Source organism: Mytilus edulis, chromosome 8 (genome assembly GCF_963676685.1).
Source record: "Mytilus edulis chromosome 8, xbMytEdul2.2, whole genome shotgun sequence".
In the NCBI taxonomy this organism is placed as follows: Eukaryota; Metazoa; Mollusca; class Bivalvia; order Mytilida; family Mytilidae; genus Mytilus; species Mytilus edulis.
Genome location: NC_092351.1, coordinates 7,635,724 through 7,924,081, shown reverse-complemented (window position 1 = coordinate 7,924,081; position 288,358 = coordinate 7,635,724). Strand labels below are relative to the sequence as shown.

The 288,358-nt window shown below is 32.5% G+C and overlaps 5 protein-coding genes across 6 annotated transcripts; 3 read left to right on the top strand and 2 right to left on the bottom strand.

Moving 5' to 3' along the window:
• The first annotated feature begins 20,179 nt into the window (after positions 1-20,179).
• LOC139486877 (C-type lectin 1-like) lies at positions 20,180-24,914 on the top strand. Its single transcript, XM_071271938.1, has 4 exons — positions 20,180-20,368; positions 20,722-20,819; positions 21,895-22,008; positions 24,060-24,914. Exons 1-4 carry the CDS (start codon positions 20,184-20,186, stop codon positions 24,380-24,382), a joined length of 720 nt encoding a protein of 239 aa, XP_071128039.1. The 5' UTR covers positions 20,180-20,183; the 3' UTR covers positions 24,383-24,914.
• A 20,693-nt stretch (positions 24,915-45,607) lies between these two features.
• LOC139486714 (trace amine-associated receptor 8b-like) lies at positions 45,608-46,984 on the top strand. The gene has a single exon (XM_071271637.1). The coding sequence runs from the start codon at positions 45,608-45,610 to the stop codon at positions 46,982-46,984; it is 1,377 nt and encodes a 458-aa protein (XP_071127738.1).
• Positions 46,985-72,809: 25,825 nt separating this feature from the next.
• On the bottom strand, positions 72,810-240,024 carry LOC139486720 (uncharacterized). The gene is made up of 77 exons (XM_071271644.1): positions 239,896-240,024; positions 239,409-239,513; positions 235,284-235,394; positions 232,350-232,527; positions 230,693-230,862; positions 227,859-227,981; positions 227,074-227,210; positions 225,069-225,341; positions 224,540-224,651; positions 221,499-221,621; positions 220,347-220,435; positions 219,224-219,409; positions 218,190-218,316; positions 213,179-213,304; positions 211,695-211,777; positions 208,335-208,571; positions 206,824-207,004; positions 204,495-204,638; positions 202,548-202,759; positions 198,709-198,841; positions 198,088-198,321; positions 197,654-197,848; positions 197,066-197,197; positions 192,846-193,056; positions 192,097-192,129; positions 188,124-188,318; positions 186,869-187,083; positions 185,942-186,177; positions 183,949-184,123; positions 182,485-182,603; positions 175,207-175,292; positions 173,060-173,183; positions 171,760-171,880; positions 170,993-171,112; positions 166,724-166,779; positions 164,554-164,653; positions 164,222-164,303; positions 162,610-162,733; positions 160,495-160,585; positions 157,071-157,223; positions 153,528-153,592; positions 151,907-152,112; positions 151,141-151,205; positions 125,114-125,393; positions 122,605-122,718; positions 120,989-121,149; positions 120,497-120,559; positions 119,224-119,992; positions 118,592-118,698; positions 117,255-117,378; positions 116,087-116,284; positions 115,319-115,484; positions 114,748-114,919; positions 114,110-114,256; positions 113,670-113,759; positions 111,608-111,717; positions 110,883-110,967; positions 110,017-110,163; positions 109,047-109,226; positions 108,006-108,214; positions 106,911-107,061; positions 106,389-106,506; positions 101,781-101,982; positions 101,047-101,113; positions 100,330-100,491; positions 99,779-99,871; positions 94,588-94,767; positions 93,347-93,418; positions 92,207-92,317; positions 91,692-91,934; positions 80,901-81,015; positions 80,494-80,627; positions 79,749-79,826; positions 79,276-79,458; positions 77,073-77,173; positions 76,408-76,778; positions 72,810-73,931 (listed from the first exon to the last, which is right to left on the bottom strand). Exons 1-77 carry the CDS (start codon positions 239,965-239,967, stop codon positions 73,783-73,785), a joined length of 11,712 nt encoding a protein of 3,903 aa, XP_071127745.1. The 5' UTR covers positions 239,968-240,024; the 3' UTR covers positions 72,810-73,782.
• On the top strand, positions 128,584-147,017 carry LOC139486721 (uncharacterized). Of its 2 annotated transcripts, XM_071271646.1 has the most exons (6): positions 128,584-128,705; positions 132,460-133,094; positions 134,455-134,679; positions 134,734-134,766; positions 137,150-137,216; positions 146,179-147,017. In XM_071271646.1, exons 2-6 carry the CDS (start codon positions 132,462-132,464, stop codon positions 147,000-147,002), a joined length of 1,782 nt encoding a protein of 593 aa, XP_071127747.1. In that variant the 5' UTR covers positions 128,584-128,705; positions 132,460-132,461; the 3' UTR covers positions 147,003-147,017. The 2 variants fall into 2 exon arrangements, with proteins under 2 accessions (XP_071127747.1, XP_071127746.1); XM_071271645.1 differs by having other exon boundaries at positions 134,455-134,766.
• Positions 240,025-261,368: 21,344 nt separating the features above from the next.
• Positions 261,369-285,858, bottom strand: LOC139484716 (vacuolar ATPase assembly integral membrane protein vma21-like). Its single transcript, XM_071268602.1, has 3 exons — positions 285,704-285,858; positions 281,787-281,902; positions 261,369-263,215 (listed from the first exon to the last, which is right to left on the bottom strand). Exons 1-3 carry the CDS (start codon positions 285,724-285,726, stop codon positions 263,070-263,072), a joined length of 285 nt encoding a protein of 94 aa, XP_071124703.1. The 5' UTR covers positions 285,727-285,858; the 3' UTR covers positions 261,369-263,069.
• Between the last annotated feature and the right edge of the window lie 2,500 nt (positions 285,859-288,358).

Sequence of the window (288,358 nt, the reverse complement as noted above, 5' to 3'; positions counted from 1 at the left end):
TACTTCATTTACCCAGGTTATTATAAGAAACAATCGAATGTTCTGAAAAGTTATTAAGGAAAATGAGGTGAAAATGAGAACAAGCAGACAATTTAAAATATCATAAATAGAACAATGAATTGAAAAAAATAGTAATGACAGACAATAAATAGTGCACAACATTTCACAACAATCTTAATTATCTAACAAGACAAACCAAAACATAAACAATGAAAACATATGCTACAGAGAGTATGTTAGAGATCATGCTTTAAGTGGCACCCATGGTGTGGCCTATAACATGAAAACTTATGCTACAGAGAGTATGTTAGAGATCATGCTTTAAGTGGCACCCATGGTGTGGCCTATAACATGAAAACTTATGCTACAGAGAGTATGTTAGAGATCATGCTTTAAGTGGCACCCATGGTGTGGCCTATAACATGAAAACTTATGCTACAGAGAGTATGTTAGAGATCATGCTTTAAGTGGCACCCATGGTGTGGCCTATAACATGAAAACTTATGCTACAGAGAGTATGTTAGAGATCATGCTTTAAGTGGCACCCATGGTGTGGCCTATAACATGAAAACTTATGCTACAGAGAGTATGTTAGAGATCATGCTTTAAGTGGCACCCATGGTGTTGCCTATAACATGGAAACATTTGTCATGTTAAAAAAAGATAATCAAGGATTAAGTCTACTTACCAATAAACATATCAATGGTCATATGTTATAAGGAATGCATTTCAATAAAGTAAATATTCAGCCTCAAACAGTTACACACTTAGTTCAATGACATGTGACGTTTATTTCACCTGTTTTAACTAGCAATGTGTTTGGTCAACCATGTTAGTCTTCTTGTACAACAACACATTGGTCAGATTTGTTTTTCCAGCAATCTAATTCACCGATAACTTAGATGTTTTATAGAACTTGATATGAATATTTCTCGAAAATCCCATTTTAATTTTTTGGATTCACCATTGTTGGTTTCCATGATCTGTTTTTGAATAGTTATCTTATAAACCATGCATACAAAACATTGGACAGATGCAAAATTTGATTACCATAAGGCATCTCATGGACATTGATAGGTCGGTTCCCTCTGTAAAATATGCCTTTGGAAAATACAAATTGTCAAGCTTGTCAATAATGGTCGGGTACCAGTCGAGGACATTAGACATTATTGCATGCATTTTTTATTGTGATTTTTGTAAAATGGATGTTGTGAGATTAGTTTTTGTGATTTCAGTAAAATCTGCCTATTATATAAGAATGCAAGTTTTTATTACTACAATACTCGACTGGACACATTATTCACATTAATAAAACCTCACAAAAATTTCTGAACTAACAGCATGTACTTTGTGAAATTTATAAGAATTAGTGGTCAGTTGATATCTGAAGATTGATATAATTATTTGGAAGGGTCTACTGAAAATCGTGCATATCTTGTATAGTCCAAGACTCATCAGTTACGCTTGAATAAAAAAAAATGTTTAATAGGCCCAAAAAAGTACGAAGTTGAAGAGCATTTAGGACCAAAAATTCCTAAACGTTTTGCCAAATACAGCTTAGGTAATCTTTTCCTGAGGTTGAAAAACCTTAGTATTTCAAAAATTTTGGTAACAGTTAATTTATTATTATGAACATATCAATGATATCTCAAGTCAACACAGAAGTGCTGACTACTGGGCTGGTGATACCCTCGGGGATTGAGCTTTTGAATTTGACATTTAATTAGGGACTCTCCGTTTTGAATTTTCCACGGAGTTCAGTATTTTTGTAATGTTACTCATTCTCCACAAATAAGCAAACAATAAGTAAACAAGATGTTTTAAGCAATGCTTAATGTCAACTTTCAATATTTACATTGTGGTTGTTTAAAATAAACGCAAGTAAGCATAATATCAAAAATTGACATGATTGTTTAATCACTTGACAAAGAACAATGCATGGGCTTGATGATGTGTATCAGCTTTCGTGTGCAATCATTTTCATGCATTTCTATAGATTTAATAAAATAAAAAACAAAATGAAAAAGCAGTCATGTCAGTTTGGCAAAACTTTGTCAAAATAAGCTCAAAAACTGCATCCAAGTAAATAATTTAACCTTATTGAATCCGTATCACTGTGACCTTTAATTCAACCACTAACCTATAAATGGTTTACAGGATCTGCTTACCTTTCCGGAGCACCTGTGATCATATGGGGTTCGTGTTGCTTTGTCTATGTTTTGTCTTCTGTACTATTATTTGTCTGTTTGACTTTTTATTTTAAGCCATGGCGTTGTCAGTTTATTTTCTATCTATGAGTTTGACATCTGGCATCTTTCGTCCCTCTTTTACGCATGAACAGGGCGTTAGCATGCTGCTACTAACAATAAAATAAATAATTGACTAAAATAATGTCAACATTGTGAGTGAAACCAGGGTGAACCATTTGGTCGCAGAGTGATTCGATCTACAAAATATCCTTCTTATACAGGTAAAAACAATGATTGCCACTTTTCCCACTCATAGTATAAAATCAAACAGATCTGAAAGCACGTCCTCGCTATCTCTTTATCTTTTATCGGGTTATATGATCCATCGGCAGTCTACCGAGGCTAATCAGTATAGATCTCGTCTCAAATACATACGTAATGCTGATAATAATATCCAGTCCATGCTTTGTTTATTGTATGTCTTTTATGTTTTGTTTTTTTGGATATACGTTTACGCATCTTATAATTTAAACATGAAAACTCTTATCAAATCGATCAACATCGATTTGACAGCTATGAACATCGATTTGACAGCTATGAACATCGATTTTACAGCTATGAACATCGTTTTGACAGCTAATGCCCTTCCCTTTCAATATAAGTTTTCAAGAAGAATTTGGCAACTTGTAGACTTTAAAAAATCATGATGTAATTTGGTCAATCTCTCACAAAACCCAAACCATGACGAGTTTCATAGATATTTAGTTATTTGTAAACGTGGTGAATTTTTCTCGGACTATTTAAAAGCAATGATTATTGTTTTAATTAAAGCAAAAACTGAAAAAGAAAAAGATCATTAAATTTTAAATATGTAAAAACAAGAACTCGTTTACAAATTGTCGTTTACAAACGTTACATGTTACATAATATCCAGCCGTACTGTTAATAAAAAAAACCACAGCCTGTATTGAGAAAAATACCGTTGAAAAAGTTTCCGGACACGTTCTGCTCATCTTTTCTTGTACAAAATATCAAAATTACAGACAGGGCAGGTCGGATTTTCATCAATTTATTGTCAATCTGTTGTTAAATAGGAGAATTTCATGCCATAAAATCTAAATGAGTACATGATATGCCCTGCTTTAAAAATCGAAAAGAAAAATGTCCTTCCTTCTTGTTATTACATGAGACTAAATATCGATAAATTTCACTGTTTAATACAAAAAGGATTTCAAAGTTAAAAAAATTGTGAAATAAGTGAGTCCCCCTAGTTAATTATTTTTTCATTATGTACCTTTTTTTTATCTTGTAATTTTTATAGATATCGAATATCTGGAGACTTATCTTTTTTTTTTAGTGTATTCTTTTTTTCTTTTTCCTCTTGTATATATGTATTTATGTACTCCATGTATCATATAAAGCATTGCATATTGAATTATTGTGTTTTCTGTCTCTGTACTTTTGTTAATTGAGTTTAGAGGATAAAGTATATAAGACGACCAATGCCGATTTAACATGATTTTCTCTTTGTTATTATGGCATATCAGATAAACGCGTGATATGTATTTCACCATTAATTGCAGATGCTAATTATAACGGATGTTTCAAATTGTTCAGAATATACATTGTACTCTATACATTAGAACTGATCTTTAAGAACGAATTGATTATTTTCCATTTCATAAACTTGATATTATAGTTTCAATAGAAATTCTAATCTCAGAATGTATAACAATATCTTGTTTCTGGATTTCAGAGATTTTATTTGAACATTAACACACAGATACATTTGAAACATAAAGTCACATTTAATAGCATTACATACAAATGACAAAGTAAACATGTCGTATCGATGATATAGATAAAGCATATAGAGATAACAAAAACATAAATCTGCATTATTTTGAAATGTCTATATCTCCAAGAATATCAAAATAATCTTCAAAATCCAAGTCATCTTTAAAAAAAAATCATGTTTTTTTGAAAATTCGAAGAATCGCGATTACCACATACCATATGTGTTTAAACTGATCAGTGGGTGGTTGTTTAATGCTTAATATGATAGACACTTATCTTCCTTCTACATCTGTAGGTGTAAGTATCAGTCTCATTGGTTCATAATTGAAATAACATGTTTTATCCAAGGCAGATTATAACCGTTAATAGAATAATGCTAGGTTACTTATGCCGGATAACAACTTATCACGTCCAGTTACAAGTTTACACCGATATGAAGTAATCCTTGTTTTAATACATGTAGATACATTTAATTGGGTTAATGTCTTGTCTTCATATACGAAAAACCTCATCCAAGACACCAGGCTAATTTTCCTTTTTAAAGGGACAATAGCTAAGATATATATAAAAATATATGATTTTTAGTGATAAAATAAAAAAAAATCGCAACCAGTTTGATTCAATTTTTTCTTAAAAAAGTTCGATCTCCTTGAATCAGTTTGATGTGACTTCAATTTAAGCCCTTAGCTAGCGACGGATTATGTATAAATTAGGCATTTACAGTTATTAAAAGTAAAAAATGTCGACATTGAAGGGTAAACCATTTGATTGACTGATGCAATCCACAAATACTCATTCTTATGATAAACATATATTTTTAACCTACAATTTGAAATCAAACAGACCTATTGCACGAGGTCGCTATCTATTCATATCTATATTTATGTTTTTATCATATTATCTGACCGTCGGCAGTCTTCGGAGGTCATCTTGAAAGCGCATAATTTCGTTATGGGATGATTTATCCTAATAAATTATTTTCAAACTAACACTTACCGTTATCATAATAATATAAATTTTCGTTAAAAATGAAGAATTCTCTAAATATACTGTCGAAATTAACACAAAGAAAACTTACTTTTTAAAAATAAATCAGATATGCACAGCAACTACTGTTCTTTCCTAGATTTACATATTTCAGTTTTACACGGGAAACTCCGCACAAAATTTTTCAACAAAAACGATGATTCTTCGTTCCCCATGGTCATTATTAATAACTTGTCGTCAGCATTAATGAATGTTATACGATGCAAACCACTATGGCTTCAAGAACTTATCAGTCTCGTGGTCAAATCGTTACAAGAACCAGTCATTTCATTTGAAACTGTTCGGGTTGTTTCCAGCAATTACAGAAATATGAAAGTAAACATCAATATAACGGTCATACAAATTTTATGCTCAAAGCAGAAGAAGCATGAAATGAGGCATCCTTTATTTAACATGTCTAATAAAGTTGTTTGTACTAGGCCAATGACGTAAAAGCTATAACATAAGGGCAACTATATGTATTGTATATGACGATTGACCATTTTGAAGATTGATTCGATAATATCATCAATAAGAGAGTGCAAAAGTGATTTTTCCGAATTGATGAATATCTTGAGTCGGCATTAAGTATGAGGCCAACATACTTATCTAGTATTATTGTACCCGTATCGGAAATCAGCATGTGTGGTAACTCTGGATAGATAATTTTAACATAACCAGTACAAGCACCACAAATCAGAGATATAGTTATACAGGGTTGAATGTTTATCGACATCAATTCAAATCCTTAATACGATTTTTCTCTATGAAGAAGTGAAAGATCACACAATTACTGCATCACAGAACTTTTTAGCAATGAATTACACAACTTTCTTCTAACTTTTTGTTTACAAATGCATGCATTCGTAATATATTACAGACTTATGCGGCTCTTTCGTACATATTATACTAGTACTCCTGCTATCATTGATGCAAGTTTTATTTTGTATATCAGGCAAACTAACAAAGCAGTCAAAACCATTTTTTGTACAGGTAATGACATTATTGCTCTGTATTAATATTGACAACAAATGACAACCAATGTATAATGACATAATAAAAATCAACGAATACAGTAGATTTCAGCTAACAGAAAGTAAAACAAAGGAGTAAGTCCGGTAAGGAACGATTTTGGCCTCAAATTCAAAGTTCATCTGAGGAAAGATGTTAGACACTTTTTAAACACGTAAGTGTCTATTTTTGTTCATTCAATATGTATATGTAAAAGATTTTAACTGATTTACTCATTAAAAACGCCCCGATTCTAGCTTAAATATGAAAAATCTATCAAATATGCCAAACATTGTCACTTTTCAGATGGTTTTTGTCAAAAATGAAAGTGGCCGCATCCGTGTTCATCCTCGACCTTTATACATGTTATGTATAATCATCATATTCAACTTACATTTTAATATTAAGAATGAACACGAATGCGGCCACTTCAATTTAAGACGGAAACCGTCTAAAATATAACTAAAATGCTAAAATTGTGAAGATTTCAGTAATTTATCATGACTTAATGATGCTAGTACCTGATATTTGTGCATTGTATTGTCAGATACAGCCTATATTTATTTAGCAGAAGCAATCTACTGTCCAATGAATAAATAAAAGTATACGTTTTAACAATTTTGTTAAACCGCTATAACTTTGGCCCAAAAGGGGTCTTACTGAAACTACTCCTTTAGTATAGATCAAAGAATTTGTCGGGAATTAGTCTGTTAGACAACGACACATTTGAATTCTTGTATTGGCAGAAATTACAAATAAATTAAGGCAACAGTATTTAACCGGGTTTCAAATCTCGAAGATCAGTTAAGAACAAACAAACCAAGGTAACTAACAAACACCAAGAGATTGCATGAACACCAAGTTAAGGGAGACGGTTTAAAATTTATATTTCTATACCTTCAGAAACAATGGTTTAAGTTCAGTCATTGGTAAATTCTAGAGAGAAAATTCATTCTTATTTTAATAAATAGACGAACTGCAGAGATCTGAATTCATGCTCGCTAAGTTTTTGATTCATTTACTATATCTAATGACATGTTCCATTCACTTTATTACTGGAAAATATAGTTTTATAAAAAACGCAAAAGTAGAAAGTTGTAAAATTTTCAGTTGGTATTTAAGGTAGCACAATACAAAGATTTCCAAGTTTTAAAATGCTGCAACTTTCTTAATAATGCTTCAAAATTTATAAAAGTGGTAGTTTTGGATAGCTAACAGATTACTCTTTCAAAATAATGCAATGCTAGTAGTATACAACAATGATGTAACCAATTATAATGTTAACTGCGTCTAAAATATTTTTTACCAAATTTCCACTTTCAAATGAAATTAGCTTCTGCATAGGTAACCCTAGAGGGTTGATTTTATTATATGTTATTCCTATGGCCATTATCTACAAAAAGATGTCTCAGATTTCAGATAGAATGTACAGAACAAATTTTACACCTAATTAAACATTATCTTCTTTTATGTGGTTAGGATGTTGACTCTAATTAGAGATTTATGAGAGAATGGAATAACATAGAGACAATCTGAGACACCCGTTTGAAGCCCAGGATGTGTTGATTAAGATTTCGTTAAAATTTTCTGCATAGGTGAAAAGATGAAAGAGCTAAAATCATTCAAGTGAACTTACCCAGATTTTGCCACTAATTACATAATAATTGATTACATAATAATCGCATAATAAAAATATTGTATTCATTTAAAAGATTAATCTTTTATCTATCTATATATACCTCTTTTATTATTTTCTATGCATTCATAAAAAAGTTACAGCATTTCAAAGGTTGGTGATTGGAAGTAAAAAAATCTTTGTATTGTGCTACCTTAATACATACAAGGAAAATATATTAATAATTGAGAATGCTTTTAAGTTTTGAACTTGCAGGATATATTGATCGATAAATATTGAGAGTTCAATTGAGCGATTGCAATATACAAATGACGTATAAAGAAAGAATGAAGATGATTTTGATTCAGTTGATATAAAGTATCAGGATGACTTGTTTAGTCGTCTATTTATGGTTAATTGAACTAGCATTCGTGTCAGGTAAGACTTTGTAATTTTGTCATTGTATGGACTCTAGACGAGTCCATGTTATGTTTTAGCAATGCTATTTCTTATATTTTCAAAAAATTGTCGGAATACACCGTAGATAAATTAGTTTTTAATAGCCTATGCGGGGAATAAAAGACAAGGTTTACAAATAACACGTTTAATTTCATTAAACATGTCATTTTTCGAAAGAGAAATGCCGAAATACATTTCATACCTTCGCCAGAAAAAATATTGTTTATTTTGACAAACAATTTTTCTCAATGAAATATGTTGATTTCAATTAATCCCAACTAAAGTAGTCAATAAATAAAGTGAAAATATGTCCGATCCCCCTTTTGTTTTTACATCAAAAGTCAAAATGATTGTTTAAAGGTCCAATTCGTCTACCTCATACACTCTTGATAGGAAATATTGTCACTTAATTGAAAGTTGGATAATCTATTGAGTGGTTTATAGATAACAAATATATCAGCATATTGTCGTCCTTTGAGGTGCATGTTTTGAATAGGAGCATACACTTAAATGTGGTCAATTCATGATACTTACCCTACTTTTATCTTTTCCTATTTAAACCACTTGCATTATACTGTTAATTATTTTGTGGTACAAGATTGCAGTAATAAAAAATATAGACAGTAAGCAAACATGTTTAACGCCGCCACATTCTAAGTATGCATGTCCCGAATCCTTTAATTTGTTGTTTGTCTATTGTTGCAGATTATCAAATTTGTTTTTCGTCTATTGTTCTGGAATCAAATCAAACCTATAGTTTTTCTATTTGGAATTCTTTACATATGTGATTTCGTGGTCTTTTTATAGCTTATTATATGATGTGAATTTTGTACATTGTTGAATCCGTACAATGAAATATAGTTGTTAGATAATATGTCATTTGGTCTCTGATTGAGGATTGTCTGATTGGCAATCATACCAAATCGTCTTGTTATCATAGGATATCGTTTGAAATATCAGATCTGCATAAGATGTATTCTACTGATAAATTTGTACGTATAAAATTATAGCTAACACCCAAATTGAAAGCTAAATGGTTTTTGACATTCTAAAACTTTTTCAATATAGTCATTGATAACTTTAACAATACACAATTCAATGCATGAAATGTGAATTTCGAAATGCCCTCGGCCCTCTTTTACCTGGATTGTAGTATATTTATTCAAATGATTATTTAACTATCTTAGAATGGCCGTTAAAGTGGTTTGAAAAGTAAACAACAAAATATCAAACTACATAGGAAATTCAAAAAGAAAGTCATTTATAAATTGACAAAATCAAAATCCTAAACACATCAAACGAATGGAAAACAACATTCATATTCATAATATGGTGCAGGCAGTATAACTTATTTTAATGCTTTGTAATTACGAGGTTATCGAATACCAATGAATATTGTCAATAATGTATGCGATACAAAAATTAAATTCCAAAAAGTTATGTGAAATAAGACGCTGATATCATATTCAATGAAGGATAATCTCCAAAATGGTACAGTAAGGATAGGAATGACAACCCATCCACAATCTGTATTTGTCTGTCCGTAGTATTGAACATATAATTCACTGAATGTCGTTTGTTGCTTTAATAAAAACTTGTTTTTCTCCCATATATCTTGTCTTTAATATTTACTTAGATGCTTGGTCTGTATGCCATTTTGTGCTTCTTTGTAACATGCTTGTATGTTGTTTTTTTGTTTGTTTGATTTTTAAATGATTATAATTATAGCACAATGGTGACTGCTGTATAATGGAAATTTTTACCTATATATGAAAGTTGTTATCCATTCGTTTTATTGGGTTTGAGATTTTGATTTTTTCATTTGATTAGGGACTTTTTTATTTGAATTTTCCGCGGAGTTCAGTATTTTTGTGATTTTACTTTTTGTTGTACGAATCCGTCTGCTATGCTATTCGACGACATGATTAGTAGTTGACGTTACGGCAGTTAACAAGTCTCGTAAATGTCTATTCAAATTCTATTGACAGGGCTTTGTCACTGCATGTTGATGTGGTCATGGATGGTCTAATCCCGTCTATCTGTACCACTGTTGTAAGGACAGTAAGAGGAGTTTGAGAGGTGAAATTGTCAAGCAACATCACGTTTACGTATTCTGCCTGCAATATTCTTATTACTTGATAACATTTTCTTTCTTCGATGAATTATTGTAATTCAAGGTAAAAAAATCAAAGACCACGATTCTGACAAGAAAGTTCAAGTGAATTAGTTTCATTAAAATATTAAAAATGATTTGATTTGTCTTAATATCTGCATGCAATGTTGAGATATCTTTCAATATATGTTTGATTGATCTTGATGAACTTTTAAAATCTCTAAAAGTAATTTTCACTCTATTAAGATGATAAGAGGATCACAGTAAGCGTCATTGGACAAGAACTCGACCTTATGTTTATCTTGATGACTTAAAGAATATCTAATTTTAAGCCTGATATTTTTATGAGTTTATTTGTTTTGAAGACAATGGTAAGTTGAGAGAATGATGATTAGTGTATACACATTTTTGTGCTAATAACATTATATTCATATTTACCAATTAAACCCATGCCCAATTTAAAAGATTTGAGCCAAGTTAAAATTGTTTTTTTAAACCTAATACTTTCGACAACATGGGATACAAAATGGATAAAGGAAAAAAAATTGACATTAACAATGACAATTAACCAATCATCTGACAACTTTTCACTAAGATAGATAAGAGCTCTAAGAAACGATAACGACATTTTGTATAAGAAAACGTTAATTCTTGATAAATATGGATATAAAATTGCACTTCTCACTTAAGTATTATTAATAATAGCAAAGGTAAAAAATCATGGAAGACGGATCACGCTAACAAATTCTTGATACTGTCATGACAAAATAAAACTTCCACAATACAAAACACAGAAAGTCGTTTTACCAGCTGTCCCTAAATGATCATTTATTGGAGACTAAAATCTAATTATTTTTAGATATGACCAGTTAAGTTATAATGTAACCTTATTTGTAATACCTCGATAAAGAAGGGTCTGTCGAGAATAAAGTTGGCTAACAAATTTCGACATAAGACAAAGGCAGGGTCATTTTTTTATTGAAAGCTTGGCAGATCTTTAACCTTCCATCAGGTCCGAGACCATAAATGATGGCATCCTGTCTTTCTATCTGACAGGTTTTCATGTGTCAATATTTGTGTTTCTATGACTTTATCTAGTTCTTTTACTTATTTATGAACTCTGATTCTACAGAAAAGAAGATTATCTTAGACAATGTGTGCACAATTTGTTGTATAAATGACCCTTGTCTAACGCCTTGTTTGGATGAAGTCAGAAGTGGGGAGCTTGGTACATCAAATTTGAAGTTCATAATAAAGACCTCAGTAAATTTGTATCAAAAGTCCTTTACAATGACTATTGTACCTGTTCCATTTCACATAATATTTTTCTTTTCTTCTGTAGGATAGCAAGTGGTTTGAATATAAGCCTGTTGAGACTAAAATTGCATGCAAGTTTTTCGCTAAAAAGTCAAAAATCTTTTTATCAGACCATACTGTCTGCAAGAAAAGTTAATTGCAAGAGTCTTTTTGTGCTCAGATTTTTTGTATCATATCACATGAGTATGTAAATGACAAAAAAGACACAAATTTTTATTTCTTATAGCCTCAATACGCATTTTGTAATGTAAATTTGTGGCACGGCCTAAATTGACCCTAAATTTTTTCCAGTCTTACTTGGCCTAAGACCCTTTTAAACTAATATGATAATATGTTATTTGTAACTTTTCTTTCCATTTAAAGTACATTCAATACATATGTAAGGATTATTTATAACCAAAAAGCTTCACAAATTTAAAATTGCTGGAAAATATTACATCTTCATGTAAAGCCCCCTTTCATTGAAAAACCTCAATTTTTAGGCGCAGGCTCATATAAATTAGACTTTTGAATAATTATGCTAAGTCTGATAAATCAAATGAGTACTCTTTTGCTTTTAGTACATGATAAATTATATATTAAGGCATTTAAAAAGTATTTTTTGCAATATTTTAATTTTTAAAGCCCCAAATGTTTATAGTTTATATATCCTATTGTTATGAAACTTATTGTTATGTAAGCAGTGTTATAATTTAATAAGCTTTGGTCATACCAAGTTGTTTTAAGATTGGTCAACTATTTCTATCCTATTAGGTCCGAGACCACAATTGTCGTCCCTTGATTTTCGTTGTCCACGAATATAGTCCCTAGTGTTGACAGTGGGTTACTTGCCATTAATTTTATACCCCTTCCAAATTTTTTTCTCCATGTTTATTGCCTCAAATTGCAAGTAGGGGGCTGAAATTACACTGTAAAAAAATTTGGGCCCAGAATTTTAAAGGAAAGTAGTGATTTGGTCCAGCTGAAAAAAGGTTAAAACTTAGCACTTCGGAAGCTGTCAAAAGATTTCAAGACGCCCTAAACATAAAATTGTCCATATTTTGAGTTAGGACCAATGAAGTTTTCTATAATTTTTATTTAATTTGTCCCAAAAGTAGTACAACACACTGTAAAAATTTCACTGAGAAAGTGCAGGTGGGATTTTTTTAATTTTCATTTCTGTTCTAAAAGAAATGCACTACGAAATAATTGTGGTCTCGGAACATCATTACAGAACTGAACAAAGAAATAACACGACGGGTGCCGTATATGGTGCAGGAAATGCTTACCCTTCCGGAGCACCTGATTTCACTCCCGATTTTTAGTGGAGTTCGTGTTGTTTCTTATTTATTATTTATAACTGTTGATGTAAATGAGCCTTGGTTTTGTCTTTGTTTACTCCTTTGTTTTGATTGTTATTGTCTTTAAACGCAAAAGATTGCATAATAAATTCATCGAAACGTTGCTGATGACGATAAATCATGAAACACCTTCGAACGCACAATATTCATATCAAAAGAATTCAATTCATTCACTAGTACTGAGTTGATACCGCTGTGCTTCATTGCTGACATAATTTATAAACATTTGATTTGTCATTTCCTGTTGATAAATTTAAAAAATGTTAGAAAACTTACTTTCCAAATTCCTCAGAAAAAGTAGACTTTTGATAGAATAAGCTACTTGTTTATAACTCATTTCTACGTATTCAAATAGTATAGAATTGAATATATTTCCGAAGACGCAAAATCTAAAAAAAGTGCATAATAATGAACTTAAAAATTGAAATTCGAGATTGTATGTTAGTTACGAAAGCACGTAACTGTTTTTTTAACAACATGATGTGGTTGTCGTTGATGGCATGTGTTCGTTGGTGGTATGCAGTTTGCATGTTGTGTCGATTGTAATATTTTTTGTTTTTGCGGTTTTCTTAACTGTATTTCTTTAACGTAGTGTTTTTATTTCAGAGATATTATTTAACTTTGTCATAAAGCGAGAGTTTTGGCTAGCCGTTAAATAAAGGCAACAGTAGTATACCGCTGTTCAAACTCATAAATCCATGGACAAAAAACAAAATCGGGATAACAAACTAAAACTGAGGGAAACGCATAAATATAAGAGGAGAACAACGAAACAACACTACAATGTAACACACACAGAAACGGACCAAGCATCAGACAAAATCCCACGAGAATAACAAATATAACATCAAAACCAAATACAAGAATTTGGGATAGACAAGTACCGTGACACGTCTTATCGCAATGTCAATAAATTGTAACACACACAGAAACGAACTATAATAAAAGCAATGGCCATATTCCTGACTTGGTACAGGACATTTTTTAAAGGGAAAAAATGGTGGGTTGAACCTGGTTTTGTGGCATGCCAAACCTCGCACTTTAATGGCAATGTTAAATATAACATTGAAATGACAACATAATAATACAGGACTACAATACAAATTAATAGGAGAACGTATTAAATAAAGAAACACATGATTAATGAATAACAAAAAGCATCAGGTTTAAAATTCAATACGCCAAAAAACTTTGCACACCGGTATACTGCTGTTGCCTTTTAACCAGGTTCAATTAACCATTTTGTATTCTAATGTCCTGTACCATGTCAGGAATGAGACAGTTGTTTTGGTTTGTCACTTCAGTGTTCCTGTTGTTCGTGTGTGTTCCTCTTGGAGTGGATGTGTTTCTATTGGTTCTAGTTTGTAACTCAGATTTGTTTTCTCTCAATGGGTTTATGACCTTTGCACACCGGTATACTGCTGTTGCCTTTATTTATCACGGATCAATGTATGATTTATGTTTTGAATGATATCATATAGAAATTTCCTTCTTTTTGTACACAAATAAGGCCGTTAGTTTTCTCGTTTGAATTGTTACGGTGACGTAAAGTTATTAATTTCTGTGTCATTTGATCTCTTGTGGAGAGTTGTCTAATAGGCAATCATACTACATCTTTTTTTCCATATATTTAATCTCACATTTATCAAAAAAGCATGAATATACTAAACTTGCTAGAAAGTATCAGATATAATCAATAATTTTTAATCATGGTAAATAATATTGAATACTAGTTTGAATATTTTTATTTTATTTTTGTATACCAAAAACGATTTTTAATATACAAACGGATAAAACACAAAGAAGAAACAGCAAGGTTGCTAGCTGAACAATAATAAATGTCAGAACAATAGAAAACAAGTGATCCTGAATAATTAATGTTTTAAGTTTGATTACTGAAAAAAAAAGTTTTATATTCTCTATTGATCTGGTTGGGTAATCGCTGGGTACGTAACTTTCTCTATTTAACCTTTGGAAATGTGTGTCTTTAATAAAATATCACAAGTGTACGGCACAAAGATAATTAAAATACAATCAATTAACAAAATACTAACAAACAAAAAACAAACAAAAAATATGTTTGAATCCTGCAGAAGTATACTACCATCCTTGAGTAAAAAGTAAAAAATAGAATTATTGTAAGAATAGAAAATTGAATTGAAAGATGAAATACGTGTAGTTCACAAAAACTTGAAGTTGACAAATAGTGCCTTGGAAATTAAATCACAAAATAAAATGAATTTCTCATGTTAACAGTAATTAAAAGTAAATTATTTGAGTTACCGACACTTCACAGATCTATTGTTTTTGATATTCTCAAAATAGACAACTTTACGCAAATCAATGAATGTGTTTTATAGATGTTTTTGTGTTCTGTTAAATTGTTCCTTATAAAACTATTACACGATGATGACTGTTGTACCCATATTTTGACTATTTTATTTAATGTGTTTGTTTAGTTAACGCATCATTGTAAATATAACGGAATTTGATGAGACTGTCATCTAAGTGAGAGGGTTAGCGCTATAAAACCAGGTTTAACCCACCATTTTCTACATTTGAAAATGCCTGTACCAAGTCAGGAATATGACAGTTCTTGTCCATTCGTTTTTGATGTGTATTGTTATTTAATTTTGCCATGTGATTATGGACTTTCCGAATTGATTTTCCTCTGAGTTCAGTATTTTTGTGATTTTACTTTTGACATTAGTAACACATTAAAGTGTATTTGATATCAATATTTACATTTTTTAAGAACATAATGCTGTTCGATTGTAATATAATAGATTTATATAAATCTAATTTCAAATGTCAACTAACATACATGTTGATATTGAATGGAGCATTATTTCATTTCACAACTGAAATAAAACCCTACACATATCTAAACTAAGTAGTTGCTTTTTATTTAAAGGAGAGAATGTAGTAGAATATGTTTCTGAAGAGGAAATCCGTACACTTTCGCTGTTGTCTTAAATATAAAGAAATGATGATGATCCAATACAATACGCACTGACTACTTTCCCCATCAATTCTATAAAAATGATACTTTTTTGGTTTATACAGAATTTCCTGAAAATATGATTCTTTAACATTATCTTTTGACTGTAAAGCACAACTTACCTTCGAATATACTTGTGTTCATTGAATTGCTTTTTTAGTGCTTTCCATTAAGGTATTACAGATGTTTAACAATTTTGCATGCTTGTATATGTACGGATTGAAATAGGAGGAAGGAAACCATGAAATTAAAAAAAAAAAGAAAAGAAAACAATATTCAACATTTTGGACTAGAAATAGAATCATTTCCTTAGTTACGGACACTTCATAAATAATCTTTAGATATAAATATCTATAAAAAAATATTTTTTAGATACATTTCTAAACATAATACTATCAGATTATTACATGGCATTTTTCATATCGCATGTATTATCAGCCTTAGGTTCAATATCAGCCCAAGAGCCGCATGGCTCGATGGCTGATATTGACCGAGGATTGATAATACATGCGATATGAAAAATGACATGCTATGATCTTTTTATCATATGCTTCAACAATGGAGAAAAATAACAGATTCATATATTAATCCTTTTACGTGGTTTAAAAATAGAAGTTCAAAGATTGAAAAGTTCACGGACGTCGGACCCCAGATTTAGTACACTCGATATGAAATCTTTCTATCATATGCGTCAACAAAGAAAAAACATATTTTAAATTGGACGAATACACAAAAAAAAATAATTTCAACAATATACATAATGAACACTGTTTGGAAAAGTCAACTTTCTAAATTATGTTTGAAACTTTTAAAAATGCATTTATTTAATTTTTGTTTTTGTTTTTTTGTTTTTTATTATTTTACACAATATACTTTTCAGTATCCAAATAATTGTTTTGTACACTACTTTGTAATGTTTTTTCACTGAAAACGTAGCATTGAGGTGTATTTTCCGGAATTTGCAGAGTATCACCGGAATGCCATGCGATAACGTTACGGAAAGACATTTTCATATCACCCCGCTACGCACCAATTCGAAAAATATGGAATTTACGATTATTTAATGTTGTTATCATACAGTAAAAACCATATGTTATTAAGTCTAAATATATGATAATACAAAATATGATTTCATTTGAGCTTATAACCAATTAATTCTAAAATAAGGGTTTTCAATAAGATTTGTAAGACAAAAATGATACAACCTGTCTTTTCATGGCTATTATTGATCGACACTTAATAAACTGAAAAATATAAAACGAAACACCTCTTTTACACTTCTGCAATTATTTATTAAGCTCCGATTAAAAACGGAGGTAACGCAGATCCTTTTGCTTTCCAATTTTGGAGTTTTGAGAGTAACTGAGGGAAACAAATCCACAGAAGCATTGTAGACGCCCCACATTTCTCAAGAATATTTCTATTTTCAAACACTAGGTTCATTACGCATTACTGTGTCTGATCGCGGTTCTAAGGTTTACGTATGATGATTTCTTATACAGGTTAATTAATAAAAGCACGAATTTTGTAAAGTGTCATTTTCATTTTCTACATGATTTATAAAATATTATTTAGAATGTCCCTTCGATATATTAAAAAACAACTAAAAAAGTAAGGTTCAATTTCCCTCAGAGAAAGTTTACCGTAGCAAAATTGAGCGTTTCTACTTATTGATACATTATATGCTTTCAAAGATAGGGTTTGACGGTGTCTGGGGAAGGCCTTTCAAAGATAGGGTTTGACGGTGTCTGGTGAAGGCAATCAAAGATAGGGTTTGACGGTGTCTGGGGAAGGCTTATTGATACATTATATGCTTTCAAAGATAGGGTAAAGATAGGGTTTGACGGTGTCTGGTGAAGGCAATATCCACATTATATGCTTTCAAAGATAGGCGGTTTGACGGTGTCTGGTGAAGGCAATATCCACATTATATGCTTTCAAAGATAGGGTTTGACGGTGTCTGGTGAAGGCAATATCCACATTATATGCTTTCAAAGATAGGCGGTTTGACGGTGTCTGGTGAAGGCAATATCCACATTATATGCTTTCAAAGATAGGGTTTGACGGTGTCTGGTGAAGGCAATATCCACATTATATGCTTTCAAAGATAGGGTTTGACGGTGTCTGGTGAAGGCAATATCCACATTATATGCTTTCAAAGATAGGCGGTTTGACGGTGTCTGGTGAAGGCAATATCCACATTATATGCTTTCAAAGATAGGGTTTGACGGTGTCTGGTGAAGGCAATATCCACATTATATGCTTTCAAAGATAGGGTTTGACGGTGTCTGGTGAAGGCAATATCCACATTATATGCTTTCAAAGATAGGCGGTTTGACGGTGTCTGGTGAAGGCAATATCCACATTATATGCTTTCAAAGATAGGCGGTTTGACGGTGTCTGGTGAAGGCAATATCCACATTATTTGCTTTCAAAGATAGGCGGTTTGACGGTGTCTGGTGAAGGCAATATCCACATTGTATGCTTTCAAAGATAGGGTTTGACGGTTTCTGGGGAAGGCAATATCCAGATTATATGCTTTCAAAGATAGGGTTTGACGGTTTCTGGTGAACAAAGATAGGGTTTGACGGTTTCTGGTGAACAAAGATAGGGTTTGACGGTTTCTGGGGAAGGCAATCAAAGATAGGGTTTGACGGTTTCTGGGGAAGGCAATCAAAGATAGGGTTTGACGGTTTCTGGGGAAGGCAATCAAAGATAGGGTTTGACGGTTTCTGGGGAAGGCAATCAAAGATAGGGTTTGACGGTTTCTGGGGAAGGCAATCAAAGATAAGGTTTGACGGTTTCTGGGGAAGGCAATCAAAGATAGGGTTTGACGGTTTCTGGGGAAGGCAATATCCAGATAAGCGCTAAAGAATCCCATTCATCAACCAGACGATGTGTTATGATGGTATTATTGAATTTGAATAATGAAAAGAAAAGTACCACATAGAATTTCATCGTAGTGTTAACATCCACAAACGATGGTGTAGAGGTACACTTTTAATGCATGAATAGTTAATGAAATGATGCATTTAACTATTGTTGATAAAAAAAATAATGTTATCTAATACCACCAGGCTTAACTAAATAAAATTGAGAATGGAAATGGGGAATGTGTCAAAGAGACAACAACCCGACCAAATAAAAAACAACAGCAGAGGGTCACCAACAGGTCTTCAATGTAGCGAGAAATTCCCGCACCCGGAGGCGTCCTTTAGCTGGCCCCTAAACAAATATATACTAGTCCAGTGATAATGAACGCCATACTAATTTCCAAATTGTACACAAGAAACTAAAATTAAAATAATACAAGACTAACAAAGGCCAGAGGCTCCTGACTTGGGACAGGCGCAAAAATGCGGCGGGGTTAAACATGTTTGTGAGATCTCAACCCTCCCCCTATACCTCTAACCAATGTAGTAAAGTAAACGCATAACAATACGCACATTAAAATTCAGTTCAAGAGAAATCCGAGTCTGATGTCAGAAGATGTAACCAAAGAAAATAAACAAAATGACAATAATACATAAATAACAACAGACTCTTTTTTTTTTTGGACAAAACATGCATAAAACATGAGCCTAGGCTCCGTGTTTAAAACCGTACCTTGACCTATAATGGTTAACTTTTATAATTGTGACTAGGATGGAGAGTTGTCTCATTGGCACTCATACCACATCTTCCTATATCTATCTACTAACAATGTTATTCTTATCATTAGTCAGAACACTTGTAGATCCTTTTTATTTTGTAAGATTAAATACTAAAAATATAAGATATAAAAAGTCGATATGGTATGATAACCAATGATATTACTCTTCAAAAGAGACCAAATGATACAGACATTTAAGGAATGACTGTAATATTTTTTCTGTCTATAAAGAAACAACATAAAAAATTTGGTGCACACTGAATAACGCGCGTAGCGGGTTATTTAACAGTGTGCATCTCATTTTTTATGTTATTTCGAATAGACAGAAAAAATATTACAGTCATTTCTTATAATTTAATTCTAAATTCCATTTCAAACCGTAGAAAACCATGAAAAACGTTGATGACGTCACGGTCACATGACTAAATTATGTCTATGGGCTCATAACAAAATAACGTCAACCAATCAGAAGACGCGTTACATCCAAAATAAAATTATTTATAGATAGATATCATAAAATGTGGTATGAGTGCCAATGAGACATTTCTCCATCAAAGTCATAACCATCATAGGTCAAGGTACGGTAGTCTATTACTATGTAAGTTTAAACGTTTCTTTTATAAATTAATGTTTATGGCTTTTATAAATATTTTAACAGCTACGATGTATTGTGATAATTCAAGCTGGCAGCTGGAGGGAACACGTTGTTATAAAGTAATTCTACATCAAAGTTCAGGTGTTATATACCAGGAAGGCAAGGAATTGTGTCGAGATGAACATTTCAATTCAACTTTAGTGATGCCGAAGACAGCAGAAGAAAATACTGTCATAGAGCTATTTGAATCGATGTGAGTGAAACGTGTGTTCATAATACTTTATATAATGACAATTACCAGCGCCATGATAGTTATGCTTTTTTGATGTATATGTATTGATATATTTTCGTATAAAATATGACGAAATTGAGTATACAAATCGATCTTAAATTGAAGTAAATTAGATGGACTTCCAAACACCGTTTCGATGCCTAAAATTACTGAAGAGACATTAATTGTCGAAATCCAGATATGATGTGGTATACAATCTTTTCCGCAAGTTTATTGTTTTCTGTTATTTTTCTGGTATTAAATTAATAATGAAATTTCATTTTGTAACATCTTGTAATCCATCCATATATATATGTTTATCTATGTTTTGGTAGAGTTGGTTGGTTCTGGATAGGTTTGACAGACTATGATGGAAACAATAAATGGACATGGGAAGATGGTTCTTCAGCAACATTTACTGATTGGATAAATGGTAAATAAAGACTACAATATTTTACCGATGTTAAATGTATAACAGTCCTCAAATGGGAAATATATATATTTTGGTTTCAAATGAAGTGAAAGTTATTATTCTTGCAAGCACTATTAAGTAATAGTTGCACAATTTTAGACGTAAAGGGAGTTCCTATAGGACATTACATTGTCTACATTTACAGAAGAGCCTATAGCAAGTGATAAAATCTTATCTGTGGTGATTCTTTCGCTTTGTAAACAAAATCGTGATAAAATTCTCGATAAATCTTACTAAGCGCCAACTCTGAGATATTCATAATAATGGCTGTTATAATTTACTCCTACGTAAATCCACATGCATGTGCAAACGCTACGCCAATTTCGCTGTGTTCAAAATTGCAATTGAAAAAACAACGAACCCTTACCCTTATTCTGATGCATAAACAAAAAGAATTAATACATAAGAGCTAGGAAAAAAACCAAAATCAAACTAAAACAAAATTCTAATAATGCTTTTAGCGCGTTAACGTAATTTTAAAATATGACGTCATACACATGAAAACGATTAAGCTAAAGGATTTCCGTTACGTGAACCATCAAAACTCAGATCATATTGCATCAAAACGTAGTTTTGAGGTAGGTGTTGTTTTGTTTCCTATTCTTTTGCATTATTATTGCATTTACTGATTTCAGCAATTGTGGCTCCCTAGTTACGAAATGTCAAATGTCGATATGATGGTAGCTTTACTAGAAAAAATATGACTAACAATTGCATAAATGTGTAGGTTATGAATTCAAAGAATTATTTTTTTTGTTCTAGCAGTTATTTAAGAAACAATTCATGCACACTATATATTTATGGGACATTCTTAGCTTTAACAAACATGGGGTAAAAACGAGCAGACACACACATGGGCATACCCAACCTTGATTCAGTTTTCTAATAACTGTATTTGTCCTATTCCATAAATTCTCTCTTAACTAATATAAGTTTTTGGCCAAAATGAATCAAATGATTATTATTTTGTGTTTGAAAGCCAGATGGAATTAGGTAGACATGATTACACATGTAAAATTGTTTTTACCATCTCTAGGTAACCCAGACAATGCCTTAGAACAGTGTGTGACCTTGGCTTGGGGTGGATGGCATGACAATTACTGTACTGCATTAAGAGGTGTTATATGCCAACTTGATGCAGTATATCAAGGTAAAAGAAGATATATTTAGAATGTTTTATACCAGCTTCATAAATCAGGTTTGAAATTTACTTGAATTTTTTTCTATTATTTAAGGAAACAATAACATTGATCTCTATAAGGTTAATTGTAATAGTCATCTTTAAAAAGATACAAAGCAACATAGTATAATGAAAGAACTCAGCAACGAAATTAACTTTACATGCACACACGAACATTTTACATTTTGATGTGATATATGAACCATGAATAAATACAAAATACATTTCAAGGAATCTGATGATTTTTTTTAATCTCGTCTCTTACAGACTTATGCCGTTGAAAAGCTTTGTTGATATGCATTAACCAAAATCATGCTAGCTAATCAAATTGCGAGGTCCGATGCAAATTGTAAAGTATTTTGTTGTGCCATGGTAAAATTGTGTTTCTTGTCTTTCGTGCTTGCTGGTGACCTTTGGTTGAACATTTCGAAAAACTAAGATTTTCTGATCCCAGACACAGATTGATTACCTTAGCCGTATTTGGCACAACCTTTTTTTGGAATTTTGGGTCATCAATGCTCTTCAACGTTGTACTTGTTTGGCTTTATAATTATTTTAATCTGAGCGTCACTGATGAGTCGTATGTAGACGAAACGCGCGTCTGGCGTATTAAATTATAATCCTGGTACCTTTGATAACTATTTACACCACTAGGTTGATACCACTGCTGGTGGACGTTTCGTCCTCGAGGGTATCACCAGCCCAGTAGTCCGCACTTCGGTGATGACATGAATATAAATTATATGGTCATTTCTATAAATCTTCGATTACAACAGATTGATTACCTTAGCCGTATTTGGGACAACTTTTTTGGAATTTTTGGTCCTCAATGCTCTTCAACTTTGTACTTGCTTGACTTTATAACTATTTTGATTTGATTGTCTCTGATGAGTCTTGTGTAGACGAATGCGTGTCTGGTGTATTAAATTATAATTCTGATACCTTTGATAACTAAGTATATAGTTTTTTTTGTATGTCATTGTTGACGTATTTGCTTGTTGTTTGTAGTGTGTAATATTATGACACAATATTGGCTGCTTTTCCCATATATTTGACATGTTTAACTTATATTTAGCAAGTCAGGAATATGACAGTTGTTTTCCATAGTTCACTATCACCATTTGTTTGATGTGTTTGAGCTTTTGATTTTGACTTTTGATAAGATCAAAGTTTTCCTTGGAGTTCGTTTTTTGTGTTATTTATTTTTTGGTACAATATGCCGCAAAACAATACTTCGGAAGGCATTCTTATACTCTAAAAGTATGAAAAAAAATATGTAAGAAAATTATTATCAATTTCCTTGATAGTGCAGGAATGTCTTATATCTAAATGACTTCCCCATCAGTTATTTCTATAAGGAAGTGGTCTATTGAGTTACGAAATTTTATATAGTTTTGGCATTTTAAGTGAATTGTGTTTTGAACATCAGAAATTACAACAGTACGATGAAAGAGTTACTCAATTGTAATTACAAATCTAAATCAAGTTTTATCTTAATTTGCATAAATGTTTATTTACAGATTTAATCACACATTCACAATTATTATGAAAGGTTAATAACTAAAAGTTAAACGTTCAAATTTCAATAGCTTCACCATTCAATGGTATCGCAATATTTGAAGTAGCTATTACTACCATCCTTGGATCCAGTAATCCTATGTCATGTTAACGTATTTACTATAGAGTTACATATCAACTCTAGTTAGGTATATAACTTTGCTGCCGAACAGTTATTTTTATTTATAAATAATTACTTGCAAAATACTGAAAGAAAAACAAATATATATCACAGCAACAAACGATAGCCACTGTATCATTTTGGTCTTTTGTGGATAGTTGTCTCATTGGCAATCATACCACATCTTCTTTTTTATACATCTTCACAATTACTTAAATAACAATTAATTATAGCGTTTAGTTCACTATCACCCATGCTGTGATGTATTGATAATTTAAAACATTTTGTTTTACATAAAACGTTTTGGTTCAACTTTTTTTTAATATACGGTCATATTTTGCAGAAAGTACTACATCTATGACATCGAGCACCCAAACCACCAACATACAACAGAGTACATCAGACGAAGAAGCAGAACTTTCAACAAGCGAACCATGTTTATGTAACTGTGATTCACCAACAAGTGAACCTAACTCGACACATGCAAGCACTGTTGACACCAATACTCTTATTCTTAACAAATATTATTTATCATCCGCTGTCAGACGGAGAACCAGTGCTTCAGACCCTAGGAGGTCGTCATTTTATATTGGTTGTGTAGGAGTGGCAGTCCTTGTGATTACTATTTCTTTTGTTATACTTTTGGATTTTCTACCAAGAGGCTGATTGTCATTGACAAGCTAGTGAATTTAGCATTTAAAAAATGATTTAACGTTTTCCAAGTTAGTTTGATGAACACAGAATTTATGAAAATGTTTTACAATGTATTTTGAATGTAAAAGAGGGGCGAATGACACCATAGGGACAATCAAACGCATAGATCGAAAATAAACTGAGAAAGTCCTGGCTAGAAAAAGAAAAAGACAAACAGACAAAATAATAGTACACAGAAAACAACATAGAAAACTAAAGACTAAGGATCACTTACCCCACCAAAAACGAAATTTGTTGTAGTTGAGACATCTATATTACCATTCCGCCGAAGACAACGTCGTCGTCATTGGGTAAACAGTTGTTAAGTTTTTTGCTTCAGTTTGTTTGATGAGAACTACTTGTGATTGATAAATGATGTTTGTACTATCAAGACATATCAACTTGATGACTATTTTGAGGCACTTTCTCCTACTTTTTAAAAAAGAATTATCAACTGGGCTCTAGTTTCAAATTCATGTTCACCGGTTTAAAATAAAATAAACAATTTACAGGACAAGGGCTCGAGAATATGCAGTTTCGTTTCGTGTGTTTTATAGTCTAGACGCCTTCTTATTAATTATCGAGTTGACTTCATGTTATAGTAATAGTATCATATATCAGTTCATATTGTTTTGATGACTATTTCAAGTCCCTGTCCCTAGGTCATGGTCCAGTGCCTTTCAATTAATCTGCAGTTTTCACTGTCAAGTTTTCTGCTCAAGTCTGTTTGATAAGAACTACTTGTGTAAGATCAATGATATTTTCCATAAGGATGCATCATTATCAGTACATACCAGCTTGATGATGGTTTTAAGACCCGTTCCCGAGTTCATGGTCAAAAGGACTTTGATTTAGATAGCAATCTTCAGTTTTAAGTTTTCCGCCTTCGTCAGTTAGAAAGGAACTTCCAATATTATTTCAACGAAATGTTCAATGAAAAATGAAAACAACACGTTACTAGTATATAAAATTACATGCGTTCGAAGTGCTTTTCTGGATTTACCTTCATCAGGAACGTTTAAAGTCAAATATTTGAAAGCAAAGGATTTATTAGAACCGAAACAATTGAAGAGCTACAATAAAAAAAAATAACCTAATAAGATAGACAAATACATCTTAGGTCAAATATGCAGAGGTACCGACCTAGTGCTGCAAAAAATGAAAACAACGTGTTATATTAATTTTATGTGTCCGAAGCACTTTTCTGGATAAACCTTCATCAGGCGAACGCTCAAAGCCAAGTATTTGAAAGCCAAGGATACATAAAAACAGACACAATTGAATTGACCATTCCGACGCCTAGCCAACTAGTTCATCCCGAAATTGTATATGGTGGCACATTGTTAATGTACATTATCATCATCTATTCTTAAATACATTCTATTGTTCAAAAATAAAGGTTTGACTGGAGATCAGAAACAAAATCTTTTTCCTTTGCTTCTACATCCTGGCAGTAAAATAATTAAGTGTAAATGTTCGCAGTCGCGTATTTCAATTACGGACAGAATTACAATTCGAGTATTCAAGATTAGCTCCGCTACCAGATCAATGAATAGTTTTGACTTCACTGTTTCAGGCTTCTCATAGAATGTTAAGTCAAATTTATGTTGATAATTAAGAAGAAGGGACAAAGATGCACATGTTTCTGAGTGATCATCTTACTATATTTACATATACACCAACACTTTGAATAACTATTACTACCAATTATCTACAAACTTTTGTCAGAATGTAAGTATTCTGTGTTACACACCTCAATGATATACGATACATTCAAATACGCAAATAGCATATGATACCTTTGCATCGTGCTTTATAATTGTCGCGAGAAAGATCGGGAACATTTAATAACAAGTAAGAAAAATGACTGTGTAGGGAGACATTCATATGAAAATAGATTCTGATTAGAAAAAGAATAATTAAAGAGCCATAACTCTAGAGTGACTAACAATAAAAATTTACAAATAAAAAAATAAGCGTAGTTTCACTAATACCAACAAAAGTGTTAAATATATTAAATTGGTCCAAGCATACTAGATCTAGTGAAAGAGGGACGAAAGATACCAGAGGGACAGTCAAACTCATAAATCGAAAATAAACTGACAACGCCATGGTTAAAAATGAAAAGGACAAAGAGACAAACAATAGTACACGTGACACAACATAGAAAACTAAAGAATAAACAACACGAACCCCACCAAAAACTAGGGGTGATCGCAAGTGCTCCAGAAGGGTAAGCAGATCCTGCTCCACATGTGGCACCTGTCGTGTTTCTTATGTTATAGCAAATCCGGTAAATAGTCTAATTCGGTAGGTCAGATTCATAAAAGGGAAGGGGATTGTTGTTACGACGGAAGAAACATATCCGACATCATTTGTGAAACGGTTATTCCATAACGGTCAACCAACTCGTGATGGCGTCCGTAAAATTTACGAAGAGATAATTTCAACTTCACCATTTGGAACATTTGATTTAATAGCTTCCTTGTGAGCACCAACCCTCTATCGAGAAAATCATGATAGGAAAAGCAAGCACAGGAATATCGTATCAATTGGGAGATATATACACCTTATGCAGGTGCTGCTGGAATGTTGTTACTTAGAAATGGAAAGTTCACAATTGGAAAGCTGAAATCATCTCTTTTGTCGTAAAGTTTTGTTTTCAATCGACCCTCATTGTCAATTTCTAGATGTAAGTCAAGATATGAGGCCGACTTAACTGTATCTGTTGTATCTCTAGTTTAATGGGATAGATGCATTCGACATAGTCACCAAAGTTTGAATTATTTAGTGAAGAACATCATCTATATAGCGGAAAGTAGAGTTAAAGGATATTGCTAACTTCTTATCTTTCTTCCTAAGAAGTTCCTGTATGAAGTCAGCCTCATAATAATAAAGAAACAAGTCGGCAAAAAGAGGGGCACAATTCGTTCCCATTGGTATGCCGATAGCTTGTTGAAAAACACGTCCTCCGAACGTAACTAATATGTTGTCAATCAAGAAATCAAGCATCTTGATAATGTCGGTTTCAGAGAATTTTTTGTTTTAATCAGAGTGATCCTTTAGAAAGTAGGATTTAAACCTTCCTAAGACAAGATAGTTGTATCTTCGTTGGCCATTCTTTTTTATGAATCAAAGCAATACCAACTCTTTCAATTTAGTTTGGAATGTGGAATACTTGTATAAAGTGCAGAGAAGTCAAATGTTTTGATACTATTACAAGATGAAAGAGAGTTAGATTGTATGTACTCTATAAGAACTTTGTATTTTTTTAGAATCCACATCTAATTCACGCCACCTCTAGAATGGGCAGTTTCACAATAACTTTGAAGCCCGTCATTGATTGATGATAAAATAGATGTTAATAATTTAGAAAGAGTGAATAAATATTAAAGCCAAAAATATGCGATCTTTAATGACCTGACAACAGTATCGTAATTATATCCCTTCTTGATCAGTCTGGCGAATCGTACAAGTTGAGATTTATAAACACCATAAAATGGTGACCAGGGAACGTCACTATCTAAAAATGGATAATTACCGAAAGGAAAGGAAACATCATCTCTTTTATCATTATTGAGAGCCAATATATCATCCAAATATCTAAATGTATTGTTAAATTGTTGTATCAAATGTTGTTTTGATAATCTTTGCTGATTTTAGTCATAAATTGTAACTGATAACAACACAAAACCAGGTCCACAATAAGTGGTGCACAGTTAGTCGCCATTGAAATTCCAATAACTTGACGATATACAGAATCTCCAAAGGGAACAAAAATGTTATCAAGTAAAAATTCAAGCGCAGATATAGTATCAAATAGTTATTAAAGCATTTTCAATTGACATTGTTCTTTTGTTTGTTGCTACTAAAAAATAAGATAACTTGGCTATCTCATATGATAAGCAATTCCCAAATGTAAAATAACTGTTGATGTGAAAATTGATAATAAAGACAACACGTGTTTATTGTTTACAGTTTAAAGCTTAACTTTGGAGAAAGAAAACAACATTATTGTTCTCACTTATAATGATAATCTACCAGGTAAAATAAATGTTAATTATAACAATCAGAGTTATCTCTCTTTATACAAGAGCTGGACTTTTATGATGTACGCTTTAGATAATGACTATCATGTACGTTATAATGTACTGTATTTGATTAACACAATCAGAGAGAAGGCAGTTAGAAAGATTTGGTAGAAGGTATGAATAATCGTATTAATTTTTAAAATCGAAGAACGGGCCCTTTAATTTGAAAAAAAAAATGAATTTGAATTTCTTCTTTCCGAGCATGATATAACGTTGCATTAAAGATTAAAAATCTGCAAGAAATTAAAAGGCTTTCAACTAAAACATGTACCTGGTAGATGGTTGTTGTCTCTTTGGCACATTCCCCATTTCCATTCTCAATTTTAAAATCAAATATATTTATTCTTACAAATTACAGATTGAAAACTGTGAGGAGTTTACAACTGCAACAAAGATATTTAAATAGCATTAAAACATATGTACTTAATCTGTTGTGTTTGAAATGGGTGGTCCTTTTTTAGGTCCTTTTGTTCCAATTTTATATCAAATCAAGGGGGAAATGCCTTTTATAAAATAGGAAATATTTTGTAAAGAAAGTAAGGTGCTGATATCACCAAAACAAATAAAGAAAACAATATCTCTAGTTAAGTAAAAAATGTTTTAAACACACCTGGTAAACAATCAAATTTCTATCAAATGGTTAGGCGCAAAAACAGTTTACTGACTTTTTTCTCGCAGATAAGTGCGACCACTTCAGTGAGATTTTGATAAAATGAAAGCGAGTTCTGCAGTACGTAGCATACGTCTTCTTCTGAATCAATTTAAACGTATGATGACAGTTTAACTCTAGTTCTTACGAATATAATTTAAGTAAGTTTAATATGTTATAATGTATATATAACATGTTGAGATTGTCTGGTATCGGTTAAAAACGCCCTCTATACATGCATTTGTTTCCCCGTTATTCCAGAGTAATCTAGCTTTTGTGTTAATAAATTATGACTGACTCTATCAAAACTTCGTCAAAGTTCATAATAAGTTCATCTGTTTGCTTTCAGTTTTCCATATTTATAGTGGCATCTTCGATAAGTTCCAAAGGCCGAGTTTCACAGGATTTGATTTTTCGAAAGCCATGTTCATGGTGTTGTAGAGGATACAGGTGGTTACGGTTGTCTGCGCGTGTCATAATTGCGCTAACCACAACATGTTCCATAATTTCGCAACATATGTCTATAATTCTCTGGATTATATTTGGACCATTTCTTGAAAATGGGATTTTCGCTAGTGTCTATAATGATTTCTGGTATATAATGCATAGTTTTGTGATATTTCATGCGCTTACTATCTGAAGAGGCGTGGCATTAGTTAATCTGGTCCACATGTCTTTGACGAGTATAGATTTAGAAGTTTTTGGATGGTTATGTTTATGTTTTGCATGGTAGATAGATATAGGAAGATGTGGTGTGAGTGCCAATGAGACAACTCTCCATACAAATAACAATTTAAAAAGTAAACCATTATAGGTTAAAGTACGGCCTTCAACACGGAGCCTTAGCTCACACCGAACAACAGTACGCTATTTTTCTGTTGCATTTAATTATTGTTTTCAAATTCAATAGCAGTGATTATGTTAGGTTCTACAGAAAAACCTAATTGAATAAGCCTGTTGAGGGCATCGGATTTCTGTTTCGTGTCTGTTATATCAGTTTCACATTCAATTTTAAACTTAGTGATGTTATTCCACTTAGTTAGGTTTTTTTTCTTTTTATATTGGAAAAGGTTTTTTTCATCCGGATTTGGTGTAACAATTTCTTCAAAGTCCTGCCAATATGTTTTTGTACCTGAAATTTAATTTGATTATATTTGTTTCTAATGCTGTAATTTCAAGCTTTTTTGTCTTTATATAGGCTGTCTCTCGTTTTCATTTATTTTCATGCTTCATCTGTAATCCATGGGGTTTTAGTTTTTACAATTATTTTTTTGTGTGGAATATGATGACTGACTAATTCACTTATATTTGTTTTGAATTCTAGCAAAAGTTCATCAACAGTACTTGAATTAACCTTTTCCTGTGTAGTATGTTGTAGGTTGTTTACTACTTTTTTTTTAATTGTTTCCTAAATAAAATTGAGAAAGGAAATGGGGAATGTGTCAAAGCGACAACATCCCGACCATAGAGCAGACAACAGCCGAAGGCCACCAATTGGTCTTCAATGTAGCGAGAAACTCCAGCACCCGTAGGTGTCCTTCACCTGGCCCCTTAAAAAATATTTATACTAGTACAGTAATAATGGAAGTCATACTAAACTCCGAATTATACACAAGAAACTAAAATTAAAAATCATATAAGACTAACAAAGGCCAGATGCTCCTGACTTGGGACAGGCGCAAAATTGCGGCGGGGTTAAACGTGTTTATGAGATCTCAACCCTCCCCCTATACCTCTAGCCAATGTAGAAGAGTAAACGCATAACAATAGGCATATTAAAATTCAGTTCAAAAGAAGTCCGAGTCCGATGCCAGAAGATGTAACAAAAGAAAATAAATAAAATGACAATAATACACAAGTAACAACAGACTACTAGCAGTTAACTGACATGCCATCTCCAGACCTCAAATAAAAGAGGGACGAAAGATACCAAAGGGACAGTCAAACTCATAAATCTAAAACAAACTGACAACGCCATGGCTAAAAAGGGAAAAGACAAACAGAAAAACAATAGTACACATGACACAACATAGAAAACTAACGAATAAACAACACGAACCCCACCAAAAACTAGGGGTGATCTCAGGTGCTCCGGAAGGGTAAATAAACTGATTGAAAGATTATGTCTGCATCATATGAATATCAAGCACAATCCCTCCCGTTAGGGGTTTAGTATCATACTATCATAAAATATATGAGAAGAACATAACCTGTGTCATGCCAACACCTGTTTTTTTTTTAAATGTGTTTAGTTCCGATGCAAAGACCCTATAAGTGAATCAATATTAAAGCCAAAATATGCAATCTTTAATGACCTGACAACAATATCGTAACTATATCCCTTCTTAATAAGTCTGTTTAAAGGTTTTGTAAGCTTTTGAGATGAATACTGACATTTTTGTGCTTTGTAAAGAATATTTCCATAAAAGATTGGATGTGAAATACCTGAACGTATAAGATGGCTGATGTTGAGTTATATTTAAGAATTATTTCCTTATACCGATGATAAAATTTAGTAAATGTTTTTGCTAGTTTCTGATATCGAAAACCCTGGTGTAATAAGGGAAAGTCACCATTTAAAAATGAATAATTAACGATAGGAAATGAAAAATCACTAGTTTGCCTTGTTGTAGATCTGCACATTCCTTGGGTGTTTGTTTTCACTGTGTTATGTTGAATACCATAAAGACAATGTCATGATCTGAGATCCCCGGCATGATTTCGATTCGTTGAATCTGGTTCGGTTAATTTATAATCAAAATATATATTATAATCTCTTCTTTGTTTGATGTTTAATTAATTGTACAAAGCCGGTATCATCCAATGTATTTCCAAAACCATTATGTATATTTTGGATTTTGGTTTTAGTAATTTGTTTCTTCCAATCCCATCCTTGGAGATGCAAATCTCCTCCTATTGATGTTGTAGCATTTTGATTTGAGAAGCTTTCGGCTGATATGCCACTGTAGGCTTTGTTCATTGGATGTTTTTGGTTGCAGAAGGATGATATACAAAGTGATCTGCTACCCTTAATTTCAATTTTGGCCCATACCAATCAGAATAATCATCATGTGTCAGTTTTCAACCTCTTCGCTTATAAAGTCTTAATGAATTGCAATGATTACACCACCACCCTGCTGGAGTTTGTCTGTCTTTATGTATAGTACAGTGTGTACTCTTCGGGAAAGATTTCAATATTTTTGGTTTTGGTTGTTGAATAGAGGTAAGTTTATGTTCCAATACCAACATCCGGTTTAGTGCTTTCAATGATATTTTGAACAAGACGGTGTTTACTTTAAATAGATTGAAAATTGATCTTAACTAATTGTAGCGGTGTCTTGGTTTTATTTGTAAGTATTGGTGTAGACTGCTCAAACGGTTTAAATAGGTTTGTTGGCGTTTTCATGCCACATTCATCATTCAAGTAATGATATAGCTTTTCACATGGAATATATTAACTTTCACTATGTAAGTCGAATATACATGTGCTGTAGATTTTAACAAATTAAACAGTTCCAACTAATCATGTTATCTTTATGGAGATCATATGTATTACTATGTACATTATGACAGTCAATATGATACCACCACAGATCGCAGGTTTCACAAACGACACCTCTGTGTTCCCAAGTCACAACATCATCACATGTGCCTCATTTGTATCTTGTGTATTATCAGCTTGATAAAACTATATGTGTAAAGAAATAGAAAAAAAGTCATTATACGTATGTGTACAGTGGCGACAAAGAACACTGCTATATACATTCCGTACTGATAAACTCACTGTCATTTTGTCAAATACTCAATGAGCTGGGCGCACTTATCTGAGGGAAAATATTCTTTCTGATGTAATGTCAAATATCATTGTCCGATTAATGAACGAGACAAGCCCACTTTTAGTTATCTATTGCATGACAAATGTATAACGAATTCCAACAACACAGATTTGGCTAAGGCCATTCATAATTGGGGACGATAAACCTTGATGCTTCCAATATTTTTGAAATATTATCAAAAATTAACTACATCTAAATGATTCATTAATGGATTACATGTTAGTTTACTATTATAGTAGATAGTTTACTATTTAACTTTTACTAGTGATTGAACACATTGGTTTCAAAATCAATAAAGATAGCATTTCTGCTTGGCAATCAGGAAGATCTCTAGGAAATTTTGACAACAGATTATTGTTTGCAAGTCCTTAACGAAGGATTAATCTTTCTTATATACTATAGACTGTAAATAATTTTCAATCTAAAATATTTAGTGACATTTCTAATTTAATTATTTTCACACTTTATAATTGTACATAATATATACATGTTGTGTTTTGTCAATCTCCTATAGGAGGAAATAAGGTATCATGACGATGTTAATCATAAAATATTATCTATGTCGATTGATTGCAATATAATTTAAGAAAATTGTTCGTTTCATGGAGTACACAAACTATTCATTTTCTATTTTGGTATAATAACCGAATTCCAAAAATTCCAAAGGTTATGTTAAAGTTTTAGATCATTTCTATACGTTTAAATTATCATATTTCATTCTTAAAACGGCATTGCAACATTTGGAATAAAACAGTCAGATTTCGACCTGCTTTATAAATATTAATACATTAAGATATCCTTTCAAAGAAACATAAAAGGAATATAGACAATGCACATTAGCAAAAATAAAAGACAAAAATACAAAAGAGTTTTACAATAGAGCAATAACGGGACGTATATGTACTGAGCCACGTTTTATCATAGAAACACCAAAAAGCATATAGACAAAGGGCATTTGCACAAATGAAAGACAAATAATACGATAATTATCATAGAACAATAACACAATGAAGGGATTTACAAGTACCCATCCACGTCTAATGGATTTCAATAAAAACAGACTTAACAGTAAAAGTAATATGGCATTATGCATTATAGGACACAGACCAAATTTAATAATTTTCGATGCTAGTCAAACAATTTTAAATTAATCATAGTTAGACGTTAAAATTGAAATGTTATTTTAGTTTAATGCTGTTTTAAAATGGAGTGACTGAATTTTTTTTTTCTACAATAGACCATTCTTAAGTTTTTAAAAACTCTCATTTGCTTTAACAGTCCGCTTTAATTGATGGTGTTAACTTTTTTTTATATTTGTACATGGATTAGCATAGGCGAACAAGAACAGAAGTCATATATTTTGTGATATTCTGATGGTGTCGTTTAAAAGACAATAACAATCAAAACCAAGGAATAAACAAAGACTCATAAAACCAAAAGACATTTACACCAACAGTTACAAATAATTAATAAGAAACAACACGAACTCCACTAAAAACCGGGAGAGTAAGCATTTCCTGCACCGTATACGACAACCGTCGTGTTATTTCTTTGTTCAGTTCGGTAATGATGGAAGATTATTATGACTGAGGAAGAATATCAGATATGATTTCTGACATACTTTTGTCATAATGCCAAGCAGCTCATGATGGCGACCGTAAAATTTCTTGATTGATGACCTTAATTTGATTGATTCATAGCCCTGTCTTAGCAACTTTTGAGAAAGCGGTATTCCTCGTTCAACAAAATCAATGTACTTTGAGCTAGCTCTAGAGTAACGTATCAATTGAGACACATATACTTCATATGCTGGATGTTGCTACCCAGAAATGGAAAATGGTGACTATAGGAAAATAAAAATCATCGCGTTTGTCAGAATTTTGGTATTTAACCTACCATCAGTAGTCATTTCGAGAAAAAGGTATATGAAGCAGATTTATCTGTGTCGGTAGTATCTTTCATTCCAAGTTTACTTGGATATATTAGATGTAAGTGATCACTGAATCTGACATTTGCGGAAACTAGGTCTTTACCTAGGATTACACTGTAGACTTACGATTTCAGGTGACAAAAACAAGGGGTCATTTCAATATACAAAAAAAAAATTTAAAAAATACATATACAATAAAATTAACGGTACCAATTTTCTTGCACCAGATGCGCATTTCGACAATACCTGTCTCTTCAGTGGTGCTCGTGGCCAAAATATTTGAAATCCAAAGCTTATGTAAAAGATAAAGAGATATAATCCAAAAGGTCCAAAAAGTATAGCCCAATCTGTGAAAGAAATCAGGGCTTTGCATGAGGGAGATACATTCCTTAATTTATAATAATTTCTATCATTTTGTAACAGCAAATTTTAATAACACAAAAAATCTGTATTTTCATGCCAGTACCGAAGTACTGGCTACTGGGCTGGTGATACCCTCGGGGACTTATATAGCCAACAAAACCCATTTATATCTGGTGTCTGCTTAAAAAAATTTAAAGCAACACCTTAAACTTTTATGTGTCCGAAGCGCTTTTCTAGATTGACCATCAGAACCGCTCTAAGCCGAATATTTGAAAAAAGACTGAAAACGTTGAAGGTGTAGATAGTTGTATATACAAATATATCATCAGAAGAAGCTATAGACTTTCCCTGCGAAACAGGGTTCTTATTGATATTATGTAATGGTTAGTATACAAAAACCAGCAAAAATATTGTTCAGATGATACTCTAACAAAACTGTGCTTATGAAACTTTTAGGGAAATGCGATGAGCAAGTGACATAGCATAACTATTACACTCGCCACAGTGCAGTACATTTGAAATAGTAATGTTGGTGTCGTTTTTGTTATGCACGATTGCAACTTTGTATCCACAACTGTTGCTTTGCCGACTTACATAGATTGTGATCTTTTTAACAATTTCTTCACGCCTGCTACACTTTTGCATTTTTTATATATTACATTTCCATGAAAATTGTGCCAGTCTCGGAACAGGTGTTAATGCTCATGTTGATTAAATATAGATGATAAGGTTTAAACTATTTGAGTACACCTATAATTCGTACATTTCAACTGAGTAAGGCGAATAGTTTAAATTATATTTCCGACATAATTAAGTTCGTTAATAACTATTTTTTTTTATGTTGTTAGGTTTTTTTTCTTCGAAAATGTTTTTTTCTATTGGTACCAATAACGTAGACAAAATTTTTTGTCCCGAGTCTTCGTGAAAAATGAAAGATTTCGAAAATATACCGAACGGCAAGTGAAATGTCATGAAGAATAAATAGCTCAAAAACACCCGTCCTCAATGTCTTTAAAACAAAATAAAAGAGATATTTTATGTCTTATCATGAACATGCCAACATTTTTTTTCAGCAATTGTCCCAATCTAGCTTCTGCAACGACAATTCCGATATTTTTGTATGTCTCATGTTAAGTTTATTTTTAAAATAGTTTTATAAAAAAGAAGATGTGGTATGATTGCCAATGAGACAACCCTCCAATAGAGACCAAAATGACAAAGAAACAACTAGAGGTCACCTTTCGGCCTTCAATAATGATTAAAGCCCATACCGAATAGTCAGCTGTAAAAGGCCCCGAAATGACAAATGTAAAACAAAATTCAAGCGAGAAAAACTAACGGCCTTGTTCATGTAAAAAAATGAACGAAAAACAAATACTAGTATGTAACACAATAACAAACGACAACCACTGAATTACCGGCTCCTGACTTAGGACAGGCACATACATACAGAATGTGGCGGGTTAAACATGTTAGCGGAATCCCAACACTCCCCTAACATGAGAGAGTGATGAAACAGTACAACATAAAAACGAAATATAAAAATTAGTTCAAAAAGGCTTAACTCATCAGAAGGACACATTTAGAAATACATCAAACAAAAACACAGAGTGTACGAGGTACTTGTAAATCCAAGCAATAATTCATTCTATCATACTTTGTACAGTTAGAGCATTTTCAGCCTGGATAACACCGTATACAATTATTAATGTTTACACATTGATGCAAATATATTAGGAAAAAAAATCGTTGTTCAACTACAGAAAAACATCACTTTCGTTACATTGTTTTAAATCGACTGTTTATATTTACACTTTGAGAAGCCCAAGATTTAAATGTTACCTGTAAGAAAAATTGTAATCCTAATCGTAGGTGTATGACAGTTTCTGCAAATGTCTATTAAGAGACAGTACATCATCAATATACCGAAAGGTGAAATTAAAAGACTGGGCTAAATTTCTTTTCTCCTTTCTGTACAAGCCCTTGGATAAATTCTGCTTCAGAGGAATACAAAAACAAATCTGCAAGTAGATGAGCGCAATTGGTACCTATTGGGATTCTAATAGGCTGTTGGAAGACCAAACCTCCAAATTCAACAAATATGTTGTCAATTAAAAAGTCCAGCATGGCATTGATATCCTCTTAGGTGTATTAATTGCTTGACTCTGTATGATTTTTTACAAAGTAACTGAATTCCTGCCAAAAACTATATATATATTTAAACGTCTAGTGCCCTTCTTGTTAAAGAAACAAAAGGTGACGAGTTCTTTCAGTCGAGCTTTAAGTTTAGTATGTGGAATAGTGGTATAAAGAAACAAAGGTTTTAATGTTGGTACAATGTTTTAATGATTGAGATTGTAAATTCACCAATAACTCTTTTGAATTTTACAGTATCCACATCTGATTAACACTCCTTCTCGAATATGCCGTTTCGGAATATTTCTGAAGTCCTTTTTTAACTGCAGTGAGTATGGCAGTAATAACTTTAGAAAGGGGTTTAGTGGAACACTTGATAGAACCTACAATATAAAAGATTTACATATTTACAATTAGCTGGTTTCTCATTAACATCAGCTTGTAAATCAGTAGTCAGGAGATAGTTAGGATTGTTTAAATTCATGGAGGTTTCCAGTATTGTTGTCTCCTCAAAACTGTATGTGATTATGATATAGTCAGTTATAGATTTTGTTGCATGTATTTGGGGAGGCATAGACTTTTCCCGCAAAAAAATACACGTCAAAACAGGCCCATGACATTTTTCGTGGGAGTTGGTAATTACACGCCAAATATTGCCATGGCCTGAAACCATATACCGACATAAATTAAATTTTTATTTCTAAATGGTTTATTTGGGTTTGTAATACTAAAATAAATTATTTTAGTATTAGAATTACAGATTTGTTGGAAATATATATCTATTCATAATGTAATTTTGAGTTTAATGTACTTAACAATAATCGTTTTACACATATCGAGGCACATATATCTAATAAGTTTAAGGCATATTAGTGTGAATAAGTTGCTGCTTCTGTAGAAGGAAGTAAATTAAAGAATTGCATAAAAACTAGACCGTTAGCTTTCTCGTTTGGATTGTTTTACATTTATCATTCCGGGGACTTTAATTATTTACTATTTTACATGTGATATTTTTTTTTCTTTGCTGAAAACTGTTCGCTTAACTATATGTGTTTACTTCTATTGCATGTGGTTTCCGGTTGAGATTCGTCTCATTTGCAATTTAATCACATTTGTTTTTATATTAACAAATAATGACATCCAGGAAAATAGATCATCAGGGCTAATATCTCCTGACCAATTGAGAAATTTTTCCTTTTTAAATTTTACACTGGTTCAGCCTATGAATATCTGAATAGCTAAAAGAAAACACATAAAACTCTCCAAAAGGGAAAATGAACACATAGATTATTATTGTACTGAAAAGTATTATGTCAATCAAACAAAAGTGCCTTTGTACGCTTTCAATGTGGGATAGATCACATTAAAATAGAAATTTGAATGCATAAGCGAAAAGAATTCAGCGATATTTTCAAACATTGTAATAAAGCGGTAGCTTTGGCTAATTATTAAACCCTGTGCAACCTACCATTTGTTCTTATTAATAAAATGTACTGTTACAAGTCAGGAATATGGCAGTTGTTATCAAATAGTTCGTTTCTATGAATGTTGGCGTTTGTTTTTGTTGCACTTCAGTGTTCCTGTTGTTCCTTTTTCCTCTTTCAATTGATGTGTTTCCCTCGGTTTTAGTCTGCAACTTTAACACGGATGTGTTTTCTCTCTATCGATTTATGACTTTTGAACACGTGTATACTACTCATCCCTTTTTTTCGAGAAGAAATGGTGATGTATTTTATTACTTAAATGTTTTAAATGTCATAGATTAGCATTGTAAATATATGAAGATGTTTAAAAATATTAACATGAATGTAATTGTTACACCTCCAAATCAAAGTTCCAAAGCACCATTCTTTTTTTTGTTCTATAGAATATTTTGGAAACTTGAGGTGACATGTTTAATAAAGTTTGTTAACTTTTTTTGTTAACAACAAAAAAGGGGGTGAAAATTTTCTTTGTTTATTTCAGGTGAAGGTTATTCTCTTATATACGATGAAATGTTGTGTGAAATTTTTACTCTAGTACATGACAGGATAAAACTTTTGTAATGCCTTGCGTATTTCTTTACTTGGCGCATAAATTCTGCACATTTTTTTTTATAAATTGGGGCATACATTGCGAATGTATAACTTGTTATCCTGTAAATCGTATCATAAGTTTGATTGTGGTGAGACTCTAATATTTGATTAGTTTAATAGAACCCAATACTTAGAGTAAAACTTAGAGTAAAACAACTAAATTTCAAACTGTATCATGAGTTTTCATATCATATTTAGTTAACTTTATTGGAAAACATTGTGATTTTATTGAAATCCGACCATTCTGATTTGACAACCTAAAGCTATTCATTGTTTATATGCCTGTCGAGCATTTCTAATAAAATAATGAAAATGTAAGCTATGCCAGTTGATTGTAATATAATTTAAACAACATATATTTTACAAAAATAATAAAACAATAGTCTGTAGAATTAAAAACTTTTTAATATGATCTTAATTAACTATATATCCTAGCTTAACTGAAGTAAAATGAAAGAAACCATGCAATTATTAGTTTTAATCTGAAAAACAGTCCGATTTATCAATTACCATTGTTGAAAATTCATTAATTGATAGGTCAAATGTCAAATAAAAAGATTCAAAACATGTTTAACACATTGCATTTTGTGTGTATGTCCTTTTGGGTTGCTGTCTCGTTGATACACCATCTATATGTTCGAAGTACAAGATTTGGCAGTCAGAAATATTCAGATTCACCATCAAATTCTTGTTTTTGCTACAACAAGAAGCATTTAATATTTTCCTTTTGAGATTGAAAGGTCATTCAATCTTGGAAAACTTTCAATCAGAGACTTACTGCATTCATGTAAGTCATGTTATTTTATTTTAACGTTCTCGCCACCAAGTCGTCCCTCCGCCCATCCGTAATTCTGTAATCAAACAGTTGTCAAGACCATTATATAAAAGCTTCCGATATCAATCTTATATTTTGTTTTTGTACATATAGTTTTTTCTGTTGGTTACAGAGAAGGGCGATAATTTAGTATATTCTGCCTAAATTTTTTTGCGAAAGTCACGTTACAGTTTTAAACGTTACGTATATAGTATAATGAAATATTATTATATTATTATCTGTATGACAACTTTTGATGTACGCATTTAATACTTAAGCTATTAACATCCTTGATACAGTTATTCATTGAACAATAGTTCGGGCTTCCATTTTGAGTTTCTACTACCTAAAGTGGAGACGTGTAAACAAGTGAATGTAGTCAATGGGTCTTAGGGGTGGAATCTTCCTGGTGTTATGAAAAAAAATTGAACATGTGCGGATATAAAATATTTCGGTACGGGACGTTTGCGCTTTTTGACAGGACATTTGCGTTATAGAGTGATTTATCATGATAACAATGTTTAAAAAAATCATGTAAAACAAAAATTCATATACATATATCATTATTCTGCTATAAATAGAATCTATTGTTTTCCATTATGCGTGTGTCAAATGAACACGAAATAATTTTAAGCGCTTTTGTCAAATAAAAAAAAAACATATAAGAGGGAAATGGAAGTAAATCCTAATGACAAACATGACTCTTTATAAAGTAACAATGTACAGCAGCTGTTTAAAAACAAATATTGGTCTTCACATCTGAAATAATTTCAGGTGAACTATGAGGCATAATTCGTTGCAGTATTCATGCAACTGAATGTGCACAAGATGAATATAATTGTTTTCATTATGTGAACCCGATTAATATTTCTGATTTTTGCGAATTTTCTTTTAAAACGTTCAAAACATATGTGAACATCTTTCTATATGACGTTGGTAAATTTACAGTTACGTGTAATATATCATAGTCAAAAAATCGCAAAAATACTGAACTCCGAGGAAAATTCAAAACGAAAAGTCCCTAATCAAATGGCAAAATCAAATGATAAATCACATCAAACGAATGGACAACAATTGAATAGTTATTTAGTGTTGAAACTTCGTATTGGTGACAAATACACCCTTAAAATATTCTTGCGAAGGACGTGTGCGCAGTTTCACCTTAGTACGAAAGCACATTTGGGCTCCAAAGAATATGAGCATTTGAGCTTAAAACTAAGGTCGTGTATGGTAAAACGGAGAGTGAATACATTATGTTTTTGATAATTCTTATAATGGTATACAAACTATGACATATTCTGGAATGTATTCATTCTCCATTTTACCATACACGACTTTAACAGGAAAGTTTCTAAGAAGTTAAATGACAAGTAAAAATAAAGAATTATAATGTTAATTAATATCAATAGCCATGTTAATATGTATGTTGCAATAAAACATGTTTAAGCCATTCTTGAGTTACCATTCGTTTAGTCATGTAATGATAAGGACACAAAAGTACTCATCTATTTTATAATGTTGAAAATATGATAATTTTCTGTAGTATTTAATCAAAATTATGTTGTTTCGTTTGTAACGTGCATTTCCAGTGTTTAAACTTCAAGCAAGAAATAATTATTAACATATGTTTATTCAAAGTGGGTCTTTTAAAACAAATACACCACATCTCATTCTTTCTATATTTATATAAACTACATATAGAAAATATATTTGATGAAGAAGTTTTGCATTTTGTATTTTTAAAGCGTTTTCGTATTTTGCCTGCAAATAACCAGCTGCAAAACATGCAATCCTTACGCTTTCTTATACACATGCAGTGATTCTGTTAAATACTGACTTTATAAGTACATTATAATTCACCAACCTACCAATTACATACATACATACATACATACATATGTGCTAACCAACTTGAAATACGTTTTCTACACTTACAGACTTACAAACCAAATCTTTGTTTGTATCTATGGAATCTTTAGCAAAGATTTTTTAGTAATTTGTGGTTACGAAGTCCCATCATTTACTATTTACCGATAATAGATACGGGCATAGCAAACCAGTTGTGTAATATAAACTGCAAGATTGTGCCAAAGGAACATCACTATTCAAAAATATATGTAAGACATTGCGTCAATTGTCAGTTTGTCATTTCGTCTCATTACCATTGAATCGCATATATATATTTTTGTTTTCATAATAAGGGCAGAAACATAATCGTTATTTTTTTTAACAATTTTCTTTTTCAAATCTCATCAAATGCATTTTTGCATCTGCCTTTAGTTTGCAAGTGAGACAAGTGAACACAAATATATTTTTCTAAGGATATGCGAAAGTGAATCATTTAGACCCGCTACATACTTTTTTGCACCTGTCCTAAGTCATGAACCTGTTGTTCAGTGGTTGTCCTTTAGTGATGTTGTTCATAAATGTTTCTCGGGTTTTTTTTTACAGATTAAACAAGTGGTTGTACTGTTTGAATTTTCTTTATACTTGTCATTTGGGGCATAAATAGCTTGTCCTATAATGGTTTACTGTGAACAAATTGTGGCTTGGATGGAGAGTTGTCTCATTGGCACTCATACCGCATCTTCTAATTTCGATGTACCAGCTACAAAATATGTAATAGATATAGGAAGATGTGGTATGAGTGTCAATGAGAAAAATCTCCATCCAAGTAACAATTTATAAAAGTAAAACATTATAGGTCAAGGTACAGCCTTCAACCCGGAGCTTTGGCTCACACCTAACAGCAAGCTATAAAGGGCCCAAAAATTACTAGTGTAAACCAATTCGAACGGGAAAAACACATGTCTAATCTATATAAAAACGACTTTTTCTTATTCTATTACCACTATCTTGTCATAACACCATACTTTACCCAGTACAGTGTCGTCTCAGTCGTGAGTCATTAATGTTATCGTAGAAGTACAGATGGGTTTAGCCAGCTGACATTTTTATGTTTTAAACATCGACTAATTAGGTACAGATTGTATCTTTAATGATCTTCAAACGTTTCTATTATATAAACTGTTTGAAAATATCGACAGTGATATTTATGGAAACATTAGTTATATGTATACATTAAACGGCTTTAAATATTGATCTTCATGGTAAATGTCTATATATTCAAGAGGCTGAAAATGTCAATCATTACGTTTTGAAAAGTTCAGTGATGTCTTTTGGAATTCATTGGTTGTTAAATAGATATAAAAGTTAGGACTATTTCTGTAATAAACATACTTGTAAGTAAATTAAAACTTGTGCATCGTATACCTGAATGATAGGTAAGACAACTATATATATATATATATATATATATATGTATTGGTTTTAATTTCAACTCTATTGATATGGTTATAACTAAAAATTACCTGTTTACAAAACTTTGAATTTTTGAAATACTAGGTCTTTTCTACCTTAGGAATAGATTAACTTAGCTGTATTTGGCACACTTTTCGGAGTTTTTGGTCCTCAATGCTCTTTAATTTCTATTAGTCTTTTTATTATTTTTAATTCGAGCGAAACTGATGAGTCTTTAATAGACGAAACGCGCGTATACACAAAATTTCAATCCTGGTATCTATGATGAGTATATACCACTTTTGTTAATTTCGTTTGCCTGAATGTTAGTTCAATTTCAGGATTAATGATGTATTGCCATTGCCATTCCCCTATCTGAGACTATTTAAAAAAAATCAAATTTGTTTATCATTTTTTTGCTTATCTATTTGTTTTGTCATTTCTATTCAAAATTTTAGATATCAACATGATTTGACAATCATCTTGAACCGTAAAATATACCAACTTTTATGCTTTATGTTTGGACGCTAAAACCTACAAGGAAAATATTCGATAACTTTGCTGTTGGTCTTTAAGTCCTCGAATGACATTTCAGCTCAGTAGTCATTGTTTCGTTACTTACACAATGTATATACACATCTTCGTTGATAAATCTTGAAATGACTATGAAACCAAGGTTCCTACTTCCTCAGGAAAAGTTGACCAGTTACCTTACTTAAATATCGATGAGATGATTATGAATGACGTTTTTATTTATTTAATCATTTAATGAGCGTTTGATAGATGATAGACTTTATAATGCATACATATTGACTAATTTAAAAGTTGTTAAACTTTTTACAATATCATATTTATTTTGTATGTTTTTATGATTGATACCCTAATTTTTACAGATTTAGTATACATTTTTTAAGTTATAATGTCTATTTTTTTCAAGAGTAATCTTTTTGCAAATTTTCCGTTTCTTTATCACGACGAAAATTGACAAAATATCAGACGTGTGCATATTTTTTTCCTTTGACATTTGGTTTAAATTTGAGTATAGTTTTATTAGATAAATATAGCTTACTTTTAATATTCGTACTACCACCCCATTTGAAATACTTATTTAGTTAATTTTGTTCCTTTTATGATAATTCGGGTAAACACGAATTTTGTTTAGCGGGGAGTGATGTTGCGTGGTCAATCGCACAAAAGTATAGAAATTCTGAAGTTGAGATAAAAACCTGAAATAGTCAAAAAGATTTTCCTACACGATGCGCCGACGACTCCTCCACAATGTATTTATAATCGTTTACCGTCACAATCTCTTTACATTGATCCAAATTTCATCATACGGTGCCCCGACCCTAATCGTATTTTGTCAATTTCAGTTTGTGTTCCTTAACGTCAGATTTACGAACATTAATCTTAAGTTTTTAAACGATGAGCCGATGTCACCTATTTATGGTAATTTTAAGTGCTCGTGACAGTATCTATAAATTGATCCGAAATCAACGAAAAGTACCGCTCCTCTCCTTCAAATAGCATTATGTCAATTTGCTACCATACTATGATTATTGTAATCCATTTGTCTATTCCATACCTTATCCATCTTATTTAGTTCGGAGAGAAAAGCTTTATATTTTTATTCATAAATTCAGTTATTCATTTTGTTTTGAAATATTTGATTTCGTGTTTGTTTAAAACCACCCTCGTACCTTTTTTTTTAATAATTAAAATGTTGAAAGTTGAGAAATATCGTATTACACGTGTTATATAGTGGTGTAATCTTTTTCTCTAATGATTTTATTCCTTCCTTTTATAAAATTTGCAGAAAGTTGTGTTCAATGTATTTGACGTCATCTTTTACTAGTTGTTATATTCGGTATTATTATATCGTTGTGCGTAATTTTGTATCAACAAAAAGCAAAGTCGATTATTATTCATGTGCTTTGTAAATATTAAGACTGATCAATGCAATTTGCCTGTAATTTCTCATTTTAGTGCAATAAATTCTACACAATGATAAATACAACAGAAACAGAGGAGGAAGAAGAGGATATTTTATTTCCGTTATATTTAGTTGTTATATTCGGTATTATTATATCGTTGTGTGTATTTTTTGGCTTTGTCGGAAACCTATTGACAATTCTAGCCTACATACGTGACAAACAACTTCATTCTGTCTACAACGCGTTTTTACTAAATCTCGCGATAACTGACATTCTACTGAGTACCATTAGCATGCCGTTTTACGCCGTGTATACACTGGAAACGTATACATGGCCTTTTGGTTACCATTTCTGTAAAGGTTACATGACTATAGATTTTACCCTATGTCTAGAATCTGTATTAATGATGGTGGTTATCAGTATAGATCGATTACTGTTGCTAAAATTCGGACCTCATTATTCTTCGAAAGTCACAATGAAAAAGGCTTGTATACAGATCGGTGTCACATGGGTATTGGCATTCCTGTTATATGGACCGGCAATAATCGGATGGGATATTTGGACGGGAGAAAATACTGTTGAAGAAGAAGATTGTGACGTACAGTTTGCCTACGACAAAGCATTTACAACTGCAACAGCATTTATAGAATTTGGGATTCCGTTTTGTTGTATTGTCATAGTAAACGGTCTTATTTATAAAGAGATACGAAAGAGAAATAGTGTCGGTGTTAATCCAAGCAAGACGTCAAATCACAACAATAGCAAGCCTAAACGTGAAGTTAAAGCTGTCCGATTTTTAGCAGCATTGGTCGTAGTGTTCTTTGTCACATGGGTACCATATACTATTACCACGATCATCATAGCATTCTGTGAGGAATGTGTCAACGAAAATCTATATGAAATTTTTAACTGGGTTCTATGGTCCAAAGCAGCCATGAATCCTTTTCTGTACGCATACAATAGTACAAGATTTAGGAAAAACTTTTCAGAAATGATTCCATGTTTCAAATCATTCGGAGTCTCTAAAGTAAAAGAGGAACATTCGGTAACACCTAACACAGTTGCAGTAACGACTAACACAGATGATACAAAGCCAAACACATCTGCAGTAACGCCTAACATATCTGCAGTAATGCCTAACACATCTGCGATAACGCCTAACATATCTACAGTAACGCCTAACACATCTGCAGTAACGCCTGACACATCTGCAGTAATGCCTAACATATCTGCAGTAACGCCTAACACATCTGCAGTAATGCCTAACACATCTGCAGTAACGCCTAACATATCTACAGTAACGCCTCACGCATCTGCAGTAACGCCTAACACATCTGCAGTAACGCCTAACACATCTGTAGTAACGCCCAACACATCTGCAGCAACGACTCACAAAGTTGGAGTTAAGACTAACACAGTTGCATTAACGACTAACACATCTGATTAACGAATAACATAGTTGTTTAGAGCTTGTTTACTTTGTGGAATGCCGACAATGCACTGTACTGATTATTTAACAATAGATGTATAACAATCCCAATTTATTCATGCCCGTCGGACTGTCTTAACTTTAAATTTTGATTAAGTGTTTTACATGAATATTTGTGTAAAAAGAGTGATCTTTATATTATGGAGTAAAAACCGTTAAGGTTTCCAAAAAATATGATAATAATATAGGGTAGCAATGTACCACTTTGGCTTTTCAATTTTTCGCTCTACCCGTTCCTGGTGACTGTTAGAATCTTTGATAATGATTTCAACAAAAATCCTTTTATCATCGGTCTATATTTGATGAATTATCCCTGCTGTTACACGTGGTTTATGCCCATTAGTCTGTCATATGGCGCATCAGACTGTGCTTTGGCGCTTAAGTCTTTGTTTTGGCTCCTTAGTTTGTACTTTGGCGCATTAATTTGTGCTTTAGTCCATAAGTTTGAGATATTATAAGTAAGAAAGTGAGGTATGAAATAAAGGTTACAGTAGTATACCGATATTCGAAACTCATAAATCCATAGAAAATAACTAAGTAAACAATTATGGGTCTAGGCACGGCCTTTAACATGTGCAGGCCAAAAGTCTGCGCTTTGGTCAATTAGTATGTGTTGCCCATTAGTATATGCTTTGGCACTTGCTCCTTGATATAAGATTTCTCCGATTGTTTGATTTGTAAGGCTTGCTATTCCATTAATGTTAACCCAATATCTTCTGTTACGCATATATAAATGCTGGTTCCAAACTTCTGACTAATGCGACAATCATATATGTACCCGCGGGGTTAACCCACCTTATGTAGATGAATATATACCCTAATATATATAGTCCTTCGAATATAGCGTTTTTGATTTGTATTTCATAAGAGTTAAACCAAATGTATAAGAATATCAATGAAAATGTAAAATAAATACATGAGAATCTATAAAGTCAAAAACAACTTATTTATGGATAGAGAAGATAATTTATTAAGATTATATATTTCTTGATTTAATAGTTATTTATTTATATGTTTGTGTACTATTCTTGGTGTAAAGTAGAGATTGCACACAGCTTAAAAATGTTTACCAATTTAGTAGTTTATACCATATCATAGCTTCCGAATTACAATGGTATGAATGTCATCGCATACCTTAATTTTGCATAGGTAGTAGCCGAAATGAAGCAGCCCATGTCAGCATACAGGGCCCACAAGATATCAAATCCAAAACGGTAGTACTTGATAAACAGATTTATATACTATGTCATAAGAGCCCTTTTCCGTGTTTAGCGGGAATTATCATCCTGCAACCAGAATCAGAGCCTCGACTTGTGACCTAGACTGGTATGGATGTCTCGAGATGATAACCGGGACCGATATTTTTAATCCTGTTGTGACATTTGTATTAATTTTCATCGATATTTGAACTTTTATATTTTTTTTACATTGTTTATAGAATTGACAATGTAGCAAATTGTATTTGTTAACATCTATTAACCTGCCAATTGCATCGGTTTTTATCGAGAATTAATATACTTAATGTCATATGAATATCTTTTTGAAGAAATGTACGTTATTTACACATTAAAATTTATTTATTTTGTTTTATTTTATATGATCACCTTATCAATTTTGATCGACATTATCAAAATTTCATGTGTAGCTAATGGCCCAGCACGTTAAGGAAAAACTATTTCAACTTCATATATAAAATGGGCTAACCATAAGCTTGCTATTTAATGGTTATCGTTGGAGGCGATCAATCATACGTGTATCTGTTTTACGTTGACTGTTTTGTCATGAATCCGGTCGTGTTTTCTTGTTTTAATTGTTTCACATTTTGTCATGAATCCGGTCGTGTTTTCTTGTTTTAATTGTTTCACATTTTGTCATGAATCCGGTCGTGTTTTCTTGTTTTAATTGTTTCACATTTTGTCATGAATCCGGTCGTGTTTTCTTGTTTTAATTGTTTCACATTTTGTCATGAATCCGGTCGTGTTTTTTTGTTTTAATTGTTTCACATTTTGTCATGAATCCGGTCGTGTTTTCTTGTTTTAATTATTTCACATTTTGTCATGAATCCGGTCGTGTTTTCTTGTTTTAATTGTTTCACATTTTGTCATGAATCCGGTCGTGTTTTCTTGTTTTAATTGTTTCACATTTTGTCATGAATCCGGTCGTGTTTTCTTGTTTTAATTATTTCACATTTTGTCATGAATCCGGTCGTGTTTTCTTGTTTTAATTATTTCACATTTTGTCATGCCGAATGCATTTCATAGCTGACTATGTCATTGTGGCATAGGTTTAGACCCTCGGTTCACAAAAAAAAATACGAATTTAATTGATCGTGTAATTTGTGGCAATATTCAACTGGGACTCTTTTCACAAAAGAAACTTTTATGACAATAATTGATTGTAACTTAATGTATCTGAAATGTGCTTGACTTGTAAGTATATTTTGTTTGTAAAACATGTATAATTAATCGCTGCATACGATTAATTTGATCCGTAAGATTTTGTTGTGAAATGCAAGCTTGCTCAGTGTTGTAAGCTGTATGATCACTAATATTTGTTTACACCCACGTCATCTTACCTCTATCAGTTAGGAACGGCCGTTGTTGCTACTTTCTTAAGACAACAATGGGAATGATATTAAAGCCCGCCTTTCTGAAATATATATATTTTGTTAGCTTTTTTATGAAATAATGGAAATTTTTCTAGTTTAGATATAGTGTTTTAATGTGTCAAAAGTTTAAAAAGAAGAAAATGTGGTACGATTGCCAATGAGACAATAGTCAGCTATAAAAGGCGCCGAAAATATAAATGTAAAACAATCAAAACGAGTAATTTAACGGGGCCGATATTTTAAAGGCTATTATGGTATTTGTATTTATTTATTTACATTTTTTATGAAATAACGAAAAATTTTCTAGTTAAGATAAAGGCGCCGAAGTTACAAATGTAAAGCAATCAAAACGAGTAATTTAACGGGCCGATATTTTAATGACTACTATGGTATTTGTATTAATTTGTATCGATATTTGAACTTTTATTTTTTTACATTTTTTATGAAATAACGAAAAATTTTCTAGTTTAGATATAGTGTTTTTATGTGTCAAAAGTTTAAAAATAAGAAAATGTGGTACGATTGCCAATAAGACAATAGTCAGCTATAAAAGGCGCCGAAAATACAAATTTAAAACAATCAAAACGAGTTATTTAACGGCCTGGCTTATGTAAAAAATATTGACCGAAAGATAAATAGTCCACTTTCTATACCCTAATGCAAACGCCAAAATTAGTTTGTGCAAGGAGTAGGGCATTAAGGCCTAGTTTTGGCCTAAGAAAATAAAATGTCTGATAACCATTTCAAATTGGCACATAGTGTTTAGAAATGCATCGGGTCAAGAAATATAAATGAAAAACATAAAGATTTCTATCTGATGACGTCACAATTACGTCATAATATGTACTGTTTTCACAAAAACGATGAAAAAATACAGAATTTATGCAGTTTTCTATCTTCATTTCCAATGTGGAAGCATCCTCCGCAGCCAAGAAACAACAAAATAATTTAACAGGAGCTTTATTATAACTTTTGGCATAATCTCACCAAATATAAAGTTGTTTCTTGGGTGCGCACTTACTTATTCAATCTAAAATATACTTAAAATTTGATGAAAAACAAAGAAAATCACGAAATTAAACATAATATGCAAATTAAGTCATGATTTGTTGCCATGGTCACTTGTTCGATGTCAAATTTGTTTTGTATTTCTTAGTTCCTTATACCTTAGTCAAGTTTTCAGATATTTAAGAATATGTATGATAACTTTTAAATTTGCAGTAATGTGTGGGCCAAATAAGGGTCTTATTGCCCTTACTCCTTTATTAAATAAAGGCAACACTAGTATACCGCTGTTCAAACTCATAAATCCATGGACAAAAATCAAAATCGGGGTAACAAACTAAAACTGAGGGAAACGCATAAATATAAGAGGAGAACAACGACACAACACTACAATGTAACTAACACACACAGAAACGGACCAAGCATCAGACAAAATCCCACGAGAATAACAAATATAACATCAAAACCAAATACATGAATTTGGGATAGACAAGTACCGTGACACATCTTATCGCAATGTCAATTTACACTAAAAAATAAGAGAAAACAAACGACGCAACGTTAAATTGTAACACACACAGAAACGAACTGTAATATAACAATGGCCATATTCCTGACTTTGTACAGGACATTTTTAAAGGAAAAAATGGTGGGTTGAACCTGGTTTTGTGGCATGCAAAACCTCGCACTTTAATGGCAATGTTAAATATAACATAGAAATGACAACATAATATTACAGGACTACAATACAAATAAATAGGAAAACGTATTAGACAAAGAAACACATGATTGTGCATTTTCTCTGTTTACACATATCCTGATTTAATGCTGGTGGGTCCTTTTATGGTGCCGGTGATTTTTGGTAAAACGTTTATCGTATTAGAAATAAACGTTACATAATCAATAAAATTTATCAGATGATTGTATTCAAATCGATTTGTGACTTCTATTTTTACTACTGTGCATCCATTTGGCTGTTCAATAAGCTTTTTTAAATATTCGTTACTTATATTACATAATCGGGCAACAACTTTCGTCCAATATCAGATGAAAATATATTTAATTAGATTAGTTTTATCTAAGTCAGATATTAAATGCCTTTTAAATTGATGATTCTCAACATAAAATGCTAACAAAAAAAAGTTTCAAAGGGTGCTTAGGGTAAAGCTACATCTATAACGACAATAAATGTTTGATTCAGTTTATCAAGTTAAATATGAATAGAACATGATGTGAACAATTGCATGTCAAAGTATGACCTTCAACAAAGACCAAAAACTATAACAATTTGTCAAAAACTAGCTATAAAATAAGAACGATTAAAAAATAAAATTCTTAGGCCTGATTTGAAAAACATTTGAACGAAAACAAATATGACAGCTAGATATAAGCTAGCGACAACCACTGATTTTTTGGAAGGGCTCAACATGTTTGTTTGCGCTACCCAACCCCTTCCCAACCTCCACCTACGTTATCCCTCCCCCTTTCAATATCATTGTTCCAGAGGTGTAACAACACAGCACTTATCACAAAAAATAACATAAAGACAAATCATTGAACCAAGAGTACTCGCAGCTACTGAAAGCTAGTTCAAAGCTGCAGCATTTTAAACTAATATATAAACTATGTTCTCTTGGATTAAATTGTCATTCGGTACACATCAAACATCAAACTTTAAGTTGACATTTTAATTTTTGGTTTAACAGAACTTTGAAACTGTGCAGTTAATTTTGTGCTCACGGCATGCATTGTCATACATATTTTTACATCAGACATAATAAAGCCAAGTGGAAGATACTGTGTAGTATTTTACAGTTTAATTTATTTATCTTAATGGGATTGAAATTGCATGGAGGTATACATAGGATAAGAAGAAACATACAGTATGTTTGGGGTAAAGCCTTATAAACCTTTTGTGCATTAGATTCTGAAAGTTTTCCTGTTGCAGTAAGTGGTAAAATCCACAATAAAATCTCAATAACTTTATTGGAATGAACGAAGGTTTAAACTCATGTTTTGAAGAACTTTGATCCACTTTTTAGCCCATTTGGAGCCATGGGAGCTGTTGGTATAATATTGCTCCTATCTACTTTAAAATGCAAAAGCATAAATTCAACTGAAAAAAAATATAATACAAAATATTGATCTTTAAAAACATTTATAACAAAAAGACACTCAGTACAGATCTGAGAGTACTCGCAGTTACTGACAGCTAGTTCAAAGCAAATTACAGCAAATCAAAAGAATCATGCATCTCCCGTAAAAATGAGGATGTGCTATCCCGTTAGAAATAAGTTTTTTTACAGGTACAACTAAACTTCAAACCAAATCTTTATATCTAATGAAAAATTTAGTAAAGATTTTAAGTTACTTATGATAACGAAATCCCTGGCTTAATAACTTACCAGTAATACATAGATTATGTTCGTTTAAATCAAAAACGTCACAACAGACATGGGCATAGCGAACGAGCTGTAAAATAAATTAACAACGTAAGATGGTGCCAAAAGAACATCACCATCTAAAAATGGAAAGTTAACAATAGGGAACGAAAAAATGGTCCCTTTTGTCGTAAATTTTAGTGTGGAGTTTCTAGGAAAGGACAGTTATTACCGTTTAGATTTGATTTATTTTTTAAAGTAAGTTCCTTTGAGTAAATTTCAGCAGTATATTGAGAAAAGTCATTATTATTTAACGAAAACAAATCATCAAGATAACGGTAAGTATTAATGAATTTATCAATTAAATGCAATTTCGACGGGTCTTAGTGGAAATTACATACCTAAACAGTTCATATTTGTATTTATCTTTACTGAGTTTGGTCATACACTGTGGTCATTACAGTACTAAATCAAGTCTGCTATATATATAATATAAGGATACCTACAGCCTGTCGATAAACTTTGTTGCCGAAACGTTCATAAATATTATTGTGTTATAAAGGTTGATAGGATTTTTTTTTCTGAGACAAGTGCCTGTGATATAATAGCTTCCTTTTACAATTCTCGATTAACGAGTAAAATTTGTATATCTTCTAGGTTGGTGTCCCTATTAAGATTTTCATTAATTTTCCTATTCTGGTTATAAATTAAATTGTCGTTATAAACATGTATTATCACTTTAGGTTACCTTATATTTACATTGATAGATGAAGACCATAAAATCTATATGATATAGTAGGCAATGTTTGTGAAACATAGAGACAGTCACAGGTGTAAGAATTCGATACACCAGTAAAAAAATATTCAATCGAACAAGTTATGATCTATATATTTCTTTATCAGTAATGCTAGATTTATTACTTTTAATATTAAATAGCTTTTTCCTTCTTTTCTTCCTTAGTCTTATAATAAAATCAAAGTCTGCAAACTATAAGTAATACCTGCCGATCATCTGGTATATAAAGTATAACAATGACTATCTTTCCCTTTTGTACTAGATATAGCCTTCTCGTATAACAGTGGCATTAGCAAAGAAGATGTGCAATTTTCTTCCTAGAAAAACCCATTTGTTTTGTTGAAACAAGAACAGTTACACTTTCAGAAGAGGTTTTATTACAGTAATGGAATAGGAATGAACCAGAAACTTAAATTTCAAATTGCTATACAATATCAAAATACGAAACAAATATTTTCAAGAACAATTTTATACCCCAATATAAAATAGTCTCAATAAAGGTAGCTATCTCATGGTATTCAGTCTAATAACACAAAATGCATTATAATATATAGAATAAGAGAAATTTTTAAACGTAAGCTGATTTGTATTATTTGATTTTTTAGCTTTTAAATTTAAAAGTTCCTAAGTTTCTCTATGTAATAAGTAATAAAATTAAAACGACAGGTTGTATCCAAACCATGTGATGTTTGTCTTTGTTTGTGTGTCTGTTGTTCAGAGGTAATCAGGTGCTGGTGTGGTCTTTCGTATTGTTCAGTGTTATCTTTTTTGTAATTGAATGGTGTACATATTTTTAATTATAAGAACGAGTTCAGAGCAAAAACGATTTCTGTGTGAGAGAACTTCCACATTCACTGACGAACGATATGTGAATAGTGTGTGTGTACTTATCATTTTATACAATAAACCAATCTGATTAATACGTAACATGCTTACACTTTCATGGTCGATCAAAATACCAAACCGACATGATTAGACGGTCAAAATGTCGTTTTTATTTTATCACTTATATTAGATAGAGAAACTTGAGAACTCGTGACCGAACAATACTGATAATTTAACTCATACGCTACGCGCATTCGTGAATTAATGTGTTGTTTGGTCACTCGTTGAATATTTTTTTCTATTTGAATTCTTCGATAACTTATTCTATAAATAATATGGTACTTGTTTTTCCTTAAGGGGTTTGGCCTCGAGCATGCTTTGCAGATGTCAAAGAAATCAGGGTTTTACATTTGCACCGAATTTTTCCTTTCATTTGCGCCGATTCATTATTTTGTACAATAATAGATAGATAATAGTTGCATGTTATTTCTTTTAATGTGAATTCCTTTATGTTCGTGGATACCAATTTTCGTGGTTTGAGGAAAACTTTCATATTGATGAATATTTGATTTCGTGGTTTTTGCAAAGTTTACATTCATTCCTTTAGAAAATTTGTAATTCATTGAACATTTAAATTCGTGGTTCCACTGTATCCACGAAATGCACTAAAATTGGTATCCAACGAGTTTTAATGAATTCACAGTATCTCACTGTTCTTAAACCAACAGACTAAATTTTCCTCCACAAGTTTTTAAGCCAGATGAAAACGATAACATATATTTTTGTGATGTTACTGCTGATCAGACACGACTTGGTGTTTAAACTTTGTTTGTCACTAATGTTAGATTGGATAAATTGTAAACGCGGATCCTAAATCTGCATTCTGGGCAACTGAATAGTTATTAACTTGACAATTTTGAATTAACCTACTATCCATGCGTAAAAACATCCAAATTTCTTGAAAGCTTTTCATAATGTCATAAGTTTGCTCTTTAAACAAAACTCCGAATAAGATCGCTACATTATGCTTATCACTGAATTAATGAACACTATAAAATTGCACTTATATATAAGGCGGTCATCGTATTGATGGTTAATGTCTCATTTATTTAATGATTGATTTGAAAAAAAAGAAAAAATATATTTTGCAGTGTGACGTGTCACGAAATTTTGTTACCATTCTTTTTGTTGTTTTCAACCCCTGTTTTATGTGACATATCGAGACTAAATCAGTTCTGCTAAATACGGATCCGGTGATCGCTATTATCTATTATCATCAAAACGAGAAAAATACAGCAATAACATTTTTTATTTCATTCCCTGGACGGATTTCCAATAACGCCTTTCGAAGAAATATATTTCACCGCTTATTACGTTCATGCATATTTCATGAAATTTAAAAATATAAAAACTAGCTGTTTCATTTTTCGATTTCATATCCAGATCGACGAGTTACATATGTATGTTATATAGGTTGGTGTCTCAATGAAGATTTCCATTAATGTTCCAACCCGGGTTATATAATATAAATCGTCTTGATAGAAAAGTATATTCACTTTGATTTTCGATGTATTTGTTAGATTTATTGATGCATACCATAACATCGGTTTAATATAGTAGGCAATGTTTGTGAAATATGGAGATAGTCTCAGGTGCACCAAGTTGATACATCGATAAAAAAAAACTATTCGAGTTTTCTATTAATTACTTTGTCATTAATGGTAGATTTATTACTTTTAACATCAAACAGCTTTCTATAAATATTATCAATTCCTTAGTTTTCTAATAAAATCCCAGTGCTCAAACTATAATGAATACCTGCCGATCCTTGGGTACACATAGAATAACATTGAATACCTTTCTCTTTGGCATTAGTTTACCCCCACCCCCATCATTCTGTATGTGCATATCCAAACTCAGGGGTCTGTAATTCGGTGGTTGTCCTTTGTTACTATTACTATTATATTTGTTTTCCCTTCATTGTTTTGTACAAACATTAGGCTGTTAGTTTTCTCGTTTGAATTGCTTCACATTTTTCATTCCGGGGCCTTCTATAGATGACTATGCCTCATTGGCAATCATGCCACATCTTCTTTTTATTTTCTCATACACAGTAGTGTAAGCCATGCAGATATGAGATGATTATATCTCATGTAGATAAAAATTGATTTACAAAGAATAATTAATCTATTTTTTCTTTCATTCCTAGAATTTGTAGAACAGAAATTTGTTTGATGAAACAGGATATTTGCACGTTTGAAAATGTTTTATTGAAGTTATTAATTTAGAATAAAATATAAATTGCTTCAATTTCATGTTACCAAATTGGTTGAATTCCCGAAACCTGAACATTTTACAGATAAATGATAGCACTTGCTGAAAATCAGTTATGAGGTTAGTTATATTTTAAGTCGGCGTTTAGTTACATTATCACAAATTTAAACATGGGCTTTGGGGAGCTCATTAACCGACTTTCACAGTAAAATTCATAGTTCAGCATAAAATAACAATAAAATTTACAAATCAAGTTGATTTCTGGATCTACAATGTAACACATGTCTGTGTACTCGCTCCTTGGACCAGCAGTCACTTGTAATCCAAGAATTTATTAGCATAGCAACATTTGAAAACAATATTTAGACCAAGTTCCTTTAGACTACTGTACTCGTCGTTTTCTATTTATGGAGGAGAATGATATTCTTAAATGAAGGTTTTGTTTTTAATTCAACTTGTCATTGATAGCGTCCTTGCGTTGATTGGACAGACATTTAAAGGATATAGTTTTCAGTGATTACTGGAGGGGTAGTAATATTCTGTCACCAGATTTCCCTCTGCTTTTATATTTACAACTATCAACTATTGCTTTAAACCAAATTGTACAAGAGTCTGCAAACGATTGCATATGTTAAATAAAGGTGCTTTAACATCATCATTATCTATTCTATTCACAATCAATTATTTCAAACCAAAAGCAAACCCAAATTTAGGATCCTATTTTGTTAGGTGTGAAGTCAGCGGTCTAGAATTCACGCTTTCTTTTCTTTTCTTTTAAGAAAGCAGCCTGAGTTTTATTAAGTAAGAATCCCAAATCAGATTTCCACTAATGTTCCTATCTTGGTTAAAAAGTACATTGTCTTAAAATCCACCATTCAAATGCCTCGGAGTTCAGTATTTGTGTGATTTTACTTTTAAAAGAAATGTATAATCACTTTGACTTTCCCTTAATTATTTTTATTGATTCAGACCATTACATCTATATGAACGACCGTGGGAGACTTTATAGCCAGTCAAAGGTCATAAAAATCCCACCCACTCTTCATCCTCTATATTTGATATTGCAGACAATTTTTTAAATAAGGAGGTAGACACAGGTGCACTTTTCGATGCACCAGTTAAAAAAAACATCAATTATATGAGTTATGATCTATGTATTCCTTTGTCAGTAATGGTAGATTTATTACTTTTAATAACAAAACGCATTTTAAAAATATCACCTATTCCTTTGTCTTTTAATAATATCTCAGTCCTCAAACTATAAGTAATACCTGCCGATCCTCAGGTATATGAAATATAACAAAAATTGCATTTCCTTTTGTACAAGAGGCTACTCCCATATGAGTGGCGTTAGCAAAGACGATGTGTGATTTTTTCTTCTTAAAATAAAATTTTCTTTGTTAAAACAAGAACAATTACACCTTCAGGAAAGTTTTATCATGGTTATGGATTTGGAATGAATCAGAAACTTAAATATGAAATAGATGTATTTTATCAACTTGATAACTCGTGTACTCGCTCGGAAGGTCTAGTACACGCATTTCCGCTCAATTTGGTTTCGTAGAAATATCCTCTTCGTAATACTATTTAGAATTCATAAATACGTTTATCTTGAGACTTCTATTTGGTACTAGCATGAAAGTTTTATCTTTCAATATTACTTCCATGGCACTAGCATATAGTAATCCGTTCCTTCCGAGGAAATGTTTAAAAAAAAATAGAAAGTCAAACAGTTTTTCATCTGAAGTTGTTGACTAGATCATATTTTAGCATATTTACCTGACGATATCAGAATATAAGTATTAAGTCGGATCTTCAGGATGTTCAGGATGTTCAGGACTTAATTAAATCTGTATTTGGGTTATAAGATGATGCAAGCATACGAGTGTTATTGCGTCTTTAACTTTGAGAAGCAAATAATCTTCAACTTTAAGTACTTGATTAAAATATTGTGTAGAAACGTTAATTATGAGCTATGAAAGTCAAGTGGCTTGAGCTTTTTCTGCGGAAGTTTTAAAAAATTTCAAAGAAATATTTTTTACAGTGGGTTAGCTTTCATTAGTCTTCACTATCCTATAGATTAACAACTTTTGGTTATATTCATAATTTAAAATTTTCATTGAAAGTGGAGCACGAATGCATAGTTAATTAATTATATTGATGTGCCATTTGTATGCAAGAGTGACATTCCTTTAATTGTATTATGTGCCTATTCGAAAAAAAAATTATGCGAGTATATTCTCCCTTTAACAGGCTCATTATGTTATAATTGAGTATAGGTTTCTGATATAATTTTGAATAATTACAAAATGTATCAATTCAATATATTTCAGTTTTTGTTTTGGTGTATCAAAATTATTGATGTACGAATATAATTTCATAAATTTGAAACGTTTAAAATGATTATATACCAATATAAATTTAAAGAACCGTTCATCATTTTTGAAAAAGACTATAAATGAAAGTCGAATTATTTATCTCCCCTTAATGATAGATTGATTGGGAAATTAACCAGAGTTACCTGATATGAATCACAGAGAGGGACTAGCAAGCAATTTGTTATTGTAGCTTATTTAACGTTAAAACAATTTTCCACTTGAAACGAATGCTACTTTATACAAATAGACGGACTTTGTTAGCTTAATCTACAAATTTTATTAGACATTATGAATTTTTATTACAATAGATTGATATGCTACATATTTCTAGACAAGTACAAAATCAAAGTGCCCTGCGGTATATCCTACTGATTAGAGACATTTCTAACGGTATTTGTACACGGATCAACACTTTCATGGATTAATAATTCATTGCAAGCCGTAAACTTACCTTTGTTTGTTAATCAAAACTTCTATGTAAACGTTATTGGTCTGAGATGTACGTTTAAATTAATTGAATAACTCTTTATTTGACACTTAATTATTGTTTAAATTACAATTTAAAGAGAGACAACAGATACAACATCGACATTCAAACTCATTAGTCGGATATAAACTGACAACTTCGTGGCTACATCGACCTTCAAACTAATTAGTGGGATATAAACTGACAACTTCATGGCTACATCGACATTCAAACTCATTAGTCGGATATAAACTGACAACTTCATAGCTACATCTACATTCACACTCATTAGTCGGATATAAACTGACAACTTCATGGCTACATCGACATTCAAACTCATTAGTCGGATATAAACTGACAACTTCATGACTACATCAACATTCAAACTCATTAGTCGGATATAAACTGACAACTTCATGGCTACATCGACATTCAAACTCATTAGTCGGATATAAACTGACAACTGCATGGCTACATCGACATTCAAACTCATTTGTCGGATATAAACTGATAACCTCATGGCTACATCGACATTCAAACTCATTAGACGGATATAAACTGACAACTTCATGGCTACATTGACATTCAAACTCATTAGTCGGATATAAACTGACAACTTCATGGCTACATCGACATTCAAAGTCATTAGTCGGATATAAACTGACAAATTCATGGCTACATCGACATTCAAACTCATTAGTCGGATATAAACTGACAACTTCATGGCTACATTGGCATTCAAACTCATTAGTCGGATATAAACTTACAACTTCATGGCTACAAAATAAGGAAAACCCAAACAGACAGCGATAGTGCAAAAAAAATGAAATAAACAAAGACAGAACACTTCAGACTAAAAAAATATATCAAAGGTACCAGGATTATAATTTAATACGCCAGACGCGCGTTTCGTATAAATAAGACTCATCAGTGACGCTCATATCAAAGTAGTTACAAAGCCAAACAAGTACAAAATTGAAGAGTATTGAGGACTAAAACATTCCAAAAAGTTGTGTCAAATACGGCTAAGGTACTCTATTCCTTATATAAATAAGGTAAGCAACACGAACAAGCACAAGTACTTGGAAGTCCAATATTGTTGTTGAATAATTAATGGACAAGTTGTAATATAAAAAAATACCAACTGAACAGGAACAGTAATATATTTTGTCTACTTTGTTGGACTTTCAAATGCAAATATTTATGGTTATATTGGCATTTTTTCTAATTCGGTGCATGAACACGTACACAAACAATAAATGATATTATGATAGGTTATTTGTAGAAACGGCCATCGATAATTTAAATATCTAATTGACACAAAAAAGCAGGACTGATACATATATCCGAGGATCAAGTTATTTTTGTCGTACGTTTGTCTTTCGTTAATATGTTTATAAAAGGTGGTAACAAAAACACCGCACCCCAACTAAAATCTTAACTTTTGAATAGACGTTTAAGATTCACCCGAGTACTCGAGTACTCGCGAGTATCATGACTGAGTATCCGAGTATTAAATTTCAGATCTTTTGACATCCCTATTTCATATACATATATAAACATTGTATATCATTTTTTGTGCTTCTCTGTTAAATATTTGTATGTTTTTTTTTCTGCATTAAATTGTGACACGGTGGTGATTGTTGTATCCCTATTTGGACAATATTACCTAGTATGTCTGTTTTGTTCAAGCATCGTTATAAATATAATGGAATTTGAAGCGACTGTCCTACAAGTCAGAGGTTTATATTTAGCGCTATAAAACTAGGTTCAACCCACCATTTTCTACATTTGAAAATGCCTGTACCAAGTCAAAAGTATGACAGTTGTAGTCTTTTCGTTTGATATGTTTTATCATTTGATTTTGCCATTTGATAAGGGACTTTCCGCTTTAAATTTTCATTGGAGTTCAGTATTTTTGTGATTTTACTTTTTAACCTGTAGTTAACACTTCTGTGTTGACTTGAGGTATCTTTTATATGTTCATATATTATTAATTAACTGTTTACAAAACGTTTGAAATACTAAGGCTTTCTACCTCAGGAATAAATTACCTTAGCAGCTGTATTTTGGCAAAACGTATTGGAGTTTTTGTTCCGCAATGCTCTTCAACTTCGTTATTATTTGGCCTTTAAACATTATTTCATTCGAGCGTCACTAATGAGTCTTTTGTAGACGAAACGTGCGTCTGGTGGAAATATGAAATTAAAATTCTTGTATCAATGAGGAGGTTTTAGTTTTTTAATTAGTGATATTGAAAACACGAACATGAACATGAACAAATGATATTTGGCAACTTGTGACGTAGTCACGAAATAAAGTCACGATTAATTTGTCGATCTTAACCCTTGTCTTAAGGGAGATATTGAACTAAATCAGTTCTACTAAAAACGGACCCAGTGACCTCTATTATTTTCTTATCATTACAACGGAAATGTTTGCAGCAATAACATTTTATTCAGAAACGTAATTCGAAGTGAAATGTTCCTTTTTTAACGCCCATTCTATATTCGATGTATGAGTTTGACTGTCCCTCTGGTATCTTTCATCCCTCTTTTTTTATACATATTTCGATAATTTTATCTGGCTTTATTTTTTTACTACAAAAACTACTTATTTCAATTCTCGATACACCAGTAAAATATGTATATCTGATATGTTTCATTTAAGATTTTCATTAATTTTCCTATCCTGGTTATAAATTAAAATGTCTCGATAGACATATATATATTCACTTTGCCTTTCCCTGTATCTAGATTTTATTAATTCATACCATATATGACATATAAATGACCGATCCTGCGCGGGCTTTATAGCCAGTGAAGGTAGTTAAAAACCCTAATCATCATCATCTTTATATTAAAGTAGGCAATTTATGAAATATGGAGGAAGACACAGGTGCATCATATAATTCACCAGTAACAAAAACATTCAGTTGTATGAGTTATGATCTATATATTCTTTTGTCAGTAATGGAAGACTTATTACTTTTAACATTAAACAGCTTTTTTATAAATATCATCCATTCTTAAAGTCTTATAGTAAAGTCTCAGTACTAAAACTATATGTGAAACCTGCCGGTCCTCAAGTATATTCTCAATTACTTCATACATTTAGACATAGAGTTGATCCTGCGAATTTTTGGATCAAGCTAATTCTACTCAAAGTGAGTATTGCAAAAGGATCAAATTGCTGAGGGTTCGGTATTTTTTTAAATTTTACTTTTCAGTAGTAAAAGGATGTCTACAAAATGGAACAACAATATCATGATTATTTCGCAATGGACAGTAAGTTGTACTTTGTACACATGGCGATATTCCATAGGTACTAGGTACACCATGTCGTCTAATTGTGCATATAAGTTTCGTTGCGAACTTGGTATTTTCTCCACCACATTTAGCTCTCCTTGAAATTTTCTTTGATCAAAGTTGTTTTAAAAGTTAATAATTAAGACCTTCTCAATCGAAAAGAGGTTTATAACTATAAGTTAATCATCGTGTGAGTGTTTAACGTAAACACAGCTGATAAATTCACAAACATTGAGAGATTCATCTAAGATGACAAAATTATATTAAAGACACTGAATCGATTACAAAACTAAATTGTATTAAAATAACTATTATCGGCTTCCCCGCTAAACAATAATTTGAAATTTGTTTATACCGCACTTGGAGGGATATTAAATAACGGAAATTAATAGCACTATCAGCATTGACATTTCACTATGCTAAGATTTTTTTAAGATGAGTGTTGTATATTTGTACTGATATTTGACTGCACAGTATGACTTTAGTCTCAAATTATAATACTTAAAGTTAGTTGTTCAAAGGCCATAATGTTAGCAGTAAGAACGTTTGTACTTCAACAAAAGCTTAGATCTTTTTAAAGAAGCTTTTTATTTTTAACTTTTTAACTTGTTAACTAAACAATTCAGCATTTCAATTTTTTATTATATTGCTTATTGTTCTATTTAGAAGGTAAATACTTGTGTCGATAGATAGTTTGAATAGATCATAGTCATAATATAGGACTTTTCAATAACATGGACCGTCTGATCCCCCCTTGAGTTTTGACATTCCGGATGAAAATTCATAGAAAATTCATGTTTAAACGGTTTTTTCAAGAAGAAAGACTTTACACAGCTTTACACACAACCACTTAATCGCGACCAACAAATGCCGTTAACAACAGATATATTTCTCGTCTACTTATCTAAAAACATATTGTAACTTTCTAACTTGATTGATCGGAATGAAGGCTTTACGCTTGCTTGACTTTTTCATCTGAATCCGGAAAATCTCGAAAATTGTGGCATTCTGATTCGTCTTGGTTACCGGTAAATACAGCGTTCACATTCTTGCAGTTATTATTGGCGCATCCGTCTAATTTAGTCAGCGGAATTCGAGTAGTAGCGTCTGCATTTTTGAGTTTTACACCTGGTCGATGTTTTATTTCGAAATTATAACAACCAAAGACTTCAATCCATCTTGCTACCTGTTCATCAGGGTCTTAAAATTGTAATGACATCTCAATGCGCTGTTATCCGTCCAAAAAGTAAATAGAAACACATTAACTGGACTGAGCCAAAAAGTTTAGCAACAAAAATATGAAATTTTATTTTATTTCAAAATCATAGCAACAAAAATATGAAATTTAATTTATTACAAAATCATAAGAACATATTATTTTAATAATAATAAAAAAAAATTATGACATGTCAGAAGCAACATGAATGTTTAACACTCATATTCATTAGGATATTTTTTTGTAGAAATGAGTACAGTGTTATTTATAATCAATTTCTCGGCCATGCTCTCGGTGCATCAATAAGGATTGGCAGGCACACCAGTAGCTGCCCTTAGTCAATGCACTACTCCTGTCACCGGAAAAAACTTGTCACGTGTTGACGTAAAGCAAAGGCAGCGCTCCTCATTTGACGATGGTTGTTTTGGTCTACGACATATCGACCTATCCTGTGTTGTTGAAATTTGTTCAGAGGCGGATCCAGGGGGTGGTCATCTGGTGCCGGTGACCACCCCCTCGGTTTGCAAAAATGGTGCACCATGTACCAAAAAATGGTGCACCTTGAACATTTTGAAAAATAAATTCGTCGATCAAATCAATTTGTCTATCGGAATCACCAGTCATAAAGTTGTCATTACTTACCTTAAGGCTAAATACATGTACCTTGACAGGTATGTTTATACAATGAACATGTAATTAACAATCGCTAATTACTTGGTCGATTTCTTTGATGTTAAGGTGTAAAAATGAGGAGACAGTCCTCAATCTTAGATGTTTTAGCAGGTAATTTATACTTTTTTTTACATTACGTTTACCTAAATTTTTAAAGTTTGTATAATAACTTTTCTCGACCAATAATATTTTTTTACTGTGATGCCAAAATTCAAAAATAATTTTAAAGTTTTAAAGTCACATAAATATTCTATATTGAATGAATACCCCCGTTCCATCATCTGTTTGTCTAAAAGTTTCGTTCATTCCAATTTTTTAGTAACTTATACCCTCTTTCCTTCAGGAAACGCCACAAATCAGTCCCCTCTGAAGTACCAACGACTTGTAATGGGCCTAGCATTGATACGAATAAAAGTGATCAGATTAAAGAAACAACCCCCGACTTACATATAAGTACAAACGACATTGGTTTTGTAAAACAATCAACACGTAAATTAACAAACGAAGAGAAATTTCATTTGATAAGAAATCATTTCCAACCTGGAATAAACTATAACTTTCCTATAGAAAAATATGCAGGAAAAAACAGACTGTTTCAGCTGAGTTGGCTAAATCGCTTTGATGGGCTAGTGTACTCGCCTTCACAAGAAGGAGCTTACTGCATATACTGTGCTCTGTTTGGGGTTGATAGTTTGGGAACATTATCATGCCAACCAGTAACAGATATGGCACATGCAAGTACAAGACTTGACGATCATTTCGACCGTGATGAGAAATCATGTAAAAAAAGTCATACTAAAGCTAGAGCAAAAGCTCAACTTTTCTTGACAACATTGAGCAAAGGACTACTGATATTCAAACATTTATTGATAAAGCAATGAATGAACGTATAAAAGCAAACAGAACTGTTTTGAAATCTATATGCAAGTGTGTTTTGCTTTGTGGCAAACAGAATCTCCCTATAAGGGGCCATAAAAAAATTGAATTTTAATTTAAGATTTCAAAAGGTGACCACCCCCTAATAAATTCCTGGATCCGCCCCTGTTGTTGATATCTGTTTGTAAGTCTCTTACCTGTTGACTTATGCACATTTTTCTTACCAATGCTGTGTTTCTGAACGTTAATGCAAAAAATAATTAAATTTCGTTTTAAAACTAAAAAGGTACAGAAGGTAAAACATCAATTAAACGTGCAAAGCTGAAATGGCGCGAAATCAATCACTAGGAAAAAAGTACGACTGCTTCAAAATACAGGTAAAACTAATGATTATATCAATGATGTTTAATAAAAAAAATCCAGACAACAAAAATAAATTTGAAATAAAAAGTGTTGCTAAACTTTTCTAGCTCGTATATAAGAGGAACACAACGAAACAACAAAAACACAAAAGCGTTTAACTGATTTTTATAGTCTATTCTTATGGTTAACTGTAACATCACTGTCCCATGTAAATCAGGTTTGGTCGCCAGCTAACATGTTTAACCCCGCTGCATTCTGAATGTGCCTGTCTAAAGTCATGAGCTTCTTATTCAGTGAGTGTTCGTTATTGCTGTTTATCATATTTGTTTTTCGTTTATTGTTTTGTACATGCATCAGCTAGTTAACTTACATGTTTTGCATTGCTATGTCGAGCCTTTTATATCTTATGGGGTAACTTTGTTGCAGGCCGTACGATGACCTATACATATAATTTGAGTACAAGAGGTAAATATGAAAATGATAACAAACTAAGGTTTGTGTTGCTAAGACTCATAATGTATGATGACTTTTAATTTGGAAAAAAGTTGTAACGAAATCATCAAGCATTTTATTTTGTGACCTTCATTCCTGGATGAATTATATGACTATGACAATGAAGAGTAATGAAATTGAATTACCAATAGCAGTGTTTAAGGCTTAAGATATGATGATATAAATGTTCATCTACGTCAGCTATCCTTATCACAGGATATTGTGTATATTCTAATTCCCCAAATAAAAGAATGGATTTTTCTTGCGGAAATTAGTTATTTGGCAAACAACTGATTTGTATTTCAAATCTCTGTTGTCCCGATTTAACCTGATATGGAATAGTTAATGAAACCTGGTTTGGAGTTTTTCACATTTGGCGAAACATGGTCTTGATATATAATATTCCAAGATCATTTATTAGTAAACTAAAGGGATCATAAAAACAAATGCTTTTTTTCTTATTCTTGAATTTTCAATGTGTAGGTTTGATAACATTCCTTGTAGATTAACATGTAACAATCTAGTAATCCAAAAACTGTGTAAATGTTCACTACAAAGATTTGCAAATGAGTACATAAATCCATAAGTAAAATACATAAGAATGAATCAAAGTCCTTGTAAGCACTGAAGGGTAAAGATTGCTTTAATTTATCAGTGGGAAGTAAAATTAAATATTGCATTGAATAAAGTATTGGTTGTAGTTGATTCAAATACAATGCAGGATATTGACACGTGTAACTTCATTTTGTGACTGGAGAGATTGAGCATATATTACATTGATAAATTTCTGGAAATGTTCATTGATAGGATGTATAGAATGTTATGATCAATGCACTATTTTTTTGTGTATCAAGAAGGTAGTCAAATTTATCAAATAAATAACATGTTGGTGAATGCTCAAATATCCCCCAACCTTTCAGTGGTTTAAACATGTTTGTGAATGCTCAAATATCCTCTTACCTTTCAGTGGTTTTAACAGGCTTGTAAATGCTCAAATCTACCCTCACCTGTGACAGTTGTTTTAATATGTTTGTGAATGCCCAAAGCATGCATATAAATTTATAAAGGGAGTAAACTCAAAAACGACCAAAAAATTACCACCAAATCTCGAACTTGATCTAAGTTTTGTGGTAATGAGGTTTTGTTTAAGTTTCATAATTTCACAATATTTGGTTGAGGCAAACTAAAGTTACAGAATCATGAGAATGGAAACCAATTTCTGGACGTACATATAGACGGACTGATGAACATATAGATAAAAAGGGTAAAACTTAACGCCCCTTTCTCTATGGCGGGGCATAAAAAGACAAAAATGAATGATAGATATGTAGCTGAATCCCTAAATGTTATCTGTATGTATTCTAATTTTTATGAATATTATGTTTAGTGAATAACTGGACTTAACAGATTTATTAGAAGAACGACTTGTAGGCAAATGTTCTCGAAACAACTGGGTAAGGATGAAAAAGGCTACAGTAGTATACTGCTGTTCGAAATTCATAACTCGATAGAAAAAAAAACCAAATCCAGGTTAGAACCCTGGCCATTTATATCAGGAGAGAGGGTCTACAAAATAAATTATGTGTATTGGTGTAACTTGAAGTATAGATTCAGTATATTTTGTTTCTTTCATCAATATTATAAGGCACAATTTTAAAGTAATGCCTGATGAATATCACAAACTTCCATATTATAATAAGTGAGTGTATCTAAGTAGACTTCATTTAGCAGAAAACAACATCCTGTTTCAATCCAAACATGTTTTTACTTGTGATTTCATTCCATTGTATTCCAACTCACTACCAAACTCTACATGAGCCTCCAACAGAGGGTGCAAAATCAGTCAAATCAACTATTTAAAATCAAACATAACAAATTATTGGTTGATGTGGTTGTATTGTACAATATTTCTGGTGGTTATAATTATTCTTTTATACTAGTAATATATTTGGGTAAAATGAGTTGTACAACTCATATTTTCAAAACTGATAACAAAGCACATATTAAGGTTATCTATTTATTGATCAACAGAAAAAATAGTTACACTACAAAGTGTGTTGTATGTATAATAATCAGAAAATTGCATTAAAAGTAAAAAAACAAACTTCATGGATATTATATGACACGTAAATATAAAAAAATCTTTGTTCATTTGAAAATTAAATTGAAATTAGTTAATTAATCCTAAATGCTAAATGCAGTCAACAATCAAAAGCATTAATTACAAGGATACATTGATATATGTTTTCATTAACATCCATAAAATAGCAACGACCCAGAAATAAGACTAGCTATAAGGCAAATATTTCTTTTTAAATGAAAAGCATGAAAAATAAGGTTTTCAAAAAGCATGATACACTATAAAAACCTGATTTTTCCATAAGGTAGTATTGATATATGATTGCCATTAAAGATTAGATTTACCGGTAATAAAATAACAATAAATTAACATAATATACCCTTGATGGTTTCGTGTCATCAACTTGAGAGAAAAAAAATTTGTTACTCGGTAAAGGAACATTCCTGAATCAAGTATTGTACATGATTGACCAGTTAAATTCAAAGAGACAAATCAGTTTAGTGAAGGCCTCCAATTTAGATGAAATAAAATCCCTTGGACTAACAACAACTGTATATAGGACTTGGTATAATAGTATTATTTTTTTATTATATTGCTACTATATAGATTAGACAAAAATAAAGATATAACTATTAATATCAAAGTGGTATTACCCTCTTATATAGTAAATACAATGTTATATAAATGTAACTAACTCCTTCTTTTCTATTTTACTTTCTTTAAATTTAAAACCAGTACCTAGCTTCATATATGATTCAGTTGCCCTATTATTTAACTCAAGGAAACATATTCATTGTAAGTAAATTCTAAATGTTTAAAATAGAACTTCAACTACTATATAAATAATAATAAACACATGCATTGTCATTTAAATATTATTATATCAAATAATATTAAGTGATACTTTATCTAACAGTTTTAAACATTTTTGACAATTTTTTATGGAAGATTGCAAGACTGTCATACAGTTAAGAGTTCAGATCCATCCCTTTCTTTTGGAGATTATTTCAGAAAATGATAGTTATTTAACATTTAACCCATAAGATATTGTCAAATGATGTTCTTGATATTTTTCAGAATACAATAAAATTTTGTACAATTTGTATAAATGAAAGTTTCATTTATATATCAAAGTACGATTAATAATCTACAACTATAACACACTTTAAGTTCGCAAATCAAAGATAAGATTTTTGTCAGTCCAATTATTATTAAGATAATGAGTCAACCGTTCCGTATGCAAAAATATTAATAAACATAATTAATTCTTACATGGCAAAATCAGATCTCAATTTCAATAGTGGTTGCTTCTCTTTTTGAAGATTGAAAAAGTAGCATGCATATAAAAACATATCTTATTAATTATGTTTAAGATCTCATATAGAACGTGTTACAATATACCAAAATGATACAAATAATATGAATTTAAGTAGGGAAATGTAAAATAGTAAATTATAATTTTTAGGGAAAATAATGTTTCTGTACTCACAATTGTTTATGTTATTTCTGATTCAGTGCTGATTCTATGTTGTTTTTTGTGGTTTACATTTTTTTCTCTCCATATAATCAGATAATAAGGTGCAATTTAAAATTATTCTTCTTGTAACCAACTAGACATATTTTTTTTAAGGATTACAATGAATAGCTATTTTATATCATAGCTCATTAGGGTTTTTCCTTTTTTTTTCATTTTATTTGACATACAGTGTAACCTGCCTAATTTGACAATTGAGTATTCCAACATTCTACTTTGACCGACACATTTTCATGGTCCCAAAATATGCCTATCCTTGCAGAAAATCAAAGAGCAGAATGCTCTGAGGGATACGATTGCCATAGTTTTCATTGACACATGTATAGCAGTACAGCCAACTTTTCATTAAGCAAATGCGTAAGATTTGGCCAAAATTGAAAAGATCAAAGAGGGGGGAAAATAGATCCAAGGATACTGCCGCAAAAAGCATGAACATGAGTAAATCTCACGCATTTTTGGCAGCCCTGGTACAGCTGGATAGTATTATTTTCAAAACTAATTCAACTGCACATACAAAATGTATAATAACCTGAATAGTCACTCAACTTTAAAAATAGCAAATCCCGGATACAAGTGTATGAGCAATGTACTTATTGTGTTTTATTTTTGTACTATAAATTCCAAGTTCACTTTCCACAGCAGTCACTGAGAGTGAGAGAAGGTATTTCACTTCGTATCTTATCACCGTTAATCCTAGGAGGAACCCCATTTCTAACTCTATAAATATTAATTTCCTTTGGGTCCGTGGGCATGACTCCTTTCCGTACACACTCCTCTGTTTAAATTGAGATCGTTCTTAATATAATACGTTTATCGACATCTAACGAGTTATTTTTTCTTGACGAGTCGTATTGTATTTCGATTTTGACGGAAAATACTTCAGGAAGGGAGACAACTCGAAACGATAATATGGAAGACTCCATTTCGGCTGAAGGGGTGTTATAGGTAAACACTACATTTATTTTAATTTGAATGATGCATATGATTTAAAATTATGCAACAACAATAACTCTCAATAGCAGACAGACATAGAAAGAATCCCATGAGTTTCAAATTAATCAATGAAGCAGGGAATCCAGAGCAACCACTCAATCTGATACCCCTTGAATCAAGAAAACTATACGCATGCGTATTAATACATAAACAAACCCGCGACTTGCAATTTGGAACAAGAACGTTTATTAAATGATATGATGATTGGTTCTCCATTTCTTTATTATAGTACAGTATCAAATATCAGTTTCATAACGGTAAAATATGGAAAACTCCACTTCAGTTCTTGTATGTCAGAAATAGGATTACCGGAATTCAGAGAACTCTCGCATTTATCAAAAGCAGGGAATTCCCTCTGACGTGTTTCTAAATTTATAAAAACACTAAATATAAATACTGCTTAATTCTGATTTTCCGTGTTGTTAAAAACACGCATATAGGTCAAGGGAAATATAAAACCTGAAGATTATGAGAAGAACATTACAGGAAAGTTGTTTATGTTCAATCCTTTTGCTTGTTTTTACCTTTTAAAGCAAGACAATCATAAGAATCTGAGATGTTGCTGAATGTTTAGAATAAAATGGCTGACGTGAGGGAATGCAGACCTGAGTCAATGGTAAAAGTATACAGATTGCTTGAAAGCAATCGTATCCCAAAAACTGAATATTTCAACACCCACCTTTATCACACATTTTTTTATGGTCTCTCAGTGTGTCAGATTACACAGGATACACTGTACATTGTTTGTGATTTGAAAATAATAAAAATTTTGATATTTGACTATGGTGCACTGTCAGCTTGCAGATGGTAAAACTTTTGTATCATTAAAATGTTAACCAAAAAAATCTCACTTTCCTCCTAAAACAGTATACATAAAATAGAAAATAATGTAAACAATAACAAAATACATGAAAAAATGTAAAAATATAGCAAAAAAACATGTATTATTTTAGTCATAATTATCAACAGAAAATATGAAACATGACACACATAACAGTGTTGATGAGCAAATAAAGTAAAAAATATTTGGGCCAGAACTGTGTTCCAAGGTGAATATAAAGTATATGAGGTCAAAAGAGATACTATGATAATGTTCACATAACAGTAATCATGACGTTACTTACAAGAAACTTTTATTATATTTACTCTTTATCTTAGAGAAGAACAGAAATATTAACTCATGTATTAGCAACTTCCTTGATTATTTGGTATCTAACTTTCACTTACTTTCACTGACATGCAAAATAATATATTTGATATTTTGACCTGAAGTTAATTAAGACACTCACTTTCAAGATTATGCAAAAATCATCACTTTCCATTAGTTTTGAATAAAAAAAATATTACACAAGTATAGATGCTGCAAAAGATATGTCATAAATTAAAAAAAACAAAAAACAAACATGTTCTTGAAAACTTGGAACCAAAAGGTCTCTTTGATTGTGTCAAAATACTGGTTCCATCTGGACAATGGTCAACCATCTATCAAATTGAAAGCTATACTTTTTTCTCCATATTTATTTTTTTTTAGTTTTGATGTTTTTTTTTTTTATTTCATGATTAAGAATCTTTCAAACTTTATGAAAAAAAAAACGAAAAAGCAATGTCATTCTGTAACCATATAAAAACAACTTAATGTATTGAACAAATGTATCTTTATCAGATTGAAGGAAATGTGGTTTCATTGTGTCTTCCATAATCAATGGGACACAATTACCTATCACATGTTTAAAATCTTCTATTTTGTACATAAATGTTTATTCAAATGTAAAAATCCTATAAAAATGTAACAAAACCTTTATCAACAATAATAATTCAATAAACAAATAAATTAAATATTAATATAATAACATAGAGAAGGTATGATACGGTTAGTTATTTGGTCCCTGAAAGTCAACTATCACATGTCTTTTAATATGCCATATATCACATGACATTTAATTGGTCACATATCACATGACATTTAATCTGTCACATATCACATGACATTTAATCTGTCACATATCACATGACATTTAATCTGTCACATATCACATGACATTTATCTGTCACATATCACATGACATTGAATTTGTTACAGATCACATGACATTTAATTTATAACATATCACATGACATTTAATCTGTCACATATCACATGAATTTAATCTATCACATTTCACATCACATATAATCAGTCAAATATCAAAAGACATTTAATCTGTCACATATCAATAACAATATATTCATCTTGTTTAACAGTTGATCTTCAGCATTAAAACTACAATAGATAATAAACTACAAGATTGACTAGTCTAGTATAAGCATTGGTTCAGTTAATCAATGAAGACTGTTCTTTTGTCTTGTGACTTCCTTCAAGAGAGTGTTGAAAGTCTAGTGTAAGTTAGGGTAAAGTTAATCACTGAATACAACAAGTTTGACTGTTCTTTTGTCTTGTGACTTCCTCAAAGAAAGTGCTCATAGTCTAGTGTAAGTTAGGGTAAAGTTAATCACTGAATGCTACAAGCTTGACTGGTGGTTTTTCTTTGTGACTTCCTCCGAGAGAGTGTTGAAGTGCCGCTTTTACTGCTGGTTGCAGTACTACTAGTACTTGAGACAGGACGTGAGGTTGATGGACTGGGTATACTAATTGATGTATCTGCAAATTAAAGAAAAGAATTTGTGATCATTGATTAAAAAGAGTTTTAAAACGTTGTAGAAACATTAAATACTGTAACTAGTAACCCTGTGTTTTGACTTTCTAGTGTATTTAAATATTTTCTGTTTTTACTTTCTTCTATACTTCATATTTTTTCTTATATTTCTACTTGCAAAAGTAGTATAAATTAATCAATCACTTAAATTATATCATTAACAGTAAAACACGTATTTATAACTAACCATGCCAGCCTGAGAGCAACACACCTTAGCCCTATTAACAAGAACATAAGTCATACTGATTCAAATGATGTTTACGATTGTATTAATACTGTAAGGATAAAATATCGTTGAAATTGCACTATTATCTACTAGTTTTTGGATAAAAACGGAGACCAAGAACTTATCTAAAGAAGGTTTTCTATAAGGGTAATGCATTTCAGAGATAAAATTCATGCAAAAATGGTCCATGTTTCAGCAATATAATAAGGCATTTTACGCTAGCTTCTGACCACATTTGTAATGCTTAGAAAACTTAACACTTGCTCAATTTAAGGAATAACAGTACTGTAGTGGAAGAGTTGCCACCGTCGATTAGCGATTAGACAGTCTCAAATGCAGTTTTACAGCGACGTGGAGACATTAAAACAGATATTTGTGACTGTCAAATCCAAATTGACAGTAGCAACTCTTCAACTACAATATTTTTATTCTGATTCTAATGCATTACAAAAAGAATTAATATGTTAGAGCTTGCATAAATTTAAAATAAATTAAAATTCTGTGAAACTTCATGAATGATTTTAGCGCAAAGACGTCATGGCTAAAACTTACAAACTGAAGGTTATCATGTTACCTCTACGATTCAAATTCAAATAAAATCACATTAAAATGACAATTTTGAGGTAGGTGTTATTTATTTTCAATAATGTTGTAGTAATAGAACATTTGTTGATCCAATCAATTCAAAATGGTTTGTCCCTCCTTATTTGATACATAAACATTGCATTATAATTGTTTTTCTATAAATCCATAAATAATTTTCATTTCTTGGGGTTAAAGACTATGAGCTGATGGTGTTTTGAAACTGTTGACAGGAAAATACATTGAATGAGGAACACATTTCAAGACTCTTGACACAGAAAATATCACATATATTTAAAAATGTTCCGCAAGTTTGTTCACACTTTAGGACAACCATTTTCCCTACAACTTTTATTTACTTCCTTTCTGACCTACACATACATATCTAAAGCCAACACCATCTGCACTCTTAAATATATAGGCACATTTGTTAGTTACAATAAAGTCCTGATTAAATACTGTGTAAGCTTTGTTAAGTAGTAAATAGTACACTTCAAAGTGCATTTTTCTCATTTAATGGGTTAACTAGTACCAAAAAGCAAAATCACAAAACAAAACAGAAGCACATTATTTATTATAAGAGCAGTGAATATAAAAAAAATTCCAGAAAACTCTCAAATCGAGCATTTCCTCCAATCAGTGGGTCTTATTCAAACTTTTAATATCCAGTGATTTGATTGGCTTGATTTGATTTGATTTAGAGGAAATCTTACTAATGAGAATTTTTTCAGAAAATTCTAAACACATACAAAGATTACTGCAGAGAGCAGATATTGCTGCTTTGTTTTCTTGTCTTAGCATTTGCCAGTCCACCAGCTATTGTGCTAACAGTCTTCAAGGACATTTTCTTTTGACCATCCTCAGTATTTGATGTGGATGGTGAGTTTGGTTTACTTGGAAGGCTTGTGGACATTTCTGAGTTGCACAAAAATATAAAAAAAACTCAGTCTGTAGGACACTCCAGGGGTTGGAAATGTTTAATAAGAATCAGGTAGGCTAGCTAGTATTGAAACTTAATACATATTTTTTTCATCAGTTAATACTGAAATTTTGTGTTATTTTTGGGAAAGATTTATAGGGATATTTGCAATTGGTAAAACCTCATTGGTTTTATTTTGCTGCATGTTGAAATTGTTGAAATTACACATCTGGATATGAATTTAAACTGTTTATAGATTTTCTGAGTCTTTGATTACCATTATTTGACACCATCATACCTGTCTACTGTCACTATTTGTGCCCATGGAGGCTCCCAATTGGAAATTTTGAAAGAGCAATTTTGTCCACAATTTATAGCACAACTTTATAGAACTGTTCAAATATAAAGAAGCAAATAAACAAAATTAACATAAACTTAAAGATCCCTTTAAAGGTGTTGTACAACATGAGAGACATCTTGCATGTAAAACCACAATGGGTATTTTGAAATGTTGGTAGGCATATATGCACTTTACAATATTTCAATTTAGACTTGTTTATAATATGAAATGAACAAAATTGGGTGATGTACACTCAATACACAATGATTTGTTCATTTGCACAAACCCAAACTTGTTTTGCAAACAGTATACATATCAAGTCAAAAATAAATTACTAAATAATAAGACACAAACCTGCAATTTTGACAGTTTTGTCTGATTTCTTTTTACGTGGAGTCTGTCTTTCTTCATTCCTTTCCTCACTTTTTTTTGTATTATTTTCTTCCACTTTTTTCTCAACATTTGACTTTTCTTTCTTTAGCCCTGAATTCTTTATAACAAATGACTTTTCCTTCTGGACAAATGGGCCATCCTTACCACCTTGTTTCTCCAAGGACAAGAACCTGTAAGCTACTGATAAATCTTTAAGTAGTTTGTCTTCCTCAAATATCAGTACTCGAGACGTGCCATGTATACTTGCTGTACCAATCTGCAACTGAGTTATACCAGCTTTGTTTTGATGGTCAGGACATAGCCAGGAAATTTTACCACTCTGTAAATAGCACCTGAAAATATAAAACAGAACCCTGCTATAAACATTTACTAAAGGTTTTTTTATTCCCCAATAATTTTGTAAATTTGAACCGGTTTTCCAAATTATGTGCCTTCATGTGTTTTCCTATTCAAATAATTGGCCACTCTGTTATTTGATGGACTAAACAGTCTTTTTTGTTGTTTGTTTTACTTCTATGACATTTTTTTATTCACATCAGAGAGAAGTCAGGTATTATAATAGATATGGTCCTCTCTATGTTTGATAGTTTTTCTCAAAGCCCATTGCTAATTTAATTGCTATTTACCTATTTAGTGGACTGATGAACTGGTCTCTGTCCTCACTTTCTGATACCAGTTTATGTATCACTTTGTATGCATCACTGAAGTTCTTGGTATCAATACCTTCCTAGAAAAACAAAAATAATTACAAGACCAGTGACAGACTGTAATGACAATAGAGGCATCCTAATATACATCTTAAAATCTTGTTCATTTGTACCAGAGTTAATATTATGAATGCACATCAGGATGTAGATACTAGGGTAACATGATACATTCTTCACACTTCTGATTAATGTAAATTCAGGAATTATTGAGTGCATTTATTATGCTATTTTGACATTTTGGAATGCTATGCTATTTTATTTCTTGAGATATTGAGAAACATCTGTTTAAATCATATAAAAAAAATCAAAATGAGAGTATAAATTATTTCAATTATAACCCTGTTGCATTTTTGGCAATACATTTGTAATAAAAACATTGCAATAATCTTTGACTTTTCACTTATGTAGGTACTACTGGAAGAGGGTATAAATTATTTGTTTTTTATAAAATGTCATCTTTGTATGATTCATTTTTTCCTTTATCAGGTGTTCTTGATATCAAAAGTTGACCAAAAATTTGAAACTTTGAAAGCTAAATGGTTGTAATGTCTAAAGATTTATCTTTGCCACATAATGAAGTTTACATACTCTAAAGTCTACTTTTACTAATCTCACATGTTTTAAGTATAACATTTATCTCCAAGGCCTATTCAAAATGGATAAATAAGGTGACAGAGGTTCTGTATAATCCATCCCTTCCTATTTTATATAAATAAACTCATCATAGTTACTAGGATTAAAATTTTGTACGTCAGACAGACATGTTGTGTCTCATCAGAGGAGCTCCAATAAAAAAAAGTTAATAAGGCCAAATAAAGTATGATGTTGAAGGGTATATATATATTGTTCCCCAAAATTATAAAAGTTTTTGCCTAATACAGTGAGTTAAGGTAATTTATTCCCATGGTAGAAAATCCACAGTATATTGAAAAATTCTAAGTTTAGTCACAGTTGATTCACAATTATGACCATATCATTTTTACTGATAGATTAATATACTGTTTAACCTTCATTTAGGACATTTCATTTTGTTCCATCTTTGATAGGTAAGGGGAAGAAGTTTGTACCTTTCTGGTATAGTTTAAGAAGTTTATCTTCCTTTTATTGATAATTAATTCATTCCTTTCTGATTTAGTTTAAAAAGCTATCTCCCTTTTATTGATAATTAATTCATTCCTTTCTGATTTAGTTTAAGAAGTTTATCTTCCTTTTATTGATAATTAATTCATTCCTTTCTGATTTAGTTTAAAAAGCTATCTCCCTTTTATTGATAATTAATTCATTCCTTTCTGATTTAGTTTAAAAAGCTATCTCCCTTTTATTGATAATTAATTCATACCTTTCTGATTTAGTTTAAAAAGATATCTTCCTTTTATTGATAATTAACCCTTTCGCCGATGTGTCCCGGTTTACCGGGATTCACGCTTCAGACTGCTGACGATGAGTCCCGTTTTACCGGGATCGGAATACATCTTTTTTATTTTCCGCTCAAAACAGTGCAAACATGAGTTATCTTTCTTTGATGGATACCCGGATGAAAGTGTAATCATGGCCGTTCCGTTTGTTGAAAACCGTGTCAAAATCAGAGGAAATTTATGGAATTTACGAGAATTTGAAATGAGGGAACATTTTTGGGGAAAGAATATGGAAAAATTAAGCCAAACTAGTATACGTTTTTGACATAAAATGTCGTTTTAAGTACAAAACACTTGGAATGGACATCGTTCAGTGTGAGGAATTTGTACAGCCTCACAATTTTTTTCAAAATTTTGCCGTTTTGGGTTAAAAAATTACGATTTGGGGTCAGAGAGCAGAATTTTGAGAATTTCACTTCAATAATGCCGAAAAATTGAAAATTAGAATATTTTATGAGGAAAAAATTATCAAAACATAAAAAAAACTGTGAACAGAGTGTTAGTGAATGAAATGAATACACAAATAACTACAAACAAAGTTTTCATTGACATTTATTATGAAGATCTCCCACTTGAGTAAAAGTAGCCAGGGAAGCCATCGTCTCAGAGTAGCTTCTGTCTGGGCAGCAATCGGTGAAAGGGTTAATTCATACCTTTCTGATTTAGTTTAAAAAGCTATCTCCCTTTTATTGATAATTAATTTATACCTTTCTGATATAGTTTAAGAAGTTGTCTCCCTTTTTACTTGACAGACAGTTCAAGTTTATAGCACTCTGCTTTAACACAGCATATATCCTTGCCAGGAAGGGTGCAGCATCTTTTAAAGCCTTGTAGATTTCTTCTGATGTTCTATTGATTAAAGACAGAGGTTCTCCAACTACATGCCATCCCTACAGAAGATAACATTACAATTAAATTAAAGACAAAGGTTCTCAAACTACATGCCATCCCTACAGAAGATAACATTACAATTAAATTAACAAATAGGTACGGTTAAAAAGATAAATACTGCAAATATCCAAAACAAATTATTCATCCCAAACAAATACTTTTTTTAAATATCCTTAATTGAATGCACCAAACAATATCTACGATACCTAGTTGAATTTGGGCTTAGCCATGATCATAGAAAGTTAAATACAAATCATTGATTTACACCTTTTAGTTTTGGTTCACTCACCTGTTCATCTTCACACAGAACTCGTATACAGAAATCTTCTCCCTGCCAGTCATCTTCTAATTCTTCTAATGTTACAGCCTACAACAATAGGTCAAAAATATTATCTTCTAGTGTAGTGACATTTTTTATAGTAAATCTAGCATTAATCACACAGGTATTTGTTGTTCTATTATATATGGATAGAAGACTTCCCAATGGATAGAAACAAGTGCCTGCGACTTGTAAGTCTTATTTCAATAAATTTAAATAAGAACATATTTTTTATAAGAAGGTTTTGTGATATCACAAGCAGTTTATTTGTACACACCAAAAAATCTCACTCCAGCTGAACTCGATCAGAATGGTTAAAATTGTTGATATAGGTATTACAAAAACTTAAGAGATCAATTAACCATGAAAATAATGCTATGGTTAAGAAGAGACTTACTTTCTAATAATTACACATGTACATGACAGATGATTACTGGTCCCTTTTTGTAATTGTTTTTTGATTCTGGTTTTGTTATTGTTGCACATGTGTGATATAAAAGATATAACTTGTAAATGCAATAATCTATCAAGAAAATCATGAAAGGCAATGCAAGCTCTGGATAATCATGAATCAACTAGGAGATAAAGACTCCATATAATATACTTTACTAACTGTAGCCTCCATTCACTCATATCAACCATGATCAGATCTACACTTCAGAGCATTTTACGTGTACCATATTCGTAGAACTCCATGAGTATAAATACAACCTACCTTCATCTTATCTCTACTTTGTGACATTTTACTGGTCCTAGCCCTAAGAGAATGTGCAGTTGAGGGCCTCTCTCCATCAATCTGAGATTGCATGTCTCTTTCCCTCTCAGATATGGTTGTCCTCTTTACAGGAGCTGAAATTTACAGGACACTCAAAAAAAAAGTCTCAAATTCAGGTTTAAAGAGGCTAGGCACTTAAATAAGGCACATTCCAACTTACTGTGTGGGAACTTTGTGTCAATTCCCACCAATAATTCAACTTTATTTTGGAATCTTGTGGAGAGTTGTCCTATTGTCAAGCATACCACATAATCTAATCTTTATACAGTTAATATAAATCTACAAATAAAAGACAGGATTTTTCTTCAGCATTTCACGGCTTACATTACATGTATTACAATATTTACCTTTTTTAACAAAGTCAAACACCATAAGTTTTGGGAGCTCATTTTCTAAGTCGTCAGTTCTGGTTATTTTGGAAATATGTCTCATGAACTTTCTCTGTATCAGTTCTATCTCTTCCTGCAAAGATATTTTGTGATAGGCTGTTCAGAGATTATTGGGATTTATTTGTTATTGTGAGAAATGTGACAGGGTTGTATTATCGTAATAATTTAAATTCACATTTTGAAATATTTTATATGTATCAACCTGGATTTTTCTCAATATTGCAAAAATAAAATTGCATTTAAAATTAGTCTAAAAAATAAGATTTTAAAATGCATGCAATTATTTCTGAATTTTCAGTAATTAAATACAAACTTATTTAAACTATTTATGAATCATCAGATATCTAATGAATAGCCTTGTTGGCACCAACACCAATTTCAAGAGGTGTGGAGAAAAGTTAATTGAGTTATACTTGACTTAAGTGTCTTACTATCTCATAGTTTTGTATCAGTTCAGATGATTTTAAGCTTAACAAAATATTTTGATTCAAACTTTAACAATATACATTTAAATTGCTAAATTGTAAAATAGAAGTCATACTGACAATAATACAATACTACACATCTATTATGAGAAGAGTTATCTCAGATTCAGGTTCCGGTGAATGGACACATACATATTCAAATGCATAAAATGTTCAGAAATTAAATATAGTCAATTCATTAACTTTTGCACAATTGCAACAGAATAAACAAGAATGTGTCCATAGTACACGGATGCCCCACTCGCACTATCATTTTCTATGTTCAGTGGACCGTGAAATTGGGTAAAAACTTTAATTTGGAATAAAAATTAGAAATATCATATCATAGGGAACATGTGTACTAAGTTTCAAGTTGATGTAACTTTAACTTCATCAAAAACTACCTTGACCAAAAACTTTAACCTGAATTTCGCACTATCATTTTCTATGTTCAGTGGACCATTAAATTGGGGTCAAAACTATAATTTGGCATTAAAATTAGAAAGATCATATCATGGGGAACATGTGTACTAAGTTTGAAGTTGATTAGACTTCAACTTCATCAAAAACTACCTTGACCAAAAACTTTAACCTGAAGCGAACGGACGCACAGACCACAAAACATAATGCCCCTCTACTATCCTAGGTGTGGCATAATAATGCAAAAATAATCAAAGAGCAGAATGCTCTGAGGGATATGATTGCCATTGTTTCGTTGACACATGTATACATGTAGCTGGATAATATTATTTTTAAAACTATAAATTCAACTGCACATGTAAAATGTAATTTAGTATTACATAAGACGCATCAGTGACGCTCATATCAAAATATTTTTAAAGCCAAACAAGTACAAAGTTGAAGAGCATTGAGGATTCATAATTTCAGAAAGTTTGCCAAAATAGCCAATCCCGGATACAAGTGTATGACCAATGTACTTATTGTGTTATATTTTTGTACTATCAATTCCAAGTTTACTTTCCACATCAGTCACTGAGACTTAGAGTGAGAGAAGGTATCTTATCAACTATTTTCCCACATTAATTCTAGGAGGAACCCCATTCCTAACTCTTTAAATATGTAATTTCCTTTGGGTCAGTAGTCATGACTCCTTTCGACAGAACGAGTTAATTTTTCTCGAAGTGTTGTATCGTATTTTAGGATTCAGAATTGACGAAATTAACCCTCGGAAGGGGTCTCACTAATTAGCGACAAGAAACATCAAGAAGCAACAAGAAGAATAATTTTAGCAACAAGAAGTGACAAGAAGCTATTTAGCAACAAGAAAACATTTTTTTTTTTTATTAAATATTTAAAATAATATGCATTTAGTCTTTTTTAATATACGGGCAGAAATAAATTGATAATTTTTATAATTATATTGATAGATGACGAAATTAAACATTTGTAAGAGCAAAGGAAATGCACACGCTATAAAATGAAAAAAAAACAAAGATTTTTCACCTTTCCTTTGAAGGATTTATTGAAACAAAAACATGAAATATTATTTCCTTTCTAACTGTACAATTAATTCTTATTCATATTTCGCCTTCGGTCTCAAGTAATGAATTAGCTTTACTTCTCTATGAGGGGTGAAGCTTACATATAATATCTCTGTTTAAAGAAACAAACTATAATCACCTATAGCTGGCCAGTGACCTTGACCCTAGTATATAAGCACCTGTTCCATAATAACTTGTCATTATTTTTCTAGAGGGTTTGAAGTGAACACTTCACATAAGTTCTTTTTAGTTATTTTATTTTTATCTTAAATTTGGCAGAAAGTTATTAAAGTTACATTAACTTGTCTACGATGTACGACAAGTTCTAATGTTATTTTGTTATTTACAGATAATAATTCCTCAATTGTCTACGATGTATGACAATTGTTGATGGAAATGAATTTAAAAATTTCTTGTGTACGATGTATGACAAGTATTCATGGAAATTAATTAAATATTTTATTGTCTACGATGTATGACAATTTTATATTTTCATTAAGTTTTTGCATTAGTACGATGTACGGCACATGTGTTACTTAATTCATACTCCTGTTTGTTAAACAGGTAGATATTTAAAAGTATTTCTATTCTCCTGAAGGTCGTGAGTACTTTTCACAATTTACACGTGTTTTACCTGCACAGGTACACATTTTTGTATTACAATGGCTGAATTTGTTTATGCAAATGTATTGTTTTTGCAAGATGTTTAGAATGATGTTTACACTTACAAGGGTGATGGTTATGATTTTCATCACCTCTGGAATGTTTTAGAAATTAAAGATGATAAATTTATAGGAATACAAGAGGTATTTTGAATAAATCCTCTTCTTAAACAGTTATAAAACCTAGTAGTTTTATAATAGATCATAATGGCATGGCAATTGGAAATAATTGACAAAGCAACAGAACCTGTAAAAAGTAAGTTTTAAAATCTAGTGTTACTTGTATAACTTCAAAATCTACTTGATTTGTGATTGTTTCTAACGAAAGTGCTGTTGAGATTTAGATAGGCATGTATATTGATACATTTACTATTTATTATTAATGTATTAAAGAACCTGTATGAATCATGAGGTTTGAGACAGTTTCACTGCCTTCAACTCTAGCAGAGTTTGTAGAGAAACCTGCTGCTATATTTGAATTTTTGCCATTAGAGGCTTACTTTAATGAAGATTTAGTTCTAAATTTTGATCTTATCTACTGAAATGATATGGTGTATGTACCTCCTTTTGGAGTATGTGCCATGGCTGATGATAGTCCAGCTGGAGTTGAATTTGATACGTCTTTTGATCCTGATCCTGCATTAAGGTTTTCAGAAGCCTTTAAGGCTTCTTTTAGTGAGATTAATGGTCCATTATCTCTTCCTGTTTGTTGAACAGTTTAATCATGATTTTGATAAAATCAGGAATATATAAAGTTCATAGAGGAAATACTATCACACTGAGAACTGTGACAATCCTAGTGTGTCTAGGATAATTAAAAAATCGAAATGGCAATGCCTAGACAGGCCCACTCTGTGGTTTCAAAGATGCAGGAAACCCAGAGATACTTTATTAAGGGGTTGATCATCACCCCTATTGTTGAGTTGGCTATTTCTTGTTGTAAGAATGAGCCATTGGATCTTGATAATACAAGGATTTTATTGTAAAATTATATTTGTTTGTTTTACCATGGTTTTCTGGTTAAACCCATAGGAGATGCTCAGAAATATTTAGATGATAAAACTTATTTGTAATTCTGTTGTGATAGTTGCTTTATCACATTTCTAGTTATGATTGCAAAAAGCAAACTTAGTGTTTATACAAAGGTTCTAAAGCAAATTATAGTTTCCTTGGAAGAGGTTCCAGGTCTAGCAATTAATTTACTCCCAGCTGTTATGGGAAAGGCATTATCAGTTTTTTAACTGCAGAGGCTCTGTTGGTCAACAGGGCGACTATACTAGTAGGCAATTCCCTTCATTGAGAGGGAGAGGTTTCCAAAAAGGGAACAGAGAATCTCGAAGAGGTCACATTTCTCAACCAGTTGCTATATATACAGTAGATAACTTAAATATTATGATTTGGAAAATGTTACTAATGATCTATTGATATAAGATTTATTAAGAAATGGTTATAAAATTATTTTTAATGATGTACCACAAGGTTTATCCTTTTTGAATTAAATACATTTCACCTTTCATAAGGATGAATTAATTTCAGAAGTCCAAAAATTGATAGCTAAGAGAGCTATTTAAAAGGTTGATCGATCAATGGAAAATCAGTTTATTTCCTATATTTTCTTGGTTCCTAAGAAAGATTGGTCTTCAAGGCCTGTATCTATTTAAAAAATTAAAACAAACTTAGTTTGTGGCTTATCAGCATTTGGAGCAGGACCATTTATCTTTTGTTTAGATGTAATTCTTTAGGATAATTATCTATATATATCATATCAATGTCTTTTCCACATAAATCAGGAAATTGTGATATAAACATAAATGATACTTAAATATGCATCTGTGAGATCTATAGATAGCTAAGAGAGCTATTTAAAAGGTTGATCGATCAATGGAAAATCAGTTTATTTCCTATATTTTCTTGGTTCCTAAGAAAGATTGGTCTTCAAGGCCTGTATCTATTTAAAAAATTAAATATTTAAGTATCATTTATGTTTATATCACAATTTCCTGATTTATGTGGAAAAGACATTGATATGATATTTATGTTTTTTGTTTTGGATTGTTACAGTGTTTATTATCATCAATAGGTGAAATTTTTTAACAATTTAAAATCAGAAATTAAAAATTTGATTTATAGACCCATCCAATATATATATATATATATAGATAGAGCTAACATCTATAGATCTCACAGATGCATATTTAAGTATCATTTATGTTTATATCACAATTTCCTGATTTATGTGGAAAAGACATTGATATGATATTTATGTTTTTTGTTTTGGATTGGCTTCTGCATCAAGAGTTTTTACTAAGGTTTTAAAACCTGTCTATGTATTTATGAAATAATGTCACTTGAAGTATATACATGCTATAGTTTATACATTGATGATTCTTTTATTATGGATCGGAGTTTAGATGATTGTATTGTGAATACAGAAGAAGTGGTGCAAATGCTTGATAAGCTGTGCTTCAGAAAAATTTTGAGAAGTTGGTACTCATTCCTTGGAAGCACATTGTTTTCCTTTGTCTCATTATTGATACTGAGCTATTTAAGTTTTTTCTGACAGATGAGAAATGGTAAAATTATCTCCCTTGGGAAATTCTTCTTAAATAGAATTGTGTAACGGTATTATAGATGATTTTCATCATATATTGGTCTTGTGATGAATGCTTTTAATGCAGTATCTGTGGGAATGTTACATTGCAGAAACATGGCGAGAAATAATGTTGAAACACTGTATAGTTGTTACAGTGTTTATTATCATCAATAGGTGAAATTTTTTAACAATTTAAAATCAGAAATTAAAAATTTGATTTATAGACCCATCCAAATAAGTTTTTGGGTTGTACCAGATTCCTCTGACATAAGGATTTGGGATCCAAATTTGAAGAAAATGTTTCTGTTGGTAGACGGAGCTTCTTTAAGAGTATGCACTCATTTCATATAGATTTCATAGTATTGTTGGCTATAATATTCTTCTGGAGAAAAAGGTTTTAGTCACAGAGAGTTATACAATCAGAAGATACAATTTCAGTAACTTTTATTATGCAATAGGAGGTGTAACCTCTTTGTCACTTAACATGCTTACTACAAATATTTCATTATTTGGGCTTGGTGTTCAAGAAAGAACATTTTTATCACAGCTCTTTATATTCCTGGTAAGAAAATTTTTGATGCTTATCATATGTCTAAAAATTTTACAGATTCAAAAGGATGTCAATTGAAAGAAGATATATTTGTTTTGTTGTTATTACGTTTTCATTTTCAATCTGTAGATAATTACTTCGTTGTCTTTTGACCAACAAGCTCCTTTCAGAGATGTTTTTATTTTCATGATCAGAATTAAGACCTTATATTTTCCCATCTTTTTCATTGTTGGGGATATTTATAAAGAAAATTATTAGTGATAAAGTTCAGAAGGCTCTTTTGATTATCCTTTTTGGCTTGCTCAGAGTTGGTTTTCTTTGCTAAGACCAATTTTAATTTATATGCCAGTTAAACTGTTAAGCATAAAAATTAGTAACAATGTTACATACTGAAGATAATGTCTTTCCGTCAGGAAGAGACTTAATTTAACTGTATATTGTAAAAAATTAAAGTGAACCAACACCTGAAGGGTTGATTGTGCAGTAGGGTAAAAACGTGTGTATTATACTCAGAAATCACTTTAATATAAACAGGAGATTTCAGAATCATTTGTAAATTATATTTACACTTCATCTTGGAGACCATGCATCTATAATCAAGCATTATCAATATTTTTTTGAGAAATTTCATTCATTATTTGGTGTGTTCAATTAGAGAACCAATTCCTTATCACCATCTAAAAAGGATGTTATTGATTATTGAATTTTTTGTAAAACACAAGTTTTTCATATTCAGCATGTTTAATGTGAATTTTTCTTGGTCTATGTTGAAACAGACTTTATCCTTTAAGAAATAGATTTTACTGAATTTGTTTGTTTACTACATGTTTTTGTGGAAGGTTGCTTAAACCTGAATCTGCAATTGAAGAGTTAGATACTCTTTCACTTGGGAGATGAATTTAGCGCTATCTTTTTTAAGTTCTTAATATTCATTGGAGTATTTAACATTGAAGACTGTCTTTTATACTTGTGTCTTTATTTGCCTTGACTACATCTGCCTTGAAGTACTATCTTTATCAGCTGTAGATTTACATTCTATGTCTTTCATTCAGAGACATGGCACTTTATTTTTTCATATACATGAGTTTTTGAAAAATACTAGATCTGTTAGTTAGTTTACCTAATGAGGTGATCAAAGGTTTTGATAAACCAAAACTTTGTGTTGATTAAGACAATGATTTATCATGTTTTGTGTACAAAATAGGTGAGAGAATTCATCTAAGTCTTTTCGTAAAGTTTAGATAGTTAGAGAGAGTTCTAATTTTATCCGAGGTTTTAAGGTTAACTCATTTAGAGGAACCTCTTCATAAGTGCATTTAGCTTCAGGATGTTCTATTAAGGACATTATGGCAACAGTTTTGTCTGGACATATGGTAAAACTTTTTACAAGTTCTATAACAGGAAAGTAAATAATATCAGTACTAAAACACTTTTCTTCAGTTGTAGTTACTGGATGATCTTGTGATTTTTATCCTTTATTAAATATTGGCATTTATATAAAAATTGTTTTTAGTTTGTGTCTACACTTAAAACAAGCTAATTCATTACTTGAGACCGAAGGCGAAATATGAATAAGAATGTTCCTTCATCCAAGCATATCTTGGATGTGCAGGATGAAGGTCATTCTTAGAATATGAGCCTGAGGCTCGAAAGTAATTAATTCCCACCCTAGGGATTATCAGTCAGACCCACCCTTTTCCATTGGGTTTTATATTTGGTCGACACAAACTTGCTTTAAATTATGACAAGTTATTATGGAACAGGTGCTTATATACTAGGGTCAAGGTCACTGGCCAGCTATAGGTGATTATAGTTTGTTTCTTTAAACAGAGATATTATATGTAAGCTTCACCCCTCATAGAGAAGTAAAGCTAATTCATTACTTTCGAGCCTCAGGCTCATATTCTAAGAATGACCTTCATCCTGCACATCCAAGATATGCTTGGATGAAGGAACATTTTTCCTGAAAGGACCAACGTTAGCTGTGGCTTCACCCTAAGGTAATACATAATGTAGAACATCAAATGAGATCAACAAGGCGCATGTCCCTTGTTTTATTGCTACAATAACATCCAATTAACACCTTCAACTTTATACACAGGTCAGACATTCACATTTTAATTATGTTTTCCTCTTGTTTGATTTCAGTTCTTTATATTTCACAATTTGTGTATGTCAATTTTTCTGGACAATGATGCACACATAATGCATTTTGAAAGTTTTTTATATATTGTACAAGATAGTTTTAAAAACAAATTATAAGACTAATATATTATTGTTCTAAAACACAGGTAAAAGGAATATCATAATACAACAGGGTAAACGTAATACTTGGTGTTATACATAATAAAATATCATGTAAATAAATGTAGCAACTGAATTAGATCTATGTTTCATTTTTTTTCTATCAATATAAACTTTCTTGTCGTTAAAATTGTTTTCTTTTATATATTCTTTTAATATTTTTTTGGAATAAATAATAATAAATGTTTTCTTGTTGCTAAATAGTTTCTTGTCGCTTCTTGACGCTTCTTGTCGCTAATTAGTGTGACTGTCTTGGAAGGGACACAACTCGAAACGATAATATGGGAGACTCCATTTTGCCTGAAGGGGTGTTCTAGTTACAACTTTACGATGTAGACTACATTTATCTTAATTTAAATGATGCATATGATTTAAAATTATGCAACAACAATAACCCTCAATATCAGACATACATAGAAAAGATCACATGAGTTTTAAATTAATCAATTGAGTGGGGAATCCAGAGCAACCATTCAATCTAATATCCCTTCAAGTCAAGAAAACTATATGCATGCGCATAATTACATAAACAAACCCTGGAGCGAGTACATATATTAAATGTTAATTAAACGACCTAGATGGTTCTCTATTTCTTTATGGAAGTACAATATCAAATATCAGTTTCATAACGGTGACATATAAGAACAAGAGGCTGTCACAACGACAGCAAACCGGATTTATTAACATTTATTTGTATCCTGTCAATATCACAAGAACCATAACTGATGAACCGTGAAAGTGAAAATCATCAATATCAAATTTGACCTCCATTTTGTCATCAGTATCAACATATTAAAATTTGAAAAGCTTAGGTTGAATGGTTCATGAGTAAATGCACGGACACAACTGGAAAAGCCATGTTTCAATCTTTCAAGAACCATAACTCCTGAACGGTAATAGTCAAAATCGTCATTATTAAACTTGACCTCCATTTTGTCATCAGTAACAACATATTAAAAGTTGGGAAGCTTTGGTTGAACAGTTCATGCGTAAATGCACAGACACGACTGGAAATGCCATTATTCAATCTTTCAAGAACTATAACTCCTGAACGGTAAAAGTCAAAATCTTCATTATTGAACTTGACCTCCAATTTGTCATCAGTATCAACATATTAAAATTTGAAAAGCTTTGGTTGAACAGTTCATGAGTGAATGCACGGACACGACTGGAAAAGCCATTTTTCAATCTTTCAAGAACCATAACTCCTGAACGGTAAAAGTCAAAATCCTCATTGTTAAACTTGATCTCCATTTTGTCATCAGTAACAACATATCAAAATTTGGGAAGTTTTGGTTGAACAGTTCATGCTTAAATGCACGGACCATCTGGAAATGCCATTTTTCAATCTTTCAAGAACCATAACTCCTGAACGGTAAAAGTCAAAATCGTCATTATTGAACTTGACCTTCATTTTGTTGTTTGTAACAACATATTAAAATTTGAAAAGCTTTGGTGGAACAGTTCATGAGTAAATGCACGGACAACATTTGGTTGCCGCCCGCCGTACATCCCCAAATCAATAACCGACATTTTTGTCACAAAAATCCGGTTAAAAACTCCACTTCAGTTCATATATGGCAGAAATAGATTTATCGGAATTCAGAGAACTCTCACATTTTCACAAAACTTGAGAATTCCTTCTTACTTGTTTCTAAATTTATAACAAGAGGCTGTCACAACGACAGCAAACCGGATTTATTAACATTTATTTGTGTCCTGGCAATATCACAAGAACCATTACTGATGAATGGTGAAAGTGAAAATCGTCAATATCAAATTTGACCTCCATTTTGTCATCAGTATCAACATATTAAAATTTGAAAAGCTTAGATTGAATGGTTCATGAGTAAATGCAACAACCTGAATGGAAACGCCATTTTACGATCTTTCAAGAACCATAACTCCTGAACGGTAAAAGTCAAAATCGTCATTATTGAACTTGACCTCTATTTTGTCATCAGTAACAACATATTAAAATTTCAAAAGCTTTGGTTGAATGGTTCATGAGAAAATGCAAGGACACGACGGGAAAAACCATTTTTCAATCTTTCAAGAACCATAACTCCTGAACGGTAAAAGTCAAAATCGTCATTATTGAACTTGACCTCCATTTTGTCATCAGTAACAGCATATTAAAATTTCGGAAGCTTTGGTAGAACAGTTCATGCATAAATGCACGGACACGACTGGAAACTCCATTTTTCAATCTTTCAAGAACCATAACTCCTGAACGGTAAAAGTCAAATTCGTCATTATTGAACTTGACCTCCATTCTTTCATTAGTAACAACATATTAAAATTTGGGAAGCTTTGGTAGAACAGTTCATGCGTAAATGCATGGACAACTCCATTTTTCAATCTTTCAAGAACCATAACTCCTGAACGGTAAAAGTCAAAATCGCCATTATTGAACTTGACCTTCGTATAGTTGTCAGGAATAACATATTAAAATTTTAAAAGCTTTGGTTGAACGGTTCATGAGTTAATGCACGGACAACATTTGATTGCCGCCCAACCGCCCGCACACCCGACCGCCGTACATCCCCAAATCAATAACCGACATTTTTGTCACAAAAATCCGGTTAAAAAACACTAAATATAAATACTGCTTAATTCTGATTTTCTGTGTTGTTCTCTAGAATAATCTAGATTGATTTTAAAGAACATTTACTTGGAAAGAGAACTTGGTATCTCCTTGCTGCTTAAGGGTCTTTTCTAATTCTTCTTTCATTGTCTTCTCCTGCTTTTGTTGTACTTTAGCAAGCTTCTCTCTCATGTTTTTCTGTTTCTCTGTTTCTGGACGTTTGAGAAAAGTCTTTACATGTTCCAACACTCTGTCGTAACAACCAGGAGTTTCTCTCTGCATCTTAATAACAGTGGCTCCCTCTCCAAGCTTCTGTATCATTAAAGCAATCTAAAAACACAAAATCCATGTCAAAATAGTTGTTAATGAAGAACATGGTATTACTATTGAATTGAATTGAATTGAATTAAAATTAGTGAAAACTAACTTTTATGTGTATTTTTGGTGGGGCCTTGGTGGCAAAGTGGTCTAAGAAGAAACAACTGATTTTTAAGCTTTTCAAATCCTAGATTTAGACTTATTCATATTTCACTCTGAGTATTACTAAAAATTCTACAAAAATAGGTAGCATGTAAAAACAACTATCATAATCATTCACAAACCTCTGATGTTTTCCAATCTTTTCCTGTGCCTACCACACAAACAACCAAAGGTAAGTGTAGATTATAACCTCCAAACCTGGCTTCCATCATACAGGCTTCTGATTGCAGATACTAAAAGTATATAAACAATATTATATTACACTAAACATACACTGATACATCTATGATCTCATTCTGAACACATCTATGGTATTCATATAGGTAAATGCTCTTATTACATTGGTTGCAATAAATTACATTGATTTCCCAGTTAAATAAAAACCAATAATTTCACATGTGAAATAAACGTGGTTATTTCACTCTCTGACGTCATACAACAGTAGGCGTTGTCAAGACGTCGATAACGTCGGATCAAAACAAATTTTAAATGCGTAGGAAAAACATATAGTCCCAGACATTTGCTACATTAATTTCATAAAAAAAAAAGCCATTTGACAATGTAATAAAAAGTATAACTAATCGCCGTATTTGAATATCAAAAATAAGACAACTTGTGACCGAACGCCGCTATGGATTAAACTCGTGCTGCGCACTCGTTTAATCCATGCGTCGTTCGGTCACGCGTTGTCTTATTTTTTTATATTCAAATACGGCGATTAGTTATACTATAATTATTATGAACATATCTAATCATACAGGACCTTGATCAAGTTTCCAAAATCAACAAAGATCAACTTGATTACTGATCCATGAAACGAGATTGAGGTTAAGTGAACTCTGTCTGATGGACTAGTTGATTTTAAAAGGATGCTATATACCAACTATTGTTATCTTTTACTTATAATTAATAAATGAGTATTTCAGATGATTTTTTTTTTTCAGGTATCTTATTTTAAGTAGATGGTGAACCATGGAAAATGAGGTCAAGGAAAATGTACAAATGACAGTCAAATACAAGGTATAAAGTGTCTAGGTATTTCATCAACCTGACTGTAATGCTTTAAACAACTGGTTTATGCTGTGCTGTCGCCAGTTAGTAAATCTTGTGTCTCCCATTCAGACAATGACAATAAAACCACTAATTAAAATCATTTCATATCCTTTTGTTGTAATCTAATGTTTACCCCTTGAGCATTAAATATTAACATGTAGAAATGATGACAGCCATCTAATGAATTGTTACAGTGTTTGTATTCTTACCTCGTCAGAAACACAGACAACTAGAACTTTAGAATTCTGTAATCCAATCGTGATATCTTGGTAAATACCAAACTAAAATACAAAATTATACAATAAACTGATAAAATACCAAACTAAAATACAAAATTATACAAAAAAACTTGTAAAATAGCACAATTAACAAGAATGTGTCCATAGTACACAGATGCCCCACTCCTACTATCATTTTCTATGTTCAGTGGACCGTGAAATTGGGGTCAAAACTTTAATTTGGAATTAAAATTAGAAAGATCATATCATAGGGAACATGTGTACTAAGTTTCAAGTTAATGTAACTTTAACTTCACCAAAAACTACCTTGACCAAAAACTTTAACCTGAACTTTGCACTATCATTTTCTATGTTCAGTGGACCATGAAATTGGGGTCAAAACTATAATTTGGCATTAAAATTAGAAAGATCATATCATGGGGAACATGTGTATTAAGTTTCAAGTTGATTGGACTTCAGCTTCATCAAAAACTACCTCGACCAAAAACTTTAACCGGACGGACGGACGAATGGAGGCACAGACCAGAAAACATAATGCCCCTCTACTATCGTAGGTGGGGCATAAAAATCTTTTATAGGGACAGAATAAATCAATTGTACAAAATCTTAATTTTTTGTATCACTTTTGTTTTTCATAGGTATAAGAAGATGTGGTCTGAGTGCAAATGAGACAACTCTCCATCCAAGTCACAATTTGTAAAAGTTAACCATTTTCATATTGATTATTCCAAGCTAGCCTCTAACAATCATATATATTAAGGATTTTACACAATATGATTATGCAGAAATTCTAAGTGTACAAAATGAGTTTGTTTTCAAACTACTCAATCTGAACTTTGAACTCTGGCAACTGGATAACCAATTCTGTTCATGCTGATTTAACTAACTACATGTATTTCGTAAATATTATTTACACTGTATTAACTCATAAATGGTGTTTTTGAAGCCCATTATTAAAACTACCATACTCAAACTGAATTTTAAACTATGGCAACTCGATTACCCATTCTGTGGATGACAATTTAACTATAATATTAGTACATACATGTATTTTGAAAATACCTTTTACACTTATCTAATTAATGGATGTTTTGATGCCCATTTTACTGACTTACAGTTTGACAAGCGAGTACTATACAAGACTTCAAATATTTACAGAAACCTAAGTCCAGTAAACATTAAAATCAAAATGATCAAAACCCTCATTTTACCTTGCCCATCTGTTCGATATCCAACCAGCAAGGTAGACCAGCTTTCTCTATGTGTTTCTTTATAGCTCTGGGATCACCATATCCTAGAGATCCTTCTTTAGCCTGTGTAGTAACACTGCAAGCCTCATGAGAATTGGCCCAGCAGTAACTTATAAATATAGCTGGTTTGCTCATGGTATTCTGTAAGTATACATAATGTTTGAATAAAACACATGTAATTATTTAGGCAATTCTACTTATGAAAATATGCTCAAGCAATTCTGGAGTTTTCATTAACAGTTATCCCCCTAGTCATATATGAACATTAGAATGAAACCCTTAAGTAACGGTATTACTTTCAATATGATTTTATACTATATTAATTATGGGCTACACTAAGGTAAATCCACTGCCTGCCTGACAGATAGATGTACACCTTATAATACCTGATTATCAATCTATCTTATCATAGTAGTGTGCTTTTCGTGAAAGACATAACAGTTTACACCAGCAAACTGGAAGAAGATGAATTCTCAATAAATTTGTGTTAAACTTAATCTTCTAAATGTTGGATCAAACCCTAATTTTGTGATTAGTCACAGATGAAAGTCATTATTGCCATGTTAAGCATAATTTACATCTCAAAGCCTTGACATGCTTATGAAAAGCTGAGCAGAGTGATACAAGAAGACCATTACAGTTGTTCTATTGTCCTCTGTATCTATATAAACAAACTATCTTAAATCTGACTGTTAAAGTCTCATACCAATAAAAAAATATCCAAATATTTTCATAATGGAAATGGAGCTTTCTTCCCCCTTTCCAGAGTACATACTGTTTCATTATGTTTAAACAGAGCAGCAGTCTTTAGTTTTATTAAGACATGTAAATGACAAATATAAAACAGTTCAAATAAAAAAACTAAAGGCTATGTACAAAATAATGAATTAAATGTATTATATATTATGTATATATTAGAAGAAAAACTAAAGATACTGATATACACCAATAATTTAATTTTGGATGTAACACGTCTTCTGATTGGCTGACATTATTTTGTTATGAGCCCATAGACATAATTTAGTCATGTGACCGTGACGTCATCAACGTTTTTTCATGGTTTTCTACGGTTTAAAATGGAATTTAGAATTAAATTATAAGAAATGACTGTAATATTTTTTTTGTCTATTCGAAATAACATAAAAAATGTGGTGCACACTGTTAAATAACCCGCTTTGTGCGTTATTCAGTGTGCACCAAATTTTTTATGTTATTTCTTCATAGACAGAAAAAATATTACAGTCATTCCTTAATAAAAATCAGAGATACAAAGAATAAGTCTCAGTCCAGTTTAGAGAACTTTTTGTTCTATACAGTTGACTCTCGTTATCTCGAAGTTAGCCGGACCAGAGAAAAATTTCAAGATACACATAGTTCGACTCAAACGAAAACCGGAAGTTTGACAGAACAAGGGACACAACTCTTGCTTAGCTTGGTAAAGCCAAAATAAATCCGGGTGAATATTGGAAGGAGATCGATATTCTGGTATCAAATCGATGTACTTGTATGTCAAGGTCTTTCATTATTATAATAACATTATTTTTACTTTTTCAATTGTTTCCGTTACAACCTTTTTCTATGGCTCTTATCCGAGAGAGTAATTTCCAATCAATAGTTCCGTTATTCAGGTCGTTTATAGTTGACAAAATTGTTTATTCTTGGATACAAGAGACTTTAGAAAATTTATATTCCTCTTAATTTTGTTTTATCTCACTCTTTCTTTTCAAAAGAAAATACAACAAGATTAAAGACGCCGATCATCAACGGAAGTTATAATCCTTACTTTATACACACCCAAGCTCATTAGTGTAAATCATAATTTAATTTTCCCAGCATTAGGTTGGCCTTTTGTGTACCCAAGGCAGGTGAAGGAAGTCAAATTAGGAGCGCTGTGATTGGATGTAAGGGTACAATATATTTTTTATTTATCTATGAATAACTGCAGTGTGTATATTTACAACATAAATTTTGAAACCTATTGAAATATTTTCTAGAGAATTATTTGAAAAGACTTGCAAAATTTCATAAATTTGGTGCAAAATGACGGTGGGCATGGATAACATAAACAAGCTCCGTTGGAAGTTGGTCATGCTACTATTTGGCTTTAATTTTTAAAACACAATAATAAAGTACTAACACAACATATAACTGTTTTATCCAAGTTTTTATCTTAAAAAGTTGTAAATTTAGAAAATGTTAATATTGTCGCCTATGGCAGAATAAATAGTACCGTTTTCCCTTTACGGTTCAGTGAAGATTCAATAAATAAATCATATACAGTTTAGGTTAAGAAACGTACCGTATTCCGGTATGAAACTATACTATGTAGAACTGCTATTATGTATGTAATAAATACAACTAACTTTATAGATATACTTATTGAATATTTTTCCCTAAATATTCAATGACTAATTTAAGGGATACTTAATTGAAGCTGTAGATTGAGTAAATTGTTAACAGCAAAAGTGCAATAAAACTTTGATTAATTAAAAAAAAAAAAAAGTGTAAATCATAATTAATTGTTTTGTAAACATTTTAAATACTTTTTCATGAACATTAACAATGCATCACTAATTATTTATAAAAAAATTATAAAAGATAATCTTAGGTAAACATTCGTGGAAATAGCATGTCATAAATCAATACAGTGGTCGGTGACTGGAAATTTAATTACACGTGTATTGTCAGATTAACTCTTCCTGGGGCGTAGCTCCATATACGCTGTCACGCCATGGCGTGCACATCGCAGGGTCTAAAAAAAATAATTTACGCCGAAAAATAAAATAAAAATACAAACGACTAAAAAAATATTAAAATTAACTTAACCAATCAAAGTAGAAAACGATACAGTATAACTATTTTAAATAATAACGTCACAATACTATTTCCGTCTGTAAAATCAACCCTGACCGAAATCGTTTTAATTCATTTGCTATAATTTTCTTCTGGTACTCGACTTAAAAAACAGCGTATAAAACATGAACAGTTCAAAGCGTGACAAACCTAAAAGGGCAAACGTTTTACATTTTTTTCGAAATATTAAGGTGTCAATGCATTAAATATAAAACAAAATAGCCGTTCAAGACTTCATCAAGTTCCGCAGTACTAGTCCGTAACTGAAATGTTGCGTTCCGAGCAAAATGATGATAATGTTTGGAACGAGCAATACCAAACCACTCTAGATATAGCAGAGCTTTTTACTATAGATGAAAATGATCCTAGGTGGTGTGGAAGACAAACCTCGAGTGCTAACCATCCAGCCGAAACCCCTAAGGATTACTGGCGAATTTCTCTCTACTATCCGTTTCTGGGTCATATGATCACGGAACTTGATTATCGACTTCTGAATTCAGAAAACCGTTTTCATGTACAATATCTTCTTCCGTGGTCGAACAAATAACTTATGACCAATTGACCAATACTGTGTGTTCTCCTAACAATGCCCTTTGTTAGTGCTACAGCTGAAAGGTCGTTTAACGTACTGAAATGTTTGAAAATCGTACATCCGTTTCACAATGAGAAATGACAGATTATCGGCTCTGGGACTGTGATTTTGAGGTCAATTTAGACAAGGCCATGGATGTTTTTGTTGCAGCTAAAAATACGAAGGGCAGATTTTTAAAAAAAAATTCAGGATGTTTCTTAATAAAAAATGATCAAATACAGTCTTAACAATTTGCTAATCAAACCAATTTTAGGCCCTCAGAACGCACCATTTTGCGTCTAGCCCAAAAAACAAATCTTGGGGGGCAATCCCCCCAAAACCCCCCTGGTTGGCGTGCACTTCAAAGGGACCCAGCTATGCCCCAGTCTTCAATCCATTTAAATGCCGGAGGTCATGTTTTGACATACGTATACTAGTTCGAGATAAATAATGAATTTTTAATGCTTTTGTTAGCCGTGGGATCGTAAATTTAGTTCGATTCAAACAAAATTTCAACTCATCCAATTTCGACTCATCAGGAGTCGAATTACATACATTGATATGGAACAAATTTTGGGACCACGTGAAAACTTCGACTCATCCAAAATTTCGAGTCAACCGAGTTCGAGACAACGAGTGTTAACTGTATATTCTTTTACTGGTAAGGATCATTGTATAAATTTCAAGAGGACTAAAACACTAAAACAAAACTTGATATTTGGATATCAATGTCTACAAACAGAAACCAATAGATTCTGTGACCGCTATCATTTTATAAACTTGCTTTTCTTCTTTGAAAATTTATGATGATATCTATGACATGATAACCTTTTCAATATCCAGTATATGATTCTTGATGATATCTATCACATATTTACCTTTTCAATATCCAGTATATGATTCTTGATGATATCTATCACATATCTACCTTTTCAATATCCAGTATATGATTCTTGATGATATCTATCACATATTTACCTTTTCAATATCCAGTATATGATTCTTGATGATATCTATCACATATTTACCTTTTCAATATCCAGTATATGATTCTTGATGATATCTATCACATATTTACCTTTTCAATATCCAGTATATGATTCTTGATGATATCTATCACATATTTACCTTTTCAATATCCAGTATATGATTCTTGATGATATCTATCACATATCTACCTTTTCAATATCCAGTATATGATTCTTGATGATATCTATCACATATTTACCTTTTCAATATCCAGTATATGATTCTTGATGATATCTATCACATATTTACCTTTTCAATATCCAGTATATGATTCTTGATGATATCTATCACATATTTACCTTTTCAATATCCAGTATATGATTCTTGATGATATCTATCACATATCTACCTTTTCAATATCCAGTATATGATTCTTGATGATATCTATCACATATTTACCTTTTCAATATCCAGTATATGATTCTTGATGATATCTATCACATATTTACCTTTTCAATATCCAGTATATGATTCTTGATGATATCTATCACATATTTACCTTTTCAATATCCAGTATATGATTCTTGATGATATCTATCACATATTTACCTTTTCAATATCCAGTATATGATTCTTGATGATATCTATCACATATCTACCTTTTCAATATCCAGTATATGATTCTTGATGATATCTATGACAGGTTTACCTTTTCAATATCCAGTATATGATTCTTGATGATATCTATCACATATTTACCTTTTCAATATCCAGTAAATGATTCTTGATGATATCTATCAGATCTTCCATTTTTTTCTCATATCTTTTAACACTCTTGATCATTGCCATTCTCTACAAAACAATTAAATAAATTAAAAAAAACGTTTGTAGTCTGCTTTAACTCTTTTCAATGTATTACTTACTCAAAGAACTACTACTTACTGCATATAGATATAAGAAGATGTGGTATGAGTGCCAAGCGGACAACTCTCCATCCAAGTCAAAATGTTCAGACTGTTCATTATCATTAATTTTTACAAAACAAAAAAAGATATTGATTTGTTTTAAAAGGTACTGAACAGTGCTGGATTGGTAGGCTGTTTGTGCTGAGTCACTGTAATTCAAACATCAATCAATCTGACTTTCTATATACTGGATTATAGCCCTCTTATTGTTGATGTGTTTCCCTCAGTTTTAGCTTGTCACTCAGATTTGTTTTCTCTCAATTGATTTATGACTTTTGAACACCGGTATACTAATATTGCCGTAATTTAATACAAAGCATATCTCTATATTTTATTTGTACTCACTGGGTTTCCAATCTTGAATCCGACATCTGTTTGCTGCCACTCTTGTGATTCATCCATTACAGCTACAGCAAATGGTTTGTTTAACTGTTCTAAAGCATACAAGAACATCTGACGACATTTTTGATAACTTGTAAATCTTTCTGACATACAAACTACTACCACCTACAAAAGATAAAGCATAGTTATTTCTGTTATTAAAAGGCTTTTCTTTTTCATAAACTATTTTTTAAAAGTAATTCAATTTTATTTAAACACATGGAAAATTATTTTCATGCAGACTTGATAAATAGACAAAATACAAATACAATATTTAGTGTTATTTTGTTTGTTTTGTACATAAATGCTCTACATTATATATTCAAAATTGCTATTTACACTTGTTAGCAGATGACACAAATATGCATAGGTTAGTAAGAGTATTGTTGATATGCAATTAAAGTCCAAGATATTCTATCATTGAATTCATTTGCAGTTTTCATGACTTATTATTAAATAAAGGATCTGCAAGAAAAAAGAGGTACAAATGTAATGACTAAGGAACAAACAGAATAGTTATAAACCTTATACTTTGTTCGTTTTCATTGTTTGTGCTTTAAAAATGTGTAAGCAACAAATCTGATATCAGATATATGAAGACACTTTATCTATATTTTTTTAGGCAAGTACCATGATAATTTATTGTAGATTCTTATGAATGTGAGAGAATAAAGGATGTACCTTAGCATTCATGATAGCTACTGCAATCTCAAGTTCTGATGCGTTTTCCATATCTTCAGAGAACCAACTAAAATGAACAATAGCTGTATTAAATGGATTGCTGAAGATTTCATACTATACAATACAACCAACCAGTTACCATTTCTAAACAAAGAATGCTTCAAAGGTTTAAGGCATACAATAGAGATTTGATCCGATGGGTGATATTTTTATGAAAGTTTGCATACAAGCTATTTTTCACACAGTCAACTTAAACATGTCATAAAACAAACCCCCATGTGCTACTTTAAGAGACTAACAGGGTTGAAATTGTAGACATTTACTAGAAAGGAGTAGGTTCAGTAAGACCCCTTTTTGGCCCCAAAATATAGCAGTTTTACAAAAGTATGAAAATGTTTTGACAAAACAATGCACATATATCGGGTACTAGCATCATTAAGTCATGCTAAATAACTGAAATCTTCACAATTTGAGCATTTTAGTTAAATTTTAAACAGTTTCCGTAACAAGATGTCACAGGACCACACAAATGAACCTTCTTATTTTGTTTGTTTTTTTGTTCAATTTTATAAACTTTTTTCATTTATATAAAAAAAGAAGATGTGGTATGATTGGCAATGGGACAACTCTCCACAAGAGACCAAATGACACAGAAATTAACAACTGTATCACCTTCAACAATGAGCAAAGCCCATACGGCATAGTCAGCTATAAAAAGCCTCTAATTGTTTTACCAGTTAAATCCCACTTCTTTCAAGTCTTCATGTATTTTCCTGGGATCCACCATCTGTCCTTCTTTCTCTTTAGTAGGTATATCCTCAGGGTTGTATAGTATAACCACATCCTGGGCCATGTTTGTTCTGATCTCCTGTAGTGTACCAATACTCTCCTGTATCTGGACATCAAACTCTGTGTCTCTGTTGTCTGGCATGTTACCTAAAAAAAAAAATGTTTGGTTTACATATAATGCAGGAATGAAATACTTATTCAAAAGTTCCCCCCTTTTGATACTGTATGGAAATACTTGGTACACTGTAGGAATGGAATACTTACTCAAAAGTTCCCCTATGGACACTGTATGGAAATACTTGGTACACTGTAGGAATGGAATACTTACTCAAAAGTTCCCCTATGGACACTGTATGGAAATGTTTGGTCTACTGTAGGAATGGAATACTTACTCAAAAGTTCCCCTATGGACACTGTATGGAAATACTTGGTACACTGTAGGAATGAAATACTTACTCAAAAGTTCCCCTATGGATACTGTATGGAAATACTTGGTCTACTGTAGGAATGGAATACTTACTCAAAAGTTCCCCTATGGACACTGTATGGAAATACTTGGTACACTGTAGGAATGAAATACTTACTCAAAAGTTCCCCTATGGATACTGTATGGAAATACTTGGTCTACTGTAGGAATGGAATACTTACTCAAAAGTTCCCCTATGGATACTGTATGGAAATACTTGGTACACTGTAGGAATGGAATACTTACTCAAAAGTTCCCCTATGGACACTGTATGGAAATGTTTGGTCTACTGTAGGAATGGAATACTTACTCAAAAGTTCCCCTATGGACACTGTATGGAAATACTTGGTACACTGTAGGAATGAAATACTTACTCAAAAGTTCCCCTATGGATACTGTATGGAAATACTTGGTCTACTGTAGGAATGGAATACTTACTCAAAAGTTCCCCTATGGACACTGTATGGAAATACTTGGTACACTGTAGGAATGAAATACTTACTCAAAAGTTCCCCTATGGATACTGTATGGAAATACTTGGTCTACTGTAGGAATGGAATACTTACTCAAAAGTTCCCCTATGGATACTGTATGGAAATACTTGGTACACTGTAGGAATGAAATACTTACTCAAAAGTTCCCCTATGGATACTGTATGGAAATACTTGGTACACTGTAGGAATGGAATACTTACTCAAAAGTTCCCCTATGGATACTGTATGGAAATACTTGGTACACTGTAGGAATGAAATACTTACTCAAAAGTTCCCCTATGGATACTGTATGGAAATACTTGGTACACTGTAGGAATGAAATACTTACTCAAAAGTTCCCCCTATGGATACTGTATGGAAATACTTGGTACACTGTAGGAACGGAATACTTACTCAGAAGTTCTCCTATGGACACTGTATGGAAATACTTGGTACACTGTAGAAATGAAATACTTACTCAAAAGTTCCCCTATGGATACTGTATGGAAATACTTGGTCTACTGTAGGAATGGAATACTTACTCAAAAGTTCCCCTATGGACACTGTATGGAAATACTTGGTACACTGTAGGAATGAAATACTTACTCAAAAGTTCCCCTATGGATACTGTATGGAAATACTTGGTCTACTGTAGGAATGGAATACTTACTCAAAAGTTCCCCTATGGACACTGTATGGAAATACTTGGTACACTGTAGGAATGAAATACTTACTCAAAAGTTCCCCTATGGATACTGTATGGAAATACTTGGTCTACTGTAGGAATGGAATACTTACTCAAAAGTTCCCCTATGGATACTGTATGGAAATACTTGGTACACTGTAGGAATGAAATACTTACTCAAAAGTTCCCCTATGGATACTGTATGGAAATACTTGGTACACTGTAGGAATGGAATACTTACTCAAAAGTTCCCCTATGGATACTGTATGGAAATACTTGGTACACTGTAGGAATGAAATACTTACTCAAAAGTTCCCCTATGGATACTGTATGGAAATACTTGGTACACTGTAGGAATGAAATACTTACTCAAAAGTTCCCCTATGGATACTGTATGGAAATACTTGGTACACTGTAGGAATGGAATACTTACTCAAAAGTTCCCCTATGGATACTGTATGGAAATACTTGGTACACTGTAGGAATGAAATACTTACTCAAAAGTTCCCCTATGGATACTGTATGGAAATACTTGGTACACTGTAGGAATGAAATACTTACTCAAAAGTTCCCCTATGGATACTGTATGGAAATACTTGGTACACTGTAGAAAGAAATGAAATACTTACTCAAAAGTTCCCCTATGGATACTGTATGGAAATACTTGGTCTACTGTAGGAATGGAATACTTACTCAAAAGTTCCCCTATGGACACTGTATGGAAATACTTGGTACACTGTAGGAATGAAATACTTACTCAAAAGTTCCCCAATGGATTCTGTATGGAAATACTTGGTCTACTGTAGGAATGGAATACTTACTCAAAAGTTCCCCTATGGACACTGTATGGAAATACTTGGTACACTGTAGGAATGAAATACTTACTCAAAAGTTCCCCTATGGATACTGTATGGAAATACTTGGTCTACAGTAGGAATGGAATACTTACTCAAAAGTTCCCCTATGGATACTGTATGGAAATACTTGGTACACTGTAGGAATGAAATACTTACTCAAAAGTTCCCCTATGGATACTGTATGGAAATACTTGGTACACTGTAGGAATGAAATACTTACTCAAAAGTTCCCCTATGGATACTGTATGGAAATACTTGGTACACTGTAGGAATGAAATACTTACTCAAAAGTTCCCCTATGGATACTGTATGGAAATACTTGGTCTACTGTAGGAATGGAATACTTACTCAAAAGTTCCCCTATGGACACTGTATGGAAATACTTGGTACACTGTAGGAATGAAATACTTACTCAAAAGTTCCCCAATGGATTCTGTATGGAAATACTTGGTCTACTGTAGGAATGGAATACTTACTCAAAAGTTCCCCTATGGACACTGTATGGAAATACTTGGTACACTGTAGGAATGAAATACTTACTCAAAAGTTCCCCTATGGATACTGTATGGAAATACTTGGTCTACTGTAGGAATGGAATACTTACTCAAAAGTTCCCCTATGGATACTGTATGGAAATACTTGGTACACTGTAGGAATGAAATACTTACTCAAAAGTTCCCCTATGGATACTGTATGGAAATACTTGGTACACTGTAGGAATGAAATACTTACTCAAAAGTTCCCCTATGGATACTGTATGGAAATACTTGGTACACTGTAGGAATGAAATACTTACTCAAAAGTTCCCCTATGGATACTGTATGGAAATACTTGGTACACTGTAGGAATGAAATACTTACTCAAAAGTTCCCCTATGGATACTGTATGGAAATACTTGGTACACTGTAGGAATGAAATACTTACTCAAAAGTTCCCCTATGGATACTGTATGGAAATACTTGGTACACTGTAGGAATGAAATACTTACTCAAAAGTTCCCCTATGGATACTGTATGGAAATACTTGGTACACTGTAGGAACAACTTACTCAGAAGTTCTCCTATGGACACTGTATGGAAATACTTGGTACACTGTAGAAATGAAATACTTACTCAAAAGTTCCCCTATGGATACTGTATGGAAATACTTGGTCTACTGTAGGAATGGAATACTTACTCAAAAGTTCCCCTATGGACACTGTATGGAAATACTTGGTACACTGTAGGAATGAAATACTTACTCAAAAGTTCCCCTATGGATACTGTATGGAAATACTTGGTCTACTGTAGGAATGGAATACTTACTCAAAAGTTCCCCTATGGACACTGTATGGAAATACTTGGTACACTGTATGAATGAAATACTTACTCAAAAGTTCCCCTATGGATACTGTATGGAAATACTTGGTCTACTGTAGGAATGGAATACTTACTCAAAAGTTTCCCTATGGATACTGTATGGAAATACTTGGTACACTGTAGGAATGAAATACTTACTCAAAAGTTCCCCTATGGATACTGTATGGAAATACTTGGTACACTGTAGGAATGGAATACTTACTCAAAAGTTCCCCTATGGATACTGTATGGAAATACTTGGTACACTGTAGGAATGAAATACTTACTCAAAAGTTCCCCTATGGATACTGTATGGAAATACTTGGTACACTGTAGGAATGAAATACTTACTCAAAAGTTCCCCTATGGATACTGTATGGAAATACTTGGTACACTGTAGGAATGAAATACTTACTCAAAAGTTCCCCTATGGATACTGTATGGAAATACTTGGTACACTGTAGGAATGGAATACTTACTCAAAAGTTCCCCTATGGACACTGTATGGAAATGTTTGGTCTACTGTAGGAATGGAATACTTACTCAAAAGTTCCCCTATGGATACTGTATGGAAATACTTGGTACACTGTAGGAATGAAATACTTACTCAAAAGTTCCCCTATGGATACTGTATGGAAATACTTGGTACACTGTAGGAATGAAATACTTACTCAAAAGTTCCCCTATGGATACTGTATGGAAATACTTGGTACACTGTAGGAATGGAATACTTACTCAAAAGTTCCCCTATGGATACTGTATGGAAATACTTGGTACATTGTAGGAACGGAGCATTTACACTGTGTGCTCTACTGATTAACTCTGCTCTAAACAGGAAGGGATCTTTTGTCATCTGCAAATTTCAATGAATAATTTTACAGGGGCATAATTCAAGTGCCTTATGAATTTTACAATGTTTGAACTTGACATATTGTGAATTTCAACATAATTCTTATTGTTTATGCATACCTTTAATTATTGGCATTAAATGTTTTAAAGGGAGTTTTCCTTTTTTTTTTTTTTAATTTATTATGGTTTTTATTGGTTAAACTTTTATCATCTACACTAATGCTTTACTATTGTCTTCTATGAAACTGTTTCGTGGTCACTAGGTTTTTGGTTTGTTGTCTGATTGATATTTAAATATTAAAATCAAAATAGGCTGCATTTATATAATATGTAATGAAAAATTTTGAAATATGTCCAATATATATCATACCGATTAAGATGTAAGATTTGATGACATTTTTTACTTACTTCTTTTTCAACACAATCAGGACATGGTATATAAAAATCATAGTCCACACCAGTGAAGGAGTCCTTTATCAGTGTACTAATGGTCTCATGGATTAGGTCTAATATGTTCTTTGGTCTTGGTCCCTGTACTGTCACAATCATCTCATAATCACTAAAAAGAGAGGATTAAGAAAAAGTTTGCACCATATCTTCTTTTTGTACGAAAATATAACTAGTATATAATAAACTGAGACTCCTAGGAACCTGAATATTTCATCTGGTAAAAATAAACCATTATACAAATATTGTATTTTCACTATTTCTCGTTATTTTATTTTCAGCTAACAAATAATTGATTTTCAGATATACAACTTTTTAAGTGATGTCAAGTCAAAGAACAAATTTTTCTTCAGCCAAAGATCACAATACACATATGTACTACCTGATAAGATATTTTCATAGACTAAAATGTCTTAAAACAGTTTATGTCCTAAATATGCAGGAGCTAACTTCAATATACAGGTACATGATTCACGAAGTTCAGACCCTTTTGTGATAATAAGCATAAGTTTCCTAACATTGGTTGAGACAAACTATAAAAGTTAGAGAACGGAAACGACAGATTTAGCAATTTTAACAGTAAAAGTGACACCACTAATTTCAAACTTGATCTTTGTTTTGTGGTAAAAAGCAATGTGTATAAGATAAATAACATTTAGTTGAGGCAAAACTAAAACTAATTTTGGGAACATACTGACGCGACAGACAAGGGTAACACTTAATTCCCCCTTAAGCTATTGCGGGGCATTAAAATCAGTCAATGAAAAGCTTTTTTTTTTTTTGAAAACTTGCATCTATGAAATTGTATACCAGTAAAAGGTACTGTAAGATTAGAATTTTTTACGAATTTGAAGATTGAACAGAATTGGGAGATTAATAATGGCGATTTCAGGAAGAACTTTATACAGATTTATGAATCAGATATCGTATCAAATGAGTGTTCTTATTATTGCAATAGTCACTCAGTCGAATTATTAACACTAATAAAAACTTTACAATAATTTCTCAAATTACAGTTTTCCACAATTCATAACTAATCAACTAATTGAGTCCAACCTGATTTGTTTGACCAAAGCATAATGGTTGTTCTTCTTTAGAATGGATCCTTTCTTCCATAGGAACTCCAGTAACTTTGTATCTGTAAATCCCTGACTAAAAAGTCTAGCCTGAGCTCTATTGAAGAGTCCGGTCGGCAGGTATGTAAACTTGTACTGTATCTTACTCTCTCTTATTCCCTCCTCTTCCTCAATCTTAGGCCAGGGAAGCTTAAATTTTATAAAAAGATAGTTTATCATGTAATACACCTATCTCAAGCTGTGTTTTAAGAATGAGTTTGTCGATTGGTGTAAGCAAGGTTATAAGCTCTTCAACGGTTTCGGTACTTATACATCTTCAGATTTCAAATGTTTGGCTTTGAGCATTCCTGATGAAGGTAAATCCAGAAAAGTTTTTCGGACGCAAGAAATTAATAAACCTGTTGTTTTCATTATTTTATTAAACAATAGGTCCTTACTTCATGTGACGTCATAACATAAGCATTGAAACATAGGAAATTTACTGGAAAGTGCACTAATTCGAAAATCCTTAATAGTAAAAAATGGTTTATCCGGCTATCTGGTAGTAAAGAAATATTCCATAACTTATCTTCAAATTTAGCAATTTCTAGCTTTACTTAATTACAGGTTCATAACAGCAAAATCCAAAAGTTTGGTAAAATTTTTAAAATTCAACTTATCTAGTACAGTTAGCATGAAATAGAAATTGCTTCATAGTACAAGTTCCAAAATTGGAAAAAAAAACACTCTGTAATATCATTTCCACTGGAGTAAATATAACAGTAATACTTTTACAGTATTTGTTCCTAACAGAATAAAGAGTATAGATTATGTTTTCTCATAAGTAAAAGGGAACAATTATATGATGAAACAGTAAGTGATAGATACTTGTATGTTCTTGTTTCCTGTTTCAAAGTTTGAGGCAACAAAAACAATTCTATGTATGGAAAAGGACAAACATTCAAAGTTTCTTTAAATACTCAATATGATTATTATCAGACAATTATTTCCAATAGATTCAGGGAAGTGGAAGGGTACATACATCTTCAGGCTCCTCCTCTGGTAGAAGACATGGTACAACGTTCACAGCCTCTCCAGATTTTGGTAACGGGAAAGTCAGATCAAATCTCTCAGTTAACTTTAACATCCATTCATGTAGATTTGGGTCATAGTCCTTCCAAATCTCAGATATAAATTTATGGAAGAATCGACCTTTACTTTCCTGTTCAGAAATAAAGCACATGTTTTTATAGTAAACATCACATGACTAATGACATTAAATTACAAATCATAACATTAAATAACAAAGCATGACATTAAATTACAAATCATAATATTAAATAAGAAATCATGACATTAAATAATAAGTCATGACATTAAATAACAAATCATGACATCATATAACAAATCATAACATTAAATTAAAAATCATAACATTAAATAACAAATCATGACATTAAATTACAAATCATGACATTAAATAACAAAACATGACATAAAATAACAAATCATTACATCAAATGACAAATCATGCCATTAAATTTCAAAATCATGAACATTAAATTACAAATTATGACATCAACTGATATATGAATTGACCCTATACTCTCCTGTTCAGAATTACTGTATTGTTTGTTATAATAGACATATAAATTCATCCATGATAATTCCAATAAAATTACAAATTTCAGATATCTGGACACTTAACATCACTGATTAAAATTCTATTGCCTCAAAAAAAATTAATAATTTGCAATTTTCAACACTGATGTCTGTGGACATGCCTGATAACCTTATTACTCCATTCTTGTATTTCCGTCTGGACACAGATGACCTTGACCATGACATGTACAATCAACAGTGGGAAAATCCCTTATCAATTATTGACTATGTGAGCTCCATATGTCTCTTTTATATAATGTCATTAGAGTTGCTTTCTCATAGATGTATATCCCAAATTTATTTTGTTCAAATCAAGGTTTTCAGACAGCTAATGTTTGTGATCTCCTTACCTTAATATATTTCTCATTTACAGAGACAACCTTAGCCATGACATCTACAATCCACTGTGGGTTTATAACAACTCTGTCTCTAAGCACCTCTGTATCAAAGTACTGGACTGTTCCAAGGTCATCCAGAAACTGTACAGCAAGTCTGATCTGTAAAATAACACAAATAATTCATAGAAATAAGAAAATTTCAAACTTGGAAAACACTTGCTGTGTTCTATTGATACAAGAAAATCTAAAGTTTATTTCCCCCCTTAGCCACTATTAAGGTACTAAATGTCCACAATGCAAACAGAAATGCAAAACAAGTATCCTATTAGCCCTTTTTAATCATACAGCATATATATCTGTATCATACTACTACATTATCATAAATACCTGCTTTGAGATATTGGACATATTTAACTCATTCTACAACTTCATCAAAAACTCGACCAAAAACTTTAACCTGAAGCGGGACGAACAGACGAATGAACGGATGGTCAAACAGATAAATGAACGAACAGATGAACAAACAGACCCACATACCAGAAAACATAATGCCCCTCTACTATCGTAGGTGGGGCATAAAAAATGGAACAGCATCCAAATTAAAAGGGACTCAGTCTTTATATTTATTCTGTTATGCATGCCCTAAAAAACTGTATCAAATTTGTTCAAACAAAAGTTGAGATTCAATAAAATGTACAAAAATCCTTATTATTCATTCTTTTTCAATATTCCAAACATCAAGGAAAGAAATAGAAATAAAACGTACTGTCTTCAATCATATGATTAATATAGAAGTGAAAATTTGAATGAATATAAATAATAGATAATTTGTCTTAGATATACATGCAATGAAGTGTTTTCTAGCTTTAATTACTTACATCCTTGTCATCAAAGATACCATTGTCAATAGCATACTGCTTCAGTTTCCCCCATTCTAGAATGTTCTTTCCTCTCTTTCTTTCTCTATAAAGACATTAGAAAGCAGAATGATTAGAAAATGTAGTGAAAGTTTTTACTAGGAGATTTTATCAAACTAACAAACTAAGCTAGCACTTCTGCAATAAAAACAAGTTTTCAGAAGATATTAAAATTAGGTAAAAAGGTGTGCCAATTTTAACTAGAACTGCAAGTGATACCCCTGCTCTGCAAATTTTATTATCTCCCCTTTCTCATGTTGTACTTGGCTATATTCTCACATCCTCTAGAAGTATCAATATCATTTTAAAGTTTCATCAATATTTCCACAGTAGTTAAGGAGGAGTTTTACTCAATAGAGACTTTTATCATATATTGCATTATGGAAATAAGTTAGTTAAATTATCTCCCCTTATTTTTAAAACATGCAGGATCAGAGCTGCCAAGTCTCATGTAATTAGCGTGAGACTCAGTTAGCATGAGACTCACACATTTAATGATAAATTGGCAGCATTTTACTTTGCTCAATTGCTTTTCCACTGTGATCTTTACTATTCAGGCTAAATCTCACACATTAGCTTCCTCAAAAATTGGCAGTACTCTAGGATTAGGTTTTGTTCCATCATGCATATTCTCAGTCAATATTCTACAACTATATCTATATTGCATATATTGAACAATAACTTACACTAAGATACTTTCTTCAAAGTTAAGCCAGACTTTGGGAATCTTTAGTTTCATCTGGGAACAATGGGTCATAGTTACGTCTATCAAAGTTTCCTCTAATTCAGCAATGTTCTAAAAACAGAAAATATTTAATTAAAATCATTTACCCTTTCAATGCAATTTTTGTCTTTGATATTAATCAATACATTTGTACAATAAAACTACGGTAAGGCAAAATAATTATTGACTTGGTCTATAATTTCTAAAAAAATAAAATTAGGATTTAAGTTGAACTTACTTTGTCCCAAAAAAATTATTTGGGTTCTTATCTTAAATTATTTGGTTATATTTTTGATAAATCTTTCAATTGTCTAATAGAATTGAGAATGGAAATGGGGAATGAGTCAAATAGACAACCCGACCAAAGAGCAGAAAACAGACAAAGGCAACCAATGGGTCTTCAACACAGAGAGAAATTGTATCTATTATAACAAGTGCTTAAGTCAACACTTTAAGAAATTATATCTTTTATGACAAGTGCTTAAGTCATTTTGTTTATAGATCTCTGACAACTTTTAAATATAACAAGTGAAACTGCGAGCTACTGCTCACTGATGATACCCCCGCCGCAAGTGGATAATATTAATAGTGTAAAAATATGCAAGTGTTCGGTAAACAGGAAGTTGTCGAGTGATGAATCTGAAAACGCATCACACGGTATAGCTGACTTATAAAAATCCTGAAACCAAATGTCAGAAATCCTTGTATTGTAGTTCCTGAGAAAAATGTGACGAAAATTTTTAACTTGGTTATCATGTGTAAAATCATACAAGTGTTCGGTAAACAGGAAGTTGTCGAGTGATGAATCTGAAAACGCATCACACGGTATAGCTGACTTATATAAATCCTGAAACCAAATTTCAGAAATCCTTGTATTGTAGTTCCTGAGAAAAATGTGACGAAAATTTTCAACTTGGCTATCATGTGTAAAATCAGACAAGTGTTCGGTAAACAGGAAGTTGTCAAGTGATGAATCTGAAAACGCATCACACGGTATGGCTGACATATATAAATGTTGATACCAAATTACAGAAAGGGTGGATGTGTAGTTCCTGAGAAAAATGTGACGAAAGTTTCATGGGACGGACTGACTGACGGACAGACAGAGGTAAAACAGTATATGGCTGACATATATAAATGTTGATACCAAATTACAGAAAGAGTGGATGTGTAGTTCCTGAGAAAAATGTGAAGAAAGTTTCATGTGTGACTGTCATATAGATCATAAAATATTTCCATACACCAAATATAGTTGACCTATTGCATATAGTATTAGAATAAAATTCCAAAACTCAAAAAAATTAACTTTGACCGCTGAACCATGAAAATGAGGTCAAGGTCAGATGACACCTGCCAGCTAGACATGTACATCTCATAATCATTCCATACACCAAATATAGTAGACCTATTGTATACAGTATAAGAAAAACAGACCAAAACACAAAAACTAAACTATAACCACTAAACCATGAAAATGAAGTCAAGGTCAGATGACACCTGCCAGTTGGACATGTACACCTTACAGCCCTTCCACACATCGAATATACTAGACCTATTGCTTATAGTATCTGAGATATGGACTTGACCACCAAAACTTAACCTTGTTCACTGATCCATGAAATGAGGTCGAGGTCAAGTGAAAACTGTTTGATGGCCATGAGGACCTAGCAAGGTACGCACATACCAAATATAGTTATCATTTTACTTATAATAAGAGAAAATTTAACATTACAAAAAATCTTAAATTTTTTTTCAAGTAGTCATTGAACCTCGAAAATGAGGTCAAGGACATTTGACATGTGACTGACAGAAACTTTGAAACATGAGGCATATATATACAAAGTATAAAGCATCCAGGTCTTCCACCTTCTAAAACATGAAGATTTTAAGAAGTTAGCTAACGCCGCCTCCACCGCTGTCGTAGCCACCGCCAGATCGCTATCTCTATGTCGAGCTTTCTACAACAAAAGTCGCAGGCTTGACAATTAGTATAAAAAGAATTTCTTGAACTTATATAGACTTACAGTTCCAGCAGTTGAGCTGACATAACAGAATTTCTTTATCTGTGGATATTTCTTCATAAGTTCTTTCTCTGGGATGTCAGGCATTGGAATCTGAAATAAACAGAAAATTATTTTTGAGAAATTTAACAAATCTATCTCCTGCAACTTTACAACTTCATACTTCAGATAAGGAGGACCTTTTTTACTTACAAAAAGGAAATCAACTCTGAAAAATTATATTGATTCATAAATGATTAATCTTAAAACTTCATTTATCTTTCAAAATATAAAAATCACCACAAAATAATACCAAAATACATTCATTAATAAAAATGGACCAATAATTTTCTAACATTCTTAATCCTATTGTTTAGTGGTACTTGTTGGTTTATGACTCAGTCCAGCCAGAGAGTCAGCCAAAAATCTATTTCTACCTGAACAACATATCATAAATAAGTTACCTGATCCAACTGTGTTCCAACAATAACAACTGGTGCATTAGGACAATGACAGGCCACAGAACTGAGCCAGAAGTCTAATCCTGCATGTTCAAATCCCATTCTCATGTTCCATAGTAACATATACACAGCTTGCTTGGACAGGAAGAACTGCAATATATAAACAACAATTAAGAAATGTCACATGATATCAGTAATACAAAAAGCTTAAGTGATCTTCTCAAATTAAATACCTTCAATCCACAAAAAACTGGTACCCACAAAAATAAAGGAATCCACAGTATCCCTTTTTCATATTATTTTGTGGTATCAAACAATAGATCTTAAATTTTAATAAATTGATGTATTAATTAGTGTTGTGACTATTCTGGTGTTAGGTAGTTTTTGATAAAATGAAAATGTTCAAAGCTGAACTAATATCCAATTTTATATTCACAAAAGTAGCAAGAAAGGAAAGACCAACACAATCTTGAATAATTTTTTATCCTATCCTATGCATTGACAGTTCCTCTTTTTTGAAGAAGACCTAACCTGGTGTGTGTTGTAGTTGACTGTTTGTCCAGCAAAATCCTAACAGCTATATGTTATATCAAACATATCCTGAACTGGTACTACCCATGGCTTTATTTCTATCACCTTACCTGATGTGTGTTGTAGTAGACTGTTTGTCCAGCAAAATCCCAACAGCTATATGTTATATCAAACATATCCTGAACAGGTACCACCCATGGCTTTATTTCTATCCCATCTGTCAGTTTGGCATCCTGTGTTCCTTGTGTTTTCTTTGTAGGACTTTTCAAGGCTTGAAGCAACCTATAAGAAGATATATGATCACTTGCAAAAAAAAAAATATTATTCAAGATGACAAATGGATCTGACACATTTTTATATCTTATGAAAGTCTTGTACAAAATATACAAAATATGTACATGAAAGCTTTAAAATTCCAAAGTTTGTATTGAAACATTAGTTTCTAGGGAGATTCATTTTCTTTCAATTTTCATATAGACTAAGCAGATAAATCAAACCAAACAACAGGAAATGTTATTTTTTATCTTAAATCTTTTATCAAAAATCATTGGGATGAGGCAAAACAACATATATGTGATCCCTCTACAGTTTAAATGTCAAGTGACACAATAAATAACATCAAAGATTACAGATTTAAAATAACTTTTAACTAAAAGAGTCCTACTGAATCATTTGACTCACGTAGTTTTTCCTGCCTGACCAAGACCAATAAACATTAACTTAGTTCTATGGCACTCGGTAAATCCTCCCGCCATCTTCTTAAGGAAGGCTCTCACTGAGTCAAAACCTCTCCCAACAATATCTGGGGGTGGAGAATCGAGCATTGCACAACTGTTCAAATGTAAACCTGAAAACAAACAAAACAGTCTTTTGTGGTAACATTCATAGGGGAGCAAACTATCATTTGAAAAATAAGTTGTAATTTAGATAAACTTTTGTTTGAATAATATCAGAAGATAGGAGTTACATCTAGCATAACTTCCTAATGTAATCCTAAAAAGAAAACATACTACCAATAATTGAATAAATGACTTTTCTGTAAAAAAAAAATTTGGAAAGTAACAGAGCAGTTAATTTTCTAATATGGGTGGAAGTTACCACATTTTTGTATTGAATTGGAAAAAATATTTGGTCTCTGGTGGATAGTTGTCTAATGGCAATCATACCCTATCTTCTTATTTCTATATAAATTTCTGATTTGTTTTTAAATTATTATAAAGTGTTGTAGAAATATTTTTTTCTGGCTAGATATTCAATTGTCTCCCAGCCCTTTAAATTGTTGACTACTAATAGGTTAAAAGGGCATGCACTTAATGATATCTTGAATTTTTCTTTATATATTGTCATTAAATAATTACTACTTTCCTGTTGGCGCAGTATAATGGTTATACATTTTACAAAATAACTTGTATTAATAATCTCTTAAACATTTTGATTAATTAATCTTACTTCTAAGGTTAGGCAGTAGTCCAACATTTCCAGATACACTCTCTAAGAAAGGACAATGTTCTAAGTTTAGAGTTTGTAAGGTGAACAGTTCACTAGCAAAGTCAGGGATACAGTTGATTGCAGTATAAGACAGGTCCAAACTCTCTAATCCCTTCAGTTTGAATATCACCGGAGGGACTCCTCCATATTGAGAGTCACCTAAAGTAAAAGTAATAAAACATTAAAATTAAAAGCCAGGTTCTATATCTCAAGTGTTAAGCTATAAAAAAAATCAGGAAAAACAACTTTAAAAAGATGGATTGATGTCAAGTGCTTCTTTACCGTTCAGGCGAGTAGGTTATCAGAAATGCCAATTATTTAATCCTTGTTTCTAACTATTCAATGACTGGTCATTCAGCCAAGAGCTTATTTTTACAAATATGGCTCTCCATGTCACTATTATTACCTGTCACTATTATTACCAAGTATGTCTGTGATAGGGAAAACTGTCCAGTCAAAAACATAGCACAAACCATGATATTTCTGAGATCATATAAAACATTTTGCAGGTCTGGTTAAATGATAATATTCTTTCTATACATACCTTGGTTCATGTTTGTCATATTTGATTCTTTACATTGTACTGTTAAATTAAGCTGTTATTTTTCGTGTTGAATTATTCACACTGTTCTTGGCATTGCCTTTTAATTCATTGTCGAAGGCCGTACAGTAACTTGAAATTGCTTATATATCATTTATTTATGTATTTCTCTGTCCTGAGTGTTCTTGCATTTATTTTTACTATTCCTGTATTCATGTAATGTTGTCATATAAGTGGTATTTTCAACATTGCCATATAAGTGGGAGGTTTGGCATAAACAAAATTCGACCCACCATTTTTTTCTTAAAATGTCCAGTACCAAGTCAGTAATATGGCAATGTTTATCTAAAAGTCTGATTGTATGTATGTTGGCATTTTCTTTGTGGCAGTTCAGTGTTTCTGTTGTACCATTATTATCCTCTTATAGTTGATGGGTTTCACTCAGTTTTGGTTTGTGGCCCAGATTCTTTTTTGCTTAATTGATTTATGACTATTGATTAGTGGTATACTACTGTTGCCTTTATTTATATCTTAATAATTCAAACTATGGGGGATAGTGGTTTCAAGCTAGTACACAATAAACCTTACCTAATTTCTGGATTCCAATGCGTGGTATGGTAGTTAGAAACTCAAAATTGAGCTTAGCAACCTCCGTTGAATCTAAGATATTGTTGTTGTTATCATCAAACTTATCAAACAAGTCTTCCACTTCCTATCAGAAGAGTAATATTAATAAAACATTCTGTTTGGACCAATTGCTTTTTATATGCTTAAGATGTAAAAATTTGTTTTAAAATAAGATGAATTCTTCCAAAATAAAATATGCATCTCTACATATGTTATACCTATGCTTTTTGTTTGGACTTTGAGTGTTTAGAAGAGTTGTCAAAAGACAGACAGACAGAAGGACAAATTTAAAACTATAGGGCTCCTGCATCCTCAATGTGTGGCCTTAATTAGTGCCCTATTGTATTAATACCATAATAAACAATTCTTGATCTGTGTTGATGGCTGTTACGAAAGAAATATGTCTCGTTAATTTTGAAAATATTTTTTTCAACATGAATATGTGATATTTAAAATAGAAATAGGGATATTTATAGATTATCGTTGATCATCTGAACGAGATTGATTTTCTCGCTTGAGCTGGTACAGCGAAAGTGAGAAAAGCAATCGAGTTGAGATGACCAAAGATAATCTGTTTATCGCTATTTTACATATGACGACGTTGTCAATTTCATGTCAATTTCGTTAACGCCACGTGGTCTCCTTAGTTTCTAGCGATAATTTTTCCATCTCAAGCGAGAAGCATGATATGAAAATTATCACAAAAAGAGTTCAAAAGAAAAATGCACAAAATAGCGATAATACTAGATAATCCTTTTGTGTTTTGTTTTTGTTTTTTGTTTTTTGTTTTTTGTTTTACTTCTTTTTTTATTTTTAATTCTTTTTTCTTTTTCTTTATCTTTTCAATAGAAAATGTAAAATATTTCCAATAAAGATGTATTTATAATAATGACATTTATATTTATCTTATATGTATTATATTGTATGCATGTCATGCATATGTTGTAATTGTTGGAAATAAAAAAATAAAAAGTTAAAAAAAAAATAATAAACAATGCTGTAGATACCTGCTATAGAGTTGACAGAAAGGTAATTCTGATACATCTGACCCGTTTCATATTTTATTATCTATAAAATTTGTTTATGAAAAGCTCGACTGACATCGGCAAATTTACCATAACCAAAATGGTCACAATGAATTTGGATTTAATTTTAACATTTGTCTTAAGTTGCTGTCTCATTTAGGAATATTGAATTTCTCTTTTCTTTTGTAACATGTCCTAAAAGTAACTGACTTAAAGTACAGATTCTCCACATTAGATGTTTGAATGTAAGATAATTAAACTGAGCAGACTCACTTTTTCTGACAGATAGTTGATAATGTATGGATTTTCAGCATGCCAAGTTTCGTAAATAGATTTTGGCATCTGATCAAATTTTCCCTCAAAGGCTATCCAGGGGATTCCTAAAATAATAAAAATAAATAACTTCAGTAAAATCATAACATATCTATTCAAATGTAACATACAGATTCTACAATTGTATTGAAAGTTAAACCATATTTCTCTCCTGAAGATGTCAGTTTAATTTTCATATTATATATATCAATGGTGGATCCAGAAATTTTCATAAGAGGTGGCCCACTGAGTGCTTAAGAGGGGATCAGCTCCAGTCAAGCTTCAGTGATTCGCTATATAAACAACCAAATTTTACCCCCAAAAAGGGGGGGGGGGGGGGGCATGGGCCCCCTGAAAAACCCTCTGTATATTTAGAGTTACCCAATATTCAAAATATTTAAAATCTTACTAAGAGCAGAGAAATATCATAGGTATGAGAATCAGTGGTAAAATGTAGGTTTCTATACAGATTTTAAGATATGTGGCCAAATTCATCTTTCTTTTTTTATGAACTGCAAAAATTTCCTTTCTTTCTATAAAATGTTGTCAGCAATGGTTGCACCTCTATACACAAACAATTTTTTAAAGTTTACCTTTTGCACTTAAATGCTTCAACTTCTTTAAATGTTCAAGTTCGTCTGGTAATGTCAAAATTGGATTGCAATCTAAATTGAGTTCATTCAGTTCAGACAACTTTGCTATCTCTTTAGGAACTTCCTGAATCAGCAGACCTTTTAAACTTAGTGATGTCAAGGTTGTACTTGCTGGCCATTCAATATCCAGCTTTCTGATTGGACAATTGTGTAGATAAAATGTAGATAAAGCTGGAGCCCTCAGTATATCCTTTGGCATTTTCTTAACTCCAGGCAAACCACTTAGACACACTATTTCCAGATCATTGCACCGAGATATACCAGAGGGAAATTCTGGAGTTTGTATTAAATCAACATTCAGAATTGTCAGTACTTGTAAATTTTCAAAAATGTTGAACAAATTTGATGGTAAAGATTTCATTGGTGATCCGTTGACGATTAGAATATCCATCTTTTCTGAGTATGGTTCATAAAATTTGCTTTCTAGTGACATGTCTGGTATTCTAACAATGTTTCTATCCACTCGACTGTGACTGTGGGCCTTACAAGCTAAAAATGGAGGAAACCTGACAAATGTATGGTTGTTCTCAATCATTCCTTTCCCTAACAGCTCTATGGGAATGGGTTGTTTCTTGTCATCACAGAGGTCCTGTATTTTCTCTGACAGGTACGTGGGATTTTCTTGGTTTGAAAGTCCACCATACTGGGCAGAATATAAACTACAGAGGGAAGCATAGGGTTGTATCAACTGGAATAACAAGCTCTCAATCTGAAATAAAATGCATTCAGTTACATGTAGCCTTAAAAAAATAGTCATAAAGCAGTAATGGAATAATAACCTCTAAATCTCATGTTTACAATCCAAATTAACACTTTAAAAAAAAAGAAACTGTAGTGAAAGTTAGTTTAGAACTACAAAAAAAAAATATTATACAAACTTTTCTCAAATAGTTACTGTAAAAGCAGAAATTTTTTGTGGAGGATTTAATTTTGTTATTTCGTGGAAAGAATATATCAACGAAATTAAAACCGAAATTAAAACCTCCACAAAATTATACCTACATATAATACACTTACATTTACTGAAAACCATAACAAAATCTCATAAAGAGACAAAACCTTGAAATTTTAAACCAATGAAAAATAATGTTTCTTCAGTATCACAGAGTTACATGTATATTTCTAGAACAATTACATGATTAAATATTTAAATCATCTAATTGCTTAAGGTCAACAATATTTAACAATTTTACTATAAACATCCTAATCTTACCTGTTTCCTCTCTAGACTACCCAGTTTTCCAGTAAATATTTTTGTATAAGATGGTAACAGCAACTGAAATACAGATGAGAATACATAAATAGACTTCAAAATAACATTGTGGTAAAAGCATTTAAGAAAATAACAGTTAAATATGGAACCTGATGTACAGTGGTTGTTATTTGTTGATTTGGTTCATAAGTGTTTCTCATTTTTTTTTATATAGATTTAAGAACCTTGGTTTTCCAATTTAAATGGTTTAACACTAGTCACATTTGGAACCCTTTATAGCTTGCTGTTCCATGTGAGCTAAGGCTCTATGTTGAAGAACTACCTTGTGAGTCAATAAGGCTACATAAGTCAAGGCTTGATAAAGACAAGCAAAACTCTGGTCTACAGGGACACGTCCCTTTACTTACCTTGCGAGTCAATAAGGCTACATAGGTCCAGGCTTTATAAAGACAAGCATAACTCAGGTCTACAGGGACACACCCCTTTACCTACCTTGTGAGTCAATAAAGCTACATAGGTCCAGGCTTGATAAAGACAAGCATAACTCAGGTCTTCTGGTACAGGCTTGTTAACAGTAAAGCCAGGTAAATCCATCATGTGTAAACAAACTTCTCGTGGCTGTTTCAATGGGTAAGTCTTCTCTTCTTTACCATCTGTAATAATAACATATATCAATATATTTATCAATATATGAACCATTCCTATATAGAATAATACATGGCAAAATCCGTATCGCATGCTGTATCACAACGAGAAACCAATATCTGTCCCGAGGGCCGAAGGTCCCGAGGGCTGATATTGGTCGAGTGGTGATACAGCATGCGATACGGATTTTGCCATGTATTATTCTGTTTATCATATATTTTAATAGAATCAGATTCATGGGATATCCATTTTTTTTAAATCGTCTGAAATTATAAGCTAGCATTGGTGGATATCAGCTATTGTCTGCTCTATGCTTGGGTTGTTGTCTCTTTGACACATTCCCCATTACCATTCTCAATTCTATTATGAGGGAGGGTAAGAGGGGTCCTGTTCCTGAAATCCTGGGCTTAAAAATACGAAATCCCGAAATCCCGGGCTTAAAAACACGAAATCCCGAGGTCTCGAAATTCGAAAAAAGAATTCCCGGATCCCGAAAGGATCAATCCCCAAATCCCGAGCCTAAAAACACCCGATCCTGGAGTCCCGATAAAGGTCCTATCCCCTCTCTATTATGATTTTCCTTTAATTTTCCAGCTGACTTTTTTTTTTATATAGACATCCTTATTTGCTTAATATCCACATCGTAATGCCTCCTATAATCTTATTACATTCTCAATATATTTTAAAGACCATGGGTATTAATTTTTGGAAAAAATACCGATTTTAGTTGAAATGATAGGACACTTTTTTTGTTGTGAAAACTCATTTTTTTCCTATGCCAGGAAATACATCAACTGAACGTCATAGGTCAAACGTTGACGTCATTTGAATTGTGACGTCATGCTAGGTATGCGATACGGGTTTTGCTATGGGATACGGGTTTAGCCATGCGATATGGGGTATGCGATACAGGGTAGGTGATACAGACTGGAAAAAAGAACCTTTATTAGATATACAAAATTGCTGTATTTTGTACTAAACATATGATAAATATATATAATGAATGACATTTATCACAAATATGGATTATATGTGTTATGATCCTTAGTCAAATATTGCATGTCTGTGCACCTTCCAAATCTAAATTGCTACACTACACAGACTGACATACAGATTGAGACTGATATACACTGACATAAGAAATGCAGACTTTGGTTTGAAATTGTTTTACATTTGTCATTTTGGGGCCTTTTATAGCTGACTGTGTGATATTGGTCTCTTGTGAAGAGTTGTCTCCTTGGCAATTTTACCATATCATACCACATCAGAATTAACCATCATGTTGGTAAGTTTGTACACCAGTGTGAGTCTTGATGCTACTACTAGTATTCATTTTACAATGTTAGTGTTCAATAAATTGACTAGTAAAAATTAACAACTGGATAAGACATTTTGACATTTGAATGTTTATGAAAACTAAATTTCATTAAAATTCTGCCCTACAATATTTATTTTAAGTTTACCATTTATAGTGATGGCGTGTATGTTGATATCATCATAGGTCGACCTGACCTCAGGATATTTCTTTATCTTGGATGGGAAGACCATAGGCATCTTCTTCATATCTATATATCCATCTGTATAATAGAAGTCTTCATAAATATTTTCAATAAATTAAATACATACAAACTACCTTTCTATATCTCATTTTACATTTTTTTAACAAAAATCTGCAATAAAATTTACTCAAATTCATCACTATATATTCAAGAAATTAATAAACAAACTAGAGGCTCTCAAGAGCCTGTATCGCTCAGCTGACTCTATTTGGGTTTTTGAAATCATATAAAAAAAAATCAAATTTGACTACAAAAACACTTGGCCAGAACCTCATAAAGGGAAGGAACATTCATGCTATGTTTGGCTTCATTCATTTCAGTGGTTCTCTAGAAGAAGAATTTTGTATGCATTTCCAATAGGGTCCTATGTTAAACTAAGCCCCCCGCTGTCGTCCATCTTGGATGTTGGATTGTCGACAAAGTAACAACACTTGGTCAGCATCTCATAAGGAACATTCATGCTAAAAAATTGTTTGATTTCATACCATTCAGTGGTTCTCTAAAAGAAGTCATGTGTATGCATTTCCCATAGGGTTCTATGTTAAACTAAGTCCCCCCACTGGCGGCCATCTCGAATGTTGAATCGGCTACAAAGTAACAACACTTGGTCAGCATCTCATAAGGAACATTCATGCTATTTTTGATTTCATTCCATTCAGTGGTTCTCTAAAAGGAAGACATTTGTATGTATTTCCCTTAGGGTCTTATGTTGAACTAAGTCCCCCCCACTGGCAGCCATCTTGGATGATGGATCGGCTACAAAGTAACATCACTTGGTCAGCCCCTCATAAGAACATTCATGCTATGTTTGGTTTCATTCCATTCAGTGGTTCTCTAAAAGAAGTCATTTGTATACATTTCCCATAGGGTCCTATGTTAAAATAAGTCCCCCGCTGGCGGCCATCTTGGATGATGGATCGGCTACAAAGTAACATCACTTGGTCAGCACCTCATAAGAACATTCATGCTATGTTTGGTTTCATTCCATTCAGTGGTTCTCTAAAAGAAGTCATTTGTATGCATTTGCAATAGGGTGCAATCAACAGTTTTTTTCTATGACATCACATTTTGAGGGACCATGAATAAGTGACCCTTAGTGGTGGACTGATTAATAAAGATACTTGTATAAAACTAGATATCACTGGAATCAGAATGTTCTCTAGTTTATAATGAAATAAAAATAATGTGTACTTTTAATATATTAAAAATATTCCATCCAATGAACATGGGGAAAAAAAGGTCTAATTTGAACATAAAAAACTTGAAACCAGGTCATGTGCACACCCATGAAGATATGATCCATGCACATTTTACATAATCAAAACTGTATGAAATTTGTAGGTTTTTACCTGGCCTTTCAAAAAAATCTTGTTTCAGGGTACGGTTTCCTGCTCCGAAAAGAGCTACAATGGCTGCAAATAAGTTTTCAATTTTCACTGCCAAAAAAACAGGATGTTTACAGTGTTGTCTCCCCTCAAAACATGTAAAGTTAATATAATTTTTAAAATTATTTCAATCATTCAACCTGTTTTAATTGAAAGCTAATTAACTTATTTTTACAATCAAATACAAAAAAAATGATACTTTTTCACCAATTGAGTAAATAAACAGGGGTTTCCCTCCATGGTTATTTTTAGTCGGGGAATAACCCCTAGTTTTTTATACGAAACTGTTTATAGCACCCATAGGGTCCTATGATAAAATAAGTCCCCCACTGGTGGCCATCTTGGAGGATGGATAGGCTACAAAGTAACAACACTTGTTCAGCTCCTCATAAGGAACATTCATGCAAAGTTTTGTTTCATTCCATTCAGTGGTTCTCTAAAAGAAGTCATTTGTATGTATTTCCCTTAGGGTCCTATGTTAAACTAAGTCCCCTGCTGGCGGCCATCTTGGATGATGAATTGGCTACAAAGTTACAACACTTGGTCAGCACCTCATAAGGAACATTCATGCTGTAATTGGTTTCATTCCATTCAGTGGTTCTCTAAAAGAAGTCATTTGTATGCGTTTCCCATAGGGTCCTATGTTTAACTAAGTCCCCTGCTGGCGGCCATCTTGGATGATGGATTGGCTACAAAGTAACAACACTTGGTCAGCACCTCATAAGGAATATTCATGTTATGTTTGGTTTCATTCCATTCAGTGGTTCTCTAGAAGAAGTGCAAAATGTAAAATGTTAACGACGACGACAGACAACGACGGACACGGGACGCCAAGTGATGAGAAAAGCTCACTTGGCCCGGTGAGCTAAAAAGGAATATTTTTTAAGTCTTTTCAATTAAAATATACTTATATAATTTAGTTACATTAATTAATAATTACTGGTACATAATGCAAGAAATGATCTTTCCATTGAATAAATAAGGCACATAACAGTTTAGTTTCTTCACTGCAAAATGAAGTTAAATACCTTGGAAAAAGCAGAGTCTATGTACACTGATGTCACTGAACATTGTCTTGGCATTAGGATACTTGAGAGTAGTGCCATCTAGGTGAGAGGGAAGTAGGATGACAGACAACGGTAAGTTTGAGTCACGATATGTCAGCCATTTCAGTAGTTTTCTGGAATGTTTTGTTATGGTTTGTTCCTGAACAGTTGGACGTGTTATGGACTGATAACAAAAACTGAAACTAAATAAAGCAGTTTTCTTCCATTCAGGGTCTATCATCTCCAGGGCTCCACTACTACCCTGAAAAAGACAAAACAAAATTTTAATTAATATTTAATGAAATAAATCAAATGTCTATTTAATATGCACCAATCACATTCATTATGCCAACCAGGCATGTGTTCCAGGGGATTTGGTGAATAGGGGTGGTGGGGCTGGAGGGGGAGGTGGTTCCTGAGAGTAAAGAATTATTTTGACACAAAACATTGGCTGTGATTTAACCTTAATTTCAGTTTTACCCCTGTCATTTATAGGGGCTATAATAAATGTATATCTATAGTACAATTTAGTGGAAATAAATTACTGGTACACCAATATACCCACAATACACCTTATCGCTATTTGTCCGCCATTACTGGACATCACACAGTGTCCCGTAAAATTTTGACGTCATAATTCAAAATGTCTGACGCCACAATGGAAAAGTGATTGTTTTATGACGCCAATAGTTCAAGCGGAACAGATTCTCGGGTCAAGCGGAAATAGCGATAAGGTGTATATCCAAAAGTAATTAGCACATGGAATGTAAATTTGATCATATACTTAATGGCCTAATCATGTATAATGTTTCTGTAACATTGAAGAAAAGTTAATACTGAACATATTGAAATATATGGAAATATAGAATGGAAAGATGGGAAAAAGTCTTAATACAACTCATAATGGTAGGCAGTGTCCCAAATAAACTAATATGCAGACATTCTGCAAGATTCCAAAGAACTGGGTAAATAAATTTGTAACCATCTTTTTAACATTTTTCTGGAGAAATTAGGAATTGAATACTTTATTATTTCTCAGTATGTTTTCCCGAAGGACTATGCTTCAGGGTTGCTTGGAGCCTTTTAGAGAACTTATTTCATCAAAATCCAATTACAGTGAGTTGACTGTTAGTGTTGCTCTCCACCAATTGCAATTCATTCAAAATTTTGACCCAATTGCAATTTGTTTTATAAAATCAAATTGTTCAACTGGTCAGAAATTTGAACCAACTGCTGTAGAAAACCACAGACAAGTCATGAAAGTGCAAGATGATAAAATAAAACATACTTACAATCCTATAAGACTAACTCCACTTTAATGATGTTGTGACAAAATTAGTTTATCAGTTTGTATAGTTATATTATAGTCATTTCCATGCTGAAGGGGAACTGTTTATTTTGAATTGCTATTAAATTGTCCAAACTAAGCTTTCATATAGTTTTTCTTTCTAAAAGTATTCTATATTTATAAGAATCAGATATCATTTTAAATAAAACATCATATATTCAGTAAAATATGTGTGAAATAACAATATGCTATTGATAAGTTTTCAGGGGAGAGAATTTAAAATAGGCAAGGATTGTGCCTGATATTCATATGATGAAATCATAATCTTTCAATCAGTTTAATTGAAGTCTGGAGCTGGCATGTCAGTTAACTGCTAGTAGTCTGTTGTTATTTATGTATTATTGTCATTTTGTTTATTTTCTTTGGTTTACATCTTCTGACATCAGACTCGGACTTCTCTTGAATTGAATTTTAAATGTGCGTATTGTTATGCATTTACTTTTCTACATTGGCTAGAGGTATAGGGGGAGGGTTGAGATCTCATAAACATGTTTAACCCGCCGCATTTTTGCACCTGTCCCAAGTCAGGAGCCTCTGGCCTTTGTTAGTCTTGTATTTTTTTAATTTTAGTTTCTTGTGTACAATTCGGAAATTAGTATGGCGTTCATTATCACTGAACTAGTATATATTTGTTTAGGGGCCAGCTGAAGGACGCCTCCGGGTGCGGGAATGTCTCGCTACATTGAAGACCTGTTAATGACCTTCTGCTGTTGTTTTTTCTATGGTCGGGTTGTTGTCTCTTTGACACATTCCCCATTTCCATTCTCAATTTTATATTTATAAGAATCAGACATTATGTGAATTAAAACATTTCATATTCAGTAAAATATGTGTAAAATTGCAATATATGTTTGTAGGAAGTTTCCATGGGGGAGATAATAACTTTTCTTTCAAAAAGTCTTTATTCAAAAGAATAATATTTTAGGTTATCTCCCCTGAAAATTTATCAATAGCATATTGTTATTTCACACATATTTTACTGAATATATGATGTTTTATTTAAAATGATATCTGATTCTTATAAATATAGAATACTTTTAGAAAGAAAAACTATATGAAAGCTTAGTTTGGACAATTTTATAGCAATTCAAAATAAACAGTTCCTCTTCAGCATGGAAATGACTATAATATATCTATACAAACTGATAAACTAATTTTGTCACAACATCATTAAAGTGGAGTTAAAGTCTTATAGGATTGTAAGTATGTTTTATTTTATCACCTTGCACTTTCACATTTTGACCAGTTGAACAATTTGGTTTAATAAAACAAATTGCAATTGGGTCAAAATTTTGAATGAGTTGCAATTGGTGGAGAGCAACACTAACAGTCAACTCACTGTAAAAGAATTAACACAGAGTTTAAAGCCTAGAGCTTAAACATGAGCCTGTAAGAAAATGATATTTATTTCTAGTATTAACAATCTACAGTTCAATATATTTGAAATTGAAAATGTTCATTTAATAAAATATGTTGTATAAACATCAATATCAGAATATGTTTACATTTATTCAACAAAGAATATCAAAATGATTATATCACTATTTCAATTGGCTGAATTCACTTTTGGTTTTTCAAGTATATAAAATGGAAATGAAATATTTGATCTTACAATTTGAAGTAAATAAATTTATTTCAATGATAACAAGATCAAAATTCCTCCAGAAATTTTTATGTCGAAATTGCCTGAGATCATGTTTCAGTTGCTGCTTAGAAGCAACCATATTTTATTACTTGCTTTTTATATTAAATTCAGCTCTGTAACTAGGTATCATTAGTTTTTACATCAGCATTTGTATGGTTTGAAAAGGCATAAAAACTATTTGCCTTATAATTTTAAAGGTCATAATAACAATATTGTAAGTGCATGAGTTAGATCCAACCAAAGTGTCCTTTATTATTTTTTTCTTTATAAATTTGCACCTCTTTATTCCTTCTTAATTGTTACACCCCATTATTCTGTATTCTTTATATTTTGCCTATATATACTTTAATTCTTTAGTCCATTATTTTGAACTTTGGCTTATTTTTTTAAATTCCTTAAACCCCATGCAGACCCTCTTAAACAGTGTCTAAATTATCTCCAAATTTTGTTACTTTATATAGCACAGGGTATTTCCAGTTTGCTGATAATTGTTCTCCATTGAAAATTATGATGAACTTAAAAGGAAAGTAATTTGATTAAATCTTTCAAAAGGAAATATCTTTTGATAATTAAACAGAAAGGTAATATTTATAATGATAAATAATTAGTATTGTGAATTTACTAATATAGATACTCAGTCATTAAATGAAAATGAAAGTCACAGACAAGGAAATAAAAATTTGTATGGTCTAAAATCAATTCTGTGTTCAATAAATTTAATAAAAAAAAACAGTTTTTGACATACAGCCCTTGAGAGGTAAACCCCCACTCATTTTCATTATTTTGTGCTTATACTTTCCACTAACACTGAATTTAAAAAAAAAAATGAAATTTAGTGAATCTGTCAATAAGACATGTTGCTCAACCACACAAAATAAAATGACATCTAACCAATAGATAGATGTCTAAAACATTTAAGGAAAGAAGTGGGCAAAATATTTTATAATATGAAATGGAAAATTTATGAATAATATGGGATAATTTCATAAATTTGACTTCTTTTATAAAAAGGTTAAGATAATGAATATCAAAGAGAAGCCAACATTTTTTATACGACCGCAAAAATTTTATTTGGATCGTATAATGGTGTGATGTCATCATCATCTGTTTTTCACATTTGATCAGATTAAACAAAAAGTTCAGACAAATAATTATATGCACTATTACAGTTTAATATCAAATATCCCTATGGAGGTAAGACAGTGTATTAGGGAAAGCACTGATACTGACTTAGAAAATTTTACTCCGCAGGAAAAAATTTTGGAGAAAATTACTAGCAGTAAAAATATCAAATTCATATATAATAATCTTATTGTAAAATGTGCACATCCTCCAGTTGTAAAATTTTCAAAATGGGAGGATGAGCTGCATTCTAACATTGAAGACTGGATGAAATACTTTTGTATACTTCAGAAATGTTGTAGAGATACATATTTGTATAATTTCCAATATAAGTTTTTACATAGGACTATTCCTACAAATACATTTTTATATAAGATTAAAATCAAAGATACAAAGTTATGTTCTTTTTGTAGATGTGAAGATGAAACTATTGGACATTTATTTAATGATTGTCAAGTGACATCAAATTTTTTATATTTGTTTTGTGCTTGCCTGAAAAATTTCTATGTTAACATTGATTTTAACAAAAAAAACTTTTTTCTTGGTTTTGTAGAAGAAAGCTTATTTTTAAATTTTCTTGTAATTTTTGCCAAAAAATACATATATAAATGCAAGCTAGAAGAAAAGCTTCCAAATGCAATTGAATTAAAAAATAGACTGAGAAACTTTTATAACTTAGAGTTATATACAGCAAGAAAATACAACAAAGTTTTTGAACTTGAAAAACTTTGGGCCCCTATGCTAATTATTTATCCTGAATGGTAATCTAACAACCAAATTTATATCAATATATATATATCTTTTTGACCTATTTATGGAACAGAGCAAACAACATGTAATATATGCATAGCACATGTAAACCTTCTTTTTTTTCTTCTATTTTAAAATAATCTATAGATATTTCTATATGAAGAGATTGTGAAAAAAGAGAGAAAGAGAGAGTGAGAAAGAAGGAGAGAGAGAGAGAGTGAAAGAGAGAGAGAAAAAAATTAAAAAATTTCAAAAAATTTATATTTTAGTTTGTGTAAATCTTGATAAAACAATAGCCTTTTGTTGTTATATATTTGAAACCCTGTAACACCTTAGTCAGGTGGTGCTGTAAGGGTGATGTTAAATCCTGACTATTGAAAAAATAAATAAAAAATAAAAAAAAATCATCATCTGTGTCATCCGAAGACATATTTGGTTACTAGACAATAACTTTAGTTTACGTGAATGGATCTCTTTGAAATTCAATAAGAAGGTTCAAATACCACAAAAGAAAGGTTGGGATTGATTTTTGGGATGATGGTCCCACTGGTTTAGGATTTTTCTACTTTCAGGATAATAACTTGTGTATAAGTATTTCAATTGCTCTGAAATTGTACCACAATGTTTAATACCACAAGTTAAAGGTTGGGATTCTTTTTGGGGTCCATGGTGTCAACAGTTAAGAATAAAGGGCCCAAAAGGGGCCAAAAACAAGCATTTTTGTTGTTACTGGACAATAACTTGTGAGTAAGTGTATGGATCTCTCTGACATTGTACCAAAAAGTTCCAAATCACAAAAGGAAGGCTGGTATTGATTTTGGGCATTATTGTCCCATTCATGCAGGAATAAGGGGCCTTAAAAGGGCCAAAAACAAGCATTTTTCTAGTTTCCAGACAATAACTTGTTGAAGTTTACAGTCAATAACTTGTGTTTAAGTGTATAAATCTCTCTGAAATTATACCGCGAGCTTCCATACTACAAAGGGATGTCATTTTTTATTTTAATATTTTATGATGTATTTAAATGAGTAGTTATTGTAAAAAACTCCATTATAAATTTGAATTGAGATTAATTTTGGAATAAGGGAAAGGGGGAGGTGGAAAAAAAAGGGGGATGTAAATAAGAATTTATGGGGGGAGGGGGTACAATTTTTCTCATTCCAAATCTCAGAAATTAAAATAAAAATTTCTTCAAATATTTTTTTGATGGGATTAATATTCAACAGTATAGTGTATTGCTCAAAAACAAGTATTTTTTTTAAGTTCATTAGACCACATTCAGAAACCTATGCTGTGTCTATTTAATCACAATCCAAATTCAGAGCTGTATCAAGCTTGAATTTTGTGTCCATACTTGCCCCAACTGTTCAGGATTCGACCTTTGCAGTTGTATAAAGCTGCGCCCTACAGAGCATCTGGTTAACGTGTATGACCATTTAAAACTAATAACTCTGATGCCTTAATTAAACTTAGTCTTTATCAAAAACGTTTTTGCTTACCGGTTGAAATCATTTTTAAAAGCCTTACACACCCATAAGGCTTGTGTTTCCTTAATAGTTATCCCACAAGGACGCAGTGTGTCAGTGTAAGATCACCCCGATGGCCAGAGGCCAGAGGGTGATCTAACACTGACACACCAAGTCCGACTGGGATAACTATTTTACATCCCAGCTGTTTTAGATTAGACGAAAAACCATTTACAATTCATAAAATCTAGTTTAGAACGCCACACAACCGTAACAATATACTTTATATATTACTATATGATGTATACCCTTTTTGACCCCCAAACACGATGAGTAGATATCAAACAATGTCAACTCACCACACTTGCCAATCGGCCCACACTATATCGCCACTTTATAAAAATATTGTCCCACTGTTGTTTACCGACTTGCCCCACTTTGAAAAAGTGTAAAATCAAATTGAACAAGCAGTCTGAAAACTCACTAATTAAAGAAAAAGGTTAAAACCCCATTGAATAAATGTCTGACAACTTCCCCCACTTATAAAAAGATCTTGCTTCCTTTAAGTATGTCAAATTACAATTATTTTGTATCCAGTCGTCCTGGTGTAGTGGTATGTGTCGTGGCTTGATATGCTAAAGGTCTTGAGTTCGAATCCTAGCATGTACACTGGATTTTTTCTACGTTAATATTGATAGATAGTCTTTTCCGTATAATTAATTATAAGTTTTATAGTGGATTTGACATTCCCGCCAAAATGTTACAGAACAAAGAAAAGCATGCATAACAAAGAAACTCAAACTGGAGTGATCTGGTAGGGGTGATCCGGCTCAGATCACCCCTGTTAGAACAAAGGAGCTGGGGTGTAACTTCTGTTAAAAGTTTATTTCGTACCAGATTTTCACCTGAAGGGTTTGTGGTTTCATGTGGAGACACATTCACCTCAATCAGTTTAATTGTGTAAGTTAAGATTGTGATTGTTTTTTTTTCTATATAGATATGGACAGAGAAGATCGTCGTCGTTACTTTATAGTGGGATCTGTAATACTAGAGGTAGTCACTCCATTGTTCTGGAAGAGAATAGAAAATGATTATACAAGCTTCGGCTTAGCATCACTACAAGATTTCTTAAATAAACAATCCACAATTCACGTCCTGTTCCACCTACGACACAGAAACACTTGGTGCTGCAAGGACAAGACAAAATGTTCCAAGAATCGTTCCCTCCCACTCCAATATTGCCAATGGGATCTACTGTATACAGAAACTAATCCTGGCGTTAATCCACATGACTGCCATTGTAAGTTCTCTGCCAATCCTGTACAACTAGACAAACTAGATATCACCTTAGCCAGCCTGATTCTACTTAACTGCTGCAGCCTTACACCTGATGAAAAAGCTGCCATCAAAAAGTTACGACAATACAAGAATGACTACCTCAGTCACAATATCAAAGGGGCAATAACCAAAAGAGAGTACAGAACACTATGGGCTGACCTGACAAACTTTATCTTACAACTGGATCCCAGTAAGCAAGATGACATAACTAGGATAGAGGCCAGACCACTAGATGAAGCTTTATGTAGCAAATATTGTACAAGTCTTCTTGATCTCCATGAAAGACTTGATGAGGTATGTCATGTAATTCTCACATTCTGTTAAAACAGATTCTCTAATAAAAATTATCTAATGGGACCTGTTATCTCTCTGAAGGTTATTCTGAGGAACATTGTTTCGAAAGTTAAATCATTCAACCTTATCAAACCTCAAAAATAAATGTTGAAATTTACTCTTCAAATGCCACTAATGAGCATATATATACAGATGTAAACTAGGTCACTAGCCAGGAAATTCTAAGGGAAGGGGGAGGTTACATGGACTCACAGATACAATCATACTCAACTTTAACAGTTACAATTCAAACAGAACGTAGACTTTAACAGTGCATATTTGTTTTCAAGGGGTCTTCATACAAACCCCTTGAAACACCCTGGCTACTGGTGTGTATAGATAGAACTTCTGATTTTTTTTTATCAATATGATCAAATTAGCAAGGGAAACATTCAACCCATTATGGTGAGTTCTTTAAAGAAGGTGTATTGCATTGACAAACACAAAGTGATGCTAATTTTAAAGATTAGATACTTCTTCTTCATCAACATTCAGACAGAACTTTTCTATATAAATTCCTTATTAAGGTAAACTAGGAATGATACATTTTCTTTCTCCTTCAAACTGTCTTATACACGTAGGGAGAAATAGTGAAGGTCATGCTTTGTAAAAGAAAAAACAAAAACAAAAAAAATCTTGTCTAATTAAAAACAAGAGGTATTCTGCTAGCAAAGCTCACAAAACAATACTCCACCTTTTGTATTAACCCTCTTATACAAAGAAGTTAGCTTGACCTGGCAGGTAGACATTTCAATATTATTGTGTAACACGTCCACAGATGGTGGTCAATTTTCATAACAAAATATCATTTATGTCCTTCAATAAAGGCATTCAAATTTCTAGTAGAACATGGATTAGTACAAAGTTTGTGACAACTTTGACCTTGACCCTGCAGACAGACATCCCATCTGACCTTCAACACATTCTCTGCTAGGGGAACAATATTTAATATCGGTTATCACATTTAGACTTTGTTTATTTTTATAGCATAGTGATGTTAAGTTGAATTAAATTTGTGACCTTGAACTTGCACGAACAAACATTCTAACCTTTAAATTAGACTCACCCTCAAGTGATGTGCCACAACTAATACCAAGAATCATTTATATATCCCAAGGTAATCCAAAGTTTTGTATCTGTCACAACCAGCACAAACAGACCTATAGGAGTTATAGGAGTGATTCCAAGAAAGGGGTTTAGAGAGGGATAGGGATGGTATAAATAAGACTTACAATTGGTTTTAAGCGAGTGATTGTGTAAAGCTTTTTTCCATTCCTAATGTACATGCAATTATAAAACTATATTCTCAAAATATTTACAGATTTACTCTACAATCCAGACCATGAACAACTCAGTACAGGGTTCTCTCCAAAACATGAATACTACAGTTCAAAGTTCACTACAAAACATGGGTACAACAGTACAAAGTTCACAACAAAACATGGATAAAACAGCTCAAAGTTCACTACAAAACATGGAATCGTCCATGCAAGTGATTGGTAGCTCGGTACAAAGTTCATTACAGAACATGGGAACATCAATGCAGGTGATTGGTAGCTCGGTACAAAGTTCATTACAGAACATGGAAACATCCATGCAGGGTACACTGAGGAATATTGATACATCTCTACAGGTAAGCAGAGTATTATATAAGTTATCATTTCCCCCCTCATCTAATGATAATAACAGTTAATATAAAAACCTAACCAAAATTAAGCTTGTACATGTCAAAAGTAAGAATGGTTAAATAGATATAGGAAGATGTGGTACGAGTGCCAATGAGACAACTCTCCATCCAAAAAACAATTTATAAAAGTAAACCATTATAGGTCAATGTACTGCCTTGAACAGGGAGCCTTGGTTCACATCGAACAACAAGCTATAAAGGGCCCCAAAATTACAAGTGAAAAACCATTCAAACAGGAAAACCAACAGTCTAATCTATATAAAAAAACTAGAGGCTCTCAAGAGCCTGTGTCCCTCACCTTGGTCTATGTGCATATTAAACAATGGACACAGATAAATTCATGACAAATTGTGTTTTGGTGATGGTGATGTGTTTGTACATCTTACTTTACTGAACATTCTTGCTGCTTACAATTATCTCTGTCTATAATGAACATGGCCCAGTAGTTTCAGTGGAAAATGTTAGTGAAAATTTACAAATTTTATGAAAATGGTTAAAAATTGACTATAAATGACAAAAACTCCTTAGGGGGTCAATTGACCATTTCAGTCATGTTGACTTATTTGTAAATCTTACTTTGCTGTACATTATTGCTGTTTAAAGTTTATCTCTATCTATAATAATATTCAAGATAATAACCCAAAACAGTAAAATTTCCTTAAAATTACCAATTTAGGGGCAGCAACCCAACAATGGGTTGTCCGATTCATCTGAAAATTTCAGGGCAGATGGATTTTGACCTGATAAACAATTTTCCTGATGTCAGATTTGCTCTAAATGCTTTGGTTTTTGAGTTAAAAGCCAAAAATTGCATTTGACCCCTATGTTCTATTTTTAGCCATGGCGGCCATCTTGGTTGGATGGCTGGGTCACCAGCCCCTTTTTTTAAACTAGATACCCCAAAGATGATTGTGGCCATGTTTGGATTAATTTGGCCCAGTAGTTTCAGAGGAGAAGATTTTTGTAAAAGATTACTAAGATTTACGAAAAATGGTTAAAATTGACTATAAAGGGCAATAACTCCTAAAGGGGTCAACAGACCATTTCGGTCATGTTGACTTTTTTGTAAATCTAACTTTGTTGAACATTATTGCTGTTAAAAGTTTATCTCTATCTATAATAGTATTCAAGATAATAACCCAAAACAGTAAAATTTCCTTAAAATTACCAATTTAGGGGCAGCAACCCAACAACGGGTTGTCCGATTCATCTCAAAATTTCAGGGCAGATAGATCTTGACCTGATAAACAATTTTACCATGTCAGATTTGCTCTGAATGCTTTGGTTTTTGAGTTATAACCTAAAAACTGCATTTACCCCTATGTTCTATTTTTAACATGGCGACCATCTTGGTTGGATGGCGGGGTCATCGGACACATGTTTTGAAACTAGATACCCAAATGATGATTGTGGCCAAGTTTGGTTTAATTTGGCCCAGTAGTTTCAGAGGAGAAGATTTTTGTAAAAGTTAACGACGATGGACGACGCCTACGCCGGACGCCGGACGCAAAGTGATGGGAAAAGCTCACATGGCCCTTTGGGCAAAGTGAGCTGAAAAGGAAAATCAACAATAGGAAATGAAAAATATCTCTTTTGTTGTAAATTTTAGTATGGAGTTTCCCTTTAGAAATTGAAAAGTCTAAATCTAGAAAAGGGCAACTGCTGCTGTAAATGTTAGATTTAGTAAAAGTAAGTTCTTTTGGGTTAATTTCGGAAGAATATTAAGAGAATTCTGGATTATTTAACGAAAAAATATCATCCAGATAACGGTATTGTTGAATGTATCAACCAAATATAACTATGACTGGTCTTCACTGAGTTTGGTCCTATTAAAGAGGCCTAGTTAGTGTTCATAGGAATACCTACTATCTGACGATACACTTTAACACTGAAATGACATAAACATTACTGGACAAAATGTGTTAAGGCATTCAAATGATAAAACCTGAGAATTCAGAAAATCTGATCAAAATTCCAAAACATGACAAGCAGGCTTCCTTAAATAAGTTCTTCATTGGTAAAAATCCAATAATGATGTCAAATTTTCTTGCTTTCATACTGTGAAAAAAGGCGACCATGCCGATTGTATTCACATGGAAAGAACACATCAATTTGCAGATCATTCGAAAAGAAGGAATAAGTTTGACTGTGTATTGTTTGAAAATCATTTGAGAAACAGATTCTACAACCAAATCTTGTGTAATACAATTTTTATTCACTTTCGATAGTTAAATTTGAAAATGTAATGGTCTCTAGTGGATAAAAATTGTATCACACTTGATGCAGTGGTAGAATCTATACATATCAAACTATGCTTTATTGTTTACAGGAGTTATTGTTTTATGCCAGGAGAGGTATGGCATGCCAATGTTATGCAGAGAGGAGTGGTAATCAAGGTAAGTAACCTATATTTAGTTTATTAGGTCAGAGTATGCAGATATTGTCCTTTGATTTCGGTTGTCCACAAATATAGTCCCTAGTGTGGACAGTGTTACTTGTCATTTTTTTTTTTAACCCTTTCCAAATTTATTTCTCCATGTTTTATGGTAGAAATTCAGGATAGTTTAAGAAAATTATCAAAATTTTAAAAACTTTAGTCATATGAAACCTCAAATTAAAACTATGATGCATGTGGTTTTTTTTTTTTTATAACAAAATGGATAGTTTTCATGTGTACATATATTTTTTTTTTAAGAAAATTCTTTAATTTTTTTTTTAATTGCATGCTTCCAGGAAGCAATTTGTCGACATGTTTTCTGTATGCAATGTGACCTTAGTGTGACCCTTCTCGTAAAAATCCAGTGATCACAATACGCATGATTTTGTAACTGAAATAAACTATTGACTGATTGTACATGTAATACACGTGTTTAATATCCATGTTTCTTTGTTGATTGTTTACTGTAAGTGACAATTGTAAACTGCAGCTTCAAAACATGACAATAACTGAGACACCATATTTTCATATAATAACAGACAGATAGAGAAAAAATTGACGATTATGCAATATGTTTGTGTAAAAAATGATAAAATCATGCACAGAAGACTAAGTTTAAGTATATATGTTACAATAAATAGGTGAAATTAGGAATTACACGTAATTACTAAACATTTCAGTAAATACCTGTAATTACTAGCCAATTTAGTAATTACATGTATTTACTAGTTGTTTCAGTGATTACCGATATTCACTGATTTTTTTTGGTCATTTTTACAGCTATTTACTAACTTGATATATTTGTTTTCAAATTAAAGTTATAATTCGTCTTTTTGATCAGAGACATTCGAAAATGCAAAATTTGGTTAAATAATCTTCATAGTTCTTAAAATCTCGTAATTTCTTTGAATTAAAATCTCCATCGGGCATACTTTGCATATAAATATGCCCAATGACATAAGTTAAATTGCTTTTACGATTTCTGTGTTTCACTTTTTTATGAGTTTTTTAAAACCTCCAAACTAAAGCTTATATACTTGCAACAAAATTTTATCATCGTTTTTACCTGTATAAGAATCATCTTTTTGTGGATTGAATAAGACAACTAAATGGTTCATTCCTTTTGTTTTACTCTCAATGTTGTCATTCTGGTTTTTTTTTTGAGCCTGCGACTTTGGTCAGCAGCATTCACAAATATTCACTATTTGGTTAGTTCTTTAAACTTTGATAACTTTCCTAAATTATCCTTGATTTCTACCAAACTTGAACTGAAGCTTATTTATGAATTGATCATAAGATAGTTTTCAAGAAGTAAATTTTGTAAATGTAAAATCAAGTTTTCGTATTTTACTTATAAATGGACTTAGTTTTTATGCCAGCTAACATTACATTCACACTGTGGTTAAAGTTTTTAAAATTTTTATAACTTTCTCAAAATATCCTGTATTTATACCAAACTTGGACAGAAGCTTGTTTATGATCGTAAGATAATATCCGGAAGTAAAGTTTGTAAAAAAAAAATCCTCTTTCGTATATTCCTTATAAATGGACTTCGTTTCTTCCAGTCAACATTACATACAATCTGCGGTTTAAGTTTTTTTAAACATTTATTAGATTTCATAAACCATCATGGATTTTAACCATAGGACAGAAGCTTCTTTACAGTACTAGTCAAAAGATTGTATATGGAGGAAAAAATAAAAAAAATTTCCCCATCTTTGTTGAGCCTGCAACTAACAGCAAACGTAGGCGAGATACTGGGTTCCGTGAAACCCTCACAAATTCAAATATGAATACATCGGTAACTTATCTCCATTTAGGGGTTGAATTGAAGGTCACATGAATATGTATTCAGTGAGGTCCAATTATTCACTTACAAGTGCACAACTCATCAACCATGTTTCTCAGCTTATTTTAGTAAAATAGAACCAGATTGACTGCTAAAAAGTTAATTATAATTTCACTATATCATTTTCATTAATTATGATTTAACAAAAACAAAAAAATCATATTTAAATTTTTTTTATATCTCGAAAATAATGCTTCTATAACAAAAAGGTACATTTTAGGCTGATCACTTTATAAGAATATTCATTGATCTTCTATAGATAGTATTACCATAACTTTTGATCAGCTGACCATATTACAACATTGTTTAAACAGTTAGTAAATAGGTGTAAAAATTCATTTTAAAATTAGTAATTACTGGTAATAACTGGGCCGTTTCAGGAATTACTTGTATTTACTGAGTGCATCAGGAATTACATGTAATTCCTAAATTTAGTAATACATGTAATTCCTAATTTCACCTATTTACTGTATTACATATACATATACATGCATTGGTTCAAGAATTAGATAAACATTGTTTTTCACCAGTCACTCATTTCATATGACTTTAACCACAGAGTGAATGTTATGTTAGCTGGCAGAAAAACTAAGTTCATTTATAAGTAAAATAGGAATCTAGAGCCTGTGTCGCTCACCTTGGTCTATGTGAATATTAAACAAAAGGAAGCAAATGGATTCATGACAAAATTGTGTTTTGGTGATGGTGATGTGTTTGTAGATCTTACTTTACTAAACTTTCTTGCTGCTTACAATTATCTCTATCTATAATGAACTTGGCCCAGTAGTTTCAGTGGAAAATGTTAGTGAAAATTTACAAATTTTATGAAAATTATTAGAAATTGACTATAAAGGACAATAACTCCTTAGGGGGTCAATTGACCATTTTAGTCATGATGACTTATTTGTAAATCTTACTTTGCTGAACATTATTGCTGTTTACAGTTTATCTCTATCTATAATAATATTCAAGATAATAACCAAAAACAGCAAACTTTCCTTAAAATCACCAATTCAGGGGAAGCAACCCAACAACAGGTTGTCCGATTCATCTGGAAATTTCAGGGCAGATAGATCTTGACCTGATTAACAATTTTACCCATGTCAGATTTGCTCTAAATGCTTTGGTTTTTGAGTTATAAGCCAAAAACTGCATTTTACCCCTATGTTTTATTTTTAGCCATGGCGGCCATCTTGGTTGGACACATTTTTCAAACTACATACCCCAAAGATGATTGTGGCCAAGTTTGAATTAATTTAGCCGAGTAGTTTCAGAGGAGAAGATTTTTGTAAAAGATTACTAAGATTTACGAAAAATGGTTAAAAATTGACTATAAAGGGCAATAACTCCTAAAGGGGTCAAGTGACCATTTCGTTTATGTTGACTTATTTGTAAATCTTACTTTGCTGAACATTATTGCTGTTTACAGTTTATCTCTATCTAAAATAATATTCAAGATAATAACCAAAAACAGCAAAATTTCCTTAAAATTACCAATTCAGGGGCAGCAACCTAAAGAGGGGTTGTCCGATACATCTGAAAATTTGTGGGCAGATTCTTGACCTGATAAACAATTTTACTCTGTCAGATTTGCTCTAAATGCTTTGGTTTTTTGAGTTATAAGCCAAAAACTGCATTTTACCCTTATGTTCTATTTTTAGCCATGGCAGCCATCTTGGTTGGTTGGCGGAGTCACCCGACACATTTTTTAAACTAGATACCCCAATGATGATTGTGGCCAAGTTTGGTTAATTTTAGCTCAGTAGTTTCAGAGGAAAAGATTTTTGTAAACGTGAACAACAACGACGGACGCCAAGTGATGAGAAAAGCTCACTTGGCCCTATGGGCCAGGTGAGCTAAACTAGAGGCTCTAAAGAGCCTGTGTTGCTCACCTTAGTCTATGTGAATATTAAACAAAGGAAGCATGGGATTCATGACAAAATTGTGTTTTGGTGATGGTGATGTGTTTGTACATCTTACTTTACTAAACAGTCTTGCTGCTTTCAATTATCTCTATCTATAATGAACTTGACCCAGTAGTTTCAGTGGAAAATGTTAATAAAAATTTACAAATTTTATGAAAATTGTAAAAAATTTACTATAAAGGACAATAACTCCTTAGGGGGTCAATTGACCATTTCAGTTACATTGACTTATTTGTAAATCTTACTTTGCTGAACATTATTGCTGTTTACAGTTTATCTCTATCTAAAATAATATTCAAGATAATAACCAAAAACAGCAAAATTTCCTTAAAATTACCGATTCAGGGGCAGCAACCCAACAAGGGGTTGTCCGATTCATCTGAAAATTGTAGAGCAGATAGATCTTGACCTGATAAACAATTTTACCCAGTCAGATTTGCTCAAATGATTTGCTTTTTCAGTTATAAGCCAAAAACTGCATTTTACCCCTATGTTCTATTTTAAACTGTGGCCGCCATCTTGATTTGAAGGCCGGGTCACCAGACACATTTTTAAAACTAGATACCCCAAAGATGATTGTGGCCAAGTTTGGATTAGTTTGGCTCAGTAGTTTCAGAGGAGAAGATTTTTGTAAATGATAACCAAGATTTACGAAAAATGGTTAAAAATTGACTATAAAGGGCAATAACTCCTAAAGGGGTCAACTGACCATTTTAGTCAAGTTGACTTATTTGTAAATCTTACTTTGCTGAACATTTTGCTGTTTACAGTTTATCTCTATCTATAATAAAATTCAAGATAATAACCAAAAACAGCAAAATTTCCTTAAAATTACCAATTCAGGGGCAGCAACCCAACAACGGGTTGTCTGATTCATCTGAAAATTTCAGGGAAGATAGATCTTGATCTGATAAATAATTTTACTCAATGTCAGATTTGCTCTTAATGCGTTGGTTTTTAAGTTATAAGCCAAAAAATGCATTTTAACCCCTATGTTCTATTCTTTGCCGTGGCGGCCATCTTGATTTGATGGCTGAGTCACTGGACACATCTTTTAAACTAAAAACTCCAAAGATGATTGTGGCCAAGTTTGGATTAATTTGGCCGAGTAGTTTCAGAGGAGAAGATTTTTGTAAAAGATTACTAAGATTTACGAAAAATGGTTAAAAATTGACTATAAAGGGCAATAACTCCTAAAGGGGTCAAGTGACCATTTCGTTCATGTTGACTTATTTGTAAATCTTACTTTGCTGAACATTATTGCTGTTTACAGTTTATCTCTATCTAAAATAATATTCAAGATAATAACCAAAAACAGCAAAATTTCCTTAAAATTACCAATTCAGGGGCAGCAACCTAAAGAGGGGTTGTCCGATACATCTGAAAATTTGTGGGCAGATTCTTGACCTGATAAACAATTTTACTCTGTCAGATTTGCTCTAAATGCTTTGGTTTTTTGAGTTATAAGCCAAAAACTGCATTTTACCCTTATGTTCTATTTTTAGCCATGGCAGCCATCTTGGTTGGTTGGCGGAGTCACCCGACACATTTTTTAAACTAGATACCCCAATGATGATTGTGGCCAAGTTTGGTTAATTTTAGCTCAGTAGTTTCAGAGGAAAAGATTTTTGTAAACGTGAACAACAACGACGGACGCCAAGTGATGAGAAAAGCTCACTTGGCCCTATGGGCCAGGTGAGCTAAACTAGAGGCTCTAAAGAGCCCGTGTTGCTCACCTTAGTCTATGTGAATATTAAACAAAGGAAGCATGGGATTCATGACAAAATTGTGTTTTGGTGATGGTGATGTGTTTGTACATCTTACTTTACTAAACAGTCTTGCTGCTTTCAATTATCTCTATCTATAATGAACTTGACCCAGTAGTTTCAGTGGAAAATGTTAATAAAAATTTACAAATTTTATGAAAATTGTAAAAAATTTACTATAAAGGACAATAACTCCTTAGGGGGTCAATTGACCATTTCAGTTACATTGGCTTATTTGTAAATCTTACTTTGCTGAACATTATTGCTGTTTACAGTTTATCTCTATCTATAATAATATTCAAGATAATACCAAAAACAGCAAAATTTCCTTTAAATTACCGATTCAGGGGCAGCAACCCAACAAGGGGTTGTCCGATTCATCTGAAAATTGTAGAGCAGATAGATCTTGACCTGATAAACAATTTTACCCAGTCAGATTTGCTCAAATGATTTGCTTTTTCAGTTATAAGCCAAAAACTGCATTTTACCCCTATGTTCTATTTTAAACTGTGGCCGCCATCTTGATTTGAAGGCCGGGTCACCAGACACATTTTTAAAACTAGATACCCCAAAGATGATTGTGGCCAAGTTTGGATTAGTTTGGCTCAGTAGTTTCAGAGGAGAAGATTTTTGTAAATGATAACCAAGATTTACGAAAAATGGTTAAAAATTGACTATAAAGGGCAATAACTCCTAAAGGGGTCAACTGACCATTTCAGTCAAGTTGACTTATTTGTAAATCTTACTTTGCTGAACATTTTGCTGTTTACAGTTTATCTCTATCTATAATAAAATTCAAGATAATAACCAAAAACAGCAAAATTTCCTTAAAATTACCAATTCAGGGGCAGCAACCCAACAACGGGTTGTCTGATTCATCTGAAAATTTCAGGGAAGATAGATCTTGATCTGATAAATAATTTTACTCAATGTCAGATTTGCTCTTAATGCGTTGGTTTTTAAGTTATAAGCCAAAAAATGCATTTTAACCCCTATGTTCTATTCTTTGCCGTGGCGGCCATCTTGATTTGATGGCTGAGTCACCGGACACATCTTTTAAACTTAAAACTCCAAAGATGATTGTGGCCAAGTTTGGATTAATTTGGCCCAGTAGTTTCAGAGAAGAAGATTTTTGTAAAAGATAACTAAGATTTACGAAAAATGATTAAAAATTGACTATAAAGGGCAATAACTCCTAAAGGAGTCAACTGACCATTTTAGTCACGTTGACTTATTTGTAAATCTTACTTTGCTGAACATTATTGCTGTTTACAGTTTATCTCTATCTATAATAATATTCAAGAAAAAAACCAAAAACAGTAAAATTTCCTTAAAATTACCGATTCAGGGGCAGCAACCCAACAACAGGTTGTCCAAATCATCTGAAAACTTTAGAGCAGATAGCTCTTGACCTGATTTACCCTATGTCAGATTTGCTCAAATGCTTTTGTTTTTCAGTTATAAGCCAAAAACTGCATTTTTCCCTTATGTTCTATTTTTAGCTGTGGCGGCCATCTTGATTTGAAGGCCGGGTCACTGGACACATTTTTCAAACTAAATACCCCAAAGATGATTGTGGCCAAGTATGGATTAATTTGACCCAGTAGTTTCAGAGGAGAAGATTTTTGTAAATGATAACCAAGATTTACGAAAAATGGTTAAAAATTGACTATAAAGGGCAATAACTCCTAAAGGGGTCAACTGACCATTTCGGTCACGTTGACTTATTTGTAAATCTTACTTTGCTGAACATTACTGCTGTTTACAGTTTATCTCCATCTATAATAATATTCAAGATAATAACCAAAAACAGTAAAATTTCCTTAAAATTAGCAATTCAGGGGCATCAACCCAACAGCGGGTTGTCCGATTTATCTGAAAATTTCAGGGCAGATATATCTTTCACCTGATAAACAATTATACCCCATGTCAGATTTGCTCTAAATGCTTTGGTTTTTGAGTTATAAGCCAAAAACTGCATTTTACCCCTATGTTCTATTTTTAGCCATGGTGGCCATCTTGGTTGGTTTGCCAGGTCATTGGACAAATTTTTTAAACTAGATACCCCAATGATGATTGTGGCCAAGTTTGGATTAATTTGGCCTAGTAGTTTCAGAGGAGAAGATTTTTGTAAAAGATAATTAAGATTTACGAAAAATGGTTAAAAATTGACTATAAAGGGCAATAACTCCTAAAGGAGTCAACTGAACATTTTGGTCACGTTGACTTATTTGTAAATCTTACTTTGCTGAACATTATTGCTGTTTACAGTTTATCTCTATCTATAATAATATTCAAGATAATAACCAAAAACAGTAAAATTTCCTTAAAATTACCAATTCAGGGGCAGCAACCCAACAATGGATTGTCCTATTCATCTGAAAATTTCAGGGCAGATATATCTTGACCGGATTAACAATTTTACCCCCATGTCAGATTTGCTCGAAATGCTTTGGTTTTTGAGTTATAAGCCAAAAACTGCATTTTACCCCTATGTTCTATTTTTAGCCATGGCAGCCATCTTGGTTGGTTGGCCATGTCACCGGACACATTTTTTAAACTAAATACCCCAATGATGATTGTGGCCAAGTTTGGTTTTATTTGGCCCAGTAGTTTCAGAGGAGAAGATTTTTGTAAAAGTGAACAACGACGACGGACGCAGTGATGGGAAAAGCTCACTTGGCCCTTTGGGCCAGGTGAGCTAAAACGGATATTTGCTTGCAATAATTACATCTGGATACCATCTTCTGATAAAAAACAAGCTTTTGTTCTAGTTTTGTAGAAATCTAGGATAGTTTAAGAAAGTTATTTAAATTTTAAAAACTTTTAACCACAGAGTGAATGTAATGTTAACTGGCAGAAAAAAAAGTCCATTTATAAGTAAAATACAGATAAACAAAAGGTTTTTTCTTCAAACTTTATTCTGAATACTATCATATGATCATAACCAAACTTCTGTCCAAGTTTGGTAGAAATTCAGGATAGTTTTATTTTAAGAAAGTTATTAAAACTTAACTACAGAGTGAATATTTATGGACACTGCCGCACCTGCCACCACCGTCGATGAAATGTAGGATCGCTATGTCTCACCATTTTTTGGGGTACAAAGCACTTTTCTGGATTTATCTTCACCAGAAACAATTTAAATTAAGAATTAAAATTAAAATTTATATATACATGTAGATATATACATTTACTGTCATTTTATGGCTTCATAACACAATATAGTAAAACTTTGGATATCCTATAAAATTGTACTCTATTTTCTTCATTTATAATCTATTCTTTTTATGCATTACATTTCCCTTATTCAAGTCCTTAAATATCTAATACCACTTATGAATTTTACAACATAAGCAGTCTGTTATTTATTTTCTTCAGAAAAAAGACTTCCTTTCAAAAGAAAATACAAACGTGGACAGTCTATCTTCAAACTACATCACAAGATAGACCTGACATTAGAATTTGATATTTCCTGGAGAGGAGTATCAGATATAGTGATGATGGATGACGGTAGACTGGTGATATGTTTACCTAGGCAGAAGAGACTACTGATCTGTAATACAGATGGATCACAGGTAGACAGTATACATGTACAGGATATGCCAGGCCATGTTACAGCTGTCAACAACTCTACAGTAGCTGTTACACTGTGTTTAAGAAGGTCTATAGAGCTGTTTGACATCAACAATAGATTAAATCTTAAATCAATATCAGTACCTGAAATTTTGTGTTTGGATGATGTCGTTACAACTAAAAACAACAAGTTAGTTGCTAGTGGTGTCCGCAAACTATGGATCATAGATCTTAAGATAGGACAGGTGATACAGACAATTAAGACTATTTGTAATCCTGGTAGGTTGCATGGTTCTGGTGACAGAATATACTACTGTAATGCCAACTATGACAACAACAACAACACACTGTTCTGGTACAGTTATGCTGATAACAGAAATCACTACCTAACATTAACATCAACACCCTGGGATATGACTTCACTACAAGATGGCAGTCTATATGTGATGTGTGAAGATAAATCAGTACAACATGTGTCATCTGATGGTAAACAGTATAAAACTGTCACAGATCTACAACTATGTGACATTACAAAAAATATCAGTTATAATAAAAAACAAAGAAAACTTACTACGATTCAAATTTCATTAGGTAAGAAAGTAGTTGTTCTATTGTATAATGAGATTTAAACTATGTTTTGTTTCTTTATATTCTTTTGAGATTTCAAGTGAGTTGTATGATGTGTGCCTCCTTGACTAGGTTACATTTGAAAAACAGAGATAAATGATTATGAAATAAAAAGTTTTTAAGCCAATTTTTACTAAATAATTATAGAACAGAATGGGATTGACCCTATTACACATTGTGTACCTTACCTTTGTTACTAGATGTTGTGGTGCTGGGACATAGGTTCTGACAGTGTTACACATTGTATACCTTACCTTTGTAACTAGGTGTGGTGGTGCTGGGATATAGGTTCTGACAGTGTTACACATTGTATACCTTACCTTTGTAACTAGGTGTGGTGGTGCTGGGACATAGGTTCTGACTGTGTTACACATTGTATACCTTACCATTGTAACTAGGTGTGGTGGTGCTGGGACATAGGTTCTGACTGTGTTACACATTGTATACCTTACCATTGTATCTAGGTGTGGTGGTGCTGGGACATAGGTTCTGACAGTGTTACACATTGTATACCTTACCTTTGTTACTAGGTGTGGTGGTGCTTGGACATAGGTTCTGACTGTGTTACACATTGTATACCTTACCTTTGTAACTAGGTGTGGTGGTGCTGGGACATAGGTTCTGACTGTGTTACACATTGTATACCTTACCTTTGTTACTAAGTGTGGTGGTGCTGGGACATAGGTTCTGACTGTGTTACACATTGTATACCTTACCATTGTCACCAGGTGTGGTGGTGCTGGGACATAGGTTCTGACAGTGTTACACATTGTATACCTTACCTTTGTTACTAGGTGTGGTGGTGCTGGGACATAGGTTCTGACACTGTGTTACACATTGTATACCTTACCATTGTAACTAGGTGTGGTGGTGCTGGGATATAGGTTCTGACAGTGTTACACATTGTATACCTTACCATTGTAACTAGGCGTGATGGTGCTGGGACATAGGTTCTGACAGTGTTACACATTGTATACCTTACCTTTGTAACTAGGTGTGGTGGTGCTGGGACATAGGTTCTGACTGTGTTACACATTGTATACCTTACCATTGTAACTAAATGTGGTGGTGCTGGGACATAGGTTCTGACTGTGTTACACATCGTATATCTTACCTTTGTAACTAGGTGTGGTGGTGCTGGGACATAGGTTCTGACAGTGTTACACATTGTATACCTTACCTTTGTTACTAGGTGTGGTGGTGCTGGGACATAGGTTCTGACTGTGTTACACATTGTATATCTTACCATTGTAACTAGGTGTGGTGGTGCTGGGACATAGGTTCTGACAGTGTTACACATTGTATACCTTACCTTTGTAACTAGGTGTGGTGGTGCTGGGACATAGGTTCTGACAGTGTTACACATTGTATATCTTACCATTGTATCTAGGTGTGGTGGTGCTGGGACATAGGTTCTGACAGTGTTACACATTGTATATCTTACCTTTGTTACTAGATGTGGTTGTGCTGGGATCTAGGTTCTGACTGTGTTACACATTGTATACCTGACCTTTGTAACTAGGTGTGGTGGTGCTGGGACATAGGTTCTGACTGTGTTACACATTGTATATCTTACCATTGTAACTAGGTGTGGTGGTGCTGGGACATAGGTTCTGACAGTGTTACACATTGTATACCTTACCTTTGTTACTAGGTGTGGTGGTGCTGGGACATAGGTTCTGACTGTGTTACACATTGTACCCTTACCATTGTCACCAGGTGTGATGGTGCTGGGACATAGGTTCTGACTGTGTTACACATTGTATACCTTACCTTTGTAACTAGGTGTGGTGGTGCTGGGACATAGGTTCTGACTGTGTTACACATTGTATACCTTACCTTTGTTAATAAGTGTGGTGGTGCTGGGACATAGGTTCTGACAGTGTTACACATTGTATACCTTACCATTGTCACCAGGTGTGGTGGTGCTGGGACATAGGTTCTGACAGTGTTACACATTGTATATCTTACCATTGTAACTAGGTGTGGTGGTGCTGGGACATAGGTTCTGACTGTGTTACACATTGTATACCTTACCTTTGTAACTAGGTGTGGTGGTGCTGGGACATAGGTTCTGACTGTGTTACACATTGTATACCTTACCTTTGTAACTAGGTGTGGTGGTGCTGGGATATAGGTTCTGACTGTGTTACACATTGTATACCTTACCTTTGTAACTAGGTGTGGTGGTGCTGGGACATAGGTTCTGACTGTGTTACACATTGTATATCTTACCATTGTAACTAGGTGTGGTGGTGCTGGGACATAGGTTCTGACAGTGTTACACATTGTATACCATACCTTTGTAATTAGGTGTGGTGGTGCTGGGACATAGGTTCTGACAGTGTTACACATTGTATATCTTACCATTGTAACTAGGTGTGGTGGTGCTGGGACATAGGTTCTGACTGTGTTACACATTGTATACCTTACCTTGGTAACTAGGTGTGGTGGTGCTTGGACATAGGTTCTGACTGTGTTACACATTGTATACCTTACCATTGTAACTAGGTGTGGTGGTGCTGGGACATAGGTTCTGACAGTGTTACACATTGTATACCTTACCTTTGTAACTAGGTGTGGTGGTGCTGGGACATAGGTTCTGACAGTGTTACACATTGTATACCTTACCATTGTAACTAGGTGTGGTGGTGCTGGGACATAGGTTCTGACTGTGTTACACATTGTATATCTTACCATTGTAACTAGGTGTGGTGGTGCTGGGACATAGGTTCTGACAGTGTTACACATTGTATATCTTACCATTGTAACTAGGTGTGGTGGTGCTGGGACATAGGTTCTGACTGTGTTACACATTATATACCTTACCATTGTAACTAGGTGTGGTGGTGCTGGGACATAGGTTCTGACACTGTGTTACACATTGTATACCTTACCTTTGTAACTAGGTGTGGTGGTGCTGGGACATAGGTTCTGACACTGTGTTACACATTGTATACCTTACCTTTGTAACTAGGTGTGGTGGTGCTGGGACATAGGTTCTGACTGTGTTACACATTGTATACCTTACCTTTGTTACTAGGTGTGGTGGTGCTGGGACATGGGTTCTGACTGTGTTACACATTGTATACCTTACCTTTGTAACTAGGTGTGGTGGTGCTTAGACATAGGTTCTGACTGTGTTACACATTGTATACCTTACCTTTGTAACTAGGTGTGGTGGTGCTGGGACATAGGTTCTGACTGTGTTACACATGGTATACCTTACCTTTGTTACTAGGTGTGGTGGTGCTGGGATATAGGTTCTGACACTGTGTTACACATTGTATACTTTACCTTTGTAACTAGGCGTGATGGTGCTGGGACATAGGTTCTGACTGTGTTACACATTGTATATCTTACCTTTGTAACTAGGTGTGGTGGTGCTGGGACATAGGTTCTGACTGTGTTACACATTGTATACCTTACCTTTGTTACTAGGTGTGGTGGTGCTGGGACATGGGTTCTGACTGTGTTACACATTGTATACCTTACCTTTGTAACTAGGTGTGGTGGTGCTGGGACATAGGTTCTGACTGTGTTACACATTGTATACCTTACCTTTGTTACTAGGTGTGGTGGTGCTGGGATATAGGTTCTGACTGTGTTACACATTGTATACCTTACCTTTGTTACTAGTTGTGGTGGTGCTGGGACATAGGTTCTGACTGTGTTACACATTGTATACCTTACCTTTGTTACTAGGTGTGGTGGTGCTGGGACATAGGTTCTGACACTGTGTTACACATTGTATACCTTACCTTTGTTACTAGTTGTGGTGGTGCTGGGACATAGGTTCTGACAGTGTTACACATTGTATACCTTACCTTTGTAACTAGGTGTGGTGGTGCTGGGACATAGGTTCTGACTGTGTTACACATTGTATACCTTACCTTTGTAACTAGGTGTGATGGTGCTGGGACATAGGTTCTGACTGTGTAACACATTGTATACCTTGCCTTGGTAACTAGGTGTGGTGGTGCTGGGACATAGGTTCTGACTGTGTTACACATTGTATACCTTACCTTTGTAACTAGGTATGGTGGTGCTTGGACATAGGTTCTGACTATGTTACAGTGATACTTGGTGTGGTGGTGCTGGGACATAGGTTCTGACTGTGTTACACATGGTATACCTTACCTTTGTAACTAGGTGTGGTGGTGCTGGGACATAGGTTCTATGCAGCAGGGACATATTACTGGGGGCTGAAAACAGAACAGGTCATTATTAAGTTATGACAAAAACCAATTCTATTTCTATAAATGATTTAAAAGTGAATGCCAAATTTATTTTTTTTTAAAGTTCAGAATGTCTTTGAATAAAGAATATAATTTGTTCATTGTGAATTTCCTAATTTTTGTGAATACTTTTTAATTTCAATTTATACTGGAAAAAATATAATTTCTCCATTTTTTTCTTAAATGTTTTAACAGAACATCATGAATTTTTTTTTTGAGAATATTTTGTAATTTCAATTTTACTGGAAGTTATTTTTCAAAAATCTGGAATTTTCACTTAAGGTGGTACCTAACACTTTCACTTAAATTAATTTGGCTCGTTCAATTTTAATAAAATTTTGACAAAGTATTTACTGTGACCCTTTAACAAAAATATAAAAATTTCAAAAATTTTGAACCAACCGTTTTGTTTGAAAAATTAAACTGGTTATATAGCAGTTTGACAAACACACATTTTGATCGTTGAGAAGCTTAATATTCCCCTTACATCGCAACGTCATTACAACGTTTAGCTGACTTTACAGAGTGATCTCCCTGTAGTGTTAGGTACCACCTTAAACAACACCGGAATAATCTAAATTTATTTATATCGATGTCAAAAAAAATATGTTCTTTAAATTATCAATAACCTTCTCCTAAACATAGTGCCACACTACACAAAATCTTACATGAAAAAAGTTGTATTTTCATTTCCTCCTTGTTCCCTTTCCTCTCTATCTCTTCCCAATCTGCATCTTCTATCCCACAATCCATTGTTCCAACACAAATCTTCTCATTTCCTGTGTAAACTTTACCAGGTGAAGTGTACTCAAAACAGTATCCACCACCATCATAGATTTCAGATATCACAGCATCTGCAAACTGGTCTCCAGAACTATGAAAAATTATACAAATGTTCTGCTTAGATAATTGTATAAAATAAAAGAATATAATTGGAAAACTTCTTTATCTTTGACTGTTTACCTTTACCATGATAACAAAATGGTGCTGGATCAAAATGAAAATTAAATGAAAAAAAAATGTCAAAATAGGTGCAATTTAAGTCCCCATGTTATACATTGTGGTTGAGGATAATATCTATAGGAAGCAGTTCAACTTAGAAATGTTTATGTTTTTGTACATACTGTATTTATCAAAAGCTGACTTATGATGTGTAACACATGTAACTCAACATTACTCAACTATTTTAGTGTTTGTATAATTTATGTGTACATTTTATAATGAGTATAACATACTGCTGTGAGTACTCTCAGATCAGTTCTTAGTGTCTTTTTTGTTGTTAAGGATGAGGAATTGATATCTACCTTGCCACATCTGTTTGTGTTTGATGTTTGATGTTTTTCTTTGTATCTATTTAATGAGTTAATAGGTATAGGAAGATGTGGTGTGAGTGCCAATGAGACAACTCTCCATCCAATTAACAATTTATAAAAGTAAACCATTATAAGCCTTTTTCAACTGATTTTTATAGGTGATTTTATGTTTTGCTGTTACACCACAGTCCCAGGTTTAGGAGGGGGTTGAGCACTTACAAACATAGTTAACCCACCACTTTCTTCATATGCCTGTCCCAAGTCAGGAGCATGTAGTTTAGTGGTTCTTGTTGGTTATGTCTGTAATATTTGTTTTTATTTTTAAATTGTTTAGTTATAAATTAGACCATTAGCTTTCTCATTTGAATTGTTTAATTTTTTTCCATCTCAATTAATGCAATTGAATTTATGTTATTTTTTTTCATTTATAACCATTTGAGACCTCAAGTTGCAGTTATAAATAATATAATGTGGTATGATTGCATAATGAAACAACTATCCAACAGTTTCAGAATGATGAAAATGATAGAAACCATATTACCCAGTTTAGAACCTGTTACAAAATCCACTTCAATATCAACAATCATTAAGATAAATACAATCCACTTAAATGTACCTGGTAATAGCAAACAATTGTTAAGTCTAAAAGGCTGGGTTGCAATATTAGTGACTTATCAATTTAGAATGTTACAACATAGTTACAAATACATAAAAGTTCCAAGGAAGGTAAAATTGTGAGAAAAAAAATGTTTTTTTGAAATTTTATGCCTATACTTCCTATAACTGCTCATCATAAATCATCTTTATGACAGACGAATGAATTCCTGTCCTAGACATGCTAACTACTATGCCAAAAATTTTTGAACTAAAATTTCACTAGTTAATAATAGTATTTTGTGCTGGACAAATATTGGATGTAATTTTAGTATACACAATAAGACATATTGTTTACAGCTCTATACATCTACTACCTTACCTGTCAATATCCAGCTTCACAACAACTTTCATTCCTTTTTGTAGTTTTGGTGGATATAGGAAAGACTATAAAATAAATAATCAATATAATAGTAATTTGCACGTCAATATTTTTGTGTCTAATTGTACAATCTTGTTAAGCTCATAATGTTTTTATGATCATTTTATGATCAATGTGTATTAGATTTCTTGATAAGATTCACAGAATGAATTCACGTGTAAACGAATGAATTGGGGTCATGTGTGTTGTTTTAATTAGTTACCATGTAGTAGATTAAGAAATATGAGATCTGCAGACGATAATGCTAGAATCCAAACAGAAGCACATTTGAGAAATAAAATAAATTTTATTTTTTGCATTTGTATATTTAAAGAAAGTTTTTAATGAAAACGTAGATATTTGTAATTGGTTATATTCAAAAATCAATTTTTATATTAATTTTTATTAATCTTATTAATTAGTTTCCCGGGTTTTAATCACGTGGGTTAAGTGAAATTTTAGAGATTTTGGGAACTTGTGGCATACGCACGCTGACTGTTCAGATATCACTATTTTTTAGAGGTATATTTTGTCAGTAGGAAAGATTCTCATGTTAAGGTCAGTTTGATATTTTTATTATATGTTACTTAGTTACTTTATTGTATAGATGTTGTTTTATGTTACATTAATCTTGAAACTACATTTTTTAGAATTATATTGTTATGAAATGTATAAGAATTGCCGAGTAGAAAAGCCTTGAAATTTAGTTTCATTATTTTCTAGAATTCGTTCGTATGCTTTGTAAATCCATTATTTAATTTTTTTTTTTATCTTTCCCGAATTTGTTAAATATTATCTTCGTACTTTTCGTAAGCAGAAATTGAGTAATTAGATTTGTTAATTAAGTCTTTAACTTGTAATCAATTTTATTATCCATTTAACGGTAAAGATTATTTTCTTATCTTAATGTAATTTAAATAATGATCGGTGGTATTCCCTATTGTTAAATAATTATCTCAGGTCATTATTGTTTCTCACACACCTGTTGATAGTGATTAATGTAATCTGATTTTTCATGCGTTCAGCATGGGATATTGCTGAAGCCTTCTCTTATCTTTGGTATGTTAGGAATGCAATACGTCACGATAGTAATGACATGCAATAGATGCCGGCGCATCTTACGGATTGTAAACATCCAGTAAATTGTAAACAATGCATGTGCATTTGTTGATAACAGTAGTTGTGAAAGTTTAAGTATTACAGTTGTATTGTATTTTATTATGTTCTGTATATCTTTTGTAATCAGTTAGGTTTAGTTATTATATTAGTTGTTATTTGTTTAAACAGGTAACAGAGGAAGTTCTCTTTTTGAACCTGAATTGTACCATACGCTGAGGGTATGTTTTTGGTTGAAATATATCTTATATGAATAATGATTTGTCTTTTCACTTTATTTCTTTAATGATATTATTAATTTAAAATAACTGAATGATGGTTAATTATGTCATTTAAAATTAAAACAAACTCTTTGTTTCTTTTGTTTGTTTATATATTTTGTGTACTTCTATTATAGTAAAGTGATAGAATGCATTACACACTTTGTACTTTTAAATATTTTTTTTATAGTTTGTTACTTATTTAGTCTAGTAAAATTGTAGTTAACAAGAATGTGTCCAAAGTACAAGGATGCCCCACTCACATTATCATTTTCCATGTTCAATGGACCATGAAATTGGGTAAAAAATCTAATTTGGCCTTAAAAGTAAAAAGATCAACTAATAAGGAACATGTGTACTAAGTTTCAAGTTGATTGGAGTTCAACTTCATCAAAAACTACCTTGACCTAAAACTTTAACCTGAAACTCACACTTTTAATTTCTATGTTCAGTGGACCATGAAAATGGGGTCAAAAGTCTAATTTAGTTTAAAAATATGAAAGATCAAATTATAAGAAACATGTGTACTAAGTTTCAAGTTGATTGGACTTCAGCTTCATCAAAAACTACCATGACCAAAAACTTTAACCTGAAACTCACACTTTTAATTTCTATGTTCAGTGGACCATGAAATGGCGTTAAAAGTCTAATTTTGTTTTAAAATAAGAAAGATCATATCATAAGGAACATGTGTACTAAGTTTCAAGTTATTGGACTTCAGCTTCATCAAAAACTACCTTGACCAAAAACTTTAACCTGAAGTGGGACGAACGGACGGACGGACGGACGCACAGACGGACGGACGGACGGACGCACAGACGGACGGACGAACGGAGGCACAGACCAGAAAACATAATGCCCCTCTACTATCGTAGGTGGGGCATAAAAATAAATCAAATTATTTTTATGTTGACTAGGAAACATATTTGCTGTTAATTTTAAATCGATGATAATTTCACGCTAATTAATAGTTGTTAAGAAGAGGTATACGTTATGTTGATAATAATTGCTACATGTACTTTGATATTTTCATTTCATGTCAATTTATTTATGTATTTACTATTGTGTCTTTGTAGGACTTTACTTGCTATTACGATTAAAACCATGTCAACGTAAATAGTTTGTTTTTCTGCCATAAAGGATCTCACTTTCACATAACTATGTATATATAGAGTAAATATGTTTTTAGAAATAGATAAAATAAGGCACATTTTAATAAAACTGATATTTAAAATTCATCCCAATGAAATTGATATGTCCTGTAATTATGTTTTATTGCCCAACAGAAACCCATACAACCATATTTTTATACCCCAGTTAACAATTATTGATATCTCAGGGGTCACTAACTATGTAAAGAGTGGAAGCTATGAAATAGGTAACTTTTTCTAGCTTGATCATATATGATATAAGATCAAGAAATTAAGATGAAATATGTTACAAGTAAGCTGATTAATCATAGGTATCTGAAACTGATCAGATTCAGATATAATTAACAGATGCTATTTAAAGCAGTCATAAACGCATCAGATCCCTGTCAAATCTGTCTATCTTTCCATGAAATAGCATAACCTAAATAGATTCAGGTGTATTTTTTTTTACACTATATTTATATGTATATATTAAATTTAATAAGGCATTAAGGGTATATACTCCATTTGGAGGTGCTCCTACTTAAAGGAGGCTAATACACAGAAGAAGAAGTATATTTGATATTCAAAATAGTTCTATTTAAAAGGTATGGTACTGGTTTTCTCAGTCACATATCCCTATCACAAAAGGAAGATATTGGATAAGAATTTAAACAATCATATCTCTGAGAAAAAATTAACAACTAATGAATAACTAAATTGTCTATACATATTGAAATTGTTACATTTTAATGTTGTGGTTCTGTTGTGTTGTTGTTCTCCTCTTATATTTAATGAGTTTTCCTCAGTTTTAGTTTGTAACCCTGATTTTGTTTTTTGTCCATAGATTTATGAGTTTCTAACAGCAGTATATTACTGTTGCCTTTATTTACTGTAATATTATTTTCAAAAGTCAACCAGTATATTGCAAAATGTGAAGAAATGTTTTTTTTTTTATGTTTTATGAAATAGAACTAAAAGTTATTGTTAAAACTTACTGGACATTTTGGTCTTTTAATGATGTAATCCGGTTTTGTCTTGTCTAGATCAACCAAATCTAGGATATACCTTCCTCTCTTCAGTAGGTAGGAGTCAACCAAAATACAGTTCTTAAATACTTCAAGCTTATACCCATCTTGTTTTCCTGGACTCTGAAAAAAAATAGAACATAAATTTGGGGATCAATAAACTATTTTATAGATGATTATTCCGTGTGACCCATACAAAATATAATGTATCTTTTTAACAGAGAATATAATTTTTTGCTTTGTAATTTGCTTCTTTTAAGATAAAAACAAACTAGATTTGTAAATATGTTTTCCATTTTCACCTTTTACTTTGAATATGAATATTAATAAAAGTTGACGGCTTCATACTTTTTTTGGGGTATTTTGAACAGATATATCATGTTAAGGAGGGGTATTTGCGAAAATTACCAGTGGAGAGAATGTTAAATTTCACGAGCCGTAAGGCGAGGGAAATTCATTCTCAAGACTGGTATTTTTCGCAAATACCCCTCAATAACATGATATATCTGTTTAATTACACCGAATGTTAATGTACTAAAACACATTGATGATCGTGACGTTACAAGCGTCCAGTCGGATAGAGTATTTTTTGGCTAATTACACCTTATATAAAAAAGCAAGATTTTGATTGGTTGATAGCCAGTGTATTTTTCGCATATTCTAATATGTTTTCCTCATTTCAAACGAATTTGCCTGTTTTTCACCACTGCCGGTGAATTTGCCTCAAATACCATGGTATTTGCCATTTTAAGTATTCCTTTTTTACCCTCGCGAGCAGCTTCCCGCCAAAAGATTTCGGATATGACGTTACATAATGAAAGCGAGCTAACGCGTATTAGAACATGTATAATTCCAGCGGTTCTATGATAATATCCACTTATACCCTAAATTATGCATAAACATGTTTATGAATTGCAGCTTGATAGTATTTATCTGCACATGTACAGAGAGTTTCAATCCAAATCTATTCGGTGTAATTAAACAGATATATCATGTTATGGAGGGGTATTTGCGAAAAATACCAGTCTTGGGACAGAATTTCCCTCGCCTGGCGGCTCGGGAAATTTCACAGTCCCTTGACTGGTATTTTTCGCAAATACCCCTCCATAACATGATATATCTGTTCAAAATACCACGGCAGAGAGGGTAAAAAAGGCATATCCTTTTAGCAAATACCCCGGCGGCGTTAAAAATGAACGATATTTATTTGATAACAGTAAATTGGTGAAAAATACACTGGCTATTAACCAATCAAAACCCCGGATTCTTACATAAGGTGTAATTAATTAAAATTTATCATATTTTGTCCTATATTGAATATACTGTTGGCACTTCCTTGAGACAGATTTGTAAAAGTTTTTCCAAATTTATTTCTAAATCTCTTGTGATATTTGAATTTTATGTAAAATTGTACTGCTGTGGATTCATTAATATTCATTAGCTACCAATTTTCATGGATTATGTGGGTACAGGTTAATCACGAATTTAAATGTTAAACGAATTGTAAATTTTCCATTGCCTTGTATGTTGACTTTGTCAAAACCACGAAATTGAATATCCACAAAAGTCAGTTTTCCTCATCCAAGAAAATTGGTAACCACAAAAACAACTGAATCCACAGTATGCACTGCATTGTTATAATTTCCAATAACAAATACTGTTTAATCTTAAAACCTAAACAATATTGATTGATTGATGATTGATTGCTAAATATCAAGTGGCAATTATGTCATGCATATTCAGGATGAGAAACCATTAACAATAGTTACAATAGATTTGTTATGTAAGAAAGGCTGACTATGTCCATACCTGTCAACCTGTGACGATGAAAATGCAGTTCATGACCTGCATTGCAGAATCAAATCTCAGGTCATAACGCGTACGAACTTTTGCGAGCTGAATTTCAGTATTTATGGTACATTTTCTTATAATGTATATCAAAGATACCAAAACATCAATGCATGTTCACTTGGTTAAGTCATTTTAAATCTTATTTATTATTATTTCATTACACTTTTAAAGATTTTTATAAACTTGTGTATCACAGTCTTATGTCCTTTACTTTTTGTCATCATCTAAAATTTATTTTTCAATTGTAATTTTAAAATGAGACTACTAGCCTTTAAACATACCATGTACAGGTATTACATTCAACCCTCAATTGACAAGGAAATTAGACTATGATAAAATATAGTAATACAGTTAAATATAAAATTGAGAATGGAAATGGGGAATGTGTCAAAGAGACAACAACCCGCCCAAATAAAAAACAGTATAAATGTAAAAAATAATTTTCAACTTTTTTTTAAAAATTGTATAAAGGTATAAAAATAATGAAAAGTAATTTTTCAATATGTATTTGAATTTTATATTATTATGATTTAATCTTTTTCACCCATAAAACGTAAATATAAGGAATAATTTTGAATGGTGACAAATAAGGGGAAGTAACTCTTAGTTGAAATATCTTTGTAAAACAACAGGGCAATTTATTTACGACCTAAAGCTAAGGTAATTGGTGTTAATCAACAGTGTGTTTGACACCAAAGCTGTCAAGTGAAGCCATGCACTTAATGGGTCACTTAATTTGACAGTTTACATAGCTAGATGAACTGCATGTTCATGGAAGAATTACGAATTTGCCGGTATTTCAAAGGAATATTACTTATGAAAATCAATCTCAAGGCTAAGAAATACGGGTGAAATCGGGTCATTTTCGGAATTTCCGGGTTATTTCAATGACCCGGCGGGTGATCCGGGTGATCCCTCAGAATTGTGAAAATCTCGGGTCACACCCGCAGAATCCGGTCCAGTTGACAGGTATGTATGTCTGAAAATTAGTGACATATTAAACCACAATGTTTATTATTTGTACAAAAAGAGTAATACTTTGTGTAGGTCTGTTAAGAATCTTTTGTAATGTTGTCTATTATGTCCATTTATATTTTTGTTTAGATGATTTTTAATATAAGTTAAAATAAGGCATGGCTGGCAACCAATTACACTGACTGGATAACAGGACAAGCCACCATGATTATCAAATGTAAAGGTTTGATTGTATGCATCCCCTAGCTGACATTTATGATTTATACTGATGTGTGTTTAAAAAATGGAGACCAAAATGAGCAATCAAGACAGTAATTATTCAAACAAAATCAGGGAACCTCATTGCTATCTATTATAGATAGAGTAGCAGCAGTTAAATAAAACTTAAAACTAAATCAAGGCAAACGTCACTAAAGATGAATGGAGAACTTGGGGCTATAGAAGGGAAACAGTTTAAGGAAGGGAAAATAAAGATATGTTATTCTTCCAACAAAAGATTTTTTAATTCAAATTCAGTTTTGTGTATATTGCATTATTCCATTGTGTAAACTAGGTTAATAAAACTTACAGCGCCATCCCCTGATGTTGATCCTAAATCTTGAAATTTTGGCAAAGTTTCTACATCCCCTAAAGCAGTGTCTTTTATCAGTAATCCTAACCTAAAATGAAGAAATATATGGTTAATATAAAAGAAGATGATAGTTATGTCAATGAGACCACAAGTTAAAGACGCAAACAACTAAAGAAAACTTTTTAAACCAATTGTAAATGTTTTAAAATTTCAAATGACTATAAATATATACACATTCTGTAAAATTATCTCAAAATTTAATACAATCAAAGAAGATTTTTTTCACATGAAAACTAACAATAAAGAACATTAAAATTTACATGAAGCATCAGGTAGCAGCCCTAGTGTGTTGTCTGTCATCTATTACACATCAATGTTAACATATCTATAAACTTAACAATTACCTGTGTGTATAAGTACTACTAGTACTAGCCGTATCAGGCAGTAGGTGTAGTGTCTGTTATCTGTTACACATTATTGTTAACATCCTTATAATCTATACAATTACCTGTGTATATGTACTTCTGATAGTAGCAATATCAGGTACCAGGTGTAGTGTCTGTTATCTATTACACATCAATGTTAACATCTCTATAATCTATACAATTACCTGTGTATATGTACAACTGACATTAGCAGTATCAAGTACCAGGTGTAGTGTCTGTTATCTATTACACATCAATGTTAACATCTCTATAATCTATACAATTACCTGTGTATATGTACAACTGACATTAGCAGTATCAAGTACCAGGCGTAGTGTCTGTTATCTATTACACATCAATGTTAACATCTCTATAATCTATACAATTACCTGTGTATATGTACTTCTGATAGTAGCAATATCAGGTACCAGGTGTAGTGTCTGTTATCTATTACACATCAGTGTTAACATCTCTATAATCTATACAATTACCTGTGTATATGTACTTCTGATAGTAGCAATATCAGGTACCAGGTGTAGTGTCTGTTATCTATTACACATCAGTGTTAACATCTCTATAATCTATACAATTACCTGTGTATATGTACTACTGACACAAGCAGTAACAGGTGTAGTGTCTGTTATCTATTTCACATCAGTGTTAACATCTCTATAATCTATACAATTACCTGTGTATATGTACTTCTGATAGTAGCAATATCAGGTACCAGGTGTAGTGTCTATTAACTGTTACACATCAGTGTTAACATCTCTAAAATCTATACAATTACCTGTGTATATGTACTTCTGATAGTAGCAATATCAGGTACCAGGTGTAGTGTCTGTTATCTATTACACATCAGTGTTAACATCTCTATAATCTATACAATTACCTGTGTATATGTACTACTGACACTAGCAATATCAGGTACCAGGAGTAGTGTTTGTTATCTATTACACATCAGTGTTGACATCTCTATAATCTATACAATTACCTGTGTATATGTACTTCTGATAGTAGCAATATCAGGTACCAGGTGTAGTGTCTGTTATCTATTACACATCAGTGTTAACATCTCTATAATCTATACAATTACCTGTGTATATGTACTACTGGCACAAGCAGTAACAGGTGTAGTGTCTGTTATCTATTACACATCAGTGTTAACATCTCTATAATCTATACAATTACCTGTGTATATGTACTACTGGCACAAGCAGTAACAGGTGTAGTGTCTGTTATCTATTACACATCAGTGTTAACATCTCTATAATCTATACAATTACATGTGTATATGTACTACTGACACAAGCAGTAACAGGTGTAGTGTCTGTTATCTATTTCACATCGGTGTTAACATCTCTATAATCTATACAATTACCTGTGTATATGTACTTCTGACAATAGCAGTATCAAGTACCAGGTGTAGTGTCTGTTATCTATTACACATCAATGATAACATCTCTTTACTCTATACAATTACCTGTGTATATGTACTACTGACCCTAGCAGTATCAGGTACCAGGTGTAGTGTCTGTTAACTAATACACATTAATGTTAACATCTCTCTAATCTATACAATTACCTGTGTATATGTACTTCTGACACTAGCAGTATCAGGTAGCAGGTGTAGTGTCTGTTACCTATTACACATCAATGTTAACACCTCTATAATCTATACCATTACCTGTGTGTATAAGTACTACTAGAACTAGCAGCATCAAACAGCTGTAGTATTTGGTCTGTTGAGTATTCTTTAACCTGCTCTATAGCTATCCACTGAATAGTTACAGCATCTTCCTTTATGATAGCTGAAATATGTTATAAAACTATTTCTGATTTTTTTGTAGTTATCATTATAAGGTTTACATTGTTGGTATATTATGCATAACATTAAAAGATAACTTTTTAATATTAAATAGAAAATTTGTGGTTCAAAGAAATACCTTAGCATTCTTTTTTAATATAAAAAAATATATAGGAGTCACATCCATAGAGAACTTCTTTTATTCAAGCCACAAAATAGCAAAAATTGACAAAAATTATACTGCAAACTAAGGATATGCTATCAATATGAAATACAATACTGCTATCTTTCAAACAAGAATTACATTCTTTTCTCAATATTGTACAACTTCATTAATTGAAAGTCATAAAAAAAATCCAGAAGTATTTACATATACAGGACAATCAATTTGTAATAAACAAGAATGTGTCCAAAGTACACGGAAACCCCACTCGCACTATCATTTTCCATGTTCAATGGACCACGAAATTGGATAAAGAATATAATTAGACATTAAAATTATAAAGATAATATCATAGGGAACATGTGTACTAAGTTTCAAGTTGATTGGACTTCAACTTCATTAAAAACTACCTTGACCAAAAACTTTAACCTGAAACATGCACTTTCATTTTCTATGTTCAGTGGACCGTGAAATTGGGGTCAAAAGTTTAATTTGGTTTTAAAATTAGAAAGATCATATCATAAGGAATATGTGTACTAAGTTTCAAGTTGATTGGACTTCAACTTCATCAAAAACTACCTTGACCAAAAACTTTAACCTGAAGCGGGACAGACGGACGAACGAACAGACGGACGAACAGACTGACGAACAGACAGACCGATGAACGGATGCACAGACCAGAAAACATATTGCCCCTCTACTATTGTAGGTGGGGCATAAAAAATATATATGTTGGACTTTGACAGCTTTTTGTATCACCACTGTGTAATATTCATAGATTATTTTTGTTAAAGATGTATATATGATGAGTTTAACATAAAAGGTTTATTAACATGATTGATAGTGTTTAAGGAAATACTGGTGGTCAGTTCTAATTGGTAGAGGAAGCTTGATTGCCTGCAGAGAACCACCAACTTGTGGCAAGAAAACTGACAATCTCAGTTAACTAAGATTGATGTCATACACACCTGCCATAAGTTTAAACCCACAACCTCAGTGTTGACAGGCTATAGATACAGTAGATGAACTACATAGAGACCACTCTGCCACCAAACAAGAATGTGTCTATAGTACACAGATGCTTCACTTGCACTATCATTTTCTATGTTTAGTTGACCAAGAAATTGGGTCGCAACTCTAATTTGGCATTAAAATTAGTATGATTATATCATAGGGAACATGTGTACTAAGTTTCAAGTTGATGATACTTCAACCTAAACCTACCTTGACCAAAAACATTAACCTGAACAGTAGAACAGACAGACAGACGAACCAACGGAAGCACAAACTGAAAAACCTCATGCCCCTATGTGGGGCATAAAAACTTACATGTTTTAGTTAAAAACAATGTGTTAGCATCATTTGGTGAGATAGATCCTACTGGGCGTTTGACCAACGATTCTGGAGTGATCTGAAATGAGAAACAAGTATTGCAAACTACTGTTTCGGCATTAAGCCCCATGCAGCTATTAATTTTTCATTATTTTTTTATATTACAGAAATAAAGAAATAGATACCTTTGTAAAAGTTTGTAATTCTATACTTTGTATCCAATGAGAGCTTTTAAAAAGCTAGATGGTTTATAAAGTATCAGACCTTTAGGAAGGAAATTATAACTTTTTATCATATAATTAGATGAGACATCTAGAAGGGACATATACCTTATATCCAATGAGTACTTTAGTAGGATTGTGAAGAAGCATCCAGCCACATTGATTGGCTGTATAACCTTTCTTTGTCAGACTAACATTTCTTGCTGGGCTGTAAACATATCAGAGTATTAATTCTCATTCAACTCTATTTCAAACTATACAATAATACAAAATGACAACTATAATTCTATTGCAACACGGTTACATTTATTTTGATGGGATATAAATTTTAGGACAGTGATTCTCCTACTGATGGTTTTAAATACAGTATGCATGTGAAAGTGTGTGATTCATAGATATAAGAAGATGTGGTATGAGTTACAATGAGAGAACTCTCCATCCAAGTCACAATTTGTAAAACAAGAGTGCACACGTTGAAATGTCTCGCCTTCTACTAATCATTGATATTATGTTGATAGTCCTAAGTAAAAAGCTAACCTTTATAACAACTGTACCATAAACTTAACATTAACCAAGATAACTAAACAAAGACCAATGAACCTTGAAAATGAGGTCAAGGTCAGATGAACCATGCCAGGCAGACATGTACAGCTAACAATGCTTCTATACAACATATATAGTTGACCTATGACTTATAGTTTAAGAAAAATAGACCAAAACACAAAAACTTAACACTGTGCAATGAACCGTGAAAATGAGGTCACGGTCAAATAAAACCTGCGCGACTGACATAAAGATCATTAAATATTTCCATACACCAAATATAGTTAACCTATGGCATATAGTATTAGATAAAAAGACCAAAACTCAAAAACTTAACTTTGACCACTGAACCATGAAAATGAGGTCAAGGTCAGATGACACCTGCCAGTTGGACATGTACACCTTACAGTCCTTCCATACACTGAATATACTAGCCCTATTGCTTATAGTATCTGAGATATGGACTTGACCACCAAAACTTAACCTTGTTCACTGATCCATGAAATGAGGTCGAGGTCATGTGAAAACTGTCTGACAGACATGAGGACCTTGCAAGGTACGCACATATCAAATATAGTTATCCTATTACTTATAATAAGAGAGAAAACATTACAAAAAATTTGAACTTTTTTTTCAAGCGGTCACTGAACCATGAAAATGAGGTCAAGGACATTGGACATGTGACTGACGGAAACTTCGTAACATGAGGCATCTATATACAAAGTATGAAGCATCCAGGTCTTCCACCTTCTAAAATATAAAGCTTTTAAGAAGTTAGCTAACGCCGCCGCCGTAGCTGCCGCCGCCGCGGGATCACTATCCCTATGTCGAGCTTTCTGCAACAAAAGTTGCAGGCTCGACAATAAAAACCATAATTTCAAGTAGAGATTTTTATTCTTGAAATCTTAAATTTTATATTATCTTTAATAATCATATAAACAATAATATCATCATTCAAATATTCCTTCTTTCAACTGCTATAAGAATTTTTAAACTAAAATTTTGGATTATTTTTTTCATTTTCATTCAGTTTTCTTTATACTAGATTAAAACAAAAATCTATTCAATAGATAAACCTTAATAAACAACTTACAATAAAAATTACTTTTGTATTTTGTTTTATTCATTTCCTGTGCAAACTTACATAAACAAAAAAAGTGTCCTACAAAAACATGAACAATGAATTTGAATTTCTATTTTGGTGTTTTAACGCCACTTTTAAGCCCCGCATTAAGGCTTTTTGTGGCGGCCAGTTTTTATTGGTGGAGGAAGTCGGAGTGCCCTGAGAAAACCACAGACCTTCAATAGGAAAACTGACATGCCTGATGCCATCACCCTGTACTTCAGAGATTCTTATTTCTGTAAACTTTGATGTGAAGACATTGAACTTATTGGCAAAACTCGCCAACCAATAAAAGTTGCAATTTACTTAAGTGTTGTTGTCAATTAAAAGATATTTTATAAAGAGAGTGCAATAAAAAAAATTACCAATGAAATTGTATCAATCAAATTGATTTGACAGTATTACTGTAAGTTCAGAAATAATTGCGTGCATTTATTATTGTTATTTTGTCATTTAAGGGTAAAATGCGATTTTAATTTTTGTGATATTGAGAAAAATCCTGTTTAATGCATATAAAAAATTTCAAAATGTGAGTTTAAATTATTGCGTTTACAACACTGTAGCTTTTTTTGGCATTAATTTCTGAAATAACAATATATAAACAAAAATTACCTTATCCACAAATTTCCATATTTATAAGTTTTAAATGATGCAGGTTTAGGTGGTATCTGTAAAATATAAATACAAAATTAGAAATTACTATTTCAAATAAAAGGAGATAAAGAAATCACCCAAAGGTTTTACATTGATTCATTCATTCATTGGTGTTATTTGGTGGTGGTCAGTTTTTATTGTTAGAGGAAAAATAAAAACACAAAAATACTGAACTCCGAGGAAAATTCAACAAGAGGCTCTCCAGAGCCTGAATCGCTCACCTGAATTTTTTTGGTTTAATCTCATATCAATGATTATTTTGGCTTTTCAATTTATTTAAATGTTCTTTGAATCGTCCTATTTTCTTCAAAAGCAAAAAAAAAATAATTTTCTCCTATGTTCTATTTTAGCCATAGGAGCTATGTTTCTTGACATACAAGGAAATGAAATATAAAATTTATACTAGATACTCTGAAACTCTAAAACTCATTTAGCCTAAGTTTGGCTGAAATTGATACAGCAGTTTCAAAGGAGAAGATTTTTTAAAGTAAGTCAACATGATGAACAAATTGTGAAAAAAGTCTTTAAAGGGCAATAACTCCTTAAGTGGTCAATTGACAATTTTGGTCAAATTGACTTATTTGTAGATCTTACTTTGCTTAACATTTTTGCTATTAACAGTTTATCTGTATCTATAATAATATTCAAGATAATGACCAAAAACTGCAAAATTTCCTTAAAATTACCAATTAAGTGGCAGCAACCCAACAATGGTTTGTTTGATTCATCTGAAAATTTCAGGGCTGATAGATCTTGACCTAATGAACATTTTAACCCCATGTCAGATTTGCTCTAAATGCTTTCGTTTTTGAGATATAAGCCAAAAACTGCATTTGACCCCTATGTTCTATTTTAAGTAACGGCGGCCATGTTTTTTGACGGATCAAAAATCGAAGCACACACTTTGTGCAGGATAATCTAAGGAACAATCATGCTAAGTTTCATCCAAATCCATTTAGCAGTTTCAGAGGAGAAGATTTTTTAAAGTTAGCAAATATGATGAACAAATTGTGAAAAATTGTCATTAAGGACAATAACCCCTTAAGGGGTCAATTGACAATTTTGGTCATATTAACTTATTTGTAGATCTTACTTTGCTGATCATTTTTGCTGTTTACAGTTTATCTTTATCTATAATAATATTCAAGATAATGACCAAAAACTGCAAAATTTCCTTAAAATTACCAATTAAGTGGCAGCAACCCAACAATGGTTTGTTTGATTCATCTGAAAATTTCAGGGCTGATAGATCTTGACCTAATGAACATTTTAACCCCATGTCAGATTTGCTCTAAATGCTTTCGTTTTTGAGATATAAGCCAAAAACTGCATTTGACCCCTATGTTCTATTTTAAGTAACGGCGGCCATGTTTTTTGACGGATCAAAAATCGAAGCACACACTTTGTGCAGGATAATCTAAGGAACAATCATGCTAAGTTTCATCCAAATCCATTTAGCAGTTTCAGAGGAGAAGATTTTTTAAAGTTAGCAAATATGATGAACAAATTGTGAAAAATTGTCATTAAGGACAATAACCCCTTAAGGGGTCAATTGACAATTTTGGTCATATTAACTTATTTGTAGATCTTACTTTGCTGATCATTTTTGCTGTTTACAGTTTATCTTTATCTATAATAATATTCAAGATAATGACCAAAAACTGCAAAATTTCCTTAAAATTACCAATTAAGTGGCAGCAACCCAACAATGGTTTGTTTGATTCATCTGAAAATTTCAGGGCTGATAGATCTTGACCTAATGAACATTTTAACCCCATGTCAGATTTGCTCTAAATGCTTTCGTTTTTGAGATATAAGCCAAAAACTGCATTTGACCCCTATGTTCTATTTTAAGTAACGGCGGCCATGTTTTTTGACGGATCAAAAATCGAAGCACACACTTTGTGCAGGATAATCTAAGGAACAATCATGCTAAGTTTCATCCAAATCCATTTAGCAGTTTCAGAGGAGAAGATTTTTTAAAGTTAGCAAATATGATGAACAAATTGTGAAAAATTGTCATTAAGGACAATAACCCCTTAAGGGGTCAATTGACAATTTTGGTCATATTAACTTATTTGTAGATCTTACTTTGCTGATCATTTTTGCTGTTTACAGTTTATCTTTATCTATAATAATATTCAAGATAATGACCAAAAACTGCAAAATTTCCTTAAAATTACCAATTAAGTGGCAGCAACCCAACAATGGTTTGTTTGATTCATCTGAAAATTTCAGGGCTGATAGATCTTGACCTAATGAACATTTTAACCCCATGTCAGATTTGCTCTAAATGCTTTCGTTTTTGAGATATAAGCCAAAAACTGCATTTGACCCCTATGTTCTATTTTAAGTAACGGCGGCCATGTTTTTTGACGGATCAAAAATCGAAGCACACACTTTGTGCAGGATAATCTAAGGAACAATCATGCTAAGTTTCATCCAAATCCATTTAGCAGTTTCAGAGGAGAAGATTTTTTAAAGTTAGCAAATATGATGAACAAATTGTGAAAAATTGTCATTAAGGACAATAACCCCTTAAGGGGTCAATTGACAATTTTGGTCATATTAACTTATTTGTAGATCTTACTTTGCTGATCATTTTTGCTGTTTACAGTTTATCTTTATCTATAATAATATTCAAGATAATGACCAAAAACTGCAAAATTTCCTTAAAATTACCAATTAAGTGGCAGCAACCCAACAATGGTTTGTTTGATTCATCTGAAAATTTCAGGGCTGATAGATCTTGACCTAATGAACATTTTAACCCCATGTCAGATTTGCTCTAAATGCTTTCGTTTTTGAGATATAAGCCAAAAACTGCATTTGACCCCTATGTTCTATTTTAAGTAACGGCGGCCATGTTTTTTGACGGATCAAAAATCGAAGCACACACTTTGTGCAGGATAATCTAAGGAACAATCATGCTAAGTTTCATCCAAATCCATTTAGCAGTTTCAGAGGAGAAGATTTTTTAAAGTTAGCAAATATGATGAACAAATTGTGAAAAATTGTCATTAAGGACAATAACCCCTTAAGGGGTCAATTGACAATTTTGGTCATATTAACTTATTTGTAGATCTTACTTTGCTGATCATTTTTGCTGTTTACAGTTTATCTTTATCTATAATAATATTCAAGATAATGACCAAAAACTGCAAAATTTCCTTAAAATTACCAATTAAGTGGCAGCAACCCAACAATGGTTTGTTTGATTCATCTGAAAATTTCAGGGCTGATAGATCTTGACCTAATGAACATTTTTACCTCATGTCAGATTTGCTCTAAATGCTTTCGTTTTTGAGATATAAGCCAAAAACTGCATTTGACCCCTATGTTCTATTTTAAGTAACGGCGGCCATGTTTTTTGACGGATCAAAAATCGAAGCACACACTTTGTGCAGGATACTCTTAGGAACAATCATGCTAAGTTTCATTCAAATCCATTCAGTAGTTTCAGAGGAGAAGATGTTTGAAAAATTGTTAACGACGACGACGTCGACGACGACGTCGACGACGACGACGACGGACGCCAAGTGATGAGAAAAGCTCACATGGCCTTTTAGGCCAGGTGAGCTAAAAAGGAAAGTCCAAAATCAAATGGCAAAATCAAAAGTCCAAACACATCAAATGAATGGATAACAACTGTCATATTCCTGACTTGGTACAGGCATTTTCTAATGTAGAATCCAGAGTGCCCAGATAGAACCACCAAACTTCAGTAGGAAAACTGACACTTGTTAAAGCATTTGAAAACTATATATGTTTGTAGAAATTTAAAAGACACAAAAATACAAAGTTCTCAAATGAACAAAAACACTTACAGACTATTTATTACAAACATTGCCAAGGTGTAAGTAACATACACATTTTGTACAAAAAGCATAATATGTCCAATGATAGGAACAGTCAGTTGGTATTGGCTGTTTATGATTTTTTTTTTTGTAATGGAGTTTTTATCAATAACTTATCCTCACTCTTTCTTACTCTTTAAAGAAGCTCTTTGTATGTAACTTCTTATCATAAATCATCTGTAAACAAAGTATGAAGCATCAAGGTTTTCCACCTTCTATAATGTAAAACTTTTAAGAAGTTTGTTAATGATGCTGCTGCCAGATGGCTATCCCTATGTCAATGCGACAAAAAAAACCTGATATATGGCAGTTTAGACTCTATATTCCAACTAACCCTGTCCATGACAAAACAATCAGGTATTCTACTTACATCATCAGGATCAGGGGTCCATGGATCTTTCTCCAACAGTTTAACACATTCTCCAACAGAATGCAAACCAATCATTGGCCAGTATCCTCCTCTTGGGATATTGATTTTTATTTGTTTTACCTTAAAACAAGATGAGATGTATCATTATATTTCAAAAAAATTTTGATGATAATAAGAAATCAGTGACCTGATATTGCTTTTCTTTATTTTAATATTGACCCAAATTGACGATAGGAATCTGCTGACTAATGTAATAATTCTTAGAAATGATGTCTGATGATTGATTGTTGTTTGCTATATGGCCAGTGGCAAAATATTTGTTGCATGTTCAGAAAGAGAAATGATTAACTCTTCACTTGTCTGGGTTCGTAGGGCTGAAAGGGGAGATAGGGACTGCCACTGAAAAATTAGGGTATGATGGATAAGGACTGAAATTTTGCATTGCACCAGGATACATTTTAAAAACGACCATTTAAAGATTAGTTAAAAGGGTTATTTAATATGCTCATAGCTTTCCACTCTTTCTACAGTAGGCATCTGATTTAACATCTCTATTTGTGACAAGACTTGGCTGCTAATTCATACATATAGCACAGTCAAACAAACAAACCTCTTAAGTCAGGGTTTTACTCCCAGTTGGAAAAAATCCAAGGGGTAATCATATTTCTATAAAGCATTCCAACCTTGGAGTTTTATATAGATGTAATCAACTTTATGGTTGTTGGGTATGCAAATCTCTAGATCTTTCTTGTAGAAGACATTCATACCTCTTGATCATTCTTGTAGAAAACAAGCTGTTTAGAAACCACATCACAGAACATACTCATCACATCTCCTTTGGTACATTTTACTACATGGGAATTAGCAGCACCGGCTTCTATAAATATTCTGAAATATAATATGAGCTGGGTCAAATAAAACTTATACAAATGAAAATCAATAAATCTCTTATTTTGGGTTGAAAAATCTATATTCTAAGTCCTGTTGGATAATTTATTTGTTTTAAGAACCCTACAAAACAAGCAAAAAAATATCTTTCATGTTCCAAGATCAATCCAAGTTGTACAGGTTGTGGACAAAAGTCATAACATTTGATAATTTTCTCTATTTCAATTAATGTATATCACAAAAATTTGTGAATTTAGAAATTGTATATGTTTTGTTGAATGTTGAATCTAAATCCCTAACTTAAATTCTTATTTCATCAAAATTACAGCATACTTGTTAAATTTTTGGAATAAATTTTAATTTGAGCAAGTAATTCAAATACTTCAACCAATATGAAACTATTGAATAAACAATTTCTTAGATTAAATTTTCATGAAACTGTGATATTTTAGGGTTTATCTTTGATATCGAACTGTGTAATACTGACTAAAGACCAAGAACAAATTAACAGACTATTTCCTCTAGTGATAGAATTCACACATCTGAAGACAGTGCTCATACTGGGTTATGTGTCAGATCATAGGATATGTTTTAATAGTCTGAAAAAAATTCCTGATGTTGCTTTTATAGCTTAAACAATGTAAGGATCATGTTATTCACTTTTTGGCACCATGCTGTACATTATAATGGATTGTATTTTCAATAAATAAACAATTCTCCTGAAAATTCAACTTAACAATTTTCTGAAATGTCTTTTCAAACCTCATCAGTGAAGACAAGTCTCATAAACACATAGTCAGTGAAACCTGTCTTAACCGAATCTTGCATAAACCAAAAACCAGTCTAAACCAAATTTGTTCTCAAGTCCAGTCATATCAAATTTTATGTTTTGTGAATCTGATTTAACCAAACATCTGCCAAACCAAACAAAAATATAAGTTCTGAAGAGGTTCCATTTAGACATGCTTTACTGTAATAACATATCTTTGTAATTAATGGCAAAATAATGTGGTAAAAATAAATGTTAAGTTTTCTTTCATTGTTCAGGCTTAATGATAAAGTCAATGTGGACTAAAATTTTAAACTCTGAATAGGGATGGACCCAATACATAAACTTAGTTTTAATTGTCACTCTAAATAGATTGTGAATTTAATTGTCTGTTTAAAGAGATTCCTCACCCTCCATCATCAGCATGATAAGCAATAGACCATCTATTCCACCCAGGCATTCTGTTTACTGGATAAGCCTTTCCTGGGCAGATACCAATTCCTATGTTAGTCTTGTCACCACAGTCTATTATCTCTACAAACAATGGATACATAGAAATACACATTTAAAATAAAGACAAACATGGATACATATATAGAAATACACATTTAAAATAAAGACAAACAAAACTGTCAGTACTTATAAAACTAAGACATCTTTAGACAGAACAACAAGCATAAACTGTGAACTTAATATATTTTTCTATTTTTGCAAAACTGAGTTTGCCATATTTTTTTATCAAAATAACCAAAATTGTAACGTGTCAAATTTTTTTTTTATACTAGTAACTGAAAATCTATGAGAATTGGCTAAGTTGCTTTTAGTATTAATGAATCCACAGTTATATCACATCAATGTTAAATAATCAGCCGCTTTATCATATTGCAGTTAAATCATGGTTGCTTTTCTAGAAATTAAATAATAATAATAAATATAAATTCTTTATTTAAAGAGGGTAAACTCAGTTAGTTACAATAAACTAATCTTCCCTGAGGCCCTCACATACAAATTACAATACAATCAAAACAGATATTTACACATAGTAAATTTACACTCATGCAGTTCAATGTATTGTTATTAACATAAGATATAATGCTGTTTAAGATGTATACATGTAGTCAAAAAATCAAATGAAAATAAAAAATAAAAAATATACAAATACATTGTAGCAAACATTTCTTATCAGGGTTGTGTTAGGTACTTCTTGATACTTTGCTTAAACGTAAAAGTGTTTTGAGCTTTACGCATTGTGTGTGGTAGTCCATTCCATAATACTGATCCAGAATAAGCAAAGGATTTCTTAAATAGTTCAGCTTTTGGCTTAGGAACTATCAGATTACCTTGAGTGACACCTCTTAAGGAGTAAGGATTATTATCTAATTTCAGTTTAAACTTTTGAACTAGGTACATTGGTGCTTCCATACGCATACATTTATATATAGAAGTAAATATGTGTGGTATTTTATTCTATTGTCAACTGTCATCCACCCAAGTTTTTTAAATAAGGGGGCTGAGGGGGATAAAGGATCTGCATCTAGAATTAATCTTGCTGCCCTTTTTTGAAATTTTAAAATTCTTGTTATCCCTTCTTTTTTACATTCACCCCAAATAATACAGCAGTAGTCAATTAAGGGAAGAATATACCCATCGTAATATGTTTTCCTTGCATTTATATCTAAAAATTTCTTTATTTTAGAAAGAAGGTATATTCTGGATGATATATTAGCACAAACTTGGTCAATTTGATTTTTCCAGTTAAGTGTGTTGTCAATTTTAACACCTAATAATTTTTCACATGAAGAATTTTGTAATACTTTTGAATTTATTATCAAGTTTGGTTGACAGGTCTGAATTGATAGTTTCTGTTTTGTTCCAGTAACCAAACATTTTGTTTTATTTGCATTAATGAACATGTTGTTCATTTTACACCACTCTTCAACCCTGTATAAATCTTCTTGAACATCATCATGTATGTTTTCTATGTTTTTCCCAGATTTATGAAGAGTGGTGTCATCAGCATATAGGTCTGTTTCACAATTTTCAATGCATAATGGAAGGTATTTATAAATAGTACAAACATGTCAATGAAATAAACCTAGACTCAAACCTGAAACAGAGTGGAAGAAGATAATGCCCAAAATGGACCCCACACTTAATAGTCGGTAATACGATGATAACCTGGATATAAAATTGTTGAATGAAACAACAAAACTGGTAACCTGCTTTGAAAATTTTGCTGAAATTGACAATAAAAGTTACAGAAAATTAAGAAAAAGTTCATCGAACAATCCCATAATATCACTTCATCACTTTCAACACATGTACAATCTATCTGTGAAGTTTCAGGTATCTCAGTTGAAAACTGGGATTCAGTTTATTACTCAAAAATTGTATCATGTTTTGTAAGTTTTGCTAAAAATTAAAAAAGTTCCCAACTCTGGAAAAATGGAAAAAAATACTTAAAAACTTTTCAATTCCAGAAAAAACACAGCAAGGAAATCCCACACATGGAGGGCACGCTTCAGCTGTGCCTATTTAGACTGACATCTATACTTACTCAGACTGATTTTCTTCAAGTTTTCAGAGAAAGGCTTTGGACCAATAAATTGAGCCACTGGTACAGAATGTGAGGCAGAGTTGTAACTGTAAAATATAATGGTTTTTATTATTTATTAGTATTATTTTACAATCATAAGAAAAATAAGAATAAAGAATTTATCTTAACTTATGTCCTATAGGTGTTTTCATTTTTTTGGGTATTAGCTGTTTTTTTTTTTTGTTGCTGTTTCATTGACATATACTCTTCACTCCTATAAATCATGTTAACATTCTTCATTAGGTTTTAATCTGAATTACTGGTACATACAGCGATTGATATCTTCATGAAGTTTCAATCTAAAACCTAACACAGGAATGGCAGAGGATAAACCTAGACTTAAACCTGAAACAGAGTGGAAGAAGATAATGCCCAAAACTTAAACTTGATACAGGAATGGCAGAGGATATACCCAAAACTTAAACTTGATACAGGAATGGCAGAGGATATATCCCAAACTTAAACCTGATATAGGAATGACAGAGAATAAAGTCCAAACTTAAACCTGATACATGAATTGCAGAGGATAAAGTCCGAACTTAAACCAACTGTTAGCCCAAACTTAAACCTGATAAGGAATGGAAGAGGAAGGAAACATTAAACCCACCTAAAGCCCAAACTTAACCTGGTACAGGAATGGGAGAGGAAGGAAACATTAAACCCACCTAAAGCCCAAACTTAACCTGGTACAGGAATGGAAGAGGAAGGAAACATTAAACCCACCTAAAGCCCAAACTTAACCTGGTACAGGAATGGGAGAGGAAGGAAACATTAAACCCACCTAAAGCCCAAACTTAACCTGGTACAGGAATGGGAGAGGAAGGAAACATTAAACCCACCTAAAGCCCAAACTTTACCTGGTACAGGAATGGGAGAGGAAGGAAACATTAAACCCACCTAAAGCCCAAACTTAAACCTGGTACAGGAATGGGAGAGGAAGGAAACATTAAACCCACCTAAAGCCCAAACTTAACCTGGTACAGGAATGGGAGAGGAAGGAAACATTAAACCCACCTAAAGCCCAAACTTAAACCTGGTACAGGAATAGGAGAGGAAGGAAACATTAAACCCACATAAAGCCCAAACTTAACCTGGTACAGGAATGGAAGAGGAAGGAAACATTAAACCCACCTAAAGCCCAAACTTAACCTGGTACAGGAATGGGAGAGGAAGGAAACATTAAACCCACCTAAAGCCCAAACTTAACCTGGTACAGGAATGGGAGAGGAAGGAAACATTAAACCCACCTAAAGCCCAAACTTAACCTGGTACAGTAATGGAAGAGGAAGGAAACATTAAACCCACCTAAAGCCCAAACTTAACCTGGTACAGGAATGGGAGAGGAAGGAAACATTAAACCCACCTAAAGCCCAAACTTAACCTGGTACAGGAATGGGAGAGGAAGGAAACATTAAACCCACCTAAAGCCCAAACTTAACCTGGTACAGGAATGGGAGAGGAAGGAAACATTAAACCCACCTAAAGCCCAAACTTAACCTGGTACAGGAATGGAAGAGGAAGGAAACATTAAACCCACCTAAAGCCCAAACTTAACCTGGTACAGGAATGGGAGAGGAAGGAAACATTAAACCCACCTAAAGCCCAAACTTAACCTGGTACAGGAATGGGAGAGGAAGGAAACATTAAACCCACCTAAAGCCCAAACTTAACCTGGTACAGGAATGGGAGAGGAAGGAAACATTAAACCCACCTAAAGCCCAAACTTAAACCTGGTACAGGAATGGGAGAGGAAGGAAACATTAAACCCACCTAAAGCCCAAACTTAACCTGGTACAGGAATGGGAGAGGAAGGAAACATTAAACCCACCTAAAGCCCAAACTTAACCTGGTACAAATGGGAGAGGAAGGAAACATTAAACCCACCTAAAGCCCAAACTTAAACCTGGTACAGGAATGGGAGAGGAAGGAAACATTAAACCCACCTAAAGCCCAAACTTAACCTGGTACAGGAATGGAAGAGGAAGGAAACATTAAACCCACCTAAAGCCCAAACTTAACCTGGTACAGAAATGGGAGAGGAAGGAAACATTAAACCCACCTAAAGCCCAAACTTAACCTGGTACAGGAATGGGAGAGGAAGGAAACATTAAACCCACCTAAAGCCCAAACTTAACCTGGTACAGGAATGGGAGAGGAAGGAAACATAAAACCCACCTAAAGCCCAAACTTAAACCTGGTACAGGAATGGACGAGGAAGGAAACATTAAACCCACCTAAAGCCCAAACTTAACCTGGTACAGGAATGGGAGAGGAAGGAAACATTAAACCCACCTAAAGCCCAAACTTAACCTGGTACAGGAATGGGAGAGGAAGGAAACATTAAACCCACCTAAAGCCCAAACTTAACCTGGTACAGGAATGGGAGAGGAAGGAAACATTAAACCCACCTAAAGCCCAAACTTAACCTGGTACAGGAATGGGAGAGGAAGGAAACATTAAACCCACCTAAAGCCCAAACTTAACATGGTACAGGAATGGGAGAGGAAGGAAACATTAAACCCACCTAAAGCCCAAACTTAACCTGGTACAGGAATGGGAGAGGAAGGAAACATTAAACCCACCTAAAGCCCAAACTTAAACCTTGTACAGGAATGGGAGAGGAAGGAAACATTAAACCCACCTAAACCCAAACTTAACCTGGTACAGGAATGGGAGAGGAAGGAAACATTAAACCCACCTAAAGCCCAAACTTAACCTGGTACAGGAATGGGAGAGGAAGGAAACATTAAACCCACCTAAAGCCCAAACTTAAACCTGGTACAGGAATGGGAGAGGAAGGAAACATTAAACCCACCTAAAGCCCAAACTTAACCTGGTACAGGAATGGGAGAGGAAGGAAACATTAAACCCACCTAAAGCCCAAACTTAACCTGGTACAGGAATGGGAGAGGAAGGAAACATTAAACCCACCTAAAGCCCAAACTTAACCTGGTACAGGAATGGGAGAGGAAGGAAACATTAAACCCACCTAAAGCCCAAACTTAACCTGGTACAGGAATGGGAGAGGAAGGAAACATTAAACCCACCTAAAGCCCAAACTTAAACCTGGTACAGGAATGGGAGAGGAAGGAAACATTAAACCCACCTAAAGCCCAAACTTAACCTGGTACAGGAATGGGAGAGGAAGGAAACATTAAACCCACCTAAAGCCCAAACTTAACCTGGTACAGGAATGGGAGAGGAAGGAAACATTAAACCCACCTAAAGCCCAAACTTAACCTGGTACAGGAATGGGAGAGGAAGGAAACATTAAACCCACCTAAAGCCCAAACTTAAACCTGGTACAGGAATGGGAGAGGAAGGAAACATTAAACCCACCTAAAGCCCAAACTTAAACCTGGTACAGGAATGGGAGAGGAAGGAAACATTAAACCCACCTAAACCCAAACTTAACCTGGTACAGGAATGGGAGAGGAAGGAAACATTAAACCCACCTAAAGCCCAAACTTAACCTGGTACAGGAATGGGAGAGGAAGGAAACATTAAACCCACCTAAAGCCCAAACTTAAACCTGGTACAGGAATGGGAGAGGAAGGAAACATTAAACCCACCTAAAGCCCAAACTTAACCTGGTACAGGAATGGAAGAGGAAGGAAACATTAAACCCACCTAAAGCCCAAACTTAACCTGGTACAGGAATGGGAGAGGAAGGAAACATTAAACCCACCTAAAGCCCAAACTTAACCTGGTACAGGAATGGAAGAGGAAGGAAACATTAAACCCACCTAAAGCCCAAACTTAACCTGGTACAGGAATGGGAGAGGAAGGAAACATTAAACCCACCTAAAGCCCAAACTTAAACCTGGTACAGGAATGGGAGAGGAAGGAAACATTAAACCCACCTAAAGCCCAAACTTAACCTGGTACAGGAATGGAAGAGGAAGGAAACATTAAACCCACCTAAAGCCTAAACTTAACCTGGTACAGAAATGGGAGAGGAAGGAAACATTAAACCCACCTAAAGCCCAAACTTAACCTGGTACAGGAATGGGAGAGGAAGGAAACATTAAACCCACCTAAAGCCCAAACTTAACCTGGTACAGGAATGGGAGAGGAAGGAAACATAAAACCCACCTAAAGCCCAAACTTAAACCTGGTACAGGAATGGACGAGGAAGGAAACATTAAACCCACCTAAAGCCCAAACTTAACCTGGTACAGGAATGGGAGAGGAAGGAAACATTAAACCCACCTAAAGCCCAAACTTAACCTGGTACAGGAATGGGAGAGGAAGGAAACATTAAACCCACCTAAAGCCCAAACTTAACCTGGTACAGGAATGGGAGAGGAAGGAAACATTAAACCCACCTAAAGCCCAAACTTAACCTGGTACAGGAATGGGAGAGGAAGGAAACATTAAACCCACCTAAAGCCCAAACTTAACCTGGTACAGGAATGGGAGAGGAAGGAAACATTAAACCCACCTAAAGCCCAAACTTAAACCTGGTACAGGAATGGGAGAGGAAGGAAACATTAAACCCACCTAAAGCCCAAACTTAACCTGGTACAGGAATGGGAGAGGAAGGAAACATTAAACCCACCTAAAGCCCAAACTTAAACCTGGTACAGGAATGGGAGAGGAAGGAAACATTAAACCCACATAAAGCCCAAACTTAACCTGGTACAGGAATGGAAGAGGAAGGAAACATTAAACCCACCTAAAGCCCAAACTTAACCTGGTACAGGAATGAGAGAGGAAGGAAACATTAAACCCACCTAAAGCCCAAACTTAACCTGGTACAGGAATGGGAGAGGAAGGAAACATTAAACCCACCTAAAGCCCAAACTTAACCTGGTACAGGAATGGAAGAGGAAGGAAACATTAAACCCACCTAAAGCCCAAACTTAACCTGGTACAGGAATGGGAGAGGAAGGAAACATTAAACCCACCTAAAGCCCAAACTTAACCTGGTACAGGAATGGGAGAGGAAGGAAACATTAAACCCACCTAAAGCCCAAACTTAACCTGGTACAGGAATGGGAGAGGAAGGAAACATTAAACCCACCTAAAGCCCAAACTTAACCTGGTACAGGAATGGGAGAGGAAGGAAACATTAAACCCACCTAAAGCCCAAACTTAACCTGGTACAGGAATGGGAGAGGAAGGAAACATTAAACCCACCTAAAGCCCAAACTTAACCTGGTACAGGAATGGAAGAGGAAGGAAACATTAAACCCACCTAAAGCCCAAACTTAACCTGGTACAGGAATGGGAGAGGAAGGAAACATTAAACCCACCTAAAGCCCAAACTTAACCTGGTACAGGAATGGGAGAGGAAGGAAACATTAAACCCACCTAAAGCCCAAACTTAACCTGGTACAGGAATGGGAGAGGAAGGAAACATTAAACCCACCTAAAGCCCAAACTTAAACCTGGTACAGGAATGGGAGAGGAAGGCAACATTAAACCCACCTAAAGCCCAAACTTAACCTGGTACAGGAATGGGAGAGGAAGGAAACATTAAACCCACCTAAAGCCCAAACTTAACCTGGTACAAATGGGAGAGGAAGGAAACATTAAACCCACCTAAAGCCCAAACTTAAACCTGGTACAGGAATGGGAGAGGAAGGAAACATTAAACCCACCTAAAGCCCAAACTTAACCTGGTACAGGAATGGAAGAGGAAGGAAACATTAAACCCACCTAAAGCCCAAACTTAACCTGGTACAGGAATGGGAGAGGAAGGAAACATTAAACCCACCTAAAGCCCAAACTTAACCTGGTACAGGAATGGGAGAGGAAGGAAACATTAAACCCACCTAAAGCCCAAACTTAACCTGGTACAGGAATGGGAGAGGAAGGAAACATTAAACCCACCTAAAGCCCAAACTTAACCTGGTACAGGAATGGAAGAGGAAGGAAACATTAAACCCACCTAAAGCCCAAACTTAACCTGGTACAGGAATGGGAGAGGAAGGAAACATTAAACCCACCTAAAGCCCAAACTTAACCTGGTACAGGAATGGGAGAGGAAGGAAACATTAAACCCACCTAAAGCCCAAACTTAACCTGGTACAGGAATGGGAGAGGAAGGAAACATTAAACCCACCTAAAGCCCAAACTTAACCTGGTACAGGAATGGGAGAGGAAGGAAACATTAAACCCACCTAAAGCCCAAACTTAACCTGGTACAGGAATGGGAGAGGAAGGAAACATAAAACCCACCTAAAGCCCAAACTTAAACCTGGTACAGGAATGGACGAGGAAGGAAACATTAAACCCACCTAAAGCCCAAACTTAACCTGGTACAGGAATGGGAGAGGAAGGAAACATTAAACCCACCTAAAGCCCAAACTTAACCTGGTACAGGAATGGGAGAGGAAGGAAACATTAAACCCACCTAAAGCCCAAACTTAACCTGGTACAGGAATGGGAGAGGAAGGAAACATTAAACCCACCTAAAGCCCAAACTTAACCTGGTACAGGAATGGGAGAGGAAGGAAACATTAAACCCACCTAAAGCCCAAACTTAACCTGGTACAGGAATGGGAGAGGAAGGAAACATTAAACCCACCTAAAGCCCAAACTTAACATGGTACAGGAATGGGAGAGGAAGGAAACATTAAACCCACCTAAAGCCCAAACTTAACCTGGTACAGGAATGGGAGAGGAAGGAAACATTAAACCCACCTAAAGCCCAAACTTAAACCTGGTACAGGAATGGGAGAGGAAGGAAACATTAAACCCACCTAAACCCAAACTTAACCTGGTACAGGAATGGGAGAGGAAGGAAACATTAAACCCACCTAAAGCCCAAACTTAACCTGGTACAGGAATGGGAGAGGAAGGAAACATTAAACCCACCTAAAGCCCAAACTTAAACCTGGTACAGGAATGGGAGAGGAAGGAAACATTAAACCCACCTAAAGCCCAAACTTAACCTGGTACAGGAATGGAAGAGGAAGGAAACATTAAACCCACCTAAAGCCCAAACTTAACCTGGTACAGGAATGGGAGAGGAAGGAAACATTAAACCCACCTAAAGCCCAAACTTAACCTGGTACAGGAATGGCAGTTGATAAAGTCAAAACTTATACCAGATACAGAATTTTGAATAGACAGACATATACATCAAAACTAATCCCACACTAATCCCACACTATTTTGTAAGACATGTAGGAAAATAAATTGGAATCTTGTCTCTTCTATCATTGTCTAGAGTATAGTAAATATAATGTTTTGGGGCAGAAGCATTAAAGTCATTTACTGTGACCTTACCATAGTAATCCTGACTCATGACTAACACTCATCTCCCTACAAATACTGGCATGGTAGACAACTCTGGACTCTTGTATCCCAGAAATTTCCAGTTTGTCTTCTCCTGTCGTAATCAATTTCTACAAAATAAATTATATAAAGTGTTTATATCTTCAAAGAAAATAAACAAAAAATTTTCTTAGAGAAAAAAAAAAAATTTCAAGGTTCAAAAAGTATTTCCACTGAGACCATTGTCTTCCCTGCAACAGATGCTGTTAGTGTAAAAAGTGTAAAATTGTAGTGTTGATTGTAAATGTTAGACCATTTTTTAGCAAATACAAAATTCATAACAAGAATGTGTCCCCAGTACACAGATGCCCCACAAATACTATCATTTTCTATGTTCAGTGAAATTGGGGTAAAATCTCTAATTCGGCACTAAAATTAGAAACATCATATTATAGGGAACATGTGTACTAAGTTTCAAGTTGATTGGACTTCAACTTCATCAAAACCTTGACCAAAAACTTTAACCTGAAGCGGGACAGATTAACAAATGAACAGACGGACTAAGGGAAGGACAGACAATGGATGCACAGACCAGAAAACATAATGCCCCTCTACTATCATAGGTGGGGCATAAAAAACAAGAAAAGTACATGGATGCCCCACTACCATTATCATTTTCTATGTTCAGTGGACTGTGTTTTAGCATTAAATTCATAAGATCACACTAAGTTTTAAGTCGATAAAACATCAACTTCATCAGTAACTACCTTGACCAAAAACTCTAACCTGAGGGGGGACAGACGGACAAATGAACAATTGAATGAACGAACTAATGGACAGACAGATTGATAAACAGACTTATAGACCTGAAAACTATGGTAGGTGGGGTATAAAAATATAACATCATAAAAATGTGATCTTGACCTTGACCTTACAGGTAGTGAACATATATCTAAGAAAGGTTGCTATCCATACATAGTATTTGTTTTAGCATCAGACAACCAAAATGACTGGACTGACCAATAGATGTATAAAAAACAATATCCTCTCCTTCATTCTTCTTTATAGTGTGGGGTATAATAAATCATGAACTGAACTCAGTGGAATGATGAAGTACATAACATGAATGACAGAAGGAAACCTGATGAGCTCAGGTACTTATAATTCCTCTCTCATCTAGTGTGGGAATAACTATTAAAGACCAAACAAATTAATCCATTATGTCTAACATGGAGATCCATTAAGATCGGTTCAAATGAAAACTTGGGAATAATTTAGGTTTATCACAAGCACTTCAATGCTTTTTAACTGGAAATTGAAATGTTATAAAATTCATATTGGCAACTCACCAAAAAAGACTTTATGACATAGACATTCACAAATTTATGTCAATGTATAACCTTCAACAATGAGGTATAGAATTTGATATTTGAATGTTTGTTTCAAAATGATCTTAATAAGATTGATTATACTTACAAAGGGATCAGTGATACGTAGCTTCAGACTTTCTCCCACTGTACTTTTGTACTTGGCATCTGTAGCTTGTTTCATTAGAACTTTAATTCTATCTGATATCTTTTGCTCATCTGTATCAGTTGATAAAGTTGTAGCTTTCCCTGGGAAAATGCTGACACAAGAACCATCATCTATCCTAAATAAGAAAAATTCATTGAGGTATTACAAAAAGAAGAATGGTACCTCTTGACCGCCACCCCCGCCCCCCACCCCCCCCCTTTACTCCACTGAGTATTCACTAAATGATTAAACAGATAAGTTCCATACAAAAGTTTAAAATATGAATATAAACAATTAATTAAACTGTTCTATCATGTTTTCCTCAAGTTTTATGTAAACTATATGAAATGCCTTGTTGACACAAAATTGATCAGTGTTTTGTTGTACTCATTTATTTTCGTGAGTATCAATTTTTGTGGATAGAGAAAAAAAGACGTTTCGTGGTATACGTAAATTGGTGGATCTCTGATTACAACAAAAAATTAGATACGTAATTTGTGGATTTCTTTATGATTTAGGAGATCATATAACCTCCTTGGTTTGATCAATAATAAAACAAAACAAAAAAGAAGGAATTCATTGAAAAAGTTTTGAATTGTCAAAATCCTCGCTTGGTCATTGATAACTTCGATTATAATAATGGACAGAGACAACTAATTATTTGTTTGTTTTACAATTTATAAATTCTTGTCTGAATTCTATAAGGCATTCAAAACTTTATGATTGAAAGCTCATTTCCAATATAATAAACAGTGATATAAGTATAAGGTGTGAAAATAAATGTTCCTGTCATAAACAATATTACCTACGGGCAATATCCCTGTTCTTACATCCCAGCTCCTTTGTTCTAACAGGGGTGATCTGAGCCGGATCACCCATACCAGATCACCCCAGTTTAAGTTTCTTTGTTATGCATGCTTTCCTTTGTTCTGTAACATTTTGGCGGGAATGTCAAATCCAGTATAAAACTTATAATTAATTATACTGTGAAGACTATCTATCAAAATTCACATAGAAAAAATCCAGTGTATATGCTGGGATTCGAACTCAAGACCTTTATCATATCAAGCCACGACACATACCACTTCACCAGGATGACTGGATACGAACTATCAGAAATTTAACATACTTAAAGGAAGCAAGATATTTTTATAACTGGGGCGAGTTGGCAGACCTTTACTCAGTGGGGTTTAAACCCTTTTCGTTAAATAAATGAGTTGTCAGACTGATTGTTCAATTTGATTTTACACTTTTTTAAAGTTGGGTGAGTCGGTTACAAGAGTGGGGCGATTTTTTCATAAAGTGGCGATATAGTGTGGGCCGATTGGCCAGTGGGGCGAGTTGACATTGTTTGATATCTACTCATCGTGTTAGGGGGTCATAAAGGGTATACATCATATAGTAATATATAAAGTATATAATAATGGTTGTGTGGCATTCTAAACTAGATTTTATGAATTGTAAATGGTTTTTCGTTTAATCTAAAACAGCTGGGATGTAAAATAGTTATCCCATTCTGACTTGGTGTGTCAGTGTAAGATCACCCTCTGGCCTCCGGCCATCGGGATGATCTTACACTGACACACCGCGTCCTAATGGGATAACTCTTATACTAGAACTGCATAACATAACAAGAAATAAACATTTGACTCCATACACATTTCTCAGGATTATTCTTCGTTGAATTCTTAAATTCATGGTTGGCTGTGATCCATGAATCCCACGAAAATTGGTAAACCATGAATAAAACTGAATCCACAGTAATAAGCATTGCGTATAAGTTTCATAACATTTGGTTGAGATTAACTAAATTAAGAGAACGGAAAACAATTTTGGGATGTTCGGACAGATGGATGCACGTACAGACTGACAAGGGTAAAACTTATATAAGCTCTAAAAATTTGTATCATATAATTGTGTATTACAGAATTTTAATCTTTTAAAGACAACCTACTCTTTAAGAACAACTCCAAGACTGCCACCAGAAATATGCTGGTATTCAAGCTCATTAAAAGTTACAGGATCTAGTGGGATCTGTAAGAAGACATTGTTTGTTTCTTCTGGTGTTACTTTCTTCTGAACATTTTTATCCTCTGTTGTATCTGACGGTTTCACTTCAACTTTCTCTGTTTTCACTACTTTGGAATTTTTTTCTGTTATAGGCATTGGTCTCAAATAACTTCTTATGCTCTGCAATAGCAAACAAAATGTTGAGCAATTAAAATTTTCATTCCAAGTATCAAATAATTAATCATTTTCTAGTATATTAGAACAAAACAAAAATTTCAGTATTATGCACCGAAAAACTTAAGTTTAATCCAAATCAAACAAAAATTTGCAGTTGCTCAACAACAGATGTCTACCAGGGCAGTTCATTGCCAACATTTTTTCCTTTGAAACTCATTATCTTCTGACAGTTTATTCACAACAGTTGTCTACCCCTTGGCTGTTCACTTTACCTGTCAACTGACTCATATCCTGTAGGAATTTCATCCCATACTCAGCATTTTTCAAATACCTGTCGGGCTGTCAGTGAATTTGGAAAAAAGACTCTTTTTCAACCAAATTCTTGAACCCTTAGACTGATTTCATAAGTGATTTTTCTTTGAAATACCATCAAGTTTGTAATTCTTCCTAGAAAAAAAACCTGTCAAATTAAGTCACCCATTAAGTGCATGACTTCACTTGGCAGCTTTACTGGTCATAAATAATTTGTCTATTTCAAAATTGTTTGACAATAAATTTGAGTTAATTCCCCTTTAAATCCAAGGTTATTATTTGTAAAAAGATTCAATCTTTAACGAATTCAATGCAAAAACACATCTAGTATTTGTAGAATTTGTCACTTATTGTTTTTTTTTTATATATTTGAATTATATACCCATAAATCAGCAGCACATTCAATACATATTCCACAATCTACACATCCTGGAGATGACGTCTTACACAGACATTCTCTAAGATTATTTCCCATAATTCTGTTGTATTTACACTTCCTGCCCTGGTCACAACACTTGTTACACATAGTACAGATTGATTGGTTAGCCTTGCCAGGAATATGTTTCCAGGTGTGTTTACAACCCACTGATAAGTTTGCTACAAAACAAGAAATCAAAATTATTTGTGTTCTATAATTGCAACCAGAGAAATTCATTTCTCTCACTTCTACAAATTTAGAAATTATGGAGTCTGGCGCAGTACTTCTTTTAAAATCTCACACAAAATCCCATATATAATAAGGCACTTATCCTTTAAACAATTAAGATTTTTTTTCCATCATTATCTTAAAAACATACATAGGCAAATGTCGTCTTTTTTTTGCTGTGTTTTACAAACTATTATACGTTTTCTGAAAGCATTTCATATTTCACATGCAATTTCAAAGTGAAATTTATCATGCTAATATATGAGAAAGATTTGTACCTTGATAAAATATAAAATATAAGAATTTTGCACAGAGTTGAAATTCCTGTACTTATGGTTTTGAAAATTCTCAACGTAAACTTTAACTGACAAAGTACAAAACAAATTCTACAATTGTTTGTTCATACTTCATTACTACTGTAACAGCATTAAAAACTGGCATTTTCAATCCATAAGGTTGATTTTGGGTAGTATAATTAAAGAACTTTATAAGTGAGCTTGCTGAATTACCTTAGTCCCTAATAATTAATAATGGATATTTGTAAAAGTTTCTGTGTAGAAAAATTTATCCTTATATTCCAGATTTTATCTACCATCAAGATCAAGTTTTTACTGTGTGGAAACCATCATACAAATTTAAAGACAATTTGATTAGAAGTGAAGAAGATATCCATGCCACAAGAATTAATATGGAATGTTTTTACAAGTCCGCCTCCCCAAAAATGGTTCCATGTAAGACTTTTTGGATACTTAAAACTCATCTGTGGTATTAATTATTGGAAATTTTCATCCACATGTGAAGAGTATCTAACACTAAACATCCAAGCCCTACTGTTTCTTGTAGTTAGCTGCTTATTGGCAATCAGAACACATCTCCTTATATCTATACTGATTTAAAATGAAGGCACAACCTCCCAAAAAAGCGTGATCAGGACAATATATATTAATAAATTAATATACAACTGTGAATAGTAAAAATAATAATTCCTAACCTAGATCTGTAGGTGCCTCTCCAGTTTGAAGGTATATTATATTTTTTTGTTTCAGAACTTTTTCCAACAAGTCTGTGTACAAACAAAAGATGTTCCAAGTATATTCCCTGACATATGTCTCTGTAAGCTCATCAACTGGTCCAACCTTCATGTCTGGTAAGTAACACTTGGATTCTATTGTTATCACACTATTTTCTGGAAAAACAAAATGGCTTCACTGACAAATATATTACTACATATTGTAAAATCCTCAATATCAAATCATGAAATTCATTGGCATAGCAAATATATCAAGTTTTTTTTTATTTTGGGCAAAAAATGTAAAAAGTTAAAACTAATCTAATGTTTGATGTAAAGTGCAGTTAAGTCATACTGAAGTAAACTTGAATATGACTCATCAATGTATTTTCATCAGAGTAATATGGAAGGTGTTACTAGTGGAATGGGAACTGATGACCCTTCAAGAGTTCAAAACCAGCTTTTTGTGAGCTTCCTGTTGCTAACTCTTTAATTTTCTATGCTGCGTTTTGTTATTGTTTGTTTTGTGTTGAAATTTTGAGTGTTGGCCATAATGTGTTGTGTTTTCTGTTAGTATTGGACTTTTGATTGTTGTTCAAAATGTGTTATGTTTTTTGTCAGTATTGGAATTATCATTGTGATTACTACTCTGTATTTTTTCTCAATTGTTTAATATTAAGCGAGTTTATAAACAGGAACAATGCCGTGTCTAGGTCTAGTGTAAGAAATGTGTCAATTACAACCAACCCAAATAAATGAATATTGTAGTCCCTGGATTAATGGACCCAGGGACAAAACATATGGTGTCCCTGGATTAATGGACCCAGGGACAAAACATATGGTGTCCCTGGATTAATGGACCCAGGGACAAAACATATGATATGGTGTCCCTGGATTAATGGACCCAGGGACAAAACATATGGTGAACTAGTTTTATGTCTAGGGATCTAAACCATTTTGGAGAAATTTAACAGTTTATTAAATGAAGGGCAAAGAAGGTGGGTAGGTAGGAATGATTCCAAGGGTTTACCTTAAGTTACATGTAACATTGTAAAGGTGTTGCCATGGCAAACAAGAAAACTATGTATAGGATACTCTGTTAGTATTTGAGAGAGATAGATTGGCCAACAGATCAGTAACAAGACATGCTATATCCCCCCTGCAGACATATGTTAACATGATAAAAGCACCATGATTGCATAAGCAAGTCTGCCTAGTATGATGCAGACTATAAAGCCTGTTCCTAAATTATGTCAAATAATGAAATATTTCCAATTTTCAGTCTATCAACCATTGATGTAATTTGAGGATAGACCTCAATAACATCAAAATCAACTGTGGTTTTTTTTTCACAGAAATGTGCATTATTCAATAAAGATACAAAAAAACTCATTTTTGGCTTAAAATTTCTGACCTAGTGTCTACAATAATTTATAGGTCCTTCCGCAATCTATGGGAATTTTTCAAATCAAATTTGGTAAAAGTTTAAAATATGCTTTAAAAAATAACATTTAGAAACCTACATGTTGGTCATTATCAAGTACATGTGGGTCATTGTCAAGTACATGTGGGTCATTATCAAGTACATGTGGGTCATTATCAAGTACATGTGGGTCATTGTCAAGTACATGTGGGTCATTATCAAGTAAATCAAACTATGTCTTTCTCATACAATAGGGCATTATCATACTGAGTTTGATAAAGATACTCCTTATGGCTCAAGATTTTGTTCTTGTATGTAAATGTTGATATTCTACAGCCAAACTTGATGCTGTTCTTCTTATTGCAGCTGTGTGTTAAGAGATTTGATAACACAAACTTCCAATGCTGAGTATTTCAATAGAGAGCATTATGTCAACCAAAAAGTGTATACATGTGTGTAAGTAAACCTGTTTCATGTTGTGGATGTTTGAATTCCACAGGAACTGTTTTTTGTTTTTGTTTTGGTTTGAGTTGTGGCATGCATAAATAAAACAATGTAAATGTCAAATTAAAACAATGATTATCATAAAAATAATTAAATTATGTGCAGCCATTGCAAAAACAAATTAAAATAAACTGTTGACACAGAAATATGTCTTGCCTTCATGTAATTTTGATATTATTATGCAAATGTTGAAATTTAAATGTCAATACTTTAACAGATTCAATAAAACTATGCAGTACATTCAAAGTTAATGAACCATCTTCTAAAGGTGCCACTAAGAACCAAATCATCTTTGTTGAAGTCAGAAATACCAGTGAGTAAACAACTGCCTACCAAAACCATTGACTTATCATAAGGGTTTGTTTACTTTTAACTAACCTACTGTAGTAAATTCAGAAATTATTTCCTGCATTTATTATTGCGATTTTGTCATTTTAGACTTTAATGCGATTTCAATTTTTACGATTTTGAGAAAAACCCTTTTTAATTCATATAAAACATTAAAATTTTCAAAATGAGAGTTTAAATTATTGCGTTTACAACTCATATTTTTCGCAATAATAAAAACCTCACAATAATTTCTGAATTTACAGTAACTCAACATGTCACATCACAAAAGTTTCAAAATAAATGACTATGATATTTACAACTGCATATGAAATATTGTTGATGTTTCAATAGGGTTTCCCTGAAACTGACTTTAAACAATATCAGAACTGTAGAAATTAGGTTTGATGGTTTATCAGGTTTTTCATTTGACAGAGAAAAGCATGCAAAAGTCAAACTTTGGGACTTTGTCAAAATGAGACAATTAATTCAAACAATTAACAAAAAACTCAGAAAAAGAATTATATACCAGGTTAGAAAAAATGAATGTCATTTTCTTCCTTTCCATAAACAAATAACAACCATTAAATATAAATTTTTATAGTTAGTATATTGTATATGAAATTTCCTGCACCATTTTTGTAGGAAATTGAAAAATATATGCATTATCAGATTTTTTACATGCATTATCAAATCTGAAATTTCTTATGAACCATAAGTAATCTAGAAGGAAATCACACATAAAATAAGTTAGTTATAATTTTCGTATTGCTAGCTTGTCATTCTAAAAGAAGCTGTTTTTTTATACACATGTTACTCTTATATTATAAGATAGTCTTAATTGGTATGAACATTTAACCATAATTGTACAACAAATTGATAAATCATTTTCAAGTTTTGTACAACTCGCAAGTTGTGGTGTTTAAACAGTGGGGTCCTGAAAAATATGTGATATTAATAAAACATTAAGGGCAAAGGAAGGCATAAATTGTAACCCTCGAATACCTTATAAAATATGTCAGGAGCATATATCTACATCATCCTTTTCAGTTTTTGTAACTTAAATAATTCCATAGAAAAGCAGTTTAAATAGTCACAAGCATAGCAGCACAGGCCATTGTCTCTGTTGGCTTTTTTTAAGCCTGTAAACCTCAATGTAACACAAGGTACCAAAACCCAACTCATGTTTTTGAAAACTGACATTAAATCATGAACTTTTGATATATTTCTATTCCATGGTTGTCTATACAACTAAAACTTGTCATGTCATAAATCTGCATTAAATTATCAACAAGATGATGTATGACATGCTTATTTCTGTTGCAGGAATCATTGGTAGCAATTAGTCTTTAAAAGGGGGTGATCTGTAAATTATTTGCTTTGTCAAAGTGAAATTGTCATATTGTAGATAATTTAGTATAGCGACTAATGACATTCCAATTTTCAGTTGGATAGACAACACAGAATCAAAATGTAACACAATTTTACAACCAAGTGTTATTTCTCAATGATTTGAGTTAGGTGCCTTGCGCTATATCAATGTAAATAGGTAAGTCTTTATCAAAGACAAGTGCCTGTGACAAGCAGGTCTAAAAAAGACAAATTTTATTAGTGTAACAGTAATAAGTCTTCAGGTTTTTTCTATAACTGAAGCAAAAATACATATCGTATAATTTCAACTTTGAAAAGGTTTTATCTTACCAAATGAAGGTTGTAATTCATGATAAATCAGGTCTGAAATCAGTATTATATACATACATTCATATACATTAACAGGATATACAACATGTTATAAAAAATATTATTAAACAAGCAGGTATACTTTCAACTTTACTCTGGACATGTTAAGCATGATACATGTACTCATACTGCTTCTACTCAGAACTAATTGGACTCAATAAAAACATGACATTTGGGTTACCAGAATATATGGAGAGGTGCTGTTTGGGTAATCAACTATAATTTACTAGCCGTAACATTGCTATCTGCTGGATTTTAATAGGTCCTTAAAAGTTTTTTTTTTTAATTTCTTGCATTGAAATCTTAGTTGACCATTCTTTTTTTTTAACAATTGAACCATACTCTTGACAAGGGATCTTAAATGTACAATCTACTGGTTCTTTATCAGATTTTCATAGATTGACTTTTAATTTAAGTTACAACAGCTATATCATGTAAGTTATTGACCAATAATATTGCCTATTACTTCAAAACTTAAATCTTATCAGTAACCTCTTATTAATGTTAGCTAAATTCAAGAGTATTGAGGGCTTTCAAATATTCAGATTCATGAGACCAATCTCTGAACGCTTAACAATGAATCAAGATAAAGAATGGCAAGCGAAGTCAAGCTAAAAATAATTCAAAAATCTAAAATTGTGCAATAATCTGGAAAATATCAGCATTCCAACAAACAGAGCAAATCTTTTAAGTGAAAGCATAAAACCTACCCAACAATCCTTTATGGCTAGCAATAACAGTCTGTACACATCCTATCTGGAAAACAGCACCTTCTGGTGTTATCAGTAATGTACGACCATATTTGGTAGCAGACGACAGGACTGCAGCTAATGTATGATCAGATATTGAGTGGATGAAGCTAAATGTTTTCTGCATAGCAATGAAATTCTTTGTTCTTTCTCCTTCACCCCAGAATTCTCTCTGCAATTAAAAAACATTTTCATAGCATTGAAATCCTTGGTTATTTCTTTATCTCCTTTGAACTCTCTCTGAAATTAGAATACATTTTTTAGAAATGAAATTTTTTGTAACATATATTTCACCCTGGAACTCTCTACAAACAGTGTTTACATTTCAGTGAAATATCCTTGTGTTGTTCTCGCTAAAAAAAAATATGTATATATATATACATGTGTTGTTCGCTCTAGAAATATCCAGGTGTTGTTCTCTCTAGAATTATTCATGTGTTCTTCTCCCTTGAAATATCTAAATGGTGTTTTCTCTAGGAATATCCAACTGTTGTTCTCCCTAGAAATATTCAGCTCTAGAAATATCCAGGTGTTGTTCTCTCTAGAATTATTCATGTGTTCTTCTCCCTTGAAATATCTAGATGGTGTTCTCTCTATGAATATCCATGTGTTGTTCTCTCTAGAAATGTCCAGGTATGTTCTCTTTAAAAATATCCAAATGTTGTTCTCTCTAGAAATATCCAGGTGTTGTTCTCTTTAGAAATATCTATGTGTTGTTATCTTTAAAAATATCCATGTATTTTTCTCTCTAGAAATGTTCATGTGTTCTTCTCTCTAGAAATGTCCTTGTGTTCTTCTCTCTAGAAATATCTATGTGTTGTTCTCTCTAAAAATATCCATGTGTTGTTCTCTGTAAAAATATCCATGTGTTTTTCTCTCTAGAAATGTTCATGTGTTCTTCTCTCTAGAAATGTCCTTGTGTTCTTCTCTCTAGAAATATCTATGTGTTGTTCTCTCTAAAAATATCCATGTGTTGTTCTCTGTAAAAATATCCATGTGTTTTTCTCTCTAGAAATATCCATGCGTTCTTCTCTCTAGAAATTTCTATGTGTTGTTCTCTCTAAAAATATCCATGTGTTGTTCTCTGTAAAAATATCCATGTGTTTTTCTCTCTAGAAATATTCATGTGTTCTTCTCTCTAGAAATATCCATGTGTTCTTCTCTCTAGAAATATCCATGTGTTGTTTTCTCTAAAAATATCCATGTGTTCTTCTGTCTAAAAATATTCAGATATTGTTTTCTTTAGAAATATCCCAGTGTTGTTTTTCTTTTATATACCCAGGTGTTGATTCTCTTGGAAATTATACAGATGTTGATAAATTGCCAATGTTAAATTCTAAGTTACTAAGACCGTTCTATTTCACATGCAGGTTTGACCTTATATACAAAAACAGTTGAGTAGTTGCTATATAATTTTAATACATTTACCACACATTTATGATATCTATAACCAGAATATATCAAAGCTCTTTACATGCCTGCTGTAGACCATGCTTTTACTGCCTTACTAACAATTTACCACACATTTATGATATCTATAACCAGTATATATTCAAGCTCTTTACATGCCTGCTGTAGACCATGCCTTTACTGCCTTACTAACAATTTACCACACATTTATGATATCTATAACCAGTATATATTCAAGCTCTTTACATGCCTGGTGTAGACCATGCTTTTCCTGCCTTACTAACAATTTACCACACATTTATGATATCTATAACCAGTATATATCAAAGCTCTTTACATGCCTGCTGTAGACCATGCTTTTCCTGCCTTACTAACAATTTACCACACATTTATGATATCTATAACCAGTATATATTCAAGCTCTTTACATGCCTGCTGTAGACCATGCTTTTCCTGCCTTACTAACAATTTACCACACATTTATAATATCTATAACCAGTATATATTAAAGCTCTTTATATGCAATCTGAAGACAATGCTTTTACTGCCTTACTAACAATTTACCACACATTTATGATATCTATAACCAGTATATATTAAAGCTCTTTATATGCAAACTGAAGACCATGCTTTTACTGCAGTACTTACTAGCAATCTTGATATGTATTAGCTTACATAGATGTCTACCTTTCATCAACAAAAAAGGAACATTTTATAGAGGTAGAATTGACATAGTAGAAATTTTACATTATTTTGATTTTGCAGTTCTATCATGTTCGTTAAACCCAGAAATATAGGTCAAAACCCTTATCTGGCTTATGTTTATGCAGGTTCATGCCATAATGATATCATTATTAGATCATGTTCGTAAACTACATTAAATGTACACTCCAATCTGATAACAGAGATAAAAAAAATTACTAACAAAATAACAAATGGACAGAGGCGCACAATAGAGAACACAATGTCCCCTTTACTATGCAAGAAAGAGAATAATACAGTTAACTCTCGTTGTCTCGAACTCGGTTGACTCAAAATTTCGGATGAGTCGAAGTTTTCACGTGGTCCCGAACTTTATTCCATACAAAAGTATGTAATTCAACTCCTGATGAGTCGAAATTGGATGAGTCGAAATTTCGGTTCAGTCGAACTAAATTTACAGTCCCAAGGTTAACAAAAGCATTCAAAATTCATTTTTTATCTTGAACTAATACACATATGTCAAAACATGACCTCCGGGATTTAAATGGATTGAAGAGTTTATCTGACAATACACGTGTAATTAAATTTTCGGTCACTGACCACTGTATTGATTTATGACATGCAATTTCCATGAGTTTTTACCTAAGATTAACTTTTATAGAATTTTGATAAATAATTAGTGATACATTGTTAATGTTCATGAAAAAGTATTCAAAATGTTTACAAAACAATTAATTTGTGATTTACACTAATGAGCTTGGGTGTGTATAAAGTGAGGATTATGGATTCCGTTGATGATCACCTAAAAACTACTCAAACGACGTCTTTAATCTTGTTATATATTCTTTTGAAAAGAAAGAGTGAGATAAAACAAAATGAATAGAAATCAAAATTTTCTTAAATCTATTGTAACCGAGAATAAACAATTTTGTCAGCTATAACCGACCTGAATAACTAAACTATCGATTGGAAATTACTCTCTTGGAAAAGCCATGGGCTATTTTTTTAATTAAAAGAATTGAATAGGTAAAAATAATGTCATTATAATAATAAAAGACTGTGACATACAAATACATCGATCTGATACTAGAATATCGATCCCCTTGCCATATTCGCCTGGATTTATGTTAGCTTTACCAAGCTAAGCAAGAGTTGTGTCCCTTAGATTGTCGAACTTCCGGTGTCGTTTGAGTCGAACTACTTGTATCTCGAAATATTTCTCTGGTCCGGCTGACTTCGACATAACGAGAGTCGACTGTATTTTTGTTAACAATTTGTAATATATTGGAATTAAGTCTTTAAATATAGTGACGAAAAAGAAAGTATTGTCATTTTCACCTAAATTTCTAACTACTGAACAAATACGAGAAGGCTTTCCATAATATTTAGTTAGTAGACACCTAGGGTCAAGCAGTTGACATTGATAGCAATTAAACCATGCTTTGATCTAGCTTTCAAGATAAATGTCTTCTTACCAATAAACATCCAAGTCAAAATCTTCATGTAAAATAAAAAATTCAGATTACAGATACAATATTATGGTAGACTACTAGTTGGTATGCTAAAATATAAATATAAGGATTTAAATTGCACAATCAAACTACATAAACTTAAAGCACCCTTTTTCCGTCCACACTTTCTGAAGGTAGTAAAATATTATGTACCATATATATGCATCTTTCTAAGATACTGGTTGACAGAACCAGATTAGCTGCCCGCCTATAATTTCCAAAAAATTGTACTTACGTTTAAATAAGGTTTAATATTGCATATACCATAATTGATTTCTTGTTATGTAAGAAGCAATCACTTTTTGTAGTTCACCATCTAGTAAATTGTTTTCTATCATTTAATCTCAAAACTTAATTAATAACTGTTTAAAACAAGACACAATTGATAATTTTTTTTTTTTTAACTATCCTATATTGCTTTTTTTCATATTTCCCTGGAAATATAACTAAATTAATCTTGCATATGAATCTATGAGAACACATTCTGATATAAGTATCATTTTTTAACAATATTGTGTTTAATGTTTTTTTCTGTATAATTTCCCAATGAAATCTTACCAGAGGTATAGGTGCTGTAGATAGGTTATCTAGTGTTGTATACAAGAACTGTGTATCCTCTGGAACATGTCTCCACACAGGCACCTCAACCAAACCAAAGCAGTCTTGTAAAATCTCCATCAAAACAGAAATCTGTAAAACAGAAGAAAGAGCATCCATTTTTTTTTCAATTCTAAAATGTTTTCAATAAATATTTCAATTATTTTATGGTGTCAAATATTTCAATTAAAATTCTAAAATTTACTAAAAAAACCATATAATGTGAGGGTACCCAATTGCAAATTGCACCTATTTTGACATATTTTTTTTTATCCAGGCAAAAGTTTTCATTCTTTATTTATTTTTTAAGCGTATCCTTATATATAGGTCGACCAACTTGTTGACTTTTTATGAACATGGTGATGTTTCCATAGATTTAAATATTTCCAGTGATCATTGACACGACTCAACTGTTGATATATTACTGTTTTGAAGACGTAAATAATGTCAAATCATAAAAAGGCAAAATTGTTTAGCCTCTTAGAAAACATGTATGTATGTTTTCTGCTACTATTTCTGAAGTTTTTAAATATAAACAATTTATTATACCTTTCCTGCTTCGGCTGTGAAATGAGACATGACGGTTTCACTTGTCCAGACATGTGATGCCTCACTGATTGCTGTAGACAGGTTACCACATTTCACCATGTCAGACATCCTTTCTAACTTATCTAACATAGACTGCAGGTATTCAATGTCAGCCACTATTGTCCTTGAACCAAGCTGGAGCAATGCTAGTTTTCCCTATATAGAAACACAACATGTTAGCTAGGTAAATATAAGATTCTGATCAGTACGGATGGCAATACTGTTGGTTTGCTGTCTTACTGTCATCTGATTTTTGTCATATTTGTTTATTGTGGATACATTTAATTTCATAGAAGATATTTTTTTTTGAAAAAGGACATTGCATTTTTACATATATTTGATTAAAATTAATAGATTCAAAAAGGATTCAACTGATCATGCACTTCTTTGTTTACCTGTTCATGTAGTAACTTAGCAATCTGTAAGAACTCATGTCCTTCCATTTTCAATGTTTTTTCTTCAAACATTGTGAGTCCTGTTCCAAATTCTATCACCTTCTCTTTTTTCAATTCCATCATGATTGTTTGTATATGACCTTGACATTTCTTTGGGATGTTATATTTCACTTCCTGGTGTAGTTTGCGACAGTCCATAGTATCAGTAACTCTCTCCAGTACTTTATCCATACCCTGCAAACAAATAAAATCCTCAGTCAGGGGCATGATATAAACATGTTATTATTTTTAATTATCTATAATGGTAATCCTAATTTTTTAAATAAGCAGTAAAACTATAATAAATTTCAATTGCAGTATTGGCTTAACAAAGTTTTTTGAGAATTTATAAATGTATAACTGAACTAAGATACATACATTACATTTTTTATCACATAAAATTATACAAATACATCAAGTTTGAGGAATATGCAGATAAAAGGTTACCTTGAGATTTTTGTCAAAAATATTACTTCTTTAAGCTATTTTAAATAGCTCTGAAATAATGAGTAGTAACTCCTATATGAGGAGCATCTAGTTTGTACCTGTAAATTTGGTACTTTGTTTTATGGGTTGTCTTACCTTTCCCGTTGTCAGATCTAAGGACATGTACTGAATCCTACTGAAATTGTTTACCAAGCCTTCAACTTTCTCTTTTGCCTGGCACAGTGAAGCATATTTGTTCTGGTCAAGTAGATCCAAATCTTTGAAATTCCTTTTCAAATAAAATAAAAAAGCAATCACATTTTAAAGGATCTATTTGAATACATACACTCAAAATGCACTCATAAATTAATTTCAGAACTGTAAAAAAAAAAAATAATAATATTTGATTGATTGTTGCTTGGTTAACATCCAGTAGCAATTTCTTCATCATGTATGTTCAAGACGAGATCAAGTTTATAATTAATACAATAATGTTTAGTTAGGTTCTGCCATAAACCAAGGTGAAAAGGGGAATTTGGACTGCCCCTGGAAATAAGGATATGTTGGCTAGGGCAGAAACTTTCTTTTGCAACAGGCCACCCTACTGACCCCTAAGAGAGATGTCTATATATGGCTCAATATCTTTAATTGTTTTTACATAGGTGGTAATTGTTACGTTTTTTCCTGTAGCTCAGTCCATATTGTAAACTTGGATATGTATGATAGCTCGTTTCGAAGCTGTGACATTTTCACATATGTGGTTAAATTTTCGGGGTACGAAGTGAGATTACTTTTTCCGTAAATTAGCAAACCCTGAACATCCTTTTGCGATGCGGCTCCTTGTGGTAAAATATCCCCTTTTTAACACAATAAGTTCTTTGAAAATTTAATACCTTGAACACATTCAATAGCTCTATAGTTTTTACACATTTATTCTATGTTCCTCTACTTTCCTAATCACCACAAATAATTAAGTTCAGTCATTTGTTAAAAATAGAAACATGTCCAATATCACTACACAGAGATTTTTTCTTTACACATGACTTTTGAGTTCCTCATTTCGAGGCGCATTAGGGATGTTGTCCCATATTGCAATCCATAGTTCTGATTTTTCCAAATATTTTTATGTGATCTTCATCGGTATGACATTCTGAATAAATCTGTGTATTTTTGTCCATTTCTGAAAAAAAATAAAGTTGTTTCAGCACTATAAGGGTTGACATCAAAAGATCGATGTAGGATAAAAAACTTAAATCAAATAGTTTGGGGGTGGGGGTGGTCAACATTGCTGCAAGTTTTGTTTATCTAAAATCGATTTTACATATATCCCTATTGGTCAATCAATTTTTCCCAAATTAAGTTAAGAGGGGGGTGTGGGGGTCAGTGAAAAAACTATGTGAATTAAGTTTTTTTATCCTTCATTGAACTTTTGATGTCGTCCCTAAGGCAATGACACTTTTATTGCTATATTTATTTATTTTGAATACAAAGTGTAAGCATAATTAATTTCTTCCAGTATACCTTCACTAGTCAAAAGAAGGACAAAACACCTGAATGTAACCTTAATTACAACACATAGACCCTGTTAAAGCATTCAATAAAATTTTCTGGTGCCTAAAAGTGCATTTTGACAGAGAAATTATGCAAAAATGAAGATTTCATAAAAAAAACCACCAAAATACTTAATTATTCTAGCCAGTGGAAACCTTGTATTTTATACTGTAGAAACCACTATAAACTACTGTAAAAGTCATTTGAATCATATAATTAGAGTGCAATGAAGTGCAAATTTTCAAAACTTGTTCTTTCACATAATTCTATTTTAGAAAAAATGTTTTTTACATGTATTTCAGTGAAAATCTTTTATCAGTGAGATATCGGCATGAGGTTTTAAAGGAAACATTGTGGCATCACACGTAATATGGCGTCATTAACTAACGACATATCAAAATAATGCTAATTATAGTTTGCAGTGTTACATGAAGAACAGTTGCCGCAAGGTTTAACTTGAAATATGGAGTCGAAAAGATCAGTAACCAAGCATTTTCATTTAATGCCAAGACCATAGCAACAGTTTTCATATCAGTATATTTTTAAAATACCGACTGTAATTTGAATTGCATAAATACCATAAATAAACAGTTTAGAGCTTGCCAAATAAAACAAAATGCTTACCAGTTATTCAGGACTTTTTAAAACCTCTAGTTTGCCATCTCAGGTTAAAAAGTAATGATATGTCTGGAACTGAAATAAGACAAAAAAATTACTCAGGCTGTGTTATTATTTGGTTTAGATACATAAGTATTATTGAGAGAGCAAAAATCAAATTCTTGAAAGTTTTATCGCAAAGAAAGAAAAATGCTTCTCCCTTGTGGCTTATCAACCCTCATTTAAATCTTTTATATTAGCAGCAACGAGTGCTAGCTAACTAGCTTAATAGTTGAAAAGGTGCAGCAATATTGTTTTCAAAAGTTTTGTTTATCCTCCCCCTTTTTCACTGAGAAAAGACAATATCTTGTGATTTGCTAGTGTGCATTACAAATAATAATTCATGATTTCCTTAATACATGTACATGTTTGACTGTTTATTAACTGCATATGATATAGATCTACTGACCATGGGTCAAATTATTGGATAAAAGCACATGTGATGATGTATTTCACTTTACTCGTATGAAGTGTGTTATCTCCCTTGATTATCAGTTATTCATGTAAACCGGAGTGATAATTACATAACAAAGACTGTATTGTGTCATGTTTACTTACAGCTAAAACTATTATGTTAGTTCAAGCCTTTTTCAATTCATAAACAAATTCCTTTCGGATCTCTCGGGGGTGTAAACAAAGTTAGAATTGTGCCTAAAAAAAGTGTTCAGCCCCGTGCCAGTAATGCATTTTAAAAGTGAAAATTTCATTGAGTATTTGCTGGTATTTATCTATAATGGTTATCTAAAATCATCTGGGATATCTAGGTATAAATAAAAAAATACTTACCATCATTTTCACACTTTTTCTGTGTGTACAAGGTGAAATCATCCATAGATCACTCTGAAAACTTCTGATTAATCTTTTTGTAAATTGGCTCAATATCTTTAATTGTTTTTACATAGGCGGTAATTGTTACGTTTTTTCCTGTAGCTCAGTCCATATCGTAAACTTGGATATGTATGATAGCTCGTTACGAAGCTGTGACATTTTCACACATGTGGTTAAATTTTCGGGGTACGAAGTGAGATTACTTTTTCCGTAAATTAGCAAACCACGAACATCCTTTTGTGATGTGGCTCCTTGTGGTAAAATATCCCCTTTTTAACACAATAAGTTCTTTGAAAATTTAATACTTTGAACACATTCAATAGCTCCATAGTTTTTACACATTTATTCTATGTTCCTCTACTTTCCTAATCACCACAAATAATTAAGTTCAGTCATTTGTTAAAAATAGAAACATGTCCAATATCACTACACAGAGATTTTTTCTTTACACGTGACTTTTGAGTTCCTCATTTCGAGGAGCATTTCTTTTGCAACAGGCCACCCTACTGACCCCTAAGAGAGATGTCTATATATGAGGCATCATATAAGTCCAACTCTGACCATATGTGGCTGTTTATTTTTTCATCCTGCCAAACTGGTGAGGGTTTTACTCTTAGAACAGGAATGACCATACTTCTATACACAATTTACCCTTTGGGATACAGGGAAATGAGAGATATAAAACAACATATCATATTAAGTAGATGTTTCACTAATTTATAAGGACTTTCAAATTAAAGATCATTTTTGAATTAAGAATATAATTTACTTAACTAACACACAGACTAGACTTCAACAAATGAAGTCCAAAACATTAATAAACAGAATCGTTTGTGCCAATAGCTGGTCTGGCCCTTAGATTTATTTCCTACTTGAGCTATAAATAAAATGCAAACTTAAAAAGAACACATAACTTTAAAAGTGAACATTAGAATTTTATTGCAGTCAAAAATACCTACTTTTCATAATATTCAATAGATTTGGCCATCGTTTCTAATGTATTTTGGAACTTATCCCCTTTTAGCTGTTCCTCTATAAGTTGTAATTTCCCCTCTGTCTTGCCAACTTCCACAACAATAAATTCACAATCTTTAAAGTTAGGACATGGAACTTTGTCCTTCTTCTGACCTTCTTCCTTCTCAGACTTCTTCTTCTTTTTCTTGTCATATTGCTAAATTGATAGAAATTGTAAAACTATATACACTGAAAGCTAAATTAACTAAAAAGTACATACATACTGTTTCCCACAAACTATTTATATAACTTCCCCTATAAAAAGCCTAAAAATAAGATAAAGTTCAACTCTGATAAAGAATATGCTTAAAAGTTGACTAAAGATTCAAATAGGTACTGTATTTTGTGAAATTTACTGAAAAATAACTAAGTCCCCAATTTGAAAGTTAGGAGATACAGTTTAATCACAATAGAAAATAACTACTATAAATTATGAAATTGCGAGCATTTAATATTGCAATGTCAGAAAAATCTCCATATTGATATATGTATTAGACATCAGAATGCAAGTTTCACCTAGTCTAATTATTCGCATTAATAAAAACCTCGCATTAATTTCTAAATTTACAGTATCCACCAGATGGCGTGGATGTTATTTAGTCTAGAAATAGGAGGAACATTTCCTCAAAAAATTTGTAAGGGTTCCGCGGAACCCAGTGTCTCGCCTACTTTTGCTGTTAATCGTAGACTCAACAAAAATGAGGAAAAACATCAATAAAAATTTCCCTCTCAATACTGTCCTTTGATTGAAAGAAGCTTCCAAGTTTGGTAAAAATCAAGGATAGTTTATGAATCTAATAAATGTTTTATAACCTTTAACTGCAGACTGTATGTAATGTTAACTGGAAGAAAAACTAAGTCCATTTATAAGTAAGATACAGAAAAAGTGGAATTTATTTTTACAAAATTTAATTCTAATAATATATTATGATCAGAAACAAGCTTTTGTCCAAGTTTGGTAGAAATCCAGGATAGTTTAAGAACATTATAAAAATTTTAAAAACTTAAATCACAGAGTGAATGTTTTGTTTCTGGCAAAAAAACTAAGTCCATTTATAAGTAAAATACGGAGAAGTGGAAATTTATTTTTACAAAATTTTCTTCTTGATACTATCTTATTAAACAAGCTTCTGTCGAAGTTTGGTACAAATCAAGGATAGTTTATGAAAGTTATTAAAATTTTAAAAACTTTTACCACAGAGTGAATGTAATGTTTCCTCGCATGAAAAACTAAGTCCATTTATAAGTAAAATACGGAAAAAATGGAATTTTATTTTTACAACATTTACTTCTGGATACTTTCTTATGATCATAAACAAGCTTCTGTCCAAGTTTGGTAGAAATCCAGTATAGTTTAAGAAAGTTATTTAAATTTCAAAAACTTTAACCACAGAGTGAATATTTGTGTCCGCAGCCGACGACGGAATGTATGATCGCTTAGTCTCACTTTTTCGACTAAAGTCGAAGGCTCGACAAAAATACCTAAATAGCAGGTGCACAACTTCAATATTATTTCGATCATTCTGTAAAGCTTTAGAGATCTGAATTACAAACTGTGGGAAGTAGGTATCAATTTTCCTTGCCTTGCCGCCCATAACATTAACCTTATTGAGTACAATGGAGGTTTTCACCCTTATATTAATAACATCTGCCAACAAATTATTATGAAAAAATGGAAATACATCATTGTAAATAGAAAAGTTAGTTTTATAATATTAAAACTATGAATACCAAATTTTTCTTTTTAAATTGCATAGAAATTAATTTTAAACATTTCAGCCAAGGGAAATTTCTGCAGTTCAAGAGAATAAACATAACAGTTTTTAGATCCTTTATCCATAACTCTTATTTGTCTGAAAAAAAGAGCACACATTTTATATGTAGTTTGATACCTCTAAATTGGCTTTCTTCCTGTTTTCCTCTGTTTCTGCGTAAAAATTCAGAACTCTGAGTGTTACCTCTTTTGATATGTTACCATTTGTAAATACTGTAGGAAACAGTCCATCTGATCTCATTGTCATGGTGTACTGATGTGTCTGTAATTATAAAGTACACTAGAACACACCGGTGATATCGCGGGTCCGTGACTGAATTAAAGTATATAACTATGCGCAAGCATTATTTTAGTATTAGTATTGTCATCTGATAAAGTCATGCCGATTATAAGATACACAGTTTTCTCTGCTTTCAAATCTTTCTGTTTGAACCCGTCGAACTGGAACTTATCAATTATTGGTAATATTAATTATTTGGAAAACAAAAGGTCCTGGAATGTAGTTTTTTTTTAATCAACAACATTGTACTATATTAGTTATAAATAAAGTTGAATTCTTTGATTCGTTGTTTTACGTCATGCCCACTAACAAATTGAAAACTGTACCTATACGCCTTATTTTTAGTCCAGATTTTTAGTATTCGTATTGTTATCTTAGAAAGTCTTACTGATTAAAATACTACAATAGGTAACAATTCGACAATTTAGTAGTGTAAACCCTGTGATTATGACCTGTGTATATAGCATATTAATCCTGAATACACCGTTTGTTGGTGCGCCTGTCAGATGCGGAACGTACAGATAAGGTAATAGGTAACAGGTGAATATACTATTGGTATCGGTATCGGACTCGACCCGGAACATCTTAATTATTGGCAATATTAATTACGTGGAAAACAAAAGGGCCTGGAGTGGTGTAATTTTTAATCTACACCTTTGTACTATATTAGTTATATATAAAGTTGAATTCTTTGATTCATCGTTTTTACGTGATGACGGCTGACAAATTAGACCTCGTAATTTTAGTATTACAGATGTTTTATTCATTGTCATGGTGTACTGATGTGTCTGTAATTATAAAATACATGCTTTATTCATTGTCATGGTGTACTGATGTGTCTCTAATTATAAAATACATGTTTTATTCATTGTCATGGTGTTCTGGTGTGTCTGTAATAATAAAATACATGTTTTAGTCATTGTCATGGTGTACTGATGTGTCTGTAATTATAAAATACATGTTTTATTCATTGTCATGGTGTTCTGGTGTGTCTGTAATTATTAAATGTTTCATTGTCATTGTGTTCTGGTGTGTCTGATATCATAAAATACATGTTTTATTCATTGTCATGGTGTCCTGGTGTGTCTAATTATTAAATGTTTCATTGTCATGGTGTTCTGGTGTGTCTGTAATTATTAAATGTTTCATTGTCATGGTGTACTGATGTGTCTAATCATAAAATACATGTTTTATTCATTGTCATGGTGTACTGGTGTGTTTGTAATTATTAAATGTTTCATTGTCATGGTGTTCTGGTGTGTCTGTAATTATTAAATGTTTCATTGTCATGGTGTACTGATGTGTCTGTAATTATAAAATACATGTTTTAGTCATTGTCATGGTGTACTGGTGTGTTTGTAATTATAAAATACATGTTTTATTCATTGTCATGGTGTTCTGGTGTGTCTGCAGTTATTAAATGTTTCATTGTCATGGTGTACTGATATGTTTGTAATTATAAAATACATGTTTTATTCATTGTCATGGTGTACTGATGTGTCTGTAATCATAAAATATGTTTTATTCATTGTCATGGTGTTCTGGTATGTCTGTAATTATAAAATATGTTTCATTCTCATGGTGCACTGATGTGTCTGTAAATACAAAATATATGTTAAGTCATTGTCATGGTGTACTGATGTGTCTGTAACTATCAATATTTTTTATTCATTGTCATGGTGTATTGATGTGTCTGTGATTATAAATATGTTTTGTTCATTGTCATGGTATACTGATGCTTTTGTACTCATATACATGTAACTTCAGTTCTACTCATTGGCATATTGTACTTATGTGTTTAATTATATGTCAATTTAAAGCATTGTTCTGGTGTTTTGATGTGTCTGTTATCATATAATGTTATTTATAGTAAGCAGTTATAAGCGAATGGATAGTTTCCAACAATGAGGAAATCCATACTGTATACGTGGCTATAAAAGGCCTGGATATGAAAAATACATAATAATTTAAAAGAGTAAACTTAAGGCTTCATTAATTTACAACAAAATTATTAGCAAAAAACAAATATAACAATTTAGGTTTGATTAAATTAATAAAGAATGTACCTGGTAGTTTATATATAATTACTATATAATGATTTACATACTGTAAATAATATAATAAATAGTATAATTCAAAGGTTTTTCTATGCTAAACCTAAACCTACCAGTTTATCATTCACAAAGAACTTAATATTGACATCTTGTTGTGGTGATATTGAGCCATCTTCTTCAAACAGCAATTTCTCAGCTGATGAGACTTTTTCCACTTCACATTTGATCTTGTCTCCTTTCTTATACTTCCCTTCCTCACGGAAACTACTTTGTACCACTGATTCAGCAAACACACTAAAACAATTCAATATGCTGTATAAAATAACATTTCAATCAATTGAGCAACCAAATACTTACATATTACAGTCAAAAGTAAAACAATTCAGTTTGTCAGTGGAGATATCATAGAATGTTATTAAATTATGTTATCTCATTCCAGTACTGGAATAAGCTATGTATAATAATACTGGAACTTGACTCCATTAAAATCAGATTATTTAGCTATTGCATCTAACTAAATAAAAAGTTGTCAGCTGTAAACCCTGTAAGTTTTAGGAAGAATCTCATAAGAACACATTTAAAAGCATAACTGAATTATTAAATACCTTTCAAAATTTTTTTAATATATAATAATAGCATTCGCTTTATATTGTATAAACAAAATTTTCACAATGTTTTTTACATAAAGGAGTAGGTCCAGTAAGACCCCTTTTTGGCGCCAAAATATAGCAGTTTTACAAAATTGTTAAAATGTTAACTTTAAGTTAATTATTGGACAGTAGAATGCTTCTGATACATAAATATGGGCTGTTTTTGGCAATAGATTGCACATATATCGGGTACTAGCACCATTAAGTCATGCTAAATTACTGAAATCTTCACAATTCTAGCATTTTAGTTAAATTTTAGACAGTTTTCATGTAAAACGGAAGTGGCCGCATTTGTGTTCATCCTTAATATTGAAATGCAAGTTGTATTTTATGATAATACATAACATATATAAAGGTTGAGGATGAACACGGATGCGGCCACTTTCATTTTTGACAAAAACCATATGAAAAGTGACATTTTTCGGCATATTTGGTAGATTTTTCATATTTGAGCTTGAATCGGATCATTTTTAATGACTAAATCAGATAAAATCTTTCACATCAACAAATTGAATCAAATGAAATAGACACTTAAGTGTTTAAAAAATGGTCAAAATCTTTTGTCAGATGAACCTGAAATTTGAAGCCAAAATAGGTCCTTACCTGACCTACTCCTTTGAAGCAATATGTTTTTGTTTTTCACTGTTATGTAGTTTTTATATTCTTATCACATTTTTTTACCAAATTTACTTAGGGCTATTCCATTAAAACGTATGAGGGAAGGTAGTAAGGGCAGTTTGATTATTAAATGTAGGTTATGGGGTAATTTTTCAGTATACGTCTATTACCATTATGTAAAATTATCTAAAACATGGTTCTTGGTTGTAGGGATATTCTAAAAATCCCTTCTTGCTCTCCCACATACATTTTAATGGAATAGCCCTTACAGCATAAGTTCCAACAACCGATTACTTACTTCCCACCAGAGGAGAACCCATTACTTACTTCCCACCAGAGGAGAACCCATTACTTACTTCCCACCAGAGGAGAACATAACACAACCACCTGAAACTTCAAAATGTGTTGCAGGATCTTTGTATTGTTTAGCACTCCCTATTATCTGGGGAATTTCTGAATGACAAAATCCCACAGCAACTGCATCTAACTCATCATTGAGTTCTTCTGTAATTTCCACTTCAAAGGACAATCTCTGTGAGTTCATTGGAAATTTACCCATATAGCATCCATAAAATATATCTTTCTTCTTTTTTCTGAAAAAAATAAGAAATTATAAATAAGAACTGTCCACATTGCAAGACTACCATCTGTACATGCATTTTAGGTGCAGCTGTACAATTTATAACCACTATAACATAGCAAAACTTACTGTATTGAAAGAACAAGCTTCCCTTAAATTTATAACTCCTGCAACATGGCACATCTTACAGTATTGGAATAACATGCTTCCCATACATTTATAACAGATATAACATAACAGCACTTACAGTATTGGAATAACAAGATTCCCATACATTAATAACCACTATGACATAAAATGACTTACAGTATTGAAGTAACAAGCTTCCCATACATTTATAACCACTATGACATAACATGACTTACGGTATTGGAGTAACAAGCTTCCCATACATTTATAACCACTATGACATAACATGACTTACAGTATTGAAGTAACAAGCTTCCCATACATTTATAACCACTATGATATGACATGACTTACAGTATTGAAGTAACAAGCTTCCCATACATTTATAACCACTATGACATAACATAACTTACAGTATTGGAGTAACAAGCTTCCCATACATTTATAACCACTATGACATAACATGACTTACAGTATTGGAGTAACAAGCTTCCCATACATATATAACAACTATGACATATCATGACTAACAGTATTGGAGTAACAAGCTTCCCATACATTTATAACCACTATGACATAACATGACTTACGGTATTGGAGTAACAAGCTTCTCATACATTTATAACCACTATGACATAACATGACTTACAGTATTGGAGTAACAAGCTTCCCATACATTAATAACCACTATGACATAACATGACTTACAGTATTTGAGTAACAAGCTTCCCGTACATTTATAACCACTATGACATAACATGACTTACGGTATTGGAGTAACAAGCTTCCCATACATTTATAACCACTATGACATAACATGACTTAAAGTATTTGAGTAACAAGCTTCCCGTACATTTATAACCACTATGACATAACAAGACTTACAGTATTGGAGTAACAAGCTTCCCATACATTTATAACCACTATGACATAACATGACTTACGGTATTGGAGTAACAAGCTTCCCGTACATTTATAACCACTATAACATATCATGACTTACGGTATTGGAGTAACAAGCTTCCCATACATTTATAACCACTATGACATAACATGACTTACGGTATTGGAGTAACAAGCTTCCCATACATTTATAACCACTATGACATAACATAACTTACAGTATTGGAGTAACAAGCTTCCCATACATATATAACAACTATGACATATCATGACTAACAGTATTGGAGTAACAAGCTTCCCATACATTTATAACCACTATGACATAACATGACTTACGGTATTGGAGTAACAAGCTTCTCATACATTTATAACCACTATGACATAACATGACTTACAGTATTGGAGTAACAAGCTTCCCATACATTAATAACCACTATGACATAACATGACTTACAGTTTTTGAGTAACAAGCTTCCCATACATTTATAACCACTATGACATAACATGACTTACAGTATTGGAGTAACAAGCTTCCCATACATTTATAACCACTATGACATAACATGACTTACAGTATTGGAGTAACAAGCTTCCCATACATTTATAACCACTATGACATAACATGACTTACAGTATTTGAGTAACAAGCTTCCCATACATTTATAACCACTATGACATAACATGACTTACGGTATTGGAGTAACAAGCTTCTCATACATTTATAACCACTATGACATAACATGACTTACAGTATTGGAGTAACAAGCTTCCCATACATTAATAACCACTATGACATAACATGACTTACAGTATTTGAGTAACAAGCTTCCCGTACATTTATAACCACTATGACATAACATGACTTACGGTATTGGAGTAACAAGCTTCCCATACATTTATAACCACTATGACATAACATGACTTAAAGTATTTGAGTAACAAGCTTCCCGTACATTTATAACCACTATGACATAACAAGACTTACAGTATTGGAGTAACAAGCTTCCCATACATTTATAACCACTATGACATAACATGACTTACGGTATTGGAGTAACAAGCTTCCCGTACATTTATAACCACTATGACATATCATGACTTACGGTATTGGAGTAACAAGCTTCCCATACATTTATAACCACTATGACATAACATGACTTACGGTATTGGAGTAACAAGCTTCCCATACATTTATAACCACTATGACATAACATAACTTACAGTATTGGAGTAACAAGCTTCCCATACATATATAACAACTATGACATATCATGACTAACAGTATTGGAGTAACAAGCTTCCCATACATTTATAACCACTATGACATAACATGACTTACGGTATTGGAGTAACAAGCTTCTCATACATTTATAACCACTATGACATAACATGACTTACAGTATTGGAGTAACAAGCTTCCCATACATTAATAACCACTATGACATAACATGACTTACAGTATTTGAGTAACAAGCTTCCCGTACATTTATAACCACTATGACATAACATGACTTACGGTATTGGAGTAACAAGCTTCCCATACATTTATAACCACTATGACATAACATGACTTAAAGTATTTGAGTAACAAGCTTCCCGTACATTTATAACCACTATGACATAACAAGACTTACAGTATTGGAGTAACAAGCTTCCCATACATTTATAACCACTGACATAACATGACTTACAGTATTGGAGTAACAAGCTTCCCATACATTTATAACCACTATGACATAACATGACTTACAGTATTGGAGTAACAAGCTTCCCATACATTTATAACCACTATGACATAACATGACTTACAGTATTTGAGTAACAAGCTTCCCATACATTTATAACCACTATGACATAACATGACTTACAGTATTGGAGTAACAAGCTTCCCATACATTTATAACCACTATGACATAACATGACTTACAGTATTGGAGTAACAAGCTTCCCATACATTTATAACCACTATGACATAACATGACTTACAGTTTTTGAGTAACAAGCTTCCCATACATTTATAACCACTATGACATAACATGACTTACAGTATTGGAGTAACAAGCTTCCCATACATATATAACCATTATGAGATAACATGACTTACGGTATTGGAGTAACAATCTTCCCATCATCAAATACTATCATGTTGTGTAATCTTCCTACTGTTAATGATTCTGGAAAAAGCACCTGTCAAAAAAAATATGTATGGTAACAATTTTTTATCATCTTCTTACGATTTTTTTCCATGACAGGTCAAAAGGTTGAAAGGATGACAGTTTCATAAAATGGAAAATACCAGTTACCATGTTGACAAGTTGACAATTCAAAAACCAAGTAAGTTAATAAAAGAAGAATGTGTCCATGGTAAATAGATGAACCTGCTTGTAAATAAATGATAAATTCTGAAATTTTTTATTTATAAAGGGGCATAACTCATGATCAGAAAATGACAACCCCCACATTTAAGTTTGATCAGTGTGTTAATAAGTATTGTGTATAAATATACTAATTTTTGGTAGAGGCAAATTTTTAAAATATAGATTGCTGAACAATTAAATTTGCCAATTTGTCCATTTAAAAGAGATCTGTGAAAATGATGCAACACATTTTTGAATTTGTTCTGTGCTAAATGATAATAATCAATTGTGTGTAAGTTTCATTATCATTGGTTGAGGCACACTTAAGTGAAAAAATCAGACACTAATTTTGACAATTGACATATGTACAGAAGGACAAACAGACTGATGTATTGAGGTAAAATTTTATGCCCACTCCATTTGAGCTGAGGTATAAATGTACCAATACGGTTGACAAGTTGACAAAAAAAAAATAGAACAATAAAACATAATCCTGTGAGATGAAATATTAAATATTTCATATTGTCAACTTATGAACTAGCAGACCTGAACATTTGTAGATAGACAATGTTTTGTGATGTCAACTTGTCAACCTGTCGACCTTTGTAGTTAGACTATATTTTACAATATCAGCTGTCAACCTGTCGACCTTTGTAGGTAAATAAAATTGAGAATGGAAATGGGGAATGTGTCAAAGAGACAACAACCCGACCAAATAAAAAAACAACAGCAGAGGGTCACTAACAGGTCTTCAATGTAGCGAGAAATTCCCGCACCTGGAGGCGTCCTTCAGCTGGCCCCTAAACAAATATATACTAGTCAAAACAATATTTTGCAATATCAACTTGTCGACCTTTGTAGGTAAACCATATTTTACAATATCAACTTATCAACCTGTCGAACTTTGTAGGTAGACAATATTTTATGATGTCAACTTGTCCACCTGTTGACCTTTGTAAGCAGACAATGTTTTATGATGTCAACTTTTCAACCTGTCAACCTTTGTAGGTAGACAATATTTTAAAATATCACCATGTCAACCTGTCGAACTTTAAAAATAGAATCTATGTAGGGTAACAATTTTTTTGTTAAATTGCAGATCTTAGGTTTAATATTAACCATATTACTGATATCTCCAAATAAATTAAAATAGTCCACAAGGAACTATATGTTCTTATATTCCAGTTGACCTCACCTAAAGTTTTAGAGGTATGGTAGAAAATCAACTTACAGGTCCCCTGTACTTTGGCCTGTAGTTCAGCAATTGAACTTTACTCTTGACTTCTGACAGAAATATGTATAACTTGACAATACTCCTGTTGTCATCTTTATCTGGTGTGAAAGCTGTTTCTACAATCTGAAACAAAACATGTTATATGGTATTTTAAAAGGTGTCTCTATGCAATAAGAAGTAGTAACACATAAACTTTTAAACTTAATGTAAGATGATTTTAGATAAAGGCTCATAAAAGGATAAGAAGTTCTTTTTTTTGTTTATTTAAAATTTAAAAATATCAAGTCTTGAAAGTGCTTACAACGCAATTTTCAATATATAAATAATATTTCAAAGGGGCATAACTTTAAAAGTAATAGTTGATCAACACTGATAATAGTTTGTCTGAGACATTGCTCATATAAACATGAAAAATTACATAAAAAATTATCAAGAACAAGAAGTAATTGTAACAGGATGCTGTTACGAAGTCTCCCAAACAAAGCTCCCATAACTCACCATTTATATGGTCCCATGTTCATTTGATTTGATTTGTTGTCCAATACAAGAATATATATGGCTTACGGGTGGGGATCTCCACCATTTACAAGTATTCAAACAGGAGGGGGTGGTGGTAACCCCCAGAGACTTTTCCTACATTTCATTTGATTTGTTTTATTGTCCCATACAAGAATATATGTGGTTTAGGGGTGGGGATGTTGACCGTTTACAAGTTTTCAAACAAGAGGGGGTGGGGTGACCCCCTCTGGACTTCCCTTTTATTTCATTTCATTTGTTTTATTGTCCCCTACAAGAATAAATATGGTTTAGGGGTGGGGATCTGGACCATTTACAAAATAATAGCACATTCTCAAATTGAACGGGGTGGGGGCAACCCCAAGGAACTTCCCTTTAATTTCATTTGATTAGCTTTATTGTCCCATACAAGTATACATATGGTTTAGGGGTGGGGATGTTGACCGTTTACAAGTTTTCAAACAAGTGGGGGTGGGGTGACTCCCTCTGGACTTCCCTTTTATTTCATTTCATTTGTTTTATTGTCCCCTACAAGAATATATATGGTTTAGGGGTGGGGATCTGGACCGTTTACAAGATAATAGTACATTCTCAAATTGAACGGGGTGGGGGTGACCCCCAGGAACTTCCATTTAACTTCATTTGATTAGTTTATTGTCCCATACAAGAATAAATATGGTTTAGGGGTGGGGATGTTGACCGTTTACAAGTTTTCAAACAAGAGGGGGTGGGGTGAGCCCCTAGGGACATCACTTTTATTTCATTTCATTTGTTTTATTGTCCCCTACAAGAATATATATGGTTTAGGGTTGGGGATCTGGACCGTTTACAAGATAAAAGCATATTCTCAAATTGAAGGAGGTGGGGATGACCCCCCCCGGGACTCCCCCTATATTTCATGTGATTTGTTTTATTGTCCTATAATCATTTCTGAAGACTGCATGTATCTATCACTTACAGTTTTCAAGTTATATTCATTTGAAAATTTTAGAAAATAAAATCCCATAGAGTTCTATAGTAAACCCCTCCCTCCTTTCTACCACCCAAAATACCCCTTAATAGACCCCAATGCACAAACGAAACATTGATGGCTCACCTAGACATGTTAGTCTAACATATTGTAAAATTCTAAGTAAATCTGACAAGCCGTTTAGGAGAACCGCTCCGGACAAGTTCATTTTTAAAGTGGCGGAAGAAGAAGAGGAAGAAGAGGAAGAAGAGGAAGAATAATAAAAACTAGAATTGCCATTGCAAGCAATAGCGGATGTCACCCTTCCCCCTATTGCCACTAAGCGGCAGCCATTTCAAGCTTGTTTAACAGTAAATGCACAAATATGCATGGCTCTTCATCTTTTTGTAAATTTTCAGTATATTCAGAGCATTTTAAAGTATTTGACATTTATACCGTTTCCATGGCAACAGCAGCCATTTTGAAAAATTTCAAGGTCAAAAGTCTCATCTTTACTTGTCAGTTACCAATAATATCAAATTTCATTAAGTTCAAACCATTTTGAGAATTTTTGACATTTTTGCATTTTCCATGGCAACCGTGGCCAATTTGGAAATTCCAACTTCAAAAGTCATATGTAGACTTGATAGTCAACAATCATATCAAGTTTCATCAGTTTTGAAGCATTCTGAATTTTTTGCTCCTGTATCCATGGTAACATAGTAGTTCCAATGATTGTCAAAATCATTCAAAACCTGTATATAGTGGACAACTATATTGCATAAAAATTTGATGATTTTAAGTTCAAGCATACCAAAGTTATTCACCAAACCGGAAGTTTTTGGAGCATTTTGACCTTTTTGCATTGTTTCCATGGAAACGGCAGACATTTTGGAAATTCCAACGCCAAATTCCACATCTACCAAAGTTGCTCATCGTTATGCTAAAGTTTCAAAAAAATTGGAGCATTTTCATATTTTTGAAATTTTTGGTGTAGTTTCCATGGCAACATAGTAGTTCCAAGGATTGCCAAAATCATCCCAAAGCAGTATATAGTGGGCACCTACAGTGTATTAAAATCTAAAGATTTTAAGCTTAAGCATTCTCAAATAATTCAAGGAACTCCAAAATTATATTTTTTCACCATTTTTCCGTTTCCATGGTGATGGCAGCCATTTTTTAGTTCCAAAGTTGCACAGACTCTGGGGAGTCAGGGTTCCTTGTTATAGTGCACCATCATTCGGATAGGTACTTTTGGCTCTGAGAAAGCGGGCGGACAAAATTAGGTGGAAGTATAATAATAATAATACAGAAAAAGAAACAGAGGAAAAGCAATATGTCACCCGACATTGTCGATCGGGTGACATAATAATAAGAACTGACCAAAAACAATAAGTCTCCAAACTTTGATTTGGAGACTTAATAATTAAACAAGGGAAAGCCATATCAATGCAATTTTCCTTATAATCAATATATCTAAGGGGCATAACTCTTTTAAAAATAGTAAATAGGCATGATTTTCAAACTTGTACCAGACATTGGGCCATTCCAGTTAATTTCTGACAGGTGGGGATGGATGGGGAGATTTCTTTTTATACGTATCAGAAAAAAACATCACGAAAAACTACCTATCAGATATAAAAAAATTAAGACCCATCAGATGAAGAGTTCCTGTTCATGTTGGGTGGATGGGCTTTCATGGAAAAAATGACCTATCAGAATTATTTACTGCAAGGATTGTACCCATCAGAATTTTAAAAACAATACCAGATAATGCATGATATGAAACTGTCTACATTCAAAGCACCCATCAGATCTGACATAGGCATTTTTGTGACCCCTAAGATGTAATAATTTTTAATTATTTACTGCTGCCAAGACCCTCAGAAGTTTTTTGTGTATATGTGTACCTGTCAGATGAAAAAAACCCAAAATTTCACCCCTAAGATGTATAAATTTTACACCCCTCAGAAAGGACCATCCATCCCCCTTTAGCAGATATTAACTGGAATGGCCCATTGTTAATATATACCTTTGATAAAAACTATTAAAAAAAACTGGCAATAATTGTATAAGTGAGAGAGCACTTACAATGAATTTTTCATTTAGTTTATACTTCCAAGGGACATAAATCTCTTGAAAGCAATGATTTTCAATCTTGACAAATTCATTGCCAATATAAACCTTAGTTTTGAATTTCATAAAAATCTGGTGCAAATTGAACATGTGAGAGTGTTTCATTGCTAGATGGACAGATGGAAGAACAGATCCATATGCAATATATATACATTGTAAAATTTATTTGTACTTGCTGCCTAGCTTTTTGTCACTGTTCTAAAGCTCATACAAAAATTTTCATATTTCCAGACAATGTACATATATAGTTTTTATCCTTAAATTAACTCCCAACAATTGAAGCTTTAGTTATTTTAAAATCTAAATCATGGTCACTAATTTTTCAAAGAAATCGACATAGTGTAAAGCCGTACTGCAGAGGGCCCAAAATGAACTGGTAAGGAAAAAGAAATATCCACATTACTGCTAGCTCAACATGGAAGTGGGATAACAGGAGACTTTTTTTTATACAAGTACAAATAAAGCATAAATTTATTTGTGTACCTGTTATTTGTACAATACAAGGCTGATTGCAGGATAAACATAGATTATTACATTGATACAAGTGGTTTATCGGATTTATCCATCGAGATAGTTAAATTATCAATTTTTAAAGTCCGAGCCTCGTCGAGGATTAAAAAATTTATAATTTAACTATCGAGATTGGATAAATCTGATAATCCAGGCATTACTATGTAATAATCTGTTTCTCTAATGATTAAAAGATAAATTTTCCTTTTTTTCTAAACCAAAATCCCCTTTGAGTCCTTCCACTTTCCATGAAGTTGTCAATTTCATTAACACCTGTTAGAATCAGGGAGCTGAAAAGGTTTTGACCTTTTGACTCAGCCAATAGTCTTCTGAGATCACCGGCCACCACACATTGATTAAATTTTTTTATACAATGGGTTCAGAAAGGGATATTTTTCCATAGAATTAGAGAAAAGTATTTCTATGTCCTTTCATACGCCCCCGAACCAATGCAGCTAACATCATCCCAATATACACAAACATAATAAATAATTAACATGAAAATGCCTATAACACTTGAGTAATGTTTCATCATCATTTATGTAGCGTTTAGGTAGATTTATACTTACAATTGACTATAATCATGTATCGTAATATTGACCTGATAAGAAGAAAGTGCAACAAAAAGGCACATGAACAACAGACTGACAGATGGAATAATCCTACCCTAACTTTAAGAGTATTTGTCTACGTCTTTCCCATAAGCTTCAATATAAAACTGAGGCTTAAAATGGTGACAGTATTACTTGGCTGATCAGCACTGAAGTAACATAACTTTGATTTGATTTTCTGTCTTTTAACACCACTTTCAAGCATTGCTTTTGGGCTATTTCGTAAGGGCTAGTTTTTATTAGGTGAGGAAGCCAAAATGACCGGAGAAAACGTAACATAACTTACTTCTTTTCCGTTTTTATACAAAACAACCTTTTCTCCATCTTTATTTTCAAACTTGACTGTAAGAATATCACCAGTTTCTACACGACCGGGATCTTCTAGATACTTTGGTCTCTTCTCAGAAATAACTCTGAAAAATTCAGAAGAAAAAAAACAAATTAAACAGTCACGTCTAAAATTGATGAGCTGTTTCACATAAATCTTAATTTTGTTATATTTGTCTTTAACAACAAGTACAATAAAAAGAAAACAATCAGTAAAATATTTCCATAACAAAACAAAATTAATATTACTTCAGTCAAAATTACTTTTTTTTTTATTAGTTGTTATTGGCTTTGAACTAGCTGTTAGTAACTGTGAGTACTCTCAGATGCTGTGTAACATATTTGTTTTCGTTCATTATTTTGTACATTAGGCTGTTAGTTTTTTTGTTTGAATTGTTTTACATTTGTCATTTTTGGGCCTTTTATCATGTTTATAGCTGACAATGTGGTTTGGGCTTTGCTCATTGTTGAAGACCATACAGTGACCTATAGTTGTTAATTTCTGTGTTATTTGGTCTTTAGTGAAGATTTGTCTCATTGGCAATCATACTACATCTTTTTTATATACTACATCTTTTTTATATACTACATCTTTTTTATATACTACATCTTTTTTTATACCAAATAAATTTAAGAATACAGAAGAATGTGTCTGAGGACCAGAATGCCTCTGCTCATGATTTGAAACAAATGTGAGAGGGACAGAAAGACAGGACGACCTATGCTGAAGGGTAACACTTAGTTTAAAGGGAGCTCACATCAATATATATATAAACCATTCACTAAAGTATGATGCAAATTGGTTAATACATTGTTACGTTAATGCCCAACATATTGACGACAGACGGACAGACAAATAGACGGGCAATGGTATACCATAATATATCCCGTAAACGGGCCTATAAAAACTATCAAACATCTACTTTTAAATCAAATTCTCCTAACTGAAAAAAGTATATTTTCTGATTTTACTTATAAATAATCAATACTCACTCTCCTGTTACTCCCTGGTATATCCAGCTCTCACTTTTTTGCATCTCTTTATCTTTTTCTTTTTCCTTAGACAAAGCAATTTTTATTTTCCCAAAGTTCCCTTTGTCCAGTACTTTAATACTAAATTCTTGAGTAATAGCCTCCATAGATATAAACATTCCTTCATCTTCATTGGGTGAGCTATTGCTACAAAATATTATAAATTTACAAAATTAGAATCAGAAATACATGTATATGTAGAAATAATTAGGAACGACATCAAAAGTTCAATGTAGAATAAAAAACTTAATTCATATAGTTTTTTTCACTAAGCCCTACCCCTTTCCTCCCTCTTAACTTAATTTCTGAAAAATTGATTGACCAATAAGGAGATATATAAAATCGATGTCAATTAAACAAAACTTGTAGCAATTTTGACACCGCCCACCCCAAACTATTCAAACTAAGTTTCTTATCCTTCATTGATTTTTTGAGGTCGTTCCTTACACTACAAATATTAATTTCATTTGTCTGTTCATTTTACATGTCTCCTTTTGTGCTGCTCCTCGATGAAAAATTCAAATCCCTAAAAATTTTACCGAGCATATAATTTGCCGGCCTCGATGGTCGAGAGAACTGTGGTAGCCTGCATGGGTCTTACATTTGGCTGATCAATGAAAATGACTTATAATCAGTATTTTAAAAGTGGTCCTTAGCAACATTTCAAATTTTCAAATGCTTTGGTAAAGTTCCTTATTGTAAACTGATTTCTGCCAAAATAATTTATATGATCCTATTTGCCCTTATCAACTTTTGCAAAGGCACACATAGCTAATCACATAACTCCATTATTATCAATGAGTATGTTTTCAGAGTACCCTGTTATGAGCCAGCGATTCTCTTTAATACTCACCACATAACCCCATAATTATCAATGAGTATGTTTTCAGAGTACCCTGTTATGAGCCAGCGATTGTCTTTAATACTCACCACATAATCCCATAATTATCAATGAGTATGTTTTTAGAGTACCCTGTTATGAGCCAGCGATTCTCTTTAATACTCACCACATAACCCCATAATTATCAATGAGTATGTTTTCAGAGTACCCTGTACTGATTCAGCGATTCTCTTTAATACTCACCACATAACCCCATAATTATCAATGAGTATGTTTTCAGAGTACCCTGTACTGATCCAGCGATTCTCTTTGGCATATTTTCTAGTCAAGTTCTACAAAAGAAACATGACATGAATACGTCTTTACAATTGCTTGTAGCTAAATAATTCTAGCAATACATGTATATCATGACATTGTAACAAGTTTGCTCCACAATAAAAACTCAAAATATTGCTTTTATACCAAGAAACGGATTAAATTTCAACTTAAAGTCATAAGAAACCTCAAATCCAAAAAAAATAATGCATATGTTTTTTTATAACTCAATGGATAGTTTTCATTATAAAACTTATGTACATATACTTTTTTCTGAAGAAAATTCTTTAATTTATTCATATTTAGAAGAAGTTTACTTTATTTTAATTGCTTCCTTCCAGGAAGCAATTCCCCCCCGACATATTTTCCGTATGCAATGTGACCTCAGTGTGACCCATCTCGTAAAAATCAGGTGATCACAATATGCATGGATGTCCTTTAAATAAACTACTATCTGAATTTACATGTTAAACACATGCTCAATTTACGTGCTTTTTTGTTGATTTTTTGTCGATTGTTGATTTCTTTAATTACCTGCCATATTTTTACAACAACACTGACTGATTGAAAAAAAAAATGATGATTATACGAAATTTACACGAAAAGAATGATAAGTCCGTGCACAGAAGACTAAGTTTATGATGTTTGTATGCATTGGTTCAAGAATTGGAAGAACATTATTTTTCACCGGTCCCTCGTTTCTTATGACTTTGAGGTGGTACCCAACACCTTTACTAAAATTAGTTTGCCTCATTTAATTTTCATAAAATTTGGACTAAGTATTTACTTTGACTCTTTGACAAAAATATAAAAATTTCAAATGATTTGAACCAACCATTTTATCAGAAAAAATACACTGAATATATAGCAATTTGACAAACACTTAAAACGTTCAGCTGATTTTACAGAGTTATCTCCCTGTAGTGTTAGGTACCAAATATGTATAAAAGACAGATGTGAGAAAACTATGAATGTGATCCAACCTCCTTAATATGATCACATCAAACACAATATTTACAAACATAATCAATCTTATTTACTTGGTGGTAGTAACTGATAATTAATATACATCTAACACACCTCTGGAGGTTTGGCCAAGTTAGAGATCTTAACGTTTCCTGAATTGTTTTTCTCTCCAATCACTGCTATTAATGGGTATAACATTTCTTCTGGTACTGATGTCCCTGTTAGGTCTTTATTGTTCTGGAAAAAACAACAATATTCATCAAGCCGAAGCAACAAGAGTCTATATTTATCAATTGACAAATTTAATATGTTATATTGATCTGTTCAGATATATTGACACAGGATGAAGTACGAGGTCTATATAATCTAACATATAACATATTGAATAATAAAATTGAGAATGGAAATGGGGAATGTGTCAAAGATTAACAACCAGACCATAGAGCAGACAACAGCAGAAGGCCACCAATGGATCTTCAATGCAGCGAGAAACTCCCGCAACCGGAGATGTCCTTCAGCTGGCCCCTAAACAAATATGTTTAGGTAGCAATAAACAGTTAGGAAAAAATATTAAAATTTGCCCTTATAGATTTTACCATCCCCTTTTCATTGCTTTCTTGCAATATCAAGCTTACTGTTTGTGTCATATATGTGCATATGTATGTAATCAGAATCTTCCATAGATTTTATATCCAGTATATAAAGTGGTAAAATATAATTTCTTTTGGGTGTATCCATGGCAACAATCTGCATTTATTTGTTATAAAATATTGCAAAAAGGGGGGAAAAGATGTCACATATTTCCCCAAAATTTGGCTAAAAGTAGAATTTCAATCGCTTGAAGTAATACCTTTTCTGAAACTGTGTACACACATCATTCAGCAAATCCAATGAAAATCATATGTCTTTCGTCTCATTTTTTTGTAAAATTGCGTCAAAAAGTTCGTGTAGAAAAAAAGTGTTTGTAAACATTACATTAATTTCTGGACCAATAGCCGGTCTAGCTATGAAAATACGGATTGTCAAACAGAAAATAGCCCATAAAACATGTAAAACATAATCTTGATGCTCTTATAAACCATCTTTGAAGGCTAAGTTAGCAATCAGCTTTCTAAAAATGAATTTTATTACACAATAACTTTCCTATTTGAAAAATTCACCGGGGCCAAAATGCGAAACTAAACTCCTAACTGTGTATTGCTACCTTAATAGTAAATATTTTTTTCAAATTCTCCCTTTTAACTTATTTGCTGTGTTCTGCTAGCTAAATCGAGTAAAATGGCCTTTTATTTTCAAAAATTGGTTGAGTAATGAATATTTTATGAAGGTTAGCAGTTGACACTGAAACGCGACAAAAACTGATTTAAAGAAAGGTGCCAAGTCAAAGTGTAAAATCTTGTCTCTACCTCAATTTTTGGCAAAATCTTAAAAAACTATACCTCTTGTGTCAGTTTTTTTATGCAGAAAATCTTAATAAGATCTCTGATGATGCAAAATTGTACAAAATTTAGCAATTTCAAGCATCAAAATGTTAATTTTTATATGCCTATTGCATAGCAAAGACTTGATTAAAGACTTGGTGATAGGGAATCAATTTCTTGCATCTGATTTAACTTTACATTTAATATATGCCAAAATGTAACATGAAATCTTGATAAAAACAATAATTTGATATATTCGCAAGAAAAAAACCAACACGTTCAATACTTAGGCTACTACATACAGCCCAGTTCATCAGAAGCAAGGGTTAAGCCGATAGAGTACAAATATAAGCCTTGTGTCAAAATGTCTAATTTTGGTTGCTAAGGACTGTAAACAATAAAATTGACATATATTGTCATTCTTAAACACTTAATTTCCTCAGAAGTTGATTTAGAATCTAAATATCAATAGATTTGTGGCATGAAAAGTCTTAAATTATACAATTCTGAGCTTGGTAAGTATGCCATAAGGTAGCAATAAACAGTTAGGAAAAAATATTAAAATTTGCCCTTATAGATTTTACCATCCCCTTTTCATTGCTTTCTTGCAATATCAAGCTTACTGTTTGTGTCATATATGTGCATATGTATGTAATCAGAATCTTCCATAGATTTTATATCCAGTATATAAAGTGGTAAAATATAATTTCTTTTGGGTGTATCCATGGCAACAATCTGCATTTATTTGTTATAAAATATTGCAAAAAGGGGGGAAAAGATGTCACATATTTCCCCAAAATTTGGCTAAAAGTAGAATTTCAATCGCTTGAAGTAATACCTTTTCTGAAACTGTGTACACACATCATTCAGCAAATCCAATGAAAATCATATGTCTTTCGTCTCATTTTTTTGTAAAATTGCGTCAAAAAGTTCTGGACCAATAGCCGGTCTAGCTATGAAAATACGGATTGTCAAACAGAAAATAGCCCATAAAACATGTAAAACATAATCTTGATGCTCTTATAAACCATCTTTGAAGGCTAAGTTAGCAATCAGCTTTCTAAAAATGAATTTTATTACACAATAACTTTCCTATTTGAAAAATTCACCGGGGCCAAAATGCGAAACTAAACTCCTAACTGTGTATTGCTACCTTACTAGTTCAATGATAATGAACGTCATTCTAAACTCTGAATTTAACACAAGAAACTAAAATTAAAAATCATACAAGACTAACAAAGGCCAGAGGCTCCTGACTTGGGACAGGTGCGAAATACGACAGGGTTTAACAAGTTTTTTGAGATCTCAACCCTCCCTCTATACCTCTAGACAATGTAGAAAAAACAAACAATGATTTAATGCTACCTTTGTGTATTTTTGACATCTGAAATGCAAATAAATCAATAATTTTGTTTGGTCTTAAATCCCCATACCGCCTTTTAAACCAATTTAGAAAGATAATTTCAAACTTTGTATACTACATTGAGTACAATTCTTCCTTTCAGAATCTAATGCGTTTTTGGTAATATTTTTGTAAGCATACACCAAAAGGTTGTAATTGATTTAAAATGTTCTATACAATAGAAATTCAACCAATGCAATGATGTAAAGAGACAATTGCAAATTTTCCAGAGAATTAAATAACCATGATGCAAGATTAATTTTACATCAGTTCACTGTGTTAAAACATCTATGAGTAAAAGTAATTAGAAACTATTTCCTGTTTAACCATACCTCTATTCCATCACAAGTAGCAAAGAATTGTGCAGTTTTACTTGGTATGTACTCTGATAGCCATTCACCTTTGATACCAAATCCAAACTTCTTACATTTAGTAAAATCAAATCTGAAAAATTTATTTAAAACACAAATAAAACACAGACAGTTACAAAGTTGTGTAAGCAAAAGAAATGACATTAAGTATGATGGTTTTAGATACTTTCTATAATGGTCTAGGATCTCATTTTTGCTAAATCTACGACAAAAAGGCTACAGCTTTCTCAAGTCAAGTCTTGGAGTCCAGATAATACACTTTGCCAAACTCTGTAGTCAAAACTTGGTAATAATGAACAAGTCTATTGTTCAGTTTGTTCTTGTACAACCATTATATGAAAGTCAGAATAAACCAACAGAAAATTCACCTAAGTTTCTGTATTTTCGTAAAACTCTCATTCTGATATCTGTTTTCCTCGTACATATGGAACATGTAGAAAGACTAATTAGTGGAGTTATGAAAAACATATAAGTAGGTCAACAAACTTACGTTGAAACTTCACCACCTTTGTCAACATCAACATCTAGCGGATTAATACTGCTAAATAACTGGTTAAACAGACAGCCAATAAGAATGCCTGATTTGGATTCACTCTCATTCTCGCTATCATCATCATCTTCTGAATCCTCAACTTTGACTGTTGTTCCGTCTGGGCTGATAACCTTCACATTAACCAATTCACATTCAAAGTAATAATTTGACCTTGTTAAAGTCGTTCTAGAGACAAAACAGCCAAGCAATTCAGCCTTATAACAATAGTTCCTGTCAAATATATAAAGATTTCCATTAATTAGTTTATTTTACTTTGAATTAGGATATATAATTTAACAAAACTTTTCTTCTTCCAGTCTAGTGCTCGATATGGTCCAATTATTACTTGACATGTTGTTATTTGCCTACTGTTGAAACAGTATGATAACCTGTACATATCTATTGTCATAACATGGTAAATAAGTCAAAATCAATATATTAACATAAATATAAGTAATTACTCTAAGATGTCTAAATCATTGCAGTGTTAAAATATAAAGAACAAGCAATAAACTGTCAAATTGACATCAACCTGGGTTTTCTTCATTTTGTAAGGAGCATTCAGGTTTTTTTATCTACCACAATCTATACCTTTTTTCTAATCTATCAAGGACCCTACCTCCTGAGTAAAAATGAAATTGTTAAACTTTGAATTGAACCAATATACCAAATATACTTTTAGTCTTACTCATAATAACCGGTAAGTGAAGAATTCACACATTAAAAAAACTTTTTAAGCAGTGAACACTGAAAATGAGGACATAGCCAATGAACAGAGCGAAACTTAAGGCATCTATATACTAGGCATGAAGCATCCAGTTGTTTAACACTCTGAAATATACAGCTTTATATAAATGGTTTACACCACTGCCAGCCTGATAGTAATCCCTATGCAGTGTTTTCCATTCGGCATTTAAGCCGGGTGTGCTGACCACCTTCTTTTGAAAGCCGACCACCTTTCGATTTTAGGAGGTGGTCGGCTTTTTTTCAAATTACGGATTTTTTTCGGTTCTGTACCGTTAAAATTTGAATACTAATCGCGCCTCGCTGATTTGTTTTCATTGACAAAGATGGCGTCCAATCGTCAAATTTCAATGTTTTCATTTAGCAATCGGGGTACAAGAAAGGCAGATGACGATGATGATAAAGAAAATACTAGACCAAATAAGTTAAATAAAATTGATAGTAATGTTGAAGTTGTGGAAATTGAACAAAAATCAACCAAACAACGGAAAAAACACACAAGTGAAAACAAATCTGAGCAAGACTTCAAATGGCTTATAGTCACAGAGGAAGGATACTACTGTTCTATGAGCCAAAAATACGGCACAAAAGCAAGAAACTGGACATAAAATTGTAAATGAAAGAAGAGAGAAAAGAGATAAATTGTTGAAAAAAATCAATACAAAACATAAATAGACGTAGTCATATTAATTGTCAAATCAAAGAATATTTGACAATTAATATGACTAAGTCTATTTATGTTTGTTCAACTCCATTAAATGTGAATATTATACTAATCTTTATTTTTGTGACCCCCACGTGCACCCACAGTAAATTAAAAAAAAAAACCAGGTGGACATTTAAAAAAAACCACCCGGTTGCAAGTGATTTTTTTAAAACACCCACCTTCCCTTAGTGAAAAAAGGAAAACACTGCTATGTCACTTTCGTTGTAGGCAAGACAAAAACTCTTACATTATCTTGAATAAGAAATTTATTTTTAGGTAGAATATTCATATTTCTAGAAAATTTATGATTGTTCACCTAATACTGCAACTCTTACAGCTACTTCAAATGAAATATAATGCAAAATTTTGAATTTAAAGTAATTGATGTAAAAATATGTGTAACCTGTATTTTTATTGTTTATATATATAGATTGTACGAATATAGGGTCAATGGAACTGGACTGCACAAATAGCACAATTTCAGTAGAAATATATATAAGATAATAAATTTACCCTAATACTCCCTCATCAGTGTAGTGTTGTTTACAAATATTTTGTATTGTCAGAAAATCTTCAACTTCAATGTCTATCACTGGATTAGTTTTCTCTACTTCACCTGAATTCTTCATATAATCCGTTGTAAAGGCAGTCTGAAAATAAAATGGAAAAAAATATATGTTTCAGATTGAGTCATAGTTTTGTGTAATTTGGATTTCATTTTGGATAAGCTTGAATTTTCTGTGATTAACTTTGAGGCTTGGAGTAAAAGAAATAATTGAACTGAATTATCCAACCAACATGTAGAGGTGATGTGAATGGCTGTCTTCAAGTTTTTACACCTTATCGCTAATCCAGGCTGACCCGGCCGCTTGAAATTTTGACGCATACAACAATAACTTTCCCATTGTGGCGTCAGATATTTTGTGTTATGACATCAAATTTTTAGGGGAACCCGTGTGATATCTAGTAATGGCAGACAAATAGCGATAAGGTGTATGGCTGTCTTAAAGTTTTGTTAAGTCTAATAAAGTGCCTTTTAAATTGATATCAAACAACCACTCCCAAGTTCTATAGGGTCCAAAGTCCAAACCACTGCCCATAACAGGATGTTTCCTAAATTAATATTAATTCCTTTGCCAAATATTTAAATCCATTAAATGCACTTTATAGAAATTTTCATTTATTTTTATAAAATTTTCTATTTTGATTGGTTGTCAATTGGAAATAATTAACAAAGTGGTCACTCCAAAAATTAATGTTTGGTTTATGCATCTACCACATGCTTATAATGTATATACCTTGGTTATAGTTCTTGCAATAGTGTCTGTTACATGTTTCTTGATTTCTTTGATAACAGCTAATTCTCCAAATGGTATCAATATCTGGGTTTGGTGGCTATTAATCATGCAATCTAATAAAGGCTAAAAATAGAAAACAAAATATATACTGAATAACAACTAATACTTCAAAAGGTGCTTATGTAACTATGTTGGATATCTTAACAAAAGGTGCTAATGTCACTGTGTTGGATACCTTAACAAAAGGTGCTAATGTCACTATGTTGGATACCTTAACAAAAGGTGCTAATGTCACTATGTTGGATACCTTAACAAAAGGTGCTAATGTCACTATGTTGGATACCTTAACAAAAGGTGCTAATGTCACTATGTTGGATACCTTAACAAAAGGTGCTAATGTCACTATGTTGAATACCTTAACAAAAGGTGCTAATGTCACTATGTTGGATACCTTAACAAAAGGTGCTAATGTCACTATGTTGGATACCTTAACAAAAGGTGCTAATGTCACTATGTTGGATACCTTAACAAAAGGTGCTTATGTCACTATGTTGGATACCTTAACAAAAGGTGCTTATGTCACTATGTTGGATATCTTAACAAAAGGTGCTAATGTCACTATGTTGGATATCTTAACAAAAGGTGCTAATGTCACTATGTTGGATACCTTAACAAAAGGTGCTTATGTCACTATGTTGGATACCTTAACAAAAGGTGCTTATGTCACTATGTTGGATACCTTAACAAAAGGTGCTTATGTCACTATGTTGGATATCTTAACAAAAGGTGCTAATGTCACTATGTTGGATATCTTAACAAAAGGTGCTAATGTCACTATGTTGGATACCTTAACAAAAACAGTTTTCTATATAGATTTGTGAACATGAACTTAGGGTCTACAAAATATACCCAATATGTTATAGCCATACCTTCTAGACATGACATAACAACTGTATATATTATTACCACTGAATTACAAGCAGTACTCAAGATATTTAAAGCAGACAGATACTTCAAAGGGTGCCAATATTACCATTTCTGTCAATGACATCATCTGATCATTAACCTAATTACAAGTTCAAATGACATTCTCTGATTGTTAACCTACTTACATGTTCAGTGCTCCAGCTAGAAATTGAAAGGGTTAGGGTGCCAGTGAAGGGCAGGGCACTTTTTTTCGGATAGGAAAGGTACTGTTCAAAAAAAAAATTGTCTACGTTTCTGTGTGTATCTATTTTTTTCTGTATGTAAAAAGAAAGTTTTGATACTTAAGATATCACTCTTATATAGGTCTGTATACAATTTGTACTTCATTCCTTTTTAAAATGATAGAAGATATTTTCGAAGCATTTTTTTGTAATAAGCTAAAACAGGTGAAGTAACTCCCAAAATTAATTTCCAACACGTTTAAAATACGCAAATTATTTCAATATGAGCAAAAATAGACATTAATTAACAACTGTCTGCTTGTTACTATACAAATCCTTGCGACAACAAAGTACATTGTCTTAATTATCTAGTTATTAACACCTTTGAAGATTAATACACTGTAATTGATTATACTGACATGATTAACCTCGGGGCAATCAGCAGGTGTCATAAATGTATTTTAACTTTCTGATTAGAATTGGATTATACAAAAGGCAATTTTACAAACATTACCAAAACGACACAAGTTTTTTTTCAAAAGGGCGTCAGGGCAGTAGAACATGACTGAGGGCACCCAGGGTGCAGCGCCCTTCTATTTTGGGCTAACAAACCACTGCATGTTCAAGTGACATTCCTGCCAATGACATCATTCAGTTGTTACCTTCAAATGACATTCTCTGATCATTAACCAACTTACATGTTCAAATGACATTCTCTGATCGTTAACCTACTTACATGTTCAAATGACATTCTCTGATCGTTAACCTACTTACAAGTTCAAATGACATTCTCTGATCGTTAACCTACTTACATGTTCAAATGACATTCTCTGATCGTTAACCTACTTACAAGTTCAAATGACATTCTCTGATCGTTAACCTACTTACATGTTCAAATGACATTCTCTGATCGTTACCCTACTTACATGTTCAAATGACATTCTCTGATCGTTAACCTACTTACATGTTCAAATGACATTCTCTGATCGTTAACCTACTTACATGTTCAAATGACATTCTCTGATCGTTAACCTTCTTACAAGTTCAAATGACATTCTCTGATCGTTAACCTTCTTACATGTTCAAATGACATTCTCTGATCGTTACCCTACTTACATGTTCAAATGACATTCTCTGATCGTTACCCTACTTACATGTTCAAATGACATTCTCTGATCGTTAACCTACTTACATGTTCAAATGACATTCTCTGATCGTTAACCTACTTACAAGTTCAAATGACATTCTCTGATCGTTAACCTACTTACATGTTCAAATGACATTCTCTGATCGTTAACCTACTTACAAGTTCAAATGACATTCTCTGATCGTTAACCTACTTACATGTTCAAATGACATTCTCTGATCGTTAACCTACTTACATGTTCAAATGACATTCTCTGATTGTTAACCTACTAACATGTTCAAATGACATTCTCTGATTGTTAACCTAATTACAAGTTCAAATGACATTCTCTGATCGTTAACCTAATTACAAGTTCAAATGACATTCTCTGATTGTTAACCTACTTACATGTTCAAATGACATTCTCTGATCGTTAACCTAATTACAAGTTCAAATGACATTCTCTGATTGTTAACCTACTTACATGTTCAAATGACATTCTCTGATTGTTAACCTACTTACATGTTCAAATGACATTCTCTGATTGTTAATCTACTTACATGTTCAAGTGACATTTCTGTAAATGACATCAACCAATCGTTGACCTCTACGTCTGTTTCATGGTGGAATGGGAGTCGTTTAACAGGTTTCTTTGTCTTGACAAACTCAACAAAACTGTGTTCCACACTTTCATGAGGTATGACAATAGCATGTCCAACTTTTAACTCCTCTGAAATGTAGAATTAAAACGTTTCTAGATACAGGTAAAACATATTGATTCACTTAACATATATGTCAGTCAACTATCATATTAAGTTTCAGAAGAGAAATTTTTTTAAAGCTCTGAAACATGATAAACAATTTGGGGAAATTGTCATTAAATGACAGTATTTCCTCAACATGTTCAAGGGGTCAATTGACAATTTTGGTCATAGATACCCTAGAGATGATTCATCTTAACTTTAGTTGGAATTGGGTCAGTAGTTTCAGATGTTTGAAATAGTTTACACCATACAAACGATAACAACAGAGGAAAACGATAGCCAAGATTTAGAAAAGTTAGCTAAAAATCAATCCATGTCTGTCTTCTTGGTTAAGTAAAAAAAATCTGAGTTTAACTCTTGTTAAATGTTATAACATTCTGAACACTAATGGTTTTACATAAAACCAAATTTTAAGAACCAGAATTCAAACACAAACACTGTAACACAATGACCTACCATATCTTTTAACTTTCTTTAACTTTTTATCTGAAATTTCCAATTATCTTAGTCATAAACAAGCATATTACAAAATGAATCAATAGGTTTTAAAAGTTTCAATATTGCTGATGATATACTCACAAGCATGGGTTCATAGATCAGTCCATTGTAACCAGTCGGGATAGTTACTCACAAGCATGGGTTCATAGATCAGTCCATTGTAACCAGTCGGGATAGTTACTCACAAGCATGGGTTCATAGATCAGTCCATTGTAACCAGTCGGGATAGTTACTCACAAGCATGGGTTCATAGATCAGTCCATTGTAACCAGTCGAGATAGTTACTCACAAGCATGGGTTCATAGATCAGTCCATTGTAACCAGTCGGGATAGTTACTCACAAGCATGGGTTCATAGATCAGTCCATTGTAACCAGTCGGGATAGTTACTCACAAGCATGGGTTCATAGATCAGTCCATTGTAACCAGTCAGGATAGTTACTCACAAGCATGGGTTCATAGATCAGTCCATTGTGACCAGTCAGGATAGTTACTCACAAGCATGGGTTCATAGATCAGTCCATTGTTACCAGTCAGGATAGTTTACAAAGGTTTTAAACAGAATTACTTAAATTTTAGCGAGAATCATTTCAGTTAAAATGAATGCAGTTAATATTCAAAGTCAATGCATCTTATGATAAAATAGATTTTGAAAACCTTTTAATTTAGAACACAATTTCTTCATACCTTTCAACTGTCACTATTTGCGGCGGATTTTCCCCATGGAGGCTCCTAAATAGAAATTTTGAAAGAGAAATTTTGTCTACAATTTAAAACAAAACAATCAATTTTACCATGGGTATAAGTTGTAAAAGTATGTAGATGCAAACAAAAAATATTAACATAAATTTGAAGGCCCATTTAAAGGTTTTGTAGGACTATGAGTCATTTGTACATAAAACCCCCATGGACATTTTAAAATGTTTAAATTATCTATTTTGTTTTTGTTTTCATACCTGTTTTTTTTACTGCACTGATTATAGGACAGCCTGTAACAGTAACTCTCCTGCCCTCTGGTGAAGCCATATAAGTGACAGAAGTTCCCCTCATATAAACTTCACATTGGGCTCCTATGTTCTTCAACAGCAATGATAGTTCATCATCGGACAAGTTGGTACATCCGTCCAATCTTATCTGTAACACAATTTATAAACTTAAAGACTAAAAATTGAAATAGTTTCCTTTTTTGTTCTTCAGTAAGTGTGCACAGACAACCCTAAATTATTTAAATCAAACAGACATGTGAATGACAAAGTCTTCATTTAAACTGCACTTAGACAAAATATATTTCAAGAATTTTACAGCAAATAACAAACTCCTATAGCTCAATCAAGACAGCATTACACAAAACTATTATCTATTTTCTAATGTTATATTCAACTATACCCGATTTGAATAGCCTGTCAAGTTATTCTTTTTATTTGCATAGCCTGTCACATGGTCCTTTTATTTGCATAGCCTATCCCATGGTCTTTTTATTTGCATAGCCTATCTTGTGGTTTTTTTTTTTTATTTGCATAGCCTGTCATGTGGTCTTTTTATTTGCATATCCTGTCATCTGGTCTTTTTATTTCCATTGCCTATCACATGGTCTTTTTATTTGCATAGCCTGTCACATGGTCCTTTTATTTGCATAGCCTACCACATGGTCTTTTTATTTGCATAGCCTATCTTGTGGTCTTTTTATTTGCATAGCCTGTCATGTGGTCTTTTTATTTGCAAATCCTGTCATCTGGTCTTTTTATTTGCATTGCCTATCACATGGTCTTTTTATTTGCATAGCCTGTCACATGGTCCTTTTATTTGCATAGCCTATCACATGGTCTTTTTATTTGCATAGCCTGTTATGTGGTCTTTTTATTTGCATATCCTGTCATCTGGTCTTTTTATTTGCATTGCCTATCACATGGTCTTTTTATTTGTATAGCCTATCATATGGTCTTTTATTTGTATAGCCTATCATGTGGTCTTTTTATTTGCATATCCTGTCATGAGGTCTTATTATTTTCATAGCATGCTATGTGGTCTTTTTTATTTGCATAGCCTGTCATATGGTATTTTTATTTGCATAGCCTGCCATGTTGTCTTTTTGTTCAGTGCATAGAAATAACAAGTGAAATATGACTGGGCAATAATATATGGTTGGAGATTTTAGTAGATTAAACATTTGATATTAGTTATTCATGAAAAAAAAGCCATATTAAGTTCAAATTGTTATATTTTTTCACACACTACCAGAGTTCTCACTAAGGCGAGTCCTTGACTCATCAAAATCTGTCTTGGCTCACCATTTTATAAAATTGTGAGTCCACAGATGCATCTAATTGAAATATTTTGTACAAACTGAAGACGGTTAAACACAAATATCATCATTTTATAGCAAAAATTTAAAAGTTATCTGAATGTAATCTCATTTCATTGCTTTGTTAGGAAATGGAGACTAAAATATTACATTATATTGCAATAAAATATTTTCTTCTTGCTGAACATTGGACTCATCACGGCTAAAAATGATGAGTCCCTGGACTTGCCTTCAAAAATCCTAAGCCAGAACTCTGCACAACCTCAGCATGGCCATAGGTCAAACAAAATAAGTCAGAAAGGGCATTTTACTACTTAACTCAATGGAAACTATCCAGGTCAATAAAACAGTTTTACAACACTGCAACAGGCAAATGATGCATATTGAAGGCATAGAAGTTACTCTGTTATTTTCAAACAGACAATTAACTCTGTAGTATTGATGAACAATTTTTTCAAAGCGTTAGGATGTTTCATTTTACATACTGGTCAAGGAAAACAAATTTATTTATAGAATATTTATAAAATACACAACAAACAAAACTTTAAAATAACTGTATCATACTATAAATATTAGTTATGGTGCTGATCAAGGATCTGGAAATTTTTTTCTCCTAATTTCGGTCATTTTCATATAACTTAAAAGTTGGTGCTCCTTTTCAAAAAAAGATTGTCAAAATCTCATTACTGCATGAGTATGCTCTTACTCGTAGTTTCAACGAACTTGTTACACTGTTGCATCGCATTTACTTCATGATTTATCCTACCACTTTCCTAAAATCAATCAAGAGCAATTAACGGAAGGCAACAGTTTAAAAATAAATGATTTTAATGACTCAAAATGATAGTTTTCTCAGTCATCACTTACGTTTTTTTCGATTCTGAAGTCGAAATTCAAACCGGATGTAATGAGACAATACTAAAATGAACAATTGCGGACTCATTTCCCCGAATTAGTTTTGTTTATCAAATTCACAGGAAATCATCGGCTTTTTAACATTTTACCTTTAATAGTGTAAGAATATTAATGAAAATAGTTGCACTTGCTTTATTTAGCATCAAATCATTTTAAATTTACGATTTAGTGTCTAATCTGCAAAAGAGAATTTCAAGCATGCGTATTACATAGTTAACATAGCATGCGTGTTAGTTACAAAATCATTTTAAATCATAATTGACAATTGTCTTAGCTGAAAAGTATTCAAATATTGAAGACAGTTGGTATGGAATTTGAATTTCTTTATAATATTAGTTCGGAGTTTGTGATTAATAGCTAGGTGTGAATTGAAAACACAGGTAAAGAGATAAGTGATCATTAGCCAATACTTCTCTGAGGCATTAATATAGTTATTAGGATGGCCCTCAGGATTATAACACTTTACTGGAGTGGCAGTTTAATTAAATTGATAACAAAACAAATCAAAATGGCAATTTTTAAACTCGATCTCATCTAAATGACCGAAATTATTCTTGTTGAAAAAAAAGTTTGACCTAAATCCCAATTACACGTTTAGGACAAAATACTTTCAGTTTAGGACAAGACTGGCAAATATGACCGTTTCCAGACCCTTGCACTGCTGATAGCTTACCTCTGTCAAAGTTTTTACTCCAGCGACTATATCTGTTAGCCATTTGATGCCAGCATTTGTCACAAGGATACAACCCACTAAATTCACAGTCTTCAAGTTCACATATGGTTTCTACAAAGCAAAAAGTGGTACTTCCTAGGTTATAATGTTCTATCAACTCGAAACAAATAAAATAACTTTTAATTTTAATTTTAGATTAATAATAAAGGCCATAAAAACTTTCCAGATTTTTTCACACAGAAACACCAAGAAAATGACTGCAGACATCTTGTAAATAAAAAAAAAAAACTATACAAAGTGATGCCCCTTCACTCCACTCTGAAGTAACTATAGTATAACAAAGTCAATGTAGTACTTTATTTGAGATTTGTGTGCATCTGGGAGACATAATTGATGCCCCCACAGATGCAAAGTGATATTTTAAGATACACAAAGTTTAGCATGAGAGCAAATAGAAGTCTATTAGTCGTTATAAGGTCTTTCCACTTTTCTGTGGAAAGACCTATTGTTTTTCTTCTGATTATTTTTTTTTTTCTTCCGCCTAATTTTGTTCTTGCGATAAATATTTGTTTCGCAATATGTCGCTTAGATATTTGGTATATGATATCGAACAGTTTATGCGCTTTTGAAATTTACCCTGCGTAACCGAATACTTTTCTTTGTAGGAGTTATCTCCCCAAACACTGTTTTCTTGTGTCCACAACTCCTTCGCAATCGTAAAAGATTATGACAAATTTCTTTTATAAAATTGCTCGTTATATCCTTCGCATGATTTGTCCAATTTCGACCGAAGCAATATGAACGCTCCATATGAGAGTTTTTTCTCCTTTTGTATTTGAAATTTTGAGATGTATTTCAAACTGGAACACCATAAGTGATAGAGACGTAAGATCTTTTGATTTGAGGTCCTTGGTCCAAAAAAATGAAAATTAGGTCAAAGTCAAATGTCAAGGTCATATTCTAATTTTTGAATTAGGCTTATTTCCACTCATTTCCAGAAACCGTATAAGATATCAACAAATTATTTTGACTAAATTGTAAGTTGCGACATGTCGTAACTTAATAATTTTACTTGAAAGGGTGCCTAGACAATGAATGGGAGTTTTTGCCCCTATCATATCTAAAATTATGTGTAAAGTGATATAGCTTATTAACCATACATATTAGAGACCTAGGGTCTTTTGATTTGAGATCTTCAGTTTGTTACCTTGAAATTGAGGTCAAGGTCATAGGTTAATTTGACGTTCTAGATTTTGACCTTTGTTTTAAATTCATATCTATACCTCATAAAGCCATATGAACTGACATTTTAGACTGATTTTTAATATTTTAATATCAAAATAGATATTAACTGGTGGAAAGACCTTCAATTGTTCTCTGAACAATTGGTTTTTAATTTTACCTTTTTTTCTGCTGCAATGAGTTTGAGTACAGCATCATTACAATAACCATTCCTTGAGAAGTCTATAGTCGTTATTTTACCTTTTTTTCTGTTGCAATGAGTTTGAGTACAGCATCATTGCAATAGCCATTCCTTGAGAAGTCTATAGTCGTTATTTTACCTTTTTTTCTGTTGCAATGAGTTTGAGTACAGCATCATTACAATAACCATTCCTTGAGAAGTCTATAGTCGTTATTTTACCTTTTTTTCTGTTGCAATGAGTTTGAGTACAGCATCATTACAATAACCATTCCTTGAGAAGTCTATAGTCGTTATTTTACCTTTTTTTCTGTTGCAATGAGTTTGAGTACAGCATCATTACAATAACCATTCCTTGAGAAGTCTATAGTCGTTATTTTACCTTTTTTTCTGTTGCAATGAGTTTGAGTACAGCATCAATGCAATAGCCATTCCTTGAGAAGTCTATAGTCGTTATTCTACCTTTTTTTCTGTTGCAATGAGTTTGAGTACAGCATCATTACAATAACCATTCCTTGAGAAGTCTATAGTCGTTATTTTACCTTTTTTTCAGTTGCAATGAGTTTGAGTACAGCATCATTACAATAACCATTCCTTGAGAAGTCTATAGTCGTTATTTTACCTTTTTTTCTGTTGCAATGAGTTTGAGTACAGCATCATTACAATAACCATTCCTTGAGAAGTCTATAGTCGTTATTTTACCTTTTTTTCTGTTGCAATGAGTTTGAGTACAGCATCATTGCAATAGCCATTCCTTGAGAAGTCTATAGTCGTTATTTTACCTTTTTTTCTGTTGCAATGAGTTTGAGTACAGCATCATTACAATAACCATTCCTTGAGAAGTCTATAGTCGTTATTTTACCTTTTTTTCTGTTGCAATGAGTTTGAGTACAGCATCATTGCAATAGCCATTCCTTGAGAAGTCTATAGTCGTTATTTTACCTTTTTTTCTGTTGCAATGAGTTTGAGTACAGCATCATAACAATAACCATTCCTTGAGAAGTCTATAGTCGTTATTTTACCTTTTTTTCTGTTGCAATGAGTTTGAGTACAGCATCATTACAATAACCATTCCTTGAGAAGTCTATAGTCGTTATTTTACCTTTTTTTCTGTTGCAATGAGTTTGAGTACAGCATCATTACAATAACCATTCCTTGAGAAGTCTATAGTCGTTATTTTACCTTTTTTTCTGTTGCAATGAGTTTGAGTACAGCATCAATGCAATAGCCATTCCTTGAGAAGTCTATAGTCGTTATTTTACCTTTTTTTCTGTTGCAATGAGTTTGAGTACAGCATCATTACAATAACCATTCCTTGAGAAGTCTATAGTCGTTATTTTACCTTTTTTTCTGTTGCAATGAGTTTGAGTACAGCATCATTGCAATAGCCATTCCTTGAGAAGTCTATAGTCGTTATTTTACCTTTTTTTCTGTTGCAATGAGTTTGAGTACAGCATCATTACAATAACCATTCCTTGAGAAGTCTATAGTCGTTATTTTACCTTTTTTTCTGTTGCAATGAGTTTGAGTACAGCATCATTACAATAACCATTCCTTGAGAAGTCTATAGTCGTTATTTTACCTTTTTTTCTGTTGCAATGAGTTTGAGTACAGCATCATTACAATAACCATTCCTTGAGAAGTCTATAGTCGTTATTTTACCTTTTTTTCTGTTGCAATGAGTTTGAGTACAGCATCAATGCAATAGCCATTCCTTGAGAAGTCTATAGTCGTTATTCTACCTTTTTTTCTGTTGCAATGAGTTTGAGTACAGCATCATTACAATAACCATTCCTTGAGAAGTCTATAGTCGTTATTTTACCTTTTTTTCAGTTGCAATGAGTTTGAGTACAGCATCATTACAATAACCATTCCTTGAGAAGTCTATAGTCGTTATTTTACCTTTTTTTCTGTTGCAATGAGTTTGAGTACAGCATCATTACAATAACCATTCCTTGAGAAGTCTATAGTCGTTATTTTACCTTTTTTTCTGTTGCAATGAGTTTGAGTACAGCATCATTACAATAACCATTCCTTGAGAAGTCTATAGTCGTTATTTTACCTTTTTTTCTGTTGCAATGAGTTTGAGTACAGCATCATTACAATAACCATTCCTTGAGAAGTCTATAGTCGTTATTTTACCTTTTTTTCAGTTGCAATGAGTTTGAGTACAGCATCATTACAATAACCATTCCTTGAGAAGTCTATAGTCGTTATTTTACCTTTTTTTCTGTTGCAATGAGTTTGAGTACAGCATCAATGCAATAGCCATTCCTTGAGAAGTCTATAGTCGTTATTTTATCTTTTTTTCTGTTGCAATGAGTTTGAGTACAGCATCATTACAATAACCATTCCTTGAGAAGTCTATAGTCGTTATTTTACCTTTTTTTCTGTTGCAATGAGTTTGAGGACAGCATCAATGCAATAGCCATTCCTTGAGAAGTCTATAGTCTTTATTTTACCTTTTTTTTTGTTGCAATGAGTTTGAGTACAGCATCATTACAATAACCATTCCTTGTCGAGAAGTCTATAGTCGTTATTTTACCTTTTTTTCTGTTGCAATGAGTTTGAGTACAGCATCATTACAATAACCATTCCTTGAGAAGTCTATAGTCGTTATTTTACCTTTTTTTCTGTTGCAATGAGTTTGAGTACAGCATCATTGCAATAGCCATTCCTTGAGAAGTCTATAGTCGTTATTTTACCTTTTTTTCTGTTGCAATGAGTTTGAGTACAGCATCATTACAATAACCATTCCTTGAGAAGTCTATAGTCGTTATTTTACTCTCATCTTGAGCCTTTAACACTTCCTGTCAAAAATATCAAAATATAACTTATCATGTATAAAATGTCCTTAATATTCATTATTTCCACAATAAATGTATGAAGAAACATAGTTATCTGCAAAACAAGTTTGTGAAATTGTACTAATTCCTCTAAACTGTATAGGAAAGAGAGCAAAATTGTTGGGTAACCATTTTTTAAACATGTATAAAAATCTTTTAAGTGCTAACATTACCATAATCAATTAAGGAAAGTTCTATTAAAACATTTATGGTACGAAGGGTATAGAACTTTAGAGGGGGTAACTACCTAAAGATTGACTGCAACAACAAAAACTAGTTCTTTTTACATGTATAAAATAACTGACATGTGAATTCTGATTACAAAATCAATGATTAAAATGCCTACTTTAAACTCATATAAAGGAATCTGTCCTCTAACTAGAGCATCTTCTTGGTCATATGATAAAGTTTCATCCATTTTAACTTTATCACCAATCAAACTTGGTACTTCATCCTCTGCAAAAAAAGTTTTCTGCAAAAAAACAAAAACAAAGACTTAAAAATCATTATTGGAAACTAATGAAGTAAAAATTTATCCTTGTAATACCAAATACTATATAAATTTGATGTTCATCAAGCATACTTTTAAGCTTAAGGAGTGTAAGAATCCAGATCTTTCTGAGGACTATATTTGGAGGGAAAAAAAACTAAATAAAGTAGAAAAGAAAGAACTTTAAGAAAAAAATACAAGGAAGATCACCAATTACTTTTCTACCAGATAAGTTATAATCATGTCAAAAACAGACCTGTACAAATTTCTAATCAACTGCAGCACCAATTCCTGCATACCTATATCTCATTTAGATGGTGAGACATTAATAAACTATCTATATATCTATCTATCTGCTATAGAAAGAATATATGCAAAGATTAGGTCTATGCATTGCATAACAAGAAAGCTTAACTATTGTATTAATTAAAAGAAACTTTGTTCTAAAGGAAATAACATTAATTGACATATTGGGCCTAAAAAAAAAATCGCCGCAACCCAAATAATTTTATTGCCGTTTTTGAAAACTTTTTCTTTTATTCCGTAACTTTGCCGGTTGCGGTTTAGAATCGAGTGCTGATTTCCGGGTTACATCATTCGGCAATCCTCGGTAGAATCCGCTACTCTCCTTCTATCTATTAGATGAGGGTACGGAATCGGCCGAGTTGAGACGAATGGGGTTACATGCGGTTTTGATTTCCGATAGTACATTGAAATGTTTCAAAGGTATACAAGTTTAATATTAATTTACAAATAGAATCCCACGACACGGAGGTTGAGGCATGGAAATTGCATTATGTGCCAGTGACGAGTGTGGAGAGGAAAGAAATGGCATTTACACAAAAACAATTATAAAAAACAAAATAATCAAATCATTAGTAGAACAGACATGGGAGGACGTCATTGACTATGTGATAGGAACCACAGAAATTAGTGAAGAAGTTGATACCGCCATAGAAACGGGACATTTGATTCTCAAACTTCATTCAAATACAAGAACAGTAACATTTGAAGCCAACCCTGACGATTTTGTAGGGACTGCCTAGGAATTTGACAAAAACTTAAAATATGTTAAATTTATCGTTGATGTAACTGAATCTATTACATCTCCATCTTGTGTCCAAGAGTCAGATCGTTCTTCAATTGCAGGCCCTAGTGCATTTGACAGGTTGATGAATAGAAGCACCAAGCAGCCACAGAAAAAAAATCCAGAGTGTTTGAGATTTACAAGTATTAAAATTTAATATATTTTTTCACAATGGAGTATGTTCCTTTCGGATAAGGGGAACTGTCCAGCTTCATTGTTTCTATAAACCAGACTGCAGTCTCCCTAAGTTGAGTCACTTTATATGCCAAGGCTTCCACTTTCTATTGCATTTTATAGTGACACAGGGGCCAGTAACATACAATGTATTGTTTGGCCGAGGCCCAAGTATGTACAGTGTTCCAGCTAGGATTTCAAAAGGGCAGGGTGCCAAACCTGAAAAAGGGCATTTAACGCGTGATATGATATTATGAAAAGGGCATGTTTTAATAAAGATATTAATCAAACATTGTGTTTATTCGTTGAAATCACTGGTTATACAAGAACTACATCATTAGCCCATATAGAACTCTATCTATTCTACTTTTTAGGCTGTAAATTGTCAAGCAGCTTGTCACACAAGTTTTTAAATCATTGCTTGGCACAGTTAAGCTTTATATGCAGCATGTTTGAAAGGTGTCCTGCTTCATTCTGTTTCTATGGTCTGATAAACTTTACCAGTTTCACCTTTCTACCTCTGCTGTACATGTGCTTAATGGCAATACAGCACAAAACAGCTGTGCTAAGTAAATGCACAATGTTAGGATATATAGTAAAATTGAGAAAGGAAATGGTGAATATGTCAAAGCGACAACCACCCGACCATAGAGCAAACAACAGCCGAAGGCAACCAATGGGTCTTCAATGTAGCGAGAATTCCCGCACCCGTAGGTGTCCTTCAGCTGGCCCCTAAAATATGCATAATAGTACAGTGATAATGGACGTCATACTAAACTCCGAATTATACACAAGAAACTAAAATTTAAAATCATACAAGACTAACCAAGGCCAGAGGCTCCTGACTTGGGACAGGCGCAAAATTGCGGCGGGGTTAAACATGTTTATGAGATCTCAACCCTCCCCCTATACCTCTAGCCAATGTAGAAAAGTAAAAGAATAACAATACGCACATTAAAATTCAGTTCAAGAGAAGTCCGAGTCTGATGTCAAAAGATGTAACAAAAGAAAATAAATAAAATGACAATAATACATAAATAACAACAGACTACTAGCAGTTAACTGACATGCCAGTTAGCAACAGTGAAAATTTGTATTAAAAATAAAGAAAACAGAAAAAGATGACCAAGGCACCCAGGACCCTACCAACACTGCTACTAAGACCCTCTTTAACTTTTCCCATAACTCAAAATACCTAAGAAGTATGTACACATATTTTAGAATATGTTAAGTTGGTTACTCAATGCTAGGAAAAAATCAGATTGAGTTATCTTTCTTTATTCAGGTGTGCTCCTTCTTTGGAGGATTATAAACAGTGCGTAGAAGATATGTAAATATGATCAACAACATGGCGGCCGATTTTGTTATTTTTGTATAAAAAATGAGGGCAGTTAATGACAAATACGTCTGAATTTGCAATTTATTTCACGGAGAACAAGTAAAACAATGTCTTCCATGAGTTGTTTGTGGTTTTCAACTTTCTGGCATTACGTTTTCTCCATGAAACTACGGTAAACATTGCAAATTGTGCTCAGTTGTCGTATGCACATTTCTTCAAAGACTGATTCTATTTGAATGAATTAATGTTGATGATCATTAATGACCCATCCGATAAACAGATCACCTATAACAACAGATTATGACACCAGTTGTAACCGTTGATTAGCTTGGGGTTGTAAACAAAGTCATAAACTTTTCGCCAGGTAAAATTTAGTAATTAGCGGATCATATCAATACGAACAAAATAATATACAATGGATCTTCAAAAAAGGCAGGGCGCCCTGGAAACTGTAAAAAGGGCACAGGGCGGCACTCGGGAAAGGGCGGCGCCGTGCCCTCTGAAAACGGCCTAGCTGGAACACTGAGTGATGTATATTTTAAAAAAGATACATACTTAGGGATCGGTCCAAGAAAACGTTGTATGTTAATACCAGGCCCTGTGCATCTAGTCGCTTAATTCACATTTCCCTTCCCATAGTATGTTGGCAAGAAAGCAATTTTTGGCTATAAACAAATACTAGTTCTCGTGAAGATTGCAAAAAATAAATTGTCTGACACCTTATATTTTTGAATACACGTATGTATTCTATCAGTCCATTCAATAGCAAGTCTAGTAAAAGAAGACGTGTGTGTTCATGTTTTTCTACAATGTTCATATAAAGTTATTCAATATTTAATGTGCAATTAAACTAACTGGGAACCCCCAGTTTCTCTGGTGCTAAGAGTGACTGGTTAATGATCCATATGCATTCAATACACCATGCAGTTGTATTACTAAGCCAGAAAGTACACTAAAGAGGGTGATTAAGGATTATAAGGTGCATATATAATAGCAGTGAATATATCTAGCAGAACATAATAAAGAGAAAAAAAGAGCAGATATACACATATAAAAGAATATATAAGAGGTGAAGGTTATACATGTAGCAAGTGACACATAAATGCATGCATATGCAGAGATAAAAGATGTACGAGGCTCCCTACTAGTACATTAATACTATTATATAAACATCCAACATCTTTTTCCAGAAAAAAAAAAAATAATTTACCTACCTACCTACCCACACAAAAAATTCTGGGTAGGAGAATGGCAAACAAACAATATTTTAATTTAGGCCTTGTCTCCACAACTATACAGCTAGACATCATATCACAAATAATAACCATGTTTAATCATTTTAGACTTCTCAAGTGGAATCTTGCATTAAGGTTTATGTACCCTTCTGTAGCCATTTTTGTACGAATTTTTCAAACCTCAATTGTATCAAAACTAAAGATATAATAAACAATAGAGATAGGCCATTTAGTACATGTTCCAAGGGGAAACTTGGATGTGATTATATTGGCAAAAAAATGGTGATTATGTGATTACTAGGACCCCCCCATGAGGGGCCTCATATATCAATATATTTGATGACTTAGGGAGCTACCATTTGATTTTTAGGGGGGGGGGGGGGGGGGCAAAGATGAAATTAAAAAAAAATAGGCAGGACAGGAATTTTGAGTAAAAAAAAAAGTCAGGATGAGACACTTGCAAATAAAAAAAGTCAGGACGACAATTTAGGTAAAAAAAAGTCAGAATAAACTAAAAAAAAAAAAAAGCAGGACCGAACAGAGTGAAAAATAAAAATGCAGGACAGAGATTACAGCTAAAAAAAAATGCAAGACAAAATTTTTCATTTTTCATCCTTTTTCAAAATTCATCAATTTCAGTATTACTATTTGTCAATTTGTCCTTCATAAAAGTTTCTTTTTTAAATCCACTGATAAAATTATATGGAGAATAATATCTGCCTCTAGTAAAGACTTATTTAAGATTTATAAATTATCTATCTATCTATCAATAGTAGAAGAAAACTACCTTCAGGCTTCAGAAATTATGTGCAGACAATGATACACATTGAAGTGCTTGTACGGTTGTTGCGTAAAATCAAAGGACTGTCAACTTTCTTTTAACCGAGAATCAATGTGTGCCTTGCGTAAACTATGTCAATGTTTGGCATTGCTTGCTGTAAATTAAGATAAAATTCAATGCAGGTGCTTGTCGGCTGCATAAGTTTCTTGGCAACAACCTATACTTCCGGTTCGGGTCTATCTAATAACCATTTATTAAGTAACATAAGATAGAACTACACACAAATAAAACTTGATTTATAGTCGGATTGATTAGGAAATAATCTATACTATATATGTATTTATATGTCTCTGTTATGATAAACAAAATATAAAATAATTTAACTTGGATTTTATCTTGGTGGATTAAATCCTTAAGCTTTGTGAAAAAGGTCATAATTATAGTTTGTCCACTGATATTAGATCATATTATATTTGTCACATGTTAACCGTTATATAATATTTTAGTACTTCGGTACTGGAATGAAAATTCGGATTTTTTGTGTTATTAAAATTTGCTGCGACAAAATGTTAGAAATTATTATAAATTAAGGAATAAATATTTTGGCCACGAGCATCACTGAAGAGACATATTGTCGAAATGCTCATCTAGTGCAGGAAAATTGGTACCGTTAATGTTATTAGACTCAGATCGACGTCCGTTCCGACTCAAATTGAGGTCCGTTTCTCAAATCGACGTCCAAATATTTGACGTCACACTGATTCTCAAATCGACGTCCAATATTTTGATACTCCGAGTAATCTACGTCCAATGTGACAGTCAAGATCATGAATGGCCAAAACTACGCCCGATTGATTGTAGTTGTCGTTAATCGATGTCCACTATCAATAAATAATAAATTAATAGACATAGATAAGGCCTTTTTTGTCGTTTGAATTGTTTTACATTGTCATTTCGGGGAATTTGATAGCTGATCGACTATGCAGTCTGGGCTAAGCCTTTGTTCATTGATGAAGGTCGTATGCTGTAACGGTGAAATATATATATAAATATATATAGTTGTTAAATTATGTCATTTTGATCTCTTGTGAAGAGTTGTCTCATAGGCTCTCATGCCACATCTTCTTTTTTTTAATTAATTGTTTACACTCATACATGTACATGTTTTGTAAGGTTCAAACATTAATTCATACTTTCCATATAGATTTTTTCAACCCGAAATAGGTATTATGCATATTAGTCTGTTTCAAAGTTTATTTTCAATTTGATAAAAAGTTTATCGAATAGATCTACATATAAGTGTGTCATTCCTATTCATATTAATAAATGCCATGCATGTAAGTGTGTGTAAAGGAGAAAGCAACCTAAGGACAAGGAAACCCAAAGTGAAACAACATCTATAGCTCATTTTTCAATCTTCAACAATTAGACTAAATAAAAAAGTACGGCCAATTTATTTTTTAATATTATAATTTGGACTCTGTAAGTTATTTTTTAACAAATTTCTGAGTTTTACACCTGGAATGAAACATATATACGCATGAAATTGGCATTATGTGTTTAGTGAAATAATACGATATTAAAGGATATAACAAACGCATATAACAAAAATCTGCCGTTTGAGCTTGAGGGTAAATAGCGCCATAATTGAAATGACTGAAGGATTTAAAATTATTTTTTACGTAAGAAAACTTATTAAGGACTACATGTATAAAAGCACAGAATTATCTTGAAACAAATTTCCGACTTTGAGAAAATATACTGACATGTTATTTATCACACCAAAAGCTCTACAAAAAAAAATAGTTACATCATAATGCAATTACTCTAACGTACAAATATTGTAAATAAAATGATTTTGTAAAATAATGAATAGTTTAACAATATAATGACAATTTATGACTGAACAGTTTGTCAGTAAAAGTTCAAAAGTATCAGATTTATCAAGAATTATACACTTCTCAAAAACGGTGCATTACGTTTGCGCGCATTTCCATTACATTTGCGCGCAAAAATTATTACGTTTGCGCGCATTTTTTAAAACATTTCCACATGAAGATGCATAATTTACACTTGTAAATGATCGCTATCACACTTTCTAGAAGGAAGAAGGGATATAGTTACGATACTGTTATCAGGTCATTAAAGTTTTCCATAGATACACGGCCGACACTCGGCTAACCGAGAGTTTGGTCGGTTAATCTATATTGAGTATGCGGCTATATCGGCGGTTGGTCTGTTAATCGGGTTGGTTATACGTCTGTTAAGAGTAAAACTCACAATTTAATGTTAAACTCTGTTAAATATACAGATTTTTGCCATATTATGAGAACCACATCAAAAAGAGAAAAGTGTCTGACAAAATGATATCTATCATAGAACATTTTCCACCAGTAAAAAAAATGCATAGCCTGCGCAGTTTTAAGTAAAACGAAAAGGCGTCTCGCAAGTATGTGGTTTTTATGCTTGTACGCATAGCAATATTTTGGATAAAAGGTTAAAAAACATTTTTATATATGATTTAATGGACACAAAATAGTACTTTGGTTCTAAAAAAATAATTGTCATTGATAAATATTTCATAATTGTTATATAAGTTGAGTAATACCACATTTTAATGAATATTAGGGGAATACAGTCTGTTAATGGGTTGGACAATTTAAATCGTGTCAGTTAAGAGTTATTTAGCCACGACAATAGTCTTACTACCTTTAGTTTATATTTTCACATTGAAAAAAATGAGATGTACTTGTGACGAAAACATTACAATACGGTGCAACAGTATCCTTATAGAAAGAGAACTTTAATTTTAATTTTATTTCTTTGCATTTCATTGAAGGGTGTGTCACTTCAATATAGCGTTATATGGACTGATTGGCCGCTCGAACTCGCACGAATTTATTATTTACGCCAAGTTATCAATCAGCCTTATTTTTTTTTTGTCTGTTCAAAGTCTGTAACATCTATGAATCTGTCATGTGTTGCAATGCAGCTGGTTAAATTCCATGCGTTTTCTTTGAAATATTAAGGCTTTTCTACCTTAGGAATAGATTACCTTATGCCGGCGTCACACATTGGCGTATAGACCGGCGTGCACCAAACGTACAGAGAAAATTGACAAAGTCGGTATACGTTAGTTGCATGCCATAGGAACGCTTAAGCAATAGTTCCAAGCGCGTTGCATAAGTTTTTAGTACGTCGAAATACAAAGGTAAAATTGAGAAAGGAAATGGGAAATGTTTCAAAGCGACAACAACCCGACCATAGAGCAGGCCAAGGCCACCAATAGGTCTTCAATGTAGAGAGAAACTCGCGCACCCGTAGGCATCCTTCAGCTGGCCCCTTAAAAGATATGTATACTAGATCACACAAGACTAACAAAGGCCAGAGGCTCCTGACTTTGGACAGGCGCAAAATTGCGGCGGGGATAAACATGTTTATGAGATATCAACCCTCCCCCTATTCCTCTAGCCAATGAAGGAAAGTAAATACGCTTGATGAACGCTACAATCACAGGAAATTTGTATGCAGCATAAAAAAAACATACAACATACGCCAACATACGTTTCTAGCACGCTTAAAGCTCGTTTTGCACACTTTACAAATATGATTGACAGGTTAAATGCATCCAAAATTACTAGCGTATTGGCAGCGTAAATGATTTTGAACACGCCAGTGCTATACGCTGATGTGTGACGCCGGTATTAGTTGTTTTTCCTCAATGCTTTTCAACTTCGTATTTTATTTGGCCTTTTAAACATTTTTTTCGTCACTGATGAGTTTTTCGTAGACGAAACGCGTGTCTGGCGTAAATATAAGGCGTAAATATAAAATTTCAATCCTGGTATCTATGAGGAGTTTATTTCCGGTATGTATTGTCTTTTGAAATTAATATTACTTTGATATTACACTTTTTGAAACCATTTCTATCAATTTTCAGATTCCATTGTCTAAACTTATGTTTCATTTTTCATGTGTTGTTTCCATATATTCTAGCCACTAATCTTGAGTCTATCCCTTTATTCAGATAACACCACATATAGCAATTAAATTATAAAATTGAGAATGAAAATGGGGAATGTGTCAAAGAGACAACAACCCGACCAAATAAAAACCAACAGCAGAGGGTCACCAACAGGTCTTCAATGTAGCGAGAAATTCCCGAATATGCTTGTAATGTCATTCATAACTCTTAACAGACCAATTAACAGACTGAGTTTTATACATCCGACCCATTAACAGACCACATTTTAATTAAAAATTGATTTATGTCACCAAAATACAGTTTTTCGTGTAGATTTTTTACATATTGATGTTAATATGGTAAACAAACATAATGCTTGTCTTTTTTCGATGTTCAAAATATTGCATGCAAGTAAACTCAACCAACTTGTCATTTTTGTGTACATTTTGTGTGTGTAAAATGTGTATAAATTTACTGATGAGTAACTCGCCTTTTCATTTTATAGATCGTTTATTGAAGCTAGAAAAAAAATAATTACACCACTGGATTCAGTACTCCAAATCGTTTTGTCAGACATGAATAGTTTTTATGATATAAATATAATTAAAAAGTTATACAATGAAACATACTGACCTTGCAATGATTTTCTCGATAACACCTGATTAACAGACTTTAGCCAACCCGATTAACAGACCAACCGCCGATATAGCCGCATACTCAATATAGATTAACCGACCAAACTCTCGGTTAGTCGAGTGTCGGCCGTGAGATATAACGATTTGGTTTTGAAGTTTGGTTGTACTTGTACACTCACATGTGACCTCAAAACGGGTTTCGTTAGATCTCCCACGCGACATATCAGAAAACGGGAGCGATGAGAGATTGGTTTTTAATTAGATTGGAGTAAACAAAAATGACAATACGGTGCCACAGTATCCTAGAAAGAGCATTTTATTTTGACTTTCTTTGCATTTTATTGAAGGGTGTGTCACTTCAATATAGCGTGATATGGATTGGCCTCTGGAATATGCATGAATTTTTTATTGACGTTTTCAATCAGCCTTAAATTTTGTGTCTGTTCGAAGTAGCACGTTCTCAATTCCGACTGAAAGTGTCTTTCTTTTACAACACAGCGTACAAATAACGTGTTCTCGTTCACATATGAACATATTTGTCACTGGACGTTAAACCCTAATTCGTCAGCATCATCCAATTGGTTCCTTTCTTCTATTACTTAATCATATGTTGTTTACAAATCACTCTAAAGAAGTAAACGGAAAGGAGCGAATGCAGCTACATTTGGTTATGTTAAGTTTCAATTCGTTTTAATCCGTTAGTTCCTTTCTACATAAGTGCAGAGGAGAACTACAGTTGACTATGGTGGCCGGTGAAGTCCATATCGCGTTTTCGCGGTTTCGCCTTTCATATTCTATAGGGCGAAAACGCGAAATCGCGAAAAAGCGAAATCGCGAAGTCCAAAACGAGGAAACGCAAAGTCGAAAACGAGAAATCCGTTTCGCGTTTTCGCGTTTTCGACTTTGCGATTTCGCGTTTACGCCATATAGCATATGTAAGGCGAAAACGCTAAAACGCAAAATGGCATTAACCTGCCACCATAGTTGTCCGCATGTAAACTTCTAGAATTTGTCACCAATATAAGTACATCGCAATCCGTTACTGTTTCAACAGCCATCGGTGTATTAAATAAGTATTATTTTTCTATTGTTTTTAGCAATGTACGTATCACTCTCTACTGTCCTTATATATTATTTTATATTCTGCGTTTCCATCCAGATTCTCGTGTATTCCATGAGGGTCCGGATTGGGGGTATTGTTTATTTATGTATTCTTTAAATTGTTATGTCATTTTTTTCTACATTTTATTTATCTTACTCATTATTCTTTCTTTATTTTTCCTATTTTGTCATCCCAATATATTTTACTTACCGATGTTTAGTTACATTACGACGTTTATCTCTGATTTATATACTGGTTACCATTGTAGATGACAAATTTGTGTCCTTCGTGACAATTAAACAGAATCAACATGATATATGCGATCATTCTTGGATGAAATTAATATTACTTTTATATTACACTTTTTGAAACCATTTTTATCAATTTTCAATTTCATGTGTTGTTTCCGTATATGTTATGTTTCTTTGCTCATGTGTTGTTTTCGTATATTTTAGCCGCTCGTCTTGAGCCTACTCATTTGATCCGATCACACCCCATATAGCAATAAAATTATACTTTTATTGCCATTCATAACTCTTAACAGACCAATTAACAGACCGGGTTTTATACATCCGACCCATTAACAGACCAGGTTTTAAAGAAAGATTGATTTATGTCACCAAAATACAGATTTTCGTGTAGATTTTTCACACAATGATATCAATATGGTTAACAAACATAATGCCTTTCTTTTTTCGATGTTCAAAATATTGAATGCAAGTAAATTTAAACAGTGTGTCATTTTGTGTACATTTTATGTGTGTAAAATGTGAATAATTTATTGATGAGTAACCCGCCTTTTCATTTTATACATCGTACATCGAAGCTAGAAAAATAATAATTACACCACTGAGTTCAGTACATTGAATTGTTTTGTTAGACATGAATACTTTTTATGATGAAAATATATTTAGAAAGTTATACAATGAAACATGCTGAACTTTCAATGATTTTCTCGATAACACCTGATTAACAGACTTTAGCCAACCCGATTAACAGACCAACCGCCGATATAGCCGCATACTCAATATAGATTAACCGACCAATCTCTCGGTTAGCCGTGTGTCGGCCGTGATCCTCATTTTTACGGAAATGTTGTCAACCGTGCCTGGAAATTTCGAAATGATCCATCTAAACTTATCGCTCCTTTAAATAAACTTATTATAAAAGTTTGACAATTCAACAATGTAATAAGAAGATCATTGAATATTGTTTTATTGGTATAAATATTGATTTTGTTATCAGTAAAATAAAAGCAAACTATAAATATTACTAGCATGTTATATACATATACACATTCATGGATCTACAATATGTCGTCGATACCTATAACATGGCTTTGCACAAGGTCATGTTTTCTCTGGCAGTTTATGACGTCTTTACACTAAATCTATTGGATGTTGGATGTGTACGGATTGATAGTTTAGTGCATGATTTGTTTTATTAGTTGTTAGTGGCTTTGAACTAGCAGTCAGATAACTGCGAGTACTCTCAAATCTGTTCCTAGTGTCTTTTTTGTCGGGATGTACAAGTACCCAGCCACGTTCACTTGTATTTTTGTCCATCTGATGAGTTAAGTCTTTTTCAACTGATTTTTATAGTTCGTTGTTATGTTGTACTGTTATGCCACTGTCCCAGGTTAGGGGAGGGTTGGGATCCCGCTAACATGTTTAACCCCGCCATATTATTTAAGTATGTGCCTGTCCGAAGTCAGGAGCCTGTAATTCAGTGGTTGTCGTTTGTTTATGTGTTACATATTTGGTTTTCGTTCATTTTTTTTATATAAATAAGGGCCGTTAGTTTTCTCGTTAGATTAATTATTTTACATTATCTTATCGGGGCCTTTTATATCTGACTATGCGGTATGGGCTTTGGTCATCGTTGAGGGCAGCACGGTGACCTATAGTTGTTAATTTCTGTGTCATTTTGGTCTCTTGTGGACAGTTGTTTCATTGGCAATCATACCACATCTTCTTTTTATATATAGAAATGCTAAAGAGATGGGATTCGTTCAGGCACAGAAAACTCGCCTGAGCCTAATCGAATAAAACTTTCAGTGTAAAAAAAGTGTTACGTTTTGAGTTATGATTAAAGTATGGATTTTTATTCTTTTTTTAATTTGAAAGTTGTATCTCTGAAACAGTGAAGTCAAAATAGCTCGATCAGGACAGACAAAAAAAAATCAGGATAAACCACAAAAAAGTGCTCATGCAACTTCATGGACCCTTTTATTTTAAGTTTGCAGATTGTTCCCCTAAAACTAAGTTTATAAACAAGCTTGTGAGGAGTCATAACGCGTATTTTTTGTTTACTTTACCTTCTTGGGATTTTAATACTTTTAACTCAAAATTGTACCTTCACAATTTTGCAGTTTGTGTCATTGATGCTGGTCCTGGCAGTCATATAGAATTAATAATGCCGTTTTTTTCAACAATATTATGACCTACTTGTCCACAATGTAACAGTTTACAGGAAGACATATCAACATCACAGGACTCATTAGGCAGCAACCATTTGATTTTCTGGGGGGGGGGGGGGGGGGGGGTATGGTTTTTTTTTCTGGACAATTTTTTTTTATTTTTTTCGCGACAAGTCGAAATCATTTTTTTTTCTTTCAATTTTAGCATTACATTTAGTGGCAGCTGAGGGTGAAACAATTTTTTTTTCTCAGAATCAAAAACAAATTATTTTTTTCTCCAAAAACTGGAAACAAACTTTTTTTTCCAAAAAAAAAACATAGCCCCCCACCCAGAAAATCAATGGTTGCTGACTTAGGGAGCTACCATTTGATTTTAAGGGAGCTATAATGAAAGTTATGAGCTGGGGTTTTTAAAATGAATTAATATATATATATCTTTATAACTTACGTATATATAAACTATAGGTATACAACTATATCAACATCAATAATACATATAATACATACATACTATGTGACAGCAGAAGGTGTTGTCATTTTTCCTTTTTTTGTCAATGTTGCTCATCCTGCTTCTTTAAACTCAAAACTCCTGTCCTGACTTTTTTCAAATTTCATCCTCCCCTCCTTTGGTTTGAACCGGCGATTGGAGGAACCCACATATTCGATACACGAAGACAAGCACACCAACACGAGAATACATGTGCATGTATCTAGGTAGTTTATATGAAAAGGGGGAAATTCAGTCAGAAATGGTGTTGCGAAAGTGAATATAACTAGAGATTCTGGTTGATTAAAACGCCATTTGAGAGGGCACTGGTTCATAATATTATTGTTTTTAATTTATTTGTAAATGTAATTTGGAAAGATGTCTTTGAAGGTCTTAATACAGGTTCTGTAAATGTGTTCGTCTATTACTAGTATGCTGAAGTTCTATCAATTGAACTGTAACTCCTCTCATTCAGGTGGTAATCTTTTTTTGCAACAGGTTGGCATGTTTTCATGCTTGAAGGTTGTAATTCACCATGTTTCCGTTTAAATAAATTTGTAATAAAGCAACGGGCCAGCAATAGTTTATTTCCTGTTCGTCTGATTCCAATTTTACTGTCAAGTCATTCTTTAGAAATTAAAATATACAATAAAATTGAGAAAGGAAATGGTGAATATGTCAAAGCGACAACCACCCGACCATAGAGCAAACAACAGCCGAAGGCAACCAATGGGTCTTCAATGTAGCGAGAATTCCCGCACCCGTAGGTGTCCTTCAGCTGGCCCCTAAAATATGCATAATAGTACAGTGATAATGGACGTCATACTAAACTCCGAATTATACACAAGAAACTAAAAATTAAAATCATACAAGACTAACAAAGGCCAGAGGCTCCTGACTTGGGACAGGCGCAAAATTGCGGCGGGGTTAAACATGTTTATGAGATCTCAACCCTCCCCCTATACCTCTAGCCAATGTAGAAAAGTAAAAGAATAACAATACGCACATTAAAATTCAGTTCAAGAGAAGTCCGAGTCTGATGTCAAAAGATGTAACAAAAGAAAATAAATAAAATGACAATAATACATAAATAACAACAGACTACTAGCAGTTAACTCACATGCCAGCTCCAGACCTCAATTAAACTGATTGAAAGATTATGTCTTCATCATATGAATATCAGGTACAATCCCTCCCGTTAGGGGTTTAGTATCATACTATCATAAAATATACGAGAAGAACATAACCCGTGTCATGCCAACAACTGTTTTTTTAGAAATAAATGTGTTTAGTTCCGATGCAAAGACCCTATCAGTGAATCAATGTTAAAGCCAAAATATGCAATCTTTAATGACCTGACAACAGTATCGTAACTATATCCCCTTTTAATAAGTCTATTTAAAGGTTTTGTTAGTTTCTGAGGAGAATACTGACATTTTTGTGCTTTATAAAGAATATTTCCATAAAATTTTGGATGTGAAATACCTGAACGTATAAGATGTCTGCATGTTGAGTTATATTTACGAATTATTTCCTTATACCGGTGATAAAATTTAGTAAATGTTTTGACCAGTTTGTGATATCGAAAACCCTGGTGTAATAATTTTTCAGTAATACATAAATTTCTCTCGCTAAAATCTAATACATTGTTACATACACGAGCGAATCGTACAAGTTGAGATATATAAACACCATAAGATGGTGACAAGGGAACCGATTGTACTGAAATGAATATGTGGTCCTTCTCGTCATTGTCTAGTCCAAAACCAACATTGGTTTATTAAAATAAATAGTGCACTACTCATTTAAGGTAGCACAATACAAAGATTTTTTCACTCCCAATCAGATAACTTTAAATGGATGTAACTCATTTCATCCTTCTTTATATTTTAAAAATGAGGTACCAAAAGAAAGAAGAAAGATTAATCTTTCAAATTGTGATAATTTCATTATGTCATAATTATTACATAATCAGTTGTTATGTAATCAGTTGCTATATTGTGACACAGGAGGTCAAACTGTGTTGTGCAAGAATCTATAAAATATTTTGGGATGCTATGAATAACAAAGAAGTTAAATTTATTCAAGTATTGACATCACAATATAGCAACTAATTACATAACAATTAAATTATGTAATAATTATGTCATAATGAAATTATCACAATTTGAAAGATTAATCATTCTTCTTTCTTTTGGTACCTCATTTATAAAATTTAAAGAAGGATGAGTGGAATTAAATCAGTTTAAAGATGTCTGATTGGGGATGAAAAATCTTTGTATTGTGCTACCTTAAAAGAGGGTGCAACCAGTTGCTCCGCAGGGCGCAGCTTTATACGCCGACTGCAGAGATTGAACCCTGAACGGTCGGGGCAAGTATGGACACAACATTCAAGATGGATTCAGCTCTAAATTTGGATTGTCACGATTAAATAGTTGACACAGCATAGGTTTCTGACACAGAATGAATGTGGTCTAATAAACACTAAAATTTGTTTTTTGCATTTGAGCAATTCACTATGCTGTTGAATATTAATCCTCTCAAAAAATGTTTGATGAAAGTTTCTTTTTATTTATGAAATCTGAAATGAGAAAAATTGACCCCCCCCCCCCCCTCCCCCATTTTTTTTTTCACATCCCCTTTCCCTTATTCAAAAACTGATCTCAATTCAAATTACTCATGGAGTTTGCAACAATAACTACTCATTTAAATACATCATAAAATATTAAAATGTAAAAAAAGTGCTTGTTATCGCTGAATGGTAAAGATTGTTTTAATTTATCAGTTGGTAGTAAAAGTGAATATACATTGTATATTGTTTATGTTGATTCAACTACTATTCTGGACAAAGAAAGATAACTCCAATTGAAAAAAAATGTCTTGCTATTGCACAATATTGTGCAATTAGATATTTCTTGCTATTGCGCAATACTGTGCAATTGAAAATACTTGCTATTGCACAATACTGTGCAATTGAAGATTTCTTGCTATTGCACAATACTGTGCAATTGAAGATTTCTTGCTATTGCTGAATACTGTGCAATTGAAAATTTCTTGCTGTTGCACAATACTTAATATAATAATTTTGGATCCTGGTTTAGACCAACTTGAAAACTGGGCCCATAATCAAAATTCTAAGCACATGTTTAGATTCAAGAGATCAAAGAAGCCCAAGAATTCAATTTTTGTTAAAATCAAACTTAGTTTAATTTTGGACCCTTTGGACTTTAATGTAGACCAATTTGAAAACGGGACCAAAAATTAAGAATCTACATACACAGTTAGATTTGGCATATCAAAGAACCCCAATTATTCAATTTTTGATGAAATCAAACAAAGTGTAATTTTGGACCCTTTGGGCCCCTTATTCCTAAACTGTTGGGACCAAAACTCCCAAAATCAATCCAAAACTCCCTTTTCTGGTCATAAACCTTGTGTTTATATTTCATAGATTTCTATTAACTTATACTTAAGTTATGGTGCGAAAACCAAAAAAAATGCTTATTTGGGCCTCTTTTAGGCCCCTAATTCCTAAACTGTTGGGATCTCAACTCCCAAAATCAATCCCAACCTTCCTTTTGTGTTCAAATTTCATTGATTTCTATTTAAGGAATGACTGTAATATTTTTTCTGTCTATGAAGAAATAACATAAAAAAATTGGTGCACACTGAATAACGAGCGTAGTGGGTTATTTAACAGTGTGCACCACATTTTTTATGTTATTATCACCAAGAAAAAAAGGAGGTATTTTTCCTTGGCAATAATTTTGAATAGTTTTATATAAATAAATCTATATTTTCTTTATTACTTTAAGGTTGAATTAAAGTGTTAGAATATCAACATGTCAAAACTGAGTAAGGGCTTATTGCAAATATTTCACATCTTAAAGAGAATATAATTACATCATCACAGTAGACTGTCTTTCTTAATTCTGGATTAGGGATTAAGGTAAACTTGAGGTAAAGCTATTAGCACCTTCAAAATGTTACAATAAGACTATAATTAGCTATTTCCTATTTAAGATAAAATACAATAGAAATGTTATATTTTTGTTACATAATTTTATACTTTAACTATACATTGTAATTGATAACCAGATGCTCCGCAGGGTGTAGCTTTATACGACCGCAGAGGTTGAACCCTGAACGGTTAGGGCAAGTATGGACACAACATTCAAGCTGGATTCAGCTCTAAATTTGGATTGTGATTAAATAGTTGACACAGCATAGGTTTCTGACACAGAATGAATGTGTTCTAATGAACTTAAAATTTTTGTTTCTCTTAGAGCAATTCACTATGCTGTTGAATATTAATCCTCTCAAAAAAATGTTTGAAGAAATTTTCTTTTTTATTTATGAAATTTCAAATGAGAAAAATTGAACCCAATTTTTTTAATCACATCCCCCTTTCCCTTATTCCAAAACTAATCTCAATTAAAATTTCTAATGGAGTTTGCAACAATAACTACTCATTTAAATACATCATAAAATATTAAGATGTAAAAAAACTGCTTGTTATCACTGAATGGTAAAGATTATTTTAATTTATCAGTTGGTAGTAAAAAGTGAATATACATTGTATATTGTATATAACAAAGATTTAAGTTGATTCTGGACAAAGAAAGATAACTCCAATTAAAAAAAAATCTTGCTATTGCACAATATTTTGCAATTAGATATTTCTTGCTTACTATTCTGGACAAAGAAAGATAACTCTAATTAAAAAAAATTTGATATTTCACAATATTGTGCAATTAGATATTTCTTGCCATTGCGCAATACTGTGCAATTGAAAAGACTTGCTATTGCACAATACTTAATATAATAATTTTAGATCCTGATTTGGACCAACTTGAAAACTGGGCCCATAATAAAAAATCTAAGTACATTTTTGGATTCAGCATATCAAAGAACTTCAAGATTTCAATTTTTGTTAAAATCAGACTAAGTTTAATTTTGGACCCTTTGGACTTTAGTGTAGACCAATTTGAAAACGGGACCAAAAATGAAGAATCTACATACACAGTTAGATTTGGTATATCAAAGAACCCCATTTATTCAATTTTTGATGAAATCAAACAAAGTTTAATTTTGGACCCCGATTTGGACCAACTTGAAAACTGGGCCAATAATCAAGAATCTAAGTACATTTTTAGATTCAGCATATCAAAGAACCTAACTGATTCATTTTTTGTCAAAATCAAACTAAGTTTAATTTTGGACCCTTTGGACCTTAATGTAGACCAATTTGAAAACGGGACCAAAAGTTAAGAATCTACATACACAGTCATATATATTGACAGTTAGATACAGCATATCAAAGAACCCCAATTATTCAATTTTGATGAAATCAAACAAAAGTTTAATTTTGGACCCTTTGGGCCCCTTATTATGTTGGGACCAAAACTCCCAAAATCAAACCCAACCTTTCTTTTATGGTCATAAACCTTGTGTTTAAATTTCATAGATTTCTATTTACTTATACTAACGTTATGGTGCGAAAACCAAGAAAAATGCTTATTTGGGTCCCTTTTTGGCCCCTAATTCCTAAACTGTTGGGACCTAAACTCCCAAAATCAATACCAACCTTCCTTTTGTAGTCATAAACCTTGTGTCAAAATTTCATAGATTTCTATTAACTTAAACTAAAGTTATAGTGCGAAAACCAAGAAAATGCTTATTTGGGCCCTTTTTGGCCCCTAATTCCTAAAATGTTGGGACCAAAACTCCCAAAATCAATACCAACCTTCCTTTTGTGGTCATAAACCTTGTGTTAAAATTTCATAGATTTCCATTCACTTTTACTAAAGTTAGAGTGCGAAAACTAAAAGTATTCGGACGCCGGACGACGACGACGACGACGACGACGACGACGCAGACGCCAACGTGATAGCAATATACGACGAAAATTTTTTCAAAATTTGCGGTCGTATAAAAAGGTATCTAAGGGACCATATTTTTAATAGCAAGGTTTTAAATAATTACCCTCCCCTTTTTGGGAGTTATGTATTTTGATTGGTCAAGTAACTTTGATATACATTAAATGATTATTGAGATTTAGGGGGGATGAATTTTAGAAAGGGGACTTGGATATATCAACTTTGTGAAATGTAGAGGATTGGATTAATTATAGGCTTTGTCACATCATGGTGACTTAGTTGCATATTCGTATACATGTATTACTGTGTTGTAAATATGAATACTTTATCTATTCGAGAATAATTAATATACCATCATCGAACTTAGTGTTTTATTGAGTTCTTGTGCGTTATACAAAGAAAACCAGACAATGCGTTACCTATGCTCTACCATCATTATTCAGAGTTAGTTCCCCTACAAAATAATATGATCAGAACTGGGTCGCAAAATGTCAGCTAGTTCCCCCACTTATTGACATGCGATCCAGTCCGGTCATATTACCGGTATTTCAAATAGACAGAAAAACTATTACAGTCATTTCTTATAATTTAATTCTAAATTCCATTTTAAACCGTAGAAAACCATGGAAAACCGTTGATGATGTCACGGTCACATGACTAAATTATGTCTATGGGCTGATAACAAAATAACGTCAGCCAATCAGAAGACACGTTACATCCAAAATTAAATTATTTACTTATACTAAATTTATTGTGCGAAAACCAAGAATAATGCTTATTTGGGCCTAAACAGTTGGAACCAAAACTCCCAAAATCAATCCCAACCTTCCTTTTGTGGTCATAAACCTTGTGTCAAAATTTCATAGATTTCTATTTACTTAAACTAAAGTTATAGTGCGAAAACCAAGAAAATGCTTATTTGGGCCCTTTTTGGCCCCTAATTCCTAAACTGTTGGGACCAAAACTTCCAAAATCAATCCCAACCTTCCTTTTGTGGTCATATACCTTGTGTCAAAATTTCATAGATTTCTATTTACTTAAACTAAAGTTATAGTGCCAAAACCAAAAGTATTTGGACGACGATGACAAAGCCAACGTGATACCAATATATGACCAAAAAAATCACATATATTCGTATCACACTTCTGTTTTTATTTGTGAACCTTTTTTCCCTTGCATTTTAATGGAAGGTTGTACATCCAGTGGCACATATTACATGCATAATAACGACAAGATAATTTACAAACCTGTGATTTTTTCTCGACTGACACATTTGATTATCGTTTTGATGCACTAGTTCACAGTGCTGTATTCCACAGACACACAATAAGGCAAAAGTTTACAATGCTTTCAGGAAGACCACCACTAATTTATGGCCCACTGCTTTCAGGAAGACCACCACTTATTCATGGCCCCACTGCTTTTTATGTTAAATTAATCAAATTCAAACAGACATAGCTGTTTGACTCAAGTTCAAATCTAATGACAATCATTGTATGTCAAAGCAACCACTTATGGCTTGTAATTCCTTGATGAAGGGTTGCTGCTCATAAGGAAGCTAGTTAACCAAGAGTTCCAAGTAGTGAAGTTGAAATGGTCCCTTCATAAATTTTAAAGACATCACAAATTCGTTGACTGTAGTGGAATATCAGTCTCTTAGATGACAACAGATATGTTCCAATTGTCGTACTATAATCCTGTCCACTTTTCCCAAAACGTACTAAATAAGACTTATCACTGGATTTGCACTAATATGAGCAGCACAACAGGTGCCACTGCTACTTGTGGAATAGGATTGTTTATTCTAACCATTTCTGGAGCATTTGAGATCCCCCCCAGTTTTTGGTGGAGTTTCTGTTCCTCGGTATTATTTTTATTCTATGCTATGGTTTAGTGTATTGTGGTTTGTCTGTTTGTCTTTTTATTTTTTAACCATGGTGTTGTCAGTTTAGTTTTTATGCCACTGGCATACAAAGATAATCTTTCTATAGGCAGCTTAAAACAGTGATTATACCAGCAATCTAAAAATATAGAAAATAGTTGTAGATGAAAAATGAAAATATTCATGCAGTATTGTCTCAAATAAGATACATGTTTTTGGGTTTTTTTTAATTAAAAGTGTATGTTTTTGCATAAAAATCCTCCACAATATCTAAGTCTTCAGTTAAACAGAAAATAGAAAGTGAATTTCTTTTAATGGCAGCAGATGCAAGAAAACTATATTCTAATGAGATGAATACTTTTTTACTCTTTCATTGACATATATGTATTTATAAAAACGGTTGATACATACACAAATACATAACCCTTTCGAGACATTCTTGATTATTTTATCTCCTATACATTTCAACTAGCATACTAATAGAATCTACACAATATTTCAACTCTCTCATACTACAAACAATATCTTACAAAAAAGACAAAATCCTTTAAATCGTTAAAACAATTATTATATTAAATAATAAACTATTTTCCTAGTCTGTCCTGAGTGTTGTTTATTTCTCTCTTTTAATCATAATAAATTTTGAACCCCTCTATATCTAATTTTTTTACATGTACTTATTATGATAAATATTTCAAAGAAACCTTGTTGATGTCATCCTAGTAACAGTTTGTTTCTAAACTGATGCAGAAAAAAAATATTGACCATTCACTCAAATCACTGTCTCAAATTGTCTAAAACAAGTAAAATTCTGGCACTGATGCATATTGCACATTTATTGAGGAAGTTCTAGGTTAATAATGTGATCAGATATTTCTTACTATACAAATTGAAAGCCGTACAGGTACATTTCAAGTATGTTTACTATATAACTCAAACCATATACTGTAAATTCAGAAATTATTGTGATGCATTTACTATAGCAATTTTGGAAGAAAGGAAAAAAATTAGATAAATAATCTTAATTTCAGGAAAATCTACATACAGCTATATATGTACTTCCTCAATTTACAGTATTTCATCCACATTCAATTGTTATATCTATATCAGCAAAAAGCTGCATATATATATATACATTGTATATATATATAAACGAGTCTAAATTGAAAACTACGTTCAAACCTATGATTGCGTTGAATAAAAACCGCAATTTTTATACGTGTGCATGTAAAACAAATTTCGTTGTAGAAGGGTCTAAATACAGCACAAACATATATATATATTTAAAATGATTAAAAAAATGAATGAATGAATGACTTAAATAATTATATTTTCATAAAACTAGTATGTCATTGCTAAGTCTTATCCAAATTCATTATTTATATACTATAAAAATCAATTAAAGTAACAAATTCAATTAACATTTTATTCAATTTAATAAAATGACATATATGATAGTTTGACATGATAATTTACACCAAATGAATCACATTGTACACATATTTACATTATGATACTTTCAGTTTTTAAACCAACCAATGCAAAGCTTTAAACAATTCAAGATAAAAATAGTGAACTTTAAAAAGTTATAATATATAGCTAATTCATTGAATAGTCAATATTTGTACTAAATTGTTAGAAAAAGTACATTGTATTATTTAGAATCTTTATTGCATATACTATTTCTTTTTGCTTTAGTTACAATAAACAGATTTTTCCCTAAACAAAACAAAAATTTTTGCATATACTACTTGATACCCCCCTGGTAATATTATACATCTATCCTTCAATAAAATATTCACAAGGATCTTAATACAACTGAAACAGTCATTTAGACAATAAAATAATTCCTAGAATATCCTCTGCACTGATTTTTTCAAAGCAGATTTTTTTACCATGATATTATCTTTCAGGAAATTTAAAAGCAAATTTGACATGAAATTGGCCCTTAATCTTCCAGCCACACTTGTTAGAAAAAATAATGGTAGATAATCTAGGATTTTTTTAATGACTTTTTCCTTAATAATATTATTTTTATAAAAAAAACTAGTCTTCTTTGAAAGGAGTCCGTCTAGCTTCAGAATCCTCTGTGAATGCTCTGTAAACAAACAGTCCTAGAATTAAATGTACTGTTCCTATGGCGACAAATGCTGCATAAAAGTAACTGTTTTCTGAACTCATTCCAAGAAATGCTGAAAAGAGAGAAATAGTTTTAGTGAAGCATTTCTGTTTTTACATTACAAAACTATTACAGTAGTATTCCATATTATAACAACATATCGAAGCTATCATGTGTTATAAAGGACTGTTCTACAACCCCTATAAACATTACCACTACATATCAAAGCTATCATGTGTTATAAAGGACTATTCTACAACCCCTATAAACATTACAACAACATATCGAAGCTATCATGTGTTATAAAGGACTATTCTACAACCCCTATAAACATTACAACAACATATCGAAGCTATCATGTGTTATAAAGGACTATTCTACAACCCCTATAAACATTACAACTACATATGGAAGCTATCATGTGTTATAAAGGACTATTCTACAACCCCTATAAACATTACAACAACATATCGAAGCTATCATGTGTTATAAAGGACTTTTCTACAACCCCTATAAACATTACAACTACATATGGAAGCTATCATGTGTTATAAAGGACTGTTCTACAACCCCTATAAACATTACAACTACATATGGAAGCTATCATGTGTTATAAAGGACTGTTCTACAACCCCTATAAACATTACAACAACATATTGAAGCTATCATGTGTTATAAAGGACTGTTCTACAACCCCTATAAACATTACAACTACATATTGAAGCTATCATGTGTTATAAAGGACTGTTCTACAACCCCTATAAACATTACAACTACATATCGAAGCTATCATGTGTTATAAAGGACTGTTCTACAACCCCTATAAACATTACTACTACATATCGAAGCTATCATGTGTTATAAAGGACTATTCTACAACCCCTATAAACATTACAACAACATATGGAAGCTATCATGTGTTATAAAGGACTATTCTACAACCCCAATAAACATTACAACAACATATCGAAGCTATCATGTGTTATAAAGGACTATTCTACAACCCCTATAAACATTACTACTACATATTGAAGCTATCATGTGTTATAAAGGACTGTTCTACAACCCCTATAAACATTACAACAACATATCGAAGCTATCATGTGTTATAAAGGACTATTCTACAACCCCTATAAACATTACAACTACATATTGAAGCTATCATGTGTTATAAAGGACTATTCTACAACCCCTATAAACATTACAACTACATATCGAAGCTATCATGTGTTATAAAGGACTATTCTACAACCCCTATAAACATTACAACTACATATCGAAGCTATCATGTGTTATAAAGGACTATTCTACAACCCCTATAAACATTACAACTACATATCGAAGCTATCATGTGTTATAAAGGACTATTCTACAACCCCTATAAACATTACAACTACATATCGAAGCTATCATGTGTTATAAAGGACTGTTCTACAACCCCTATAAACATTACTACTACATATTGAAGCTATCATGTGTTATAAAGGACTGTTCTACAACACCTATAAACATTACAACAACATATCGAAGCTATCATGTGTTATAAAGGACTATTCTACAACCCCTATAAACATTACAACTACATATTGAAGCTATCATGTGTTATAAAAGACTATTCTACAACCCCTATAAACATTACAACTACATATCGAAGCTATCATGTGTTATAAAGGACTGTTCTACAACCCCTATAAACATTACAACAACATATCGAAGCTATCATGTGTTGTAAAGGACTGTTCTACAACCCCTATAAACATTACAACAACATATCGAAGCTATCATGTGTTATAAAGGACTGTTCTACAACCCCTATAAACATTACAACTACATATCGAAGCTATCATGTGTTATAAAGGACTATTCTACAACCCCTATAAACATTACAACTACATATCGAAGCTATCATGTGTTATAAAGGACTATTCTACAACCCCTATAAACATTACAACTACATATCGAAGCTATCATGTGTTATAAAGGACTGTTCTACAACCCCTATAAACATTACAACTACATATCGAAGCTATCATGTGTTATAAAGGACTGTTCTACAACCCCTATAAACATTACAACTACATATCGAAGCTATCATGTGTTATAAAGGACTGTTCTACAACCCCTATAAACATTACAACTACATATCGAAGCTATCATGTGTTATAAAGGACTGTTCTACAACCCCTATAAACATTACAACAACATATCAAAGCTATCATGTGTTATAAAGGACTGTTCTACAACCCCTATAAACATTACAACTACATATCGAAGCTATCATGTGTTATAAAGGACTGTTCTACAACCCCTATAAACATTACAACTACATATGGAAGCTATCATGTGTTATAAAGAACTATTCTACAACCCCTATAAACATAACAACTACATATTGAAGCTATCATGTGTTATAAAGGACTATTCTACAACCCCTATAAACATTACAACTACATATGGAAGCTATCATGTGTTATAAAGGACTATTCTACAACCCCTATAAACATTACAACAACATATGGAAGCTATCATGTGTTATAAAGGACTATTCTACAACCCCAATAAACATTACAACAACATATCGAAGCTATCATGTGTTATAAAGGACTATTCTACAACCCCTATAAACATTACTACTACATATTGAAGCTATCATGTGTTATAAAGGACTGTTCTACAACCCCTATAAACATTACAACAACATATCGAAGCTATCATGTGTTATAAAGGACTATTCTACAACCCCTATAAACATTACAACTACATATTGAAGCTATCATGTGTTATAAAGGACTATTCTACAACCCCTATAAACATTACAACTACATATCGAAGCTATCATGTGTTATAAAGGACTATTCTACAACCCCTATAAACATTACAACTACATATCGAAGCTATCATGTGTTATAAAGGACTATTCTACAACCCCTATAAACATTACAACTACATATCGAAGCTATCATGTGTTATAAAGGACTATTCTACAACCCCTATAAACATTACAACTACATATCTAAGCTATCATGTGTTATAAAGGACTGTTCTACAACCCCTATAAACATTACTACTACATATTGAAGCTATCATGTGTTATAAAGGACTGTTCTACAACACCTATAAACATTACAACAACATATCGAAGCTATCATGTGTTATAAAGGACTATTCTACAACCCCTATAAACATTACAACTACATATTGAAGCTATCATGTGTTATAAAAGACTATTCTACAACCCCTATAAACATTACAACTACATATCGAAGCTATCATGTGTTATAAAGGACTGTTCTACAACCCCTATAAACATTACAACAACATATCGAAGCTATCATGTGTTGTAAAGGACTGTTCTACAACCCCTATAAACATTACAACAACATATCGAAGCTATCATGTGTTATAAAGGACTGTTCTACAACCCCTATAAACATTACAACTACATATCGAAGCTATCATGTGTTATAAAGGACTATTCTACAACCCCTATAAACATTACAACTACATATCGAAGCTATCATGTGTTATAAAGGACTATTCTACAACCCCTATAAACATTACAACTACATATCGAAGCTATCATGTGTTATAAAGGACTGTTCTACAACCCCTATAAACATTACAACTACATATCGAAGCTATCATGTGTTATAAAGGACTGTTCTACAACCCCTATAAACATTACAACTACATATCGAAGCTATCATGTGTTATAAAGGACTGTTCTACAACCCCTATAAACATTACAACAACATATCAAAGCTATCATGTGTTATAAAGGACTGTTCTACAACCCCTATAAACATTACAACTACATATCGAAGCTATCATGTGTTATAAAGGACTGTTCTACAACCCCTATAAACATTACAACTACATATGGAAGCTATCATGTGTTATAAAGAACTATTCTACAACCCCTATAAACATAACAACTACATATTGAAGCTATCATGTGTTATAAAGGACTGTTCTACAACCCCTATAAACATTACAACTACATATGGAAGCTATCATGTGTTATAAAGGACTATTCTACAACCCCTATAAACATTACAACTACATATTGAAGTTATCATGTGTTATAAAGGACTGTTCTACAACCCCTATAAACATTACAACTACATATGGAAGCTATCATGTGTTATAAAGGACTATTCTACAACCCCTATAAACATAACAACTACATATGGAAGCTATCATGTGTTATAAAGGACTATTCTACAACCCCTATAAACATTACAACTACATATTGAAGCTATCATGTGTTATAAAGGACTATTCTACAACCCCTATAAACATTACAACTACATATTGAAGCTATCATGTGTTATAAAGGACTATTCTACAACCCCTATAAACATTACAACTACATATTGAAGCTATCATGTGTTATAAAGGACTATTCTACAACCCCTATAAACATTACAACAACATATTGAAGCTATCATGTGTTATAAAGGACTGTTCTACAACACCTATAAACATTACAACTACATATCGAAGCTATCATGTGTTATAAAGGACTATTCTACAACCCCTATAAACATTACAACTACATATGGAAGTTATCATGTGTTATAAAGGACTGTTCTACAACCCCTATAAACATTACAACAACATATGGAAGTTATCATGTGTTATAAAGGACTGTTCTACAACCCCTATAAACATTACAACAACATATGGAAGCTATCATGTGTTATAAAGGACTATTCTACAACCCCTATAAACATTACAACTACATATGGAAGTTATCATGTGTTATAAAGGACTATTCTACAACCCCTATAAACATTACAACTACATATGGAAGCTATCATGTGTTATAAAGGACTGTTCTACAACCCCTATAAACATTACAACAACATATTGAAGTTATCATGTGTTATAAAGGACTGTTCTACAACCCCTATAAACATTACAACTACATATCGAAGCTATCATGTGTTATAAAGGACTGTTCTACAACCCCTATAAACATTACAACTACATATCGAAGCTATCATGTGTTATAAAGGACTGTTCTACAACCCCTATAAACATTACAACTACATATAGAAGTTATCATGTGTTATAAAGGACTATTCTACAACCCCTATAAACATTACAACTACATATCGAAGCTATCATGTGTTATAAAGGACTGTTCTACAACCCCTATAAACATTACAACTACATATTGAAGTTATCATGTGTTATAAAGGACTATTCTACAACTCCTATAAACATTACAACTACATATCGAAGTTATCATGTGTTATAAAGGACTATTCTACAACCCCTATAAACATTACAACTACATATCGAAGCTATCATGTGTTATAAAGGACTGTTCTACAACCCCTATAAACATTACAACTACATATTGAAGTTATCATGTGTTATAAAGGACTGTTCTACAACCCCTATAAACATTACTACTACATATCGAAGCTATCATGTGTTATAAAGGACTGTTCTACAACCCCTATAAACATTACAACTACATATTGAAGCTATCATGTGTTATAAAGGACTATTCTACAACCCCTATAAACATTACAACAACATATCGAAGCTATCATGTGTTATAAAGGACTATTCTACAACCCCTATAAACATTACAACAACATATTGAAGCTATCATGTGTTATAAAGGACTATTCTACAACCCCTATAAACATTACAACAACATATTGAAGCTATCATGTGTTATAAAGGACTGTTCTACAACCCCTATAAACATTACAACTACATATTGAAGTTATCATGTGTTATAAAGGACTATTCTACAACCCCTATCAACATTACAACAACATATTGAAGCTATCATGTGTTATAAAGGACTGTTCTACAACCCCTATAAACATTACAACAACATATTGAAGCTATCATGTGTTATAAAGGACTGTTCTACAACCCCTATAAACATTACAACTACATATTGAAGCTATCATGTGTTATAAAGGACTGTTCTACAACCCCTATAAACATTACAACAACATATTGAAGTTATCATGTGTTATAAAGGACTGTTCTACAACCCCTATAAACATTACAACTACATATTGAAGCTATCATGTGTTATAAAGGACTATTCTACAACCCCTATAAACATTACAACAACATATTGAAGTTATCATGTGTTATAAAGGACTGTTCTACAACCCCTATAAACATTACAACTACATATTGAAGTTATCATGTGTTATAAAGGACTGTTCTACTACCCCTATAAACATTACAACTACATATGGAAGCTATCATGTGTTATAAAGGACTGTTCTACAACCCCTATAAACATTACAACTACATATTGAAGCTATCATGTGTTATAAAGGCCTGTTCTACAACCCCTATAAACATTACAACAACATATGGAAGCTATCATGTGTTATAAAGGACTATTCTACAACCCCTATAAACATTACAACTACATATGGAAGCTATCATGTGTTATAAAGGACTATTCTACAACCCCTATAAACATAACTACTACATATGGAAGCTATCATGTGTTATAAAGGACTATTCTACAACCCCTATAAACATTACAACAACATATTGAAGCTATAATGTGTTATAAAGGACTATTCTACAACCCCTATAAACATTACAACTACATATTGAAGTTATCATGTGTTATAAAGGACTATTCTACAACCCCTATAAACATTACAACTACATATGGAAGCTATCATGTGTTATAAAGGACTATTCTACAACCCCTATAAACATAACTACTACATATGGAAGCTATCATGTGTTATAAAGGACTATTCTACAACCCCTATAAACATTACAACAACATATTGAAGCTATCATGTGTTATAAAGGACTATTCTACAACCCCTATAAACATTACAACAACATATTGAAGTTATCATGTGTTATAAAGGACTATTCTACAACCCCTATAAACATTACAACTACATATGGAAGCTATCATGTGCTATAAAGGACTATTCTACAACCCCTATAAACATTACAACAACATATTGAAGTTATCATGTGTTATAAAGGACTGTTCTACAACCCCTATAAACATTACAACTACATATTGAAGTTATCATGTGTTATAAAGGACTGTTCTACTACCCCTATAAACATTACAACTACATATGGAAGCTATCATGTGTTATAAAGGACTGTTCTACAACCCCTATAAACATTACAACTACATATTGAAGCTATCATGTGTTATAAAGGACTGTTCTACAACCCCTATAAACATTACAACTACATATGGAAGCTATCATGTGTTATAAAGGACTGTTCTACAACCCCTATAAACATTACAACTACATATTGAAGTTATCATGTGTTATAAAGGACTGTTCTACAACCCCTATAAACATTACAACAACATATGGAAGTTATCATGTGTTATAAAGGACTGTTTTACAACCCCTATCAACATTACAACAACATATTGAAGCTATCATGTATTATAAAGGACTATTCTACAACCCCTATAAACATTACAACTACATATGGAAGCTATCATGTGTTATAAAGGACTGTTCTACAACCCCTATAAACATTACAACTACATATTGAAGTTATCATGTGTTATAAAGGACTGTTCTACAACCCCTATAAACATTACAACAACATATTGAAGCTATCATGTGTTATAAAGGACTGTTCTACAACCCCTATAAACATTACAACTACATATTGAAGCTATCATGTGTTATAAAGGACTATTCTACAACCCCTATAAACATTACAACTACATATTGAAGCTATCATGTGTTATAAAGGACTGTTCTACAACCCCTATAAACATTACAACAACATATTGAAGTTATCATGTGTTATAAAGAACTGTTCTACAACCCCTATAAACATTACAACAACATATTGAAGCTATCATGTGTTATAAAGGACTGTTCTACAACCCCTATAAACATTACAACAACATATCAAAGCTATCATGTGCTATAAAGGACTATTCTACAACCCCTATAAACATTACAACTACATATCGAAGCTATCATGTGTTATAAAGGACTGTTCTACAACCCCTATAAACATTACAACTACATATCGAAGCTATCATGTGTTATAAAGGACTGTTCTACAACCCCTATAAACATTACAACAACATATTGAAGCTATCATGTGTTATAAAGGACTGTTCTACAACCCCTATAAACATTACAACAACATATCAAAGCTATCATGTGCTATAAAGGACTATTCTACAACCCCTATAAACATTACAACTACATATGGAAGCTATCATGTGTTATAAAGGACTATTCTACAACCCCTATAAACATTACAACAACATATTGAAGCTATCATGTGTTATAAAGGACTGTTCTACAACCCCTATAAACATTACAACAACATATTGAAGCTATCATGTGTTATAAAGGACTGTTCTACAACCCCTATAAACATTACAACAACATATGGAAGCTATCATGTGTTATAAAGGACTATTCTACAACCCCTATAAACATTACAACAACATATTGAAGCTATCATGTGTTATAAAGGACTATTCTACAACCCCTATAAACATTACAACTACATATCGAAGCTATCATGTGTTATAAAGGACTATTCTACAACCCCTATAAACATTACAACTACATATTGAAGCTATCATGTGTTATAAAGGACTATTCTACAACCCCTATAAACATTACAACTACATATTGAAGCTATCATGTGTTATAAAGGACTGTTCTACAACCCCTATAAACATTATAACTACATATGGAAGCTATCATGTGTTATAAAGGACTGTTCTACAACCCCTATAAACATTACAACTACATATTGAAGCTATCATGTGTTATAAAGGACTGTTCTACAACCCCTATAAACATTACAACTACATATTGAAGCTATCATGTGTTATAAAGGACTATTCTACAACCCCTATAAACATTACAACTACATATCGAAGCTATCATGTGTTATAAAGGACTATTCTACAACCCCTATAAACATTACAACTACATATCGAAGCTATCATGTGTTATAAAGGACTATTCTACAACCCCTATAAACATTACAACAACATATCGAAGCTATCATGTGTTATAAAGGACTATTCTACAACCCCTATAAACATTACAACAACATATTGAAGCTATCATGTGTTATAAAGGACTGTTCTACAACCCCTATAAACATTACAACTACATATTGAAGTTATCATGTGTTATAAAGGACTGTTCTACAACCCCTATAAACATTACAACAACATATTGAAGCTATCATGTGTTATAAAGGACTATTCTACAACCCCTATAAACATTACAACAACATATTGAAGCTATCATGTGTTATAAAGGACTATTCTACAACCCCTATAAACATTACAACAACATATCAAAGCTATCATGTGTTATAAAGGACTGTTCTACTACCCCTATAAACATTACAACAACATATCAAAGCTATCATGTGTTATAAAGGACTATTCTACAACCCCTATAAACATTACAACTACATATGGAAGCTATCATGTGTTATAAAGGACTATTCTACAACCCCTATAAACATTACAACTACATATTGAAGTTATCATGTGTTATAAAGGACTATTCTACAACCCCTATAAACATTACAACAACATATCAAAGCTATCATGTGTTATAAAGGACTGTTCTACAACCCCTATAAACATTACAACAACATATTGAAGCTATCATGTGTTATAAAGGACTATTCTACAACCCCTATAAACATTACAACAACATATTGAAGTTATCATGTGTTATAAAGGACTGTTCTACAACCCCTATAAACATTACAACTACATATTGAAGCTATCATGTGTTATAAAGGACTATTCTACAACCCCTATAAACATTACAACAACATATCAAAGCTATCATGTGTTATAAAGGACTGTTCTACAACCCCTATAAACATTACAACAACATATTGAAGCTATCATGTGTTATAAAGGACTATTCTACAACCCCTATAAACATTACAACAACATATCAAAGCTATCATGTGTTATAAAGGACTGTTCTACAACCCCTATAAACATTACAACAACATATTGAAGCTATCATGTGTTATAAAGGACTATTCTACAACCCCTATAAACATTACAACAACATATTGAAGTTATCGTGTGTTATAAAGGACTGTTCTACAACCCCTATAAACATTACAACAACATATCAAAGCTATCATGTGTTATAAAGGACTGTTCTACAACCCCTATAAACATTACAACAACATATTGAAGCTATCATGTATTATAAAGGACTATTCTACAACCCCTATAAACATTACAACTACATATGGAAGCTATCATATGTTATAAAGGACTGTTCTACAACCCCTATAAACATTACAACAACATATTGAAGTTATCATGTGTTATAAAGGACTGTTCTACAACCCCTATAAACATTACAACAACATATTGAAGCTATCATGTATTATAAAGGACTATTCTACAACCCCTATAAACATTACAACTACATATGGAAGCTATCATATGTTATAAAGGACTGTTCTACAACCCCTATAAACATTACAACAACATATTGAAGTTATCATGTGTTATAAAGGACTATTCTACAACCCCTATAAACATTACAACAACATATTGAAGTTATCGTGTGTTATAAAGGACTGTTCTACAACCCCTATAAACATTACAACAACATATCAAAGCTATCATGTGTTATAAAGGACTGTTCTACAACCCCTATAAACATTACAACAACATATTGAAGCTATCATGTGTTATAAAGGACTGTTCTACAACCCCTATAAACATTATAACTACATATTGAAGCTATCATGTGTTATAAAGGACTGTTCTACAACCCCTATAAACATTACAACTACATATTGAAGCTATCATGTGTTATAAAGGACTATTCTACAACCCCTATAAACATTACAACAACATATCAAAGCTATCATGTGTTATAAAGGACTATTCTACAACCCCTATAAACATTACAACAACATATTGAAGCTATCATGTGTTATAAAGGACTATTCTACAACCCCTATAAACATTACAACTACATATTGAAGCTATCATGTGTTATAAAGGACTGTTCTACAACCCCTATAAACATTACAACAACATATTGAAGCTATCATGTGTTATAAAGGACTGTTCTACAACCCCTATAAACATTAGAACTACATATTGAAGCTATCATGTGTTATAAAGGACTGTTCTACAACCCCTATAAACATTACAACAACATATCAAAGCTATCATGTGTTATAAAGGACTATTCTACAACCCCTATAAACATTACAACTACATATGGAAGCTATCATGTGTTATAAAGGACTGTTCTACAACCCCTATAAACATTACAACTACATATCGAAGCTATCATGTGTTATAAAGGACTGTTCTACAACCCCTATAAACATTACAACTACATATCGAAGCTATCATGTGTTATAAAGGACTGTTCTACAACCCCTATAAACATTACAACAACATATTGAAGCTATCATGTGTTATAAAGGACTATTCTACAACCCCTATAAACATTACAACTACATATGGAAGCTATCATATGTTATAAAGGACTGTTCTACAACCCCTATAAACATTACAACAACATATCAAAGCTATCATGTGTTATAAAGGACTATTCTACAACCCCTATAAACATTACAACTACATATTGAAGTTATCATGTGTTATAAAGGACTGTTCTACAACCCCTATAAACATTACAACTACATATTGAAGTTATCATGTGTTATAAAGGACTATTCTACAACCCCTATAAACATTACAACAACATATTGAAGTTATCGTGTGTTATAAAGGACTGTTCTACAACCCCTATAAACATTACAACAACATATCAAAGCTATCATGTGTTATAAAGGACTGTTCTACAACCCCTATAAACATTACAACAACATATTGAAGCTATCATGTGTTATAAAGGACTGTTCTACAACCCCTATAAACATTATAACTACATATTGAAGCTATCATGTGTTATAAAGGACTGTTCTACAACCCCTATAAACATTACAACTACATATTGAAGCTATCATGTGTTATAAAGGACTATTCTACAACCCCTATAAACATTACAACAACATATCAAAGCTATCATGTGTTATAAAGGACTATTCTACAACCCCTATAAACATTACAACAACATATTGAAGCTATCATGTGTTATAAAGGACTATTCTACAACCCCTATAAACATTACAACAACATATTGAAGCTATCATGTGTTATAAAGGACTGTTCTACAACCCCTATAAACATTACAACAACATATTGAAGCTATCATGTGTTATAAAGGACTGTTCTACAACCCCTATAAACATTACAACTACATATTGAAGCTATCATGTGTTATAAAGGACTATTCTACAACCCCTATAAACATTACAACTACATATGGAAGCTATCATGTGTTATAAAGGACTATTCTACAACCCCTATAAACATTACAACAACATATCGAAGTTATCATGTGTTAAAAAGGACTGTTCTACAACCCCTATAAACATTACAACAACATATCGAAGTTATCATGTGTTAAAAAGGACTGTTCTACAACCCCTATAAACATTACAACAACATATTGAAGCTATCATGTGTTATAAAGGACTATTCTACAACCCCTATAAACATTACAACTACATATGGAAGCTATCATGTGTTATAAAGGACTATTCTACAACCCCTATAAACATTACAACTACATATTGAAGCTATCATGTGTTATAAAGGACTGTTCTACAACCCCTATAAACATTACAACAACATATTGAAGTTATCATGTGTTATAAAGGACTGTTCTACAACCCCTATAAACATTACAACAACATATTGAAGCTATCATGTGTTATAAAGGACTGTTCTACAACCCCTATAAACATTACAACAACATATCGAAGTTATCATGTGTTAAAAAGGACTGTTCTACAACCCCTATAAACATTACAACAACATATTGAAGCTATCATGTGTTATAAAGGACTATTCTAGAACCCCTATAAACATTACAACAACATATTGAAGCTATCATGTGTTATAAAGGACTGTTCTACAACCCCTATAAACATTACAACTACATATTGAAGCTATCATGTATTATAAAGGACTATTCTACAACCCCTATAAACATTACAACAACATATTGAAGCTATCATGTGTTATAAAGGACTGTTCTACAACCCCTATAAACATTACAACTACATATCGAAGCTATCATGTGTTATAAAGGACTGTTCTACAACCCCTATAAACATTACAACAACATATCAAAGCTATCATGTGCTATAAAGGACTATTCTACAACCCCTATAAACATTACAACAACATATCAAAGCTATCATGTGTTATAAAGGACTATTCTACAACCCCTATAAACATTACAACTACATATGGAAGCTATCATGTGTTATAAAGGACTATTCTACAACCCCTATAAACATTACAACTACATATGGAAGCTATCATGTGTTATAAAGGACTATTCTACAACCCCTATAAACATTACAACAACATATCGAAGTTATCATGTGTTAAAAAGGACTGTTCTACAACCCCTATAAACATTACAACAACATATTGAAGCTATCATGTGTTATAAAGGACTATTCTACAACCCCTATAAACATTACAACAACATATTGAAGCTATCATGTGTTATAAAGGACTGTTCTACAACCCCTATAAACATTACAACAACATATCAAAGCTATCATGTGTTATAAAGGACTATTCTACAACCCCTATAAACATTACAACAACATATTGAAGCTATCATGTGTTATAAAGGACTGTTCTACAACCCCTATAAACATTACAACTACATATTGAAGTTATCATGTGTTATAAAGGACTATTCTACAACCCCTATAAACATTACAACAACATATCAAAGCTATCATGTGTTATAAAGGACTGTTCTACAACCCCTATAAACATTACAACTACATATTGAAGCTATCATGTGTTATAAAGGACTATTCTACAACCCCTATAAACATTACAACAACATATTGAAGTTATCATGTGTTATAAAGGACTATTCTACAACCCCTATAAACATTACAACTACATATGGAAGCTATCATGTGTTATAAAGGACTATTCTACAACCCCTATAAACATTACAACTACATATGGAAGCTATCATGTGTTATAAAGGACTATTCTACAACCCCTATAAACATTACAACTACATATCGAAGCTATCATGTGTTGTAAAGGACTATTCTACAACCCCTATAAACATTACAACTACATATCGAAGCTATCATGTGTTATAAAGGACTATTCTACAACCCCTATAAACATTACAACAACATATTGAAGCTATCATGTGTTATAAAGGACTATTCTACAACCCCTATAAACATAACAACTACATATTGAAGCTATCATGTGTTATAAAGGACTATTCTACAACCCCTATAAACATTACAACAACATATCAAAGCTATCATGTGTTATAAAGGACTATTCTACAACCCCTATAAACATAACAACAACATATTGAAGCTATCATGTGTTATAAAGGACTGTTCTACAACCCCTATAAACATTACAACAACATATTGAAGCTATCATGTGTTATAAAGGACTGTTCTACAACCCCTATAAACATTACAACTACATATTGAAGCTATCATGTGTTATAAAGGACTGTTCTACAACCCCTATAAACATTACAACTACATATGGAAGCTATCATATGTTATAAAGGACTGTTCTACAACCCCTATAAACATTACAACAACATATTGAAGCTATCATGTGTTATAAAGGACTGTTCTACAACCCCTATAAACATTACAACTACATATGGAAGCTATCATATGTTATAAAGGACTATTCTACAACCCCTATAAACATTACAACTACATATTGAAGCTATCATGTGTTATAAAAGACTATTCTACAACCCCTATAAACATTACAACAACATATTGAAGCTATCATGTGTTATAAAGGACTGTTCTACAACCCCTATAAACATTACAACTACATATTGAAGCTATCATGTGTTATAAAGGACTGTTCTACAACCCCTATAAACATTACAACAACATATTGAAGCTATCATGTGTTATAAAGGACTGTTCTACAACCCCTATAAACATTACAACAACATATTGAAGCTATCATGTGTTATAAAGGACTATTCTACAACCCCTATAAACATTACAACTACATATGGAAGCTATCATGTGTTATAAAGGACTATTCTACAACCCCTATAAACATTACAACTACATATTGAAGCTATCATGTGTTATAAAGGACTATTCTACAACCCCTATAAACATTACAACTACATATGGAAGCTATCATGTGTTATAAAGGACTATTCTACAACCCCTATAAACATTACAACTACATATTGAAGCTATCATGTGTTATAAAGGACTATTCTACAACCCCTATAAACATTACAACAACATATTGAAGCTATCATGTGTTATAAAGGACTGTTCTACAACCCCTATAAACATTATAACTACATATGGAAGCTATCATGTGTTATAAAGGACTATTCTACAACCCCTATAAACATTACAACAACATATTGAAGCTATCATGTGTTATAAAGGACTGTTCTACAACCCCTATAAACATTATAACTACATATGCAAGCTATCATGTGTTATAAAGGACTGTTCTACTACCCCTATAAACATTACAACTACATATGGAAGCTATCATGTGTTATAAAGGACTATTCTACTACCCCTATAAACATTACAACTACATATGGAAGCTATCATGTGTTATAAAGGACTATTCTACTACCCCTATAAACATTACAACTACATATGGAAGCTATCATGTGTTATAAAGGACTGTTCTACAACCCCTATAAACATTACAACTACATATGGAAGCTATCATGTGTTATAAAGGACTGTTCTACAACCCCTATAAACATTACAACAACATATCAAAGCTATCATGTGTTATAAAGGACTATTCTACAACCCCTATAAACATTACAACAACATATTGAAGTTATCATGTGTTATAAAGGACTATTCTACAACCCCTATAAACATTACAACAACATATTGAAGTTATCATGTGTTATAAAGGACTGTTTTACAACCCCTATAAACATTACAACTACATATTGAAGTTATCATGTGTTATAAAGGACTGTTCTACTACCCCTATAAACATTACAACTACATATGGAAGCTATCATGTGTTATAAAGGACTATTCTACAACCCCTATAAACATTACAACAACATATTGAAGTTATCATGTGTTATAAAGGACTGTTTTACAACCCCTATAAACATTACAACTACATATTGAAGTTATCATGTGTTATAAAGGACTGTTCTACAACCCCTATAAACATTACAACAACATATTGAAGCTATCATGTGTTATAAAGGACTATTCTACTACCCCTATAAACATTACAACTACATATGGAAGCTATCATGTGTTATAAAGGACTGTTCTACAACCCCTATAAACATTACAACTACATATGGAAGCTATCATGTGTTATAAAGGACTGTTCTACAACCCCTATAAACATTACAACAACATATTGAAGTTATCATGTGTTATAAAGGACTGTTCTACAACCCCTATAAACATTACAACTACATATGGAAGCTATCATGTGTTATAAAGGACTGTTCTACAACCCCTATAAACATTACAACTACATATTAAATGAAGTTGCAGTCATGTAATTGACTGTTCCATAGGCTTACATGCAAAACAGCTGATCTTTGAAAATATAAGAATAAACAATGCTACATAGAAAAAATATTTTATGTTCATATCATGTATGTAAGTATTGTCATGATTGTGAAATTGTGATTTAATAGAGTAAAAAAATAGGTCATGCAAAAAGTTACTTTACCCTGGAGTCAAAACAATTTTTTTCTACTTTCTGTTTGCTGTTTTTACTAGGTTCCAACACTTCCAATAAACATGATATCCTTCCACTTTCCTGGATTAATATCCCCAAAAAGATGCATTTTTTTTTTAAATCTATACTCTAACATAGTTAGGTTGATTTTCTAGGCAATTTATACATATTCTAAAGCCTGGTATTTCTTAATCATAAGAAATTCGATGGAAAAGGTATGATTTGCAGTTGTCATTACACACAGGCAGACATATACATATATTTATTTACAGTGATTGTATGCTTCTAAAAATAGATTAGCATCCTGCAATTATACTGAAGAGATGAGCAGATGATCATTTCTGTACACTAAAAATAAATACTTCGTGTATTGTATCAGAGATCCTTGTTTAATTCCTACAAGCAGGTAACACCTCCCGAAATAGACAATTTTATTTCCCTCCATGTTTTGATATGCACTGGAAACTGGAGTTGTAATACAAGACTGGTACCTAAAGCTATCATGTGTCATAAAGGACTAATCTAGAACCCCTTTAAACATTACAACTACAAATTAAAGCTATCATGTGTCATAACAGAATGCTCTCCAACCCCCATAAATGATACAACTATTTCTCGTAGCTATCATGTGTCATAAAGGACTGCTCTCCAACTCTTATAAATGATAAAACTACATCTTGATGCTAGCATGTGTCAAAAAGGACTGCTCTCCAACTCCTATAAATGATACAACTACATATCTAAGGTATTATGTGTCATAAAGGACTGCTCTCCAACTCCTAAAAATGATACAACTATCAACTACATATTGAAGCTATCATGTGTCATAAAGGACTGCTCTTCCAACTACTCTAATCATAACAACTACATATCTAAGCTATCATGTGTCATAACAGACTGCTCTCCAACTCTTATAAATGATAAAACTACATCTTGATGCTAGCATGTGTCAAAAAGGACTGCTCTCCAACTCCCATAAATGATACAACTACATCTCGCAGCTATCATGTGTCATAAAGGACTGCTCTCCAACTCCTATAAATGATACAACTACATTTTGAAGCTATCATGTGTCATAAAGGACTGCTCTCCAACTCCTATAAATGATACAACTACATATCTAAGGTATTATGTGTCATAACGGACTGCTCTCCAACTCCTATAAATGATACAACTACATATCTAAGGTATTATGTGTCATAACGGACTGCTCTCCAACTCCTATACATCTAATGTACGAAGGAAACAAGTTTTGACTAGGTCCCTCACTAAGGACACTAGCACACAAAAAGTAAATAAGTTTTAAATAGATCCCTCACTTAGGACAGGCACATGAAAAGGAAACAAGTTTTAATTGGATTTTTTAGATCTTAATCCTTCCCCATTTTAATATCGATGAGTGTATAGAGTGGACTAACACAAGTGCCACCTCTGTACCTGTATTTCTCATCTGGTGAAAAAGTGCTTGTCTGCTGATGACACAAGCATTTGGTAAACAGGAAGTTGTTTAGTGATGAATCTGAAAACCCATCACACTTTATAGCTGACTTATATAAACCCTGAAACCAAATTTTAGAAATCCTTATGATGCAGTTCCTGAGAAAGATGCGACAAAAAATATTCTGACAGACTGATGGATGAATGGATTGACTGATGGATGGACTGACAGATGAACAGACAGAGGTAAAACAGTATACCCCCACATTTTTTAAGCCCCCCGGGGGGTATAACTAAATTCTTCAATCAAAGCATCATACTAAACAGGACCATGCCATCAATAACTTACCTTCAAAGAAAAAACTTTTGCTGACAAAATAGAGAAATATTGGCAAAGTAATCATAGCCAGACTAAAAACAACCATAGTCCTCATAACAGTGTCCGTTTTTTCTTTATCTTCCATTCTGCAAAAGACAAAAAAAACATAAAACTATTCCTTCTTTTTCATCATGTTCATAAATATAAAATCTTGTACAATTACTTATACAATGTATAAAGATCATTAGAGTATCAGCAAAACTGGTTCAATACAATCAGACTAGTAAAACATTTTTCCTAATTTTGTGGCACACTTTGTCTTTTAAAACATTGAAATGATAAATAACAATACCCACATAGTAACACTGAAAATAAAGCTTATACTAAATCCTTTCCATAACATGATTTTTATTAATCAGTTTTAAAGTGGTCCTGCTTTATTTGAAAAGTTGTTCCAAATGACACAATACATTGTCTGTAATATCTCAAAGGAAGCTTTAATTAAATATTACATCTGTTTACAAAATTTAATTTTTGTGAGAATGTTTACAGTTTAATACATACATGAAGATGATTTTCACATTCCTGCACATTTCTAATGTTACAACACATTTGTTTGTCCTTCACATTAAGAGTCCATTGTTCATTAATATAATTTATAGTATGGATAAGTTTCTCACTTATATTAAAAATGTTGTCTCAATTTCAAAAGTCCAGTGGCAAATATTACTTTTATGTACACTCCCTATTGGGATTAATGGAGATGTGTCACTAACGTACATTCACAACAATATTTACAAGGACAATCAATCCCCACCCCAACAGAAAGGGAGTGCTAGGACACCAGGAAGTCTGTTTTTATGGTGGAAGAAGCCGAAGTATTCGTAGACAATCAGGGGGTTGTTCTGCATCAACAGACAGACCAAAGAGTTATCAGCAGATTGATTTCCCGGTCAAATTGTGATCAACTTTGACCACAGAGGCCCCAAAAGTTTCAAACTTCAGTTTTTGTACCAGAGATGTGAGAGGAAGGGTGAAATTAACCCTTCTGAGGAATCAAATATCTGGTACCAAGACACAGAATCAGACTTGGGACCTTCACCACTATAGCCATCAGTCTTATCCACCGCAACTATCTGCTGTGTCTGATGTGTATGAACAAGTACCGTCATTGCCAGTCTTTGTTCCGATCCTTTTCACATACCAGTAATTATTATCTTGTCCTTGGACTATGAATTCTAAGGTCCATTTTATTATTTACATAGAAGTGTTATCATTTATAGCTAAGGTAATCTAACCAGAAAAAGACTAGATTTATATTGCCATACAAGAACAGTGATATTTTGATAACAGAAAAATAGATGCAATTTATTATTAATAAGATTTCATTCCAAACATTAGCTATGAAACTAACAGTTACTTAAAAATTTTAGATGATGAGACTATTCCTATTTTTCAAAACAAATTGCTAACAATTTTAGAAAAGATAAAAAGATATCTATTACTTCTACATGTTCTATCATGTCTATGAAATTCAATGTGATGAAGTCGTTTCATATCTTCAGGGCAAATGCCCATCTCATTACCAGCTCGATCCACTGACTGCCTTAGAGGAGTCCCACTGAGGTCATGCTTAGAGCGATTCTTGACATCATGTATATTATCAACCAATTTGTCCACCAAAAGGGGGAGGGACAGGTTCCATTGGCCCCCCTCTATTAAAATGGGCCTCTGCCTCAGATAAGAGAAGCATACATTTGACATACATCACATTCATCAATAAACAGACATTCTCGTTATCCTCATCAACATGAAGAAAAGGAATGAAATCTTAGATTAATTGTTCAAGGATTTAATTTTTATCCCATTACTATGCATTCCACTTTTAAAATTGAAAAAAAAATGCTTGTGTTTTGGCATGAGTAAGCTTATATGAAGATATCAGCAGCACAGCTTTGTGTAGGACCATCAGACTGTCGGCCTATCAATGGATTGTCTGATTATTGGACTGTTGGAAATATCGGTCTGTTGAAACTGGGGTCTCGGAATTTCAGGGTTTTGGTTCATAGCTACACTCCCGCAAACTTTTACATCCCACATACCAAACGGTAGTCCAAATAATTAAGACAACTGGCAAGGCTATTTTAATTTTTTTCTGGGACGCCTTGATGTAGGAAGGCCTAGAAAAAAATTAAAACATCCTTGCCAGACGTCATTATTATTTAGACTAACCAAAAGGATGCCACACATAGGCAGCAACTGCAGTTGTAGGAAGACCTAAGAGACCATATTTCTATCCCCTAGTCCCCAGGGTTAGTGCCAAAAGTGAGAACCCACAGACACAGTCAGAGTGACCATAGTCACATGACAAGTGTAAAGCAAACATAAATAATCCACATGTCTCAACAATAAAAAGGATCAGGATCAAGTCTTAGATTGGGGTTCATTCATTTGGTCCCAGTCTTATGAGGTTACAAGGTTTCCCCTCATATTAAATTTTGGCAACAAATGACCATCGCATATATATAGTCGACACTACATCACATGAATATAACATCATGGTATGGTTCAATAAATGTTGTTTTTAAAATACTTGGTATTGACTATACAAATGCCATAAATGCTCCATTTTGTGAATCCTTATACAAATTTAAGAAATATATACAAACCAAGCTATCAATATTGTTTATTAGCTGTTGGAAAAAACAAATAGATAAAATTTCAGACAGTAAACTGAAAACCTACCTTTTATATAAAACAAATTTTGGTTTTGAAAAATATCTAACATTGATCAAGAATTTTGAACTTAGAAGAAGTTTTACTAAATTACGTGTATCTTCTCATAGATTACAAATAGAATTAGGTAGATATCAGGGTATTCCCCGAATTAACAGAATATGTAATAAATGTTCTTCCAATACTGTCGAAGATGAGGCTCATTTTCTATTTGATTGTAACAAATTTGAGGATGATAGAAATTGTATGTTAGCTAGTATTGCACAATATAATTCTTATTTTAATCATATGAACAGTCAAAGCAAAATTATCTGGTTATTTAGTGTAGAAAATGTTGAGTTACTTAAAATAATATGTAATTTTATATACAAACATCTTCCTTAGTGAAGATTAGTTAAAGGAAATCTATGTGTGTATATACATTTGATTGGACATAGAAAATTATATTCATCTGAATATCACAAACATACTAGCCGATTAAAAAAAAAAATAATTGTTAAGATATATTATTTATTCAAATGTTCTCTTATATCCTTGAGGCATCGTCCCCTGGTATCAACTGCATTCAAGTTACCTATGATGCTTCCTTGTTTGCTTTTGATACAGGTAGGAAAGAGACATTTACACACATTTTACATGCCTATGGACCATAAGGTATCGCCCCCTGGTGTCAGCTGCCTTTAGGAAACCATAATGCTTTCCTATTTGCTGCTGACACAGGATGAGTCATGGACATGTTTAATTTCTACTTTCTTTTTGGCTAATTATTATATATTTAATTGATCCAACTTTTTGTGTACTATACATATGTGGATATCTATTTTTCTTTTTTTCTTTTTGGGCTACTTGTTTGTTATCTATATCAACCACACTTGCTATAAAATGCATTAGTATTAAAAAAAAAAAAACATACTATAGATTCTTTATCTACGTATTCTTTAAGAACTTAAAAAGTTCTCGTTTAACTTTTTTTTATTTTTTTATCTCATTGTTTGTATTGTATTATGAAAAAATTATTGATGTTGTAATGTTTATGCCCTTTGGGGCCCATAATTGGAAAATAAAATATCTTATCTTATCTTATCTTATCTTATAGTCGACAGCATTTATAAAAATCCGGATTTCTGGGACATCAATTTTTACCTCAAATAGCTATATTTTAAACAGAAACATGATTTATACATATAAAACGCTGGTTATTAATGCAATACCTGGTTCTAAGATCATCAGCCATTGTCAAAAATTGAAATTTGTGTCGTTGTAAAAATCGATAGCGTGTAACATCAGTTATCAGCTCATATTGGACAGAAACAGTTATTATTTTGTCGGTCTAATCCTTAATTTGATCAATCAGCATTCCGCGTGAGCCCAATTTACACGAAGACCGAAATATATATTAAAATTTCATGTCTCACAACGTACAAGATTCAAAACTTATAAATCTAGGTAACAGAGAAGGAACATGATCCTACTAATTTTTCAGTGTCAAAAAGTAATTTTTATATGCAAAATAGATTTTCTATATAAAAAAAAAAGTAATACAAGTGCGTTCTTATTTTACTCAGGGACTTTCTATACTAAATATAAAATTTCAAATTTGATCCCATTTTTTCTGACCCGTTGAAACTATATTATTTCTCATTAATAGTGAAAACGTGTCTTTAGTTCCCCTTGAGCTTTAAAAAAATATTTTGGCAAATGAAGGAAAAAATGGAGTTACTGGTTTATGATTATCAAAAGTATAGCACTTTCTTTCATTCTTTAAAGCAGAAATTATGCTGTTTTATTTCATAACGCTTCTGTACATTTTAAATGTAGATGAAAATGAATGAAGATTGATTTCAAATTACCAAGGATTTGTATAGTAAGATACAAATCCTTGAAATTACCTTTTGAAGTCACAAAAAATACCAAATTGCAGTGGTTACAATATAGAGAAAAAATCAGCATATTCTAGGTACAAATACATTTTTAAATAAAATAAATGTCACTGACAAGCCAAATTGCACTTTTTGCCAAGAAGAAGTAGAAACTATTGTACATTTATTTTGGAATTGTGAAATTGTTCAAACATTCATTGATGAAATTGACTCATGGTTTTTGTCTAATGGTATAAGGGTTGCATTTACCAGAAAACATTTTCTGTTTGGGGATATTGCAATATCATTTAAGGGGAATGCTGAAATTTTTATTTATTTGCAAATAATTTAATTTTGGTTGTAACGCGTCTTCTGATTGGCTGACGTTATTTTGTTATCAGCCCATATACATAATTTAGTCATGTGTCCATGACGTCATCAACGTTTTTTCGTGGTTTTCTACAGTTTAAAATGGAATTTAGAATTTAATTATAAGAAATGACTGTAATTTTTTTTCTGTCTATTCGAAATAACATAAAAAATGTGGTGCACACTGTTAAATAACCCACTAAGCGCGTTATTCAGTGTGCACCAATTTTTTTTTATGTTATTTCTTCATAGACAGAAAAAATATTACAGTCATTCCTTAAATAAAAATTTTCAACTAGAAATATTCTAAGAAAGCGTTTATATTGCTAAAGTAAAATAAAATCTTTATACAGCACTGAAAAATTAACTGCTGTTAAAAATAAAAGAGTAAATATTTTTGACCAGAGTTGAAATGCTTTTGCCATACTTTTCAGTTAATGACCAGATTTTTTACATTGTATATGTGTACATAATTAAATACAATACAAATACAAATATTTTTATTAGCACAAACTCATTAACAATAAATGGTTAAGACCTATGGCATTACATACAACTATAATAATTGACATGGTAGAATGAAAGGTTCCATGATAACATATCATGCTAAATTATGAAAAGTTACAAAATGATGTATTATATAAGTTCACTATTTCTTATATTTAGACATTCTGATATGAAAGAGGATCGAAGACAGTCTAAGTAATAATGCTGAGCTATTATTGACCAATAGAGATATTTTTTCATCAGCGGTAATGTTACGCTGTATTTGAAATATAACATTTATTTTATTTTCTAATATTTCTCGCTTTGAGGTATATCTATTACATTTTACTGTGCTTATCCAGTGACCTTTGGGGTATCACAATAGTGACTCATACTATAGTACTTCATTATTGTTTTTGAAAAGAATGACAAAGATATGAACTAACTGGATCTGAATGGTAAGTATTACTTTTGATTTTACAACACTCACTTCATACTAACAACATTTCACTTGAGCAATCTGCTAAACTATTTTACCAGTTGATCAGTTTGTGGGAGAAGAAATCTAACTGCAATTTGGTAAACTGTTTGAGCCATTGCTATTGTGATACCCCAAAGGTCACTGGATAAGCACTGTAATAAGAAATGTTGTTCATCCTCAATTTCCCCATTTTTACAGACAGGACAGTATCTTTCCTCTCTAGGAATATTAAGATGTCTTCCACTTTCAATCATTAAAGGATGTGCACTTATGCGTATTTTGCATATTGCTGCTCTATCATTTAAATTGTTTAGTGAATCAACATATGATGGTCTTTGACCCATTTTGTAGACTTGACGAAAGAAACTGAGCTTAGAAGACTCCTGTATGTTTGCATTTTGATTTTGCAAGCACTGATCATAAATTCTCTGTTTTACTTGTCCCAAGTGCTGCTTTGTTAGACAACTTTTTTCAACAAGATATGAATATCCTAATTTTTGTAAAATGCACTGAGTTTTTAGGATCCAGGGGTTTGAAAATTTTGTTGCATAGAAAATTTGATTTACAAGTGTATTTTCTGATGAAAGTATATGCTCTAGAAAATTTATGCTTGAAAAAACAATTTTATTTTTGAGTGGAATTCTACCAAGCTCAGCACGACAAGCATCATT

Excerpts from the sequence above, each read along its gene's own strand:
- LOC139486877 (XM_071271938.1), top strand. The coding sequence starts at position 20,184 with ATGTATTGTGATAATTCAAGCTGGCAGCTGGAGGGAACACGTTGTTAT. Across the intron at positions 20,369-20,721 it reads ATAGAGCTATTTGAATCGAT|AGTTGGTTGGTTCTGGATAG; the intron begins GTGAGTGAAACG and ends ATGTTTTGGTAG. Across the intron at positions 20,820-21,894 it reads ATTTACTGATTGGATAAATG|GTAACCCAGACAATGCCTTA; the intron begins GTAAATAAAGAC and ends TACCATCTCTAG.
- LOC139486714 (XM_071271637.1), top strand. The coding sequence starts at position 45,608 with ATGATAAATACAACAGAAACAGAGGAGGAAGAAGAGGATATTTTATTT.
- LOC139486721 (XM_071271645.1), top strand. The coding sequence starts at position 132,462 with ATGGACAGAGAAGATCGTCGTCGTTACTTTATAGTGGGATCTGTAATA. Across the intron at positions 134,767-137,149 it reads ATATTGATACATCTCTACAG|GAGTTATTGTTTTATGCCAG; the intron begins GTAAGCAGAGTA and ends TATTGTTTACAG. Across the intron at positions 137,217-146,178 it reads AGAGAGGAGTGGTAATCAAG|AAAAAAGACTTCCTTTCAAA; the intron begins GTAAGTAACCTA and ends TATTTTCTTCAG.
- LOC139486720 (XM_071271644.1), bottom strand. The coding sequence starts at position 239,967 with ATGGATGAAACTTTATCATATGACCAAGAAGATGCTCTAGTTAGAGGA. Across the intron at positions 207,005-208,334 it reads ATGTTCTCCTCTGGTGGGAA|TGTGTTTGCTGAATCAGTGG; the intron begins GTAAGTAATGGG and ends GAATTGTTTTAG. Across the intron at positions 101,983-106,388 it reads ATCCATAGGGGAACTTTTGA|GTAACATGCCAGACAACAGA; the intron begins GTAAGTATTCCA and ends TTTTTTTTTTAG.
- LOC139484716 (XM_071268602.1), bottom strand. The coding sequence starts at position 285,726 with ATGGCTGATGATCTTAGAACCAG. Across the intron at positions 281,903-285,703 it reads GCTGATGATCTTAGAACCAG|AATGGAAGATAAAGAAAAAA; the intron begins GTATTGCATTAA and ends TGTCTTTTGCAG. Across the intron at positions 263,216-281,786 it reads CAAAAGTTTTTTCTTTGAAG|CATTTCTTGGAATGAGTTCA; the intron begins GTAAGTTATTGA and ends CTCTCTTTTCAG.